Genomic DNA, 288358 nt, shown 5'->3' with positions numbered 1-288358 from the left:
CAGCATTGTGACACTACAGCCTGGCAGGAGCACTCAGCATTGTGACACTCTACAGCCTGGCAGGAGCACTCAGCATTGTGACACTCTACAGCCTGGCAGGAGCACTCAGCATTGTGAAACTACAGCCTGGCAGGAGCACTCAGCATTGTGACACTCTACAGCCTGGCAGGAGCACTCAGCATTGTGACACTCTACAGCCTGGCAGGAGCACTCAGCATTGTGACACACTACAGCCTGGCAGGAGCACTCAGCATTGTGACAATCTACAGTCTGGCAGGAGCACTCAGCATTGTGACACTCTACAGCCTGGCAGGAGCACTCAGCATTGTGACACACTACAGCCTGGCAGGAGCACTCAGCATTTTGACAATCTACAGTCTGGCAGGAGCACTCAGCATTGTGACACTCTACAGCCTGGCAGCATCACTCAGCATTGTGACACTCTACAGCCTGGCAGGAGCACTCAGCATTGTGAAACTACAGCCTGGCAGGAGCACTCAGCATTGTGACACTCTACAGCCTGGCAGGAGCACTCAGCATTGTGACACTCTACAGCCTGGCAGGAGCACTCAGCATTGTGACACTCTACAACCTGGCAGGAGCACTCAGCATTGTGACACGTTCTCGCCTGGCAAGAGCACTCAGCATTGTGACACTCTACAGCCTGGTAGGAGCACTCAGCATTGTGACACGTTCTCGCCTGGCAGGAGCACTCAGCATTGTGACACTCTACAGCCTGGTAGGAGCACTCAACATTGTGACACTACAGCCTGGCAGGAGCACTCAGCATTGTGACACGTTCTCGCCTGGCAGGAGCGCTCAGCATTGTGACACTCTACAGCCTGGCAAGAGCACTCAGCATTGTGACACTCTACAGCCTGGTAGGAGCACTCAGCATTGTGACACTACAGCCTGGCAGGAGCACTCAGCATTGTGACACTACAGCCTGGCAGGAGCACTCAGCATTGTGACACTCTACAGCCTGGCAGGAGCACTCAGCATTGTGACACTACAGCCTGGAAGGAGCACTCAGCATTGTGACACTCTACAGCCTGGTAGGAGCACTCAGCATTGTGACAATCTACAGCCTGGCAGGAGCACTCAGCATTGTGACACTACAGCCTGGCGGGAGCACTCGGCATTGTGACACTCTACAGCCTGGCAGGAGCACTCAGCATTGTGACACACTACAGCCTGGCAGGAGCACTCGGCATTGTGACACTCTACAGCCTGGCAGGAGCACTCAGCATTGTGACACTCTACAGCCTGGCAGGAGCACTCAGCATTGTGAAACTCTACAGCCTGGCAGGAACACTCAGCATTGTGACACTCTACAGCCTGGTAGGAGCACTCAGCATTGTGACACTACAGCCTGGCAGGAGCACTCAGCATTGTGACACTACAGCCTGGCAGGAGCACTCAGCATTGTGACACTCTACAGCCTGGCAGGAGCACTCAGCATTGTGACACTCTACAGCCTGGCAGGAGCACTCAGCATTGTGAAACTACAGCCTGGCAGGAGCACTCAGCATTGTGACACTCTACAGCCTGGCAGGAGCACTCAGCATTGTGACACTCTACAGCCTGGCAGGAGCACTCAGCATTGTGACACACTACAGCCTGGCAGGAGCACTCAGCATTGTGACAATCTACAGCCTGGCAGGAGCACTCAGCATTGTGACACACTACAGCCTGGCAGGAGCACTCAGCATTGTGACAATCTACAGTCTGGCAGGATCACTCAGCATTGTGACACTCTACAGCCTGGCAGGAGCACTCAGCATTGTGAAACTACAGCCTGGCAGGAGCACTCAGCATTGTGACACTCTACAGCCTGGCAGGAGCACTCAGCATTGTGACACTCTACAGCCTGGCAGGAGCACTCAGCATTGTGACACTCTACAACCTGGCAGGAGCACTCAGCATTGTGACACGTTCTCGCCTGGCAAGAGCACTCAGCATTGTGACACTCTACAGCCTGGTAGGAGCACTCAGCATTGTGACACGTTCTCGCCTGGCAGGAGCACTCAGCATTGTGACACTCTACAGCCTGGCAGGAGCACTCAGCATTGTGACACTATACAGCCTGGTAGGAGCACTCAGCATTGTGACTCTTTACAGCCTGGCAGGAGCACTCAGCATCGTGACACTACAGCCTGGCAGGAGCACTCAGCATTGTGACACTCTACAGCCTGGTAGGAGCACTCAGCATTATGACACTCTACAGCCTGGCAGGAGCACTCAGCATTTTGACACACTACAGCCTGGCAGGAGCACTCAGCATTGTGACACTCTACAGCCTGGCAGGAGCACTCAGCATTGTGACACTCTACAGCCTGGCAGGAGCACTCAGCATTGTGACACTCTACAGCCTGGCAGGAGCACTCAGCATTGTGACACTCTACAGCCTGGCAGGAGCACTCAGCATTGTGACACTACAGCCTGGCAGGAGCACTCAGCATTGTGACACTCTACAGCCTGGCAGGAGCACTCAGCATTGTGACACTCTACAGCCTGGCAGGAGCACTCAGCATTGTGACACTCTACAGCCTGGCAGGAGCACTCAGCATTGTGACACTATACAGCCTGGTAGGAGCACTCAGCATTGTGACTCTTTACAGCCTGGCAGGAGCACTCAGCATTGTGACACTACAGCCTGGCAGGATCACTCAGCATTGTGACACTCTACAGCCTGGTAGGAGCACTCAGCATTGTGACACTACAGCCTGGCAGGAGCACTCAGCATTGTGACAAACTACAGCCTGGCAGGAGCACTCAGCATTGTGACACTCTACAGCCTGGCAGGAGCACTCAGCATTGTGACACTTTACAGCCTTGCAGGAGCACTCAGCATTGTGACACTCTACAGCCTGGCAGGAGCACTCAGCATTGTGACACTCTACAGCCTGGCAAGAGCTCTCAGCATTGTAACACTCTACAGCCTGGCAGGAGCACTCAGCATTGTGACACACTACAGCCTGGCAAGAGCACTCAGCATTGTGACACTCTACAGCCTGGCAGGAGCACTCAGCATTGTGACACTCTACAGCCTGGCAGGAGCACTCAGCATTGTGACACTACAGCCTGGCAGGAGCACTCAGCATTGTGACACGTTCTCGCCTGGCAGGAGCGCTCAGCATTGTGACACTCTACAGCCTAACAAGAGCACTCAGCATTGTGACACTCTACAGCCTGGTAGGAGCACTCAGCATTGTGACACTACAGCCTGGCAGGAGCACTCAGCATTGTGACACTACAGCCTGGCAGGAGCACTCAGCATTGTGACACTCTACAGCCTGGCAGGAGCACTCAGCATTGTGACACTACAGCCTGGCAGGAGCACTCAGCATTGTGACACTCTACAGCCTGGTAGGAGCACTCAGCATTGTGACACTCTACAGCCTGGCAGGAGCACTCAGCATTGTGACACTACAGCCTGGCGGGAGCACTCGGCATTGTGACACTCTACAGCCTGGCAGGAGCACTCAGCATTGTGACACACTACAGCCTGGCAGGAGCACTCGGCATTGTGACACTCTACAGCCTGGCAGGAGCACTCAGCATTGTGACACTCTACAGCCTGGCAGGAGCACTCAGCATTGTGACACTCTACAGCCTGGCAGGAACACTCAGCATTGTGACACTCTACAGCCTGGTAGGAGCACTCAGCATTGTGACACTACATCCTGGCAGGAGCACTCAGCATTGTGACACTACAGCCTGGCAGGAGCACTCAGCATTGTGACACTCTACAGCCTGGCAGGAGCACTCAGCATTGTGACACTCTACAGCCTGGCAGGAGCACTCAGCATTGTGAAACTACAGCCTGGCAGGAGCACTCAGCATTGTGACACTCTACAGCCTGGCAGGAGCACTCAGCATTGTGACACTCTACAGCCTGGCAGGAGCACTCAGCATTGTGACACACTACAGCCTGGCAGGAGCACTCAGCATTGTGACAATCTACAGTCTGGCAGGAGCACTCAGCATTGTGACACTCTACAGCCTGGCAGGAGCACTCAGCATTGTGACACACTACAGCCTGGCAGGAGCACTCAGCATTGTGACAATCTACAGTCTGGCAGGAGCACTCAGCATTGTGACACTCTACAATCTGGCAGGATGACTCAGCATTGTGACACTCTACAGCCTGGCAGGAGCACTCAGCATTGTGACACTACAGCCTGGCAGGAACACTCAGCATTGTGACACTCGACAGCCTGGCAGGAGCATTCAGCATTGTGACACTCGACAACCTTCCAGGAGCACTCAGCATTGTGACACTCTACAGCCTGGCAGGAGCACTCAGCATTGTGACACTCTACAGCCTGGCAGGAGCACTCAGCATTGTGACACTCTACAGCCTGGCAGGAGCACTCAGCATTGTGACACTCTACAGCCTGGCAGGAGCACTCAGCATTGTGACACTACAGCCTGGCAGGAGCACTCAGCATTGTGACACTACAGCCTGGCAGGAGCACTCAGCATTGTGACACTCTACAGCCTGGCAGGAGCACTCAGCATTGTGACTAGTTCTCGCCTGGCAAGAGCACTCAGCATTGTGACACTCTACAGCCTGGAATTAGCACTCAGCATTGTGACACTACAGCCTGGCAGGAGCACTCAGCATTGTGACACTCTACAGCCTGGCAGGAGCACTCAGCATTGTGACACTCTACAGCCTGGCAGGAGCACTCAGCATTGTGACACTCTACAACCTGGCAGGAGCACTCAGCATTGTGACACGTTCTCGCCTGGCAAGAGCACTCAGCATTGTGACACTCTACAGCCTGGTAGGAGCACTCAGCATTGTGACACGTTCTCGCCTGGCAGGAGCACTCAGCATTGTGACACTCTACAGCCTGGCAGGAGCACTCAGCATTGTGACACTCTACAGCCTGGCAGGAGCACTCAGCATTGTGACACTCTACAGCCTGGCAGGAGCACTCAGCATTGTGAAACTACAGCCTGGCAGGAGCACTCAGCATTGTGACACTCTACAGCCTGGCAGGAGCACTCAGCATTGTGACACTCTAAAGCCTGGCAGGAGCACTCAGCATTGTGACACACTACAGCCTGGCAGGAGCACTCAGCATTGTGACAATCTACAGTCTGGCAGGAGCACTCAGCATTGTGACACTCTACAGCCTGGCAGGAGCACTCAGCATTGTGACACACTACAGCCTGGCAGGAGCACTCAGCATTGTGACAATCTACAGTCTGGCAGGAGCACTCAGCATTGTGACACTCTACAGCCTGGCAGGATCACTCAGCATTGTGACACTCTACAGCCTGGCAGGAGCACTCAGCATTGTGAAACTACAGCCTGGCAGGAGCACTCAGCATTGTGACACTCTACAGCCTGGCAGGAGCACTCAGCATTGTGACACTCTACAGCCTGGCAGGAGCACTCAGCATTGTGACACTCTACAACCTGGCAGGAGCACTCAGCATTGTGACACGTTCTCGCCTGGCAAGAGCACTCAGCATTGTGACACTCTACAGCCTGGTAGGAGCACTCAGCATTGTGACACGTTCTCGCCTGGCAGGACCACTCAGCATTGTGACACTCTACAGCCTGGCAGGAGCACTCAGCATTGTGACACTATACAGCCTGGTAGGAGCACTCAGCATTGTGACTCTTTACAGCCTGGCAGGAGCACTCAGCATTGTGACACTACAGCCTGGCAGGAGCACTCAGCATTGTGACACTCTACAGCCTGGTAGGAGCACTCAGCATTATGACACTCTACAGCCTGGCAGGAGCACTCGGCATTTTGACACACTACAGCCTGGCAGGAGCACTCAGCATTGTGACACTCTACAGCCTGGCAGGAGCACTCAGCATTGTGACACTCTACAGCCTGGCAGGAGCACTCAGCATTGTGACACTCTACAGCCTGGCAGGAGCACTCAGCATTGTGACACTCTACAGCCTGGCAGGAGCACTCAGCATTGTGACACTACAGCCTGGCAGGAGCACTCAGCATTGTGACACTCTACAGCCTGGCAGGAGCACTCAGCATTGTGACACTCTACAGCCTGGCAGGAGCACTCAGCATTGTGACACTCTACAGCCTGGCAGGAGCACTCAGCATTGTGACACTATACAGCCTGGTAGGAGCACTCAGCATTGTGACTCTTTACAGCCTGGCAGGAGCACTCAGCATTGTGACACTACAGCCTGGCAGGATCACTCAGCATTGTGACACTCTACAGCCTGGTAGGAGCACTCAGCATTGTGACACTACAGCCTGGCAGGAGCACTCAGCATTGTGACAAACTACAGCCTGGCAGGAGCACTCAGCATTGTGACACTCTACAGCCTGGCAGGAGCACTCAGCATTGTGACACTTTACAGCCTTGCAGGAGCACTCAGCATTGTGACACTCTACAGCCTGGCAGGAGCACTCAGCATTGTGACACTCTACAGCCTGGCAAGAGCGCTCAGCATTGTAACACTCTACAGCCTGGCAGGAGCACTCAGCATTGTGACACACTACAGCCTGGCAAGAGCACTCAGCATTGTGACACTCTACAGCCTGGCAGGAGCATCAGCATTTTGACACTCTACAGCCTGGTAGGAGCACTCAGCATTGTGACACTACAGCCTGGCAGGAGCACTCAGCATTGTGACACGTTCTCGCCTGGCAGGAGCGCTCAGCATTGTGACACTCTACAGCCTGGCAAGAGCACTCAGCATTGTGACACTCTACAGCCTGGTAGGAGCACTCAGCATTGTGACACTACAGCCTGGCAGGAGCACTCAGCATTGTGACACTACAGCCTGGCAGGAGCACTCAGCATTGTGACACTCTACAGCCTGGCAGGAGCACTCAGCATTGTGACACTACAGCCTGGCAGGAGCACTCAGCATTGTGACACTCTACAGCCTGGTAGGAGCACTCAGCATTGTGACACTCTACAGCCTGGCAGGAGCACTCAGCATTGTGACACTACAGCCTGGCGGGAGCACTCGGCATTGTGACACTCTACAGCCTGGCAGGAGCACTCAGCATTGTGACACACTACAGCCTGGCAGGAGCACTCAGCATTGTGACACTCTACAGCCTGGCAGGAGCACTCAGCATTGTGACACTCTACAGCCTGGCAGGAACACTCAGCATTGTGACACTCTACAGCCTGGTAGGAGCACTCAGCATTGTGACACTACATCCTGGCAGGAGCACTCAGCATTGTGACACTACAGCCTGGCAGGAGCACTCAGCATTGTGACACTCTGCAGCCTGGCAGGAGCACTCAGCATTGTGACACTCTACAGCCTGGCAGGAGCACTCAGCATTGTGACACTCTACAGCCTGGCAGGAGCACTCAGCATTGTGAAACTACAGCCTGGCAGGAGCACTCAGCATTGTGACACTCTACAGCCTGGCAGGAGCACTCAGCATTGTGACACACTACAGCCTGGCAGGAGCACTCAGCATTGTGACAATCTACAGTCTGGCAGGAGCACTCAGCATTGTGACACTCTACAGCCTGGCAGGAGCACTCAGCATTGTGACACACTACAGCCTGGCAGGAGCACTCAGCATTGTGACAATCTACAGTCTGGCAGGAGCACTCAGCATTGTGACACTCTACAGCCTGGCAGGATCACTCAGCATTGTGACACTCTACAGCCTGGCAGGAGCACTCAGCATTGTGACACTACAGCCTGGCAGGAACACTCAGCATTGTGACACTCGACAGCCTGGCAGGAGCACTCAGCATTGTGACACTCGACAACCTTCCAGGAGCACTCAGCATTGTGACACTCTACAGCCTGGCAGGAGCACTCAGCATTGTGACACTCTACAGCCTGGCAGGAGCACTCAGCATTGTGACACTCTACAGCCTGGCAGGAGCACTCAGCATTGTGACACTCTACAGCCTGGCAGGAGCACTCAGCATTGTGACACTACAGTCTGGCAGGAGCACTCAGCATTGTGACACTACAGCCTGGCAGGAGCACTCAGCATTGTGACACTCTACAGCCTGGCAGGAGCACTCAGCATTGTGACTAGTTCTCGCCTGGCAAGAGCACTCAGCATTGTGACACTCTACAGCCTGGTATTAGCACTCAGCATTGTGACACTACAGCCTGGCAGGAGCACTCAGCATTGTGACACTCTACAGCCTGGCAGGAGCACTCAGCATTGTGACACTCTACAGCCTGGCAGGAGCACTCAGCATTGTGACACTCTACAGCCTGGCAGGAGCACTCAGCATTGTGACACACTACAGCCTGGCAGGAGCACTCAGCATTGTGACAATCTACAGTCTGGCAGGAGCACTCAGCATTGTGACACTCTACAGCCTGGCAGGAGCACTCAGCATTGTGACACACTACAGCCTGGCAGAAGCACTCAGCATTGTGACAATCTACAGTCTGGCAGGAGCACTCAGCATTGTGACACTCTACAGCCTGGCAGGATCACTCAGCATTGTGACACTCTACAGCCTGGCAGGAGCACTCAGCATTGTGACACTACAGCCTGGCAGGAACACTCGGCATTGTGACACTCGACAGCCTGGCAGGAGCACTCAGCATTGTGACACTCGACAACCTTCCAGGAGCACTCAGCATTGTGACACTCTACAGCCTGGCAGGAGCACTCAGCATTGTGACACTCTACAGCCTGGCAGGAGCACTCAGCATTGTGACACTCTACAGCCTGGCAGGAGCACTCAGCATTGTGACACTCTACAGCCTGGCAGGAGCACTCAGCATTGTGACACTACAGCCTGGCAGGAGCACTCAGCATTGTGACACTACAGCCTGGCAGGAGCACTCAGCATTGTGACACTCTACAGCCTGGCAGGAGCACTCAGCATTGTGACTAGTTCTCGCCTGGCAAGAGCACTCAGCATTGTGACACTCTACAGACTGGTATTAGCACTCAGCATTGTGACACTACAGCCTGGCAGGAGCACTCAGCATTGTGACACTCTACAGCCTGGCAGGAGCACTCAGCATTGTGACACTCTACAGCCTGGCAGGAGCACTCAGCATTGTGACACTCTACAACCTGGCAGGAGCACTCAGCATTGTGACACGTTCTCGCCTGGCAGGAGCACTCAGCATTGTGACACTCTACAGCCTGGCAGGAGCACTCAGCATTGTGACACTATACAGCCTGGTAGGAGCACTCAGCATTGTGACTCTTTACAGCCTGGCAGGAGCACTCAGCATTGTGACACTACAGCCTGGCAGGAGCACTCAGCATTGTGACACTCTACAGCCTGGTAGGAGCACTCAGCATTGTGACACTCTACAGCCTGGCAGGAGCACTCAGCATTGTGACACTCTACAGCCTGGCAGGAGCACTCAGCATTGTGACACTCTACAGCCTGGCAGGAGCACTCAGCATTGTGACACTCTACAGCCTGGCAGGAGCACTCAGCATTGTGACACTACAGCCTGGCAGGAGCACTCAGCATTGTGACACTCTACAGCCTGGCAGGAGCACTCAGCATTGTGACACTCTACAGCCTGGCAGGAGCACTCAGCATTGTGACACTCTACAGCCTGGCAGGAGCACTCAGCATTGTGACACTATACAGCCTGGTAGGAGCACTCAGCATTGTGACTCTTTACAGCCTGGCAGGAGCACTCAGCATTGTGACACTACAGCCTGGCAGGAGCACTCAGCATTGTGACACTCTACAGCCTGGTAGGAGCACTCAGCATTGTGACACTCTACAGCCTGGCAGGAGCACTCAGCATTGTGACACTACAGCCTGGCAGGAGCACTTAGCATTGTGACACTCTACAGCCTGGCAGGAGCACTCAGCATTGTGACACTCTACAGCCTGGCAGGAGCACTCAGCATTGTGACAAACTACAGCCTGGCAGGAGCACTCAGCATTGTGACACTCTACAGCCTGGCAGGAGCACTCAGCATTGTGACACTACAGCCTGGCAGGAGCACTCAGCATTGTGACACTCTACAGCCTGGCAGGAGCACTCAGCATTGTGACACTCTACAGCCTGGCAGGAGCACTCAGCATTGTGACACTCTACAGCCTGGCAGGAGCACTCATTATTGTGACACTATACAGCCTGGTAGGAGCACTCAGCATTGTGACTCTTTACAGCCTGGCAGGAGCACTCAGCATTGTGACACTACGGCCTGGCAGGAGCACTCAGCATTGTGACACTCTACAGCCTGGCAGGAGCACTCAGCATTGTGACACTCTACAGCCTGGCAGGAGCACTCAGCATTGTGACACTACAGCCTGGCAGGAGAACTTAGCATTGTGACACTCTACAGCCTGGCAGGAGCACTCAGCATTGTGACACTCTACAGCCTGGCAGGAGCACTCAGCATTGTGACAAACTACAGCCTGGCAGGAGCACTCAGCATTGTGACACTCTACAGCCTGGCAGGAGCACTCAGCATTGTGACACTTTACAGCCTTGCAGGAGCACTCAGCATTGTGACACTCTACAGCCTGGCAGGAGCACTCAGCATTGTGACACTCTACAGCCTGGCAAGAGCACTCAGCATTGTGACACTACAGCCTGGCAGGAGCACTCAGCATTGTGACACGTTCTCGCCTGGCAGGAGCGCTTAGCATTGTGACACTCTACAGCCTGGCAGGAGCACTCAGCATTGTGACAATCTACAGCCTGGCAGGAGCACTCAGCATTGTGACACTACAGCCTGGCAGGAGCACTCAGCATTGTGACACTCTACAGCCTGGCAAGAGCACTCAGCATTGTGACACTACAGCCTGGCAGGAGCACTCAGCATTGTGACACTCTACAGCCTGGCAGGAGCACTCAGCATTGTGACACTCTACAGCCTGGCAAGAACACTCAGCATTGTGACACTCTACAGCCTGGAAGGAGCACTCAGCATTGTGACACACTACAGCTTGGCAGGAGCACTCAGCATTGTGACACTCTACAGCCTGGCAGGAGCACTCAGCATTGTGACACTCTACAGCCTGGCAGGAGCACTCAGCATTGTGACACTACAGCCCGGCAGGAGCACTCAGCATTGTGACACTCTACAGCCTGGCAGGAGCACTCAGCATTGTGACACTCTACAGCCTGGCAGGAGCACTCAGCATTGTGAAACTCTACAGCCTGGCAGGAGCACTCAGCATTGTGACACTCTACAGCCTGGAAGGAGCACTCAGCATTGTGACACTACAGCCTGGCAGGAGCACTCAGCATTGTGACACTCTACAGCCTGGTAGGAGCACTCAGCATTGTGACACTCTACAGCCTGGCAGGAGCACTCAGCATTGTGACACTCTACAGCCTGGCAGGAGCACTCAGCATTGTGACACACTACAGCCTGGTAGGAGCACTCAGCATTGTGACAATCTACAGTCTGGCAGGAGCACTCAGCATTGTGACACTCTACAGCCTGGTTGGAGCACTCAGCATTGTGACACTCTACAGCCTGGCAGGATCACTCAGCATTGTGACACTCTACAGCCTGGCAGGAGCACTCAGCATTGTGACACTACAGCCTGGCAGGAGCACTCAGCATTGTGACACTCGACAGCCTTCCAGGAGCACTCAGTATTGTGACACTCTACAGCCTGGCAGGAGCATTCAGCATTGTGACACTCGACAGCCTGGCAGGAGCACTCAGCATTGTGACACTACAGCCTGGCAGGAGCACTCAGCATTGTGACACTCTACAGCCTGGCAGGAGCACTCAGCATTGTGACACTCTACAGCCTGGCAGGAGCACTCAGCATTGTGACACTCTACAGCCTGGCAGGAGCACTCAGCATTGTGACACGTTCTCGCCTGGCAGGAGCACTCAGCATTGTGACACTCTACAGCCTGGTAGGAGCACTCAGCATTGTGACACGTTCTCGCCTGGCAGGAGCACTCAACATTGTGACACTCTACAGCCTGGCAGGAGCACTCAGCATTGTGACACTACAGCCTGGCAGGAGCACTCAGCATTGTGACACTACGGCCTGGCAGGAGCACTCAGCATTGTGACACTCTACAGCCTGGCAGGAGCACTCAGCATTGTGACACTCTACAGCCTGGCAGGAGCACTCAGCATTGTGACACTACAGCCTGGCAGGAGAACTTAGCATTGTGACACTCTACAGCCTGGCAGGAGCACTCAGCATTGTGACACTCTACAGCCTGGCAGGAGCACTCAGCATTGTGACAAACTACAGCCTGGCAGGAGCACTCAGCATTGTGACACTCTACAGCCTGGCAGGAGCACTCAGCATTGTGACACTTTACAGCCTTGCAGGAGCACTCAGCATTGTGACACTCTACAGCCTGGCAGGAGCACTCAGCATTGTGACACTCTACAGCCTGGCAAGAGCACTCAGCATTGTAACACTCTACAGCCTGGCAGGAGCACTCAGCATTGTGACACACTACAGCCTGGCAAGAGCACTCAGCATTGTGACACTCTACAGCCTGGTAGGAGCACTCAGCATTGTGACACTACAGCCTGGCAGGAGCACTCAGCATTGTGACACGTTCTCGCCTGGCAGGAGCGCTTAGCATTGTGACACTCTACAGCCTGGCAGGAGCACTCAGCATTGTGACAATCTACAGCCTGGCAGGAGCACTCAGCATTGTGACACTACAGCCTGGAAGGAGCACTCAGCATTGTGACACACTACAGCTTGGCAGGAGCACTCAGCATTGTGACACTCTACAGCCTGGCAGGAGCACTCAGCATTGTGACACTCTACAGCCTGGCAGGAGCACTCAGCATTGTGACACTACAGCCCGGCAGGAGCACTCAGCATTGTGACACTCTACAGCCTGGCAGGAGCACTCAGCATTGTGACACTCTACAGCCTGGCAGGAGCACTCAGCATTGTGAAACTCTACAGCCTGGCAGGAGCACTCAGCATTGTGACACTCTACAGCCTGGAAGGAGCACTCAGCATTGTGACACTACAGCCTGGCAGGAGCACTCAGCATTGTGACACTCTACAGCCTGGTAGGAGCACTCAGCATTGTGACACTCTACAGCCTGGCAGGAGCACTCAGCATTGTGACACTCTACAGCCTGGCAGGAGCACTCAGCATTGTGACACACTACAGCCTGGTAGGAGCACTCAGCATTGTGACAATCTACAGTCTGGCAGGAGCACTCAGCATTGTGACACTCTACAGCCTGGTTGGAGCACTCAGCATTGTGACACTCTACAGCCTGGCAGGATCACTCAGCATTGTGACACTCTACAGCCTGGCAGGAGCACTCAGCATTGTGACACTACAGCCTGGCAGGAGCACTCAGCATTGTGACACTCTACAGCCTGGCAGGAGCACTCAGCATTGTGACACTCTACAGCCTGGCAGGAGCACTCAGCATTGTGACACTCTACAGCCTGGCAGGAGCACTCAGCATTGTGACACGTTCTCGCCTGGCAGGAGCACTCAGCATTGTGACACTCTACAGCCTGGTAGGAGCACTCAGCATTGTGACACGTTCTCGCCTGGCAGGAGCACTCAACATTGTGACACTCTACAGCCTGGCAGGAGCACTCAGCATTGTGACACTATACAGCCTGGTAGGAGCACTCAGCATTGTGACTCTTTACAGCCTGGCAGGAGCACTCAGCATTGTGACACTACAGCCTGGCAGGAGCACTCAGCATTGTGACACTCTACAGCCTGGTAGGAGCACTCAGCATTGTGACACTCTACAGCCTGGCAGGAGCACTCAGCATTTTGACCCACTACAGCCTGGCAGGAGCACTCAGCATTGTGACACTCTACAGCCTGGCAGGAGCACTCAGCATTGTGACACTCTACAGCCTGGCAGGAGCACTCAGCATTGTGACACTCTACAGCCTGGCAGGAGCACTCAGCATTGTGACACTACAGCCTGGCAGGAGCACTCAGCATTGTGACACTCGACAGCCTGGCAGGAGCACTCAGCATTGTGACACTCTACAGCCTGGCAGGAGCACTCAGCATTGTAACACTCTACAGCCTGGCAGGAGCACTCAGGATTGTGACACTCTACAGCCTGGCAGGAGCACTCAGCATTGTGACACTCTACAGCCTGGCAGGAGCACTCAGCATTGTGACACTCTACAGCCTGGCAGGAGCACTCAGCATTGTGACACGTTCTCGCCTGGCAAGAGCACTCAGCATTGTGACAATCTACAGCCTGGTATTAGCACTCAGCATTGTGACACTACAGCCTGGCAGGAGCACTCAGCATTGTGACACTACAGCCTTGCAGGAGCACTCAGCATTGTGACACTACAGCCTGGCAGGAGCACTCAGCATTGTGACACTACAGCCTGGCAGGAGCACTCAGCATTTTGACACTCGACAGCCTGGCAGGAGCACTCAGAATTGTGACACGTTCTCGCCTGGCAAGAGCACTCAGCATTGTGACACTACAGCCTGGTATTAGCACTCAGCATTGTGACACTACAGCCTGGCAGGAGCACTCAGCATTGTGACACTCTACAGCCTGGCAGGAGCACTCAGCATTGTGACACTCTACAGCCTGGCAGGAGCACTCAGCATTGTGACACTACAGCCTGGCAGGAGCACTCAGCATTGTGACACTACAGCCTGGCAGGAGCACTCAGCATTGTGACACTCTACAGCCTGGCAGGAGCACTCGGCATTGTGACACTACAGCCTGGCAGGAGCACTCAGCATTGTGACACTACAGCCTGGCAGGAGCACTCAGCATTGTGACACTCTACAGCCTGGCAGGAGCACTCAGCATTGTGACACTCTACAGCCTGGCAGGAGCACTCAATATTGTTACACTACAGCCTGGCAGGAGCACTCAGCATTGTGACACTCTACAGCCTGGCAGGAGCACTCAGCATTGTGACACTACAGCCTGGCAGGAGCACTCAGCATTGTGACACTCTACAGCCTGGCAGGAGCACTCAGCATTGCGACACTTTACAGCCTGGCAGGAGCACTCAGCATTGTGACACTCTACAGCCTGGCAGGAGCACTCAGCATTGTGACACTACAGCCTGGCAGGAGCACTCAGCATTGTGACACTACAGCCTGGCAGGAGCACTCAGCATTGTGACACTACAGCCTGGCAGGAGCACTCAGCATTGTGACACTCTACAGCCTGGCAGGAGCACTCAGCATTGTGACACTCTACAGCCTGGCAGGAGCACTCAGCATTGTGACACTCTACAGCCTGGTAGGAGCACTCAGCATTGTGACACGTTCTCGCCTGGCAGGAGCACTCAGCATTGTGACACTCTACAGCCTGGTAAGAGCACGCAGCATTGTGACACGTTCTCGCCTGGCAGGAGCACTCAGCATTGTGACACTCTACAGCCTGGCAGGAGCACTCAGCATTGTGACACGTTCTCGCCTGGCAGGAGCACTCAGCATTGTGACACTCTACAGCCTGGCAGGAGCACTCAGCATTGTGACACGTTCTCGCCTGGCAGGAGCACTCAGCATTGTGACACTCTACAGCCTGGCAGGAGCACTCAGCATTGTGACACTCTACAGCCTGGCAGGAGCACTCAGCATTGTGACACTACAGCCCGGCAGGAGCACTCAGCATTGTGACACTCTACAGCCTGGCAGGAGCACTCAGCATTGTGACACTCTACAGCCTGGTAGGAGCACTCAGCATTGTGACACTCTACAGCCTGGCAGGAGCACTCAGCATTGTGACACTCTACAGCCTGGAAGGAGCACTCAGCATTGTGACACTACAGCCTGGCAGGAGCACTCAGCATTGTGACACTCTACAGCCTGGTAGGAGCACTCAGCATTGTGACACTCTACAGCCTGGCAGGAGCACTCAGCATTGTGACACTCTACAGCCTGGCAGGAGCACTCAGCATTGTGACACACTACAGCCTGGTAGGAGCACTCAGCATTGTGACAATCTACAGTCTGGCAGGAGCACTCAGCATTGTGACACTCTACAGCCTGGTTGGAGCACTCAGCATTGTGACACTCGACAGCCTGGCAGGAGCACTCAGCATTGTGACACTACAGCCTGGCAGGAGCACTCAGCATTGTGACACTCTACAGCCTGGCAGGAGCACTCAGCATTGTGACACTCTACAGCCTGGCAGGAGCACTCAGCATTGTGACACTCTACAGCCTGGCAGGAGCACTCAGCATTGTGACACGTTCTCGCCTGGCAGGAGCACTCAGCATTGTGACACTCTACAGCCTGGTAGGAGCACTCAGCATTGTGACACGTTCTCGCCTGGCAGGAGCACTCAGCATTGTGACACTCTACAGCCTGGCAGGAGCACTCAGCATTGTGACACTATACAGCCTGGTAGGAGCACTCAGCATTGTGACTCTTTACAGCCTGGCAGGAGCACTCAGCATTGTGACACTACAGCCTGGCAGGAGCACTCAGCATTGTGACACTCTACAGCCTGGTAGGAGCACTCAGCATTGTGACACTCTACAGCCTGGCAGGAGCACTCAGCATTTTGACACACTACAGCCTGGCAGGAGCACTCAGCATTGTGACACTCTACAGCCTGGCAGGAGCACTCAGCATTGTGACACTCTACAGCCTGGCAGGAGCACTCAGCATTGTGACACTCTACAGCCTGGCAGGAGCACTCAGCATTGTGACACTACAGCCTGGCAGGAGCACTCAGCATTGTGACACTCGACAGCCTGGCAGGAGCACTCAGCATTGTGACACTCTACAGCCTGGCAGGAGCACTCAGCATTGTAACACTCTACAGCCTGGCAGGAGCACTCAGCATTGTGACACGTTCTCGCCTGGCAAGAGCACTCAGCATTGTGACACTCTACAGCCTGGTATTAGCACTCAGCATTGTGACACTACAGCCTGGCAGGAGCACTCAGCATTGTGACACTCTACAGCCTTGCAGGAGCACTCAGCATTGTGACACTCTACAGCCTGGCAGGAGCACTCAGCATTGTGACACTCTACAGCCTGGTAGGAGCACTCAGCATTGTGACACGTTCTCGCCTGGCAGGAGAACTCAGCATTGTGACACTCTACAGCCTGGCAGGAGCACTCAGCATTGTGACACTACAGCCTGGCAGGAGCACTCAGCATTGTGACACTACAGCCTGGCAGGAGCACTCAGCATTGTGACACTACAGCCTGGCAGGAGCACTCAGCATTTTGACACTCGACAGCCTGGCAGGAGCACTCAGAATTGTGACACGTTCTCGCCTGGCAAGAGCACTCAGCATTGTGACACTCTACAGCCTGGTATTAGCACTCAGCATTGTGACACTCTACAGCCTGGCAGGAGCACTCAGCATTGTGACACTCTACAGCCTGGCAGGAGCACTCAGCATTGTGACACTACAGCCTGGCAGGAGCACTCAGCATTGTGACACTACAGCCTGGCAGGAGCACTCAGCATTGTGACACTCTACAGCCTGGCAGGAGCACTCAGCATTGTGACACTCTACAGCCTGGCAGGAGCACTCAATATTGTTACACTACAGCCTGGCAGGAGCACTCAGCATTGTGACACTCTACAGCCTGGCAGGAGCACTCAGCATTGTGACACTACAGCCTGGCAGGAGCACTCAGCATTGTGACACTCTACAGCCTGGCAGGAGCACTCAGCATTGCGACACTTTACAGCCTGGCAGGAGCACTCAGCATTGTGACACTCTACAGCCTGGCAGGAGCACTCAGCATTGTGACACTACAGCCTGGCAGGAGCACTCAGCATTGTGACACTACAGCCTGGCAGGAGCACTCAGCATTGTGACACTACAGCCTGGCAGGAGCACTCAGCATTGTGACACTCTACAGCCTGGCAGGAGCACTCAGCATTGTGACACTCTACAGCCTGGCAGGAGCACTCAGCATTGTGACACTCTACAGCCTGGTAGGAGCACTCAGCATTGTGACACGTTCTCGCCTGGCAGGAGCACTCAGCATTGTGACACTCTACAGCCTGGTAAGAGCACGCAGCATTGTGACACGTTCTCGCCTGGCAGGAGCACTCAGCATTGTGACACTCTACAGCCTGGCAGGAGCACTCAGCATTGTGACACGTTCTCGCCTGGCAGGAGCACTCAGCATTGTGACACTCTACAGCCTGGCAGGAGCACTCAGCATTGTGACACGTTCTCGCCTGGCAGGAGCACTCAGCATTGTGACACTCTACAGCCTGGCAGGAGCACTCAGCATTGTGACACTCTACAGCCTGGTAAGAGCACGCAGCATTGTGACACGTTCTCGCCTGGCAGGAGCACTCAGCATTGTGACACTCTACAGCCTGGCAGGAGCACTCAGCATTGTGACACGTTCTCGCCTGGCAGGAGCACTCAGCATTGTGACACTCTACAGCCTGGCAGGAGCACTCAGCATTGTGACACTACAGCCTGGCAGGAGCACTCAGCATTGTGACACTCTACAGCCTGGCAGGAGCACTCAGCATTGTGACACTCTACAGCCTGGTAGGAGCACTCAGCATTGTGACACGTTCTCACCTGGCAGGAGCACTCAGCATTGTGACACTCTACAGCCTGGCAAGAGCACTCAGCATTGTGACACTTTACAGCCTGGCAGGAGCACTCAGCATTGTGACACTCTACAGCCTGGCAGGAGCACTCAGCATTGTGACACTCTACAGCCTGGCAGGAGCACTCAGCATTGTGACACTCTACAGCCTGGTAGGAGCACTCAGCATTGTGACACGTTCTCGCCTGGCAGGAGCACTCAGCATTGTGACACTCTACAGCCTGGCAAGAGCACGCAGCATTGTGACACGTTCTCGCCTGGCAGGAGCACTCAGCATTGTGACACTCTACAGCCTGGCAGGAGCACTCAGCATTGTGACACTCTACAGCCTGGCAGGAGCACTCAGCATTGTGACACTACAGCCTGGCAGGAGCACTCAGCATTGTGACACTCTACAGCCTGGCAGGAGCACTCAGCATTGTGACACTACAGCCTGGCAGGAGCACTCAGCATTGTGACACTCTACAGCCTGGCAGGAGCACTCAGCATTGTGACACTCTACAGCCTGGCAGGAGCACTCAGCATTGTGACACTCTACGGCCTGGCAGGAGCACTCAGCATTGTGACACGTTCTCGCCTGGCAGGAGCACTCAGCATTGTGACACTCTACATCCTGGCAGGAGCACTCAGCATTGTGACACACTACAGCCTGGCAGGAGCACTCAGCATTGTGACACTCTACAGCCTGGTAGGAGCACTCAGCATTGTGACACGTTCTCGCCTGGCAGGATCACTCAGCATTGTGACACTCTACAGCCTGGCAAGAGCACTCAGCATTGTGACACTTTACAGCCTGGCAGGAGCACTCAGCATTGTGACACTCTACAGCCTGGCAAGAGCACTCAGCATTGTGACACTACAGCCTGGCAGGAGCACTCAGCATTGTGACACTACAGCCTGGCAGGAGCACTCAGCATTGTGACACTACAGCCTGGCAGGAGCACTCAGCATTTTGACACTCGACAGCCTGGCAGGAGCACTCAGGATTGTGACACGTTCTCGCCTGGCAAGAGCACTCAGCATTGTGACACTCTACAGCCTGGTATTAGCACTCAGCATTGTGACACTACAGCCTGGCAGGAGCACTCAGCATTGTGACACTCTACAGCCTGGCAGGAGCACTCAGCATTGTGACACTCTACAGCCTGGCAGGAGCACTCAGCATTGTGACACTACAGCCTGGCAGGAGCACTCAGCATTGTGACACTACAGCCTGGCAGGAGCACTCAGCATTGTGACACTCTACAGCCTGGCAGGAGCACTCAGCATTGTGACACTCTACAGCCTGGCAGGAGCACTCAATATTGTTACACTACAGCCTGGCAGGAGCACTCAGCATTGTGACACTCTACAGCCTGGCAGGAGCACTCAGCATTGTGACACTACAGCCTGGCAGGAGCACTCAGCATTGTGACACTCTACAGCCTGGCAGGAGCACTCAGCATTGCGACACTTTACAGCCTGGCAGGAGCACTCAGCATTGTGACACTCTACAGCCTGGCAGGAGCACTCAGCATTGTGACACTACAGCCTGGCAGGAGCACTCAGCATTGTGACACTACAGCCTGGCAGGAGCACTCAGCATTGTGACACTACAGCCTGGCAGGAGCACTCAGCATTGTGACACTCTACAGCCTGGCAGGAGCACTCAGCATTGTGACACTCTACAGCCTGGCAGGAGCACTCAGCATTGTGACACTCTACAGCCTGGTAGGAGCACTCAGCATTGTGACACGTTCTCGCCTGGCAGGAGCACTCAGCATTGTGACACTCTACAGCCTGGTAAGAGCACGCAGCATTGTGACACGTTCTCGCCTGGCAGGAGCACTCAGCATTGTGACACTCTACAGCCTGGCAGGAGCACTCAGCATTGTGACACGTTCTCGCCTGGCAGGAGCACTCAGCATTGTGACACTCTACAGCCTGGCAGGAGCACTCAGCATTGTGACACGTTCTCGCCTGGCAGGAGCACTCAGCATTGTGACACTCTACAGCCTGGCAGGAGCACTCAGCATTGTGACACTCTACAGCCTGGCAGGAGCACTCAGCATTGTGACACTACAGCCCGGCAGGAGCACTCAGCATTGTGACACTCTACAGCCTGGCAGGAGCACTCAGCATTGTGACACTCTACAGCCTGGCAGGAGCACTCAGCATTGTGACACGTTCTCGCCTGGCAGGAGCACTCAGCATTGTGACACTCTACAGCCTGGTAAGAGCACTCAGCATTGTGACACGTTCTCGCCTGGCAGGAGCACTCAGCATTGTGACACTCTACAGCCTGGCAGGAGCACTCAGCATTGTGACACGTTCTCGCCTGGCAGGAGCACTCAGCATTGTGACACTCTACAGCCTGGCAGGAGCACTCAGCATTGTGACACTACAGCCTGGCAGGAGCACTCAGCATTGTGACACTCTACAGCCTGGCAGGAGCACTCAGCATTGTGACACTCTACAGCCTGGTAGGAGCACTCAGCATTGTGACACGTTCTCACCTGGCAGGAGCACTCAGCATTGTGACACTCTACAGCCTGGCAAGAGCACTCAGCATTGTGACACTTTACAGCCTGGCAGGAGCACTCAGCATTGTGACACTCTACAGCCTGGCAAGAGCACTCAGCATTGTGACACTACAGCCTGGCAGGAGCACTCAGCATTGTGACACTACAGCCTGGCAGGAGCACTCAGCATTGTGACACTACAGCCTGGCAGGAGCACTCAGCATTTTGACACTCGACAGCCTGGCAGGAGCACTCAGAATTGTGACACGTTCTCGCCTGGCAAGAGCACTCAGCATTGTGACACTCTACAGCCTGGTATTAGCACTCAGCATTGTGACACTACAGCCTGGCAGGAGCACTCAGCATTGTGACACTCTACAGCCTGGCAGGAGCACTCAGCATTGTGACACTCTACAGCCTGGCAGGAGCACTCAGCATTGTGACACTACAGCCTGGCAGGAGCACTCAGCATTGTGACACTACAGCCTGGCAGGAGCACTCAGCATTGTGACACTCTACAGCCTGGCAGGAGCACTCAGCATTGTGACACTCTACAGCCTGGCAGGAGCACTCAATATTGTTACACTCTACAGCCTGGCAGGAGCACTCAGCATTGTGACACTCTACAGCCTGGCAGGAGCACTCAGCATTGTGACACTACAGCCTGGCAGGAGCACTCAGCATTGTGACACTCTACAGCCTGGCAGGAGCACTCAGCATTGCGACACTTTACAGCCTGGCAGGAGCACTCAGCATTGTGACACTCTACAGCCTGGCAGGAGCACTCAGCATTGTGACACTACAGCCTGGCAGGAGCACTCAGCATTGTGACACTACAGCCTGGCAGGAGCACTCAGCATTGTGACACTACAGCCTGGCAGGAGCACTCAGCATTGTGACACTCTACAGCCTGGCAGGAGCACTCAGCATTGTGACACTCTACAGCCTGGCAGGAGCACTCAGCATTGTGACACTCTACAGCCTGGTAGGAGCACTCAGCATTGTGACACGTTCTCGCCTGGCAGGAGCACTCAGCATTGTGACACTCTACAGCCTGGTAAGAGCACGCAGCATTGTGACACGTTCTCGCCTGGCAGGAGCACTCAGCATTGTGACACTCTACAGCCTGGCAGGAGCACTCAGCATTGTGACACGTTCTCGCCTGGCAGGAGCACTCAGCATTGTGACACTCTACAGCCTGGCAGGAGCACTCAGCATTGTGACACGTTCTCGCCTGGCAGGAGCACTCAGCATTGTGACACTCTACAGCCTGGCAGGAGCACTCAGCATTGTGACACTCTACAGCCTGGCAGGAGCACTCAGCATTGTGACACTACAGCCCGGCAGGAGCACTCAGCATTGTGACACTCTACAGCCTGGCAGGAGCACTCAGCATTGTGACACTCTACAGCCTGGCAGGAGCACTCAGCATTGTGACACGTTCTCGCCTGGCAGGAGCACTCAGCATTGTGACACTCTACAGCCTGGTAAGAGCACTCAGCATTGTGACACGTTCTCGCCTGGCAGGAGCACTCAGCATTGTGACACTCTACAGCCTGGCAGGAGCACTCAGCATTGTGACACGTTCTCGCCTGGCAGGAGCACTCAGCATTGTGACACTCTACAGCCTGGCAGGAGCACTCAGCATTGTGACACTACAGCCTGGCAGGAGCACTCAGCATTGTGACACTCTACAGCCTGGCAGGAGCACTCAGCATTGTGACACTCTACAGCCTGGTAGGAGCACTCAGCATTGTGACACGTTCTCACCTGGCAGGAGCACTCAGCATTGTGACACTCTACAGCCTGGCAAGAGCACTCAGCATTGTGACACTTTACAGCCTGGCAGGAGCACTCAGCATTGTGACACTCTACAGCCTGGCAAGAGCACTCAGCATTGTGACACTACAGCCTGGCAGGAGCACTCAGCATTGTGACACTACAGCCTGGCAGGAGCACTCAGCATTGTGACACTACAGCCTGGCAGGAGCACTCAGCATTTTGACACTCGACAGCCTGGCAGGAGCACTCAGAATTGTGACACGTTCTCGCCTGGCAAGAGCACTCAGCATTGTGACACTCTACAGCCTGGTATTAGCACTCAGCATTGTGACACTACAGCCTGGCAGGAGCACTCAGCATTGTGACACTCTACAGCCTGGCAGGAGCACTCAGCATTGTGACACTCTACAGCCTGGCAGGAGCACTCAGCATTGTGACACTACAGCCTGGCAGGAGCACTCAGCATTGTGACACTACAGCCTGGCAGGAGCACTCAGCATTGTGACACTCTACAGCCTGGCAGGAGCACTCAGCATTGTGACACTCTACAGCCTGGCAGGAGCACTCAATATTGTTACACTACAGCCTGGCAGGAGCACTCAGCATTGTGACACTCTACAGCCTGGCAGGAGCACTCAGCATTGTGACACTACAGCCTGGCAGGAGCACTCAGCATTGTGACACTCTACAGCCTGGCAGGAGCACTCAGCATTGCGACACTTTACAGCCTGGCAGGAGCACTCAGCATTGTGACACTCTACAGCCTGGCAGGAGCACTCAGCATTGTGACACTACAGCCTGGCAGGAGCACTCAGCATTGTGACACTACAGCCTGGCAGGAGCACTCAGCATTGTGACACTACAGCCTGGCAGGAGCACTCAGCATTGTGACACTCTACAGCCTGGTAGGAGCACTCAGCATTGTGACACTACAGCCTGGCAGGAGCACTCAGCATTTCAACATCACTCCACAACCTGCCTATACATTTAGCATTTCGGCTTTGTAAAATGACCTAGAATTCAATAATAATGACACTAGAAATGCCTCAGGCTATACAGTCATTCTACAGTGCCTTGGAAACAGGAGTTTGGCCAGTCTGCTTTGAGGATCATGTGGTGAGCTATGCATGCCTAGTTTGTTAATTTAGCTGATCAGATACTCTTATTTCCCCATCACAATCAACACAAATCTGTTTTGTAACAAGAATGTCATGATAGAAATTAGAAAATTATAATTTTCCAACTGATTAAATGTGCGTATAGGCCTAACTGATGATATTTGGCTGCTTTCAGCTATTCCCAAACTAGGGTACACACAATGCCGTCGGGTACTCCAGGGGTACGCACAATGCCGTCGGGTACTCCAGGGGTACGCACAATGCCGTCGGGTACTCCAGGGGTACGCAAAATGCCGTCGGGTACTCCAGGGGTACGCACAATGCCGTCGGGTACTCCAGGGGTACGCACAATGCCGTCGGGTACTCCAGGGGTACGCACAATGCCGTCGGGTACTCCAGGGGTACGCACAATGCCGTCGGGTACTCCAGGGGTACGCAAAATGCCGTCGGGTACTCCAGGGGTACGCACAATGCCGTCGGGTACTCCAGGGGTACGCACAATGCCGTCGGGTACTCCAGGGGTACGCACAATGCCGTCGGGTACTCCAGGGGTACGCACAATGCCGTCGGGTACTCCAGGGGTACGCACAATGCCGTCGGGTACTCCAAGTAAAAATGTGATTCACACAACAACAAAAAATTCTCTACTGATTAGCCTCGTTTCACTGCCAAAAATAAAATTAAACCATCTAGTGTTCAGTGAAATAACAACACAATATCAAATACAGGTAGCCTCGTAAAATAATGAACATCCAATCACATTAACCGTTACTCTCTCGTGGGTAACCTTCACTCTTGTGCAGACATTTCAACACAAAACATGACAATTTGAAAAAAAGCCACAGGTGTTTTTTGAGCGAGAATAAAGACGACTTTCGAGTAGTAAGACATGTAGAAAAGCAACAGACACCATTAACAAGAAGGGGCTAGAAGCGTCTTATATGGTGGGCAACCGAGTGGCTAGGACAGGCGAGCCCATTGCTATTGTTTGCATCAGTGCCTGTCATGACTTTTGCCGAAGTCGGTGCCTCTCCTTGTTCGGGCGGTGTTCGGCGGTCGACGTCACCGGTCTTTTAGCCATCATCGATCCATTTTTCATTCTCCATTGGTTTTGTCTTGTCTTCCCACACACCTGGTTCCAATCCCATTCATTACCTGTTGTGTATTTAACCCTCTGTTTTCCCTCATGTCTTTGTCAGAGATTGTTTGTGTATTATGTATTGGTGCGAGACGGGTTCTTGTACCCACTTTTATTTATCTTGTATTTTGATAATGAAGTTTTGTGAAGTCTATTAAACGACTCCATTTATACCAAGTTGGATTCCCCTGCACCTGGCTTCCCTGCCATCTACACACACGACATTACAGGGACATGGCAGGAGATGTTTTGAAACAATTACTGCTTCGCATACAAGCCAGTGAATTATATCCGTTACAGCTGGATGAAGACACTCCCACTGTCTGTCTGTCCCTGTCTCACTCTCACTGTCTGTCTTTCTGTCCCTGTCTTACTCTCACTGTCTGTCTGACTGTCTGTCCCTGTCTCACTCTCACTGTCTGACTGTCTGTCCCTGTCTCACTCTCACTGTCTGTCTGGCTGTCTGTCCCTGTCTCACTCTCACTGTCTGACTGTCTGTCCCTGTCTCACTCTCACTGTCTGTCTGTCTGTCCCTGTCTCACTCTCACTGTCTGACTGTCTGTCCCTGTCTCGCTCTCACTCTCACTGTCTGACTGTCTGTCTGTCTCACTCTCACTCTCACTGTCTGACTGTCTGTCCCTGTCTCACTCTCACTGTCTGACTGCCTGTCGCTGTCTCACTCTCACTGTCTGACTGTCCCTTTTTGGAACGAGTTAATTATTAATCCAAACAGAATTAACCAGCATGCTTCTTCTAGATCATCATTTATAAAGAACTAAAATAAGTTGGGTACAGGAGGGTGTAAGTGGAGTCTTGGAAACTGCTGAGTGTGTGACAATTGTTATAGTGGAGCTCCCGTGTGGAGGAAATGATGTATTCTCTGAGCATGTCGATATTATGTTTACATGCTAAACTCCCACCACGAAGAAGACAGCAGAAAGGCCAGCTTCATGCACTATGGCTAACTGCTTGTCACTCATGGACAACAGATACAGCTGTGATTGGAAAGATAACATGTTTTACTACCCTCTCGGTAAATTCCAGTGTTGCTTTATGGTTATTCACCGCAGAAATAAAACAATGTTGAAGTCTGATGAAAGAGCGAGGCGTTTATCTGAGTATCTGAAACGTTCTGCCATGATGGTATTACTGGTCTGGTTGTTGCTCTGCAGCTGGTTGCTAGATGGTAGAATTCCGCTCTGGTTAGAATCTGTTTTATAACAAACAGGGATATCTCTGCATCTCTGTTCAGATATGAAACACCTGTGTTTCATAGTGTTTGGTCACGCGCCGATGCTCTTCTTCTCTGAGCCACGGTGATGACAGACTGGGTGTATTTCCCCTAAACAGGAAACCAACCAACCACAGAGCGGAGCTCAGATGTCCAACCAATCACGGAGCAGATAGAGCTTTGAGGTAAACCCACCTAGCCAAGGCCTTGTCCAATCACAGAGAAGCATCTGACTCTGACCAACAGGTGACCGCTCCCTGTACCCCATCTTACCGGCGTTTTGATCTAAGTTAGGGGGTAAACATCATCCTCTCATCTGATGACTGGAAAGATCCTCTACCGCCTTGTCTAGACGGGGTCTTTGAAGCAGTGGCCAGATTGGCTAAAAGTGACTACTAAATGGCATATATATATTAGATATTAAAGGTTTGAACAGAGAAATGCTGACTGTAGGTGGTGTGATGGTTACTGTAGGGTTAAGGTTACTGTAGGATAACTGTACTCTATGGTTACTACAGGGTTACTATAGGGTTACTACATGGTTACTGTAGAGTTACTGTAGAGTTACTACATGGTTACTATAGGGTTACTATAGGGTTACTATAGGGTTACTATAGGGTTACTATAGGGTTACTATAGGGTTACTATAGGGTTACTGTAGAGTTACTACATGGTTACTATAGGGTTACTGTAGGGTTACTGTAGAGTTACTGTAGAGTTACTATAGAGTTACTATAGAGTTACTATAGGGTTACTATAGGGTTACTGTAGAGTTACTGTAGAGTTACTATAGAGTTACAATAGAGTTACTATAGGGTTACTGTAGGGTTACTATAGAGTTACTGTAGAGTTACTGTAGAGTTACTGTAGGGTTACTATAGAGTTACTATAGAGTTACTATAGAGTTACTATAGAGTTACTATAGAGTTACTACATGGTCACTGTAGGATAACTGTACTCTATGGTTACTACAGGGTTACTATAGAGTTACTATAGAGTTACTATAGGGTTACTATAGAGTTACTATGGGGTTACTACATGGTTACTGTAGGATAACTGTACTCTATGGTTACTACAGGGTTACTACAGGGTTACTGTAGAGTTACTATAGAGTTACTATAGGGTTACTATAGGGTTACTGTAGAGTTACTATAGAGTTACTACAGGGTTACTATAGAGTTACTATAGGGTTACTATAGGGTTACTATAGAGTTACTATAGAGTTACTATAGGGTTACTATAGAGTTAGGGTTACTGTAGAGTTACTATAGAGTTACTATAGAGTTACTATAGAGTTACTATAGAGTTACTATAGAGTTACTGTAGAGTTACTATAGAGTTACTATAGGGTTACTATATGGTTACTGTAGAGTTACTATAGAGTTACTACAGGGTTACTATAGAGTTACTATAGGGTTACTATAGGGTTACTATAGAGTTACTATAGAGTTACTATAGGGTTACTATAGAGTTAGGGTTACTGTAGAGTTACTATAGAGTTACTATAGAGTTACTATAGGGTTACTGTAGAGTTACTGTAGAGTTACTATAGAGTTACAATAGAGTTACTATAGGGTTACTGTAGGGTTACTATAGAGTTACTGTAGAGTTACTGTAGAGTTACTGTAGGGTTACTATAGAGTTACTATAGAGTTACTATAGAGTTACTATAGAGTTACTATAGAGTTACTACATGGTCACTGTAGGATAACTGTACTCTATGGTTACTACAGGGTTACTATAGAGTTACTATAGAGTTACTATAGGGTTACTATAGAGTTACTATGGGGTTACTACATGGTTACTGTAGGATAACTGTACTCTATGGTTACTACAGGGTTACTACAGGGTTACTGTAGAGTTACTATAGAGTTACTATAGGGTTACTATAGGGTTACTGTAGAGTTACTATAGAGTTACTACAGGGTTACTATAGAGTTACTATAGGGTTACTATAGGGTTACTATAGAGTTACTATAGAGTTACTATAGGGTTACTATAGAGTTAGGGTTACTGTAGAGTTACTATAGAGTTACTATAGAGTTACTATAGAGTTACTATAGAGTTACTGTAGAGTTACTGTAGAGTTACTATAGAGTTACTATAGAGTTACTGTAGGGTTACTGTAGGGTTACTATAGAGTTACGGTAGAGTTACGGTAGAGTTACGGTAGAGTTACGGTAGAGTTACGGTAGAGTTAGTGTAGGCTTACTGTAGGCTTACTGTAGAGTTACTATAGGGTTACTATAGGGTTACTATAGAGTTACTATAGAGTTACTATAGGGTTACTATAGAGTTAGGGTTACTGTAGAGTTACTATAGAGTTACTATAGAGTTACTATAGAGTTACTATAGAGTTACTGTAGAGTTACTGTAGAGTTACTATAGGGTTACTATAGGGTTACTATAGGGTTACTGTAGAGTTACTGTAGAGTTACTGTAGAGTTACTGTAGAGTTACCACATGGTTACTGTAGGATAACTGTACTCTATGGTTACTACAGGGTTACTATAGAGTTACTATAGAGTTACTATAGGGTTACTATAGGGTTACTGTAGAGTTACTGTAGAGTTACTATAGAGTTACAATAGAGTTACTATAGGGTTACTGTAGGGTTACTATAGAGTTACTGTAGAGTTACTGTAGAGTTACTGTAGGGTTACTATAGAGTTACTATAGAGTTACTATAGAGTTACTATAGAGTTACTATAGAGTTACTACATGGTCACTGTAGGATAACTGTACTCTATGGTTACTACAGGGTTACTATAGAGTTACTATAGAGTTACTATAGGGTTACTATAGAGTTACTATGGGGTTACTACATGGTTACTGTAGGATAACTGTACTCTATGGTTACTACAGGGTTACTACAGGGTTACTGTAGAGTTACTATAGAGTTACTATAGGGTTACTATAGGGTTACTGTAGAGTTACTATAGAGTTACTACAGGGTTACTATAGAGTTACTATAGGGTTACTATAGGGTTACTATAGAGTTACTATAGAGTTACTATAGGGTTACTATAGAGTTAGGGTTACTGTAGAGTTACTATAGAGTTACTATAGAGTTACTATAGAGTTACTATAGAGTTACTATAGAGTTACTGTAGAGTTACTATAGAGTTACTATAGGGTTACTATATGGTTACTGTAGAGTTACTATAGAGTTACTACAGGGTTACTATAGAGTTACTATAGGGTTACTATAGGGTTACTATAGAGTTACTATAGAGTTACTATAGGGTTACTATAGAGTTAGGGTTACTGTAGAGTTACTATAGAGTTACTATAGAGTTACTATAGGGTTACTGTAGAGTTACTGTAGAGTTACTATAGAGTTACAATAGAGTTACTATAGGGTTACTGTAGGGTTACTATAGAGTTACTGTAGAGTTACTGTAGAGTTACTGTAGGGTTACTATAGAGTTACTATAGAGTTACTATAGAGTTACTATAGAGTTACTATAGAGTTACTACATGGTCACTGTAGGATAACTGTACTCTATGGTTACTACAGGGTTACTATAGAGTTACTATAGAGTTACTATAGGGTTACTATAGAGTTACTATGGGGTTACTACATGGTTACTGTAGGATAACTGTACTCTATGGTTACTACAGGGTTACTACAGGGTTACTGTAGAGTTACTATAGAGTTACTATAGGGTTACTATAGGGTTACTGTAGAGTTACTATAGAGTTACTACAGGGTTACTATAGAGTTACTATAGGGTTACTATAGGGTTACTATAGAGTTACTATAGAGTTACTATAGGGTTACTATAGAGTTAGGGTTACTGTAGAGTTACTATAGAGTTACTATAGAGTTACTATAGAGTTACTATAGAGTTACTGTAGAGTTACTGTAGAGTTACTATAGAGTTACTATAGAGTTACTGTAGGGTTACTGTAGGGTTACTATAGAGTTACGGTAGAGTTACGGTAGAGTTACGGTAGAGTTACGGTAGAGTTACGGTAGAGTTAGTGTAGGCTTACTGTAGGCTTACTGTAGAGTTACTATAGGGTTACTATAGGGTTACTATAGAGTTACTATAGAGTTACTATAGGGTTACTATAGAGTTAGGGTTACTGTAGAGTTACTATAGAGTTACTATAGAGTTACTATAGAGTTACTATAGAGTTACTGTAGAGTTACTGTAGAGTTACTATAGGGTTACTATAGGGTTACTATAGGGTTACTGTAGAGTTACTGTAGAGTTACTGTAGAGTTACTGTAGAGTTACCACATGGTTACTGTAGGATAACTGTACTCTATGGTTACTACAGGGTTACTATAGAGTTACTATAGAGTTACTATAGAGTTACTATAGGGTTACTACATGGTTACTGTAGAGTTACTGTAGAGTTACTACATGGTTACTATAGGGTTACTATAGAGTTACTGTAGGGTTACTATAGGGTTACTATAGGGTTACTGTAGAGTTACTGTAGAGTTACTGTATAGTTAGGGTTACTGTAGAGTTACTGTAGGGTTACTGTAGATATACTGTAGGTTTACTATAGAGTTACTATATAGTTACTGTAGAGTTACTATAGGGTTACTATAGAGTTACTGTAGAGTTACTGTAGAGTTACTATAGGGTTACTGTAGAGTTCCTGTAGAGTTACTGTAGAGTTACTATAGGGTTACTGTAGAGTTACTATAGAGTTACTATAGAGTTACTGTAGAGTTACTGTAGAGTTACTATAGAGTTACTGTAGAGTTACTGTATAGTTAGGGTTACTGTAGAGTTACTGTAGAGTTACTATAGGGTTACTGTAGAGTTACTGTAGAGTTACTATAGAGTTACTGTAGAGTTACTGTAGAGTTACTATAGGGTTACTGTAGAGTTACTGTAGAGTTACTATAGAGTTACTGTAGAGTTACTGTAGAGTTACTATAGGGTTACTGTAGAGTTACTGTAGAGTTACTGTATAGTTAGGGTTACTGTAGAGTTACTGTAGGGTTACTGTAGAGTTACTGTAGGGTAACTATAGAGTTACTATATAGTTACTGTAGAGTTACTATAGAGTTACTGTAGAGTTACTGTAGAGTTACTATAGAGTTACTGTAGGGTTACTGTAGAGTTCATATAGGGTTACTGTAGAGTTACTGTAGAGTTACTATAGAGTTACTGTATAGTTAGGGTTACTGTAGAGTTACTGTAGGGTTACTATAAAGTTACTGTAGAGTTACTACATGGTTACTATAGAGTTACTGTATAGTTAGGGTTACTGTAGAGTTACTGTAGAGTTACTATAGAGTTACTGTAGAGTTACTGTATAGTTAGGGTTACTGTAGAGTTACTGTAGGGTTACTATAGAGTTACTATAGAGTTACTATAGAGTTACTGTAGGGTTACTATAGAGTTACTATAGGGTTACTATAGGGTTACTGTAGAGTTACTGTAGAGTTACTCTAGAGTTACTGTATAGTTAGGGTTACTATAGAGTTACTATAGGGTTACTATAGGGTTACTGTAGAGTTACTGTAGAGTTACTGTAGAGTTACTGTATAGTTAGGGTTACTGTAGAGTTACTATAGAGTTACTATAGAGTTACTGTAGGGTTACTGTAGAGTTACTATAGAGTTACTGTATAGTTAGGGTTACTGTAGAGTTACTGTAGGGTTACTATAAAGTTACTGTAGAGTTACTACATGGTTACTATAGAGTTACTGTAGAGTTACTGTAGATTTACTGTATAGTTAGGGTTACTGTAGAGTTACTGTAGAGTTACTATAGAGTTACTGTAGAGTTACTGTATAGTTAGGGTTACTGTAGAGTTACTGTAGGGTTACTATAGAGTTACTATAGAGTCACTGTAGGGTTACTATAGAGTTACTATAGGGTTACTATAGGGTTACTGTAGAGTTACTGTAGAGTTACTGTAGAGTTACTGTATAGTTAGGGTTACTGTAGAGTTACTGTAGAGTTACTGTATAGTTAGGGTTACTGTAGAGTTACAATAGAGTTACTATAGGGTTACTATAGGGTTACTGTAGAGTTACTGTAGAGTTACTGTAGAGTTACTGTATAGTTAGGGTTACTGTAGAGTTACTATAGGGTTACTATAGAGTTACTGTAGAGTTACTATAGAGTTACTATAGAGTTACTATAGAGTTACTGTAGGGTTACTATAGAGTTACTATAGGGTTACTATAGGGTTACTGTAGAGTTACTGTAGAGTTACTGTAGAGTTACTGTATAGGTAGGGTTACTGTAGGGTTACTATAGAGTTACTATAAAGTTACTGTAGGGTTACTGTAGAGTTACTATAGAGTTACTGTATAGTTGGGGTTACTGTAGGGTTACTATAGGGTTACTATAGAGTTACTGTAGAGTTACTGTATAGTTAGGGTTACTATAGGGTTACTATAGGGTTATTGTAGGGTTACTGTAGGGTTACTATAGGGTTACTATAGGGTTACTGTAGAGTTACTATAGGGTTACTATAGTGTTACTATAGAGTTACTATAGGGTTACTATAGAGTTACTATAGGGTTACTGTAGGGTTACTATAGGGTTACTATAGGGTTACTATAGAGTTACTATAAAGTTACTATAAAGTCACTACAGGGTTACTATAGAGTTACTGTAGAGTTACTATAGGGTTACTGTAGGGTTACTATAAAGTTACTATAGGGTTACTATAGAGTTACTGTAGAGTTACTGTAGGGTTACTATAGAGTTACTGTAGGGTTACTGTACAGTTACTGTAGGGTTACTATAGAGTTACTGTACAGTTACTGTAGGGTTACTATAGAGTTACTGTACAGTTACCATAGGGTTATTATAGAGTTACTGTAGGGTTACTACAGAGTTACTATAGAGTTACTATAGAGTTACTATAGAGTTATTGTCGAGTTACTATAGAGTTACTATAGAGTTACTATAGAGTTACTATAGAGTTACTGTAGAGTTACTGTAGAGTTACTGTAGAGTTACTATAGAGTTACTATAGAGTTACTGTAGAGTTACTGTAGAGTTACTGTAGTTTGGAGGAGAGAGGAGTGGAGGGAGCGGAGGGAGGAGAGAGGAGGGAGTTTGGAGGAGAGAGGAATGGAGGAGAGAGGAGTGGAGGAGAGAGGGGTGGAGGGAGAGGGGGAAGAGAGAGGATGGAGGAGAGAGGGAGTTTGGAGGAGAGAGGAGTGGAGGAGAGAGGAGTGGAGGAGAGAGGGAAGAGAGAGGAGGGAGGAGAGAGGGAGTTTGGAGGAGAGAGGAGTGGAGGGAGCGGAGGGAGGAGAGAGGAGAGAGGAGGGAGTTTGGAGGAGAGAGGAATGGAGGAGAGAGGAGTGGAGGAGAGAGGGGTGGAGGGAGAGGGGGAAGAGAGAGGAGGGAGGAGAGAGGGAGTTTGGAGGAGAGAGGAGTGGAGGGAGCGGAGGGAGGAGAGAGGAGAGAGGAGGGAGTTTGGAGGAGAGAGGAATGGAGGAGAGAGGAGTGGAGGAGAGAGGAGTGGAGGAGAGAGGAGTGGAGGAGAGAGGAGTGGAGGAGAGAGGAGTGGAGGAGAGAGGAGGGAGTTTGGAGGAGTGGAGGAGAGAGGAGTGGAGGAGAGAGGAGTGGAGGAGAGAGGAGTGGAGGACAGAGGAGGGAGTTTGGAGGAGTGGAGGAGAGAGGAGTGGAGGCAGTGGGGGAGGAGAGAGGAGTGGAGGAGAGAGGAGTGGAGGAGAGAGGAGTGGAGGAGAGAGGAGTGGAGGAGAGAGGAGTGGAGGAGAGAGGAGTGGAGGAGAGAGGAGTGGAGGAGAGAGGGGTGGAGGAGAGAGGGGTGGAGGAGAGAGGAGTGGAGGAGAGAGGAGTGGAGGAGAGAGGAGTGGAGGAGAGAGGAGTGGAGGAGAGAGGGGTGGAGGAGAGAGGAGTGGAGGAGAGAGGAGTGGAGGAGAGAGGAGTGGAGGACAGAGGAGGGAGTTTGGAGGAGTGGAGGAGAGAGGAGTGGAGGAGAGAGGGGTGGAGGAGAGAGGGGTGGAGGAGAGAGGAGTGGAGGAGAGAGGAGTGGAGGAGAGAGGGGTGGAGGAGAGAGGAGTGGAGGAGAGAGGAGTGGAGGAGAGAGGAGTGGAGGAGAGAGGAGTGGAGTGAGGAGGAGGAGGTGGAGGAGAGAGGGTGAGTGGAGGACAGAGGAGGGAGTTTGGAGGAGTGGAGGAGAGAGGAGTGGAGGCAGTGGGGGAGGAGAGAGGAGAGAGGAGTGGGAAGGAGAGAGGCGTGGAGAGAGAGGGGTGGAGGAGAGGGAGTGGAGGAGAGGAGTGGAGGTGAGAGGAGTGGAGGAGAGGGAGTGGAGGAGAGAGGAGTGGAGGAGAGAGGAGTGGAGGAGAGAGGGGTGGAGGAGAGGAGGAGTGGATGTGGGAGAGAGGAGGTGGAGGAGTAGAGGAGTGGAGGAGAGAGGAGTGGAGGAGAGTGGAGTGGAGGACAGAGGAGGGGAGTTTGGAGGAGGAGGAGGAGAGAGGCGTGGAGGGCCAGTTGGGGGAGGGAGAGAGAGAGGAGAGAGGAGTGTGAGGAGAGAGGAGTGGAGGAGAGGAGTGGAGTGGAGGAGAGAGGAGTGGAGGAGAGAGGAGTGGAGGAGGTGAGGAGTGGAGGAGAGAGAGGAGTGGAGGAGAGGAGTGGAGAGGAGGATTGGAGGAGAGAGGGGTGGAGGAGAGAGGAGTGGAGGAGAGAGGGGTGGAGGAGAGAGGAGTGGAGGAGAGAGGAGTGGAGGAGAGAGGAGTGGAGGCAGTGGGGGAGGAGAGAGGAGAGAGGAGTGGAGGAGAGAGGGGTGGAGGAGAGAGGAGTGGAGGCAGTGGGGGAGGAGAGAGGAGGAAGAGGAGGTTAATAATACAGGGATAAAGTCTGACATCTCTAGAACGCTGCATGTTCTGAAGATGACATAGTAATGACATCATAATGCCAATGACATAAATCAACACATGACCTCACAGACCAATCAGGTGTCATTCTAAAAGCTATGCCAATCAGTTAAACGTTTTGGAGAAGGAGAGGAGCTAGAGAAGCCGTCATTAAGTCTCTAACAAAAACAATAATGTGCCTTTGCAGGTAGTGGTGTGGTGCCAGTATAGGGTCCTCTCTCCTCCCTCCCCCTCTCTCCTCCCTTCCCCCTCTCTCCTCTCTCCTCTCTCCTCCCTCCCTCCCTCCTCGTCTCACCTCCCTCCCCCTCTCTTCTCCCTCCTCTCTCCTCTCTCCTCCCTCCCTCCTCGTCCCTCCACCCTCCCCCTCTCTCCTCCCCCTCTCTCCTCCCTCCCTCCCTCCTCGTCCCTCCACCCTCTCCCTCTCTCCTCCCCCTCTCTCCTCCCCCCCTCTCTCATCCCTCCCTCCCTCCTCGTCCCTCCACCCTCCCCCTCTCTCCTCCCCCTCTCTCCTCCCTCCCTCCCTCCTCGTCCCTCCACCCTCCCCCTCTCTCCTCCCCATCTCTCCTCTCTCCTCTCTCCTCCCTCCCTCCTCCTCTCTCCTCCTCCCCCTCTCCTCCCTCCTCTCTCCTCCCTCCATCCCTCCTCCTCTCTCTCTCCTCCTTCCCCCATCTCCCTCCTCCCCCTCTCTCCTCCCCCTCTCTCCTCCCCCTCTCTCCTCCCTCCCTCCCTCCTCGTCCCTCCACCCCCCTCCCCCTCTCTTCCTCCCCATCTCTCCTCTCTCCTCTCTCCTCCCTCCCTCCTCCTCTCTCCTCCCTCCCCCTCTCCTCCCTCCTCTCTCCTCCCTCCATCCCTCCTCCTCTCTCCTCCTTCCCCCATCTCCCTCCTCCCCCTCTCTCCTCCCCCTCTCTCATCCCTCCTCTCTCCTCCCTCCCTCCTCCTCTCTCCTCCCTCCCCTCTCTCCTCCCTCCTCTCTCCTCCCTCCATCCCTCCTCCTCTCTCCTCCTTCCCCCTCCCCCCTATTTCACCTCTCTGCCTGACTGCTTTCTAGATAACAGCAGGGAAGACTGTGATATAAAGTGTTTTGCCAGCCAGGCAAGTATGAACAAATGAAATATCTGTGTATTAATCTGTGTTGTTGTAACAGGAAATTGTTGGGCAAATGTCCAAGTGCAATTGTATCAAAGCTTTAATACACAACTCTGCAACCCCAGATTGAGCCGTCTGTGTCCTAGTATCTAGCCTTGATACGGTGTATTGTCGTAGCAGTGTTATACTCATAGATCATGCTATGGTTGGTGAAGTTCAACGGTGGCTTAGATTCCTCCTTGGACAACCGGGAATATGAGCTGTTACAGTTCTTCAGACAGCTTCTGTTTGACCGTGTCGGTGTATGAAAACGATTGTCTTTAGAAACACAGGTTGCAGTTGTGTTGACACAACATTCTCTTTAATTAGGAATCTGTGTTTGCCATCAAACAGAGGGAACCGGTCTGTGTTGTATAGAGGCTATGTTCCTCTATCTTGCTTGTGTATATGTCAATACTGTCTAAGCTTTGCTGCTTTTCCCCTCATGTTTGGCTAACAGTAGGCCTACTCTGATGCTGCTGCTTGTTGGTGAAATACGCATTAATAAAGCCTCCAGCAGATTTCCCTGTATTGGGCTGATGTGGTTAAATGTGTGTGATTTGAAGTCATACGTATGATATGAAATAGATATTTCTGTTTAGAACTGGTGTGAGTGCTACCCGCTCAATATCACCGCTGTCTCGAGGGCTGACGTCTCGGGGGCTGACGTCTCGAGGGCTGACGTCTCGAGGGCTGACGTCTCGAGGGCTGACGTCTCGGGGGCTGACGTCTCGAGGGCTGACGTCTCGGGGGCTGACGTCTCGAGGGCTGACGTCTCGAGGGCTGACGTCTCGAGGGCTGACGTCTCGGGGGCTGACGTCTCGAGGGCTGACGTCTCGGGGGCTGACGTCTCGAGGGCTGACGTCACGGGGGCTGACGTCTCGAGGGCTGACGTCTCGAGGGCTGACGTCTCGAGGGCTGACGTCTCGAGGGCTGACGTCTCGAGGGCTGACGTCTCGGGGGCTGACGTCTCGGGGGCTGACGTCTCGGGGGCTGACGTCTCGAGGGCTGACGTCTCGGGGGCTGACGTCTCGGGGGCTGACGTCTCGAGGGCTGACGTCTCGAGGGCTGACGTCTCGAGGGCTGACGTCTCGGGGGCTGACGTCTCGGGGGCTGACGTCTCGGGGGCTGACGTCTCGGGGGCTGATGTCTCGAAGGCTGATGCGGTAGGAGTGAAAGTACTGGTTACACGGTTCTGTGACAGCTTTCATTATTGATACCACAAAACCATTAGGGAAAGCAGGAGGGAGGAGGAGGAGGGGTGAGGAGGAGGGGGGGGAGACAGGAGGGGGGAGGAGGAAGAGGATGAGGGGAAAGATGAAGATGGGAGGAGGAGGAGGAGGAGGGGGGGTGGAGGAGGAAGAAAGGAGGAGGAGGAGGGGAGAGGAGGGGGAGGAGGAAGAGGATGAGGGGAAAGATGAAGATGGGAGGAGGAGGAAGAGTAAGAGAGGGGGAGGAGGAGGAGGAGGGGAAGGAAGAGGAGGAGTGGAGGAGAGGGAGGAGCAAGAGAGTAGGAGGTGGAGGAGAAAATGAGGAGAGACCAAGGAGGAGGAGATGGAGGAAGAAAGATACACCTCTCCCCCGTCTCATTCATCATAAGCTAAGCCTTAGCGAAGGTATCTGCATCATGCTCTATAGCAATAAAGACTCTGAAACCAGAGCTGAGTTCTTGCTAACTTCCCCCATTAGTCAAGGGCCCATTTTTCAGCATTAGCTGAGCAGCCCAGGGGGATTGTAGCAGGGACTGTAGGGACTGTAAGCCTGCTGGATTACTGCAGCTCTTAACTTTTACAGCGTTTGTTTAGGCATCATTTGGAAGGCGGTGTCATTCCCCTGGATCAACCTCTGCATTCCAGGCTTTGTGTCTGAGGCCCGGATGGCTGAGTGATCTCAGGGTTAGGATTAGACACTAAGACAGGTTTAGAAACGCACAGTACATTGGAAAGGTTACTGTATGTTTTTAAAGGTCTAATGGTTACCTCCAGAAGTATTTAATTGTTACGTTGATGCTTTTTCTCTGTGGTATTAATAATGCTCTGTGTAGAACTATCCGGTTTCTATATAACTGAGGGGGTGAGACGCTACAAGGGAACACGTCCCTAGAAGACCACTTAAGATGTGTGGTGATATTTTCTGAAAGCTTAATCGTTATGGTGATATTTGATAGATGCTTAATCGTTATTGGTCAAACGGCGCCTGCTTAAGAACCTGGTTAGATTGGGTTGCATGTCGTTGTGACGAGAGTCTGCAGTGGAGTGGACTAACACGGTATCCCATCAGCTTTTTGAACACTAAATCATTTTACATTCATAACTTTTTCAACACAATCTACATTCACCACTATGGGACCAAAACCCTCAGGACGCTATAAGCCATCATATGACATTCAACACTACCATTTTGTTTCCTTCCATGCTGAAAGGGAACCCTTCGCATTGCACTTACGTCTGTACGCTGCTGAGAAACAAGCTGACCATAACATACGGTCCATTACCCTAGTGTGGTTTTCCCTAACCCTAACCCCTAACCCCTAACCCCTAACCCCTAACCCTAACCCTAACCCCCTAACCCTAACTCTAACCCTCTAACCCTCTAACGCTAACCCTAACCCCTAACCCTAACCCTAACCCTAACCCTAACGCTAACCCTAACCCTAACCCTAACCCTAACGCTAACCCTAACCCTAACCCTAACCCTAAACCTAACCCTAACCCTAACTCTAACCCTCTAACCCTCTAACGCTAACCCTAACCCTAACCCTAACCCTAACCCTAACTCTAACCCTCTAACCCTCTAACGCTAACCCTAACCCTAACCCTAACCCTAACCCTAACCCTAACCCTAACCCTAACCCCCTAACCCTAACTCTAACCCTCTAACCCTCTAACCCTAACTCTAACCCTCTAACTCTCTAACCCTAACTCTAACCCTCTAACCCCCTAACCCTAACCCTAACCCTAACCCTAACTCTAACTCTAACTCTAACCCTAACCCTAACCCTACCCTAACCCTAATCCAAACCCTAACCCTAACTCTAACCCTAACTAACCCTAACCCTAACTCTAACCCTAACTCTAACCCTAACCCTAACTCTAACCCTAACCCTAACCCTAACCCTAACCCTAACTCTAACCCTAACTCTAACCCTAACCCTAACCCCTAACAGAACCTACATAATATCCTGTTAGAGTAAAGCACTGAGGGCTCACAATACATTCCTGTTCAACTGTAATGTTGCTACAGCTCATATATACAGTATATAAGGTATGTCTCGTATGTACAGGTACAGTATATATGGTATATCTCGTACAGTATATAAGGTTTGTCTCGTACAGTACATATGTTATGTCTCGTACAGTATATATGTTATGTCTCGTACAGTACATATGTTATGTCTCGTACAGTATATATGTTATGTCTCGTACAGTACATATGTTATGTCTCGTACAGTATATATGTTATGTCTCGTACAGTATATATGTTATGTCTCGTACAGTATATAAGGTTTGTCTCGTACAGTATATAAGGTATGTCTCGTACAGTATATATGTTATGTCTCGTACAGTATATAAGGTATGTCTCGTACAGTATATAAGGTATGTCTCGTATGTACAGGTACAGTATATATGGTATATCTCGTATGTACAGGTACAGTATATATTGTATATCTCGTATGTACAGGTACAGTATATAAGGTATGTCTCGTACAGTATATATGGTATGTCTCGTATGTACAGGTACAGTATATATGGTATATCTCGTATGTACAGGTACAGTATATATGATATATGTCGTATGTACAGGTACAGTATATGGTATATCTCGTATGTACAGGTACAGTGTATAAGGTATGTCTCGTATGTACAGGTACAGTATATAAGGTATGTCTCGTATGTACAGGTACAGTATATATGGTATGTCTCGTATAGTATATATGGTATGTCTCGTATGTACAGGTATACCTGGGTCAGATGGTTTAGACCCGTCCTTCTTTAATGTTGCTGCCCCTATCATCGCCAAGCCTATCTCCAACCTTTTTTAACCTGTCTCTCCTCTCTGGGGAGGTTCCCGTTGCTTGGAAGGCAGCCACGGTTTGTCCTTTATTTAAAGGGGAGATCAAGCTGATCCTAACTGTTATAGGTCAATTTCTATTTTGCCCTGTTAATCAAAAGTGTTGGAAAAACTTGTCAATAATCAACTGAATGGCTTTCTTGATGTGTATAGTATTCTCTCTGGTATGTAATCTGGTTTCCTCTCAGGTTAATATATAATAATCAACTGACTGGCTGTCTTGATGTCTATAGTATTCTCTCTGGTATGCAATCTGGTTTCCTCCCGGGTTATGGATGTGTCACTGCAACCTTAAAGGTCCTCAATGATGTCACCGCTGCCCTTGATTCTAAGCAATGTTGTGCTGCTATTTTTATTGACTTGGCCAAAGCGTTTGAAATGGTAAACCATTCCATTCTTGTGTGCCGGCTAAGGAGTATTGGTGTCTCTGAGGGGTCTTTGGCCTGGTTTGCTAACTACCTCTCTCAAAGAGTGCTGTGTATAAAGTCAGAACATCTGCTGTCTCAGCCACTGCCTGTCACCAAGGGTGTACCCCAACGCTCAATCCTAGGCCCCTCGCTCTTCTCAATTTACATCAACAACATAGCTCAGGCAGTTAGAAGCTCTATCATCCATTTATATGCAGATTATACAGTCTTCTACTCAGCTGGCCCCTCCCAGGATTTTGTGTTAAACGCTCTACAACAAATCTTTCTTACTGTCCAACAAGCTTCTCTGCACTTAACCTTGTTCTGAACACCTCCAAAACAAAGGTCATGTGGTTTGGTTAGAAGAATGCCCCTCTCCCCACAGGTGTGATTACTACCTCTGAGGGTTTAGAGCTTGAGGTAGTCACCTCATACAAGTACTAGACGGTACACTGTATGGCTTGACGGTACACAGTCCTTTTCTCAGCACATATCAAAGCTGAAGGTTAAAGTTAAATTTAGACTTGGTTTCCTGTATCGTAATCGCTCCTCTTTCACCCCAGCTGCCAATCTAACCCTGAACAGTCTATGAAATTGGTGACTGGAGTCTTTGACCATTTTGGGCCTTCCTCTGACACCGCCTGGTATAGAGGTCCTAGATGTCAGGAAGATTGGCCGCAATGATGTACTGGGCCGTACGCACTAACCTCTGTAGTGCCTTATGGTCGGATGCCGAGCAGTTGCCACACCAGGCGGTGATGCAACCGGTTAGGATGCTCTCGATGGTGCAGCTGGAGAACTTTTTGAGGATTTGGGCACCCATGCCAAATCTTTTCAGTCTCCTGAGGGAGAATAGGCTTTGTTGTGCCCTCTTCACGACTGTCTTGGTGTGTTTGGACCATGATAGTTTGTTGGTGATGTGGACACCAAGGAACTTGAAACTCTCAACCTGCTCTGCAGCCCCGTCGATGTGAATGGGGGCGTGTTCGGCCTGCCTTCTTCTGTAGTCCACAATCACCTCCTTTGTCTTGGTCACGTTGAGGGAGAGGTTGTTATCCTGGTACCACACTGCCAGTTCTCTGACCTCCCTATAGGCTGTCTCATCGTTGTCAGGTCTCTGACCTCCCTATAGGCCGTCTCATCGATGTTGGTGTTCAGGCCTACCACTGTTGTGTCGTCAGCAAACTTAATGATGGTGTTGGAGTCGTGCCTGGCCACGCAGTCACGGGTGATCAGGGAGTACAGGAGGGGACTAAGCCACACCCCTGAGGGGTCGCAATGTTGAGGATCAGCGTGGCAGATGTGTTGCTACCTACCCTTACCACCTGGGGGGTGGCCCGTTAGGAAGTCCAGGATCCAGTTGCAGAGGGAGGTGTTGAGATTGTGTCATCTGTGGGGCAGTATGTGAATTGGAGTGGGTCTAGGGTTTCCGGTTTGATGCAAGCCGTGACCAACCTTTCAAATCACTTCATGGCTACCGACATGAGTGCTACGGGGCAGTAATCATTTAGGCAGGTTACCTTCACTGTCTTGGGCACAGGGACTATGGTGGCTTGCTTGAAACATGTAGGTATTACAGACATGGTCAGGGAGAGGTTGAAAATGTCAATGAAGACACTTGCCAGTTGTTCCACGCAAGCTGTGAGTACATTTTTATTTTAATTTTATTTTAACTTTATTTAGGCTAGTTGAGAACAACTAGTGCAACAGTCAAGTGTTTCCCACAATCTAAGGATGCTCTCTGGTTACATTTTTACTTCTAGATTTGAATTGTTTTTTATTCAGATGAAGGTTACCCACATTACAATGATTTTGAGAGACAAAGATGATCTTATAATATATGTATATATACAGTACTAGTCAAAAGTTTGGACACACCTACTTATTCAAGGGTTTTTCTTTATTTTTACTATTTTCTACATTGTAGAATAATAGTGAAGAAATCAAAACTATGAAATAACAGATATGGTATCATGTAGTAACCAAAAAAGTGTTAAACAAATCAAAATATGTTTTATATTTCAGATTCTTCAAAGTAGCCACCCTTTGCCTTGATGACACCTTTGCACACTCTTGGCATTCTCTCAACCAGCTTCACCTACAATGCTTTTCCAACAGTCTTGAAGGAGTTCCCACATATGCTGAGCACTTGTTGGCTGCTTTTCCTTCACGCTGCGATCCAACTCATCCCAAACCATCTCAATTGGGCTGAGGTCGGGTGATTGTAGAAGCCAGGTCATCTGATGCAGCACTCCATCACTCTCCTCCTTGGTCAAATAGTCCTTACACAGCCTGCAGGTGTGTTGGGTCATTGTCCTGTTGAAAAACAAATGATAGTCCCACTAAGCCCAAACCAGATGGGACGGCGTATCGCTGTAGAATGCTGTGGTAGCCATGCTGGTTAAGTGTGCCTTGAATTCTAAATAAACCGATGACAGTGTCACCAGGATGTAGAAAATAGTCAATATTAAGAAAAACACTTGAGTATTTATTTTCATTTTTTATTTAATTTTTATTTCACCTTTATTTAGGTAAGCTAGTTGAGAACAAGTTCTCATTTACAACTGCGACCTGGCCAAGATAAAGCAAAGCAGTGTGACACAAACAACAACACAGAGTTACACATGGAATAAACAAGCGTACAGTCAATAACACAATAAACAAGTCAATAACACAATAGAAAAAAAAGAAAGTCTATATACAGTGTGTGAAAATGTCGTGAGGAGGTAAGGCAATAAATAGGCCATAGTAGCAAAGTAATTACAGTTTAGCAAATTAACACTGGAGTGATAGATGAGCAGATGATGATGTGCAAAAGAGCAGAAAAGTAAATAAAAACAATATGAGGATGAGGTAGTTAGATTGGGTGGGCTATTTACAGATGGGCTATGTACAGGTGCAGCGATCGGTTAGCTGCTCAGATAGCTGATGTTTAAAGTTAGCGAGGGAAATATAAGTCTCCAGCTTCAATGATTTTTGCAATTCGTTCCAGTCATTGGCAGCAGAGAACTGGAAGGAAAGGCGGCCAAACGAGGTGTTGGCTTTGGGGATGACCAGAGAGATATACCTGCTGGAGCGCACGCTACGGTTGGGTGATGTTATCGTGACCAGTGAGCTGAGATAAGGCGGAGCTTTACCTAGCATAGACTTACAGATGACCTGGAGCCAGTGAGTCTGGCGACGAATATGTAGCGAGCTCCAGCCGACTAGAGCATACAGGTCTCAGTGGTGGGTGGAAAACGGGGCTTTGGTGACAAAACGGGCGGCACTGTGATAGACTGCATCCAGTTTGCTGAGAAGAGTATTGTAAGCTATTTTGTAGATGACATCGCCGAAGTCGAGGATCGGTAGGATAGTCAGTTTTACGAGGGTATGTTTGGCAGCATGAGTGAAGGAGGCTTTGTTGCGAAATAGGAAGGCGATTCTAGATTTAATTTTGGATTGGAGATGTTTAATGTGAGTCTGGAAGGAGAGTTTACAGTCTAACCAGACACCTAGGTATTTATAGTTGTCCACATATTCTAAGTCAGAACCGTCCAGAGTAGTGATGCTAGTCGGGCGGGCGGGCGGTTACGGGCAGCGAAAGGTTGAAAATTATGCATTTGGATTTAATTGCATTTAAGAGCAGTTGGAGGCCACGGAAGGAGTGTTGTATGGCATTGCAGCTCGTTTGGAGGTTAGTTAAAACTTCTTATGGCTGCAGGGGCAGTATTGAGTAGCTTGGATGAAAAGGTGCCCAGAGGTGCCCAGAGTAACTGCCTGCTCCTCAGTCCCAGTTGCTAATATATGCATATTATTATTCGTATTGGATAGACAACACTCTGACGTTTCTAAAACTGTTTGAATGATGTCTGTGAGTATAACAGAACTCATATGGCATGCAAAAACCTGAGAAAGAATCCAACCAGGAAGTGGGAAATCTGAGGTTGTAGGTTTTCAACTCATCGCCTATCGAATACACAGTGGGATATGGGTCATTTTGCACTTCCTACGGCTTCCACTAGCTGTCGACAGTCTTTAGAACCTTGTCTGATGCTTCTACTGTGAAGAGGGGCCAAATGAGAGGGGATTGAGTCTATCATGAGATGAACATGTGCAGACCATGTGCGGTCATGTGAGAGCGAGCTCTGTTCCATGTGCGTTCATGTGAGAGCGAGCTCTGTTCCATGTGCGGTCATGTGAGAGCGAGCTCTGTTCCATGTGCGTTCATGTGAGAGCGAGCTCTGTTCCATGTGCGGTCATGTGAGAGCGAGCTCTGTTCCATGTGCGTTCATGTGAGAGCGAGCTCTGTTCCATGTGCGTTCATGTGAGAGCGAGCTCTGTTCCATGTGCGTTCATGTGAGAGCGAGCTCTGTTCCATGTGCGTTCATGTGAGAGCGAGCTCTGTTCCATGTGCGGTCATGTGAGAGCGAGCTCTGTTCCATGTGCGTTCATGTGAGAGCGAGCTCTGTTCCATGTGCGTTCATGTGAGAGCGAGCTCTGTTCCATGTGCGTTCATGTGAGAGCGAGCTCTGTTCCATGTGCGTTCATGTGAGAGCGAGCTCTGTTCCATGTGCGGTCATGTGAGAGCGAGCTCTGTTCCATGTGCGTTCATGTGAGAGCGAGCTCTGTTCCATGTGCGTTCATGTGAGAGCGAGCTCTGTTCCATGTGCGTTCATGTGAGAGCGAGCTCTGTTCCATGTGCGGTCATGTGAGAGCGAGCTCTGTTCCATGTGCGTTCATGTGAGAGCGAGCTCTGTTCCATGTGCGTTCATGTGAGAGCGAGCTCTGTTCCATGTGCGTTCATGTGAGAGCGAGCTCTGTTCCATGTGCGTTCATGTGAGAGCGAGCTCTGTTCCATGTGCGTTCATGTGAGAGCGAGCTCTGTTCCATGTGCGTTCATGTGAGAGCGAGCTCTGTTCCATGTGCGGTCATGTGAGAGCGAGCTCTGTTCCATGTGCGGTCATGTGAGAGCGAGCTCTGTTCCATGTGCGTTCATGTGAGAGCGAGCTCTGTTCCATGTGCGTTCATGTGAGAGCGAGCTCTGTTCCATGTGCGTTCATGTGAGAGCGAGCTCTGTTCCATGTGCGTTCATGTGAGAGCGAGCTCTGTTCCATGTGCGTTCATGTGAGAGCGAGCTCTGTTCCATGTGCGTTCATGTGAGAGCGAGCTCTGTTCCATCACACTTCTGAAGGCAAAGGAATTCTCCGGTTGGAACATTATTGAAGATTTATGTTAAAAACATCCTAAAGATTGATTCAATACATCGTTTGACATGTTTCTACTGACTGTTATGGAACATTTTGACGTTTTGTCTGCTTTTAGTGAACGCGCTTCGTGACTTTGGATTTGTTTACCAAACGCGTTAACAAAAGTAGCTATTTGGACATAAATGATGGACATTACCGAACAAATCAAACATTTATTTTAGAACTGTGATTCCTGGGATTCTGATGAAAATCCTCAAAGGTTGTCAGGACCCGGTGCGAGAAACAGTCACTAATAATCGGCAGAACCCAGAAGATGAGGCAGACACAGCAGTACTAAAGATGGTGGTTTAATAAAAGAACAAGATCTTCAGGCAAAGAATATAAATCCACAATGTCCAAAATAAAGCCAAAAGGCAAAAAATGGATATCTTCCAAAATACAAAGAAAATCCACAAAGTGGTAAGAACAGCTAGGGAAAAAAACAAACCTCAAAAGACTAATCCAAAATACACAAGAACAAAACCAGAGAACCTCTGGAAAATCCAACAATAGAAAATATATGTTCACAACAAGGCTGGGTGCTAACGTACAAACACTGAGCAAAGAACTGAGGAACACACAGGGTTTAAATACTAACAAGGGAACGACATACAGGTGCAAACAATAATTAGAGCAAGGAAAAAACAAAAGGTTCAAAAAAGGTGCAATGGGGACATCTAGTGGCCAAAACCAGAACAGTCCTGGCCAAAACCTGACAAAGGTGCAATGGGGACATCTAGTGACCAAAACTAGAACAGTCCTGGCCAAAACCTGACAAAGGTAAGTGAATATTTATAATGCTATTTCTGACTTCTATTGACTGTACAATATGGCGGATATATTTTTGTCTTGATTGGGCTCTGAGTGCCGACCTCAGATTATTGCATGGTTTGCTTTTTCCGTAAAGCTTTTTTGAAATCTGACACAGCGGTTGCATTAAGAACAAGTGTATCTTTAATTGTATGTAAAACATGTATCTTTCATCAAAGTTTATAATGAGTATCTCTGTTATTTGATGTGGCTCTGCAATTTCTCCGGATATTTTGGAGGCATTTCTGAACATTGCGCTAATGTAAACTGAGGTTTTTGGATATAAATATGAACTTTATCGAACAAAACATGTATGTATTGTGTAACATGAAGTCCTATGAGTGTCATCTGATGAAGATCATCAAAGGTTAGTGATTAATTGTATCTCTATTTCTGCTTTTTGTGACTCCTGTCTTTGGCTGGAGAAATGGCTGTGTTTTTCTGTGATTTGGCGGTGACCTAACATATTAGTTTGTGGTGCTTTCGCTGTAAAGCCTTTTTGAAATCGGACACTGTGGTGGGATTAACAAGAAGAGTATCTTTAAAATGGTGGGAAATACTTGTATGTTTGAGTAATTTTAATTATGAGATTTCTGTTGTTTGAATTTGGCGTCCTGCACTTTCACTGACTGTTGTCATATCGATCCAGTTAACGGGATTGCAGCCCTAAGAAGTTTTAACACAGTGTCCAAAGAAGGGCCAGATGTATACAGAATGGGGTCGTCTGCATAGAGGTGGCTCAGGGAATCACCCGCAGCAAGAGCGACATCGTTGATATATACAGAGAAAAAAGTCTGCCCGAGAATTGAACCCTGTGTTACCCCCATAGAGACTGCCAGAGGTCTGGACAACAGGCCCTCCGATTTGACACACTGAACTCTGTCTGAGAAGTAGTTGGTGAACCAGGCGAGGCAATCATTTGAGAAACCAAGGCTGTTGGGTCTGCCAATAAGAATGTTGTGATTGACAGAGTCGAAAGCCTTGGCCAGGTCGATGAATATGGCTGTACAGTACTGTCTTTTATCTGTCTTAGTACCTTGAGGTGAGGTGCACCCATGACCAGCTCTGAAACCAGATTGCACAGCGGAGAAGGTACGGTGGGATTCTAAATGGTTGATGATCTGTTTGTTAACTTGGCTTTCGAAGACTTTAGAAAGGCAGGGCAGGATAGATATAGGTCTACAACAGTTTGGGTCGAGAGTGTCACCCCCTTTGAAGAGGGGGATGACCGCGGTAGCTTTCCAATCTTTAGGGATCTCGGACGATACGAAAGAGAGGTTGAACAGACTGGTAATAGGGGTTGCTACAATGGCGGCGGAAAATTTTAGAAAGAGAGGGTCCAGATTGTCTAGCCCAGCAGGTTTGTATGGGTCCAGGTTTTGCAGCTTTTTCAGAACATCTGCTATCTGGATTTGGGTGAAGGAGAAGCTGGGGAGGCTTGGGCAAGTAGCTGCGGGGGGGGGTGGGGCGTAGCTGTAGGCCGGGGTTGGGGTTGCCAGGAGGAAAGCATGGCCAGCCGTAAAGAAATGCTTATTGAAATTCTCGATTATCGTGGATTTATCGCTGGTGATAGTGTTACCTAGCCTCAGTGCAGTGGGCAGCTGGGAGGAGGTGCGTATGAGTAGGTGTGTCCACATTTTTTGGCTGGTACATATGTTGTTGTTTTTTTTACCAGGATTTTGGAAATTCTCCACGACCCCATTTTCATATCAGGCACCGAAGGCCTTGAGGCCGATACGTAAAGCTTAATGAAGAGCAGTGACACTATCAAGAGCAGTGTGAGGGTTTCTTCTGAATAAAGAGCAGTGATACTATCAAGAGCAGTGTGAGGGTTTCTTCTTAATAAAGAGCAGTGATACTATCAAGAGCAGTGTGAGGGTTTATTCTTAATAAAGAGCAGTGATACTATCAAGAGCAGTGTGAGGGTTTCTTCTTAATAAAGAGCAGTGACACTATCAAGAGCAGTGTGAGGGTTTCTTCTTAATAAAGAGCAGTGACACTATCAAGAGCAGTGTGAGGGTTTCTTCTTAATAAAGAGCAGTGATACTATCAAGAGCAGTGTGAGGGTTTCTTATTCTTTCTCATATCAGGCAATCCCACATGGGGTCGCAACAACTAGATTGGGAACCGCTGGTTTAGAGGGTTAGAAATCTTTATATGGTTACAGGTAACCAGAGAGAGAGACAGCACTACAGAGGTGAGAGAGAGAGAGAGAGAGGGAGCAAGAGAGAAACAAGGCTTGTAGTTTTGGCAGATGCTCTGTCCTGTGGGATGAGGGAACAATGTCGACAGTGTTAAAGTAAGTGAATACCTTTCAACAAGGCTGGAACGGGGAAAATATGAACACTAAAACATTGCTACTCAGGTCAGAGAGAGAGAGAGAGAGACAGAGAGAGTGGTGATTGTGTTGGAGACTGATGTGAATGAAGCGTTGCTCTCCCTCCCTCCCCCCGGCCAGCTAGTAGCAGCTTGTTGATGGGCAGCAGGAGAAGGGGTGAGGTTGAGGGCGAAGTGTGAAGATGGGGGGTGGGTAGGAGTAATCAATGTGACAGGAACAGAAGATTAATGTTAAGAGGCAACTTTGCTTTTCCTTTCAGCAGGTAGCCACCTGTGTAGAGGGTTATGGTTAGACAGGATAGTATAGAAGGTTAGACAGGATAGTATAGAGGGTTAGACAGGATAGTATAGAGGGTTAGACAGGATAGTATAGAGGGTTAGACAGGATAGTATAGAGGGTTAGACAGGATAGTATAGAGGGTTAGACAGGATAGTATAGAGGGTTAGACAGGATAGTATAGAAGGTTAGGGTTCGTCAGGATAGTGTTGAGGGTTAGTCGGGATAGTGTTGAGGGTTAGTCAGGATAGTGTTGGGGGTTAGGGTTAGTCAGGATAGTGTTGAGGGTTAGTCAGGATAGTGTTGGGGGTTAGGGTTAGTCAGGATAGTGTTGAGGGTTAGTCAGGATAGTGTTGAGGGTTAGGGTTAGTCAGGATAGTGTTGAGGGTCAGGGTTAGTCAGGATAGTGTTGAGGGTCAGGGTTTGTCAGGATAGTGTTGAGGGTAAGGGTTAGTCAGGATAGTGTTGAGGGTAAGAGTTAGTCGGGATAGTGTTGAGAGTCAGGGTTAGTCAGGATAGTGTTGAGGGTAAGGGTCAGGGTTAGTCAGGATAGTGTTAAGGGTAAGGGTTCGTCAGGATAGTGTTGAGGGTGAGTCAGGATAGTGTTGAGGGTTAGGGTTAGTCAGGATAGTGTTGAGGGTAAGGGTCAGGGTTAGTCAGGATAGTGTTGAGGGTTAGACAGGATAGTGTTGAGGGTTAGGGTTAGACAGGATAGTGTTGAGGGTAAGGGTTAGTCGGGATAGTGTTGAGAGTCAGGGTTAGTCGGGATAGTGTTGAGAGTCAGGGTTAGTCAGGATAGTGTTGAGGGTAAGGGTCAGGGTTAGTCAGGATAGTGTTGAGGTTTAGACAGGATAGTGTTGAGGGTTAGGGTTAGTCGGGATAGTGTTGAGGGTAAGGGTTAGTCAGGATAGTGTTGAGGGTAAGGGTTAGTCAGGATAGTGTTGAGGGTAAGGGTCAGGGTTAGTGTTGAGGGTAAGGGTTAGTCAGGATAGTGTTGAGGGTTAGACAGGATAGTGTTGAGGGTTAGGGTTAGTCAGGTTAGTGTAGAGGGTTAGGGTTAGTCAGGATAGTGTTGAGGGTCAGGGTTAGTCAGGATAGTGTTGAGGGTTAGTCAGGATAGTGTTGAGGGTCAGGGTTAGTCAGGTTAGTGTAGAGGGTAAGGGTCAGGGTTAGTCAGGATAGTGTTGAGGGTTAGGGTTAGTCATGTTAGTGTTGAGGGTTAGGGTTAGTCAGGATAGTGTTGAGGGTTAGTCAGAATAGTGTTGAGGGTCAGGGTTAGTCAGGATTGTGTTGAGGGTTAGTCAGGATAGTGTTGAGGGTTAGTCAGGATAGTGTTGAGGGTTAGTCAGGATAGTGTTGAGGGTCAGGGTTAGTCAGGATAATGTTGAGGGTCAGGGTTAGTCAGGATAGTGTTGAGGGTCAGGGTTAGTCAGGATAATGTTGAGGGTCAGGGTTAGTCAGGATAGTGTTGAGGGTCAGGGTTAGTCAGGATAGTGTTGAGGGTAAGGGTTAGTCAGGATAGTGTTGAGGGCCAGGGTTAGTCAGGATAGTGTAGAGTGTCAGGGTTAGTCAGGATAGTGTTGAGGGTTAGTCAGGATAGTGTTGAGGGTTAGGGTTAGTCAGGATAGTGTTGAGGGTTCGTCAGGATAGTGTTGGGGGTTAGGGTTAGTCAGGATAGTGTTGAGGGTCAGGGTTAGTCATGTTAGTGTTGAGGGTTAGGGTTAGTCAGGATAGTGTTGAGGGTTAGTCGGGAAGTGTTGAGGGTTAGTCGGGATAGTGTAGAGGGTTAGTCAGGATAGTGTTAAGGGTTAGTCAGGATAGTGTTGAGGGTTAGTCAGGATAGTGTAGAGGGTTAGTCAGGATAGTGTTGAGGGTTAGGGTTAGTCAGGATAGTGTTGAGGGTTAGGGTTAGTCAGGATAGTGTTGAGGGTTAGTCAGGATAGCGTTGAGGGTTAGTCAGAATAGTGTTGAGGGTTAGTCAGGATAGTGTTGAGGGTTAGTCGGGAAGTGTTGAGGGTTAGTCAGGATAGTGTTGAGGGTTAGTCAGAATAGTGTTGAGGGTCAGGGTTAGTCAGGATTGTGTTGAGGGTAAGGGTTAGTCAGGATAGTGTTGAGGGTCAGGGTTAGTCAGGATAATGTTGAGGGTCAGGGTTAGTCAGGATAGTGTTGAGGGTCAGGGTTAGTCAGGATAGTGTTGAGGGTAAGGGTTAGTCAGGATAGTGTTGAGGGCCAGGGTTAGTCAGGATAGTGTTGAGGGTAAGGGTTATACAGGATAGTGTAGAGTGTCAGGGTTAGTCAGGATAGTGTTGAGGGTTAGTCAGGATAGTGTTGAGGGTTAGGGTTAGTCAGGATAGTGTTGAGGGTTGTCAGGATAGTGTTGAGGGTTAGGGTTAGTCAGGATAGTGTTGAGGGTAAGGGTTAGTCAGGATAGTGTTGAGGGTTAGACAGGATAGTGTTGCGGGTTAGGGTTAGTCAGGATAGTGTTGAGGGTAAGGGTTAGTCAGGCCAGTGTTGAGGGTTAGTCGGGATAGTGTTGCGGGTTAGGGTTAGTCAGGATAGTGTTGAGGGTTAGGGTTAGACAGGATAGTGTTGAGGGTAAGGGTTAGTCAGGATAGTGTTGAGGGTAAGGGTCAGGGTTAGTCAGGATTGTGTTGAGGGTAAGGGTTAGTCAGGATAGTGTTGAGGGTCAGGGTTAGTCAGGATAATGTTGAGGGTCAGGGTTAGTCAGGATAGTGTTGAGGGTCAGGGTTAGTCAGGATAGTGTTGAGGGTAAGGGTTAGTCAGGATAGTGTTGAGGGCCAGGGTTAGTCAGGATAGTGTTGAGGGTAAGGGTTATACAGGATAGTGTAGAGTGTCAGGGTTAGTCAGGATAGTGTTGAGGGTTAGTCAGGATAGTGTTGAGGGTTAGGGTTAGTCAGGATAGTGTTGAGGGTTAGTCAGGATAGTGTTGAGGGTTAGGGTTAGTCAGGATAGTGTTGAGGGTAAGGGTTAGTCAGGATAGTGTTGAGGGTTAGACAGGATAGTGTTGCGGGTTAGGGTTAGTCAGGATAGTGTTGAGGGTAAGGGTTAGTCAGGCCAGTGTTGAGGGTTAGTCGGGATAGTGTTGCGGGTTAGGGTTAGTCAGGATAGTGTTGAGGGTTAGGGTTAGACAGGATAGTGTTGAGGGTAAGGGTTAGTCAGGATAGTGTTGAGGGTAAGGGTCAGGGTTAGTCAGGATAGTGTTGAGGGTCAGGGTTAGTCAGGATAGTGTTGAGGGTCAGGGTTAGTCAGGATAGTGTTGAGGGTCAGGGTTAGTCAGGATAGTGTTGAGGGTTAGTCGGGAAGTGTTGAGGGTTAGTCGGGATAGTGTTGAGGGTTAGTCAGGATAGTGTTGAAGGTTAGTCAGGATAGTGTTGAGGGTCAGGGTTAGTCAGGATTGTGTTGAGGGTAAGGGTTAGTCAGGATAGTGTTGAGGGTCAGGGTTAGTCAGGATAATGTTGAGGGTCAGGGTTAGTCAGGATAGTGTTGAGGGTCAGGGTTAGTCAGGATAGTGTTGAGGGTAAGGGTTAGTCAGGATAGTGTTGAGGGTCAGGGTTAGTCAGGATAGTGTTGAGGGTAAGGGTTATACAGGATAGTGTAGAGTGTCAGGGTTAGTCAGGATAGTGTTGAGGGTTAGTCAGGATAGTGTTGAGGGTAAGGGTTAGTCAGGATAGTGTTGAGGGTATGGGTTAGTCAGGATAGTGTTGAGGGTTAGACAGGATAGTGTTGCGGGTTAGGGTTAGTCAGGATAGTGTTGAGGGTAAGGGTCAGGGTTAGTCAGGATAGTGTTGAGGGTCAGGGTTAGTCAGGATAGTGTTGAGGGTCAGGGTTAGTCAGGATATTGTAGAGGGTCATGGTTAGTCAGGATAGTGTAGAGGTTTAGTCAGGATAGTGTTGAGGGTTAGGGTTAGTCAGGATAGTGTTGAGGGTTAGTCAGGATAGTGTTGAGGGTAAGGGTTAGTCAGGATAGTGTTGAGGGTTAGTCAGGATAGTGTTGAGGGTTAGGGTTAGTCAGGATAGTGTCAGGGTTAGTCAGGATAGTGTTGAGGGTTAGGGTTAGTCAGGATAGTGTCAGGGTTAGTCAGGATAGTGTTGAGGGTTAAGGTTAGTCAGGATAGTGTTGAAGGTTAGTCAGGATAGTGTTGAGGGTTAGTCAGGATAGTGTTGAGGGTTAGGGTTAGTCAGGAAAGTGTTGAGGGTTAGGGTTAGTCAGGATAGTGTTGAGGGTTAGGGTTAGTCAGGATAGTGTTGAGGGTCAGGGTTAGTCAGGATAGTGTTGAGGGTAAGGGTCAGGGTTAGTCAGGATAGTGTTGAGGGTCAGGGTTAGTCAGGATAGTGTTGAGGGTCAGGGTTAGTCAGGATAGTGTTGAGGGTTAGTCAGGATAGTGTTGAGGGTCAGGGTTAGTCAGGATAGTGTTGAGGGTTAGTCAGGATAGTGTTGAGGGTAAAGGTTAGTCAGGATAGTGTTGAGGGTAAGGGTTAGTCAGGATAGTGTTGAGGGTCAGGGTTAGTCAGGATAGTGTTGAGGGTCAGGGTTAGTCAGGATAGTGTTGAGGGTAAGGGTCAGGGTTAGTCAGGATAGTGTTGAGGGTAAGGGTCAGGGTTAGTCAGGATAGTGTAGAGGGTCAGGGTTAGTAGGATAGTGTTGAGGGTAAGGGTTAGTCAGGATAGTGTTGAGGGTTGGTCAGGATAGTGTTGAGGGTCAGGGTTAGTCAGGAAAGTGTTGGGGGTCAGGGTTAGACAGGATAGTGTTGAGGGTTAGACAGGATAGTGTTGAGGGTTAGGGTTAGTCAGGATAGTGTTGAGGGTCAGGGTTAGTCAGGATAGTGTTGAGGGTCAGGGTTAGACAGGTTAGTGTTGAGGGTTAGTCAGGATAGTGTTGAGGGTCAGGGTTAGTCAGGATAGTGTTGAGGGTTAGTCAGGATAGTGTTGAGGGTAAGGGTTAGTCAGGATAGTGTTGAGGGTAAGGGTTAGTCAGGATAGTGTTGAGGGTCAGGGTTAGTCAGGATAGTGTTGAGGGTCAGGGTTAGTCAGGATAGTGTTGAGGGTCAGGGTTAGTCAGGATAGTGTTGAGGGTAAGGGTCAGGGTTAGTCAGGATAGTGTTGAGGGTAAGGGTTAGGGTTAGACAGGATAGTGTAGAGGGTCAGGGTTAGTCAGGATAGTGTTGAGGGTAAGGGTTAGTCAGGATAGTGTTGAGGGTAAGGGTTAGTAGGATAGTGTTGAGGGTAAGGGTTAGTCAGGATAGTGTAGAGGGTCAGGGTTAGTCAGGATAGTGTTGAGGGTTAGTCAGGATAGTGTTGAGGGTCAGGGTTAGTCAGGATTGTGTTGAGGGTAAGGGTTAGTCAGGATAGTGTTGAGGGTCAGGGTTAGTCAGGATAATGTTGAGGGTAAGGGTCAGGGTTAGTCAGGATAGTGTTGAGGGTCAGGGTTAGTCAGGATAGTGTTGAGGGTCAGGGTTAGTCAGGATAGTGTTGAGGGTCAGGGTTAGTCAGGATAGTGTTGAGGGTTAGTCGGGAAGTGTTGAGGGTTAGTCGGGATAGTGTTGAGGGTTAGTCAGGATAGTGTTGAAGGTTAGTCAGGATAGTGTTGAGGGTCAGGGTTAGTCAGGATTGTGTTGAGGGTAAGGGTTAGTCAGGATAGTGTTGAGGGTCAGGGTTAGTCAGGATAATGTTGAGGGTCAGGGTTAGTCAGGATAGTGTTGAGGGTCAGGGTTAGTCAGGATAGTGTTGAGGGTAAGGGTTAGTCAGGATAGTGTTGAGGGTCAGGGTTAGTCAGGATAGTGTTGAGGGTAAGGGTTATACAGGATAGTGTAGAGTGTCAGGGTTAGTCAGGATAGTGTTGAGGGTTAGTCAGGATAGTGTTGAGGGTAAGGGTTAGTCAGGATAGTGTTGAGGGTATGGGTTAGTCAGGATAGTGTTGAGGGTTAGACAGGATAGTGTTGCGGGTTAGGGTTAGTCAGGATAGTGTTGAGGGTAAGGGTCAGGGTTAGTCAGGATAGTGTTAAGGGTCAGGGTTAGTCAGGATAGTATTGAGGGTCAGGGTTAGTCAGGATAGTGTTGAGGGTCAGGGTTAGTCAGGATATTGTAGAGGGTCATGGTTAGTCAGGATAGTGTAGAGGTTTAGTCAGGATAGTGTTGAGGGTTAGGGTTAGTCAGGATAGTGTTGAGGGTTAGTCAGGATAGTGTTGAGGGTAAGGGTTAGTCAGGATAGTGTTGAGGGTTAGTCAGGATAGTGTTGAGGGTTAGGGTTAGTCAGGATAGTGTCAGGGTTAGTCAGGATAGTGTTGAGGGTTAGGGTTAGTCAGGATAGTGTCAGGGTTAGTCAGGATAGTGTTGAGGGTTAAGGTTAGTCAGGATAGTGTTGAGGGTTAGTCAGGATAGTGTTGAGGGTTAGTCAGGATAGTGTTGAGGGTTAGGGTTAGTCAGGAAAGTGTTGAGGGTTAGGGTTAGTCAGGATAGTGTTGAGGGTTAGGGTTAGTCAGGATAGTGTTGAGGGTCAGGGTTAGTCAGGATAGTGTTGAGGGTAAGGGTCAGGGTTAGTCAGGATAGTGTTGAGGGTCAGGGTTAGTCAGGATAGTGTTGAGGGTCAGGGTTAGTCAGGATAGTGTTGAGGGTTAGTCAGGATAGTGTTGAGGGTCAGGGTTAGTCAGGATAGTGTTGAGGGTTAGTCAGGATAGTGTTGAGGGTAAAGGTTAGTCAGGATAGTGTTGAGGGTAAGGGTTAGTCAGGATAGTGTTGAGGGTCAGGGTTAGTCAGGATAGTGTTGAGGGTCAGGGTTAGTCAGGATAGTGTTGAGGGTAAGGGTCAGGGTTAGTCAGGATAGTGTTGAGGGTAAGGGTCAGGGTTAGTCAGGATAGTGTAGAGGGTCAGGGTTAGTAGGATAGTGTTGAGGGTAAGGGTTAGTCAGGATAGTGTTGAGGGTTGGTCAGGATAGTGTTGAGGGTCAGGGTTAGTCAGGAAAGTGTTGGGGGTCAGGGTTAGACAGGATAGTGTTGAGGGTTAGACAGGATAGTGTTGAGGGTTAGGGTTAGTCAGGATAGTGTTGAGGGTCAGGGTTAGTCAGGATAGTGTTGAGGGTCAGGGTTAGACAGGTTAGTGTTGAGGGTTAGTCAGGATAGTGTTGAGGGTCAGGGTTAGTCAGGATAGTGTTGAGGGTTAGTCAGGATAGTGTTGAGGGTAAGGGTATGTCAGGATAGTGTTGAGGGTAAGGGTTAGTCAGGATAGTGTTGAGGGTCAGGGTTAGTCAGGATAGTGTTGAGGGTCAGGGTTAGTCAGGATAGTGTTGAGGGTCAGGGTTAGTCAGGATAGTGTTGAGGGTAAGGGTCAGGGTTAGTCAGGATAGTGTTGAGGGTAAGGGTTAGGGTTAGACAGGATAGTGTAGAGGGTCAGGGTTAGTCAGGATAGTGTTGAGGGTAAGGGTTAGTCAGGATAGTGTTGAGGGTAAGGGTTAGTAGGATAGTGTTGAGGGTAAGGGTTAGTCAGGATAGTGTAGAGGGTCAGGGTTAGTCAGGATAGTGTTGAGGGTTAGTCAGGATAGTGTTGAGGGTCAGGGTTAGTCAGGATTGTGTTGAGGGTAAGGGTTAGTCAGGATAGTGTTGAGGGTCAGGGTTAGTCAGGATAATGTTGAGGGTAAGGGTCAGGGTTAGTCAGGATAGTGTTGAGGGTCAGGGTTAGTCAGGAGAGTGTTGAGGGTCAGGGTTAGTCAGGATAGTGTTGAGGGTCAGGGTTAGTCAGGATAGTGTTGAGGGTTAGTCGGGAAGTGTTGAGGGTTAGTCGGGATAGTGTTGAGGGTTAGTCAGGATAGTGTTGAGGGTTAGTCAGGATAGTGTTGAGGGTTAGGGTTAGTCAGGAAAGTGTTGAGGGTTAGGGTTAGTCAGGATAGTGTTGAGGGTTAGGGTTAGTCAGGATAGTGTTGAGGGTCAGGGTTAGTCAGGATAGTGTTGAGGGTAAGGGTCAGGGTTAGTCAGGATAGTGTTGAGGGTCAGGGTTAGTCAGGATAGTGTTGAGGGTCAGGGTTAGTCAGAATAGTGTTGAGGGTTAGTCAGGATAGTGTTGAGGGTCAGGGTTAGTCAGGATAGTGTTGAGGGTTAGTCAGGATAGTGTTGAGGGTAAGGGTTAGTCAGGATAGTGTTGAGGGTACGGGTTAGTCAGGATAGTGTTGAGGGTCAGGGTTAGTCAGGATAGTGTTGAGGGTCAGGGTTAGTCAGGATAGTGCTGAGGGTAAGGGTCAGGGTTAGTCAGGATAGTGTTGAGGGTAAGGGTCAGGGTTAGTCAGGATAGTGTAGAGGGTCAGGGTTAGTAGGATAGTGTTGAGGGTAAGGGTTAGTCAGGATAGTGTTGAGGGTTGGTCAGGATAGTGTTGAGGGTCAGGGTTAGTCAGGAAAGTGTTGGGGGTCAGGGTTAGACAGGATAGTGTTGAGGGTTAGACAGGATAGTGTTGAGGGTTAGGGTTAGTCAGGATAGTGTTGAGGGTCAGGGTTAGTCAGGATAGTGTTGAGGGTCAGGGTTAGACAGGATAGTGTTGAGGGTTAGTCAGGATAGTGTTGAGGGTCAGGGTTAGTCAGGATAGTGTTGAGGGTTAGTCAGGATAGTGTTGAGGGTAAGGGTTAGTCAGGATAGTGTTGAGGGTAAGGGTTAGTCAGGATAGTGTTGAGGGTCAGGGTTAGTCAGGATAGTGTTGAGGGTCAGGGTTAGTCAGGATAGTGTTGAGGGTAAGGGTCAGGGTTAGTCAGGATAGTGTTGAGGGTAAGGGTTAGGGTTAGACAGGATAGTGTAGAGGGTCAGGGTTAGTCAGGATAGTGTTGAGGGTAAGGGTTAGTCAGGATAGTGTTGAGGGTAAGGGTTAGTAGGATAGTGTTGAGGGTAAGGGTTAGTCAGGATAGTGTAGAGGGTCAGGGTTAGTCAGGATAGTGTTGAGGGTTAGTCAGGATAGTGTTGAGGGTCAGGGTTAGTCAGGATTGTGTTGAGGGTAAGGGTTAGTCAGGATAGTGTTGAGGGTCAGGGTTAGTCAGGATAATGTTGAGGGTAAGGGTCAGGGTTAGTCAGGATAGTGTTGAGGGTCAGGGTTAGTCAGGAGAGTGTTGAGGGTCAGGGTTAGTCAGGATAGTGTTGAGGGTCAGGGTTAGTCAGGATAGTGTTGAGGGTTAGTCGGGAAGTGTTGAGGGTTAGTCGGGATAGTGTTGAGGGTTAGTCAGGATAGTGTTGAGGGTTAGTCAGAATAGTGTTGAGGGTCAGGGTTAGTCAGGATTGTGTTGAGGGTAAGGGTTAGTCAGGATAGTGTTGAGGGTCAGGGTTAGTCAGGATAATGTTGAGGGTCAGGGTTAGTCAGGATAGTGTTGAGGGTCAGGGTTAGTCAGGATAGTGTTGAGGGTAAGGGTTAGTCAGGATAGTGTTGAGGGTCAGGGTTAGTCAGGATAGTGTTGAGGGTAAGGGTTATACAGGATAGTGTAGAGTGTCAGGGTTAGTCAGGATAGTGTTGAGGGTTAGTCAGGATAGTGTTGAGGGTAAGGGTTAGTCAGGATAGTGTTGAGGGTAAGGGTTAGTCAGGATAGTGTTGAGGGTTAGACAGGATAGTGTTGAGGGTTAGTCAGGATAGTGTTGAGGGTCAGGGTTAGTCAGGATAGTGTTGAGGGTCAGGGTTAGTCAGGATAGTGTTGAGGGTAAGGGTTAGTCAGGATAGTGTTGAGGGTTAGTCAGGATAGTGTTGAGGGTCAGGGTTAGTCAGGATAGTGTAGAGGGTTAGTCAGGATAGTGTTGAGGGTTAGGGTTAGTCAGGATAGTGTTGAGGGTCAGGGTTAGTCAGGATAGTGTTGAGGGTCAGGGTTAGTCAGGATAGTGTTGAGGGTCAGGGTTAGTCAGGATAGTGTTGAGGGTCAGGGTTAGTCAGGATAGTGTTGAGGGTAAGGGTTAGTCAGGATAGTGTAGAGGGTCAGGGTTAGTCAGGATAGTGTTGAGGGTAAGGGTTAGTCAGGATAGTGTTGAGGGTTAGTCAGGATAGTGTTGAGGGTTAGGGTTAGTCAGGATAGTGTAGAGGGTCAGGGTTAGTCAGGATAGTGTTGAGGGTTAGTCAGGATAGTGTAGAGTGTCAGGGTTAGTCAGGATAGTGTTGAGGGTAAGGGTTAGTCAGGATAGTGTTGAGGGTTAGTCAGGATAGTGTTGAGGGTTAGTCAGGATAGTGTTGAGGGTTAGGGTTAGTCAGGATAGTGTTGAGGGTCAGGGTTAGTCAGGATAGTGTTGAGGGTAAGGGTTAGTCAGGATAGTGTTGAGGGTCAGGGTTAGTCAGGATAGTGTAGAGGGTCAGGGTTAGTCAGGATAGTGTTGAGGGTCAGGGTTAGTCAGGTTAGTGTAGAGGGTTAGGGTTAATCAGGATAGTGTTGAGGGTAAGGGTTAGTCGGGATAGTGTTGAGGGTTAGTCAGGATAGTGTTGAGGGTTAGAGTTTGTCAGGATAGTGTTGAGGGTAAGGGTTAGTCAGGACAGTGTAGAGGGTCAGGGTTAGTCAGGATAGTGTTGAGGGTTAGTCAGGCTAGTGTTGAGGGTCAGGGTTAGTCAGGATAGTGTTGAGGGTTAGTCAGGATAGTGTAGAGTGTCAGGGTTAGTCAGGATAGTGTTGAGGGTTAGTCAGGATAGTGTTGAGGGTAAGGGTTAGTCAGGATAGTGTTGAGGGTAAGGGTTAGTCAGGATAGTGTTGAGGGTCAGGGTTAGTCAGGATAGTGTTGAGGGTCAGGGTTAGTCAGGATAGTGTTGAGGGTCAGGGTTAGTCAGGACAGTGTTGAGGGTAAGGGTCAGGGTTAGTCAGGATAGTGTTGAGGGTAAGGGTTAGGTTTAGTCAGGATAGTGTAGAGGGTCAGGGTTAGTCAGGATAGTGTTGAGGGTAAGGGTTAGTCAGGATAGTGTTGAGGGTAAGGGTTAGTAGGATAGTGTTGAGGGTAAGGGTTAGTCAGGATAGTGTTGATGGTTGGTCAGGATAGTGTTGAGGGTCAGGGTTAGTCAGGATAGTGTTGGGGGTCAGGGTTAGACAGGATAGTGTTGAGGGTTAGACAGGATAGTGTTGAGGGTTAGGGTTAGTCAGGATAGTGTTGAGGGTTAGGGTTAGTCAGGATAGTGTTGAGGGTCAGGGTTAGACAGGATAGTGTTGAGGGTTAGTCAGGATAGTGTTGAGGGTCAGGGTTAGTCAGGATAGTGTTGAGGGTTAGTCAGGATAGTGTTGAGGGTAAGGGTTAGTCAGGATAGTGTTGAGGGTAAGGGTTAGTCAGGATAGTGTTGAGGGTCAGGGTTAGTCAGGATAGTGTTGAGGGTCATGGTTAGTCAGGATAGTGTTGAGGGTCAGGGTTAGTCAGGATAGTGTTGAGGGTAAGGGTCAGGGTTAGTCAGGATAGTGTTGAGGGTAAGGGTTAGGGTTAGTCAGGATAGTGTAGAGGGTCAGGGTTAGTCAGGATAGTGTTGAGGGTAAGGGTTAGTCAGGATAGTGTTGAGGGTAAGGGTTAGTAGGATAGTGTTGAGGGTAAGGGTTAGTCAGGATAGTGTAGAGGGTCAGGGTTAGTCAGGATAGTGTTGAGGGTTAGTCAGGCTAGTGTTGAGGGTCAGGGTTAGTCAGGATTGTGTTGAGGGTAAGGGTTAGTCAGGATAGTGTTGAGGGTCAGGGTTAGTCAGGATAGTGTTGAGGGTCAGGGTTAGTCAGGATAGTGTTGAGGGTAAGGGTTAGTCAGGATAGTGTTGAGGGTCAGGGTTAGTCAGGATAGTGTTGAGGGTAAGGGTTATACAGGATAGTGTAGAGTGTCAGGGTTAGTCAGGATAGTGTTGAGGGTTAGTCAGGATAGTGTTGAGGGTAAGGGTTAGTCAGGATAGTGTTGAGGGTAAGGGTTAGTCAGGATAGTGTTGAGGGTTAGACAGGATAGTGTTGAGGGTTAGTCAGGATAGTGTTGAGGGTCAGGGTTAGTCAGGATAGTGTTGAGGGTCAGGGTTAGTCAGGATAGTGTTGAGGGTAAGGGTTAGTCAGGATAGTGTTGAGGGTTAGTCAGGATAGTGTTGAGGGTCAGGGTTAGTCATGATAGTGTAGAGGGTTAGTCAGGATAGTGTTGAGGGTTAGGGTTAGTCAGGATAGTGTTGAGGGTCAGGGTTAGTCAGGATAGTGTTGAGGGTCAGGGTTAGTCAGGATAGTGTTGAGGGTCAGGGTTAGTCAGGATAGTGTTGAGGGTCAGGGTTAGTCAGGATAGTGTTGAGGGTAAGGGTTAGTCAGGATAGTGTTGAGGGTTAGACAGGATAGTGTTGCGGGTTAGGGTTAGTCAGGATAGTGTTGAGGGTAAGGGTCAGGGTTAGTCAGGATAGTGTTGAGGGTCAGGGTTAGTCAGGATAGTGTTGAGGGTCAGGGTTAGTCAGGATAGTGTTGAGGGTCAGGGTTAGTCAGGATAGTGTTGAGGGTTAGTCGGGAAGTGTTGAGGGTTTGTCGGGATAGTGTTGAGGGTTAGTCAGGATAGTGTTGAGGGTTAGTCAGAATAGTGTTGAGGGTCAGGGTTAGTCAGGATTGTGTTGAGGGTAAGGGTTAGTCAGGATAGTGTTGAGGGTCAGGGTTAGTCAGGATAATGTTGAGGGTCAGGGTTAGTCAGGATAGTGTTGAGGGTCAGGGTTAGTCAGGATATTGTTGAGGGTAAGGGTTAGTCAGGATAGTGTTGAGGGTCAGGGTTAGTCAGGATAGTGTTGAGGGTAAGGGTTATACAGGATAGTGTAGAGTGTCAGGGTTAGTCAGGATAGTGTTGAGGGTTAGTCAGGATAGTGTTGAGGGTAAGGGTTAGTCGGGATAGTGTTGAGGGTAAGGGTTAGTCAGGATAGTGTTGAGGGTTAGACAGGATAGTGTTGCGGGTTAGGGTTAGTCAGGATAGTGTTGAGGGTAAGGGTCAGGGTTAGTCAGGATAGTGTTGAGGGTCAGGGTTAGTCAGGATAGTGTTGAGGGTCAGGGTTAGTCAGGATAGTGTTGAGGGTCAGGGTTAGTCAGGATATTGTAGAGGGTCATGGTTAGTCAGGATAGTGTAGAGGGTTAGTCAGGATAGTGTTGAGGGTTAGGGTTAGTCAGGATAGTGTTGAGGGTTAGTCAGGATAGTGTTGAGGGTAAGGGTTAGTCAGGATAGTGTTGAGGGTTGGTCAGGATAGTGTTGAGGGTCAGGGTTAGTCAGGATAGTGTTGGGGGTCAGGGTTAGACAGGATAGTGTTGAGGGTTAGACAGGATAGTGTTGAGGGTTAGGGTTAGTCAGGATAGTGTTGAGGGTTAGGGTTAGTCAGGATAGTGTTGAGGGTCAGGGTTAGACAGGATAGTGTTGAGGGTTAGTCAGGATAGTGTTGAGGGTCAGGGTTAGTCAGGATAGTGTTGAGGGTTAGTCAGGATAGTGTTGAGGGTAAGGGTTAGTCAGGATAGTGTTGAGGGTAAGGGTTAGTCAGGATAGTGTTGAGGGTCAGGGTTAGTCAGGATAGTGTTGAGGGTCATGGTTAGTCAGGATAGTGTTGAGGGTCAGGGTTAGTCAGGATAGTGTTGAGGGTAAGGGTCAGGGTTAGTCAGGATAGTGTAAAGGGTCAGGGTTAGTCAGGATAGTGTTGAGGGTAAGGGTTAGTCAGGATAGTGTTGAGGGTAAGGGTTAGTAGGATAGTGTTGAGGGTAAGGGTTAGTCAGGATAGTGTTGAGGGTTAGTCAGGCTAGTGTTGAGGGTCAGGGTTAGTCAGGATTGTGTTGAGGGTAAGGGTTAGTCAGGATAGTGTTGAGGGTCAGGGTTAGTCAGGATAATGTTGAGGGTCAGGGTTAGTCAGGATAGTGTTGAGGGTCAGGGTTAGTCAGGATAGTGTTGAGGGTAAGAGTTAGTCAGGATAGTGTTGAGGGTCAGGGTTAGTCAGGATAGTATTGAGGGTAAGGGTTATACAGGATAGTGTAGAGTGTCAGGGTTAGTCAGGATAGTGTTGAGGGTTAGTCAGGATAGTGTTGAGGGTAAGGGTTAGTCAGGATAGTGTTGAGGGTAAGGGTTAGTCAGGATAGTGTTGAGGGTTAGACAGGATAGTGTTGCGGGTTAGGGTTAGTCAGGATAGTGTTGAGGGTAAGGGTCAGGGTTAGTCAGGATAGTGTTGAGGGTCAGGGTTAGTCAGGATAGTGTTGAGGGTCAGGGTTAGTCAGGATAGTGTTGAGGGTCAGGGTTAGTCAGGATAGTGTTGAGGGTTAGTCGGGAAGTGTTGAGGGTTTGTCGGGATAGTGTTGAGGGTTAGTCAGGATAGTGTTGAGGGTTAGTCAGAATAGTGTTGAGGGTCAGGGTTAGTCAGGATTGTGTTGAGGGTAAGGGTTAGTCAGGATAGTGTTGAGGGTCAGGGTTAGTCAGGATAAGGTTGAGGGTCAGGGTTAGTCAGGATAGTGTTGAGGGTCAGGGTTAGTCAGGATAGTGTTGAGGGTAAGGGTTAGTCAGGATAGTGTTGAGGGTCAGGGTTAGTCAGGATAGTGTTGAGGGTAAGGGTTATACAGGATAGTGTAGAGTGTCAGGGTTAGTCAGGATAGTGTTGAGGGTTAGTCAGGATAGTGTTGAGGGTAAGGGTTAGTCAGGATAGTGTTGAGGGTAAGGGTTAGTCAGGATAGTGTTGAGGGTTAGACAGGATAGTGTTGCGGGTTAGGGTTAGTCAGGATAGTGTTGAGGGTAAGGGTCAGGGTCAGTCAGGATAGTGTTGAGGGTCAGGGTTAGTCAGGATAGTGTTGAGGGTCAGGGTTAGTCAGGATAGTGTTGAGGGTCAGGGTTAGTCAGGATATTGTAGAGGGTCATGGTTAGTCAGGATAGTGTAGAGGGTTAGTCAGGATAGTGTTGAGGGTTAGGGTTAGTCAGGATAGTGTTGAGGGTTAGTCAGGATAGTGTTGAGGGTAAGGGTTAGTCAGGATAGTGTTGAGAGTTAGTCAGGATAGTGTTGAGGGTTAGGGTTAGTCAGGATAGTGTTGATGGTTAGGGTTAGTCAGGATAGTGTTGAGGGTTAGTCAGGATAGTGTTGAGGGTTAGGGTTAGTCAGGATAGTGTTGAGGGTTAGGGTTAGTCAGGATAGTGTTGAGGGTTAGGGTTAGTCAGGATAGTGTTGAGGGTTAGTCAGGATAGTGTTGAGGGTTAGTCAGGATAGTGTTGAGGGTTAGGGTTAGTCAGGAAAGTGTTGAGGGTCAGGGTTAGTCAGGATAGTGTTGAGGGTTAGTCAGGATAGTGTTGAGGGTTGGTCAGGATAGTGTTGAGGGTCAGGGTTAGTCAGGATAGTGTTGGGGGTCAGGGTTAGACAGGATAGTGTTGAGGGTTACACAGGATAGTGTTGAGGGTTAGGGTTAGTCAGGATAGTGTTGAGGGTTAGGGTTAGTCAGGATAGTGTTGAGGGTCAGGGTTAGACAGGATAGTGTTGAGGGTTAGTCAGGATAGTGTTGAGGGTCAGGGTTAGTCAGGATAGTGTTGAGGGTTAGTCAGGATAGTGTTGAGGGTAAGGGTTAGTCAGGATAGTGTTGAGGGTAAGGGTTAGTCAGGATAGTGTTGAGGGTCAGGGTTAGTCAGGATAGTGTTGAGGGTCATGGTTAGTCAGGATAGTGTTGAGGGTCAGGGTTAGTCAGGATAGTGTTGAGGGTAAGGGTCAGGGTTAGTCAGGATAGTGTAAAGGGTCAGGGTTAGTCAGGATAGTGTTGAGGGTAAGGGTTAGTCAGGATAGTGTTGAGGGTAAGGGTTAGTAGGATAGTGTTGAGGGTAAGGGTTAGTCAGGATAGTGTTGAGGGTTAGTCAGGCTAGTGTTGAGGGTCAGGGTTAGTCAGGATTGTGTTGAGGGTAAGGGTTAGTCAGGATAGTGTTGAGGGTCAGGGTTAGTCAGGATAATGTTGAGGGTCAGGGTTAGTCAGGATAGTGTTGAGGGTCAGGGTTAGTCAGGATAGTGTTGAGGGTAAGAGTTAGTCAGGATAGTGTTGAGGGTCAGGGTTAGTCAGGATAGTATTGAGGGTAAGGGTTATACAGGATAGTGTAGAGTGTCAGGGTTAGTCAGGATAGTGTTGAGGGTTAGTCAGGATAGTGTTGAGGGTAAGGGTTAGTCAGGATAGTGTTGAGGGTAAGGGTTAGTCAGGATAGTGTTGAGGGTTAGACAGGATAGTGTTGCGGGTTAGGGTTAGTCAGGATAGTGTTGAGGGTAAGGGTCAGGGTTAGTCAGGATAGTGTTGAGGGTCAGGGTTAGTCAGGATAGTGTTGAGGGTCAGGGTTAGTCAGGATAGTGTTGAGGGTCAGGGTTAGTCAGGATAGTGTTGAGGGTTAGTCGGGAAGTGTTGAGGGTTTGTCGGGATAGTGTTGAGGGTTAGTCAGGATAGTGTTGAGGGTTAGTCAGAATAGTGTTGAGGGTCAGGGTTAGTCAGGATTGTGTTGAGGGTAAGGGTTAGTCAGGATAGTGTTGAGGGTCAGGGTTAGTCAGGATAAGGTTGAGGGTCAGGGTTAGTCAGGATAGTGTTGAGGGTCAGGGTTAGTCAGGATAGTGTTGAGGGTAAGGGTTAGTCAGGATAGTGTTGAGGGTCAGGGTTAGTCAGGATAGTGTTGAGGGTAAGGGTTATACAGGATAGTGTAGAGTGTCAGGGTTAGTCAGGATAGTGTTGAGGGTTAGTCAGGATAGTGTTGAGGGTAAGGGTTAGTCAGGATAGTGTTGAGGGTAAGGGTTAGTCAGGATAGTGTTGAGGGTTAGACAGGATAGTGTTGCGGGTTAGGGTTAGTCAGGATAGTGTTGAGGGTAAGGGTCAGGGTCAGTCAGGATAGTGTTGAGGGTCAGGGTTAGTCAGGATAGTGTTGAGGGTCAGGGTTAGTCAGGATAGTGTTGAGGGTCAGGGTTAGTCAGGATATTGTAGAGGGTCATGGTTAGTCAGGATAGTGTAGAGGGTTAGTCAGGATAGTGTTGAGGGTTAGGGTTAGTCAGGATAGTGTTGAGGGTTAGTCAGGATAGTGTTGAGGGTAAGGGTTAGTCAGGATAGTGTTGAGAGTTAGTCAGGATAGTGTTGAGGGTTAGGGTTAGTCAGGATAGTGTTGATGGTTAGGGTTAGTCAGGATAGTGTTGAGGGTTAGTCAGGATAGTGTTGAGGGTTAGGGTTAGTCAGGATAGTGTTGAGGGTTAGGGTTAGTCAGGATAGTGTTGAGGGTTAGGGTTAGTCAGGATAGTGTTGAGGGTTAGTCAGGATAGTGTTGAGGGTTAGTCAGGATAGTGTTGAGGGTTAGGGTTAGTCAGGAAAGTGTTGAGGGTCAGGGTTAGTCAGGATAGTGTTGAGGGTTAGTCAGGATAGTGTTGAGGGTCAGGGTTAGTCATGTTAGTGTTGGGGGTCAGGGTAAGTCAGGATAGTGTTGAGGTTCAGGGTTAGTCAGGATAGTGTTGAGGGTCAGGGTTAGTCAGGATAGTGTTGAGGGTTAGTCAGGATAGTGTTGAGGGTCAGGGTTAGTCAGGATAGTGTTGGGGGTCAGGGTTAGACAGGATAGTGTTGAGGGTTAGAAAGGATAGTGTTGAGGGTTAGGGTTAGTCAGGATAGTGTTGAGGGTTAGGGTTAGTCAGGATAGTGTTGAGGTTCAGGGTTAGACAGGATAGTGTTGAGGGTTAGTCAGGATAGTGTTGAGGGTCAGGGTTAGTCAGGATAGTGTTGAGGGTTAGTCAGGATAGTATTGAGGGTTAGGGTTAGACAGGATAGTGTTGAGGGTCAGGGTTAGTCAGGATAGTGTTGAGGTTTCAGGGTTAGTCAGGATAGTGTTGAGGGTCAGGGTTAGTCAGGATAGTGTTGAGGGTCAGGGTTAGTCGGGATAGTGTTGAGGGTTAGTCAGGATAGTGTTGAGGGTTAGTCAGGATAGTGTTGAGGGTAAGGGTTAGGGTTAGTCAGGATAGTGTAGAGGGTCAGGGTTAGTCAGGATAGTGTTGAGGGTAAGGGTTAGTCAGGATAGTGTTGAGGGTAAGGGTTAGTCAGGATAGTGTAGAGGGTTAGTCAGGATAGTGTTGAGGGTTAGGGTTAGTCAGGATAGTGTTGATGGTCAGGGTTAGTCAGGATAGTTTTGAGGGTCATGGTTAGTCAGGATAGTGTTGAGGGTCAGGGTTAGTCAGGATAGCGTTGAGGGTCAGGGTTAGTCAGGATAGTGTTGAGGGTCAGGGTTAGTCAGGATAGTGTAGAGGGTAAGGGTTAGTCAGGAGAGTATTGAGGGTCAGGGTTAGTCAGGATAGTGTAGAGGGTCAGGGTTAGTCAGGATAGTGTAGAGGGTCAGGGTTAGTCAGGATAGTGTTGAGGGTTAGTCAGGATAGTGTTGGGGGTTAGGGTTAGTCAGGATAGTGTTGAGGGTTAGTCAGGATAGTGTTGAGGGTTAGGGTTAGTCAGGATAGTGTTGAGGGTAAGGGTTAGTCAGGATAGTGTTGAGGGTAAGGGTTAGTCAGGATAGTGTTGAGGGTTAGTCAGGATAGTGTTGAGGGTTAGGGTTAATCAGGATAGTGTAGAGGGTCAGGGTTAGTCAGGATAGTGTAGAGGGTTAGTCAGGATAGTGTTTAGGGTCAGGGTTAGTCGGGATAGTGTTGAGGGTTAGTCAGGATAGTGTTGAGGGTTAGGGTTAGTCAGGATAGTGTAGAGGGTTAGGGTTAGTCAGGATAGTGTTAAGGGTTAGTCAGGATAGTGTTGAGGGTCAGGGTTAGTCAGGATAGTGTTGAGGGTAAGGGTTAGTCAGGATAGTGTTGAGGGTCAGGGTTAGTCAGGATAGTGTAGAGGGTCAGGGTTAGTCAGGATAGTGTTGAGGGTTAGGGTTAGTCAGGATAGTGTTGAGGGTCAGGGTTAGTCAGGATAGTGTTGAGGGTAAGGGTTAGGGTTAGTCAGGATAGTTTTGAGGGTAAGGGTTAGTCAGGATAGTGTTGAGGGTAAGGGTTAGTCGGGATAGTGTTGAGGGTTAGTCAGGATAGTGTTGAGGGTTAGTCAGGATAGTGTTGAGGGTAAGGGTTAGTCAGGATAGTGTTGAGAGTTAGTCAGGATAGTGTTGAGGGTTAGGGTTAGTCAGGATAGTGTTGATGGTTAGGGTTAGTCAGGATAGTGTTGAGGGTTAGTCAGGATAGTGTTGAGGGTTAGGGTTAGTCAGGATAGTGTTGAGGGTTAGGGTTAGTCAGGATAGTGTTGAGGGTTAGGGTTAGTCAGGATAGTGTTGAGGGTTAGTCAGGATAGTGTTGAGGGTTAGTCAGGATAGTGTTGAGGGTTAGGGTTAGTCAGGAAAGTGTTGAGGGTCAGGGTTAGTCAGGATAGTGTTGAGGGTTAGTCAGGATAGTGTTGAGGGTCAGGGTTAGTCATGTTAGTGTTGGGGGTCAGGGTAAGTCAGGATAGTGTTGAGGTTCAGGGTTAGTCAGGATAGTGTTGAGGGTCAGGGTTAGTCAGGATAGTGTTGAGGGTTAGTCAGGATAGTGTTGAGGGTCAGGGTTAGTCAGGATAGTGTTGGGGGTCAGGGTTAGACAGGATAGTGTTGAGGGTTAGAAAGGATAGTGTTGAGGGTTAGGGTTAGTCAGGATAGTGTTGAGGGTTAGGGTTAGTCAGGATAGTGTTGAGGTTCAGGGTTAGACAGGATAGTGTTGAGGGTTAGTCAGGATAGTGTTGAGGGTCAGGGTTAGTCAGGATAGTGTTGAGGGTTAGTCAGGATAGTATTGAGGGTTAGGGTTAGACAGGATAGTGTTGAGGGTCAGGGTTAGTCAGGATAGTGTTGAGGGTCAGGGTTAGTCAGGATAGTGTTGAGGGTCAGGGTTAGTCAGGATAGTGTTGAGGGTCAGGGTTAGTCGGGATAGTGTTGAGGGTTAGTCAGGATAGTGTTGAGGGTTAGTCAGGATAGTGTTGAGGGTAAGGGTTAGGGTTAGTCAGGATAGTGTAGAGGGTCAGGGTTAGTCAGGATAGTGTTGAGGGTAAGGGTTAGTCAGGATAGTGTTGAGGGTAAGGGTTAGTCAGGATAGTGTAGAGGGTTAGTCAGGATAGTGTTGAGGGTTAGGGTTAGTCAGGATAGTGTTGATGGTCAGGGTTAGTCAGGATAGTTTTGAGGGTCATGGTTAGTCAGGATAGTGTTGAGGGTCAGGGTTAGTCAGGATAGCGTTGAGGGTCAGGGTTAGTCAGGATAGTGTTGAGGGTCAGGGTTAGTCAGGATAGTGTAGAGGGTAAGGGTTAGTCAGGAGAGTATTGAGGGTCAGGGTTAGTCAGGATAGTGTAGAGGGTCAGGGTTAGTCAGGATAGTGTAGAGGGTCAGGGTTAGTCAGGATAGTGTTGAGGGTTAGTCAGGATAGTGTTGGGGGTTAGGGTTAGTCAGGATAGTGTTGAGGGTTAGTCAGGATAGTGTTGAGGGTTAGGGTTAGTCAGGATAGTGTTGAGGGTAAGGGTTAGTCAGGATAGTGTTGAGGGTAAGGGTTAGTCAGGATAGTGTTGAGGGTTAGTCAGGATAGTGTTGAGGGTTAGGGTTAATCAGGATAGTGTAGAGGGTCAGGGTTAGTCAGGATAGTGTAGAGGGTTAGTCAGGATAGTGTTTAGGGTCAGGGTTAGTCGGGATAGTGTTGAGGGTTAGTCAGGATAGTGTTGAGGGTTAGGGTTAGTCAGGATAGTGTAGAGGGTTAGGGTTAGTCAGGATAGTGTTAAGGGTTAGTCAGGATAGTGTTGAGGGTCAGGGTTAGTCAGGATAGTGTTGAGGGTAAGGGTTAGTCAGGATAGTGTTGAGGGTCAGGGTTAGTCAGGATAGTGTAGAGGGTCAGGGTTAGTCAGGATAGTGTTGAGGGTTAGGGTTAGTCAGGATAGTGTTGAGGGTCAGGGTTAGTCAGGATAGTGTTGAGGGTAAGGGTTAGGGTTAGTCAGGATAGTTTTGAGGGTAAGGGTTAGTCAGGATAGTGTTGAGGGTAAGGGTTAGTCGGGATAGTGTTGAGGGTTAGTCAGGATAGTGTTGAGGGTTAGTCAGGATAGTGTTGAGGGTTAGAGTTAGTCAGGATAGTGTTGGGGGTTAGGGTTAGTCAGGATAGTGTTAAGGGTTAGTAGGATAGTGTTGAGGGTCAGGGTTAGTCAGGATAGTGTTGAGGGTAAGGGTTAGTCAGGATAGTGTTGAGGGTAAGATTTACTCGGGATAGTGTTGAGAGTCAGGGTTAGTCAGGATAGTGTTGAGGGTTAGGGTTAGTCAGGATAGTGTTGAGGGTTAGGGTTAGTCAGGATAGTGTTGAGGGTTAGTCAGGATAGTGTTGAGGGTTAGTCAGGATAGTGTTGAGGGTTAGTCAGGATAGTGTTGAGGTTTAGGGTTAGTCAGGATAGTGTTGAGGGTAAGGGTTAGACAGGATAGTATAGAGGGTTAGGGTTAGTCAGGATAGTGTTGAGGGTTAGTCAGGATAGTGTTGAGGGTCAGGGTTAGTCAGGATAGTGTTGAGAGTCAGGGTTAGTCAGGATAGTTTTGAGGGTCAGGGTTAGTCAGGATAGTGTTGAGGGTTAGTCAGGATAGTGTTGGGGGTCAGTGTTAGTCAGGATAGTGTTGAAGGTCAGGGTTAGTCAGGATAGTGTTGAGGGTTAGTCAGGTTAGTTTTGAGGGTCAGGGTTAGTCAGGTTAGTGTTGAGGGTCAGGGTTATACAGGATAGTGTTGAGGGTCAGTATTAGTCAGGATAGTGTTGAGGGTTAGTCAGGATAGTGTTGAGGGTCAGGGTTAGTCAGGATAGTGTTGAGGGTTAGGGTTAGTCAGGATAGTGTTGAGGGTCAGTGTTAGTCAGGATAGTGTTGAGGGTTAGGGTTAGTCAGGATAGTGTTGAGGGTCAGGGTTAGTCAGGATAGTGTTGAGGGTCAGGGTTAGTCAGGATAGTGTTGAGGGTAAGGGTTAGTCAGGATAGTGTTGAGGGTCAGGGTTAGTCAGGATAGTGTTGAGGGCCAGGGTTAGTCAGGATAGTGTTGAGGGTTAGTCAGGATAGTGTTGAAGGTCAGGGTTAGTCAGGATAGTGTTGAGGGTTAGTCAGGATAGTGTTGAGGGTCAGGGTTAGTCAGGTTAGTGTTGAGGGTCAGGGTTATACAGGATAGTGTTGAGGGTCAGTATTAGTCAGGATAGTGTTGAGGGTTAGTCAGGATAGTGTTGAGGGTCAGGGTTAGTCATGTTAGTGTTGGGGGTCAGGGTAAGTCAGGATAGTGTTGAGGTTCAGGGTTAGTCAGGAAAGTGTTGAGGGTCAGGGTTAGTCAGGATAGTGTTGAGGGTTAGTCAGGATAGTGTTGAGGGTCAGGGTTAGTCAGGATAGTGTTGGGGGTCAGGGTTAGACAGGATAGTGTTGAGGGTTATAAAGGATAGTGTTGAGGGTTAGGGTTAGTCAGGATAGTGTTGAGGGTTAGGGTTAGTCAGGATAGTGTTGAGGTTCAGGGTTAGACAGGATAGTGTTGAGGGTTAGTCAGGATAGTGTTGAGGGTCAGGGTTAGTCAGGATAGTGTTGAGGGTTAGTCAGGATAGTATTGAGGGTTAGGGTTAGACAGGATAGTGTTGAGGGTCAGGGTTAGTCAGGATAGTGTTGAGGGTCAGGGTTAGTCAGGATAGTGTTGAGGGTCAGGGTTAGTCAGGATAGTGTTGAGGGTCAGGGTTAGTCGGGATAGTGTTGAGGGTTAGTCAGGATAGTGTTGAGGGTTAGTCAGGATAGTGTTGAGGGTAAGGGTTAGGGTTAGTCAGGATAGTGTAGAGGGTCAGGGTTAGTCAGGATAGTGTTGAGGGTAAGGGTTAGTCAGGATAGTGTTGAGGGTAAGGGTTAGTAGGATAGTGTTGAGGGTCAGGGTTAGTCAGGATAGTGTTGGGGGTCAGGGTTAGACAGGATAGTGTTGAGGGTTAGAAAGGATAGTGTTGAGGGTTAGGGTTAGTCAGGATAGTGTTGAGGGTTAGGGTTAGTCAGGATAGTGTTGAGGTTCAGGGTTAGACAGGATAGTGTTGAGGGTTAGTCAGGATAGTGTTGAGGGTCAGGGTTAGTCAGGATAGTGTTGAGGGTTAGTCAGGAAAGTATTGAGGGTTAGGGTTAGACAGGATAGTGTTGAGGGTCAGGGTTAGTCAGGATAGTGTTGAGGGTCAGGGTTAGTCAGGATAGTGTTGAGGGTCAGGGTTAGTCAGGATAGTGTTGAGGGTCAGGGTTAGTCGGGATAGTGTTGAGGGTTAGTCAGGATAGTGTTGAGGGTTAGTCAGGATAGTGTTGAGAGTAAGGGTTAGGGTTAGTCAGGATAGTGTAGAGGGTCAGGGTTAGTCAGGATAGTGTTGAGGGTAAGGGTTAGTCAGGATAGTGTTGAGGGTAAGGGTTAGTCAGGATAGTGTAGAGGGTTAGTCAGGATAGTGTTGAGGGTTAGGGTTAGTCAGGATAGTGTTGATGGTCAGGGTTAGTCAGGATAGTTTTGAGGGTCAGGGTTAGTCAGGATAGTGTTGAGGGTCAGGGTTAGTCAGGATAGCGTTGAGGGTCAGGGTTAGTCAGGATAGTGTTGAGGGTCAGGGTTAGTCAGGATAGTGTAGAGGGTAAGGGTTAGTCAGGAGAGTATTGAGGGTCAGGGTTAGTCAGGATAGTGTAGAGGGTCAGGGTTAGTCAGGATAGTGTAGAGGGTCAGGGTTAGTCAGGATAGTGTTGAGGGTTAGTCAGGATAGTGTTGGGGGTTAGGGTTAGTCAGGATAGTGTTGAGGGTTAGTCAGGATAGTGTTGAGGGTTAGGGTTAGTCAGGATAGTGTTGAGGGTAAGGGTTAGTCAGGATAGTGTTGAGGGTAAAGGTTAGTCAGGATAGTGTTGAGGGTTAGTCAGGATAGTGTTGAGGGTTAGGGTTAATCAGGATAGTGTAGAGGGTCAGGGTTAGTCAGGATAGTGTAGAGGGTTAGTCAGGATAGTGTTTAGGGTCAGGGTTAGTCGGGATAGTGTTGAGGGTTAGTCAGGATAGTGTTGAGAGTTAGGGTTAGTCAGGATAGTGTTAAGGGTTAGTCAGGATAGTGTTGAGGGTCAGGGTTAGTCAGGATAGTGTTGAGGGTAAGGGTTAGTCAGGATAGTGTTGAGGGTCAGGGTTAGTCAGGATAGTGTAGAGGGTCAGGGTTAGTCAGGATAGTGTTGAGGGTTAGGGTTAGTCAGGATAGTGTTGAGGGTCAGGGTTAGTCAGGATAGTGTTGAGGGTAAGGGTTAGGGTTAGTCAGGATAGTTTTGAGGGTAAGGGTTAGTCAGGATAGTGTTGAGGGTTAGTCAGGATAGTGTTGAGGGTTAGAGTTAGTCAGGATAGTGTTGGGGGTTAGGGTTAGTCAGGATAGTGTTAAGGGTTAGTAGGATAGTGTTGAGGGTCAGGGTTAGTCAGGATAGTGTTGAGGGTAAGGGTTAGTCAGGATAGTGTTGAGGGTAAGAGTTAGTCGGGATAGTGTTGAGAGTCAGGGTTAGTCAGGATAGTGTTGAGGGTTAGGGTTAGTCAGGATAGTGTTGAGGGTTAGGGTTAGTCAGGATAGTGTTGAGGGTTAGTCAGGATAGTGTTGAGGGTTAGTCAGGATAGTGTTGAGGGTTAGTCAGGATAGTGTTGAGGTTTAGGGTTAGTCAGGATAGTGTTGAGGGTAAGGGTTAGACAGGATAGTATAGAGGGTTAGGGTTAGTCAGGATAGTGTTGAGGGTTAGTCAGGATAGTGTTGAGGGTCAGGGTTAGTCAGGATAGTTTTGAGGGTCAGGGTTAGTCAGGATAGTGTTGAGGGTTAGTCAGGATAGTGTTGGGGGTCAGTGTTAGTCAGGATAGTGTTGAAGGTCAGGGTTAGTCAGGATAGTGTTGAGGGTTAGTCAGGTTAGTTTTGAGGGTCAGGGTTAGTCAGGTTAGTGTTGAGGGTCAGGGTTATACAGGATAGTGTTGAGGGTCAGTATTAGTCAGGATAGTGTTGAGGGTTAGTCAGGATAGTGTTGAGGGTCAGGGTTAGTCAGGATAGTGTTGAGGGTTAGGGTTAGTCAGGATAGTGTTGAGGGTCAGTGTTAGTCAGGATAGTGTTGAGGGTTAGGGTTAGTCAGGATAGTGTTGAGGGTCAGGGTTAGTCAGGATAGTGTTGAGGGTAAAGGTTAGTCAGGATAGTGTTGAGGGTCAGGGTTAGTCAGGATAGTGTTGAGGGCCAGGGTTAGTCAGGATAGTGTTGAGGGTTAGTCAGGATAGTGTTGAAGGTCAGGGTTAGTCAGGATAGTGTTGAGGGTTAGTCAGGATAGTGTTGAGGGTCAGGGTTAGTCAGGTTAGTGTTGAGGGTCAGGGTTATACAGGATAGTGTTGAGGGTCAGTATTAGTCAGGATAGTGTTGAGGGTTAGTCAGGATAGTGTTGAGCGTCAGGGTTAGTCATGTTAGTGTTGGGGGTCAGGGTAAGTCAGGATAGTGTTGAGGTTCAGGGTTAGTCAGGATAGTGTTGAGGGTCAGGGTTAGTCAGGATAGTGTTGAGGGTTAGTCAGGATAGTGTTGAGCGTCAGGGTTAGTCAGGATAGTGTTGGGGGTCAGGGTTAGACAGGATAGTGTTGAGGGTTAGAAAGGATAGTGTTGAGGGTTAGGGTTAGTCAGGATAGTGTTGAGGGTTAGGGTTAGTCAGGATAGTGTTGAGGTTCAGGGTTAGACAGGATAGTGTTGAGGGTTAGTCAGGATAGTGTTGAGGGTCAGGGTTAGTCAGGATAGTGTTGAGGGTTAGTCAGGATAGTATTGAGGGTTAGGGTTAGACAGGATAGTGTTGAGGGTCAGGGTTAGTCAGGATAGTGTTGAGGGTCAGGGTTAGTCAGGATAGTGTTGAGGGTCAGGGTTAGTCAGGATAGTGTTGAGGGTCAGGGTTAGTCGGGATAGTGTTGAGGGTTAGTCAGGATAGTGTTGGGGGTTAGTCAGGATAGTGTTGAGGGTAAGGGTTATGGTTAGTCAGGATAGTGTAGAGGGTCAGGGTTAGTCAGGATAGTGTTGAGGGTAAGGGTTAGTCAGGATAGTGTTGAGGGTAAGGGTTAGTAGGATAGTGTTGAGGGTAAGGGTTAGTCAGGATAGTGTAGAGGGTCAGGGTTAGTCAGGATAGTGTAGAGTGTTAGTCAGGATAGTGTTGAGGGTTAGGGTTAGTCAGGATAGTGTTGATGGTCAGGGTTAGTCAGGATAGTTTTGAGGGTCAGGGTTAGTCAGGATAGTGTTGAGGGTCAGGGTTAGTCAGGATAGCGTTGAGGGTCAGGGTTAGTCAGGATAGTGTTGAGGGTCAGGGTTAGTCAGGATAGTGTAGAGGGTAAGGGTTAGTCAGTAGAGTATTGAGGGTCAGGGTTAGTCAGGATAGTGTAGAGGGTCAGGGTTAGTCAGGATAGTGTAGAGGGTCAGGGTTAGTCAGGATAGTGTTGAGGGTTAGTCAGGATAGTGTTGGGGGTTAGGGTTAGTCAGGATAGTGTTGAGGGTTAGTCAGGATAGTGTTGAGGGTTAGGGTTAGTCAGGATAGTGTTGAGGGTAAGGGTTAGTCAGGATAGTGTTGAGGGTAAGGGTTAGTCAGGATAGTGTTGAGGGTTAGTCAGGATAGTGTTGAGGGTTAGGGTTAATCAGGATAGTGTAGAGGGTCAGGGTTAGTCAGGATAGTGTAGAGGGTTAGTCAGGATAGTGTTGAGGGTCAGGGTTAGTCGGGATAGTGTTGAGGGTTAGTCAGGATAGTGTTGAGGGTTAGGGTTAGTCAGGATAGTGTAGAGGGTTAGGGTTAGTCAGGATAGTGTTAAGGGTTAGTCAGGATAGTGTTGAGGGTCAGGGTTAGTCAGGATAGTGTTGAGGGTAAGGGTTAGTCAGGATAGTGTTGAGGGTCAGGGTTAGTCAGGATAGTGTAGAGGGTCAGGGTTAGTCAGGATAGTGTTGAGGGTTAGGGTTAGTCAGGATAGTGTTGAGGGTCAGGGTTAGTCAGGATAGTGTTGAGGGTAAGGGTTAGGGTTAGTCAGGATAGTTTTGAGGGTAAGGGTTAGTCAGGATAGTGTTGAGGATAAGGGTTAGTCGGGATAGTGTTGAGGGTTAGTCAGGATAGTGTTGAGGGTTAGTCAGGATAGTGTTGAGGGTTAGAGTTAGTCAGGATAGTGTTGGGGGTTAGGGTTAGTCAGGATAGTGTTAAGGGTTAGTAGGATAGTGTTGAGGGTCAGGGTTAGTCAGGATAGTGTTGAGGGTAAGGGTTAGTCAGGATAGTGTTGAGGGTAAGAGTTAGTCGGGATAGTGTTGAGAGTCAGGGTTAGTCAGGATAGTGTTGAGGGTTAGGGTTAGTCAGGATAGTGTTGAGGGTTAGGGTTAGTCAGGATAGTGTTGAGGGTTAGTCAGGATAGTGTTGAGGGTTAGTCAGGATAGTGTTGAGGGTTAGTCAGGATAGTGTTGAGGTTTAGGGTTAATCAGGATAGTGTTGAGGGTAAGGGTTAGACAGGATAGTATAGAGGGTTAGGGTTAGTCAGGATAGTGTTGAGGGTTAGTCAGGATAGTGTTGGGGGTCAGTGTTAGTCAGGATAGTGTTGAAGGTCAGGGTTAGTCAGGATAGTGTTGAGGGTTAGTCAGGTTAGTGTTGAGGGTCAGGGTTAGTCAGGTTAGTGTTGAGGGTCAGGGTTATACAGGATAGTGTTGAGGGTCAGTATTAGTCAGGATAGTGTTGAGGGTTAGTCAGGATAGTGTTGAGGGTCAGGGTTAGTCAGGATAGTGTTGAGGGTTAGGGTTAGTCAGGATAGTGTTGAGGGTCAGTGTTAGTCAGGATAGTGTTGAGGGTTAGGGTTAGTCAGGATAGTGTTGAGGGTCAGGGTTAGTCAGGATAGTGTTGAGGGTCAGGGTTAGTCAGGATAGTGTTGAGGGTAAGGGTTAGTCAGGATAGTGTTGAGGGTCAGGGTTAGTCAGGATAGTGTTGAGGGCCAGGGTCAGTCAGGATAGTGTTGAGGGTTAGTCAGGATAGTGTTGAAGGTCAGGGTTAGTCAGGATAGTGTTGAGGGTTAGTCAGGATAGTGTTGAGGGTCAGGGTTAGTCAGGTTAGTGTTGAGGGTCAGGGTTATACAGGATAGTGTTGAGGGTCAGTATTAGTCAGGATAGTGTTGAGGGTTAGTCAGGATAGTGTTGAGGGTCAGGGTTAGTCAGGATAGTGTTGAGGGTCAGGGTTAGTCAGGATAGTGTTGAGGGTCAGGGTTAGTCAGGTTAGTGTTGAGGGTCAGGGTTAGTCAGGATAGTGTTGAGGGTCAGGGTTAGTCAGGATAGTGTTGAGGGTCAGTATTAGTCAGGATAGTGTTGAGGGTTAGTCAGGATAGTGTTGAGGGTCAGGGTTAGTCAGGATAGTGTTGAGGGTTAGGGTTAGTCAGGATAGTGTTGAGGGTCAGTGTTAGTCAGGATAGTGTTGAGGGTTAGACAGGATAGTGTTGAGGGTCAGGGTTAGTCAGGATAGTGTTGGGGTTTAGGGTTCGTCAGGATAGTGTTGAGGGTTAGACAGGATAGTGTTGAGGTTTAGGGTTAGTCAGGATAGTGTTGAGGGTTAGGGTTAGTCAGGATAGTGTTGAGGGTCAGTGTTAGTCAGGATAGTGTTGAGGGTTAGACAGGATAGTGTTGAGGTTTAGGGTTAGTCAGGATAGTGTTGAGGGTCAGGGTTAGTCAGGATAGTGTTGAGGGTCAGGGTTAGTCAGGATAGTGTTGAGGGTAAGGGTTAGTCAGGATAGTGTTGAGGGTCAGGGTTAGTCAGGATAGTGTTGAGGGCCAGGGTTAGTCAGGATAGTGTTGAAGGTCAGGGTTAGTCAGGATAGTGTTGAGGGTTAGTCAGGATAGTGTTGAGGGTAAGGGTTAGTCAGGATAGTGTTGAGGGTTAGTCAGGATAGTGTTGAGGGTAAGGGTCAGTCAGGATAGTGTTGAGGGTTAGACAGGATAGTGTTGAGGGTCAGGGTTAGTCAGGATAGTGTTGAGGGTTAGTCAGGATAGTGTTGAGGGTCAGGGTTAGTCAGGATAGTGTTGAGGGTAAGGGTTAGTCAGGATAGTGTTGAGGGTCAGGGTTAGTCAGGATAGTGTTGAAGGTCAGGGTTAGTCAGGATAGCGTTGAGGGTCAGGGTTAGTCAGGATAGCGTTGAGGGTCAGGGTTAATCAGGATAGCGTTGAGGGTTAGTCAGGATAGTGTTGAGGGTAAGGGTTAGTCAGGATAGTGTTGAGGGTTAGTCAGGATAGTGTTGAAGGTCAGGGTTAGTCAGGATAGCGTTGAGGGTTAGGGTTACTCAGGATAGTGTATAACAACTATGACTCAGGGTCAGGGTTAGACAGAATAGTGTAGAGGGTGACTGCTGTTATCATTGGATCAGATCACCAGACTTCCTGAGGTTATCTTACAGTGCATGTACAGTACAACTCTGGTCTAGTTATATTCTCCCTATAGACCCTAACTATAACTCTAGTCTAGTTATATTCTCCCTATAGACCCTAACTATATCTCTGGTCTAGTTATATCCTCCCTATAGACCCTAACTATACCTCTGGTACTGGTCTAGTTATATTCTCCCTATAGACCCTAACTATAACTCTGGTCCTGGTCTAGTTATATTCTCCCTATAGACCCTAACTATAACTCTGGTCCTGGTCTAGTTATATTCTCCCTATAGACCCTAACTATATCTCTGGTCTAGTTATATTCTCCCTATAGACCCTAACTATAACTCTGGTCCTGGTCTAGTTATATTCTCCCTATAGACCCTAACTATAACTCTGGTCTAGTTATATCCTCCCTATAGACCCTAACTATAACTCTGGTCTAGTTATATCCTCCCTATAGACCCTAACTATATCTCTGGTCTAGTTATATTCTCCCTATAGACCCTAACTATACCTCTGGTCTAGTTATATTCTCCCTATAGACCCTAACTATAACTCTGGTCCTGGTCTAGTTATATTCTCCCTATAGACCCTAACTATAACTCTGGTCCTGGTCTAGTTATATTCTCCCTATAGACCCTAACTATAACTCTGGTCCTGGTCTAGTTATATTCTCCCTATAGACCCTAACTATATCTCTGGTCTAGTTATATCCTCCCTATAGACCCTAACTATACCTCTGGCCCTTTGGTCGTGGGCTATCAGACATCAGGTTGGTAGTAATATTGTTTCCTATTGGCCTAGCTATAGCTATAGTAATATTGAGCGGACAGAGCAGCAAGTTTAACAATGAGTGGCAGAGCACCTGCAACAAAGAGAACTACAAAGCGGCTCCCTGACAGCGCTTCCTCTCCCACCCGCTCCCCCAGCCTCCTCCGTGACCCCCGCACCATCTTGGAAAAAGATTCCGTGCTGCTTGTCTCGATCAGATGGAGCTCCCGGGAGACCAGTGAAAAGAGCCTCTTGCAAATTGAGCATCAGCGGGTCAAGTGATGGAGGGTATGGTGCACCTGCCCGTAAATCACAATGAGTTCCCCTTTCATGAGGAAGACTTGAAGAGCGGAGATAAATAATAAACAGCGGTCAGGGGGCCATGAGGTGAAACGGGATGAGAGGGGCAGGGAGCAGCGGATTGGCCATCGGGGATGTTTAGGAAACTGTTTATTGGGACGAGGAGGCCAAGCGGACACTTCGGAGATCACCGTCCAGCAGCAGACACACTGAACAGGTGACATTGTGGCTTTGGTTTCCTTTATATGCTCCAATAGCTTATTGCATTGTAACCTATAATGATTGTCTTAAAAATACAATCATTTCAAGATTATTCGTTGTAATTATGCTGGGCTGTTAAGATAAGGTCTGCTTGTTTTTGTAATATGTTATACATACTGTATATAATAAAAGCAGATGAATTATCTTGTTATTAGTAGGTCCTATTATTGTTATTACATTATTCAGATTATTATTATTGTTAATATTTGTATTATTATTTTGCATTGTGATACTTATTGTTATTATTGTGATTGTTTTTGACTTATTATCTGAACTGTAAAAAGACATCTAGTTGTTTAATTGAAATAACTGTTTCCACGGCCTTTTTGTTGTTGTTTACTCAACAACAACATGAATTCATAAAAAATTATTAAAGAGCAAAAATAAAATAACAGTAACGAGTCTATAAAGAAGACTGTGCAATTGGTTACACACACACAGTGCTTTTAACACACAATGTTTTCAACTTACATATTTGATAGACATTGTGCATGTTCATTTATACAGTAAGTCATGTTCAACGTCACTCACCTGGGATTTGAACTCACAACCTCTTGGTTCATTCCAGTCATCCTGCCACACCAAATCAGTCATTGACACAGAGAGGATGGCGTAGAAGGAGGCTTGGAACAAAGTGAACCAAAAGGTTGTGAGTTCAAATCCTTGTATCAGGGATCCTGGTAAGACCCAGATGCAGACTGTCAAGGTAACACTGTTTCTTCTAGCTACAGGGGCAGGCAAAGACAGGTCAAGACAGGCAGGGGTCAAAAATCCAGGGTAAGACAAAGGTACAGGATGGCAGGCGGACTCAAGGTCAGGCAGAGGGGTCAGGCAGGCGGGTACAGAGTCAGGACAGTCAAAGGTCAAAAACGTGAGTACTAGCAAAGAGAGGCTGTAAACTCTCCTTCCAGACTCATATTAAACATCTCCAATCCAAAATGAAATCTAGAATCAGCTTCCTATTTCGAAACAAAGCCTCCTTCACTCACGCAGCCAAACATACCCTCGTAAAACTGACTATCTGGATGCAGTCACCAAAGCCTCTTATACGACCCACCACTGCGACCTGTACGCCCTAGTCGGCTGGCCCTCGCTACATATTCGTCGCCAGACCCACTGGCTCCATGTCATCTATAAGTCCATGCAAGGTAAAGCTCTGCCTTTTTAATGAAAAAATGGAGCGCAGGCAGAACACTGAGAATACTAAAACTGACTACACAACACAGTATCTTATTTCAGTCTGGTTAAGTGGAGATCAATGTGTATCTATCTACAGGAAACAACAGTCACATGATTGGTGACACCAATCCAAGCATTGCCCAATGGGATTTAATTATCGCATTATCTCACTGGTCACCATAGCAACACCCACCCGTAGCACGATAACATCACCCAACTGTAGCGCGCGCTCCAGCAGGTATATTTCACTGATCACCCCCAAAGCCAACTCCCCCTTTGGCCGCCTTTCCTTCCAGTTCTCTGCTGCCAATGACTGGAACTAATTGAAAAAATGGCTGAAGCTGGAGACGTATATTTCCCTCACTAACTTTAAACATCAGCTATCTGAGCAGCTAACCGATCGCTGCAGCTGTACATAGCCCATCTGTAAATAGCCCATCCAATCTATCTACCACATCCCCATATTGTTTATTTTTACTTTCTGCTCTTTTGCACACCAGTATCTCTACTTGCACATCACCATCTGCTCATCTATCACACCAGTGTTCATTTGCTAAATTGTAATCGCTACTATGGCCTATTTATTGCCTTACCTCCTCACGCCATTTCCACACAATGTATATAAACTCTTAAAAATAAACTGTATATAGACTTTCTTTTTTTTCTACTGTATTATTGACTGTTTGTTTATTCCATGTGTACCTCTGTGTTGTTGTCTGTTCACACTGCTTTGCTTTATCTTGGCCAGGTTGCAGTTGTAAATGAGAACTTGTTCTCAACTAGCCTACCTGGTTAAATAAAGGTGAAATTAAAAAATTAAAAAGCTTCTTTTTTTTATCATGGGCACAGTCGTAATTTCTATCTCTGATGTTTAAATGATATCCCCAGAGTGAGAGAGTCACTTCCAGCAGACCTCCACTGCTTCTCTTGGTGTAACTAAAACATGGGGGACATGAAGTCAAAATGTCGAAGCATCTACAAATTCAATGTTTTACACCATATTGTATTATTTTTAATGAGTTACTGACCTGTCTGTCCACAGGCTCGGTCTGCTGTAGTCTCCACAACTGGATCGTACTTGCATAGTTTTGGAGTGATTCCTATGTTGATGATGTAAAGAATATTTGCTGGTCTGTGGTGTGTAAGGAGGAGCAACCAGCTGCTGCACTTGACACATGTATGAAATGCTGATTCCAGTTACTAATAAACTGAATAAAAAGAAGAAGAAACTCTACTATGATACAAAGATAACTGATATAAAGAACGATAGTAAAAAGCTCTGGAGCACCTGATATTGATATTAATGATTTTTTCATTGGACAGATTAGCAAACTGAGGCATGATATGCAACAAGCACTACACATCCAAGTATAACTAGTATAACTAAGTATGATTATACTATAACTATAATATAATAATAATAATATAATAATAACTATAACAGCAACAAGCACTACACATCCAAGTATAACTGACCAAATGTTAAAAGACAAGCACTGTCATTTAGAATTCCGTAAAGTGAATTGTTTTTTTGTCTGTCAACAATGACAAGCCACCGGAGTCTGACAACTTGGATGGAAAATGACTGAGGATAATAGTGGGCGGTATTGCCACTCCTATTTGCCACATCTTCAATCTGAGCCTACTAGAAAGTATGTGCCCTCAAGCCTGGAGGGAAGCTAAAGTCATTCCGCTATCTAAGAATAGTAAAGCCCCCTTTACTGGCTGACATAGCCGACCAATCAGCCGGTTACCAACCCTTAGTAAACTTCTGGGAAAAATGGTGTTTGACCAGATAAAATGTTATTTTACAGTAAACAAATTGCCACTGACTTTCAGCAGGCTTATTGGGAAGGACTTTCAACATGCAGTTACACAAATGACTGACAACCGACTCAGACATTTTTGCTACTTTACAGCTTTATTCTAAAATTGATTCAATAATTTCCCCCCTCATCAATCGCCACACAATACCCCATAATGACATCACAATACCCCTTAATGACATCACAATACCCCATAATGACATCACAATTCTCCATAATGACAAAGCAAATACAGGCTTTTAGAAATTTTTGCAAGTAAGGTATTTCTGTTTATTTATTTTAATAAATTAGCAAACATTTCTAAAAACCTATTTTCGCTTTGTTATTATGGGGTATTGTTACACTCGCTGTCCTCAAACTCCCTGTCATGAATGAACCAAGGTGCAGCGTGGTAGGCGTACATTTTCTTTATTAAATAAATGTTCCACCAAAAAAACTATAAACACCTCAACGAACGTAAAGCAACACCCTGCAACACAAAAGAAAAGATCCCGCAACAGAACGTGGGGAGAAGGGCTGCCTAAGTATGATTCCCAATCAGAGACAACGATAGACAGCTGCCATTCCAAAAACGAAGAAATAGACAACATAGAACGCCCACCCTAAATCACACCCTGACCTAACCACATAGAGAAATAAAACGTCTCTCTAAGGTCAGGGCGAGACAGGTAGTGTGTATAGATGAAAAATACAAACATGTAATTAATTTTAGAAAAAAGGCAGTAATGTAACAGAATGTGGAAAAAGTCAAGGGGTTTGAAAATTTTCAGAAGGCACTGTAGGTGTATAGGTCTCTAGGTCTAGTATCCTGTAGGTCTATAGGTCTCTAGGTCTAGTATCCTGTAGGTCTATAGGTCTAGTATCCTGTAGGTCTATAGGTCTATAGGTCTAGTAGCCTGTAGGTCTATAGGTCTAGTATCGTATAGGTCTATATGTCTATAGGTCTAGAAGCCTGTAGGTCTAGTATCCTGTAGGTCTATATGTCTGTAGGTCTATAGGTCTATAGGTCTAGTATCCTGTAGGTCTATAGGTCTAGTATCCTGTAGGTCTATAGGTCTAGTATCCTGTAGGTCTATAGGTCTATAGGTCTATAGGTCTATAGGTCTAAAGGTCTAGTAGCCTGTAGGTCTATAGGTCTAGTAGCCTGTAGGTCTATAGGTCTAGTATCCTGTAGGTCTATAGGTCTATAGGTCTAGTATCCTGTGGGTCTATAGGTCTAGTATCCTGTAGGTCTATAGGTCTATAGGTCTAGTATCCTGTAGGTCTGTAGGTCTATAGGTCTTGTATCCTGTAGGTCTGTAGGTCTATAGGTCTAGTATCCTGTAGGTCTATAGGTCTATAGGTCTAGTAGCCTGTAGGTCTATAGGTCTAGCATCCTGTAGGTCTATAGGTCTAGTAGCCTGTAGGTCTCTAAGTCTAGTATCCTGTAGGTCTATAGGTCTATAGGTCTAGTAGTCTGTGGGTCTATAGGTCTATAGGTCTAGTATCCTGTAGGTCTATAGGTCTATAGGTCTAGTATCCTGTAGGTCTATAGGTCTATAGGTCTAGTATCCTGTAGGTCTATAGGTCTATAGGTCTATAGGTCTAGTATCCTGTAGGTCTATAGGTCTAGTATCCTGTAGGTCTATAGGTCTATAGGTCTAGTATCCTGTAGGTCTATAGGTCTATAGCTCTATAGGTCTAGTATCCTGTAGGTCTATAGGTCTATAGGTCTAGTAACCTGTAGGTCTGTAGGTTTATAGGTCTATAGGTCTATAGGTCTAGTAGCCTGTAGGTCTGTAGGTCTATAGGTCTAGTATCCTGTAGGTCTATAGGTCTAGTATCCTGTAGGTCTATAGGTCTAGTATCCTGTAGGTCTATAGGTCTATAGGTTTATAGGTCTAGTAGTCAATAGGTCTATAGGTCTAGTAGCCTGTAGGTCCATAGGTCTAGTAGCCTGTAGGTCTATAGGTCTAGTATCCTGTAGGTCTATAGGTCTATAGGTCTAGTATCCTGTAGGTCTATAGGTCTAGTATCCTGTAGGTCTATAGGTCTAGTATCCTGTAGGTCTATAGGTCTAGTAGCCTGTAGGTCTACAGGTCTAGTATCCTATAGGTCTATAGGTCTATAGGTCTAGTAGCCTGTAGGTGTATAGGTCTATAGGTCTAGTAGCCTATAGGTCTATAGGTCTAGTATCCTGTAGGTCTATAGGTCTATAGGTCTAGTATCCTGTAGGTCTATAGGTCTATAGGTCTAGTATCCTGTAGGTCTATAGGTCTAGTATCCTGTAGGTCTATAGGTCTAGTATCCTGTAGGTCTATAGGTCGATAGGTCAAGTAGCCTGTAGGTCTATAGGTCTATAGGTCTAGTAGCCTGTAGGTCTATAGGTCTAGTATCCTGAAGGTCTATAGGTCTATAGGTCTAGTAGCCTGTAGGTCTGTAGGTTTATAGGTCTATAGGTCTATAGGTCTAGTAGCCTGTAGGTCTCTAGGTCTATAGGTCTAGTATCCTGTAGGTCTATAGGTCTAGTTTCCTGTAGGTCTATAGGTCTAGTATCCTGTAGGTCTATAGGTCTATAGGTTTATAGGTCTGGGAAGTCTATAGGTCTATAGGTCTAGTATCCTGTAGGTCTATAGGTCTAGTAGCCTGTAGGTCTATAGGTCTAGTAGCCTGTAGGTCTATAGGTCTAGTAGCCTGTAGGTCTATAGGTCTAGTATCCTGTAGGTCTATAGGTCTAGTATCCTGTAGGTCTATAGGTCTAGTATCCTGTAGGTCTATAGGTCTAGTAGCCTGTAGGTCTATAGGTCTAGTATCCTGTAGGTCTATAGGTCTATAGGTCTAGTAGCCTGTAGGTGTATAGGTCTATAGGTCTAGTAGCCTGTAGGTCTATAGGTCTAGTATCCTGTACGTCTATAGGTCTATAGGTCTAGTATCCTGTAGGTCTATAGGTCTATAGGTCTAGTATCCTGTAGGTCTATAGGTCTTGCATCCTGTATGTCTGTAGCGCTATAGGTCTAGTATCCTGTAGGTCAATAGGTCTATAGGTCTATATGTCTAGTATCCTGTAGGTCTGTAGGTCTATAGGTCTAGTATCCTGTAGGTCTATAGGTCTAGTAGCCTGTAGGTCTATAGGTCTAGTAGTCTGTAGGTCTATAGGTCTTTAGGTCTAGTATTCTGTAGGTCTATAGGTCTATAGGTCTAGTATCCTGTAGGTCTATAGGTCTATAGGTCTAGTATCCTGTAGGTCTATATGTCTAGTATCCTGTAGGTCTATAGGTCTAGTATCCTGTAGGTCTATAGGTCTAGAATCCTGTAGGTCTATAGGTCCAGTATCCTGTAGGTCTATAGGTCTATAGGTCTAGTAGCCTGTAGGTCTATAGGTCTAGTAGCCTGTAGGTCTATATGTCTAGTATCCTGTAGGTCTATAGGTCTATAGGTCTAATATCCTGTAGGTCTATATGTCTATAGGTCTAGTATCCTGTAGGTCTATAGGTCTATAGGTCTAGTATCCTGTAGGTCTATAGGTCTAGTATCCTGTAGGTCTATAGGTCTAGTATCCTGTAGGTCTATAGGTCTAGTAGCCTGTAGGTCTACAGGTCTAGTATCCTATAGGTCTATAGGTCTATAGGTCTAGTAGCCTGTAGGTGTATAGGTCTATAGGTCTAGTAGCCTATAGGTCTATAGGTCTAGTATCCTGTAGGTCTATAGGTCTATAGGTCTAGTTTCCTGTAGGTCTATAGGTCTAGTATCCTGTAGGTCTATAGAACTAGTATCCTGTAGGTCTATAGGTCTAGTAGCCTGTAGGTCTATAGGTCTATAGGTCTAGTATCCTGTAGGCCTATAGGTCTAGTATCCTGTAGGTCTATAGGTCTATAGGTCTAGTAGCCTGTAGGTCTATAGGTCTAGTATCCTGTAGGTCTATAGGTCTAGTATCCTGTAGGTCTATAGGTCTATAGGTCTAGTAGCCTGTAGGTCTATAGGTCTATAGGTCTAGTATCCTGTAGGTCTATAGGTCTATAGGTCTATAGGTCTATAGGTCTAGAGGTCTAGTATCCTGTAGGTCTATAGGTCTATAGGTCTAGTAGCCTGTATGTGTGTAGGTCTATAGGTCTAGTATCCTGTAGGTCTATAGGTCTATTATCCTGTAGGTCTATAGGTCTATAGGTCTAGTAGCCTGTAGGTCTATAGGTCTAGTATCCTGTAGGTCTATAGGTATAGTATCCTGTAGGTCTATAGGTCGATAGGTCTAGTATCCTGTAGGTCTGTAGGTCTAGTAGCCTGTAGGTCTATAGGTCTATAGGCCTAGTTTCCCGTAGGTCTATAGGTTTATAGGTCTAGTATCCTGTAGGTCTATAGGTCTAGTATCCTGTAGGTCTAAAGGTCTAGTATCCTGTAGGTCTATAGGTCTAGTATCCTGTCGGTCTATAGGTCTATAGGTCTAGTATCCTGTACGTCTGTAGGTCTAGTAGCCTGTAGGTCTATAGGTCTAGTATCCTGTAGGTCTATAGGTCTATAGGTCTATAGGTCTATAGGTCTAGTATCCTGTAGGTCTATAGGTCTATAGGTCTATAGGTCTAGTAGCCTATAGGTCTATAGGTCTAGTATCCTGTAGGTCTATAGGTCTAGTATCCTGTAGGTCTATAGGTCTATAGGTCTATAGGTCTATAGGTCTAGTATCCTGTAGGTCTATAGGTCTATAGGTCTATAGGTCTAGTAGCCTATAGGTCTATAGGTCTAGTATCCTGTAGGTCTATAGGTCTATTGTTCTAGTATCCTGTAGGTCTATAGGTCTATAGGTCTAGTATCCTGTAGGTCTATAGGTCTAGTATCCTGTAGGTCTATTGGTCTATAGGTCTAGTATCTTGTAGGTCTATAGGTCTATAGGTCTAGTATCCTGTAGGTCTATAGGTCTAGTAGCCTGTAGGATTATAGGCCTAGTATCCTGTAGGTGTATAGGTCTAGTATCCTGTAGGTCTGTAGGTCTAGTATCCTGTAGGTCTATAGGTCTAGTCTCCTGTAGGCCTATAGGTCTATAGGTCTAGTATCCTGTAGGTTCTATAGGTCTAGTATCCTGTAGGTCTATAGGTCTATAGGTCTAGTATCCTATAGGTCTATAGGTCTAGTATCCTGTAGGTCTATAGGTCTATAGGTCTAGTATCCTGTAGGTCTATAGGTCTATAGGTCTAGTATCCTGTAGGTCTATAGGTCTATAGGTCTAGTATCCTGTAGGTCTATAGGTCTATAGGTCTAGTATCCTGTAGGTCTATAGGTCTATAGGTCTAGTATCCTGTAGGTCTATAGGTCTATAGGTCTAGTATCCTATAGGTCTATAGGTCTAGTATCCTGTAGGTCTATAGGTCTATAGGTCTAGTATCCTGTAGGTCTATAGGTCTATAGGTCTAGTAGCCTGTAGGTCTATGGGTCTATAGGTCTAGTATCCTGTAGGTCTATAGGTCTATAGGTCTAGTATCCTGTAGGTCTATAGGTCTAGTAGCCTGTAGGTTTATAGGTCTAGAATCCTGTAGGTCTATAGGTCTAGTATCCTGTAAGACTGTAGGTCTAGTTTCCTGTAGGTCTATAGGTCTAGTATCCTGTAGGTCTATAGGTCTATAGGTCTAGTATCCTGTAGGTCTATAGGTCTAGTATCCTGTAGGTCTATAGGTCTATAGGTCTAGTATCCTGTAGGTCTATAGGTCTAGTATCCTGTAGGTCTATAGGTCTAGTATCCTGTATGTCTATAGGTCTATAGGTATAGTATCCTGTAGGTCTATAGGTCTAGTATCCTGTAGGTCTATAGGTCTATAGGTCTAGTATCCTGTAGGTCTATTGGTCTAGTAGCCTGTAGGTCTATAGGTCTATAGGTGTAGTAGTCTGTAGGTCTATAGGTCTAGTATCCTGTAGGTCTATGGGTCTATTGGTCTAGTAGCCTGTAGGTCTATAGGTCTAGTATCCTGTAGGTCTATAGGTCTAGTATCCTGTAGGTCTATAGGTCTAGTAGGTCTGTAGGTCTAGTATCCTGTAGGTCTGTAGGTCTAAAGGTCTAGTATCCTACAGGTCTATAGGTCTAGTATCCTGTATGTCTATAGGTCTATAGGTCTAGTATCCTGTATGTCTATAGGTCTATAGGTCTAGAATCCTGTAGGTCTATAGGTCTAGTAGCCTGTAGGTCTATAGGTCTATAGGTCTAGTATCCTGTAGGTCAATAGGTCTAGTAGACTGTAGGTTTATAGGTCTAGTATCCTGTAGGTCTATAGGACTAGTAGCCTGTAGGTCTATAGGTCTAGTTTCCTATAGGTCTAGAGGTCTAGTATCCTGTAGGTCTATAGGTCTATAGGTCTAGTAGCCTGTAGGTCTCTAGGTCTATAGGTCTAGTATCCTGTAGGTCTATAGGTCTATAGGTCTAGTATCCTGTAGGTCTATAGGTCTAGTATCCTGTAGGTCTATAGGTCTATAGGTCTATAGGTCTAGTAGCCTGTAGGTCTATATGTCTGTAGGTCTATAGGTCTATAGGTCTATTGGTCTATTGGTCTAGTAGCCTGTAGGTCTGTAGGTCTACAGGTCTAGTATCCTGTAGGTCTATGGGTCTATAGGTCTAGTAGCCTGTAGGTCTCTAGGTCTATAGGTCTAGTATCCTGTAGGTCTATAGGTCTATAGGTCTAGTATCCTGTAGGTCTATAGGTCTAGTATCCTGTAGGTCTATAGGTCTATAGGTCTATAGGTCTAGTAGCCTGTAGGTCTATATGTCTGTAGGTGTATATGTCTATAGGTCTATTGGTCTATTGGTCTAGTAGCCTGTAGGTCTGTAGGTCTACAGGTCTAGTATCCTGTAGGTCTATGGGTCTATAGGTCTAGTATCCTGTAGGTCTATAGGTCTAGTATCCTGTAGGTCTATAGGTCTAGTATCCTGTAGGTCTGTAGGTCTAGTATCCTGTAGGTCTATAGGTCTAGTATCCTGTAGGTCTATAGGTCTAGTATCCTGTAGGTCTATAGGTCTATAGGTCTAGTATCCTGTAGGTCTATAGGTGTATAGGTCTAGTGTCCTGTAGGTCTATAGGTCTAGTATCCTGTAGGTCTTTAGGTCTAGTACCCTGTAGGTCTATAGGTCTAGAATCCTGTAGGTCTATAGGTCCAGTATCCTGTAGGTCTATAGGTCTATAGGTCTAGTAGCCTGTAGGTCTATAGGTCTAGTAGCCTGTAGGTCTATATGTCTAGTATCCTGTAGGTCTATAGGTCTATAGGTCTAATATCCTGTAGGTCTATATGTCTATAGGTCTAGTATCCTGTAGGTCTATAGGTCTAGTATCCTGTAGGTCTATAGAACTAGTATCCTGTAGGTCTATAGGTCTAGTAGCCTGTAGGTCTATAGGTCTTTAGGTCTATAGGTCTAGTATCCTGTAGGTCTATAGGTCTATAGGTCTAGTATCCTGTAGGCCTATAGGTCTAGTATCCTGTAGGTCTATAGGTCTATAGGTCTAGTAGCCTGTAGGTCTATAGGTCTAGTATCCTGTAGGTCTATAGGTCTATAGGTCTAGTATCCTGTAGGCCTATAGGTCTAGTATCCTGTAGGTCTATAGGTCTATAGGTCTAGTAGCCTGTAGGTCTATAGGTCTAGTATCCTGTAGGTCTATAGGTCTATAGGTCTAGTAGCCTGTAGGTCTATAGGTCTATAGGTCTAGTATCCTGTAGGTCTATAGGTCTATAGGTCTAGTATCCTGTAGGTCTATAGGTCTATAGGTCTAGTATCCTGTAGGTCTATAGGTCTATAGGTCTAGTAGCCTGTAGGTCTATAGGTCTATAGGTCTAGTATCCTGTAGGTCTATAGGTCTATAGGTCTAGTAGCCTGTATGTCTGTAGGTCTATAGGTCTAGTATCCTGTAGGTCTATAGGTCTATTATCCTGTAGGTCTATAGGTCTATAGGTCTAGTAGCCTGTAGGTCTATAGGTCTAGTATCCTGTAGGTCTATAGGTCTAGTAGCCTGTAGGTCTATAGGTCTATAGGCCTAGTTTCCCGTAGGTCTATAGGTTTATAGGTCTAGTATCCTGTAGGTCTATAGGTCTAGTATCCTGTAGGTCTAAAGGTCTAGTATCCTGTAGGTCTATAGGTCTAGTATCCTGTCGGTCTATAGGTCTATAGGTCTAGTATCCTGTACGTCTGTAGGTCTAGTAGCCTGTAGGTCTATAGGTCTAGTATCCTGTAGGTCTATAGGTCTATAGGTCTATAGGTCTATAGGTCTAGTATCCTGTAGGTCTATAGGTCTATAGGTCTATAGGTCTAGTAGCCTATAGGTCTATAGGTCTAGTATCCTGTAGGTCTATAGGTCTAGTATCCTGTAGGTCTATAGGTCTATAGGTCTATAGGTCTATAGGTCTAGTATCCTGTAGGTCTATAGGTCTATAGGTCTATAGGTCTAGAAGCCTATAGGTCTATAGGTCTAGTATCCTGTAGGTCTATAGGTCTATTGTTCTAGTATCCTGTAGGTCTATAGGTCTATAGGTCTAGTATCCTGTAGGTCTATAGGTCTAGTATCCTGTAGGTCTATTGGTCTATAGGTCTAGTATCCTGTAGGTCTATAGGTCTATAGGTCTAGTATCCTGTAGGTCTATAGGTCTAGTAGCCTGTAGGATTATAGGCCTAGTATCCTGTAGGTGTATAGGTCTAGTATCCTGTAGGTCTGTAGGTCTAGTATCCTGTAGGTCTATAGGTCTAGTCTCCTGTAGGCCTATAGGTCTATAGGTCTAGTATCCTGTAGGTCCATAGGTCTAGTATCCTGTAGGTCTATAGGTCTATAGGTCTAGCAGCCTGTAGGTCTATAGGTCTATAGGTCTAGTATCCTATAGGTCTATAGGTCTAGTATCCTGTAGGTCTATAGGTCTATAGGTCTAGTATCCTGTAGGTCTATAGGTCTATAGGTCTAGTATCCTGTAGGTCTATAGGTCTATAGGTCTAGTATCCTGTAGGTCTATAGGTCTATAGGTCTAGTATCCTGTAGGTCTATAGGTCTATAGGTCTAGTATCCTATAGGTCTATAGGTCTAGTATCCCGTAGGTCTATAGGTCTAGTATCCTGTAGGTCTATAGGTCTATAGGTCTAGTATCCTATAGGTCTATAGGTCTAGTATCCTGTAGGTCTATAGGTCTATAGGTCTAGTATCCTGTAGGTCTATAGGTCTATAGGTCTAGTATCCTGTAGGTCTATAGGTCTATAGGTCTAGTAGCCTGTAGGTCTATGGGTCTATAGGTCTAGTATCCTGTAGGTCTATAGGTCTATAGGTCTAGTATCCTGTAGGTCTATAGGTCTAGTAGCCTGTAGGTTTATAGGTCTAGAATCCTGTAGGTCTATAGGTCTAGTATCCTGTAAGACTGTAGGTCTAGTTTCCTGTAGGTCTATAGGTCTAGTATCCTGTAGGTCTATAGGTCTATAGGTCTAGTATCCTGTAGGTCTATAGGTCTAGTATCCTGTAGGTCTATAGGTCTATAGGTCTAGTATCCTGTAGGTCTATAGGTCTAGTATCCTGTAGGTCTATAGGTCTAGTATCCTGTATGTCTATAGGTCTATAGGTATAGTATCCTGTAGGTCTATAGGTCTAGTATCCTGTAGGTCTATAGGTCTATAGGTCTAGTATCCTGTAGGTCTATTGGTCTAGTAGCCTGTAGGTCTATAGGTCTATAGGTCTAGTAGTCTGTAGGTCTATAGGTCTAGTATCCTGTAGGTCTATGGGTCTATAGGTCTAGTAGCCTGTAGGTCTATAGGTCTAGTATCCTGTAGGTCTATAGGTCTAGTATCCTGTAGGTCTATAGGTCTAGTAGGTCTGTAGGTCTAGTATCCTGTAGGTCTGTAGGTCTAAAGGTCTAGTATCCTACAGGTCTATAGGTCTAGTATCCTGTATGTCTATAGGTCTATAGGTCTAGTATCCTGTATGTCTATAGGTCTATAGGTCTAGAATCCTGTAGGTCTATAGGTCTAGTAGCCTGTAGGTCTATAGGTCTATAGGTCTAGTATCCTGTAGGTCAATAGGTCTAGTAGACTGTAGGTTTATAGGTCTAGTATCCTGTAGGTCTACAGGACTAGTAGCCTGTAGGTCTATAGGTCTAGTATCCTATAGGTCTAGAGGTCTAGTATCCTGTAGGTCTATAGGTCTATAGGTCTAGTAGCCTGTAGGTCTCTAGGTCTATAGGTCTAGTATCCTGTAGGTCTATAGGTCTATAGGTCTAGTATCCTGTAGGTCTATAGGTCTAGTATCCTGTAGGTCTATAGGTCTATAGGTCTATAGGTCTAGTAGCCTGTAGGTCTATATGTCTGTAGGTCTATAGGTCTATAGGTCTATTGGTCTATTGGTCTAGTAGCCTGTAGGTCTGTAGGTCTACAGGTCTAGTATCCTGTAGGTCTATGGGTCTATAGGTCTAGTAGCCTGTAGGTCTCTAGGTCTATAGGTCTAGTATCCTGTAGGTCTATAGGTCTATAGGTCTAGTATCCTGTAGGTCTATAGGTCTAGTATCCTGTAGGTCTATAGGTCTATAGGTCTATAGGTCTAGTAGCCTGTAGGTCTATATGTCTGTAGGTCTATAGGTCTATAGGTCTATTGGTCTATTGGTCTAGTAGCCTGTAGGTCTGTAGGTCTACAGGTCTAGTATCCTGTAGGTCTATGGGTCTATAGGTCTAGTATCCTGTAGGTCTATAGGTCTAGTATCCTGTAGGTCTATAGGTCTAGTATCCTGTAGGTCTGTAGGTCTAGTATCCTGTAGGTCTATAGGTCTAGTATCCTGTAGGTCTATAGGTCTAGTATCCTGTAGGTCTATAGGTCTATAGGTCTAGTATCCTGTAGGTCTATAGGTGTATAGGTCTAGTGTCCTGTAGGTCTATAGGTCTAGTATCCTGTAGGTCTTTAGGTCTAGTATCCTGTAGGTCTATAGGTCTAGTATCCTGTAGGTCTATAGGTGTAGTATCCTGTAGGTCTATAGGTCTATAGGTCTAGTATCCTGTAGGTCTATAGGTCTATAGGTCTAGTATCCTGTAGGTCTGTAGGTCTAGTATCCTGTAGGTCTATAGGTCTAGTATCCTGTAGGTCTATAGGTGTATAGGTCTAGTATCCTGTAGGTCTGTAGGTCTAGTATCCTGTATGTCTATAGGTCTAGTATTCCTTAGGTCTATAGGTGTATAGGTCTAGTATCCTGTAGGTCTATAGGTCTAGTATCCTGTAGGTCTATAGGTCTAGTATCCTGTAGGTCTATAGGTCTATAGGTCTAGTATTCTGTAGGTCTATAGGTCTAGTATCCTGTAGGTCTGTAGGTCTATAGGTCTAGTATCCTGTAGGTCTGTAGGTCTATAGGTCTAGTAGTCTGTAGGTCTATAGGTCTATAGGTCTATAGGTCTAGTATCCTGTAGGTCTATAGGTCTATAGGTCTAGTATCCTGTAGGTCTGTAGGTCTAGTATCCTGTAGGTCTATAGGTCTAGTAGTCTGTAGGTCTATAGGTCTATAGGTCTAGTATTCTGTAGGTCTATAGGTCTAGTATCCTGTAGGTCTATAGGTCTATAGGTCAAGTATCCTGTAGGTCTATAGATCTATAGGTCTAGTATCATGTAGGTCTGTAGGTATAGTATCCTGTAGGTCTATAGGTCTAGTATCCTGTAGGTCTATAGGTGTATAGGTCTAGTATCCTGTAGGTCTGTAGGTCTAGTATCCTGTAGGTCTATAGGTCTAGTATCCTGTAGGTCTATAGGTGTATAGGTCTAGTATCCTGTAGGTCTATAGGTCTAGTATCCTGTAGGTCTATAGGTCTAGTATCCTGTAGGTCTATAGGTCTATAGGTCTAGTATTCTGTAGGTCTATAGGTCTAGTATCCTGTAGGTCTATAGGTCTATTGGTCTAGTATCCTGTAGGTCTGTAGGTCTATAGGTCTAGTAGTCTTGAGGTCTATAGGTCTATAGGTCTATAGGTCTAGTATCCTGTAGGTCTATAGGTCTATAGGTCTAGTATCCTGTAGGTCTGTAGGTCTAGTATCCTGTAGGTCTATAGGTCTAGTAGTCTGTAGGTCTATAGGTCTATAGGTCTAGTATTCTGTAGGTCTATAGGTCTAGTATCCTGTAGGTCTATAGATTTATAGGTCTAGTATCCTGTAGGTCTGTAGGTCTATAGGTCTAGTATCCTGTAGGTCTGTAGTTCTATAGGTCTAGTATCCTGTAGGTCTATAGGTCTAGTATCCTGTAGTTCTATAGGTCTAGTATCCTGTAGGTCTATAGGACTAGAATCCTGTAGGTCTATAGGTCCAGTATCCTGTAGGTCTATAGGTCTATAGGTCTAGTAGCCTGTAGGTCTATAGGTCTAGTAGCCTGTAGGTCTATATGTCTAGTATCCTGTAGGTCTAGAGGTTTATAGGTCTAATATCCTGTAGGTTTATAGGTCTATAGGTCTAGTATCCTGTAGGTCTATAGGTCTAGTATCCTGTAGGTCTATAGAACTAGTATCCTGTAGGTCTATAGGTCTAGTAGCCTGTAGGTCTATAGGTCTATAGGTCTATAGGTCTAGTATCCTGTAGGTCTATAGGTCTATAGTTCTAGTATCCTGTAGGCCTATAGGTCTAGTATCCTGTAGGTCTATAGGTCTATAGGTCTAGTAGCCTGTAGGTCTATAGGTCTAGTATCCTGTAGGTCTATAGGTCTAGTATCCTGTAGGTCTATAGGTCTATAGGTCTAGTAGCCTGTAGACCTATAGGTGTATAGGTCTAGTGTCCTGTAGGTCTATAGGTCTATAGGTCTATAGGTCTAGAGGTCTAGTATCCTGTAGGTCTATAGGTCTAGTAGCCTGTATGTCTGTAGGTCTATAGGTCTAGTATCCTGTAGGTCTATAGGTCTAGTATCCTGTAGGTCTATAGGTATAGTATCCTGTAGGTCTATAGGTCGATAGGTCTAGTTTCCTGTAGGTCTGTAGGTCTAGTAGCCTGTAGGTCTATAAGTCTATAGGTCTAGTTTCCCGTAGGTCTATAGGTTTATAGGTCTAGTATCCTGTAGGTCTATAGGTCTAGTATCCTGTAGGTCTAAAGGTCTAGTATCCTGTAGGTCTATAGGTCTAGTATCCTGTCGGTCTATAGGTCTATAGGTCTAGTATCCTGTAGGTCTGTAGGTTTAGTAGCCTGTAGGTCTATAGGTCTAGTATACTGTAGGTCTATAGGTCTATAGGTCTATAGGTCTATAGGTCTAGTATCCTGTAGGTCTATAGGTCTATAGGTCTATAGGTCTAGTAGCCTATAGGTCTATAGGTCTAGTATCCTGTAGGTCTATAGGTCTAGTATCCTGTAGGTCTATAGGTCTATAGGTCTAGTATCCTGTAGGTCTATAGGTCCATAGGTCTAGTAGCCTATAGGTCTATAGGTCTAGTATCCTGTAGGTCTATAGGTCTATAGGTCTAGTATCCTGTAGGTCTATAGGTCTATAGGTCTAGTATCCTGTAGGTCTATAGGTCTAGTATCCTGTAGGTCTATAGGTCTATAGGTGTAGTATCCTGTAGGTCTATAGGTCTATAGGTCTAGTATCCTGTAGGTCTATAGGTCTAGTAGCCTGTAGGAAAATAGGCCTAGTATCCTGTAGGTGTATAGGTCTAGTATCCTGTAGGTCTGTAGGTCTAGTATCCTGTAGGTCTATAGGTCTAGTATCCTGTAGGTCTATAGGTCTAGTAGTCTGTAGGTCTATAGGTCTAGTAGTCTGTAGGTCTATAGGTCTATAGGTCTATAGGTCTAGTATCCTGTAGGTCTATAGGTCTATAGGTCTAGTATCCTGTAGGTCTATAGGTCTAGTTGTCTGTAGGTCTATAGGTCTAGTAGTCTGTAGGTCTATAGGTCTATAGGTCTAGTATCCTGTAGGTCTATAGGTCTATAGGTCTAGTATCCTGTAGGTCTATAGGTCTTGTATCATGTAGGTCTATAGGTCTATAGGTCTAGTAGCCTGTAGGTCAATAGGGCTATAGGTCTAGTATCCTGTAGGTCTATAGGTCTAGTATCCTGTAGGTCTGTAGGTCTAGTATCCTGTAGGTCTATAGGTCTATAGGTCTAGTTTCCTGTAGGTCTATATGTCTAGTATCCTGTAGGTCTATAATTCTATATGTCTTGTAGCCTGTAGGTCTTTAGGTCTAGTATCCTGTAGGTCTATAGGTCTATAGGTCTAGTTTCCTGTAGGTCTATATGTCTAGTATCCTGTAGGTCTATAGGTCTATTATCCTGTAGGTCTATAGGTCTATAGGTCTAGTATCCTGTAGGTCTATAGGTCTAGTATCCTTTAGGTCTATAGGTCTAGTATCCTGTAGGTCTATAGGTCTAATATCCTGTAGGTCTATAGGTCTAGTATCCTGTAGGTCTATAGGTCTAGTATCCTGTAGGTCTATAGGTCTATAGGTCTAGTATCCTGTAGCTCTATAGGTCTAGTATCCTGTAGGTCTATCGGTCTAGTAGCCTGTAGGTCTATAGGTCTATAGGTCTAGTATCCTGTAGGTCCATAGGTCTAGTATCCTGTAGGTCTATAGGTCTAGTATCCTGTAGGTCTATAGGTCTATAGGTCTATAGGTCTAGTATCCTGTAGGTCTATAGGTCTAGTAGCCTGTAGGTCTATAGGTCTATAGGTCTAGTATCCTGTAGGTCTATAGGTCTAGTATCCTGTAGGTCTATAGGTCTATAGGTCTAGTATCCTGTAGGTCTATAGGTCTAGTATCCTGTTGGTCTATAGGTCTAGTATCCTGTAGGTCTATAGGTCTAGTATCCTGTAGGTCTATAGGTCTAGTATCCTGTAGGTCTAAAGGTCTAGTATCCTGTAGGTCTATAGGTCTAGTATCCTGTAGGTCTATAGGTCTATAGGTCTAGTAGCCTGTAGGTCTATAGGTCTATCGGTCTAGTATCCTGTAGGTCTATAGGTCTATAGGTCTAGTATCCTGTAGGTCTATAGGTCTGTAGGTCTATAGGTCTAGTATCCTGTAGGTCTATAGGTCTAGTATCCTGTAGGTCTATAGGTCTATAGGTCTAGTATCCTGTAGGTCTATAGGTCTATAGGTCTAGTAGCCTGTAGGTCTATAGGTCTATAGGTCTAGTATCCTGTAGGTCTATAGGTCTATAGGTCTAGTATCCTTTAGGTCTATAGGTCTAGTATCCTGTAGGTCTTTAGGTCTATAGGTCTAGTATCCTGTAGGTCTATAGGTCTATAGGTCTAGTAGCCTGTAGGTCTATAGGTCTAGTATCCTGTAGGTCTATAGGTCTAGTATCCTGTAGGTCTGTAGGTCTATAGGTCTAGTATCCTGTAGGTATATAGGTCTAGTATCCTGAAGGTCTGTAGGTCTAGTATCCTGTAGGTCTATAGGTTTATAGGTCTAGTATCCTGTAGGTCTATAGGTCTATAGGTCTATAGGTCTAGTATCCTGTAGGTCTATAGGTCTATAGGTCTATAGGTCTAGTATCCTGTAGGTCTATAGGTCTATAGGTCTATAGGTCTAGTATCCTGTAGGTCTATAGGTCTAGTATCCTGTAGGTCTGTAGGTCTATAGGTTTATAGGTCTAGTATCCTGTAGGTCTATAGGTCTAGTATCCTGTAGGTCTATAGGTCTAGTATCCTGTAGGTCTATAGGTCTATAGGTCTAGTATCCTGTAGGTCTATAGGTCTATAGGTCTAGTAGTCTGTAGGTCTATAGGTCTAGTATCCTGTAGGTCTTTAGGTCTATAGGTCTAGTATCCTGTAGGTCTATAGGTCTAGTATCCTGCAGGTCTATAGGTCTAGTATCCTGTAGGTCTATAGGTCTAGTAGCCTTTAGGTCTATAGGTCTAGTATCCTGTAGGTCTTTAGGTCTATAGGTCTAGTATCCTGTAGGTCTATAGGTCTATAGGTCTAGTAGCCTGTAGGTCTATAGGTCAAGTAGCCTGTAGGTCTATAGGTCTAGTATCCTGTAGGTCTGTAGGTCTAGTATCCTGTAGGTCTGTAGGTCTAGTATCCTGTAGGTCTATAGGTCTAGTATCCTGTAGGTCTATAGGTCTAGTATCCTGTAGGTCTATAGGTCTAGTATCCTGTAGGTCTATAGGTCTAGTATCCTGTAGGTCTATAGGTCTAGTAGCCTGTAGGTCTATAGGTCTAGTATCCTGTAGGTTTATAGGTCTTGTATCCTATAGGTCTATAGGTCTATAAGTCTAGTATCCTGTAGGTCTATAGGTCTATAGGTCTAGTAGCCTGTAGGTCTATAGGTCTAATGACAGTTGTGGCTGCTTTTCGTGATGTATTTTTGTCTCTACCTTCTTGCCCTTTGAGCTGTTGTCTGTTGTGCCCAATAATGTTTGTACCATGTTTTCTGCTGCTACCATGTTGTTGTCATGTTGTGTTGCTACCATGTTGTGTTTCTATGTTGTGTTGCTACCATGTTGTGTTTCTATGTTGTGTTGCTACCATGTTGTGTTGCTACCATGTTGTTGTCATGTTGTGTTGCTACCATGTTGTGTTGCTACCATGTTGTGTTTCTATGTTGTGTTGCTACCATGTTGTGTTGCTACCATGTTGTTGTCATGTTGCTACCATGTTGTTGTCATGTTGTGTTGCTACCATGTTGTGTTGCTACCATGTTGTTGTCATGTTGTGATGCTACCATGTTGTTGTCATGTTGTGTTGCTACCATGTTGTTGCCATGTTGTGTTGCTACCATGTTGTGTTGCTACCATGTTGTGTTGCTACCATGTTGTGTTGCTACCATGTTGTGTTGCTACCATGTTGTTGCCATGTTGTGCTGCTACCATGTTGTGTTGCTACCATGTTGTGTTGCTGCCATGTTGTGTTGCTGCCATGTTGTGTTACTACCATGTTGTGTTGCTGCCATGTTGTGTTGCTGTCATGTTGTGTTGCTACCATGTTGTGTTACTACCATGTTGTGTTGCTACCATGTTGGTGTCATGTTGTGATGCTACCATGTTGTGTTGCTACCATGTTGTGTTACTACCATGTTGTGTTGCTACCATGTTGTGTTGCTACCATGTTGTGTTACTACCATGTTGTGTTACTACCATGTTGTGTTACTACCATGTTGTGTTACTACCATGTTGGTGTCATGTTGTGTTGCTACCATGTTGTGTTGCTACCATGTTGGTGTCATGTTGTGTTGCTACCATGTTGTGTTGCTACCATGTTGGTGTCATGTTGTGTTGCTACCATGCTATGTTGTTGTCTTAGGTCTCTCTTTATGTAGTTTTATGGTATCTCTCTTGTCGTGATGTGTGTTTTGTTCTATATTTATATATTTTTAATTTTTAATCCCAGCCCCCGTCCCCGCAGGAGGCCTTCTGGTAGGCCGTCATTGTAAATAAGAATTTGTTCTTAACTGACTTGCCTAGTTAAATAAAGGTTAAATAAAATAAATAAAAAATAAATAAGTCTGTAGGTATGTAGGTCAATAGGTCTATAGGTCTGTCATGTTTAATGTGCCATCGCTTGCCCAATTAATTTTAATAGGGTCAATGGACTTTGAATAATTTCATGGAAGAGTCCTTAGCCCTTCACCGGGTTTCAAGGTGAATGGGAACCACAAGCATTAATCTTTTTACTGTCAAAGGACTGTGGGCTAGACTCTTCCTGGTCGGTCCTGGACCAAACCTCTGAAGCAATGGATTAACATTTTCACAAGGCTGTTTATTTGATTGCATTTACATTCAGGAACCTGGCACACATCCTGGTCTATTAGATCAATATATAAAAGGATGAGGTTAGGCTTAGATATGAGAAAGGAGTGGGGTGTTGTCAGACAGGGATGTCCTAGTAAGTTTAGCCATGGGATTTGCTTATTTAGTTGTCTGGTTTATTATTCAAATGTTCGTAGATGCCCTGAGTGTCTAGGGATTGTCGTGAGATTCATAAGGTCAACTGAGTAGTTATAGTCTATATAATATCTAATACATATCGATGTCATTATCTTTTTGAGTCCTCCATCATAAACTAAGAAAATCAAGAAAGTTAGGCTCGCCTATACTACGAAGCACCATTCTTATATCAATGGCTTATGTTGAAAAATATTACATCACCTTTTAATTAGTTTAATTCTACTCAAAATATCCCAGCAGAGATTGCTGTGTATTGTAGTCTAAATACATGAACACTGTATAACAGGAAATCTGGTAACATGTTACCAGGATTATAACCTACTACTAAATGAAACCTTTATTCATGATGAGCCATTTGATAGCATTTGTTTTGTGTATTTCTTTATTCATAATCTCATCTGAAATCATATTTATAAAGCTCAGATATCCACAGATAAATATTGAAGAATGAAAGGAAGACTGAGCACCTGTTCTTTTCTGGTTTAACTGAAATGGGTGAAAGCTAAATTCTCCCTTCAAAGTGATTCAAATAAAGTGATTAGGAGATAAGGGCCAGATTTATTCAAGTGTGTCTCGTTCACTAGTCCCAACAAGAGCATTGGATCAGTATTGGCATGGGATAGCTAGACTAGAGGGAGTTTACCAGTCATTTCCTTTCAGATCCATGAAGGAAAGGAAACAAGAGATCACTGGGACACATTCCAGGTCATATTATGACTCAAGTTTGATCACCATTTCTGGTGATGTCAGACAGCCCCGCCCTCTCCTCCTGCTGAGCACGGGACCTTGAAAACAGATGACAACAGCTCAGGGCAGAAGACCCAAACTTACATCAGTGACAGTGGAGGAAGAACGGTGCCAAGCTCAAACTTATGACTCCCGAATAAAGTATATATATTTTTAATTTGACCTTTATTTAACTAGGAAAGACAGTTAAGAACAAATTCTTATTTTCAATGACAGCCTAGGAAGAGTGATTTAACGGCCTTGTTTAGGAGCAGAACGACAGATTTGTACCTTGTCAGCTCGGGGATACGATCTTGCAACCTTTTGGTTACAAGGCCAACGCTCTAACCACTAGACTACGCTGCTGTCCCACACATACCATACCTACGTCTCTCAAATATAGTATGTTCCTACGTCTCCCAAAGACACTATATACCTACAGTACATCTCCTGAATATACACCTGGTGCTGGTATTATTGTTAAACCAAGTACGGAGTACTTGTCTCCTGTTACTAGTAACCATGGAGGGAGTGACATGGAGTTTGAAGGGGTTGAAGAGAATGAATGAGGAGCAGCTGCTGCTGTGTCTGGTAAGAGGGGACAGAAAGCAGTGTTGGGGACTGAAAGCAGTGTTTGGGACTGAAAGGAGTGTTTGGGACTGAAAGCAGTGTTGGGGACTGAAAGCAGTGTTGGGGACTGAAAGCAGTGTTGGGGACTGAAAGCAGTGTTGGGGAATGAAAGCAGTGTTGGGGACTGAAAGCAGTGTTGGGGACTGAAAGCAGTGTTGGGGAATGAAAGCAGTGTTGGGGACTGAAAGCAGTGTTGGGGACTGAAAGCAGTGTTGGGGACTGAAAGCAGTGTTGGGGAATGAAAGCAGTGTTGGGGACTGAAAGCAGTGTTGGGGAATGCAAATCCAACACGTGTTCACAATCATTCAAGAGGGACAGAGGTTCATTATGTTGAGGTGAACCACCACCTCCTAGAGGGACAGAGGTTCATTATGTTGAGGTGTACCACCACCTCCTAGAGGGACAGAGGTTCATTATGTTGAGGTGTACCACCTCCTAGAGGGACAGAGGTTCATTATGTTGAGGTGAACCACCACCTCCTAGAGGGACAGAGGTTCATTATGTTGAGGTGTACCACCTCCTCCTAGAGGGACAGAGGTTCATTATGTTGAGGTGTACCACCTCCTCCTAGAGGGACAGAGGTTCATTATGTTGAGGTGTACCACCTCCTCCTAGAGGGACAGAGGTTCATTATGTTGAGGTGTACCACCACCTCCTAGAGGGACAGAGGTTCATTATGTTGAGGTGTACCACCTCCTCCTAGAGGGACAGAGGTTCATTATGTTGAGGTGTACCACCACCTCCTAGAGGGACAGAGGTTCATTATGTTGAGGTGTACCACCTCCTCCTAGAGGGACAGAGGTTCATTATGTTGAGGTGTACCACCTCCTCCTAGAGGGACAGAGGTTCATTATGTTGAGGTGTACCACCACCTCCTAGAGGGACAGAGGTTCATTATGTTGAGGTGTACCACCTCCTCCTAGAGGGACAGAGGTTCATTATGTTGAGGTGAACCACCACCTCCTAGAGGGACAGAGGTTCATTATGTTGAGGTGTACCACCACCTCCTAGAGGGACAGAGGTTCATTATGTTGAGGTGTACCACCTCCTAGAGGGACAGAGGTTCATTATGTTGAGGTGAACCACCACCTCCTAGAGGGACAGAGGTTCATTATGTTGAGGTGTACCACCTCCTAGAGGGACAGAGGTTCATTATGTTGAGGTGTACCACCTCCTAGAGGGACAGAGGTTCATTATGTTGAGGTGTACCACCTCCTCCTAGAGGGACAGAGGTTCATTATGTTGAGGTGTACCACCTCCTAGAGGGACAGAGGTTCATTATGTTGAGGTGTACCACCACCTCCTAGAGGGACAGAGGTTCATTATGTTGAGGTGTACCACCTCCTCCTAGAGGGACAGAGGTTCATTATGTTGAGGTGTACCACCTCCTAGAGGGACAGAGGTTCATTATGTTGAGGTGTACCACCTCCTCCTAGAGGGACAGAGGTTCATTATGTTGAGGTGTACCACCACCTCCTAGAGGGACAGAGGTTCATTATGTTGAGGTGTACCACCTCCTCCTAGAGGGACAGAGGTTCATTATGTTGAGGTGAACCACCACCTCCTAGAGGGACAGAGGTTCATTATGTTGAGGTGTACCACCTCCTCCTAGAGGGACAGAGGTTCATTATGTTGAGGTGAACCACCACCTCCTAGAGGGACAGAGGTTCATTATGTTGAGGTGAACCACCACCTCCTAGAGGGACAGAGGTTCATTATGTTGAGGTGTACCACCACCTCCTAGAGGGACAGAGGTTCATTATGTTGAGGTGTACCACCTCCTCCTAGAGGGACAGAGGTTCATTATGTTGAGGTGTACCACCTCCTAGAGGGACAGAGGTTCATTATGTTGAGGTGTACCACCTCCTCCTAGAGGGACAGAGGTTCATTATGTTGAGGTGTACCACCACCTCCTAGAGGGACAGAGGTTCATTATGTTGAGGTGTACCACCACCTCCTAGAGGGACAGAGGTTCATTATGTTGAGGTGTACCACCACCTAGAGGGACAGAGGTTTATTATGTTGAGGTGTACCTCCTCCTAGAGGGACAGAGGTTCATTATGTTGAGGTGTACCACCACCTCCTAGAGGGACAGAGGTTCATTATGTTGAGGTGTACCACCACCTCCTAGAGGGACAGAGGTTCATTATGTTGAGGTGTACCACCACCTCCTAGAGGGACAGAGGTTCATTATGTTGAGGTGTACCACCTCCTCCTAGAGGGACAGAGGTTCATTATGTTGAGGTGAACCACCACCTCCTAGAGGGACAGAGGTTCATTATGTTGAGGTGTACCACCACCTCCTAGAGGGACAGAGGTTCATTATGTTGAGGTGTACCACCTCCTCCTAGAGGGACAGAGGTTCATTATGTTGAGGTGTACCACCTCCTAGAGGGACAGAGGTTCATTATGTTGAGGTGTACCACCTCCTCCTAGAGGGACAGAGGTTCATTATGTTGAGGTGTACCACCACCTCCTAGAGGGACAGAGGTTCATTATGTTGAGGTGTACCACCACCTCCTAGAGGGACAGAGGTTCATTATGTTGAGGTGTACCACCACCTAGAGGGACAGAGGTTTATTATGTTGAGGTGTACCTCCTCCTAGAGGGACAGAGGTTCATTATGTTGAGGTGTACCACCTCCTCCTAGAGGGACAGAGGTTCATTATGTTGAGGTGTACCACCACCTCCTAGAGGGACAGAGGTTCATTATGTTGAGGTGTACCACCTCCTCCTAGAGGGACAGAGGTTCATTATGTTGAGGTGAACCACCACCTCCTAGAGGGACAGAGGTTCATTATGTTGAGGTGTACCACCACCTCCTAGAGGGACAGAGGTTCATTATGTTGAGGTGTACCACCTCCTAGAGGGACAGAGGTTCATTATGTTGAGGTGAACCACCACCTCCTAGAGGGACAGAGGTTCATTATGTTGAGGTGTACCACCTCCTAGAGGGACAGAGGTTCATTATGTTGAGGTGTACCACCTCCTAGAGGGACAGAGGTTCATTATGTTGAGGTGTACCACCTCCTCCTAGAGGGACAGAGGTTCATTATGTTGAGGTGTACCACCACCTCCTAGAGGGACAGAGGTTCATTATGTTGAGGTGTACCACCTCCTCCTAGAGGGACAGAGGTTCATTATGTTGAGGTGAACCACCACCTCCTAGAGGGACAGAGGTTCATTATGTTGAGGTGTACCACCACCTCCTAGAGGGACAGAGGTTCATTATGTTGAGGTGTACCACCTCCTAGAGGGACAGAGGTTCATTATGTTGAGGTGAACCACCACATCCTAGAGGGACAGAGGTTCATTATGTTGAGGTGTACCACCTCCTAGAGGGACAGAGGTTCATTATGTTGAGGTGTACCACCTCCTAGAGGGACAGAGGTTCATTATGTTGAGATGTACCACCTCCTCCTAGAGGGACAGAGGTTCATTATGTTGAGTTGTACCACCTCCTCCTAGAGGGACAGAGGTTCATTATGTTGAGGTGTACCACCACCTCCTAGAGGGACAGAGGTTCATTATGTTGAGGTGTACCACCTCCTCCTAGAGGGACAGAGGTTCATTATGTTGAGGTGAACCACCACCTCCTAGAGGGACAGAGGTTCATTATGTTGAGGTGTACCACCACCTCCTAGAGGGACAGAGGTTCATTATGTTGAGGTGTACCACCTCCTCCTAGAGGGACAGAGGTTCATTATGTTGAGGTGTACCACCTCCTAGAGGGACAGAGGTTCATTATGTTGAGGTGTACCACCTCCTCCTAGAGGGACAGAGGTTCATTATGTTGAGGTGTACCACCACCTCCTAGAGGGACAGAGGTTCATTATGTTGAGGTGTACCACCACCTCCTAGAGGGACAGAGGTTCATTATGTTGAGGTGTACCACCACCTAGAGGGACAGAGGTTTATTATGTTGAGGTGTACCTCCTCCTAGAGGGACAGAGGTTCATTATGTTGAGGTGTACCACCACCTCCTAGAGGGACAGAGGTTCATTATGTTGAGGTGTACCACCACCTACTAGAGAGACAGAGGTACATTATGTTGAGGTGTACCACCACCTCCTAGAGGGACAGAGGTTCATTATGTTGAGGTGTACCACCACCTACTAGAGAGACAGAGGTTCATTATGTTGAGGTGTGCCACCTCCTAGAGGGACAGAGGTTCATTATGTTGAGGTGTACCACCACCTAGAGGGACAGAGGTTCATTATGTTGAGGTGTACCACCTCCTAGAGGGACAGAGGTTCATTATGTTGAGGTGTACAACCTCCTCCTAGAGGGACAGAGGTTCATTATGTTGAGGTGTACCACCTCCTCCTAGAGGGACAGAGGTTCATTATGTTGAGGTGAACCACCACCTCCTAGAGGGACAGAGGTTCATTATGTTGAGGTGAACCACCACCTCCTAGAGGGACAGAGGTTCATTATGTTGAGGTGTACCACCTCCTCCTAGAGGGACAGAGGTTCATTATGTTGAGGTGTACCACCTCCTCCTAGAGGGACAGAGGTTCATTATGTTGAGGTGTACCACCACCTCCTAGGGACAGAGGTTCATTATGTTGAGGTGTACCACCTCCTAGAGGGACAGAGGTTCATTATGTTGAGGTGTACCACCACCTCCTAGAGGGACAGAGGTTCATTATGTTGAGGTGTACCACCTCCTAGAGGGACAGAGGTTCATTATGTTGAGGTGTACCACCACCTAGAGGGACAGAGGTTCATTATGTTGAGGTGTACCACCTCCTAGAGGGACAGAGGTTCATTATGTTGAGATGTACCACCACCTCCTAGAGGGACAGAGGTTCATTATGTTGAGGTGTACCACCTCCTCCTAGAGGGACAGAGGTTCATTATGTTGACGTGTACCACCACCTCCTAGAGGGACAGAGGTTCATTATGTTGAGGTGTACCACCTCCTCCTAGAGGGACAGAGGTTCATTATGTTGAGGTGTACCACCACCTCCTAGAGGGACAGAGGTTCATTATGTTGAGGTGTACCACCTCCTCCTAGAGGGACAGAGGTTCATTATGTTGAGGTGTACCACCACCTCCTAGAGGGACAGAGGTTCATTATGTTGAGGTGAACCACCACCTCCTAGAGGGACAGAGGTTCATTATGTTGAGGTGTACCTCCTCCTAGAGGGACAGAGGTTCATTATGTTGAGGTGTACCACCTCCTCCTAGAGGGACAGAGGTTCATTATGTTGAGGTGTACCACCACCTCCTAGAGGGACAGAGGTTCATTATGTTGAGGTGTACCACCACATCCTAGAGGGACAGAGGTTCATTATGTTGAGGTGTACCACCTCCTCCTAGAGGGACAGAGGTTCATTATGTTGAGGTGTACCACCACCTCCTAGAGGGACAGAGGTTCATTATGTTGAGGTGTACCACCTCCTCCTAGAGGGACAGAGGTTCATTATGTTGAGGTGTACCACCACCTCCTAGAGGGACAGAGGTTCATTATGTTGAGGTGTACCACCACCTAGAGGGACAGAGGTTCATTATGTTGAGGTGTACCACCACCTAGAGGGACAGAGGTTCATTATGTTGAGGTGTACCACCTCCTAGAGGGACAGAGGTTCATTATGTTGAGGTGTACCACCTCCTAGAGGGACAGAGGTTCATTATGTTGAGGTGTACCACCTCCTAGAGGGACAGAGGTTCATTATGTTGAGGTGTACCACCTCCTAGAGGGACAGAGGTTCATTATGTTGAGGTGTACCACCTCCTCCTAGAGGGACAGAGGTTCATTATGTTGAGGTGTACCACCTCCTCCTAGAGGGACAGAGGTTCATTATGTTGAGGTGTACCACCTCCTAGAGGGACAGAGGTTCATTATGTTGAGGTATACCACCTCCTAGAGGGACAGAGGTTCATTATGTTGAGGTGTACCACCACCTCCTAGAGGGACAGAGGTTCATTATGTTGAGGTGTACCACCTCCTCCTAGAGGGACAGAGGTTCATTATTTTGAGGTGTACCACCTCCTACTAGAGGGACAGAGGTTCATTATGTTGAGGTGTACCACCTCCTCCTAGAGGGACAGAGGTTCATTATGTTGAGGTGTACCACCACATCCTAGAGGGACAGAGGTTCATTATGTTGAGGTGTACCACCTCCTCCTAGAGGGACAGAGGTTCATTATGTTGAGGTGTACCACCACCTCCTAGAGGGACAGAGGTTCATTATGTTGAGGTGTACCACCACCTCCTAGAGGGACAGAGGTTCATTATATTGAGGTGTACCACCTCCTAGAGGGACAGAGGTTCATTATGTTGAGGTGTACCACCATCTCCTAGAGGGACAGAGGTTCATTATGTTGAGGTGTACCACCACCTCCTACAGGGACAGAGGTTCATTATGTTGAGGTGTACCACCTCCTCCTAGAGGGACAGAGGTTCATTATGTTGAGGTGTACCACCTCCTACTAGAGGGACAGAGGTTCATTATGTTGAGGTGTACCACCACCTAGAGGGACAGAGGTTCATTATGTTGAGGTGTACCACCTCCTCCTAGAGGGACAGAGGTTCATTATGTTGAGGTGTACCACCTCCTCCTAGAGGGACAGAGGTTCATTATGTTGAGGTGTACCACCTCCTAGAGGGACAGAGGTTCATTATGTTGAGGTGTACCACCACCTCCTAGAGGGACAGAGGTTCATTATGTTGAGGTGTACCACCTCCTCCTAGAGGGACAGAGGTTCATTATGTTGAGGTGTACCACCACCTCCTAGAGGGACAGAGGTTCATTATGTTGAGGTGTACCACCACCTCCTAGAGGGACAGAGGTTCATTATGTTGAGGTGTACCACCACCTAGAGGGACAGAGGTTTATTATGTTGAGGTGTACCTCCTCCTAGAGGGACAGAGGTTCATTATGTTGAGGTGTACCACCACCTCCTAGAGGGACAGAGGTTCATTATGTTGAGGTGTACCACCACCTACTAGAGAGACAGAGGTTCATTATGTTGAGGTGTACCACCACCTCCTAGAGGGACAGAGGTTCATTATGTTGAGGTGTACCACCACCTACTAGAGAGACAGAGGTTCATTATGTTGAGGTGTACCACCTCCTAGAGGGACAGAGGTTCATTATGTTGAGGTGTACCACCACCTAGAGGGACAGAGGTTCATTATGTTGAGGTGTACCACCTCCTAGAGGGACAGAGGTTCATTATGTTGAGGTGTACAACCTCCTCCTAGAGGGACAGAGGTTCATTATGTTGAGGTGTACCACCTCCTCCTAGAGGGACAGAGGTTCATTATGTTGAGGTGAACCACCACCTCCTAGAGGGACAGAGGTTCATTATGTTGAGGTGAACCACCACCTCCTAGAGGGACAGAGGTTCATTATGTTGAGGTGTACCACCTCCTCCTAGAGGGACAGAGGTTCATTATGTTGAGGTGTACCACCTCCTCCTAGAGGGACAGAGGTTCATTATGTTGAGGTGTACCACCACCTCCTAGGGACAGAGGTTCATTATGTTGAGGTGTACCACCTCCTAGAGGGACAGAGGTTCATTATGTTGAGGTGTACCACCACCTCCTAGAGGGACAAAGGTTCATTATGTTGAGGTGAACCACCACCTCCTAGAGGGACAGAGGTTCATTATGTTGAGGTGTACCACCTCCTCCTAGAGGGACAGAGGTTCATTATGTTGAGGTGTACCACCACCTAGAGGGACAGAGGTTCATTATGTTGAGGTTTACCACCTCCTAGAGGGACAGAGGTTCATTATGTTGAGATGTACCACCACCTCCTAGAGGGACAGAGGTTCATTATGTTGAGGTGTACCACCTCCTCCTAGAGGGACAGAGGTTCATTATGTTGAGGTGTACCACCACCTCCTAGAGGGACAGAGGTTCATTATGTTGAGGTGTACCACCTCCTCCTAGAGGGACAGAGGTTCATTATGTTGAGGTGTACCACCACCTCCTAGAGGGACAGAGGTTCATTATGTTGAGGTGTACCACCTCCTCCTAGAGGGACAGAGGTTCATTATGTTGAGGTGTACCACCACCTCCTAGAGGGACAGAGGTTCATTATGTTGAGGTGAACCACCACCTCCTAGAGGGACAGAGGTTCATTATGTTGAGGTGTACCTCCTCCTAGAGGGACAGAGGTTCATTATGTTGAGGTGTACCACCTCCTCCTAGAGGGACAGAGGTTCATTATGTTGAGGTGTACCACCACCTCCTAGAGGGACAGAGGTTCATTATGTTGAGGTGTACCACCACATCCTAGAGGGACAGAGGTTCATTATGTTGAGGTGTACCACCTCCTCCTAGAGGGACAGAGGTTCATTATGTTGAGGTGTACCACCACCTCCTAGAGGGACAGAGGTTCATTATGTTGAGGTGTACCACCTCCTCCTAGAGGGACAGAGGTTCATTATGTTGAGGTGTACCACCACCTCCTAGAGGGACAGAGGTTCATTATGTTGAGGTGTACCACCACCTAGAGGGACAGAGGTTCATTATGTTGAGGTGTACCACCACCTAGAGGGACAGAGGTTCATTATGTTGAGGTGTACCACCTCCTAGAGGGACAGAGGTTCATTATGTTGAGGTGTACCACCTCCTAGAGGGACAGAGGTTCATTATGTTGAGGTGTACCACCTCCTAGAGGGACAGAGGTTCATTATGTTGAGGTGTACCACCTCCTAGAGGGACAGAGGTTCATTATGTTGAGGTGTACCACCTCCTCCTAGAGGGACAGAGGTTCATTATGTTGAGGTGTACCACCTCCTCCTAGAGGGACAGAGGTTCATTATGTTGAGGTGTACCACCTCCTAGAGGGACAGAGGTTCATTATGTTGAGGTGTACCACCACCTCCTAGAGGGACAGAGGTTCATTATGTTGAGGTGTACCACCTCCTCCTAGAGGGACAGAGGTTCATTATGTTGAGGTGTACCACCACATCCTAGAGGGACAGAGGTTCATTATGTTGAGGTGTACCACCTCCTCCTAGAGGGACAGAGGTTCATTATGTTGAGGTGTACCACCACCTCCTAGAGGGACAGAGGTTCATTATGTTGAGGTGTACCACCACCTCCTAGAGGGACAGAGGTTCATTATGTTGAGGTGTACCACCTCCTAGAGGGACAGAGGTTCATTATGTTGAGGTGTACCACCACCTCCTAGAGGGACAGAGGTTCATTATGTTGAGGTGTACCACCACCTCCTAGAGGGACAGAGGTTCATTATGTTGAGGTGTACCACCTCCTCCTAGAGGGACAGAGGTTCATTATGTTGAGGTGTACCACCTCCTACTAGAGGGACAGAGGTTCATTATGTTGAGGTGTACCACCACCTAGAGGGACAGAGGTTCATTATGTTGAGGTGTACCACCTCCTAGAGGGACAGAGGTTCATTATGTTGAGGTGTACCACCTCCTCCTAGAGGGACAGAGGTTCATTATGTTGAGGTGTACCACCACCTCCTAGAGGGACAGAGGTTCATTATGTTGAGGTGTACCACCTCCTCCTAGAGGGACAGAGGTTCATTATGTTGAGGTGTACCACCTCCTCCTAGAGGGACAGAGGTTCATTATGTTGAGGTGTACCACCTCCTACTAGAGGGACAGAGGTTCATTATGTTGAGGTGTACCACCACCTAGAGGGACAGAGGTTCATTATGTTGAGGTGTACCACCTCCTAGAGAGACAGAGGTTCATTATGTTGAGGTGTACCACCTCCTAGAGAGACAGAGGTTCATTATGTTGAGGTGTACCACCTCCTCCTAGAGGGACAGAGGTTCATTATGTTGAGGTGTACCACCTCCTAGAGGGACATAGGTTCATTATGTTGAGGTGTACCACCTCCTCCTAGAGGGACAGAGGTTCATTATGTTGAGGTGTACCACCTCCTAGAGAGACAGAGGTTCATTATGTTGAGGTGTACCACCTCCTAGAGGGACAGAGGTTCATTATGTTGAGGTGTACCACCTCCTCCTAGAGGGACAGAGGTTCATTATGTTGAGGTGTACCACCTCCTAGAGAGACAGAGGTTCATTATGTTGAGGTGTACCACCTCCTCCTAGAGGGGCAGAGGTTCATTATGTTGAGGTGTACCATCTCCTCCTAGAGGGACAGAGGTTTATTATGTTGAGGTGTACCACCACATCCTAGAGGGACAGAGGTTCATTATGTTGAGGTGAACCACCACCTCCTAGAGTGACAGATCTTCGTGCTTGGTTCAACTGGGGGGACGAGAATTAACATGCTTTAACATGAGAAGAACAGGGCTTTTCTCAAGAGGGTGATAACAGGGCTCTTCTCAAGAGGGTGAAAACAGGGCTTTTCGCAATGAGTTGATAACAGGGCTTTTCTAAAGGGGGTTGATAACAGGGCTCTTCTCAAGGGGGTTGATAACAGGGCTCTTCTCAAGGGGTTGATAACAGGGCTTTTCTAAAGGGGGGTGATAACAGGGCTTTTCTAAAGGGGGTGATAACAGGGCTTTTCTAAAGGGGGTGATAACAGGGCTTTTCTAAAGGGGGTGATAACAGGGCTTTTCTAAAGGGGGTGATAACAGGGCTCTTCTAAAGGGGGTTGATAACAGGGCTTTTCTAAAGGGGGTGATAACAGGGCTTTTCTAAAGGGGGTGATAACAGGGCTTTTCTAAAGGGGGTTGATAACAGGGCTTTTCTCAAGGGGGTTGATAACAGGGCTTTTCTTAAGGGGGTGATAACAGGGCTCTTCTCAAGGGGGTGATAACAGGGCTCTTCTCAATGGGGTGATTTACATTACATTTAAGTCATTTAGCAGACGCTCTTATCCAGAGCGACTTACATTTTTAACCTTTATTTAACTAGGCAAGTCAGTTAAGAACAAACTCTTATTTTCAATGACGGCCTACCGGGGAACAGTGGGTTAACTGCCATGTTCAGGGGCAGAACGACAGATTTGTACCTTGTCAGCTCGGGGATTTGAACTTGCAACCTTTCGGTTACTAGCCCAACGCTCTAACCACTAGGCTACCCTGCCGCCCCAGGGTAGATAACAGGGCTCTTCTAAAGGGGGTGATAACAGGGTCAGTATTGTTATGTTTGTGCCTAGTGTACGCAGTGTTATTAGGAACAGCCTAGTGGAGACACGTCTGGAGGAAGAGACCAGTCACTGTGTAGGAAGGAACAGCCTAGTGGAGACACGTCTGGAGGAAGAGACCAGTCACTGTGTAGGAAGGAACAGCCTAGTGGAGACACGTCTGGAGGAAGAGACCAATCAGTGTGTAGGAAGGAACAGCCTAGTGGAGACACGTCTGGAGGAAGAGACCAGTCAGTATGTAGGAAGGAACAGCCTAGTGGAGACACGTCTGGAGGAAGAGACCAGTCACCGTGTAGGAAGGAACAGCCTAGTGGAGACACGTCTGGAGGAAGAGACCAGTCAGTATGTAGGAAGGAACAGCCTAGTGGAGACACGTCTGGAGGAAGAGACCAGTCAGTGTGTAGGAAGGAACAGCCTAGTGGAGACACGTCTGGAGGAAGAGACCAATCACTGTGTAGGAAGGAACAGCCTAGTGGAGACACGTCTGGAGGAAGAGACCAATCAGTGTGTAGGAAGGAACAGCCTAGTGGAGACACGTCTGGAGGAAGAGACCAGTCACTGTAGTAACTGTGAAGGTAGTCAGTCAGCCCATGATTGACTGTAGACCCTGCCACATTCATCTCGTGTCTGAGCCGTTGAATTGCAACTCTACTTTGTCTCTATACTGACGCTTAGCTTGTTTGATTGTCTTGCGGAGGGAATAGCCACACTATTTGTATTTGGTCATGTTTCTGGTCGCCTTGCCATGATTAAAAACAGTGGTTCGCGCTTTCAGTGTTGCGCAATGCTGCCATTAATCAATGGTTTCTAGTTGGGGAAGGTTTTAATAATCACTGTGGTGCAACATCACCGATGTACTTGCTAATAAACTCGCTCATCAAAACTTGCCAAAACTCACCGAAACTTGCTAATAAACTCGCTCACCGAAAGCGGCAGCTCTAGCTCGGTGCGGATATTGCCTGTAATCCATGGCTTTTGGTTGGGAAATGTACGTACGGTCACTATGGGGGGGATGTCGTCGATGCACTTATTGATGAAGCCGGTGACTGAGGTGGTATAATCCACAATACCATTGGATGAATCCCGGAACATATTCTAGTCTGTGCTAGCAAGTCTGTGCTAACAGTCATTTAGCTTAGCATCCGTGTCATCTGACCACTTACATATTGAGCGAGTTACTGGTACTTCTTACTTTGGTTTTTGCTTGTAAGCAGGAATCAGGAGGATAGAATTAATTTGACAAATGGAGAGTGAGGGAGAGCTTTGAATGCGTGTCTGTGTGTGGAATTAAGGTGGTCTAGAGTCTTTTTCCTCTGGTTGCACATGTGACATGTTGGTAGAAATGAGGTAAAACGTATTTAAGTATCCCTGCATTAAAGTCCCCGGCCACTAGGAGCGCCGCTTTCAGGATGAGCATTTTCTTGTTTCCTTATGGCCTTATACAGCTCATTGAGTGTGGTCTTAGTGCCAACATCGATTTGTGGTGGTAAAAAGATGTCTACAAAAAATATAGATGAGAACTCTCTTGGTAGAAAGTGTGGTCTACGGGTTATTATGAGGTATTCTACCTCAGGCAAGCAATACCTCGAGACTTCTTTAATATTAGTCTTCATGCTCCAGCAGTTATTGACAAATAGACACACGTCCCGACCCTCGTCATGTCACACATCCGACCCAGATGTAGCTGTTATGTCCTGCCGATGCACGGAGAAGCCAGCCAGCTCTATATTATCTGTGTCGTCGTTCAGCTACGTCTCGGTGAAACATAAGATATTACAGTTTTTAATGTCCCGTTGGTAGGATAGTGTTAATCGTAGATGGTCCAGTTTGTTTTCCAATGATTGCACGTTGGCCAGTAATACGGAGGGAAGTGATGGCTTCGTCTGCATTACAAGACACCACCACCCTCCTTTCTCTTTGCCTCCTTTATTTTCACGGAGATGACAGGGATTTGGGTCTTGTTTTGACAAAGCAGTACATAATTCCCGTTGGACTTGTTAAACAAAAAATCTTTGTCCAGTTGGAGGTGAGTAATCGCTGATCTGATGTCCAGAAGCTCTTTTCAGTCATAACATTATGTACAAAATGAGTTACAAACAATGTGACAAAACAAACCAAATAGCAAAGTTGGTTAGGAGCCCATAAAATGGCAGCTATCCCCTCCGGCACCATTCTAATAGATCTGAGCCAAGGAAAGCCTCCCGGCCAAACCCCCTCCTAACCCGGACGGCGCTGGGCCAATTGTGCGCCGCCCTTTGGGGCTCCCGGTCACGGCAGGTTGTGACACAGCCTGTGATGCAGTGCCTTAGACCACTGCACAATTCAGGAGGCCTGTCATATTGTACTATTTGAACATTTTCGGGGGGGTTGACCAAAGTAAAAAAGTGAGAAACTGTTGTTTATCTTCTGAGACATGGACCATACTGCAAACTTGAAAAGTATTTTTTTTACTCTGTTAAATATCTATAATTTATAATAATATCTAGAATATATTTCAATGTGGGCATGGTCAAGTAAATGTAAAACTGCATATTTAATAAAGATTGGTAAATTATTTTTGTTTGCTTTTCAAGTTTAACCGTATAAATCACCTGTGAAGACAGCTGTGTGTTTGTGTGACATCATCAACAAAGTTTCTGATGTCAGGGAATGCAAATGTGAGCGACCCTGTTAATGGGCTATTTGCATCTCCTGCCTTTTAGCTTCTCATTAGGCTGAAGGAGATTTCAATGGTGGTTTCACTACATCACTCTAAACATGACATGTTGGTTTAGAGCTTACAGTTCTCTGGTTGCTCTCTCTGCTGTCCAACATGGCAGGTAGGTAGGGAGGCGGGCAGGTACGCAGGTAAGCAGGCAGGCAGACACAGGTTGGCAGGTAGGTATGGAGGCAGGGAGGGAGACAGGTAGGTATGGAGGCAGGGAGGGAGACAGGTAGGTATGGAGGCAGGGAGGGAGACAGGTAGGTATGGAGGCAGGGAGGGAGACAGGTAGGTATGGAGGCAGACAGGTAGGTATGGAGGCAGGGAGGGAGACAGGTAGGTATGGAGGCAGGGAGGGAGACAGGTAGGTATGGAGGCAGGGAGGGAGACAGGTAGGTATGGAGGCAGGGAGGGAGACAGGTAGGTATGGAGGCAGGGAGGGAGACAGGTAGGTATGGAGGCAGGGAGGGAGACAGGTAGGTATGGAGGCAGGGAGGGAGACAGGTAGGTATGGAGGCAGGGAGGGAGACAGGTAGTTATGGAGGCAGGGAGGGAGACAGGTAGGTATGGAGGCAGGAAGGGAGGTAGGACGGGAGGCAGGAAGGGAGGTAGGAAGGGAGGGAGGTAGGACGGGAGGCAGGAAGGGAGGCAGGAAGGGAGGCAGGAAGGGAGGTAGGACGGGAGACAGGGAGGGAAGGAGGAAGGTAGGTTGGGAGGCAGGGAAGCAGGTAGAGAGGGAGGGAGACAGGTAGGTATGTAGGGAGACAAGTAGGTCGGCAGGCAGGTAGGGAGGGAGGGAAGCAGGCATGCAGACACAGGTGGGAAGGTAGTTAGGGAGGCAGCAGCTGGACTAACTTACAGGCTGTTTATGGTGTGGTGGCTACTTGTTGCAATTGGGGAAATTCCCTCCTAGCCTGCTGTAGCCTTGTGTGCCCAACTCTGATGCTAAAGTTCCAGGTAAATGTTAGCCAATGTTGCCCTCAAGTGGTTTTATGTGGTAGAGCAGCTATATTGTCATTTCAAATTTTGCTCATCTACAGATGGTCACTGATTTGCTCTCTATAGCAGGTCTATCTATCCAGGAGTTAACCCTCATCAGGTCTACAGACAGTCCCTCTATAGCAGGTCTATCTATCCAGGAGTTAACCCTCATCAGGTCTACAGACAGTCCCTCTATAGCAGGTCTATCTCTCCAGGAGTTAACCCTCATCAGGTCCACAGACAGTCCCTCTATAGCAGGTCTATCTATCCAGGAGTTAACCCTCATCAGGTCTACAGACAGTCCCTCTATAGCAGGTCTATCTCTCCAGGAGTTAACCCTCATCAGGTCTACAGACAGTCCCTCTATAGCAGGTCTATCTATCCAGGAGTTAACCCTCATCAGGTCATGTGGTCAGGAAAAACTCCTGGCTCTAGATATTCTATCAGATGTTTTTTTTATATTAACGAAAACTAAACACTTGACCAGATAATCACACTAGGCCTACTATAATGCTGTTCTGGCATGTTCACCATTTGCCACATAATCACATTAATTTCCTCTTTAATCAAATATTTGAATGTTGGGATATGTAGGTTTACAACAAGAAACAACAGCAGAAGGATGTCAAGACTTAAATACAATTATCCGTGGCTTTTGCAATGCTACATGCACATAGCACAGCTCCTTCGGGAACGTCAAGGAATAGACAAAGCCTTTGTGAATAGTGAATGACGCGGTTCGAGAGGAGCACGTTTTCAATTTCATTTCGATGTATTTATCTCGCAAGTAAATGTTTTGTAACATTACGTTGGAAACTTTGTCAGGGCGGGCACTGTAATAACGAGTTCTCCACACGCGCGAAGACACTTTACTTCTCAGTGATTTCTGAACAGTAGTCCCGCCCTCGAACGGAAAAAGTAATAATTGATGTATTCTTTAACCAATCATTTTACAGTTCGGTGGCATTTCATGCGGTCTCGGCAAATCAAAAGAGCCCGAACATGAGATGTCAGAAAAACAGAGGGGGAGGGACCGTACAGATGGAAGTCATATTTTAAAGCAGCAATATATATATTAAATATATATTAGACTGAATTCCGTTTAGTCTACCGTAAGGTAAATAGAGTTCAAGTTTACTGTATTTGACAAATAGTTGTACCGAATGTCTATGGGCCGTTACGTTGCTAGCTAGCTTGTTATTAGTAGGTTACAGTACATTTGATTTGAAGTTGGTGGCATGCTTTTGCTAGCTAGCTAACTTAGCTAGCTACTGTTAACTACCGTTAGCCACTATTCGTTCTGTTGAGTTATCCGTTTTTATATCATGAGTTGGGGTAGAAAAAAAACACAGCTTCGTAAATCCTAATAAAGGTCATTTTTTTATGCGTGTTCACATTTCACATGTCAACTTTAATTTCCCGTAACTGACGGTTTATTTTGGTTGATAGCAACGGCCACCATATTAGAAGTTTAGCAGAGAAACGGTTCCGTTCAGGGAAGGCATGATCCAATCAGAGCTGCTCGTCTCTCTCCCAAAAACGATGCCCAACATCTGTAGACGATTCGATCCATTTTTAGCAACAACGCAAATGCTTTGCCATCATTTCATGTATCCGCGTATTAACATAGACACTTTTTTTTTTAGCGAGATGACTGACAAATTTTAATTAAATAAATAGCTACTTTGCAACAGCGTTGACAGACCTGCAAAAGTTGAGGCCTGTTTTCAGACGACATTTTTTGGTCAGGAAATGACAGCTCAGTCTACCGTCCTCGTTTTCAGCATGTGATAAAAAATGCCAAACCGTTATCTTCGCCATTTGCATTGTCTTGTTTAAAGCCTCTACATTGTTTAGGTGACTTAGACGTATGCGTACTCGGGTTTGCTTCACTAAGCTACTAAACAAAGCTATTTTGGTTGAAATTGACGAAACTATGCGCCATTAATGCTCACACATTCGATAATCCAGTTATGCGGGTAATATGCGTAGCTACAGTAAATGAAACACAGATATTTATCTAACTACACCTCCCCTTGATATTAATGAAACACTTCGCATATACACGTGTTGACAGGTCAGTCAGCTGGGAGGAGGCGTGATGGGTTTAAGTCGGGACATTTTTATGCAAATGGAGACGCTGCGCTACTCTGCTTCCGCTGTTCCAAACCCTGTGTTTTCCTACCCGTTTTTATCACAGGGACATTCCATGATAACAGAATGATTTAAACAAAACCAATGATTGCAAAGTTAAACAAACTATACAAGTGTATGCACGAGGACTACTTGTAACAATTTCCAGTGCACATTTACCAAAAAAACATTTACTTGAAAAACACTGGAACCTTGGGCTGGGGGCTTGGTCTGACCCCAAACTACTACATGAGGTCAGTTCATTTCCATGAAACGTTTGCTATGTTGTGTTACGGTTTGTACTGAACTACTCATTTCCCTAAAATGTTGTTCAACGTTCTTGAACAGACTTTGAGTTACATTTGCTCCGTTTGGAAACAGAACGATGGCACTACCTTTAACATGGAAATTGTTACATGTAATCCTTGTGCATAGAGTTGTATGGTTTGTTTAACGTTGCAGTTGTTTGACATACATTTTAAAGTGAAAAATCTGCGTTTCAGCATCATTCTGTTACTGTTGGAATTGCCCCACACCGTTTAGTCGCATCATCTAAAAATCCACACTTATTTTATTATAAATACTTTCATCCTATGACGTGTAGTGACCTCTTTTGATGTATAGCCTAATATTTGATGTCTATTACCAGTAATGATTAGTGTCTGAAATATCTCAAGCTGACTTAGAAAGTAAAAAACATTTATATGTGGTTTATCAATAATAAACAAAATGATGAAATAAATGTCATGACTAAACTTCCTCCTCCTCTCTGGTTTAGTACAGTCAGTCAGCCAGCCAGTAGATCAGTAGATGTCCACCCCTACAGAGCATTTGGGTGGTATGTCCCAGCCCCACCCGGGTCCACAGGCAGGTGGTATGTCCCAGCCCCACCCGGGTCCCTCTCCGTGCCCAGGCCGGTCCCCAGGACCAGGCCCCTCCCCTAGCTCCGGACCCCCCAGCGGAACCCCCAGCCTACAGGGGCAGGGGGCTGGGGACTACCTTCAGGACACCATGCACCCCATGCACCAGGTAATCCTCAACTTGTAATGTTACTCAACTTGTAATCAACTTGTAACTTGTAATGTTACTCAACTTGTAATGTTACTTTCTCTAAGTCAGCTTGAGACCTGTCAACACGTGTATATGCGAAGTGTTTCATACAGTGCTGAAGTTGCTGTATGATACAGTACATAAAATATGCCACAGATATCCTATTGAATGACTATTATGTAATTGTATGATATGTGCGCTATGCACTTCACTAAAGGCGAGCCACAGTATCCCAGGTTGATGTGAATGTGTTTCCAGCCGATGGAGGGCGTTGATGAGAAGGGGCTGGGAGATGAGACGAACTATGGCCAGATGAAGGGAGTTGGGATGAGGGCGCTACACAGCGGAATGGGCCCTTCACAGAGCCCTCTGGACCAGCACAGCAACCAAGGTAACACAGCGACAAAACACAGCACAGCAAATACAGTAATGTAGAAAGCTATATACACTGAGTGTACAAATCATTAGGAACACCTTCCTAATATGGAGTTGCACCCCCTTTTGCCCTCAGAACAGCATCAATTTGTTCTACAAGGTGTCGAAAGCATTTCATATGGATGCTGACCCACGTTGACTCCAATGCTTCACACAGTTGTGTCAAGTTTGCTGGATGTCTGTTGGGTGGTGGACCATTCTTGACACACAAAGGAAACTGTTGAGAGTGGAAAAACCCAGCAGCGTTGCAGTTCTTGACTCAAACCGGTGTACCCCCTTTTGCCGTTCAAAGGCAGGTAAATCTTTTTTTCTTGCCCATTCACCCTCTGAATGGCACACAAACCATCGATGTCTCAAGGGTTAAAAATCCTTCTTTAACCTGTCTCCTCCCCTTCTTTAACCTGTCTCCTCCCCTTCTTCAACCCGTCTCCTCCCCTTCATTAACCCGTCTCCTCCCCTTCATTAACCCGTCTCCTCCCCTTCATTAACCCGTCTCCTCCCCTTCATTAACCCGTCTCCTCCCCTTCATTAACCCGTCTCCTCCCCTTCTTTAACCCGTCTCCTCCCCTTCATTAACCCGTCTCCTCCCCTTCATTAACCCGTCTCCTCCCCTTCTTTAACCCGTCTCCTCCCCTTCATTAACCCGTCTCCTCCCCTTCTTTAACCCGTCTCCTCCCCTTCATTAACCCGTCTCCTCCCCTTCTTTAACCCGTCTCCTCCCCTTCATTAACCCGTCTCCTCCCCTTCATTAACCCGTCTCCTCCCCTTCTTTAACCCGTCTCCTCCCCTTCATTAACCCGTCTCCTCCCCTTCATTAACCCGTCTCCTCCCCTTCATTAACCCGTCTCCTCCCCTTCTTTAACCCGTCTCCTCCCCTTCATTAACCCGTCTCCTCCCCTTCATTAACCCGTCTCCTCCCCTTCTTTAACCCGTCTCCTCCCCTTCTTTAACCCGTCTCCTCCCCTTCATTAACCCGTCTCCTCCCCTTCTTTAACCCGTCTCCTCCCCTTCATTAACCCGTCTCCTCCCCTTCATTAACCCGTCTCCTCCCCTTCATTTACACTGATTGAAGTGGATTTAACAAGTGACATCAATAAGGGATCATAGCTTTCACCTGGATTCACCTGGTCAGTCTGTCATGGAAAGAGCAGGTGTTCTTAATGTTTTGTACACTCAGTGTACATGTGTGTGTGTGTGTGTATATACAGTATATGTGTATATATATATATATATATACATACCTTTTTAAACAATTTGCAATTTTTTTATACCAATATAAAAATGCATAAATCTGCATTGCTTTAGTTTAGAAAAAAGCTGTAAAATGTCAGAGGAATACCTGACTCTGATGTGTGTCTTTGGTTTGTCTCTTTGATATTCAGAAGCTGAGCTAAAGTCAAGGAGTCAAAGAAATGTGACTTTCCTTGGGAAGTAATCTCATACAACGTGTGACTTTGTCGTTATCAATTGATCGATTCACTTTCTGTAAAACAGAATATGTATAATTACATTGAGGGTTCATGTGTGACACCGCTAGCGCTGCGATGCAGTGCCTTAGACCGCTGCGCCACTCGGGAGCCCGGTTATGGGAGGGGTGGTAGTCAGGAGCCAGTTAGGGGAGGGGTGGTAGTCAGGAGACCAGTTGGTGGAGGGGTGGTAGTCAGGAGACCAGTTGGGGGAGGGGTGGTAGTCAGGAGCCCAGTTGGGGGAGGGGTGGTAGGGTTATGGGAGGGGTGGTAGTCGGGAGCCCAGTTGGGGGAGGGGTGGTAGTCAGGAACCCAGTTGGGGGAGGGGTGGTAGTCAGGAGACCAGTTGGGGCAGGGGTGGTAGTCAGGAACCCAGTTGGTGGAGGGGTGGTAGTCAGGAGACCAGTTGGGGGAGGGGTGGTAGTCGGGAGACCAGTTGGGGGAGGGGTGGTAGTCAGGAACCCAGTTGGGGGAGGGGTGGTAGTCGGGAACCCAGTGGGGGGGGGGGGGGGGGGGGGGGGGTGGTAGTCAGGAGCCCAGTGGGGGGAGGGGTGGTAGTCAGGAACCCAGTTGGGGGAGGGGTGGTAGTCAGGAACCCAGTTGGGGGAGGGGTGGTAGTCAGGAACCCAGTTGGGGGAGGGGTGGTAGTCAGGAACCCAGTTGGGGGAGGGTGGTAGTCAGGAACCCAGTTGGGGGAGGGGTGGTAGTCAGGAACCCAGTTGGGGGAGGGGTGGTAGTCAGGAGACCAGTTGGGGGAGGGGTGGTAGTCGGGAGACCAGTTGGGGGAGGGGTGGTAGTCGGGAGACCAGTTGGGGGAGGGGTGGTAGTCAGGAACCCAGTTGGGGGAGGGGTGGTAGTCAGGAACCCAGTTGGGGGGGGGGGGGTGGTAGTCAGGAGCCCAGTTGGGGGAGGGGTGGTAGTCAGGAGACCAGTTGGGGGAGGGGTGGTAGTCGGGAACCCAGTTGGGGGAGGGGTGGTAGTCGGGAGCCCAGTTGGGGGAGGGGTGGTAGTCGGGAGACCAGTTGGGGGGGAGGGTGGTAGTCGGGAGACCAGTTGGGGGAGGGGTGGTAGTCAGGAGCCCAGTTGGGGGAGGGGTGGTAGTCGGGAGACCAGTTGGGGGAGGGGTGGTAGTCGGGACCCAGTTAATTTTCTTAACTTCATTATTGGTTAGAGCCTGTAAGTAGCATTTCACTGTAAGGTCGGCGCATTTGACAAATAAAGTGTGATTTGATCTAATTATGCCCTTGAAGCTGTTGTTTGTAGGTTATATTGGCACGATTTGACGGCCCTCGACGAATCCTGTGCCAATATATCTGCCAAATACTGGCTTCTTGGGCATTATCACTGTGGAGTGATGATGGGCCTTCTAAGGTGTATGGCAGACCAGTAACTTTTGCAACCAAATTATTTTACTGTGCCCGGTCTCACAAACGTATTAGTCACACAAGGTGCCACCGGTGGATTCTAAATTAGTAGCCTAACAATTGTTTACATGGCCCTAGTTGCATTTTTCTGTATGAAATCAATGTGTGAACGTAGGGTGACCGTGAGAAATTGACAGTAAACAGTGAGCAAAATAACCATGGACAGGAAGTTTTACAATGGTTTATTAATAGGCATAAATACATTTATATGGTTGTAGTCCTCAAAGGTTGAGTTGCATTGAGTACAATTCATCAGATCCAATGATTTACCACCCGTAGGGCAGGGTGGCGCTAGTGTACAATATTATAATGTGTGGGTGTGTTCAGTGTGTGTGTGTGTGTGTTGGGTGTGTGTGTTGGGTGTGTGTGTTGTGCGTGTGTGGGTGTGCGTGTGCGTGTGCGTGTGTGTGTGTGTTGGGTGTGTGTGTTGGGTGTGTGTGTGTGTGTGTGTGTGTAGTCACAGTCTGCGTTGTGAGGTGAGGTGTTATTTTATCTCTTTGTTATTTTAGATTTTACTGCCATCTTGGGTAACTGATGTGTAAAACTGTTCCATGTAGTCATGGCTCTATGTAGTACTGTGGAATAGAGTTCCATGTAGTCATGGCTCTATGTAGTACTGTGGAATAGAGTTCCATGTAGTCGTGGCTCTATGTAGTACTGTGGAATAGAGTTCCATGTAGTCATGGCTCTATGGAGTACTGTGGAATAGAGTTCCATGTAGTCATGGCTCTATGTAGTACTGTGGAATAGAGTTCCATGTAGTCATGGCTCTATGTAGTACTGTGGAATAGAGTTCCATGTAGTCATGGCTCTATGTGGTACTGTGGAATAGAGTTCCATGTAGTCATGGCTCTATGGAGTACTGTGGAATAGAGTTCCATGTAGTCATGGCTCTATGGAGTACTGTGGAATAGAGTTCCATGTAGTCATGGCTCTATGTAGTACTGTGGAATAGAGTTCCATGTAGTCATGGCTCTATGTAGTACTGTGGAATAGAGTTCCATGTAGTCGTGGCTCTATGTAGTACTGTGGAATAGAGTTCCATGTAGTCGTGGCTCTGTGTAGTACTGTGGAATAGAGTTCCATGTAGTCATGGCTCTATGTAGTACTGTGGAATAGAGTTCCATGTAGTCGTGGCTCTGTGTAGTACTGTGGAATAGAGTTCCATGTAGTCATGGCTCTATGTAGTACTGTGGAATAGAGTTCCATGTAGTCATGGCTCTATGTAGTACTGTGGAATAGAGTTCCATGTAGTCATGGCTCTATGTAGTACTGTGGAATAGAGTTCCATGTAGTCATGGCTCTATGTAGTACTGTGGAATAGAGTTCCATGTAGTCATGGCTCTATGTAGTACTGTAGAATAGAGTTCCATGTAGTCATGGCTCTATGGAGTACTGTGGAATAGAGTTCCATGTAGTCATGGCTCTATGTAGTACTGTGGAATAGAGTTCCATGTAGTCATGGCTCTATGTAGTACTGTGGAATAGAGTTCCATGTAGTCATGGCTCTATGTAGTACTGTAGAATAGAGTTCCATGTAGTCATGGCTCTATGTAGTACTGTGGAATAGAGTTCCATGTAGTCATGGCTCTCTGTAGTACTGTAGAATAGAGTTCCATGTAGTCATGGCTCTATGTAGTACTGTGGAATAGAGTTCCATGTAGTCATGGCTCTATGTAGTACTGTGGAATAGAGTTCCATGTAGTCATGGCTCTATGTAGTACTGTAGAATAGAGTTCCATGTAGTCATGGCTCTATGTAGTACTGTGGAATAGAGTTCCATGTAGTCATGGCTCTATGTAGTACTGTGGAATAGAGTTCCATGTAGTCATGGCTCTATGTAGTACTGTGGAATAGAGTTCCATGTAGTCATGGCTCTATGTAGTACTGTGGAATAGAGTTCCATGTAGTCGTGGCTCTATGTAGTACTGTGGAATAGAGTTCCATGTAGTCATGGCTCTATGTAGTACTGTGGAATAGAGTTCCATGTAGTCATGGCTCTATGTAGTACTGTGGAATAGAGTTCCATGTAGTCGTGGCTCTATGTAGTACTGTGGAATAGAGTTCCATGTAGTCGTGGCTCTGTGTAGTACTGTGGAATAGAGTTCCATGTAGTCATGGCTCTATGTAGTACTGTGGAATAGAGTTCCATGTAGTCGTGGCTCTGTGTAGTACTGTGGAATAGAGTTCCATGTAGTCATGGCTCTATGTAGTACTGTGGAATAGAGTTCCATGTAGTCATGGCTCTATGTAGTACTGTGGAATAGAGTTCCATGTAGTCATGGCTCTATGTAGTACTGTGGAATAGAGTTCCATGTAGTCATGGCTCTATGTAGTACTGTGGAATAGAGTTCCATGTAGTCATGGCTCTATGTAGTACTGTAGAATAGAGTTCCATGTAGTCATGGCTCTATGGAGTACTGTGGAATAGAGTTCCATGTAGTCATGGCTCTATGTAGTACTGTGGAATAGAGTTCCATGTAGTCATGGCTCTATGTAGTACTGTGGAATAGAGTTCCATGTAGTCATGGCTCTATGTAGTACTGTAGAATAGAGTTCCATGTAGTCATGGCTCTATGTAGTACTGTGGAATAGAGTTCCATGTAGTCATGGCTCTCTGTAGTACTGTAGAATAGAGTTCCATGTAGTCATGGCTCTATGTAGTACTGTGGAATAGAGTTCCATGTAGTCATGGCTCTATGTAGTACTGTGGAATAGAGTTCCATGTAGTCATGGCTCTATGTAGTACTGTAGAATAGAGTTCCATGTAGTCATGGCTCTATGTAGTACTGTGGAATAGAGTTCCATGTAGTCATGGCTCTATGTAGTACTGTAGAATAGAGTTCCATGTAGTCATGGCTCTATGGAGTACTGTGGAATAGAGTTCCATGTAGTCATGGCTCTATGTAGTACTGTGGAATAGAGTTCCATGTAGTCATGGCTCTATGTAGTACTGTAGAATAGAGTTCCATGTAGTCATGGCTCTATGGAGTACTGTGGAATAGAGTTCCATGTAGTCATGGCTCTATGTAGTACTGTGGAATAGAGTTCCATGTAGTCGTGGCTCTATGTAGTACTGTGGAATAGAGTTCCATGTAGTCATGGCTCTATGTAGTACTGTGGAATAGAGTTCCATGTAGTCATGGCTCTATGTAGTACTGTGGAATAGAGTTCCATGTAGTCATGGCTCTCTGTAGTACTGTAGAATAGAGTTCCATGTAGTCATGGCTCTATGTAGTACTGTGTGCTTCCCAGAGTCTGTCCTGGACTCGGGGACTGTGAAGAGACCTCTGGTGGCATGTCTGGTGTGTCTGAGTGTGTGTTAGCTGTTTGAACAGAGAGTTTGGTGTTTTCAACACATAAATACCTCTCAAAGACAAGTAGTGATGCAGTCAATCTCTCCTCCACTTTGAGCCATGAGAGATTGACATGGTATTGATATTAGCTCTCTGTGTACATCCAAGGGCCAGCCGTGCTGCACCTGTTCTGGTCCAACTGTACTGTACCTATGTTTGTCTTTATGTCACTTGACCATATAACTGGGCAGTAGTCCAGGTGTGATGAAACTAAGGCCTATAGGACCTGTTTAATTGATTGTGATGTCAAGAAAGCAGAGCAGCGCTTTATCACAGACAGACTTCTCCCTATTGCATCAATATGTTTTGACAGTTTACAGTCCACTGTTACACCAAGCAGTTTAGTCTCCTCTATTTGGTCTGTTGCCTCATTTATTATCACCAACACGTGGATCCAAGTCCTTATTTATAGTTTCTAATATTTAGCTCACATATGAGGTCTAATGTTTAACACACATATAGCACACATACCTGATGTATAATCTATAACACACATACCTGATGTATAATCTATAACACACATACCTGATGTATAATCTACAGCATAAAACATATACCTGATGTATAATCTATAACACACATACCTGATGTATAATCTACAGTATAAAACACATACCTGATGTATAATCTATAGCATAAAACACATACCTGATGTATAATCTACATACCTGATGTATAATCTATAAAACACATACCTGATGTATAATCTACATACCTGATGTATAATCTATAAAACACATACCTGATGTATAATCTATAGCACACATACCTGATGTATAATCTATAACACACATACCTGATGTATAATCTACATACCTGATGTATAATCTATAAAACACATACCTGATGTATAATCTATAGCACACATACCTGATGTATAATCTATAGCACACATACCTGATGTATAAGCTACAGTATAAAACACATACCTGATGTATAATCTACAGCATAAAACACATACCTGATGTATAATCTACATACCTGATGTATAATCTATAACACACATACCTGATGTATAATCTATAGCACACATACCTGATGTATAAGCTACAGTATAAAACACATACCTGATGTATAATCTACAGCATAAAACACATACCTGATGTATAATCTACAGTATAAAACATATACCTGATGTATAATCTACAGCATAAAACATATACCTGATGTATAATCTATAACACACATACCTGATGTATAATCTACAGTATAAAACACATACCTGATGTATAATCTATAACACACATACCTGATGTATAATCTACAGTATAAAACACATACCTGATGTATAATCTATAACACACATACCTGATGTATAATCTACAGTATAAAACATATACCTGATGTATAATCTACAGCATAAAACATATACCTGATGTATAATCTATAACACACATACCTGATGTATAATCTACAGTATAAAACACATACCTGATGTATAATCTATAACACACATACCTGATGTATAATCTACAGTATAAAACACATACCTGATGTATAATCTATAGCACACATACCTGATGTATAATCTACATACCTGATGTATAATCTACAGTATAAAACACATACCTGATGTATAATCTACAGTATAAAACACATACCTGATGTATAATCTATAACACACATACCTGATGTATAATCTACAGCATAAATCATATACCTGATGTATAATCTATAACACACATACCTGATGTATAATCTACAGTATAACACACATACCTGATGTATAATCTATAACACACATACCTGATGTATAATCTACATACCTGATGTATAATCTATAACAAACATACCTGATGTATAATCTACAGTATAAAACACATACCTGATGTATAATCTATATACCTGATGTATAATCTACAGTATAAAACACATACCTGATGTATAATCTATAGCACACATACCTGATGTATAATCTACATACCTGATGTATAATCTACAGTATAAAACACATACCTGATGTATAATCTACAGTATAAAACACATACCTGATGTATAATCTATAACACACATACCTGATGTATAATCTACAGCATAAATCATATACCTGATGTATAATCTATAACACACATACCTGATGTATAATCTACAGTATAACACACATACCTGATGTATAATCTATAACACACATACCTGATGTATAATCTACATACCTGATGTATAATCTATAACAAACATACCTGATGTATAATCTACAGTATAAAACACATACCTGATGTATAATCTATATACCTGATGTATAATCTACAGTATAAAACACATACCTGATGTATAACACACATACCTGATGTATAATCTATAAATCACATACCTGATGTATAACACACATACCTGATGTATAATCTACAGTATAAAACACATACATGATGTATAATCTACATACTGTTGTCTCTCCTGTAGGCTACATGCCCCCACAGCCATCCCCCCTGGGTGTCCCAGAGCACGCTTCCAGCCCCCTATCCAGGGGCGGCCCTACGCCTCCCATGCCCCCTCAGATGTCCCCCGTCCCGTCGGGCTCCATGATCCCCCAGATGGACCCCCAGTCAGCCATGGGTCCCCAGGGGCCTCTTGGTCGTGGCTGCTCCTCCTTCAGCCCTGTCCAATTACAGCAACTCCGGGCCCAGATCCTGGCCTATAAGATCCTGGGGCGGGGCCAACCGCTTCCTGAAAACCTCCAGCTGGCGGTCCAGGGCAAGAGGAGTCTGCCCACCATGCAGCAGCAGCAGCAGCAGCAGCCGAGCACTGGCAGCCCCTACAGCAGGCCTCCTGGTAGGTGACACTTAGGGCCAATCACAAATGGAGCCATAGACCCTATGCACTTGTGGAGATCTGAGAGGTTTTGACAGGTGTTAGTAATATAGCAACAGCTCCACCTACACCTCTTGACAGGCTAGGTAGAAGTTTCATCATATTGCTTAGGCTAATCAAATCCACTCAGATCATCACAAGGGGTCCTACTAATCACCCCAAACAACCCTAAACAACACCAAACTGGTGGCCCAAACAACCCCAAAGTACCCCAAACAGGTACCCCAAAGGGGAAGCCTGGCTTGCAACTTTTTGTGTTTGGTTAGATACTCCAGGTAGTGGTGGAAGACACTGCCAAAGTACCCCAAACAGGTACCCGAATGTACCCCAGACTTTTAAAGATCTGACCCAGGAGAATGCAGCCAAGTAGTGAAAATACAGGTTGGATTCACATAGTTGGCAGAATATAATCTTAAAGGGGAAGTTCACCCAAAACCACTTCTGGGCCCTTTATAACACTTGCCTGGCTGTTTGTCAGTACCCCAGACAGTTTTTAGGGCCATTGTTTGAGTATTTATATTACTGTATTTTTATACAGTAATATAAATGACCTAAAATGCATTAAAAACGGTGTATTTATTGTTACATAACAACGATTGGTGTATCAGCATTGAATTGTGTTTAATGTAAAAAGTATAAAAAACAAAGACCTACTTTGTGCGCAAAGGTCTTCCATGTAGTCTGTAATCCGTTAGATTCTCTTCATGGTTCTACATTGGATAATTACAGGAGGTGGGACGAAGGAGCGTCTTACTTTTGGTCTTCAAGAAAGGAACTCAGAACGAAAAGTTAACAAAGATGGTAGTTAGCTAGGCTAGCGGTTAGTAATCTCTGAAGTAAGGCTAGCTAGGCTAGCGGTTAGTAATCTCTGAAGTAAAGTAAGGCTAGCTAGGCTAGCGGTTAGTCATCTCTGAAGTAAAGTAAGGCTAGCTAGGCTAGCGATTAGTAATCTCTGAAGTAAAGTAAGGCTAGCTAGGCTAGCGATTAGTAATCTCTGAAGTAAAGTAAGGCTAGCTAGGCTAGCGATTAGTAATCTCTGAAGTAAAGTAAGGCTAGCTAGGCTAGCGGTTAGTCATCTCTGAAGTAAAGTAAGGCTAGCTAGGCTAGCGATTAGTAATCTCTGAAGTAAAGTAAGGCTAGCTAGGCTAGCGATTAGTAATCTCTGAAGTAAAGTAAGGCTAGCGATTAGTAATCTCTGAAGTAAAGTAAGGCTAGCTAGGCTAGCAGTTAGTAATCTCTGAAGTAAAGTAAGGCTAGCTAGGCTAGCGATTAGTAATCTCTGAAGTAAAGTAAGGCTAGCTAGGCTAGCGATTAGTAATCTCTGAAGTAAAGTAAGGCTAGCGATTAGTAATCTCTGAAGTAAAGTAAGGCTAGCTAGGCTAGCAGTTAGTAATCTCTGAAGTAAAGTAAGGCTAGCTAGGCTAGCAGTTAGTAATCTCTGAAGTAAAGTAAGGCTAGCTAGGCTAGCGAATAGTAATCTCTGCAGTAAAGTAAGGCTAGCTAGGCTAGCGATTAGTAATCTCTGAAGTAAAGTAAGGCTAGCTAGGCTAGCGAATAGTAATCTCTGCAGTAAAGTAAGGCTAGCTAGGCTAGCGATTAGTCATCTCTGCAGTAAAGTAAGGCTAGCTAGGCTAGCGATTAGTAATCTCTGAAGTAAAGTAAGGCTAGCTAGGCTTGCGGTTAGTCATCTCTGAAGTAAAGTAAGGCTAGCTAGGCTAGTGGTTAGTCATCTCTGAAGTAAAGTAAGGCTAGCTAGGCTAGCGGTTAGTCATCTCTGAAGTAAAGTAAGGCTAGCTAGGCTAGCGGTTAGTAATCTCTGAAGTAAAGTAAGTCTAGGCGAAAAAGATTAGTAGTTGAGTAGCTGAGTGACGTTGGCCAATATGAAGTGCATTGTACCCGGGTGCAATAATGTTCCAGTCAGATACAAATATACTACACATTTCCACTCTTCCTGACCGCGATGGAGCTTTGTCAGGTATGGCTGCAGGCCATCCGACATCCTGCTTATGGCGTCGATACGACGCCTGAAGTCATTCACCAGCTGCGGTTGACCATGTCCAGTGATCACTTTGTGGCTAGTGACTACAGTGGGGACCGGTTTAAACCGGATTCTGTACCCTCCGTCTTTCCACCATGGACGGGAAAGCTCCAACCATTCAAGGTATGTTTGCTAGCTAGCTAAGTTGCTACCACCTGTAGCTAGTCACCACAAAGTAATTTCTAATGTTATTTGTTAGCCATTCCCTGAACTAGTTGGTGGTGTTTTTAGCTTAGCTACTACTGTAACGGTAACGTTATTTGTTAGCCAATCCCTGAACTAGTTGGTGGTGTTTTTAGCGTAGCTACTACTGTAACGGTAACGTTATTTGTTAGCCATTCCCTGAACTAGTTGGTGGTGTTTTTAGCTTAGCTACTACTGTAACGCTAACGTTATCCTGTCTTACTGACTGGTTTGTTTACCTTTGTGATGCAGTTCCCTTTTTCATTATAATGTTACTGATGAGAACTAGTATATCACACTGTGATGTCATTATAGGCATCATAGTTTCTGTAGTTCTATTGATTGCATAAAATGACTTGCCCTAGTTAAGGTCCAGGAGTAGAACTCAGCCCTAGTCAGAGCCATAATACAGAATATGTCTCTGGTCCTAACTGGTCCAGGAGTAGAACTCAGCCCTAGTCAGAGCCATAATACAGAATATGTCTCTGGTCCTACCTGGTCCAGGAGTAGAACTCAGCCCTAGTCAGAGCCATAATATAGTATATGTCTCTGGTCCTAACTGGTCCAGAAGTAGAACTCAGCCCTAGTCAGAGCCATAATACAGAATATGTCTCTGGTCCAGGAGTAGAACTCAGCCCTAGTCAGAGCCATAATACAGAATATGTCTCTGGTCCAGGAGTAGAACTCAGCCCTAGTCAGAGCCATAATACAGAATATGTCTCTGGTCCAGGAGTAGAACTCAGCCCTAGTCAGAGCCATAATACAGAATATGTCTCTGGTCCAGGAGTAGAACTCAGCCCTAGTCAGATCCATAATACAGAATATATCTCTGGTCCTAGCTGGTCCAGGAGTAGAACTCAGCCCTAGTCAGAGCCATAATACAGAATATGTCTCTGGTCCTAACTGGTCCAGGAGTAGAACTCAGCCCTAGTCAGAGCCATAATATAGTATATGTCTCTGGTCCTAGCTGGTGCAGTAGTTGTAATGACAACAAACTCGCCCAACCATTACATTATTTACATTAAAACATTTGGAATATCAGCTCATGTAATGACTGACTGTTCTATAGCAGCCAACATCACCAATCACTCTTTCTGTTTCTCCCTGCCTGGGAGGGAATGGAAGAAGGAGAGGGATGGTGGAACAGACATCAAATCAAGTTTATTTTATATAGCCCTTCGTACATCAGCTAATATCTCGAAGTGCTGTACAGAAACCCGGCCTAAAACCCCAAGCAGCAAGCAATGCAGGTGCAGAAGCACGGTGGCTAGGAAAAACTCCCTAGAAAGGCCAGAACCTAGGAAGAAACCTAGAGAGGAACCAGGCTCTGAGGGGTGGCCAGTCCTCTTCTGGCTGTGCCGGGTGGAGATTATAACAGAACATGGCCAAGATGTTCAAATGTTCATAAATGACCAGCATGGTCAAATAATAATAATCACAGTAGTTATCGAGGGTGCAGCAAGTCAGCACCTCAGGAGTAAATGTCAGTTGGCTTTTCATAGCCGATCATTCAGAGTATCTCTACCGCTCCTGCGGTCTCTAGAGAGTTGAAAACAGCAGGTCTGGGACAGGTAGCACGTCCGGTGAACAGGTCAGGGTTCCATAGCCGCAGGCAGAACAGTTGAAACTGGACCAGCAGCAAGGCCAGGTGGACTGGGGACAGCAAGGAGTCATCATGCCAGGTAGTCCTGACGCATGGTCCTAGGGCTCAGGTCCTCCGAGAGAGAGAAAGAAGGAGAGAATTAGAGAGCATACTTAAATTCACACAGGACACCGGATAAGACAGGAGAAGTACTCCAGATATAACTAACTGACCCTAGCCCCCGACACATAAACTACTGCAGCATAAATACTGGAGGCTGAGACAGGAGGGGTCAGGAGACACTGTGGCCCCATCCGATGATACCCCCGGACAGGGCCAAACAGGAAGGATATAACCCCACCCACTTTGCCAAAGCACAGCCCCCACACCACTAGAGGGATAACTTCAACCACCAACTTACAATCCTGGGACAAGGCCGAGTATAGCCCACAAAGATCTCCACCACAGCACAAACCAAGGGGGGGGTGTATTACATGAGGATAATCAATCATACTGTCTCAGATTTGATCTCTGTTCTATTTCACACCCTTTTCAAAGAGGATACCTAATGTTCCTCCACTCATGCCTCCACCAATAATGGAGGATGCAAGGAAAGATTAATCTAGTTTTTGTTTTGTTATTCTGTTACCCATCTTTCAGTAGATCCAGAAGCCGTGTGGAGTATTTCCAACAGGCCAAGGACTGGGTAGAGCAGAGTGTCTGAACAGAAGACCTTCAACTTTAGAACCTGATTGGACCAGCACGGCTGTCGAGGCGGGGAGATAGGCAGATCATATACAAAGACCCAGACTTCAAAGTTGACACACCAGACCTACCTTCCAACATCACCCCGGTTGAAAAACCAACCAAGGAGGAGCTGGTGGCTCAACGTTTCAGCCTAACTTTGCAAACAAACTTTTTAGCTAGCCTAATGATGGCAGTGTGATGTTGTGGAATGCAATCATTGGTGACTGCGTGCAAGAGTGTGCAAAGCTGTCATCAAGGCAAAGGGTGGCTATTTGAAGAATCTGAAATGGAAAATCTATTTTGATTTGTTTAACAATTTTTTGATCACTAAATTATTCCATGTGTTATTTCATAGTGTTGATGTCTTCACTATTATTCTACAATGTAGAAAAACCCTTGAATGAGTAGGTGTTCTAAATCTTTTGACCAGTAGTGTATATAAAAAAGTATGTGGACACCCCTTATAATTTGTCGGTTCTGCTATTTCAGCCAGACCCGTTGCTGACAGGTCTATACAATCGAGCACACAGCCATGCAATCTCCACAGACAAACATTGGCAGTAGAATGGCCTTACTGAAAAGCTTGGTGACTTTCACCGTGGCATCGTCATAGGATACCACCTTTCCAACAAGTCAGTTCATCACATTTCTGCTCTTCTAGAGATGCCCCGGTCAACTGTAAGTGCTGTTATTGGGAAATGGAAACGTCTAGGAGCAACAACGGCTTAGTCGTGAAGTGGTAGACCACACAAGCTCACAGAACAGGACCGCCGAGTGTTGAAGCACAGCGCGTAAAAATCATCTGTCCTCGGTTGCAACACTCACTACCGAGTTCCAAACTGCCTCTAGAAGCAACGCCAGCACAACAACTGTTAGTCGGGAGCTTCGTGAAATTAATTTCCATGGCCGAGCGACCGCACACAAGCCTAAGATCACCATGTGCAATGCCAAGCGTCAGCTGGACTGGTGTAAAGCTCACAGACATTGAACTCTGGAGCAGTGGAAACACGATCTCTGGAGTGATGAATCACGCTTCACCATCTGGCAGTCCGACAGATGAATCTGGGTTTGGCGGATGCCAGGATAATGCTACCTGCCCCAATGCAGAGTACCAACTGTAAAGTTTGGTGGAGGAGGAATAATGCGCTGGGGCTGTTTTTCATGGTTCGGGCCCCTTAGTTCCAGTGAAGGGAAATCTTAACGCTACAGAATACAATGACATTCTGGACAATTCTGTGCTTCCAACTTTGTGACAACAGTTTGGGGAAGGCCCTTTCCTGTTTCAGCATGACAATGCCCCTGTGCCCAAAGCGATGTCCATACAGAAATGGTTTGTCGAGATTGGTGTGGAAGAACTTGACTGGCCTGCACAGAGCTCTGACCTCAACCCCATCGAACACCTTTGGAATGAATTGGATGCCGACTGCGAGCCAGGCCTAATCATCAGTGGAATGAGATGTTCGACGAGCATGTGTCCACATACTCTTGGTAATGTAGTGTATTTGTGTGATTAGCTACCAGCTATGAAATAAAATACTTAGAAAATAGCTCCTGCATGATTTTTTTGTTGTTGCTGTAAATCACAACTCACAAGTACTCATAATTAACTTTTCAGTTCACACAGATCTGTTTTTAGGCACATATGTGAGTAAAATGGTCACACTGTCGAGCCCTGAAACTCACTCACAGAGACAGTGAAGGAGCATCATGCTCTCCCTTTCCTCTGTGTAAAGAAATTAGCCAACCACAATGCCCACAGTTTCCTGGGAGGCGGGACAACAGAAGACTGTCAAACCAGCAGTTTCCCTGTCATCGCTCGCTTTGTGATTGACAGGTGCCTGAAAAGTAGCCTAGAAGTAGCCTTTTTCCACTTTCCATTTTAAGTGGAAAACGTTGCCGGCTGAATATTAGTCCGTAATCTGCTGTTGCGCTAGTGGAAAACATTGTTTGGGGTAGCTATGAGGATCCAAGTGCATAGGGTGTAGGATATAGGGGACTGGTCTGATCTAGGGGACTGGTCGATGATCCAGGGGACTGGTCGATGATCTAGGGGACTGGTCGATGATCCAGGGGACTGGTCGATGATCCAGGGGACTGGTCGATGATCTAGGGGACTGGTCGATGATCCAGGGGACTGGTCGATGATCCAGGGGACTGGTCGATGATCCAGGGGACTGGTCGATGATCCAGGGGACTGGTCGATGATCCAGGGGACTGGTCGATGATCCAGGGGACTGGTCGATGATCCAGGGGACTGGTCGATGATCCAGGGGACTGGTCGATGATCCAGGGGACTGGTCGATGATCCAGGGGACTGGTCGATGATCTAGGGGACTGGTCGATGATCTAGGGGACTGGTCGATGATCCAGGGGACTGGTCGATGATCTAGGGGACTGGTCGATGATCCAGGGGACTGGTCGATGATCCAGGGGACTGGTCGATGATCTAGGGGACTGGTCGATGATCCAGGGGACTGGTCGATTTTGTATTGGGCCTTGGAATCTATTTACTTGTCATCCATCATCTAACTGTTTTAACAAGTGGTGTTGACATAATGACATTGTCAAACTCTTAGTTGCAAGTTATGCTCATTATTTAACTGTTGTGTTGTCAGGTATGCTCATTATTTAATTGTTGTGTTATCAGGTATGCTCATTATTTAACTGTTGTGTTGTCAGGTATGCTCATTATTTAACTGTTGTGTTATCAGGTATGCTCATTATTTAACTGTTGTGTTATCAGGTATGCTCATTATTTAACTGTTGTGTTGTCAGGTATGCTCATTATTTAACTGTTGTGTTGTCAGGTATGCTCATTATTTAACTGTTGTGTTATCAGGTATGCTCATTATTTAACTGTTGTGTTGTCAGGTATGCCCATTATTTAACTGTTGTGTTGTCAGGTATGCCCATTATTTAACTGTTGTGTTGTCAGGTATGCTCATTATTTAACTGTTGTGTTATCAGGTATGCCCATTATTTAACTGTGTTGTCAGGTATGCTCATTATTTAACTGTTGTGTTATCAGGTATGCTCATTATTTAACTGTTGTGTTGTCAGGTATGCCCATTATTTAACTGTTGTGTTGTCAGGTATGCCCATTATTTAACTGTTGTGTTGTCAGGTATGCTCATTATTTAACTGTTGTGTTATCAGGTATGCCCATTATTTAACTGTGTTGTCAGGTATGCTCATTATTTAACTGTTGTGTTATCAGGTATGCTCATTATTTAACTGTTGTGTTATCAGGTATGCCCATTATTTAACTGTTGTGTTGTCAGGTATGCTCATTATTTAACTGTTGTGTTGTCAGGTATGCCATTATTTAACTGTTGTGTTATCAGGTATGCCATTATTTAACTGTTGTGTTATCAGGTATGCCCATGTCCTCTATGTCTGGACCTCAGTCAGGCCCTGGGCCCACCATCACTATGCCAGGACAAAATCAGACACACGGACCCAAACCCTGGCCTGAAGGTTAGTCTGACTCAGTTAATCTTAACCCAGACCCTGGTCTGAAGGTTAGTCTGACTCAGTTAATCTTAACCCAGACCCTGGCCTGAAGGTTAGTCTGACTCAGTTAATCTTAACCCAGACCCTGGCCTGAAGGTTAGTCTGACTCAGTTAATCCTAACCCAGACCCTGGCCTGAAGGTTAGGTCTGACTCAGTTAATCTTAACCCAGACCCTGGCCTGAAGGTTAGTCTGACTCAGTTAATCTTAACCCAGACCCTGGCCTGAAGGTTAGTCTGACTCAGTTAATCTTAACCCAGACACTGGCCTGAAGGTTAGTCTGACTCAGTTAATCTTAACCCAGAACCTGGCCTGAAGGTTAGTCTGACTCAGTTAATCTTAACCCAGACCCTGGTCTGAAGGTTAGTCTGACTCAGTTAATCTTAACCCAGACCCTGGTCTGAAGGTTAGTCTGACTCAGTTAATCTTAACCCAGACCCTGGCCTGAAGGTTAGTCTGAATCAGTTAATCTTAACCCAGACCCTGGCCTGAAGGTTAGTCTGACTCAGTTAATCTTAACCCAGACCCTGGTCTGAAGGTTAGTCTGACTCAGTTAATCTTAACCCAGACCCTGGCCTGAAGGTTAGTCTGACTCAGTTAATCTTAACCCAGACCCTGGTCTGAAGGTTAGTCTGACTCAGTTAATCTTAACCCAGACCCTGGTCTGAAGGTTAGTCTGGCTCAGTTAATCCTAACACAAACCCTGGTTTGAAGGTTAGTCTGGCTCAGTTAATCCTAACACAAACCATGGTTTGAAGGTTAGTCTGACTCAGTTAATCCTAACCCAGACCCTGGCCTGAAGGTTAGTCTGGCTCAGTTAATCCTAACCCAGACCCTGGCCTGAAGGTTAGTCAGGCTCAGTTAATCCTAACCCAGACCCTGGCCTGAAGGTTAGTCTGGCTCAGTTAATCCTAACCCAGACCCTGGCCTGAAGGTTAGTCTGGCTCAGTTAATCCTAACCCAGACCCTGGCCTGAAGGTTAGTCTGGCTCAGTTAATCCTAACACAAACCCTGGTTTGAAGGTTAGTCTGACTCAGTTAATCCTAACCCAGACCCTGGCCTGAAGGTTAGTCTGGCTCAGTTAATCCTAACCCAAACCCTGGTTTGAAGGTTAGTCTGACTCAGTTAATCCTAACCCAGACCCTGGCCTGAAGGTTAGTCTGACTCAGTTAATCCTAACCCAGACCCTGGCCTGAAGGTTAGTCTGGCTCAGTTTAATTTGGATAGTCTAATTGATTGATTTATGTAATGTGATTGATCACAGATGTTTGTGCTCTTCCTGTTTCAGGTCAAGGTGGTGATACTCCCAGCAACCCCCAGAAGCTTCTAGCTCCGCCACCCAGTGGTAGACCCTCACCTGCCCCACCCCCGGCCCCCCCCCCTGGACCCATGTCCGGCCCCTCTATTACCCATCAGCCCCAGGGACAGCAGCCGTCGCCCGTCATCACACTGCAACAGAAACAGAACCGCGTCACGCCGATCCAGAAACCACAGGGCCTGGACCCCACAGAGATACTGCAGGAGCGAGAGTACAGGTAACCTCTGACCTCTAATCGTGACCTGTTTAGAAACCACAGTCCCTGGACCCCACAGAGATACTGCAGGAGAGAGAGTACAGGTAACCTCTGACCTCTAATCGTGACCTGTTTAGAAACCACAGGGCCTGGACCCCACAGAGATACTGCAGGAGAGAGAGTACAGGTAACCTCTGACCTCTAATCGTGACCTGTTTAGAAACCACAGGGCCTGGACCCCACAGAGATACTGCAGGAGAGAGAGTACAGGTAACCTCTGACCTCTAATTGTGACCTGTTTAGAAACCACAGGGCCTGGACCCCACAGAGATACTGCAGGAGAGAGAGTACAGGTAACCTCTGACCTCTAATCGTGACCTGTTTAGAAACCACAGGGCCTGGACCCCACAGAGATACTGCAGGAGAGAGAGTACAGGTAACCTCTGACCTCTAATCGTGACCTGTTTAGAAACCACAGGGCCTGGACCCCACAGAGATACTGCAGGAGAGAGAGTACAGGTAACCTCTGACCTCTAATCGTGACCTGTTTAGAAACCACAGGGCCTGGACCCCACAGAGATACTGCAGGAGAGAGAGTACAGGTAACCTCTGACCTCTAATCGGGACCTGTTTAGAAACCACAGGGCCTGGACCCCACAGAGATCCTGCAGGAGAGAGAGTACAGGTAACCTCTGACCTCTAATCGTGACCTGTTTAGAAACCACAGGGCCTGGACCCCACAGAGATACTGCAGGAGAGAGAGTACAGGTAACCTCTGACCTCTAATCGTGACCTGTTTAGAAACCACAGTCCCTGGACCCCACAGAGATACTGCAGGAGAGAGAGTACAGGTAACCTCTGACCTCTAATCGTGACCTGTTTAGAAACCACAGGGCCTGGACCCCACAGAGATACTGCAGGAGAGAGAGTACAGGTAACCTCTGACCTCTAATCGTGACCTGTTTAGAAACCACAGGGCCTGGACCCCACAGAGATACTGCAGGAGAGAGAGTACAGGTAACCTCTGACCTCTAATTGTGACCTGTTTAGAAACCACAGGGCCTGGACCCCACAGAGATACTGCAGGAGAGAGAGTACAGGTAACCTCTGACCTCTAATCGTGACCTGTTTAGAAACCACAGGGCCTGGACCCCACAGAGATCCTGCAGGAGAGAGAGTACAGGTAACCTCTGACCTCTAATCGTGACCTGTTTAGAAACCACAGGGCCTGGACCCCACAGAGATCCTGCAGGAGAGAGAGTACAGGTAACCTCTGACCTCTAATCGTGACCTGTTTAGAAACCACAGGGCCTGGACCCCACAGAGATACTGCAGGAGAGAGAGTACAGGTAACCTCTGACCTCTAATCGTGACCTGTTTAGAAACCACAGGGCCTGGACCCCACAAAGATCCTGCAGGAGAGAGAGTACAGGTAACCTCTGACCTCTAATCGTGACCTGTTTAGAAACCACAGGGCCTGGACCCCACAGAGATACTGCAGGAGAGAGAGTACAGGTAACCTCTGACCTCTAATCGTGACCTGTTTAGAAACCACAGGGCCTGGACCCCACAGAGATACTGCAGGAGAGAGAGTACAGGTAACCTCTGACCTCTAATCGTGACCTGTTTAGAAACCACAGGGCCTGGACCCCACATTACCTCATCATTATCCTACCACTCTCCCCACGGGCACTACCTCATCATTATCCTACCACTCTCCCCATGGGCACTACCTCATCATTATCCTACCACTCTCTCCATGGGCACTACCTCATCATTATCCTACCACTCTCCCCATGGGCACTCCCTCATCATCATCCTACCACTCTCCCCACGGGCACTACCTCATCATTATTCTACCACTCTCCCCATGGGCACTACCTCATCATCATCCTACCACATCCCCCATGGGCACTACCTCATCATTATCCTACCACATCCCCCATGGGCACTACCTCATCATTATCCTACCACTCTCCCCATGGGCACTACCTCATCATTATCCTACCACTCTCCCCATGGGCACTACCTCATCATCATCCCACCACTCTCCCCATGGGCACTACCTCATCATCATCCTACCACTCTCCCCACGGGCACTACCTCATCATTATCCTACCACTCTCCCCATGGGCACTACCTCATCATCATCCCACCACTCTCCCCATGGGCACTACCTCATCATTATCCTACCACTCTCCCCATGGGCACTACCTCATCATTATCCTACCACTCTCCCCATGGGCACTACCTCATCATTATCCTACCACTCTCCCCATGGGCACGACCTCATCATCATCCTACCACTCTCCCCACGGGCACTACCTCATCATTATCCTACCACTCTCCCCATGGGCACTACCTCATCATTATCCTACCACTCTCCCCATGGGCACTACCTCATCATTATCCTACCACTCTCCCCATGGGCACTACCTCATCATCATCCTACCACTCTCCCCACGGGCACTACCTCATCATTATCCTACCACTCTCCCCATGGGCACTACCTCATCATCATCCTACCACTCTCCCCATGGGCACTACCTCATCATTATCCTACCACTCTCCCCATGGGCACTACCTCATCATTATCCTACCACTCTCCCCATGGGCACGACCTCATCATCATCCTACCACTCTCCCCACGGGCACTACCTCATCATTATCCTACCACTCTCCCCATGGGCACTACCTCATCATTATCCTACCACTCTCCCCATGGGCACGACCTCATCATTATCCTACCACTCTCCCCACGGGTACTCCCTCATCATCATCCTACCACATCCCCCATGGGCACTACCTCATCATTATCCTACCACATCCCCCATGGGCACTACCTCATCATTATCCTACCACTCTCCCCATGGGCACTACCTCATCATTATCCTACCACTCTCCCCATGGGCACTACCTCATCATCATCCCACCACTCTCCCCATGGGCACTACCTCATCATCATCCTACCACTCTCCCCACGGGCACTACCTCATCATTATCCTACCACTCTCCCCATGGGCACTACCTCATCATCATCCCACCACTCTCCCCATGGGCACTACCTCATCATTATCCTACCACTCTCCCCATGGGCACTACCTCATCATTATCCTACCACTCTCCCCATGGGCACTACCTCATCATTATCCTACCACTCTCCCCATGGGCACGACCTCATCATCATCCTACCACTCTCCCCACGGGCACTACCTCATCATTATCCTACCACTCTCCCCATGGGCACTACCTCATCATTATCCTACCACTCTCCCCATGGGCACTACCTCATCATTATCCTACCACTCTCCCCATGGGCACTACCTCATCATTATCCTACCACTCTCCCCATGGGCACTACCTCATCATTATCCTACCACTCTCTCCATGGGCACTACCTCATCATTATCCTACCACTCTCCCCATGGGCACTACCTCATCATTATCCTACCACTCTCCCCATGGGCACTACCTCATCATCATCCTACCACTCTCCCCACGGGCACTACCTCATCATTATCCTACCACTCTCTCCATGGGCACTACCTCATCATTATCCTACCACTCTCCCCATGGGCACTACCTCATCATTATCCTACCACTCTCTCCATGGGCACTACCTCATCATTATCCTACCACTCTCTCCATGGGCACTACCTCATCATTATCCTACCACTCTCCCCATGGGCACTACCTCATCATTATCCTACCACTCTCTCCATGGGCACTACCTCATCATTATCCTACCACTCTCCCCACGGCACTACCTCATCATTATCCTACCACTCTCCCCATGGGCACGACCTCATCATCATCCTACCACTCTCCCCACGGGCACTACCTCATCATTATCCTACCACTCTCCCCACGGGTACTACCTCATCATCATCCTACCACTCTCCCCATGGGCACTACCTCATCATTATCCTACCACTCTCCCCATGGGCACGACCTCATCATTATCCTACCACTCTCCCCATGGGCACTACCTCATCATTATCCTACCACTCTCTCCATGGGCACTACCTCATCATTATCCTACCACTCTCCCCATGGGCACTACCTCATCATCATCCTACCACTCTCCCCACGGGCACTACCTCATCATTATCCTACCACTCTCTCCATGGGCACTACCTCATCATTATCCTACCACTCTCCCCATGGGCACTACCTCATCATTATCCTACCACTCTCTCCATGGGCACTACCTCATCATTATCCTACCACTCTCCCCATGGGCACTACCTCATCATTATCCTACCACTCTCCCCATGGGCACTACCTCATCATCATCCTACCACTCTCCCCATGGGCACTACCTCATCATTATCCTACCACTCTCCCCACGGGCACTACCTCATCATCATCCTACCACTCTCTCCATGGGCACTACCTCATCATTATCCTACCACTCTCCCCATGGGCACTCCCTCATCATCATCCTACCACTCTCCCCACGGGCACTACCTCATCATTATTCTACCACTCTCCCCATGGGCACTACCTCATCATCATCCTACCACATCCCCCATGGGCACTACCTCATCATTATCCTACCACATCCCCCATGGGCACTACCTCATCATTATCCTACCACTCTCCCCATGGGCACTACCTCATCATTATCCTACCACTCTCCCCATGGGCACTACCTCATCATCATCCCACCACTCTCCCCATGGGCACTACCTCATCATCATCCTACCACTCTCCCCACGGGCACTACCTCATCATTATCCTACCACTCTCCCCATGGGCACTACCTCATCATCATCCCACCACTCTCCCCATGGGCACTACCTCATCATTATCCTACCACTCTCCCCATGGGCACTACCTCATCATTATCCTACCACTCTCCCCATGGGCACTACCTCATCATTATCCTACCACTCTCCCCATGGGCACGACCTCATCATCATCCTACCACTCTCCCCACGGGCACTACCTCATCATTATCCTACCACTCTCCCCATGGGCACTACCTCATCATTATCCTACCACTCTCCCCATGGGCACTACCTCATCATTATCCTACCACTCTCCCCATGGGCACTACCTCATCATTATCCTACCACTCTCCCCATGGGCACTACCTCATCATTATCCTACCACTCTCTCCATGGGCACTACCTCATCATTATCCTACCACTCTCCCCATGGGCACTACCTCATCATTATCCTACCACTCTCCCCATGGGCACTACCTCATCATCATCCTACCACTCTCCCCACGGGCACTACCTCATCATTATCCTACCACTCTCTCCATGGGCACTACCTCATCATTATCCTACCACTCTCCCCATGGGCACTACCTCATCATTATCCTACCACTCTCTCCATGGGCACTACCTCATCATTATCCTACCACTCTCTCCATGGGCACTACCTCATCATTATCCTACCACTCTCCCCATGGGCACTACCTCATCATTATCCTACCACTCTCTCCATGGGCACTACCTCATCATTATCCTACCACTCTCCCCACGGCACTACCTCATCATTATCCTACCACTCTCCCCATGGGCACGACCTCATCATCATCCTACCACTCTCCCCACGGGCACTACCTCATCATTATCCTACCACTCTCCCCACGGGTACTACCTCATCATCATCCTACCACTCTCCCCATGGGCACTACCTCATCATTATCCTACCACTCTCCCCATGGGCACGACCTCATCATTATCCTACCACTCTCCCCATGGGCACTACCTCATCATTATCCTACCACTCTCTCCATGGGCACTACCTCATCATTATCCTACCACTCTCCCCATGGGCACTACCTCATCATCATCCTACCACTCTCCCCACGGGCACTACCTCATCATTATCCTACCACTCTCTCCATGGGCACTACCTCATCATTATCCTACCACTCTCCCCATGGGCACTACCTCATCATTATCCTACCACTCTCTCCATGGGCACTACCTCATCATTATCCTACCACTCTCCCCATGGGCACTACCTCATCATTATCCTACCACTCTCCCCATGGGCACTACCTCATCATCATCCTACCACTCTCCCCATGGGCACTACCTCATCATTATCCTACCACTCTCCCCATGGGCACTACCTCATCATTATCCTACCACTCTCCCCATGGGCACTACCTCATCATTATCCTACCACTCTCTCCATGGGCACTACCTCATCATTATCCTACCACTCTCCCCATGGGCACTACCTCATCATTATCCTACCACTCTCCCCATGGGCACTACCTCATCATTCTCTCCTCCCCAGGCTGCAGGCCCGTATCGCCCACCGGATCCGGGAGCTGGAGAGTCTCCCCGGAGCTCTGCCTCCGGACCTGAGGAGTAAAGCCACGGTGGAACTCAAGGCTCTGAGACTTCTCAACTTCCAGCGACAGGTATGACGTCACCTCGGCAACACTAACATCTAGACCCAGACTAGCAACGCTGTCATCAGCCAAATGAAAGAACCCAGCCCATCATTGTCATGTATCAGATGTAGCTGGTTAGCATTTTCCTAATGTCATACACATTCCTCCTCTCCTCCTATAGCTGCGTCAGGATGTGGTCCAGTGTATGCGTAGAGACACCACCCTGGAGACGGCCCTGAACTCCAAGGCTTACAAGAGGAGCAAGCGCCAGACGCTGAGGGAGGCTCGCATGACGGAGAAACTGGAGAAACAGCAGAAGATGGAACAGGAGAGGAAACGTAGACAGAAACACCAGGTGAGTGAACTCTCTGGACAATTACCTGTTCCATGTTCTGCTGAACAGCTAACACACACTCAGACAGAAACACCAGAGGTCTCTTCACAGTCCCCAAGGTCGTCTTTCATGAGATAGTGCCCTGTGAGGCTCACCTAAGGAGTCATATTTACACTTGACCACATCTCTGTGGTCAGTGTAACAAAATCCACTTCCTTTAGCTCTGTCTGAACCTTCACCTTGTTGAACAAGGTAGGGACCGCTGTTTCAGATAAATACTTTCTGCCTGGTAACTCGTATAGTTTGTTTGGCGATGCGATGTATTTTGTTGCTCCGAGAGCCATCTTTTTCACCTAACTCCTCCGATCTATTGAACAATGAAGAAGACCAGCGATGAAGGGCAGAGGTTACCCATCTACCCCCACCCTATAAGCTATAATATATATAGGTACCCCCAGTCCCCACTTTTCATCCCACCCCCGTTGAATGAACTGAATTGATCTTCACCCAGTGCATACAGCGGATTTTGTGATTGTGGCGCAGATAGTTGGAAAAGGGGGACATGTATTTCCATTTTAATAGGCAGACTAAGTTAGCAGAATAATATCAATAGTTAACACTCCTCCTATGGGTAACGTATATCTACATTAAATAAAGTCGCTAAAACATTTTATTTATGGTTTTGATGGTTATTTTATTTTCATCCAAAACCGCCAATGTCACAGTTAAGAAATTACCATTAACAGCCCTAATAATGATGTTCCCCCTCTGTTTCCCATGGTAACACGTTCTTCCTTTGTCTTGTTGTCAGGAGTATCTGAGCAGCATCTTGCAGCATGCGAAGGACTTCAAGGACTACCACCGCTCTATCACTGCCAAGATGCAGAAGCAGAACAAGGCCATCACCACCTGGCACACGAACACAGAGAGAGAACAGAAGAAAGAGACAGAGAGGATCGAGAAGGAGAGGATGAGTAGACTTATGGTGAGTTAGAGGAGAGGATGAGGAGGAGAGGATGAGTAGACTTATGGTGAGTTAGAGGAGAGGATGAGGAGGAGAGGATGAGTAGACTTATGGTGAGTTAGAGGAGAGGATGAGGAGGAGAGGATGAGGAGGAGAGGATGAGTAGACTTATGGTGAGTTAGAGGAGAGGAGGAGGGGGGGAGGATGAGTAGACTTATGGTGAGTTAGAGGAGAGGATGAGGAGGAGAGGATGAGTAGACTTATGGTGAGTTAGAGGAGGAGGAGGAGAGGATGAGGAGGAGAGGATGAGTAGACTTATGGTGAGTTAGAGGAGAGGATGAGTAGGAGAGGATGAGTAGACTTATGGTGAGTTAGAGGAGAGGATGAGGAGGAGAGGATGAGGAGGAGAGGATGAGTAGACTTATGGTGAGTTAGAGGAGAGGAGGAGGAGGAGAGGATGAGTAGACTTATGGTGAGTTAGAGGAGGAGGATGAGGAGGGGGAGGATGAGTAGACTTATGGTGAGTTAGAGGAGAGGATGAGGAGGAGAGGATGAGTAGACTTATGGTGAGTTAGAGGAGAGGATGAGGAGGAGAGGATGAGGAGGAGAGGATGAGTAGACTTATGGTGAGTTAGAGGAGAGGAGGAGGAGGAGAGGATGAGTAGACTTATGGTGAGTTAGAGGAGGAGGATGAGGAGGGGGAGGATGAGTAGACTTATGGTGAGTTAGAGGAGAGGATGAGTAGACTTATGGTGAGTTAGAGGAGGAGGATGAGGAGGAGAGGATGAGTAGACTTATGGTGAGTTAGAGGAGAGGATGAGTAGACTTATGGTGAGTTAGAGGAGAGGATGAGTAGACTTATGGTGAGTTAGAGGAGAGGATGAGGAGGGGATGAGGAGGAGAGGATGAGTAGACTTATGGTGAGTTAGAGGAGAGGATGAGTAGACTTATGGTGAGTTAGAGGAGAGGATGAGGAGGGGAGGATGAGTAGACTTATGGTGAGTTAGAGGAGAGGATGAGGAGGGGAGGAGGAGTAGACTTATGGTGAGTTAGAGGAGGAGGATGAGGATGGGAGGAGGAGTAGACTTATGGTGAGTTAGAGGAGAGGATGAGGAGGGGAGGAGGAGTAGACTTATGGTGAGTTAGAGGAGGAGGATGAGGAGGGGAGGATGAGTAGACTTATGGTGAGTTAGAGGAGAGGATGAGGAGGGGAGGAGGAGTAGACTTATGGTGAGTTAGAGGAGAGGAGGAGGGGGGGAGGAGGAGTAGACCTATGGTGAGTTAGAGGAGAGGATGAGGAGGAGAGGATGAGTAGACTTATGGTGAGTTAGAGGAGAGGATGAGGAGGGGAGGAGGAGTAGACTTATGGTGAGTTAGAGGAGAGGATGAGGAGGAGAGGATGAGTAGACTTATGGTGAGGAGGAGGATGAGGAGGAGAGGATGAGTAGACTTATGGTGAGTTAGAGGAGGAGGATGAGGAGGGGAGGATGAGTAGACTTATGGTGAGTTAGAGGAGAGGAGGAGGGGGGGAGGATGAGTAGACTTATGGTGAGTTAGAGGAGAGGAGGAGGGGGGGAGGATGAGTAGACTTATGGTGAGTTAGAGGAGGAGGATGAGGAGGAGAGGATGAGTAGACTTATGGTGAGTTAGAGGAGAGGAGGAGGAGGAGAGGATGAGTAGACTTATGGTGAGTTAGAGGAGGAGGATGAGGAGGAGAGGATGAGTAGACTTATGGTGAGTTAGAGGAGAGGATGAGTAGACTTATGGTGAGTTAGAGGAGAGGATGAGTAGACTTATGGTGAGTTAGAGGAGAGGATGAGTAGACTTATGGTGAGTTAGAGGAGAGGATGAGGAGGAGAGGATGAGTAGACTTATGGTGAGTTAGAGGAGAGGATGAGTAGACTTATGGTGAGTTAGAGGAGAGGATGAGTAGACTTATGGTGAGTTAGAGGAGAGGATGAGGAGGAGAGGATGAGTAGACTTATGGTGAGTTAGAGGAGAGGATGAGTAGACTTATGGTGAGTTAGAGGAGAGGATGAGGAGGGGAGGATGAGTAGACTTATGGTGAGTTAGAGGAGAGGATGAGGAGGAGAGGATGAGTAGACTTATGGTGAGTTAGAGGAAAGGATGAGGAGGGGAGGAGGAGTAGACTTATGGTGAGTTAGAGGAGAGGATGAGGAGGAGAGGATGAGTAGACATGGTGAGTTAGAGGAGGAGGATGAGGAGGAGAGGATGAGTAGACTTATGGTGAGTTAGAGGAGGAGGATGAGGAGGGGAGGATGAGTAGACTTATGGTGAGTTAGAGGAGAGGATGAGTAGACTTATGGTGAGTTAGAGGAGGAGGATGAGGAGGAGAGGATGAGTAGACTTATGGTGAGTTAGAGGAGAGGATGAGTAGACTTATGGTGAGTTAGAGGAGAGGATGAGTAGACTTATGGTGAGTTAGAGGAGAGGATGAGGAGGGGATGAGGAGGAGAGGATGAGTAGACTTATGGTGAGTTAGAGGAGAGGATGAGTAGACTTATGGTGAGTTAGAGGAGAGGATGAGGAGGGGAGGATGAGTAGACTTATGGTGAGTTAGAGGAGAGGATGAGGAGGGGAGGAGGAGTAGACTTATGGTGAGTTAGAGGAGGAGGATGAGGAGGGGAGGAGGAGTAGACTTATGGTGAGTTAGAGGAGAGGATGAGGAGGGGAGGAGGAGTAGACTTATGGTGAGTTAGAGGAGGAGGATGAGGAGGGGAGGATGAGTAGACTTATGGTGAGTTAGAGGAGAGGAGGAGGGGGGGAGGAGGAGTAGACCTATGGTGAGTTAGAGGAGAGGATGAGGAGGAGAGGATGAGTAGACTTATGGTGAGTTAGAGGAGAGGATGAGGAGGGGAGGAGGAGTAGACTTATGGTGAGTTAGAGGAGAGGATGAGGAGGAGAGGATGAGTAGACTTATGGTGAGTTAGAGGAGGAGGATGAGGAGGAGAGGATGAGTAGACTTATGGTGAGTTAGAGGAGGAGGATGAGGAGGGGAGGATGAGTAGACTTATGGTGAGTTAGAGGAGGAGGATGAGGAGGGGAGGATGAGTAGACTTATGGTGAGTTAGAGGAGAGGAGGAGGAGGAGAGGATGAGTAGACTTATGGTGAGTTAGAGGAGAGGAGTAGGAGGAGAGGATGAGTAGACTTATGGTGAGTTAGAGGAGGAGGATGAGGAGGGGGAGGATGAGTAGACTTATGGTGAGTTAGAGGAGAGGATGAGTAGACTTATGGTGAGTTAGAGGAGGAGGATGAGGAGGAGAGGATGAGGAGGAGAGGATGAGTAGACTTATGGTGAGTTAGAGGAGAGGATGAGTAGACTTATGGTGAGTTAGAGGAGAGGATGAGTAGACTTATGGTGAGTTAGAGGAGAGGATGAGTAGACTTATGGTGAGTTAGAGGAGAGGATGAGGAGGAGAGGATGAGTAGACTTATGGTGAGTTAGAGGAGAGGATGAGTAGACTTATGGTGAGTTAGAGGAGAGGATGAGTAGACTTATGGTGAGTTAGAGGAGAGGATGAGGAGGAGAGGATGAGTAGACTTATGGTGAGTTAGAGGAGAGGATGAGTAGACTTATGGTGAGTTAGAGGAGAGGATGAGGAGGGGAGGAGGAGTAGACTTATGGTGAGTTAGAGGAGGAGGATGAGGAGGGGAGGATGAGTAGACTTATGGTGAGTTAGAGGAGAGGAGGAGGAGGAGAGGATGAGTAGACTTATGGTGAGTTAGAGGAGAGGAGGAGGAGGAGAGGATGAGTAGACTTATGGTGAGTTAGAGGAGGAGGATGAGGAGGGGGAGGATGAGTAGACTTATGGTGAGTTAGAGGAGAGGATGAGTAGACTTATGGTGAGTTAGAGGAGGAGGATGAGGAGGAGAGGATGAGTAGACTTATGGTGAGTTAGAGGAGAGGATGAGTAGACTTATGGTGAGTTAGAGGAGAGGATGAGGAGGAGAGGATGAGTAGACTTATGGTGAGTTAGAGGAGAGGATGAGTAGACTTATGGTGAGTTAGAGGAGAGGATGAGGAGGAGAGGATGAGTAGACTTATGGTGAGATAGAGGAGAGGATGAGTAGACTTATGGTGAGTTAGAGGAGAGGATGAGTAGACTTATGGTGAGTTAGAGGAGAGGATGAGGAGGAGAGGATGAGTAGACTTATGGTGAGATAGAGGAGAGGAGGAGGAGGAGAGGATGAGCAGACTTATGGTGAGTTAGAGGAGAGGATGAGTAGACTTATGGTGAGTTAGAGGAGAGGATGAGGAGGAGAGGATGAGTAGACTTATGGTGAGATAGAGGAGGAGGAGGAGAGGATGAGCAGACTTATGGTGAGTTAGAGGAGAGGAGGAGGAGGAGAGGATGAGCAGACTTATGGTGAGTTAGAGGAGGAGGATGAGGAGGGGGAGGATGAGTAGACTTATGGTGAGTTAGAGGAGAGGATGAGTAGACTTATGGTGAGTTAGAGGAGGAGGATGAGGAGGAGAGGATGAGTAGACTTATGGTGAGTTAGAGGAGAGGATGAGTAGACTTATGGTGAGTTAGAGGAGAGGATGAGGAGGAGAGGATGAGTAGACTTATGGTGAGTTAGAGGAGAGGATGAGTAGACTTATGGTGAGTTAGAGGAGAGGATGAGGAGGAGAGGATGAGTAGACTTATGGTGAGATAGAGGAGAGGATGAGGAGGAGAGGATGAGTAGACTTATGGTGAGTTAGAGGAGAGGATGAGGAGGAGAGGATGAGTAGACTTATGGTGAGTTAGAGGAGGAGGAGGATGAGGAGGGGGGGATGAGTAGACTTATGGTGAGTTAGAGGAGAGGAGGAGGAGGAGGGGAGGATGAGGAGGGGAGGATGAGTAGGCTTATGGTGAGTTAGAGGAGGAGGATGAGGAGGAGAGGATGAGTAGACTTATGGTGAGTTAGAGGAGGAGGATGAAGAGGAGAGGATGAGGAGGAGAGGATGAGTAGACTTATGGTGAGTTAGAGGAGAGGATGAGGAGGGGAGGATGAGGAGGAGAGGATGAGTAGACTTATGGTGAGTTAGAGGAGAGGAGGAGGGGGGGGTTGAGGAGGAGAGGATGAGTAGACTTATGGTGAGTTAGAGGAGGAGGATGAGGAGGGGAGGATGAGTAGACTTATGGTGAGTTAGAGGAGAGGAGGAGGGGGGGAGGATGAGTAGACTTATGGTGAGTTAGAGGAGGAGGAGGAGGGGGGGAGGATGAGGAGGAGAGGATGAGTAGACTTATGGTGAGTTAGAGGAGGAGGAGGAGAGGAGGAGGGGGGGATGAGTAGACTTATGGTGAGTTAGAGGAGAGGAGGAGGGGGGGAGGATGAGGAGGAGAGGATGAGTAGACTTATGGTGAGTTAGAGGAGAGGAGGAGGGGGGGAGGATGAGGAGGGGAGGATGAGTAGACTTATGGTGAGTTAGAGGAGAGGAGGAGGGGGGGAGGAGGAGGAGGGGAGGATGAGTAGACTTATGGTGAGTTAGAGGAGAGGGGGAGGATGAGGAGGGGAGGATGAGTAGACTAATGGTGAGTTAGAGGAGGAGGATGAGGAGGAGAGGATGAGTAGACTTATGGTGAGTTAGAGGAGAGGATGAGGGGGGGAGGATGGGGAGGAGAGGATGAGTAGACTTATGGTGAGTTAGAGGAGAGGAGGAGGAGGGGAGGATGAGGAGGGGAGGATGAGTAGACTTATGGTGAGTTAGAGGAGAGGATGAGGGGGGGAGGATGGGGAGGAGAGGATGAGTAGACTTATGGTGAGTTAGAGGAGAGGATGAGGAGGGGAGGAGGAGGGGAGGATGAGGGGTAGAGGAGGAGAGGATGGGGAGGGGAGGATGGGGAGGATGAGGAGGGGAGGATGGGGAGGAGGATGAGGAGGGGAGGATGAGGAGGAGGAGGGGAGGATGAGGAGGAGGATGAGGAGGGGAGGATGAGGAGGAGGATGAGGAGGAGGATGAGGAGGGGAGGATGGGGAGGAGGATGAGGAGGGGAGGAGGGGAGGATGAGGAGGGGAGGATGGGGAGGAGGATGAGGAGGGGAGGATGAGGAGGGGAGGATGGGGAGATGAGGAGGGGAGGAGGAGGAGGAGAGGATGAGGAGGGGAGTAGAGGAGGAGGAGGAGAGGATGAGGAGGGGAGGATGAGGAATAGCGGAGGAGGATGAGGGGTAGAGGATGAGGAGGGGAGGAGGAGGAGGAGAGGATGAGGGGTAGAGGATGAGGAGGGGAGGAGGAGGAGGAGAGGATGAGGAGGGGAGTAGAGGAGGAGGAGGGGAGGATGGGGAGGAGGATGAGGAGGGGAGGATGGGGAGGGGAGGATGAGGAGTAGAGGAGGAGAGGATGGGGAGGGGAGGATGAGGAGGAGAGGATGAGGAGGAGATGATGAGGAGTAGAGGAGGAGGAGTAGAGGAGGAGAGGATGAGGAGGAGGATGAGGAGGGGAGGATGAGTAGACTTATGGTGAGTTAGAGGAGAGGATGAGGGGGGGAGGAGGGGGAGGAGAGGATGAGTAGACTTATGGTGAGTTAGAGGAGAGGATGAGGAGGGGAGGAGGAGGGGAGGATGAGGGGTAGAGGAGGAGAGGATGGGGAGGGGAGGATGGGGAGGATGAGGAGGGGAGGATGGGGAGGAGGATGAGGAGGGGAGGATGAGGAGGAGGAGGGGAGGATGAGGAGGAGGATGAGGAGGGGAGGATGAGGAGGAGGATGAGGAGGAGGATGAGGAGGGGAGGATGGGGAGGAGGATGAGGAGGGGAGGAGGGGAGGATGAGGAGGGGAGGATGGGGAGGAGGATGAGGAGGGGAGGATGAGGAGGGGAGGATGGGGAGGAGAGGATGAGGGGTAGAGGATGAGGAGGAGAGGAGGAGGAGGAGAGGATGAGGAGGGGAGTAGAGGAGGAGGAGGAGAGGATGGGGAGGAGTAGAGGAGGAGAGGATGGGGAGGGGAGGATGAGGAGGAGAGGATGAGGAGGGGATGATGAGGAGTAGAGGAGGAGGAAGAGAGGATGAGGAGGAGAGGATGAGGAGGAGAGGATGAGGAGGGGAGTAGAGGAGGAGGAGGAGAGGATGAGGAGGGGAGAATGAGGAGGGGAGGATGAGGAGGGGAGAATGAGGAGGGGAGGATGAGGAATAGCGGAGGAGGATGAGGGGTAGAGGATGAGGAGGGGAGGAGGAGGAGGAGAGGAGGAGGAGAGGATGAGGAGGGCTACAGGAAGCTTTTAGTCCCTTTTGTTTCCCCTGTTGACCTCTAACCTTTACCCCCTGTGCAGGCGGAGGATGAGGAGGGCTACAGGAAGCTGATCGACCAGAAGAAGGACAAGCGTCTGGCGTATCTGCTGCAGCAGACTGACGAGTACGTGGCTAACCTCACTGACCTCGTCTACGAACACAAGGCTGCACAGGCCGCCAACATGAAGAAGAAGAAGAAGAAGAAGCAGAAGAAGAAGAAGGTGAGAGTTATAGTAGTTTTCCACTGGTCACAGTTCAAACCCAATGGTACCATGTTAGCAACATCATTATAGATCTGTGAGAGCTTCCTGTTAATGTACCTGTCCTCTCTGACCCATAGAATATTGATGAGAGCGGGGAAGGGATGAGTGGCATCGGGCCTGACGGGGAGGTAAGATTATAACACAACTCTGTATCCTGTATGTTCATGGTCTTTAAACATCTCTTTGTACCAGTTTGATTTCTGTAGTGGCTAAATAGGTGTGTTGTCCCTCCAGCCCGTGGATGATGTCTGTAGGAATAGTGTGTTGTCCCTCCAGCCCGTGGATGATGTCTGTAGTAACAGTGTGTCGTCCCTCCAGCCCGTGGATGATGTCTGTAGTAACAGTGTGTTGTCCCTACAGCCCATGGATGATGTCTGTAGTAACAGTGTGTCGTCCCTCCAGTCCGTGGATGATGTCTGTAGTAATAGTGTGTTGTCCCTCCAGTCCGTGGATGATGTCTGTAGTAACAGTGTGTCGTCCCTCCAGCCCGTGGATGATGTCTGTAGTAACAGTGTGTTGTCCCTACAGCCCATGGATGATGTCTGTAGTAACAGTGTGTCGTCCCTCCAGTCCGTGGATGATGTCTGTAGTAACAGTGTGTCGTCCCTCCAGCCCGTGGATGATGTCTGTAGTAACAGTGTGTCGTCCCTCCAGTCCATGGATGATGTCTGTAGTAACAGTGTGTCGTCCGTGGATGATGTCTGTAGTAACAGTGTGTCGTCCCTCCAGTCCATGGATGATGTCTGTAGTAACAGTGTGTCGTCCCTCCAGTCCGTGGATGATGTCTGTAGTAATAGTGTGTTGTCCGTGGATGATGTCTGTAGTAACAGTGTGTTGTCCCTCCAGTCCATGGATGATGTCTGTAGTAACAGTGTGTCGTCCCTCCAGTCCGTGGATGATGTCTGTAGTAACAGTATGTCGTCCCTCCAGCCCGTGGATGATGTCTGTAGTAATAGTGTGTCGTCCCTCCAGTCCGTGGATGATGTCTGTAGTAATAGTGTGTCGTCCCTCCAGTCCATGGATGATGTCTGTAGTAATAGTGTGTCGTCCCTCCAGTCCATGGATGATGTCTGTAGTAACAGTGTGTTGTCCCTCCAGTCCATGGATGATGTCTGTAGTAACAGTGTGTCGTCCCTCCAGTCCATGGATGATGTCTGTAGTAATAGTGTGTTGTCCGTGGATGATGTCTGTAGTAACAGTGTGTTGTCCCTCCAGTCCATGGATGATGTCTGTAGTAATAGTGTGTTGTCCCTCCAGCCCGTGGATGATGTCTGTAGTAACAGTGTGTTGTCCGTGGATGATGTCTGTAGTAACAGTGTGTTGTCCCTCCAGTCCATCGATGATGTCTGTAGTAATAGTGTGTTGTCCGTGGATGATGTCTGTAGTAATAGTGTGTTGTCCCTCCAGCCCGTGGATGATGTCTGTAGTAACAGTGTGTTGCCCCTCCAGCCCGTGGATGATGTCTGTAGTAACAGTGTGTTGCCCCTCCAGCCCGTGGATGATGTCTGTAGTAATAGTGTGTTGTCCCTCCAGTCCATGGATGATGTCTGTAGTAACAGTGTGTCGTCCCTCCAGCCCGTGGATGATGTCTGTAGTAACAGTGTGTTGCCCCTCCAGCCCGTGGATGATGTCTGTAGTAACAGTGTGTTGTCCCTCCAGTCCATGGATGATGTCTGTAGTAACAGTGTGTCGTCCCTCCAGCCCGTGGATGATGTCTGTAGTAATAGTGTGTCGTCCCTCCAGTCCATGGATGATGTCTGTAGTAACAGTGTGTTGTCCCTCCAGTCCATGGATGATGTCTGTAGTAACAGTGTGTTGTCCCTCCAGCCCGTGGATGATGTCTGTAGTAACAGTGTGTTGTCCGTGGATGATGTCTGTAGTAACAGTGTGTCATCCCTCCAGTCCATCGATGATGTCTGTAGTAATAGTGTGTTGTCCGTGGATGATGTCTGTAGTAATAGTGTGTTGTCCCTCCAGTCCGTGGATGATGTCTGTAGTAACAGTTTGTTGTCCCTCCAGTCCGTGGATGATGTCTGTAGTAACAGTGTGTTGTCCCTCCAGCCCGTGGATGATGTCTGTAGTAACAGTTTGTTGTCCCTCCAGTCCGTGGATGATGTCTGTAGTAACAGTGTGTTGTCCCTCCAGCCCGTGGATGATGTCTGTAGTAATAGTGTGTTGTCCGTGGATGATGTCTGTAGTAACAGTGTGTCATCCCTACAGCCCATGGATGATGTCTGTAGTAACAGTGTGTTGTCCCTCCAGTCCATGGATGATGTCTGTAGTAACAGTGTGTCATCCCTACAGCCCATGGATGATGTCTGTAGTAACAGTGTGTTGTCCGTGGATGATGTCTGTAGTAACAGTGTGTCGTCCGTGGATGATGTCTCTAGTAACAGTGTGTTGTCCCTCCAGCCCGTGGATGATGTCTGTAGTAACAGTTTGTTGTCCCTCCAGTCCGTGGATGATGTCTGTAGTAACAGTGTGTCATCCCTCCAGTCCGTGGATGATGTCTGTAGTAACAGTGTGCCGTCCCTCCAGCCCGTGGATGATGTCTGTAGTAACAGTGTGTTGGCCCTCCAGTCCGTGGATGATGTCTGTAGTAACAGTTTGTTGTCCCTCCAGTCCGTGGATGATGTCTGTAGTAACAGTGTGTCGTCCCTCCAGCCCGTGGATGATGTCTGTAGTAACAGTGTGTTGTCCCTCCAGTCCGTGGATGATGTCTGTAGTAACAGTGTGTCGTCCCTCCAGCCTGTGGATGATGTCTGTAGTAACAGTGTGTCGTCCCTCCAGCCCGTGGATGATGTCTGTAGTAACAGTGTGTTGCCCCTCCAGCCCGTGGATGATGTCTGTAGTAATAGTGTGTTGTCCGTGGATGATGTCTGTAGTAATAGTGTGTTGTCCATGGATGATGTCTGTAGTAACAGTGTGTTGTCCCTCCAGTCCATGGATGATGTCTGTAGTAATAGTGTGTTGTCCCTCCAGCCCGTGGATGATGTCTGTAGTAACAGTGTGTTGTCCGTGGATGATGTCTGTAGTAACAGTGTGTTGTTCCTCCAGTCCATCGATGATGTCTGTAGTAACAGTGTGTTGTCCCTCCAGTCCATGGATGATGTCTGTAGTAATAGTGTGTTGTCCGTGGATGATGTCTGTAGTAATAGTGTGTTGTCCCTCCAGCCCGTGGATGATGTCTGTAGTAACAGTGTGTTGCCCCTCCAGCCCGTGGATGATGTCTGTAGTAACAGTGTGTTGCCCCTCCAGCCCGTGGATGATGTCTGTAGTAATAGTGTGTTGTCCCTCCAGTCCATGGATGATGTCTGTAGTAATAGTGTGTCGTCCCTCCAGTCCATGGATGATGTCTGTAGTAACAGTGTGTCGTCCCTCCAGTCCATGGATGATGTCTGTAGTAACAGTGTGTTGTCTCTCCAGCCCGTGGATGATGTCTGTAGTAATAGTGTGTCGTCCCTCCAGTCCATGGATGATGTCTGTAGTAACAGTGTGTTGTCCCTCCAGTCCATGGATGATGTCTGTAGTAACAGTGTGTTGTCCCTCCAGCCCGTGGATGATGTCTGTAGTAACAGTGTGTTGTCCGTGGATGATGTCTGTAGTAACAGTGTGTCATCCCTCCAGTCCATCGATGATGTCTGTAGTAATAGTGTGTTGTCCGTGGATGATGTCTGTAGTAATAGTGTGTTGTCCCTCCAGTCCGTGGATGATGTCTGTAGTAACAGTTTGTTGTCCCTCCAGTCCGTGGATGATGTCTGTAGTAACAGTGTGTTGTCCCTCCACCCCGTGGATGATGTCTGTAGTAACAGTTTGTTGTCCCTCCAGTCCGTGGATGATGTCTGTAGTAACAGTGTGTTGTCCCTCCAGCCCGTGGATGATGTCTGTAGTAACAGTGTGTTGTCCCTCCAGCCCGTGGATGATGTCTGTAGTAATAGTGTGTTGTCCGTGGATGATGTCTGTAGTAACAGTGTGTCATCCCTACAGCCCATGGATGATGTCTGTAGTAACAGTGTGTTGTCCCTCCAGTCCATGGATGATGTCTGTAGTAACAGTGTGTCATCCCTACAGCCCATGGATGATGTCTGTAGTAACAGTGTGTTGTCCGTGGATGATGTCTGTAGTAACAGTGTGTCGTCCGTGGATGATGTCTCTAGTAACAGTGTGTTGTCCCTCCAGCCTGTGGATGATGTCTGTAGTAACAGTTTGTTGTCCCTCCAGTCCGTGGATGATGTCTGTAGTAACAGTGTGTCATCCCTCCAGTCCGTGGATGATGTCTGTAGTAACAGTGTGTCGTCCCTCCAGCCCGTGGATGATGTCTGTAGTAACAGTGTGTTGTCCCTCCAGTCCGTGGATGATGTCTGTAGTAACAGTGTGTCGTCCCTCCAGCCCGTGGATGATGTCTGTAGTAACAGTGTGTTGTCCCACCAGTCCGTGGATGATGTCTGTAGTAACAGTGTGTCGTCCCTCCAGCCCGTGGATGATGTCTATAGTAATAGTGTGTCATCCCTCCAGTCCGTGGATGATGTCTGTAGTAATAGTGTGTTGTCCCTCCAGCCCGTGGATGATGTCTGTAGTAACAGTGTGTTGTCCCTCCAGTCCGTGGATGATGTCTGTATTAACAGTGTGTTGTCCGTGGATGATGTCTGTAGTAACAGTGTGTTGTCCGTGGATGATGTCTGTAGTAACAGTGTGTTGCCCCTCCAGCCCGTGGATGATGTCTGTAGTAACAGTGTGTTGTCTCTCCAGCCCGTGGATGATGTCTGTAGTAACAGTGAGTCGTCCCTCCAGCCCGTGGATGATGTCTGTAGTAACAGTGTGTTGTCCCTCCAGCCCGTGGATGATGTCTGTAGTAACAGTGTGTCGTCCCTCCAGCCCGTGGATGATGTCTGTAGTAACAGTGTGTTGTCCCTCCAGCCCGTGGATGAGAGCAGTCAGATGAGTGAGCTGCCAGTGAAAGTGATCCAGACAGAAACGGGGAAGGTTCTGCAGGGACTCGACGCCCCCAAGGCCTCACAGCTGGAGGCCTGGCTAGAGATGAACCCTGGGTAAGATACGTGACAACGTCCATCATCTTTTCTAGTTTGTTGTCTTGTTTGACTTGTAACCAGTCATTTTCCTTCTTTTGATCTCAGATATGAATTAGCCCCAAGGTCAGACAGCGAGGAGAGCGGCTCAGAGTCTGAGGAGGAGGTGAGTGTCTCATCTCAGTAAAGCAGATCGAGTTATAATGAGTCAAACCCTCCAGACCTGTCAGCTCCTACAGATGTCTGACTCCTTAGGGCTTCAAACAGCCTCATCTTCCTTCTTCCTTCTTCATCTTCTTCCTGAGTATGTCCTCTGTGGAGGAGAGTATTTCCTCTGGAAGAGAGTATGTCCTCTGTGGAGGAGAGTATGTCCTCTGTGGAGGAGAGTATTTCCTCTGTGGAGGAGAGTATTTCCTCTGGAGGAGAGTATGTCCTCTGTGGAGGAGAGTATTTCCTCTGTGGAGGAGAGTATGTCCTCTGTGGAGGAGAGTATGTCCTCTGTGGAGGAGAGTATTTCCTCTGTGGAGGAGAGTATGTCCTCTGTGGAGGAGAGTATTTCCTGTGGAGGAGAGTATTTCCTCTGGAGGAGAGTATTTCCTCTGTGGAGGAGAGTATGTCCTCTGTGGAGGAGAGTATGTCCTCTGTGGAGGAGAGTATGTCCTCTGTGGAGGAGAGTATGTCCTCTGTGGAGGAGAGTATGTCCTCTGTGGAGGAGAGTATTTCCTCTGTGGAGGAGAGTATGTCCTCTGTGGAGGAGAGTATTTCCTCTGTGGAGGAGAGTATTTCCTCTGTGGAGGAGAGTATTTCCTCTGGAGGAGAGTATGTCCTCTGTGGAGGAGAGTATTTCCTCTGTGGAGGAGAGTATTTCCTCTGGAGGAGAGTATGTCCTCTGTGGAGGAGAGTATTTCCTCTGGAGGAGAGTATGTCCTCTGTGGAGGAGAGTATTTCCTCTGTGGAGGAGAGTATGTCCTCTGTGGAGGAGAGTATGTCCTCTGTGGAGGAGAGTATGTCCTCTGTGGAGGAGAGTATTTCCTCTCTGGAGGAGAGTATTTCCTCTGTGGAGGAGAGTATGTCCTCTGTGGAGGAGAGTATTTCCTCTGTGGAGGAGAGTATTTCCTCTGTGGAGGAGAGTATTTCCTCTGTGGAGGAGAGTATGTCCTCTGTGGAGGAGAGTATGTCCTCTGTGGAGGAGAGTATTTCCTCTGTGGAGGAGAGTATTTCCTCTCTGGAGGAGAGTATGTCCTCTGTGGAGGAGAGTATTTCCTCTGTGGAGGAGAGTATGTCCTCTGTGGAGGAGAGTATTTCCTCTCTGGAGGAGAGTATTTCCTCTGTGGAGGAGAGTATGTCCTCTGTGGAGGAGAGTATTTCCTCTGGAGGAGAGTATTTCCTCTGTGGAGGAGAGTATGTCCTCTGTGGAGGAGAGTATTTCCTCTCTGGAGGAGAGTATGTCCTCTGTGGAGGAGAGTATTTCCTCTGTGGAGGAGAGTATGTCCTCTGTGGAGGAGAGTATGTCCTCTGTGGAGGAGAGTATTTCCTCTGTGGAGGAGAGTATGTCCTCTGTGGAGGAGAGTATGTCCTCTGTGGAGGAGAGTATTTCCTCTGTGGAGGAGAGTATGTCCTCTGTGGAGGAGAGTATTTCCTCTGTGGAGGAGAGTATGTCCTCTGTGGAGGAGAGTATTTCCTCTGTGGAGGAGAGTATGTCCTCTGTGGAGGACAGTAGTTGCCCCATTTCTGTTTTTCTATTTTAAATGTTTTTGATACTGAATGTTGTCAGATCTTCAGTCGAAACCTAATATTAGATAAAAGGAACCTGAGTTTACAAATAACAAAACAAATGATACTTATATATTTAATTAACAACTTTACGCATCATCTAAGTGGTCCATGTCCTGAGGCAGCAGAGCATCCTCAAACCATCACACTACCACGCTGACCTCAAACCATCACACTACCACCACCATGCTGACCTCAAACCATCACACTACCACCACCATGCTGACCTCAAACCATCACACTACCACACTGATCTCAAACCATCACACTACCACCACCACACTGACCCCAAACCATCACACTACCACACTGACCCCAAACCATCACACTACCACGCTGACCTCAAACCATCACACTACCACACTGACCTCAAACCATCACACTACCACACTGACCTCAAACCATCACACTACCACCACCACACTGACCTCAAACCATCACACTACCACGCTGACCTCAAACCATCACACTACCACGCTGACCTCAAACCATCACACTACCACGCTGACCTCAAACCATCACACTACCACCACCACACTGATCTCAAACCATCACACTACCACCACCACACTGACCTCAAACCATCACACTACCACCACCATGCTGACCCCAAACCATCACACTACCACCATCACCATGCTGACCCCAAACCATCACACTACCACCACCATGCTGACCCCAAACCATCACACTACCACCACCACGCTGACCTCAAACCATCACACTACCACCACCATGCTGACCCCAAACCATCACACTACCACCACCACCATGCTGACCCCAAACCATCACACTACCACTACCACCATGCTGACCCCAAACCATCACACTACCACCACCATGCTGACCCCAAACCATCACACTACCACCACCATGCTGACCCCAAACCATCACACTACCATGCTGACCCCAAACCATCACACTACCACCACCATGCTGACCCCAAACCATCACACTACTACCACCATGCTGACCCCAAACCATCACACTACCACCACCATGCTGACCTCAAACCATCACACTACCACCACCACGCTGACCTCAAACCATCACACTACCACCACCACACTGATCTCAAACCATCACACTACCACCACCACACTGACCTCAAACCATCACACTACCACCACCACACTGACCTCAAACCATCACACTACCACGCTGACCTCAAACCATCACACTACCACGCTGACCTCAAACCATCACACTACCACGCTGACCTCAAACCATCACACTACCACCACCACACTGATCTCAAACCATCACACTACCACCACCACACTGACCTCAAACCATCACACTACCACCACCATGCTGACCCCAAACCATCACACTACCACCGTCACCATGCTGACCCCAAACCATCACACTACCACCACCATGCTGACCCCAAACCATCACACTACCACCACCATGCTGACCCCAAACCATCACACTACCACCACCACGCTGACCTCAAACCATCACACTACCACCACCATGCTGACCCCAAACCATCACACTACCACCACCACCACGCTGACCCCAAACCATCACACTACCACTACCACCATGCTGACCCCAAACCATCACACTACCACCACCATGCTGACCCCAAACCATCACACTACCACCACCATGCTGACCCCAAACCATCACACTACCACCACCATGCTGACCCCAAACCATCACACTACTACCACCATGCTGACCCCAAACCATCACACTACCACCACCATGCTGACCTCAAACCATCACACTACCACCACCATGCTGACCTCAAACCATCACACTACCACCATCACACTACCACCACCACACTGACCTCAAACCATCACACTACCACCACCATGCTGACCCCAAACCATCACACTACCACCATCACCATGCTGACCCCAAACCATCACACTACCACCACCATGCTGACCCCAAACCATCACACTACCACCACCACGCTGACCTCAAACCATCACACTACCACCACCATGCTGACCCCAAACCATCACACTACCACCACCACCATGCTGACCCCAAACCATCACACTACCACTACCACTATGCTGACCCCAAACCATCACACTACCACCACCATGCTGACCCCAAACCATCACACTACCACCACCATGCTGACCCCAAACCATCACACTACCATGCTGACCCCAAACCATCACACTACCACCACCATGCTGACCCCAAACCATCACACTACTACCACCATGCTGACCCCAAACCATCACACTACCACCACCATGCTGACCTCAAACCATCACACTACCACCACCATGCTGACCTCAAACCATCACACTACCACCACCACACTGATCTCAAACCATCACACTACCACCACCACACTGACCTCAAACCATCACACTACCACCACCACACTGACCTCAAACCATCACACTACCACGCTGACCTCAAACCATCACACTACCACGCTGACCTCAAACCATCACACTACCACGCTGACCTCAAACCATCACACTACCACCACCACACTGATCTCAAACCATCACACTACCACCACCACACTGACCTCAAACCATCACACTACCACCACCATGCTGACCCCAAACCATCACACTACCACCGTCACCATGCTGACCCCAAACCATCACACTACCACCACCATGCTGACCCCAAACCATCACACTACCACCACCATGCTGACCCCAAACCATCACACTACCACCACCACGCTGACCTCAAACCATCACACTACCACCACCATGCTGACCCCAAACCATCACACTACCACCACCACCACGCTGACCCCAAACCATCACACTACCACTACCACCATGCTGACCCCAAACCATCACACTACCACCACCATGCTGACCCCAAACCATCACACTACCACCACCATGCTGACCCCAAACCATCACACTACCACTACCACTATGCTGACCCCAAACCATCACACTACCACCACCATGCTGACCCCAAACCATCACACTACCACCACCATGCTGACCCCAAACCATCACACTACCATGCTGACCCCAAACCATCACACTACCACCACCATGCTGACCCCAAACCATCACACTACTACCACCATGCTGACCCCAAACCATCACACTACCACCACCATGCTGACCTCAAACCATCACACTACCACCACCATGCTGACCTCAAACCATCACACTACCACCACCACACTGATCTCAAACCATCACACTACCACCACCACACTGACCTCAAACCATCACACTACCACCACCACACTGACCTCAAACCATCACACTACCACGCTGACCTCAAACCATCACACTACCACGCTGACCTCAAACCATCACACTACCACGCTGACCTCAAACCATCACACTACCACCACCACACTGATCTCAAACCATCACACTACCACCACCACACTGACCTCAAACCATCACACTACCACCACCATGCTGACCCCAAACCATCACACTACCACCGTCACCATGCTGACCCCAAACCATCACACTACCACCACCATGCTGACCCCAAACCATCACACTACCACCACCATGCTGACCCCAAACCATCACACTACCACCACCACGCTGACCTCAAACCATCACACTACCACCACCATGCTGACCCCAAACCATCACACTACCACCACCACCACGCTGACCCCAAACCATCACACTACCACTACCACCATGCTGACCCCAAACCATCACACTACCACCACCATGCTGACCCCAAACCATCACACTACCACCACCATGCTGACCCCAAACCATCACACTACCACCACCATGCTGACCCCAAACCATCACACTACTACCACCATGCTGACCCCAAACCATCACACTACCACCACCATGCTGACCTCAAACCATCACACTACCACCACCATGCTGACCTCAAACCATCACACTACCACCACCACACTGATCTCAAACCATCACACTACCACCACCACACTGACCTCAAACCATCACACTACCACCACCATGCTGACCCCAAACCATCACACTACCACCACCATGCTGACCCCAAACCATCACACTACCACCACCACGCTGACCCCAAACCATCACACTACCACCACCACCATGCTGACCCCAAACCATCACACTACCACCACCACCACGCTGACCCCAAACCATCACACTACCACTACCACCATGCTGACCCCAAACCATCACACTACCACCACCATGCTGACCCCAAACCATCACACTACCACCACCATACTGACCTCAAACCATCACACTACCACCACCACACTGACCCCAAACCATCACACTACCACCACCACCATGCTGACCCCAAACCATCACACTACCACCACCACCATGCTGACCCCAAACCATCACACTACCACCACCACCACGCTGACCTCAAACCATCACTACCACCACCATGCTGACCCCAAACCATCACACTACCACCACCATGCTGACCCCAAACCATCACACTACCACCACCATGCTGACCCCAAACCATCACACTACCACCACCATGCTGACCCCAAACCATCACACTACCACCACCACCATGCTGACCCCAAACCATCACACTACCACCACCATGCTGACCCCAAACCATCACACTACCACCACCATGCTGACCCCGAACCATCACACTACCACCACCATGCTGACCCCAAACCATCACACTACCACCACCACGCTGACCCCGAACCATCACACTACCACCACCACGCTGACCCCAAACCATCACACTACCACCACCACGCTGACCCCAAACCATCACACTACCACCACCACGCTGACCCCAAACCATCACACTACCACCACCACGCTGACCCCAAACCATCACACTACCACCACCACCATGCTGACCCCAAACCATCACACTACCACCACCACCATGCTGGCCCCAAACCATCCCACTACCACCACCATGCTGACCCCCAAACCATCACACTACCACCACCATGCTGACCCCAAACCATCACACTACCATCACCATGCTGACCCCAAACCATCACACTACCACCACCATGCTGACCCCAAACCATCACACTACCACCACCACCATGCTGACCCCAAACCATCACACTACCACCACCACCATGCTGACCCCAAACCATCACACTACCACCACCATGCTGACCCCAAACCATCACACTACCATCCACCATGCTGACCCCAAACCATCACACTACCACCACCATGCTGACCCCAAACCATCACACTACCACCACCATGCTGACCCCAAACCATCACACTACCACCACCATGCTGACCCCAAACCATCACACTACCACCACCATGCTGACCCCAAACCATCACACTACCACCACCATGCTGACCCCAAACCATCACACTACCACCACCATGCTGACCCCAAACCATCACACTACCACCACCATGCTGACCCCAAACCATCACACTACCACCACCATGCTGACCCCAAACCATCACACTACCACCACCATGCTGACCCCAAACCATCACACTACCACCACCACCATGCTGACCCCAAACCATCACACTACCACCACCACCATGCTGACCCCAAACCATCACACTACCACCACCATGCTGACCCCAAACCATCACACTACCACCACCATGCTGACCCCAAACCATCACACTACCACGCAGACCCCAAACCATCACACTACCACCACCACACTGACCTCAAACCATCACACTACCACCACCACACTGACCTCAAACCATCACACTACCACGCTGACCCCAAACCATCACACTACCACGCTGACCCCAAACCATCACACTACCACCACCACACTGACCCCAAACCATCACACTACCACCACCACACTGATCTCAAACCATCACACTACCACGCTGACCCCAAACCATCACACTACCACGCTGACCTCAAACCATCACACTACCACACTGACCTCAAACCATCACACTACCACCACCACACTGACCTCAAACCATCACACTACCATGCTGACCTCAAACCATCACACTACCACGCTGACCTCAAACCATCACACTACCACGCTGACTTCAAACCATCACACTACCACCACCACACCGATCTCAAACCATCACACTACCACCACCACACTGACCTCAAACCATCACACTACCACCACCAGGCTGAACCCAAACCATCACACTACCACCATCACCATGCTGACCCCAAACCATCACACTACCACCATCACCATGCTGACCCCAAACCATCACACTACCACCACCATGCTGACCCCAAACCATCACACTACCACCACCATGCTGACCCCAAACCATCACACTACCACCACCACCACGCTGACCCCAAACCATCACACTACCACTACCACCATGCTGACCCCAAACCATCACACTACCACCACCATGCTGACCCCAAACCATCACACTACCACCACCATGCTGACCCCAAACCATCACACTACCACCACCATGCTGACCCCAAACCATCACACTACTACCACCATGCTGACCCCAAACCATCACACTACCACCACCATGCTGACCTCAAACCATCACACTACCACCACCATGCTGACCTCAAACCATCACACTACCACCACCACACTGATCTCAAACCATCACACTACCACCACCACACTGACCTCAAACCATCACACTACCACCACCATGCTGACCCCAAACCATCACACTACCACCACCATGCTGACCCCAAATCATCACACTACCACCACCACACTGACCTCAAACCATCACACTACCACGCTGACCTCAAACCATCACACTACCACGCTGACCTCAAACCATCACACTACCACCACCACACTGATCTCAAACCATCACACTACCACCACCACACTGACCTCAAACCATCACACTACCACCACCATGCTGACCCCAAACCATCACACTACCACCATCACCATGCTGACCCCAAACCATCACACTACCACCACCATGCTGACCCCAAACCATCACACTACCACCACCACGCTGACCTCAAACCATCACACTACCACCACCATGCTGACCCCAAACCATCACACTACCACCACCACCACGCTGACCCCAAACCATCACACTACCACTACCACCATGCTGACCCCAAACCATCACACTACCACCACCATGCTGACCCCAAACCATCACACTACCACCACCATGCTGACCCCAAACCATCACACTACCACCACCATGCTGACCCCAAACCATCACACTACTACCACCATGCTGACCCCAAACCATCACACTACCACCACCATGCTGACCTCAAACCATCACACTACCACCACCATGCTGACCTCAAACCATCACACTACCACCACCACGCTGATCTCAAACCATCACACTACCACCACCACACTGACCTCAAACCATCACACTACCACCACCATGCTGACCCCAAACCATCACACTACCACCACCATGCTGACCCCAAACCATCACACTACCACCACCATGCTGACCCCAAACCATCACACTACCACCACCACGCTGACCCCAAACCATCACACTACCACCACCACCATGCTGACCCCAAACCATCACACTACCACCACCACCACGCTGACCCCAAACCATCACACTACCACTACCACCATGCTGACCCCAAACCATCACACTACCACCACCATGCTGACCCCAAACCATCACACTACCACCACCATACTGACCTCAAACCATCACACTACCACCACCACACTGACCCCAAACCATCACACTACCACCACCACCATGCTGACCCCAAACCATCACACTACCACCACCACCATGCTGACCCCAAACCATCACACTACACCACCACCACGCTGACCTCAAACCATCACTACCACCACCATGCTGACCCCAAACCATCACACTACCACCACCATGCTGACCCCAAACCATCACACTACCACCACCATGCTGACCCCAAACCATCACACTACCACCACCACGCTGACCCCAAACCATCACACTACCACCACCATGCTGACCCCGAACCATCACACTACCACCACCATGCTGACCCCAAACCATCACACTACCACCACCATGCTGACCCCAAACCATCACACTACCACCACCACGCTGACCCCAAACCATCACACTACCACCACCACGCTGACCCCAAACCATCACACTACCACCACCACGCTGACCCCAAACCATCACACTACCACCACCACGCTGACCCCAAACCATCACACTACCACCACCACCATGCTGACCCCAAACCATCACACTACCACCACCACCATGCTGGCCCCAAACCATCCCACTACCACCACCATGCTGACCCCCAAACCATCACACTACCACCACCATGCTGACCCCAAACCATCACACTACCATCACCATGCTGACCCCAAACCATCACACTACCACCACCATGCTGACCCCAAACCATCACACTACCACCACCACCATGCTGACCCCAAACCATCACACTACCACCACCATGCTGACCCCAAACCATCACACTACCACCACCATGCTGACCCCAAACCATCACACTACCATCCACCATGCTGACCCCAAACCATCACACTACCACCACCACCATGCTGGCCCCAAACCATCACACTACCACCACCATGCTGACCCCAAACCATCACACTACCACCACCATGCTGACCCCAAACCATCACACTACCACCACCATGCTGACCCCAAACCATCACACTACCACCACCATGCTGACCCCAAACCATCACACTACCACCACCATGCTGACCCCAAACCATCACACTACCACCACCATGCTGACCCCAAACCATCACACTACCACCACCATGCTGACCCCAAACCATCACACTACCACCACCATGCTGACCCCAAACCATCACACTACCACCACCATGCTGACCCCAAACCATCACACTACCACCACCATGCTGACCCCAAACCATCACACTACCACCACCACCATGCTGACCCCAAACCATCACACTATCACCACCACCATGCTGACCCCAAACCATCACACTACCACCACCATGCTGACCCCAAACCATCACACTACTACCACCACCACCATGCTGACCCCAAACCATCACACTACCACCATGCTGACCCCAAACCATCACACTACCACCACCATGCTGACCCCAAACCATCACACTACCACCACCATGCTGACCCCAAACCATCACACTACCACCACCATGCTGACCCCAAACCATCACACTACCACCACCATGCTGACCCCAAACCATCACACCACCACCACCATGCTGACCCCAAACCATCACACCACCACCACCGTGCTGACCCCAAACCATCACACTACCACCACCATGCTGACCCCAAACCATCACACTACCACCACCATGCTGACCCCAAACCATCACACTACCACCACCATGCTGACCCCAAACCATCACACTACCACCACCATGCTGACCCCAAACCATCACACTACCACCATGCTGACCCCAAACCATCACACTACCATCACCACCATGCTGACCCCAAACCATCACACTACCACCACCACCATGCTGACCTCAAACCATCACACTACCACCACCACCATGCTGACCCCAAACCATCACACTACCACCACCACGCTGACCCCAAACCATCACACTACCACCACCACGCTGACCCCAAACCATCACACTACCACCACCACGCTGACCCCAAACCATCACACTACCACCACCACGCTGACCCCAAACCATCACACTACCACCACCACGCTGACCCCAAACCATCACACTACCACCACCACGCTGACCCCAAACCATCACACTACCACCACCACGCTGACCCCAAACCATCACACTACCACCATGCTGACCCCAAACCATCACACTACCATCACCACCATGCTGACCCCAAACCATCACACTACCACCACCACCATGCTGACCTCAAACCATCACACTACCACCACCACCATGCTGACCCCAAACCATCACACTACCACCACCACCATGCTGACCTCAAACCATCACACTACCACCACCACCATGCTGACCCCAAACCATCACACTACCACCACCACGCTGACCCCAAACCATCACACTACCACCACCACGCTGACCCCAAACCATCACACTACCACCACCACGCTGACCCCAAACCATCACACTACCACCACCACGCTGACCCCAAACCATCACACTACCACCACCACGCTGACCCCAAACCATCACACTACCACCACCACGCTGACCCCAAACCATCACACTACCACCACCATGCTGACCCCAAACCATCACACCACCACCACCATGCTGACCCCAAACCATCACACTACCACCACCATGCTGACCCCAAACCATCACACTACCACCACCATGCTGACCCCAAACCATCACACTACTACCACCATGCTGACCCCAAACCATCACACTACCACCACCATGCTGACCTCAAACCATCACACTACCACCACCATGCTGACCTCAAACCATCACACTACCACCACCACGCTGATCTCAAACCATCACACTACCACCACCACACTGACCTCAAACCATCACACTACCACCACCATGCTGACCCCAAACCATCACACTACCACCACCATGCTGACCCCAAACCATCACACTACCACCACCATGCTGACCCCAAACCATCACACTACCACCACCACGCTGACCCCAAACCATCACACTACCACCACCACCATGCTGACCCCAAACCATCACACTACCACCACCACCACGCTGACCCCAAACCATCACACTACCACTACCACCATGCTGACCCCAAACCATCACACTACCACCACCATGCTGACCCCAAACCATCACACTACCACCACCATACTGACCTCAAACCATCACACTACCACCACCACACTGACCCCAAACCATCACACTACCACCACCACCATGCTGACCCCAAACCATCACACTACCACCACCACCATGCTGACCCCAAACCATCACACTACACCACCACCACGCTGACCTCAAACCATCACTACCACCACCATGCTGACCCCAAACCATCACACTACCACCACCATGCTGACCCCAAACCATCACACTACCACCACCATGCTGACCCCAAACCATCACACTACCACCACCACGCTGACCCCAAACCATCACACTACCACCACCATGCTGACCCCGAACCATCACACTACCACCACCATGCTGACCCCAAACCATCACACTACCACCACCATGCTGACCCCAAACCATCACACTACCACCACCACGCTGACCCCAAACCATCACACTACCACCACCACGCTGACCCCAAACCATCACACTACCACCACCACGCTGACCCCAAACCATCACACTACCACCACCACGCTGACCCCAAACCATCACACTACCACCACCACCATGCTGACCCCAAACCATCACACTACCACCACCACCATGCTGGCCCCAAACCATCCCACTACCACCACCATGCTGACCCCCAAACCATCACACTACCACCACCATGCTGACCCCAAACCATCACACTACCATCACCATGCTGACCCCAAACCATCACACTACCACCACCATGCTGACCCCAAACCATCACACTACCACCACCACCATGCTGACCCCAAACCATCACACTACCACCACCATGCTGACCCCAAACCATCACACTACCACCACCATGCTGACCCCAAACCATCACACTACCATCCACCATGCTGACCCCAAACCATCACACTACCACCACCACCATGCTGGCCCCAAACCATCACACTACCACCACCATGCTGACCCCAAACCATCACACTACCACCACCATGCTGACCCCAAACCATCACACTACCACCACCATGCTGACCCCAAACCATCACACTACCACCACCATGCTGACCCCAAACCATCACACTACCACCACCATGCTGACCCCAAACCATCACACTACCACCACCATGCTGACCCCAAACCATCACACTACCACCACCATGCTGACCCCAAACCATCACACTACCACCACCATGCTGACCCCAAACCATCACACTACCACCACCATGCTGACCCCAAACCATCACACTACCACCACCATGCTGACCCCAAACCATCACACTACCACCACCACCATGCTGACCCCAAACCATCACACTATCACCACCACCATGCTGACCCCAAACCATCACACTACCACCACCATGCTGACCCCAAACCATCACACTACTACCACCACCACCATGCTGACCCCAAACCATCACACTACCACCATGCTGACCCCAAACCATCACACTACCACCACCATGCTGACCCCAAACCATCACACTACCACCACCATGCTGACCCCAAACCATCACACTACCACCACCATGCTGACCCCAAACCATCACACTACCACCACCATGCTGACCCCAAACCATCACACCACCACCACCATGCTGACCCCAAACCATCACACCACCACCACCGTGCTGACCCCAAACCATCACACTACCACCACCATGCTGACCCCAAACCATCACACTACCACCACCATGCTGACCCCAAACCATCACACTACCACCACCATGCTGACCCCAAACCATCACACTACCACCATGCTGACCCCAAACCATCACACTACCATCACCACCATGCTGACCCCAAACCATCACACTACCACCACCACCATGCTGACCTCAAACCATCACACTACCACCACCACCATGCTGACCCCAAACCATCACACTACCACCACCACGCTGACCCCAAACCATCACACTACCACCACCACGCTGACCCCAAACCATCACACTACCACCACCACGCTGACCCCAAACCATCACACTACCACCACCACGCTGACCCCAAACCATCACACTACCACCACCACGCTGACCCCAAACCATCACACTACCACCACCACGCTGACCCCAAACCATCACACTACCACCACCACGCTGACCCCAAACCATCACACTACCACCATGCTGACCCCAAACCATCACACTACCATCACCACCATGCTGACCCCAAACCATCACACTACCACCACCACCATGCTGACCTCAAACCATCACACTACCACCACCACCATGCTGACCCCAAACCATCACACTACCACCACCACCATGCTGACCTCAAACCATCACACTACCACCACCACCATGCTGACCCCAAACCATCACACTACCACCACCACGCTGACCCCAAACCATCACACTACCACCACCACGCTGACCCCAAACCATCACACTACCACCACCACGCTGACCCCAAACCATCACACTACCACCACCACGCTGACCCCAAACCATCACACTACCACCACCACGCTGACCCCAAACCATCACACTACCACCACCACGCTGACCCCAAACCATCACACTACCACCACCATGCTGACCCCAAACCATCACACCACCACCACCATGCTGACCCCAAACCATCACACCACCACCACCGTGCTGACCCCAAACCATCACACTACCACCACCATGCTGACCCCAAACCATCACACTACCACCACCATGCTGACCCCAAACCATCACACTACCATCCACCATGCTGACCCCAAACCATCACACTACCACCACCACCATGCTGGCCCCAAACCATCACACTACCACCACCATGCTGACCCCAAACCATCACACTACCACCACCATGCTGACCCCAAACCATCACACTACCACCACCATGCTGACCCCAAACCATCACACTACTACCACCACCACCATGCTGACCCCAAACCATCACACTACCACCATGCTGACCCCAAACCATCACACTACCACCACCATGCTGACCCCAAACCATCACACTACCACCACCATGCTGACCCCAAACCATCACACTACCACCACCATGCTGACCCCAAACCATCACACTACCACCACCATGCTGACCCCAAACCATCACACTACCACCACCATGCTGACCCCAAACCATCACACCACCACCACCATGCTGACCCCAAACCATCACACCACCACCACCGTGCTGACCCCAAACCATCACACTACCACCACCATGCTGACCCCAAACCATCACACTACCACCACCATGCTGACCCCAAACCATCACACTACCACCACCATGCTGACCCCAAACCATCACACTACCACCACCATGCTGACCCCAAACCATCACACTACCACCACCATGCTGACCCCAAACCATCACACTACCACCACCATGCTGACCCCAAACCATCACACTACCACCACCATGCTGACCCCAAACCATCACACTACCACCACCATGCTGACCCCAAACCATCACACTACCACCACCATGCTGACCCCAAACCATCACACTACCACCACCATGCTGACCCCAAACCATCACACTACCACCACCACCATGCTGACCCCAAACCATCACACTATCACCACCACCATGCTGACCCCAAACCATCACACTACCACCACCATGCTGACCCCAAACCATCACACTACTACCACCACCACCATGCTGACCCCAAACCATCACACTACCACCATGCTGACCCCAAACCATCACACTACCACCACCATGCTGACCCCAAACCATCACACTACCACCACCATGCTGACCCCAAACCATCACACTACCACCACCATGCTGACCCCAAACCATCACACTACCACCACCATGCTGACCCCAAACCATCACACCACCACCACCATGCTGACCCCAAACCATCACACCACCACCACCGTGCTGACCCCAAACCATCACACTACCACCACCATGCTGACCCCAAACCATCACACTACCACCACCATGCTGACCCCAAACCATCACACTACCACCACCATGCTGACCCCAAACCATCACACTACCACCATGCTGACCCCAAACCATCACACTACCATCACCACCATGCTGACCCCAAACCATCACACTACCACCACCACCATGCTGACCTCAAACCATCACACTACCACCACCACCATGCTGACCCCAAACCATCACACTACCACCACCACGCTGACCCCAAACCATCACACTACCACCACCACGCTGACCCCAAACCATCACACTACCACCACCACGCTGACCCCAAACCATCACACTACCACCACCACGCTGACCCCAAACCATCACACTACCACCACCACGCTGACCCCAAACCATCACACTACCACCACCACGCTGACCCCAAACCATCACACTACCACCACCACGCTGACCCCAAACCATCACACTACCACCATGCTGACCCCAAACCATCACACTACCATCACCACCATGCTGACCCCAAACCATCACACTACCACCACCACCATGCTGACCTCAAACCATCACACTACCACCACCACCATGCTGACCCCAAACCATCACACTACCACCACCACCATGCTGACCTCAAACCATCACACTACCACCACCACCATGCTGACCCCAAACCATCACACTACCACCACCACGCTGACCCCAAACCATCACACTACCACCACCACGCTGACCCCAAACCATCACACTACCACCACCACGCTGACCCCAAACCATCACACTACCACCACCACGCTGACCCCAAACCATCACACTACCACCACCACGCTGACCCCAAACCATCACACTACCACCACCACGCTGACCCCAAACCATCACACTACCACCACCATGCTGACCCCAAACCATCACACCACCACCACCATGCTGACCCCAAACCATCACACCACCACCACCGTGCTGACCCCAAACCATCACACTACCACCACCATGCTGACCCCAAACCATCACACTACCACCACCATGCTGACCCCAAACCATCACACTACCATCCACCATGCTGACCCCAAACCATCACACTACCACCACCACCATGCTGGCCCCAAACCATCACACTACCACCACCATGCTGACCCCAAACCATCACACTACCACCACCATGCTGACCCCAAACCATCACACTACCACCACCATGCTGACCCCAAACCATCACACTACTACCACCACCACCATGCTGACCCCAAACCATCACACTACCACCATGCTGACCCCAAACCATCACACTACCACCACCATGCTGACCCCAAACCATCACACTACCACCACCATGCTGACCCCAAACCATCACACTACCACCACCATGCTGACCCCAAACCATCACACTACCACCACCATGCTGACCCCAAACCATCACACTACCACCACCATGCTGACCCCAAACCATCACACCACCACCACCATGCTGACCCCAAACCATCACACCACCACCACCGTGCTGACCCCAAACCATCACACTACCACCACCATGCTGACCCCAAACCATCACACTACCACCACCATGCTGACCCCAAACCATCACACTACCACCACCATGCTGACCCCAAACCATCACACTACCACCATGCTGACCCCAAACCATCACACTACCATCACCACCATGCTGACCCCAAACCATCACACTACCACCACCACCATGCTGACCTCAAACCATCACACTACCACCACCACCATGCTGACCCCAAACCATCACACTACCACCACCACGCTGACCCCAAACCATCACACTACCACCACCACGCTGACCCCAAACCATCACACTACCACCACCACGCTGACCCCAAACCATCACACTACCACCACCACGCTGACCCCAAACCATCACACTACCACCACCACGCTGACCCCAAACCATCCCACTACCACCACCACGCTGACCCCAAACCATCACACTACCACCACCACGCTGACCCCAAACCATCACACTACCACCACCATGCTGACCCCAAACCATCACACTACCACCACCATGCTGACCCCAAACCATCACACCACCACCACCATGCTGACCCCAAACCATCACACCACCACCACCGTGCTGACCCCAAACCATCACACTACCACCACCACCATGCTGACCTCAAACCATCACACTACCACCACCACCATGCTGACCCCAAACCATCACACTACCACCACCACGCTGACCCCAAACCATCACACTACCACCACCACGCTGACCCCAAACCATCACACTACCACCACCACGCTGACCCCAAACCATCACACTACCACCACCACGCTGACCCCAAACCATCACACTACCACCACCACGCTGACCCCAAACCATCACACTACCACCACCACGCTGACCCCAAACCATCACACTACCACCACCATGCTGACCCCAAACCATCACACCACCACCACCATGCTGACCCCAAACCATCACACCACCACCACCGTGCTGACCCCAAACCATCACACTACCACCACCATGCTGACCCCAAACCATCACACTACCACCACCATGCTGACCCCAAACCATCACACTACCATCCACCATGCTGACCCCAAACCATCACACTACCACCACCACCATGCTGGCCCCAAACCATCACACTACCACCACCATGCTGACCCCAAACCATCACACTACCACCACCATGCTGACCCCAAACCATCACACTACCACCACCATGCTGACCCCAAACCATCACACTACTACCACCACCACCATGCTGACCCCAAACCATCACACTACCACCATGCTGACCCCAAACCATCACACTACCACCACCATGCTGACCCCAAACCATCACACTACCACCACCATGCTGACCCCAAACCATCACACTACCACCACCATGCTGACCCCAAACCATCACACTACCACCACCATGCTGACCCCAAACCATCACACTACCACCACCATGCTGACCCCAAACCATCACACCACCACCACCATGCTGACCCCAAACCATCACACCACCACCACCGTGCTGACCCCAAACCATCACACTACCACCACCATGCTGACCCCAAACCATCACACTACCACCACCATGCTGACCCCAAACCATCACACTACCACCATGCTGACCCCAAACCATCACACTACCATCACCACCATGCTGACCCCAAACCATCACACTACCACCACCACCATGCTGACCTCAAACCATCACACTACCACCACCACCATGCTGACCCCAAACCATCACACTACCACCACCACGCTGACCCCAAACCATCACACTACCACCACCACGCTGACCCCAAACCATCACACTACCACCACCACGCTGACCCCAAACCATCACACTACCACCACCACGCTGACCCCAAACCATCACACTACCACCACCACGCTGACCCCAAACCATCCCACTACCACCACCACGCTGACCCCAAACCATCACACTACCACCACCACGCTGACCCCAAACCATCACACTACCACCACCATGCTGACCCCAAACCATCACACTACCACCACCATGCTGACCCCAAACCATCACACCACCACCACCATGCTGACCCCAAACCATCACACCACCACCACCGTGCTGACCCCAAACCATCACACTACCACCACCATGCTGACCCCAAACCATCACACTACCACCACCATGCTGACCCCAAACCATCACACTACCACCACCATGCTGACCCCAAACCATCACACTACCACCATGCTGACCCCAAACCATCACACTACCATCACCACCATGCTGACCCCAAACCATCACACTACCACCACCACCATGCTGACCTCAAACCATCACACTACCACCACCACCATGCTGACCCCAAACCATCACACTACCACCACCACCATGCTGACCTCAAACCATCACACTACCACCACCACCATGCTGACCCCAAACCATCACACTACCACCACCACGCTGACCCCAAACCATCACACTACCACCACCACGCTGACCCCAAACCATCACACTACCACCACCACGCTGACCCCAAACCATCACACTACCACCACCACGCTGACCCCAAACCATCACACTACCACCACCACGCTGACCCCAAACCATCACACTACCACCACCACGCTGACCCCAAACCATCACACTACCACCACCATGCTGACCCCAAACCATCACACTACCACCACCATGCTGACCCCAAACCATCACACCACCACCACCATGCTGACCCCAAACCATCACACCACCACCACCGTGCTGACCCCAAACCATCACACTACCACCACCATGCTGACCCCAAACCATCACACTACCACCACCATGCTGACCCCAAACCATCACACTACCACCACCATGCTGACCCCAAACCATCACACTACCACCATGCTGACCCCAAACCATCACACTACCATCACCACCATGCTGACCCCAAACCATCACACTACCACCACCACCATGCTGACCTCAAACCATCACACTACCACCACCACCATGCTGACCCCAAACCATCACACTACCACCACCACGCTGACCCCAAACCATCACACTACCACCACCACGCTGACCCCAAACCATCACACTACCACCACCACGCTGACCCCAAACCATCACACTACCACCACCACGCTGACCCCAAACCATCACACTACCACCACCACGCTGACCCCAAACCATCACACTACCACCACCACGCTGACCCCAAACCATCACACTACCACCACCACGCTGACCCCAAACCATCACACTACCACCACCACGCTGACCCCAAACCATCACACTACCACCACCATGCTGACCCCAAACCATCACACTACCACCACCATGCTGACCCCAAACCATCACACTACCACCACCACCACACTGACCCCAAACCATCACACTACCACCACCATGCTGACCCCAAACCATCACACTACCACCACCATGCTGACCCCTAAACTATCACACCACCACCACCATGCTGACCCCAAACCATCACACTACCACCACCATGCTGACCCCAAACCATCACACTACCACCACCATGCTGACCCCAAACCATCACACTACCACCACCATGCTGACCCCAAACCATCACACTACCACCACCATGCTGACCCCAAACCATCACACTACCACCACCATGCTGACCCCAAACCATCACACTACCACCATGCTGACCCCAAACCATCACACTACCATCACCACCATGCTGACCCCAAACCATCACACTACCACCACCACCATGCTGACCTCAAACCATCACACTACCACCACCACCATGCTGACCCCAAACCATCACACTACCACCACCACGCTGACCCCAAACCATCACACTACCACCACCACGCTGACCCCAAACCATCACACTACCACCACCACGCTGACCCCAAACCATCACACTACCACCACCACGCTGACCCCAAACCATCACACTACCACCACCACGCTGACCCCAAACCATCACACTACCACCACCACGCTGACCCCAAACCATCACACTACCACCACCACGCTGACCCCAAACCATCACACTACCACCACCATGCTGACCCCAAACCATCACACTACCACCACCATGCTGACCCCAAACCATCACACCACCACCACCATGCTGACCCCAAACCATCACACCACCACCACCGTGCTGACCCCAAACCATCACACCACCACCACCATGCTGACCCCAAACCATCACACTACCACCACCATGCTGACCCCAAACCATCACACTACCACCATGCTGACCCCAAACCATCACACTACCATCACCACCATGCTGACCCCAAACATCACACTACCACCACCACCATGCTGACCTCAAACCATCACACTACCACCACCACCATGCTGACCCCAAACCATCACACTACCACCACCACGCTGACCCCAAACCATCACACTACCACCACCACGCTGACCCCAAACCATCACACTACCACCACCACGCTGACCCCAAACCATCACACTACCACCACCACGCTGACCCCAAACCATCACACTACCACCACCATGCTGACCCCAAACCATCACACTACCACCACCACCACACTGACCCCAAACCATCACACTACCACCACCATGCTGACCCCAAACCATCACACTACCACCACCATGCTGACCCCTAAACTATCACACCACCACCACCATGCTGACCCCAAACCATCACACTACCACCACCATGCTGACCCCAAACCATCACACTACCACCACCATGCTGACCCCAAACCATCACACTACCACCACCACGCTGACCCCAAACCATCACACTACCACCACCACGCTGACCCCAAACCATCACACTACCACCACCACGCTGACCCCAAACCATCACACTACCACCACCATGCTGACCCCAAACCATCACACTACCACCACCATGCTGACCCCAAACCATCACACCACCACCACCATGCTGACCCCAAACCATCACACCACCACCACCGTGCTGACCCCAAACCATCACACTACCACCACCATGCTGACCCCAAACCATCACACTACCACCACCATGCTGACCCCAAACCATCACACTACCACCACCATGCTGACCCCAAACCATCACACTACCACCATGCTGACCCCAAACCATCACACTACCATCACCACCATGCTGACCCCAAACATCACACTACCACCACCACCATGCTGACCTCAAACCATCACACTACCACCACCACCATGCTGACCCCAAACCATCACACTACCACCACCACGCTGACCCCAAACCATCACACTACCACCACCACGCTGACCCCAAACCATCACACTACCACCACCACGCTGACCCCAAACCATCACACTACCACCACCACGCTGACCCCAAACCATCACACTACCACCACCATGCTGACCCCAAACCATCACACTACCACCACCACCACACTGACCCCAAACCATCACACTACCACCACCATGCTGACCCCAAACCATCACACTACCACCACCATGCTGACCCCTAAACTATCACACCACCACCACCATGCTGACCCCAAACCATCACACTACCACCACCATGCTGACCCCAAACCATCACACTACCACCACCATGCTGACCCCAAACCATCACACTACCACCACCATGCTGACCCCAAACCATCACACTACCACCACCATGCTGACCCCAAACCATCACACTACCACCACCATGCTGACCCCAAACCATCACACTACCACCACCACGCTGACCCCAAACCATCACACTACCACCACCATGCTGACCCCAAACCATCTCACTACCACCACCATGCTGACCCCAAACCATCACACTACCACCACCATGCTGACCCCAAACCATCACACTACCACCACCACGCTGACCCCAAACCATCACACTACTACCACCACCACCACCATGCTGACCCCAAACCATCACGCCGCCACCACCATGCTGACACCAAACCATCACACCACCACCACCACACTGACCTCAAACCATCACACTACCACCACCATGCTGACCCCAAACCATCACACTACCACCATCACCATGCTGACCCCAAACCATCACACTACCACCACCATGCTGACCCCAAACCATCACACTACCACCACCACGCTGACCTCAAACCATCACACTACCACCACCATGCTGACCCCAAACCATCACACTACCACCACCACCACGCTGACCCCAAACCATCACACTACCACTACCACCATGCTGACCCCAAACCATCACACTACCACCACCATGCTGACCCCAAACCATCACACTACCACCACCATGCTGACCCCAAACCATCACACTACCACCATCATGCTGACCCCAAACCATCACACTACTACCACCATGCTGACCCCAAACCATCACACTACCACCACCATGCTGACCTCAAACCATCACACTACCACCACCATGCTGACCTCAAACCATCACACTACCACCACCACGCTGATCTCAAACCATCACACTACCACCACCACACTGACCTCAAACCATCACACTACCACCACCATGCTGACCCCAAACCATCACACTACCACCACCATGCTGACCCCAAACCATCACACTACCACCACCACGCTGACCCCAAACCATCACACTACCACCACCACCATGCTGACCCCAAACCATCACACTACCACCACCACCACGCTGACCCCAAACCATCACACTACCACTACCACCATGCTGACCCCAAACCATCACACTACCACCACCATGCTGACCCCAAACCATCACACTACCACCACCATACTGACCTCAAACCATCACACTACCACCACCACACTGACCCCAAACCATCACACTACCACCACCACCATGCTGACCCCAAACCATCACACTACCACCACCACCATGCTGACCCCAAACCATCACACTACCACCACCACCACGCTGACCTCAAACCATCACTACCACCACCATGCTGACCCCAAACCATCACACTACCACCACCATGCTGACCCCAAACCATCACACTACCACCACCATGCTGACCCCAAACCATCACACTACCACCACCACGCTGACCCCAAACCATCACACTACCACCACCATGCTGACCCCGAACCATCACACTACCACCACCATGCTGACCCCAAACCATCACACTACCACCACCATGCTGACCCCAAACCATCACACTACCACCACCACGCTGACCCCAAACCATCACACTACCACCACCACGCTGACCCCAAACCATCACACTACCACCACCACGCTGACCCCAAACCATCACACTACCACCACCACGCTGACCCCAAACCATCACACTACCACCACCACCATGCTGACCCCAAACCATCACACTACCACCACCACCATGCTGGCCCCAAACCATCCCACTACCACCACCATGCTGACCCCCAAACCATCACACTACCACCACCATGCTGACCCCAAACCATCACACTACCATCACCATGCTGACCCCAAACCATCACACTACCACCACCATGCTGACCCCAAACCATCACACTACCACCACCACCATGCTGACCCCAAACCATCACACTACCACCACCATGCTGACCCCAAACCATCACACTACCACCACCATGCTGACCCCAAACCATCACACTACCATCCACCATGCTGACCCCAAACCATCACACTACCACCACCACCATGCTGGCCCCAAACCATCACACTACCACCACCATGCTGACCCCAAACCATCACACTACCACCACCATGCTGACCCCAAACCATCACACTACCACCACCATGCTGACCCCAAACCATCACACTACCACCACCATGCTGACCCCAAACCATCACACTACCACCACCATGCTGACCCCAAACCATCACACTACCACCACCATGCTGACCCCAAACCATCACACTACCACCACCATGCTGACCCCAAACCATCACACTACCACCACCATGCTGACCCCAAGCCATCACACTACCACCACCATGCTGACCCCAAACCATCACACTACCACCACCATGCTGACCCCAAACCATCACACTACCACCACCACCATGCTGACCCCAAACCATCACACTATCACCACCACCATGCTGACCCCAAACCATCACACTACCACCACCATGCTGACCCCAAACCATCACACTACTACCACCACCACCATGCTGACCCCAAACCATCACACTACCACCATGCTGACCCCAAACCATCACACTACCACCACCATGCTGACCCCAAACCATCACACTACCACCACCATGCTGACCCCAAACCATCACACTACCACCACCATGCTGACCCCAAACCATCACACTACCACCACCATGCTGACCCCAAACCATCACACCACCACCACCATGCTGACCCCAAACCATCACACCACCACCACCGTGCTGACCCCAAACCATCACACTACCACCACCATGCTGACCCCAAACCATCACACTACCACCACCATGCTGACCCCAAACCATCACACTACCACCACCATGCTGACCCCAAACCATCACACTACCACCATGCTGACCCCAAACCATCACACTACCATCCCCACCATGCTGACCCCAAACCATCACACTACCACCACCACCATGCTGACCTCAAACCATCACACTACCACCACCACCATGCTGACCCCAAACCATCACACTACCACCACCACGCTGACCCCAAACCATCACACTACCACCACCACGCTGACCCCAAACCATCACACTACCACCACCACGCTGACCCCAAACCATCACACTACCACCACCACGCTGACCCCAAACCATCACACTACCACCACCACGCTGACCCCAAACCATCACACTACCACCACCACGCTGACCCCAAACCATCACACTACCACCACCATGCTGACCCCAAACCATCACACTACCACCATGCTGACCCCAAACCATCACACTACCATCACCACCATGCTGACCCCAAACCATCACACTACCACCACCACCATGCTGAACTCAAACCATCACACTACCACCACCACCATGCTGACCCCAAACCATCACACTACCACCACCACGCTGACCCCAAACCATCACACTACCACCACCACGCTGACCCCAAACCATCACACTACCACCACCACGCTGACCCCAAACCATCACACTACCACCACCACGCTGACCCCAAACCATCACACTACCACCACCACGCTGACCCCAAACCATCACACTACCACCACCACGCTGACCCCAAACCATCACACTACCACCACCACGCTGACCCCAAACCATCACACTACCACCATGCTGACCCCAAACCATCACACTACCATCACCACCATGCTGACCCCAAACCATCACACTACCACCACCACCATGCTGACCTCAAACCATCACACTACCACCACCACCATGCTGACCCCAAACCATCACACTACCACCACCACCATGCTGACCTCAAACCATCACACTACCACCACCACCATGCTGACCCCAAACCATCACACTACCACCACCACGCTGACCCCAAACCATCACACTACCACCACCACGCTGACCCCAAACCATCACACTACCACCACCACGCTGACCCCAAACCATCACACTACCACCACCACGCTGACCCCAAACCATCACACTACCACCACCACGCTGACCCCAAACCATCACACTACCACCACCACGCTGACCCCAAACCATCACACTACCACCACCACGCTGACCCCAAACCATCACACTACCACCACCATGCTGACCCCAAACCATCACACCACCACCACCATGCTGACCCCAAACCATCACACCACCACCACCGTGCTGACCCCAAACCATCACACTACCACCACCATGCTGACCCCAAACCATCACACTACCACCACCATGCTGACCCCAAACCATCACACTACCATCCACCATGCTGACCCCAAACCATCACACTACCACCACCACCATGCTGGCCCCAAACCATCACACTACCACCACCATGCTGACCCCAAACCATCACACTACCACCACCATGCTGACCCCAAACCATCACACTACCACCACCATGCTGACCCCAAACCATCACACTACTACCACCACCACCATGCTGACCCCAAACCATCACACTACCACCATGCTGACCCCAAACCATCACACTACCACCACCATGCTGACCCCAAACCATCACACTACCACCACCATGCTGACCCCAAACCATCACACTACCACCACCATGCTGACCCCAAACCATCACACTACCACCACCATGCTGACCCCAAACCATCACACTACCACCACCATGCTGACCCCAAACCATCACACCACCACCACCATGCTGACCCCAAACCATCACACCACCACCACCGTGCTGACCCCAAACCATCACACTACCACCACCATGCTGACCCCAAACCATCACACTACCACCACCATGCTGACCCCAAACCATCACACTACCACCACCATGCTGACCCCAAACCATCACACTACCACCATGCTGACCCCAAACCATCACACTACCACCACCACCATGCTGACCTCAAACCATCACACTACCACCACCACCATGCTGACCCCAAACCATCACACTACCACCACCACGCTGACCCCAAACCATCACACTACCACCACCACGCTGACCCCAAACCATCACACTACCACCACCACGCTGACCCCAAACCATCACACTACCACCACCACGCTGACCCCAAACCATCACACTACCACCACCACGCTGACCCCAAACCATCCCACTACCACCACCACGCTGACCCCAAACCATCCCACTACCACCACCACGCTGACCCCAAACCATCACACTACCACCACCATGCTGACCCCAAACCATCACACTACCACCACCATGCTGACCCCAAACCATCACACCACCACCACCATGCTGACCCCAAACCATCACACCACCACCACCGTGCTGACCCCAAACCATCACACTACCACCACCATGCTGACCCCAAACCATCACACTACCACCACCATGCTGACCCCAAACCATCACACTACCACCACCATGCTGACCCCAAACCATCACACTACCACCATGCTGACCCCAAACCATCACACTACCATCACCACCATGCTGACCCCAAACCATCACACTACCACCACCACCATGCTGACCTCAAACCATCACACTACCACCACCACCATGCTGACCCCAAACCATCACACTACCACCACCACCATGCTGACCTCAAACCATCACACTACCACCACCACCATGCTGACCCCAAACCATCACACTACCACCACCACGCTGACCCCAAACCATCACACTACCACCACCACGCTGACCCCAAACCATCACACTACCACCACCACGCTGACCCCAAACCATCACACTACCACCACCACGCTGACCCCAAACCATCACACTACCACCACCACGCTGACCCCAAACCATCACACTACCACCACCACGCTGACCCCAAACCATCACACTACCACCACCACGCTGACCCCAAACCATCACACTACCACCACCATGCTGACCCCAAACCATCACACCACCACCACCATGCTGACCCCAAACCATCACACCACCACCACCGTGCTGACCCCAAACCATCACACTACCACCAGCATGCTGACCCCAAACCATCACACTACCACCACCATGCTGACCCCAAACCATCACACTACCACCACCATGCTGACCCCAAACCATCACACTACCACCATGCTGACCCCAAACCATCACACTACCATCACCACCATGCTGACCCCAAACCATCACACTACCACCACCACCATGCTGACCTCAAACCATCACACTACCACCACCACCATGCTGACCCCAAACCATCACACTACCACCACCACGCTGACCCCAAACCATCACACTACCACCACCACGCTGACCCCAAACCATCACACTACCACCACCACGCTGACCCCAAACCATCACACTACCACCACCACGCTGACCCCAAACCATCACACTACCACCACCACGCTGACCCCAAACCATCACACTACCACCACCACGCTGACCCCAAACCATCACACTACCACCACCACGCTGACCCCAAACCATCACACTACCACCACCACGCTGACCCCAAACCATCACACTACCACCACCACGCTGACCCCAAACCATCACACTACCACCACCACGCTGACCCCAAACCATCACACTACCACCACCACGCTGACCCCAAACCATCACACTACCACCACCACCACACTGACCCCAAACCATCACACTACCACCACCATGCTGACCCCAAACCATCACACTACCACCACCATGCTGACCCCTAAACTATCACACCACCACCACCATGCTGACCCCAAACCATCACACTACCACCACCATGCTGACCCCAAACCATCACACTACCACCACCATGCTGACCCCAAACCATCACACTACCACCACCATGCTGACCCCAAACCATCACACTACCACCACCACGCTGACCCCAAACCATCACACTACCACCACCATGCTGACCCCAAACCATCACACTACCACCACCACGCTGACCCCAAACCATCACACTACCACCACCACGCTGACCCCAAACCATCTCACTACCACCACCATGCTGACCCCAAACCATCACACTACCACCACCATGCTGACCCCAAACCATCACACTACCACCACCACGCTGACCCCAAACCATCACACTACTACCACCACCACCACCATGCTGACCCCAAACCATCACGCCGCCACCACCATGCTGACACCAAACCATCACACTACCACCACCATGCTGACCCCAAACCATCACACCACCACCACCATGCTGACCCCAAACCATCACACTACCACCACCGTGCTGACCCCAAACCATCACACTACCACCCCCATGCTGACCCCAAACCATCACACCACCACCATGCTGACCCCAAACCATCACACTACCACCACCACGCTGACCCCAAACCATCACACTACCACCACCACGCTGACCCCAAACCATCACACTACCACCACCACGCTGACCCCAAACCATCACACTACCACCACCACGCTGACCCCAAACCATCACACTACCACCACCACGCTGACCTCAAACCATCACACTACCACCACCACGCTGACCCCAAACCATCACACTACCACCACCATGCTGACCCCAAACCATCACACTACCACCACCACACTGACCCCAAACCATCACACTACCACCACCATGCTGACCCCAAACCATCACACTACCACCACCATGCTGACCCCTAAACTATCACACCACCACCACCATGCTGACCCCAAACCATCACACTACCACCACCATGCTGACCCCAAACCATCACACTACCACCACCATGCTGACCCCAAACCATCACACTACCACCACCATGCTGACCCCAAACCATCACACTACCACCACCATGCTGACCCCAAACCATCACACTACCACCACCATGCTGACCCCAAACCATCACACTACCACCACCACGCTGACCCCAAACCATCACACTACCACCACCATGCTGACCCCAAACCATCTCACTACCACCACCATGCTGACCCCAAACCATCACACTACCACCACCATGCTGACCCCAAACCATCACACTACCACCACCACGCTGACCCCAAACCATCACACTACTACCACCACCACCACCATGCTGACCCCAAACCATCACGCCGCCACCACCATGCTGACACCAAACCATCACACTACCACCACCATGCTGACCCCAAACCATCACACCACCACCACCATGCTGACCCCAAACCATCACACTACCACCACCGTGCTGACCCCAAACCATCACACTACCACCCCCATGCTGACCCCAAACCATCACACCACCACCATGCTGACCCCAAACCATCACACTACCACCACCATGCTGACCCCAAACCATCACACTACCACCACCACGCTGACCCCAAACCATCACACCACCACCACCACGCTGACCCCAAACCATCACACTACCACCACCACACTGACCCCAAACCATCACACTACCACCACCATGCTGACCCCAAACCATCACACTACCACCACCATGCTGACCCCAAACCATCACACGACCACCACCACGCTGACTCCAAACCATCACACCACCACCACCACGCTGACCCCAAACCATCACACTACCACCACCATGCTGACCCCAAACCATCACACTACCACCACCACCATGCTGACCCCAAACCATCACACTACCACCACCACCATGCTGACCCCAAACCATCACACTACCACCACCACACTGACCTCAAACCATCACTACCACCACCACCATGCTGACCCCAAACCATCACACTACCACCACCACCATGCTGACCCCAAACCATCACACCACCACCACCACGCTGACCCCAAACCATCACACTACCACCACCATGCTGACCCCAAACCATCACACTACTACCACCATGCTGACCCCAAACCATCACGCTACCACCACCATGCTGACCCCAAACCATCACACTACCACCACCACACTGACCTCAAACCATCACTACCACCACCACGCTGACCCCGAACCATCACACTACCACCACCACGCTGACCCAAACCATCACACTACCACCACCATGCTGACCCCAAACCATCACACTACCACCACCATGCTGACCCCAAACCATCACACTACCACCACCATGCTGACCCCAAACCATCACACCACCACCATGCTGACCCCAAACCATCACACTACCACCACCATGCTGACCCCAAACCATCACACTACCACCACCATGCTGACCCCAAACCATCACACTACCACCACCATGCTTACCCCCAACCATCACACTACCACCACCATGCTGACCCCAAACCATCACACTACCACCACCATGCTGACCCCACACCATCACACTACCACCACCACCATGCTGACCCCAAACCATCACACTACCACCCCCATGCTGACCCCAAACCATCACACTACCACCACCATGCTGACCCCAAACCATCACACTACCACCACCATGCTGACCCCACACCATAACACTACCACCACCATGCTGACCCCAAACCATCACACTACCACCACCACCATGCTGACCCCAAACCATCACACTACCACCACCATGCTGACCCCCAAACCATCACACTACCACCATGCTGACCCCAAACCATCACACTACCACCACCACGCTGACCCCAAACCATCACACTACCACCACCACGCTGACCCCAAACCATCACACTACCACCACCACGCTGACCCCAAACCATCACACTACCACCACCACGCTGACCCCAAACCATCACACTACCACCACCACGCTGACCCCAAACCATCACACTACCACCACCACGCTGACCCCAAACCATCACACTACCACCACCATGCTGACCCCAAACCATCACACCACCACCACCATGCTGACCCCAAACCATCACACCACCACCACCGTGCTGACCCCAAACCATCACACTACCACCAGCATGCTGACCCCAAACCATCACACTACCACCACCATGCTGACCCCAAACCATCACACTACCACCACCATGCTGACCCCAAACCATCACACTACCACCATGCTGACCCCAAACCATCACACTACCATCACCACCATGCTGACCCCAAACCATCACACTACCACCACCACCATGCTGACCTCAAACCATCACACTACCACCACCACCATGCTGACCCCAAACCATCACACTACCACCACCACGCTGACCCCAAACCATCACACTACCACCACCACGCTGACCCCAAACCATCACACTACCACCACCACGCTGACCCCAAACCATCACACTACCACCACCACGCTGACCCCAAACCATCACACTACCACCACCACGCTGACCCCAAACCATCACACTACCACCACCACGCTGACCCCAAACCATCACACTACCACCACCACGCTGACCCCAAACCATCACACTACCACCACCACGCTGACCCCAAACCATCACACTACCACCACCACGCTGACCCCAAACCATCACACTACCACCACCACGCTGACCCCAAACCATCACACTACCACCACCACGCTGACCCCAAACCATCACACTACCACCACCACCACACTGACCCCAAACCATCACACTACCACCACCATGCTGACCCCAAACCATCACACTACCACCACCATGCTGACCCCTAAACTATCACACCACCACCACCATGCTGACCCCAAACCATCACACTACCACCACCATGCTGACCCCAAACCATCACACTACCACCACCATGCTGACCCCAAACCATCACACTACCACCACCATGCTGACCCCAAACCATCACACTACCACCACCACGCTGACCCCAAACCATCACACTACCACCACCATGCTGACCCCAAACCATCACACTACCACCACCACGCTGACCCCAAACCATCACACTACCACCACCACGCTGACCCCAAACCATCTCACTACCACCACCATGCTGACCCCAAACCATCACACTACCACCACCATGCTGACCCCAAACCATCACACTACCACCACCACGCTGACCCCAAACCATCACACTACTACCACCACCACCACCATGCTGACCCCAAACCATCACGCCGCCACCACCATGCTGACACCAAACCATCACACTACCACCACCATGCTGACCCCAAACCATCACACCACCACCACCATGCTGACCCCAAACCATCACACTACCACCACCGTGCTGACCCCAAACCATCACACTACCACCCCCATGCTGACCCCAAACCATCACACCACCACCATGCTGACCCCAAACCATCACACTACCACCACCACGCTGACCCCAAACCATCACACTACCACCACCACGCTGACCCCAAACCATCACACTACCACCACCACGCTGACCCCAAACCATCACACTACCACCACCACGCTGACCCCAAACCATCACACTACCACCACCACGCTGACCTCAAACCATCACACTACCACCACCACGCTGACCCCAAACCATCACACTACCACCACCATGCTGACCCCAAACCATCACACTACCACCACCACACTGACCCCAAACCATCACACTACCACCACCATGCTGACCCCAAACCATCACACTACCACCACCATGCTGACCCCTAAACTATCACACCACCACCACCATGCTGACCCCAAACCATCACACTACCACCACCATGCTGACCCCAAACCATCACACTACCACCACCATGCTGACCCCAAACCATCACACTACCACCACCATGCTGACCCCAAACCATCACACTACCACCACCATGCTGACCCCAAACCATCACACTACCACCACCATGCTGACCCCAAACCATCACACTACCACCACCACGCTGACCCCAAACCATCACACTACCACCACCATGCTGACCCCAAACCATCTCACTACCACCACCATGCTGACCCCAAACCATCACACTACCACCACCATGCTGACCCCAAACCATCACACTACCACCACCACGCTGACCCCAAACCATCACACTACTACCACCACCACCACCATGCTGACCCCAAACCATCACGCCGCCACCACCATGCTGACACCAAACCATCACACTACCACCACCATGCTGACCCCAAACCATCACACCACCACCACCATGCTGACCCCAAACCATCACACTACCACCACCGTGCTGACCCCAAACCATCACACTACCACCCCCATGCTGACCCCAAACCATCACACCACCACCATGCTGACCCCAAACCATCACACTACCACCACCATGCTGACCCCAAACCATCACACTACCACCACCACGCTGACCCCAAACCATCACACCACCACCACCACGCTGACCCCAAACCATCACACTACCACCACCACACTGACCCCAAACCATCACACTACCACCACCATGCTGACCCCAAACCATCACACTACCACCACCATGCTGACCCCAAACCATCACACGACCACCACCACGCTGACTCCAAACCATCACACCACCACCACCACGCTGACCCCAAACCATCACACTACCACCACCATGCTGACCCCAAACCATCACACTACCACCACCACCATGCTGACCCCAAACCATCACACTACCACCACCACCATGCTGACCCCAAACCATCACACTACCACCACCACACTGACCTCAAACCATCACTACCACCACCACCATGCTGACCCCAAACCATCACACTACCACCACCACCATGCTGACCCCAAACCATCACACCACCACCACCACGCTGACCCCAAACCATCACACTACCACCACCATGCTGACCCCAAACCATCACACTACTACCACCATGCTGACCCCAAACCATCACGCTACCACCACCATGCTGACCCCAAACCATCACACTACCACCACCACACTGACCTCAAACCATCACTACCACCACCACGCTGACCCCGAACCATCACACTACCACCACCACGCTGACCCAAACCATCACACTACCACCACCATGCTGACCCCAAACCATCACACTACCACCACCATGCTGACCCCAAACCATCACACTACCACCACCATGCTGACCCCAAACCATCACACCACCACCATGCTGACCCCAAACCATCACACTACCACCACCATGCTGACCCCAAACCATCACACTACCACCACCATGCTGACCCCAAACCATCACACTACCACCACCATGCTTACCCCCAACCATCACACTACCACCACCATGCTGACCCCAAACCATCACACTACCACCACCATGCTGACCCCACACCATCACACTACCACCACCACCATGCTGACCCCAAACCATCACACTACCACCCCCATGCTGACCCCAAACCATCACACTACCACCACCATGCTGACCCCACACCATAACACTACCACCACCATGCTGACCCCAAACCATCACACTACCACCACCACCATGCTGACCCCAAACCATCACACTACCACCACCATGCTGACCCCCAAACCATCACACTACCACCATGCTGACCCCAAACCATCACACTACCACCACCATGCTGACCCCACAACATCACACTACCACCACCATGCTGACCCCACACCATCACACTACCACCACCATGCTGACCCCAAACCATCACACTACCACCACCATGCTGACCCCAAACCATCACACTACCACCATGCTGACCCCAAACCATCACACTACCACCACCACGCTGACCCCAAACCATCACACTACCACCACCATGCTGACCCCAAACCATCACACTACCACCACCATGCTGACCCCAAACCATCACACTACCACCACCATGCTGACCCCAAACCATCACACTACCACCACCATGCTGACCCCAAACATCACACTACCACCACCACCATGCTGACCCCAAACCATCACACCACCACCACCACGCTGACCCCAAACCATCACACTACCACCACCATGCTGACCCCAAACCATCACACTACCACCACCATGCTGACCCCACACCATCACACTACCACCACCATGCTGACCCCACACCATCACACTACCACCACCATGCTGACCCCAAACCATCACACTACCACCACCATGCTGACCCCAAACCATCACACTACCACCACCATGCTGACCCCAAACCATCACACTACCACCACCATGCTGACCCCAAACCATCACACTACCACCACCATGCTGACCCCAAACCATCACACTACCACCACCATGCTGACCCCAAACCATCACACTACCACCACCACGCTGACCCCAAACCATCACACTACCACCACCATGCTGACCCCAAACCATCACACTACCACCATGCTTGCCCTTTGATATGAGTTTCCTTTCTGTGGAACACAGTGTTTGGTTTTTACCAAAATCTCGCTATTAATGGCACAACCAATTATTATTTTCACACAGGGGCATTGGGTTTTGCATAACTTTGTTTATGAAATAAATGAAATTAGTCATGTCATTGTTGTGTTAGTTGTTCACTCAGGTTCCCTTTATCTAATATCAGGTTTTGGTTGAAGAGCTGATAACATTCAGTATCAAAAGGAGTGAACATTTGAAATGGGCAAATACTTTTTCACGGCACTGTAGTAAAACCCTTTCTGTGTGTTTCAGGATGAAGAGGAGGTCCCAGGAGTGTCCAGCCGGCCAGACTCTCAGTCTGAGGAGAAGAAGATCATCGATACCAACAGTGACGAGTTCCCAACGAACGTAACCAAGCACATCATCGAGTAGGTCTCCCTTTCATACCCTAACCCTAACCTCTGACCCCTAACCCTAACCTCTGACCCCTAACCCTAACCTCTGACCTCTAATCCCTAACCTCTGACCTCTAATCCCTAACCTCTGAACTCTAACCTCTGACCCCTAATCCCTAACCTCTGACCTCTAATCCCTAACCTCTGACCCCTAACCCTAACCTCTGACCCCTAATCCTAACCTCTGACCCCTAATCCCTAAACCATGCACATCATCGAGTAGGTCTCCTTTTTACACCCTAACCTCTGAACTCTAAACCCCTAACCCAAACACATCACACTAGTGATTGATAACCACTCTGTTTCCTACTATAGACAGTGGGCTGACTAGTGATTGATATCTGTTTCCTACTATAGACAGTGGGCTGACTAGTGATTGATATCTGTTTCCTACTATAGACAGTGGGCTGACTAGTGATTGATATCTGTTTCCTACTATAGACAGTGGGCTGACTAGTGATTGATAACCACTCTGTTTCCTACTATAGACAGTGGGCTGACTAGTGATTGATATCTGTTTCCTACTATAGACAGTGGGCTGACTAGTGATTGATATCTGTTTCCTACTATAGACAGTGGGCTGACTAGTGATTGATAACCACTCTGTTTCCTACTATAGACAGTGGGCTGACTAGTGATTGATAACCACTCTGTTTCCTACTATAGACAGTGGGCTGACTAGTGATTGATATCTGTTTCCTACTATAGACAGTGGGCTGACTAGTGATTGATATCTGTTTCCTAATATAGACAGTGGGCTGACTAGTGATTGATATCTGCTTCCTACTATAGACAGTGGGCTGACTAGTGATTGATAACTGTTTCCTACTATAGACAGTGGGCTGACTAGTGATTGATAACTGTTTCCTACTGTAGACAGTGGGCTGACTAGTGATTGATATCTGTTTCCTACTATAGACAGTGGGCTGACTCGTGATTGATATCTGTTTCCTACGATAGACAGTGGGCTGACTAGTGATTGATAACCACTCTGTTTCCTACTATAGACAGTGGGCTGACTAGTGATTGATATCTGTTTCCTACTATAGACAGTGGGCTGACTAGTGATTGATAACTGTTTCCTACTATAGACAGTGGGCTGACTAGTGATTGATATCTGTTTCCTACTATAGACAGTGGGCTGACTAGTGATTGATATCTGTTTCCTACTATGGACAGTGGGCTGACTAGTGATTGATAACCACTCTGTTTCCTACTATAGACAGTGGGCTGACTAGTGATTGATATCTGTTTCCTACTATAGACAGTGGGCTGACTAGTGATTGATATCTGTTTCCTACTATAGACAGTGGGCTGACTAGTGATTGATAACTGTTTCCTACTATAGACAGTGGGCTGACTAGTGATTGATATCTGTTTCCTACTATAGACAGTGGGCTGACTAGTGATTGATATCGGTTTCCTACTATAGACAGTGGGCTGACTAGTGATTGATATTTGTTTCCTACTATAGACAGTGGGCTGACTAGTGATTGATATCTGTTTCCTACTATAGACAGTGGGCTGACTAGTGATTGATATCTGTTTCCTACTATAGACAGTGGGCTGACTAGTGATTGATGTCTGTTTCCTACTATAGACAGTGGGCTGACTAGTGATTGATAACCACTCTGTTTCCTACTATAGACAGTGGGCTGACTAGTGATTGATATCTGTTTCCTACTATAGACAGAGGGCTGACTAGTGATTGATATCTGTTTCCTACTATAGACAGTGGGCTGACTAGTGATTGATAACCACTCTGTTTCCTACTATAGACAGTGGGCTGACTAGTGATTGATAACCACTCTGTTTCCTACTATAGACAGTGGGCTGACTAGTGATTGATATCTGTTTCCTACTATAGACAGTGGGCTGACTAGTGATTGATATCTGTTTCCTACTATAGACAGTGGGCTGACTAGTGATTGATAACCACTCTGTTTCCTACTATAGACAGTGGGCTGACTAGTGATTGATATCTGCTTCCTACTATAGACAGTGGGCTGACTAGTGATTGATAACTGTTTCCTACTATAGACAGTGGGCTGACTAGTGATTGATAACTGTTTCCTACTATAGACAGTGGGCTGACTAGTGATTGATATCTGTTTCCTACTATAGACAGTGGGCTGACTAGTGATTGATAACCACTCTGTTTCCTACTATAGACAGTGGGCTGACTAGTGATTGATATCTGTTTCCTACTATAGACAGTGGGCTGACTAGTGATTGATATCTGTTTCCTACTATAGACAGTGGGCTGACTAGTGATTGATATCTGTTTCCTACTATAGACACTGGGCTGACTAGTGATTGATATCTGTTTCCTACTATAGACAGTGGGCTGACTAGTGATTGATATCTGTTTCCTACTATAGACAGTGGGCTGACTAGTGATTGATATCTGTTTCCTACTATAGACAGTGGGCTGACTAGTGATTGATATCTGTTTCCTACTATAGACAGTGGGCTGACTAGTGATTGATAACCACTCTGTTTCCTACTATAGACAGTGGGTTGACTAGTGATTGATATCTGTTTCCTACTATAGACAGTGGGCTGACTAGTGATTGATATCTGTTTCCTACTATAGACAGTGGGCTGACTAGTGATTGATAACCACTCTGTTTCCTACTATAGACAGAGGGCTGACTAGTGATTGATATCTGTTTCCTACTATAGACAGTGGGTTGACTAGTGATTGATATCTGTTTCCTACTATAGACTGTGGGCTGACTAGTGATTGATATCTGTTTCCTACTATAGACAGGGGGCTGACTAGTGATTGATAACCACTCTGTTTCCTACTATAGACAGTGGGCTGACTAGTGATTGATATCTGTTTCCTACTATAGACAGTGGGCTGACTAGTGATTGATATCTGTTTCCTACTATAGACAGTGGGCTGACTAGTGATTGATATCTGTTTCCTACTATAGACAGTGGGCTGACTAGTGATTGATATCTGTTTCCTACTATAGACAGTGGGCTGACTAGTGATTGATATCTGTTTCCTACTATAGACAGTGGGCTGACTAGTGATTGATATCTGTTTCCTACTATAGACAGTGGGCTGACTAGTGATTGATATCTGTTTCCTACTATAGACAGTGGGCTGACTAGTGATTGATATCTGTTTCCTACTATAGACAGTGGGCTGACTAGTGATTGATCTCTGTTTCCTACTATAGACAGTGGGCTGACTAGTGATTGATAACCACTCTGTTTCCTACTATAGACAGTGGGCTGACTAGTGATTGATAACCACTCTGTTTCCTACTATAGACAGTGGGCTGACTAGTGATTGATATCTGTTTCCTACTATAGACAGTGGGCTGACTAGTGATTGATATCTGTTTCCTACTATAGACAGTGGGCTGACTAGTGATTGATAACCACTCTGTTTCCTACTATAGACAGTGGGCTGACTAGTGATTGATATCTGTTTCCTACTATAGACAGTGGGCTGACTAGTGATTGATATCTGTTTCCTACTATAGACAGTGGGTTGACTAGTGATTGATAACTGTTTCCTACTATAGACAGTGGGCTGACTAGTGATTGATAACCACTCTGTTTCCTACTATAGACAGTGGGCTGACTAGTGATTGATATCTGTTTCCTACTATAGACAGTGGGCTGACTAGTGATTGATATCTGTTTCCTACTATAGACAGTGGGCTGACTAGTGATTGATATCTGTTTCCTACTATAGACAGTGGGCTGACTAGTGATTGATATCTGTTTCCTACTATAGACAGTGGGCTGACTAGTGATTGATATCTGTTTCCTACTATAGACAGTGGGCTGACTAGTGATTGATATCTGTGTCCTACTATAGACAGTGGGCTGACTAGTGATTGAAATCTGTTTCCTACTATAGACAGGGGGCTGACTAGTGATTGATAACCACTCTGTTTCCTACTATAGACAGTGGGCTGACTAGTGATTGATATCTGTTTCCTACTATAGACAGTGGGCTGACTAGTGATTGATATCTGTTTCCTACTATAGACAGTGGGCTGACTAGTGATTGATATCTGTTTCCTACTATAGACAGTGGGCTGACTAGTGATTGATATCTGTTTCCTACTATAGACAGTGGGCTGACTAGTGATTGATATCTGTTTCCTACTATAGACAGTGGGCTGACTAGTGATTGATATCTGTTTCCTACTATAGACAGTGGGCTGACTAGTGATTGATATCTGTTTCCTACTATAGACAGTGGGCTGACTAGTGATTGATATCTGTTTCCTACTATAGACAGTGGGCTGACTAGTGATTGATATCTGTTTCCTACTATAGACAGTGGGCTGACTAGTGATTGATATCTGTTTCCTACTATAGACAGTGCGCTGACTAGTGATTGATATCTGTTTCCTACTATAGACAGTGGGCTGACTAGTGATTGATAACCACTCTGTTTCCTACTATAGACAGTGGGCTGACTAGTGATTGATATCTGTTTCCTACTATAGACAGTGGGCTGACTAGTGATTGATATCTGTTTCCTACTATAGACAGTGGGCTGACTAGTGATTGATATCTGTTTCCTACTATAGACAGTGGGCTGACTAGTGATTGATAACCACTCTGTTTCCTACTATAGACAGTGGGCTGACTAGTGATTGATATCTGTTTCCTACTATAGACAGTGGGCTGACTAGTGATTGATATCTGTTTCCTACTATAGACAGCTGGTTGACTACTGATTGATAACTGTTTCCTACTATAGACAGTGGGCTGACTAGTGATTGATATCTGTTTCCTACTATAGACAGTGGGCTGACTAGTGATTGATAACCACTCTGTTTCCTACTATAGACAGTGGGCTGACTAGTGATTGATATCTGTTTCCTACTATAGACAGTGGGCTGACTAGTGATTGATATCTGTTTCCTACTATAGACAGTGGGCTGACTAGTGATTGATATCTGTTTCCTACTATAGACAGTGGGCTGACTAGTGATTGATATCTGTTTCCTACTATAGACAGTGGGCTGACTAGTGATTGATATCTGTTTCCTACTATAGACAGTGGGCTGACTAGTGATTGATATCTGTTTCCTACTATAGACAGTGGGCTGACTAGTGATTGATATCTGTTTCCTACTATAGACAGTGGGCTGACTAGTGATTGATAACCACTCTGTTTCCTACTATAGACAGTGGGCTGACTAGTGATTGATATCTGTTTCCTACTATAGACAGAGGGCTGACTAGTGATTGATATCTGTTTCCTACTATAGACAGTGGGCTGACTAGTGATTGATAACCACTCTGTTTCCTACTATAGACAGTGGGCTGACTAGTGATTGATAACCACTCTGTTTCCTACTTTAGACAGTGGGCTGACTAGTGATTGATATCTGTATCCTACTATAGACAGTGGGCTGACTAGTGATTGATATCTGTTTCCTACTATAGACAGTGGGCTGACTAGTGATTGATAACCTCTCTGTTTCCTACTATAGACAGTGGGCTGACTAGTGATTGATATCTGCTTCCTACTATAGACAGTGGGCTGACTAGTGATTGATAACTGTTTCCTACTATAGACAGTGGGCTGACTAGTGATTGATAACTGTTTCCTACTATAGACAGTGGGCTGACTAGTGATTGATATCTGTTTCCTACTATAGACAGTGGGCTGACTAGTGATTGATATCTGTTTCCTACTATAGACAGTGGGCTGACTAGTGATTGATATCTGTTTCCTACTATAGACAGTGGGCTGACTAGTGATTGATATCTGTTTCCTACTATAGACAGTGGGCTGACTAGTGATTGATATCTGTTTCCTACTATAGACAGTGGGCTGACTAGTGATTGATATCTGTTTCCTACTATAGACAGTGGGCTGACTAGTGATTGATAACCACTCTGTTTCCTACTATAGACAGTGGGCTGACTAGTGATTGATATCTGTTTCCTACTATAGACAGTGGGCTGACTAGTGATTGATATCTGTTTCCTACTATAGACAGTGGGCTGACTAGTGATTGATAACCACTCTGTTTCCTACTATAGACAGTGGGCTGACTAGTGATTGATAACCACTCTGTTTCCTACTATAGACAGTGGGCTGACTAGTGATTGATATCTGTTTCCTACTATAGACAGTGGGCTGACTAGTGATTGATATCTGTTTCCTACTATAGACAGTGGGCTGACTAGTGATTGATATCTGTTTCCTACTATAGACAGTGGGCTGACTAGTGATTGATAACCACTCTGTTTCCTACTATAGACAGTGGGCTGACTAGTGATTGATATCTGTTTCCTACTATAGACAGTGGGCTGACTAGTGATTGATATCTGTTTCCTACTATAGACAGTGGGCTGACTAGTGATTGATAACCACTCTGTTTCCTACTATAGACAGTGGGCTGACTAGTGATTGATAACCACTCTGTTTCCTACTATAGACAGTGGGCTGACTAGTGATTGACATCTGTTTCCTACTATAGACAGTGGGCTGACTAGTGATTGATATCTGTTTCCTACTATAGACAGTGGGCTGACTAGTGATTGATATCTGCTTCCTACTATAGACAGTGGGCTGACTAGTGATTGATAACTGTTTCCTACTATAGACAGTGGGCTGACTAGTGATTGATAACTGTTTCCTACTGTAGACAGTGGGCTGACTAGTGATTGATATCTGTTTCCTACTATAGACAGTGGGCTGACTCGTGATTGATATCTGTTTCCTACGATAGACAGTGGGCTGACTAGTGATTGATAACCACTCTGTTTCCTACTATAGACAGTGGGCTGACTAGTGATTGATATCTGTTTCCTACTATAGACAGTGGGCTGACTAGTGATTGATATCTGTTTCCTACTATAGACAGTGGGCTGACTAGTGATTGATAACTGTTTCCTACTATAGACAGTGGGCTGACTAGTGATTGATATCTGTTTCCTACTATAGACAGTGGGCTGACTAGTGATTGATATCGGTTTCCTACTATAGACAGTGGGCTGACTAGTGATTGATATCTGTTTCCTACTATAGACAGTGGGCTGACTAGTGATTGATATCTGTTTCCTACTATAGACAGTGGGCTGACTAGTGATTGATATCTGTTTCCTACTATAGACAGTGGGCTGACTAGTGATTGATGTCTGTTTCCTACTATAGACAGTGGGCTGACTAGTGATTGATAACCACTCTGTTTCCTACTATAGACAGTGGGCTGACTAGTGATTGATATCTGTTTCCTACTATAGACAGAGGGCTGACTAGTGATTGATATCTGTTTCCTACTATAGACAGTGGGCTGACTAGTGATTGATAACCACTCTGTTTCCTACTATAGACAGTGGGCTGACTAGTGATTGATAACCACTCTGTTTCCTACTATAGACAGTGGGCTGACTAGTGATTGATATCTGTTTCCTACTATAGACAGTGGGCTGACTAGTGATTGATATCTGTTTCCTACTATAGACAGTGGGCTGACTAGTGATTGATAACCACTCTGTTTCCTACTATAGACAGTGGGCTGACTAGTGATTGATATCTGCTTCCTACTATAGACAGTGGGCTGACTAGTGATTGATAACTGTTTCCTACTATAGACAGTGGGCTGACTAGTGATTGATAACTGTTTCCTACTATAGACAGTGGGCTGACTAGTGATTGATATCTGTTTCCTACTATAGACAGTGGGCTGACTAGTGATTGATAACCACTCTGTTTCCTACTATAGACAGTGGGCTGACTAGTGATTGATATCTGTTTCCTACTATAGACAGTGGGCTGACTAGTGATTGATATCTGTTTCCTACTATAGACAGTGGGCTGACTAGTGATTGATATCTGTTTCCTACTATAGACACTGGGCTGACTAGTGATTGATATCTGTTTCCTACTATAGACAGTGGGCTGACTAGTGATTGATATCTGTTTCCTACTATAGACAGTGGGCTGACTAGTGATTGATATCTGTTTCCTACTATAGACAGTGGGCTGACTAGTGATTGATATCTGTTTCCTACTATAGACAGTGGGCTGACTAGTGATTGATAACCACTCTGTTTCCTACTATAGACAGTGGGTTGACTAGTGATTGATATCTGTTTCCTACTATAGACAGTGGGCTGACTAGTGATTGATATCTGTTTCCTACTATAGACAGTGGGCTGACTAGTGATTGATAACCACTCTGTTTCCTACTATAGACAGAGGGCTGACTAGTGATTGACATCTGTTTCCTACTATAGACAGTGGGTTGACTAGTGATTGATATCTGTTTCCTACTATAGACAGTGGGCTGACTAGTGATTGATATCTGTTTCCTACTATAGACAGGGGGCTGACTAGTGATTGATAACCACTCTGTTTCCTACTATAGACAGTGGGCTGACTAGTGATTGATATCTGTTTCCTACTATAGACAGTGGGCTGACTAGTGATTGATATCTGTTTCCTACTATAGACAGTGGGCTGACTAGTGATTGATATCTGTTTCCTACTATAGACAGTGGGCTGACTAGTGATTGATATCTGTTTCCTACTATAGACAGTGGGCTGACTAGTGATTGATATCTGTTTCCTACTATAGACAGTGGGCTGACTAGTGATTGATATCTGTTTCCTACTATAGACAGTGGGCTGACTAGTGATTGATATCTGTTTCCTACTATAGACAGTGGGCTGACTAGTGATTGATCTCTGTTTCCTACTATAGACAGTGGGCTGACTAGTGATTGATAACCACTCTGTTTCCTACTATAGACAGTGGGCTGACTAGTGATTGATAACCACTCTGTTTCCTACTATAGACAGTGGGCTGACTAGTGATTGATATCTGTTTCCTACTATAGACAGTGGGCTGACTAGTGATTGATATCTGTTTCCTACTATAGACAGTGGGCTGACTAGTGATTGATAACCACTCTGTTTCCTACTATAGACAGTGGGCTGACTAGTGATTGATATCTGTTTCCTACTATAGACAGTGGGCTGACTAGTGATTGATATCTGTTTCCTACTATAGACAGTGGGTTGACTAGTGATTGATAACTGTTTCCTACTATAGACAGTGGGCTGACTAGTGATTGATAACCACTCTGTTTCCTACTATAGACAGTGGGCTGACTAGTGATTGATATCTGTTTCCTACTATAGACAGTGGGCTGACTAGTGATTGATATCTGTTTCCTACTATAGACAGTGGGCTGACTAGTGATTAATATCTGTTTCCTACTATAGACAGTGGGCTGACTAGTGATTGATATCTGTTTCCTACTATAGACAGTGGGCTGACTAGTGATTGATATCTGTTTCCTACTATAGACAGTGGGCTGACTAGTGATTGATATCTGTGTCCTACTATAGACAGTGGGCTGACTAGTGATTGAAATCTGTTTCCTACTATAGACAGGGGGCTGACTAGTGATTGATAACCACTCTGTTTCCTACTATAGACAGTGGGCTGACTAGTGATTGATATCTGTTTCCTACTATAGACAGTGGGCTGACTAGTGATTGATATCTGTTTCCTACTATAGACAGTGGGCTGACTAGTGATTGATATCTGTTTCCTACTATAGACAGTGGGCTGACTAGTGATTGATATCTGTTTCCTACTATAGACAGTGGGCTGACTAGTGATTGATATCTGTTTCCTACTATAGACAGTGGGCTGACTAGTGATTGATATCTGTTTCCTACTATAGACAGTGGGCTGACTAGTGATTGATATCTGTTTCCTACTATAGACAGTGGGCTGACTAGTGATTGATATCTGTTTCCTACTATAGACAGTGGGCTGACTAGTGATTGATATCTGTTTCCTACTATAGACAGTGCGCTGACTAGTGATTGATATCTGTTTCCTACTATAGACAGTGGGCTGACTAGTGATTGATATCTGTTTCCTACTATAGACAGTGGGCTGACTAGTGATTGATATCTGTTTCCTACTATAGACAGTGGGCTGACTAGTGATTGATATCTGTTTCCTACTATAGACAGTGGGCTGACTAGTGATTGATATCTGTTTCCTACTATAGACAGTGGGCTGACTAGTGATTGATATCTGTTTCCTACTATAGACAGTGGGCTGACTAGTGATTGATATCTGTTTCCTACTATAGACAGTGGGCTGACTAGTGATTGATATCTGTTTCCTACTATAGACAGTGCGCTGACTAGTGATTGATATCTGTTTCCTACTATAGACAGTGGGCTGACTAGTGATTGATATCTGTTTCCTACTATAGACAGTGGGCTGACTAGTGATTGATATCTGTTTCCTACTATAGACAGTGGGCTGACTAGTGATTGATATCTGTTTCCTACTATAGACAGTGGGCTGACTAGTGATTGATAACCACTCTGTTTCCTACTATAGACAGTGGGCTGACTAGTGATTGATATCTGTTTCCTACTATAGACAGTGGGCTGACTAGTGATTGATATCTGTTTCCTACTATAGACAGCTGGTTGACTACTGATTGATAACTGTTTCCTACTATAGACAGTGGGCTGACTAGTGATTGATATCTGTTTCCTACTATAGACAGTGGGCTGACTAGTGATTGATATCTGTTTCCTACTATAGACAGTGGGCTGACTAGTGATTGATATCTGTTTCCTACTATAGACAGTGGGCTGACTAGTGATTGATATCTGTTTCCTACTATAGACAGTGGGCTGACTAGTGATTGATATCTGTTTCCTACTATAGACAGTGGGCTGACTAGTGATTGATATCTGTTTCCTACTATAGACAGTGGGCTGACTAGTGATTGATATCTGTTTCCTACTATAGACAGTGGGCTGACTAGTGATTGATATCTGTTTCCTACTATAGACAGTGGGCTGACTAGTGATTGATAACCACTCTGTTTCCTACTATAGACAGTGGGCTGACTAGTGATTGATATCTGTTTCCTACTATAGACAGAGGGCTGACTAGTGATTGATATCTGTTTCCTACTATAGACAGTGGGCTGACTAGTGATTGATAACCACTCTGTTTCCTACTATAGACAGTGGGCTGACTAGTGATTGATAACCACTCTGTTTCCTACTATAGACAGTGGGCTGACTAGTGATTGATATCTGTTTCCTACTATAGACAGTGGGCTGACTAGTGATTGATATCTGTTTCCTACTATAGACAGTGGGCTGACTAGTGATTGATAACCTCTCTGTTTCCTACTATAGACAGTGGGCTGACTAGTGATTGATATCTGCTTCCTACTATAGACAGTGGGCTGACTAGTGATTGATAACTGTTTCCTACTATAGACAGTGGGCTGACTAGTGATTGATAACTGTTTCCTACTATAGACAGTGGGCTGACTAGTGATTGATATCTGTTTCCTACTATAGACAGTGGGCTGACTAGTGATTGATATCTGTTTCCTACTATAGACAGTGGGCTGACTAGTGATTGATATCTGTTTCCTACTATAGACAGTGGGCTGACTAGTGATTGATATCTGTTTCCTACTATAGACAGTGGGCTGACTAGTGATTGATATCTGTTTCCTACTATAGACAGTGGGCTGACTAGTGATTGATAACCACTCTGTTTCCTACTATAGACAGTGGGCTGACTAGTGATTGATATCTGTTTCCTACTATAGACAGTGGGCTGACTAGTGATTGATATCTGTTTCCTACTATAGACAGTGGGCTGGCTAGTGATTGATAACCACTCTGTTTCCTACTATAGACAGTGGGCTGACTAGTGATTGATAACCACTCTGTTTCCTACTATAGACAGTGGGCTGACTAGTGATTGATATCTGTTTCCTACTATAGACAGTGGGCTGACTAGTGATTGATATCTGTTTCCTACTATAGACAGTGGGCTGACTAGTGATTGATATCTGTTTCCTACTATAGACAGTGGGCTGACTAGTGATTAATATCTGTTTCCTACTATAGACAGTGGGCTGACTAGTGATTGATATCTGTTTCCTACTATAGACAGTGGGCTGACTAGTGATTGATATCTGTTTCCTACTATAGACAGTGGGCTGACTAGTGATTGATATCTGTGTCCTACTATAGACAGTGGGCTGACTAGTGATTGAAATCTGTTTCCTACTATAGACAGGGGGCTGACTAGTGATTGATAACCACTCTGTTTCCTACTATAGACAGTGGGCTGACTAGTGATTGATATCTGTTTCCTACTATAGACAGTGGGCTGACTAGTGATTGATATCTGTTTCCTACTATAGACAGTGGGCTGACTAGTGATTGATATCTGTTTCCTACTATAGACAGTGGGCTGACTAGTGATTGATATCTGTTTCCTACTATAGACAGTGGGCTGACTAGTGATTGATATCTGTTTCCTACTATAGACAGTGGGCTGACTAGTGATTGATATCTGTTTCCTACTATAGACAGTGGGCTGACTAGTGATTGATATCTGTTTCCTACTATAGACAGTGGGCTGACTAGTGATTGATATCTGTTTCCTACTATAGACAGTGGGCTGACTAGTGATTGATATCTGTTTCCTACTATAGACAGTGCGCTGACTAGTGATTGATATCTGTTTCCTACTATAGACAGTGGGCTGACTAGTGATTGATATCTGTTTCCTACTATAGACAGTGGGCTGACTAGTGATTGATATCTGTTTCCTACTATAGACAGTGGGCTGACTAGTGATTGATATCTGTTTCCTACTATAGACAGTGGGCTGACTAGTGATTGATATCTGTTTCCTACTATAGACAGTGGGCTGACTAGTGATTGATATCTGTTTCCTACTATAGACAGTGGGCTGACTAGTGATTGATATCTGTTTCCTACTATAGACAGTGGGCTGACTAGTGATTGATATCTGTTTCCTACTATAGACAGTGCGCTGACTAGTGATTGATATCTGTTTCCTACTATAGACAGTGGGCTGACTAGTGATTGATATCTGTTTCCTACTATAGACAGTGGGCTGACTAGTGATTGATATCTGTTTCCTACTATAGACAGTGGGCTGACTAGTGATTGATATCTGTTTCCTACTATAGACAGTGGGCTGACTAGTGATTGATAACCACTCTGTTTCCTACTATAGACAGTGGGCTGACTAGTGATTGATATCTGTTTCCTACTATAGACAGTGGGCTGACTAGTGATTGATATCTGTTTCCTACTATAGACAGCTGGTTGACTACTGATTGATAACTGTTTCCTACTATAGACAGTGGGCTGACTAGTGATTGATATCTGTTTCCTACTATAGACAGTGGGCTGACTAGTGATTGATATCTGTTTCCTACTATAGACAGTGGGCTGACTAGTGATTGATATCTGTTTCCTACTATAGACAGTGGGCTGACTAGTGATTGATATCTGTTTCCTACTATAGACAGTGGGCTGACTAGTGATTGATATCTGTTTCCTACTATAGACAGTGGGCTGACTAGTGATTGATATCTGTTTCCTACTATAGACAGTGGGCTGACTAGTGATTGATATCTGTTTCCTACTATAGACAGTGGGCTGACTAGTGATTGATATCTGTTTCCTACTATAGACAGTGGGCTGACTAGTGATTGATATCTGTTTCCTACTATAGACAGTGGGCTGACTAGTGATTGATAACCACTCTGTTTCCTACTATAGACAGTGGGCTGACTAGTGATTGATATCTGTTTCCTACTATAGACAGAGGGCTGACTAGTGATTGATATCTGTTTCCTACTATAGACAGTGGGCTGACTAGTGATTGATAACCACTCTGTTTCCTACTATAGACAGTGGGCTGACTAGTGATTGATAACCACTCTGTTTCCTACTATAGACAGTGGGCTGACTAGTGATTGATATCTGTTTCCTACTATAGACAGTGGGCTGACTAGTGATTGATATCTGTTTCCTACTATAGACAGTGGGCTGACTAGTGATTGATAACCTCTCTGTTTCCTACTATAGACAGTGGGCTGACTAGTGATTGATATCTGCTTCCTACTATAGACAGTGGGCTGACTAGTGATTGATAACTGTTTCCTACTATAGACAGTGGGCTGACTAGTGATTGATAACTGTTTCCTACTATAGACAGTGGGCTGACTAGTGATTGATATCTGTTTCCTACTATAGACAGTGGGCTGACTAGTGATTGATATCTGTTTCCTACTATAGACAGTGGGCTGACTAGTGATTGATATCTGTTTCCTACTATAGACAGTGGGCTGACTAGTGATTGATATCTGTTTCCTACTATAGACAGTGGGCTGACTAGTGATTGATATCTGTTTCCTACTATAGACAGTGGGCTGACTAGTGATTGATATCTGTTTCCTACTATAGACAGTGGGCTGACTAGTGATTGATAACCACTCTGTTTCCTACTATAGACAGTGGGCTGACTAGTGATTGATATCTGTTTCCTACTATAGACAGTGGGCTGACTAGTGATTGATATCTGTTTCCTACTATAGACAGCTGGTTGACTACTGATTGATAACTGTTTCCTACTATAGACAGTGGGCTGACTAGTGATTGATATCTGTTTCCTACTATAGACAGTGGGCTGACTAGTGATTGATATCTGTTTCCTACTATAGACAGTGGGCTGACTAGTGATTGATATCTGTTTCCTACTATAGACAGTGGGCTGACTAGTGATTGATATCTGTTTCCTACTATAGACAGTGGGCTGACTAGTGATTGATATCTGTTTCCTACTATAGACAGTGGGCTGACTAGTGATTGATATCTGTTTCCTACTATAGACAGTGGGCTGACTAGTGATTGATATCTGTTTCCTACTATAGACAGTGGGCTGACTAGTGATTGATATCTGTTTCCTACTATAGACAGTGGGCTGACTAGTGATTGATAACCACTCTGTTTCCTACTATAGACAGTGGGCTGACTAGTGATTGATATCTGTTTCCTACTATAGACAGAGGGCTGACTAGTGATTGATATCTGTTTCCTACTATAGACAGTGGGCTGACTAGTGATTGATAACCACTCTGTTTCCTACTATAGACAGTGGGCTGACTAGTGATTGATAACCACTCTGTTTCCTACTATAGACAGTGGGCTGACTAGTGATTGATATCTGTTTCCTACTATAGACAGTGGGCTGACTAGTGATTGATATCTGTTTCCTACTATAGACAGTGGGCTGACTAGTGATTGATAACCTCTCTGTTTCCTACTATAGACAGTGGGCTGACTAGTGATTGATATCTGCTTCCTACTATAGACAGTGGGCTGACTAGTGATTGATAACTGTTTCCTACTATAGACAGTGGGCTGACTAGTGATTGATAACTGTTTCCTACTATAGACAGTGGGCTGACTAGTGATTGATATCTGTTTCCTACTATAGACAGTGGGCTGACTAGTGATTGATATCTGTTTCCTACTATAGACAGTGGGCTGACTAGTGATTGATATCTGTTTCCTACTATAGACAGTGGGCTGACTAGTGATTGATATCTGTTTCCTACTATAGACAGTGGGCTGACTAGTGATTGATATCTGTTTCCTACTATAGACAGTGGGCTGACTAGTGATTGATAACCACTCTGTTTCCTACTATAGACAGTGGGCTGACTAGTGATTGATATCTGTTTCCTACTATAGACAGTGGGCTGACTAGTGATTGATATCTGTTTCCTACTATAGACAGTGGGCTGGCTAGTGATTGATAACCACTCTGTTTCCTACTATAGACAGTGGGCTGACTAGTGATTGATAACCACTCTGTTTCCTACTATAGACAGTGGGCTGACTAGTGATTGATATCTGTTTCCTACTATAGACAGTGGGCTGACTAGTGATTGATATCTGTTTCCTACTATAGACAGTGGGCTGACTAGTGATTGATATCTGTTTCCTACTATAGACAGTGGGCTGACTAGTGATTAATATCTGTTTCCTACTATAGACAGTGGGCTGACTAGTGATTGATATCTGTTTCCTACTATAGACAGTGGGCTGACTAGTGATTGATATCTGTTTCCTACTATAGACAGTGGGCTGACTAGTGATTGATATCTGTGTCCTACTATAGACAGTGGGCTGACTAGTGATTGAAATCTGTTTCCTACTATAGACAGGGGGCTGACTAGTGATTGATAACCACTCTGTTTCCTACTATAGACAGTGGGCTGACTAGTGATTGATATCTGTTTCCTACTATAGACAGTGGGCTGACTAGTGATTGATATCTGTTTCCTACTATAGACAGTGGGCTGACTAGTGATTGATATCTGTTTCCTACTATAGACAGTGGGCTGACTAGTGATTGATATCTGTTTCCTACTATAGACAGTGGGCTGACTAGTGATTGATATCTGTTTCCTACTATAGACAGTGGGCTGACTAGTGATTGATATCTGTTTCCTACTATAGACAGTGGGCTGACTAGTGATTGATATCTGTTTCCTACTATAGACAGTGGGCTGACTAGTGATTGATATCTGTTTCCTACTATAGACAGTGGGCTGACTAGTGATTGATATCTGTTTCCTACTATAGACAGTGCGCTGACTAGTGATTGATATCTGTTTCCTACTATAGACAGTGGGCTGACTAGTGATTGATATCTGTTTCCTACTATAGACAGTGGGCTGACTAGTGATTGATATCTGTTTCCTACTATAGACAGTGGGCTGACTAGTGATTGATATCTGTTTCCTACTATAGACAGTGGGCTGACTAGTGATTGATATCTGTTTCCTACTATAGACAGTGGGCTGACTAGTGATTGATATCTGTTTCCTACTATAGACAGTGGGCTGACTAGTGATTGATATCTGTTTCCTACTATAGACAGTGGGCTGACTAGTGATTGATATCTGTTTCCTACTATAGACAGTGCGCTGACTAGTGATTGATATCTGTTTCCTACTATAGACAGTGGGCTGACTAGTGATTGATATCTGTTTCCTACTATAGACAGTGGGCTGACTAGTGATTGATATCTGTTTCCTACTATAGACAGTGGGCTGACTAGTGATTGATATCTGTTTCCTACTATAGACAGTGGGCTGACTAGTGATTGATAACCACTCTGTTTCCTACTATAGACAGTGGGCTGACTAGTGATTGATATCTGTTTCCTACTATAGACAGTGGGCTGACTAGTGATTGATATCTGTTTCCTACTATAGACAGCTGGTTGACTACTGATTGATAACTGTTTCCTACTATAGACAGTGGGCTGACTAGTGATTGATATCTGTTTCCTACTATAGACAGTGGGCTGACTAGTGATTGATATCTGTTTCCTACTATAGACAGTGGGCTGACTAGTGATTGATATCTGTTTCCTACTATAGACAGTGGGCTGACTAGTGATTGATATCTGTTTCCTACTATAGACAGTGGGCTGACTAGTGATTGATATCTGTTTCCTACTATAGACAGTGGGCTGACTAGTGATTGATATCTGTTTCCTACTATAGACAGTGGGCTGACTAGTGATTGATATCTGTTTCCTACTATAGACAGTGGGCTGACTAGTGATTGATATCTGTTTCCTACTATAGACAGTGGGCTGACTAGTGATTGATATCTGTTTCCTACTATAGACAGTGGGCTGACTAGTGATTGATAACCACTCTGTTTCCTACTATAGACAGTGGGCTGACTAGTGATTGATATCTGTTTCCTACTATAGACAGAGGGCTGACTAGTGATTGATATCTGTTTCCTACTATAGACAGTGGGCTGACTAGTGATTGATAACCACTCTGTTTCCTACTATAGACAGTGGGCTGACTAGTGATTGATAACCACTCTGTTTCCTACTATAGACAGTGGGCTGACTAGTGATTGATATCTGTTTCCTACTATAGACAGTGGGCTGACTAGTGATTGATATCTGTTTCCTACTATAGACAGTGGGCTGACTAGTGATTGATAACCTCTCTGTTTCCTACTATAGACAGTGGGCTGACTAGTGATTGATATCTGCTTCCTACTATAGACAGTGGGCTGACTAGTGATTGATAACTGTTTCCTACTATAGACAGTGGGCTGACTAGTGATTGATAACTGTTTCCTACTATAGACAGTGGGCTGACTAGTGATTGATATCTGTTTCCTACTATAGACAGTGGGCTGACTAGTGATTGATATCTGTTTCCTACTATAGACAGTGGGCTGACTAGTGATTGATATCTGTTTCCTACTATAGACAGTGGGCTGACTAGTGATTGATATCTGTTTCCTACTATAGACAGTGGGCTGACTAGTGATTGATATCTGTTTCCTACTATAGACAGTGGGCTGACTAGTGATTGATAACCACTCTGTTTCCTACTATAGACAGTGGGCTGACTAGTGATTGATATCTGTTTCCTACTATAGACAGTGGGCTGACTAGTGATTGATATCTGTTTCCTACTATAGACAGTGGGCTGGCTAGTGATTGATAACCACTCTGTTTCCTACTATAGACAGTGTAGGAGTAAGTGACATATGTAGGTAGATATCACACTATTAAACAATAGATAGGTAAATAGTATAAGAAGGCAGATGTGAGTGTGTTTGCCATTCTGGTAAATACAGGAAACCAAAGATTAGCAGATGATGTAGTAGTAACATAAAATACATGGATAACATATAAATATTAAAGATAGCTGAACATTAAAGTAACAAACCACATGGTAACATAGATCATGAGACCGTGGTAATGGAAATCTACTAAGGGACGTTCTGACCCTCTGACCCTTGTAGATTCTCCATTATGCTGTCAGACAGATAGGCGCTTAAAGAAATTGGACACTAGACACACAGTCTGCTGATTCTTTAAAGAGATACACATGTCAGAGAAATATGTGTTTAGGGCACTTAGACCCACTAGAAATATAGTCTACTCATTCCACTAGAAAAGCATACATACCAGAGAAATATGCCTGAGATGGCTGGACACTAATGAACAAGAAACACATAGTCTGCTGATTCCATTTGAGTGAAACTGACCAGACACATAGACGCCTATAAGCAATTGGATGCCCTAGAGAGGGGGGGGGGGGCACAAAGAGTGCATTGATTTAGTGGTAAAGGGAGGGTCCGGCCACCATTATAAACTGATTGAAGGCAGATGGTGGGGAATGACGTCATAGGGGACGGACAATACTATGTGGGTATAAATATAAAGGACTGGACTTCTGAGGGGGGGTTTTCCGCAGTGGGGGTTCCGCGGACATTCCAGATGGCTGTACAATTGTAATAAAGAGCATGATTGAATTTACAAGTTCTGATAAAGCGTTATATTTCTGAGATGATTTTCCACGACATATTTTGGCGAGCTAGCCAGGAGCTGATAGGGACTGGGACGTTCTTGGCTGATGATGGGTTCTTTGGACAATCTAACAAACAAGGGTGGCCGCCCAACTAGACGGTAAGCAAGTTCTTACAATGGTTGAAATGTTTGTGTAAGATTGCTTCAGAGATACTGTCTCAGCGAGAGGAGCGCCACGTAAGTCTCTCTTTCAAATTTCCTAAAATGAAACCAGTAAATACAAAAGAACTTTTAAATTCAATGAATTTGCATGTATGTGTAATTTGGGGAATTGTATTAAATATAAATGCATGTGCATGTATAGAGAATGAGTGAATAGGCGATGTGAACTTTGCTTGTGTTGGGTGTTTAGTGGAGCATGCGCTCGTTCTGATTAGACCGTTCGAATGTGTAGCTTAAATGATGTGCTTGTTTGTGCCATCTGGCTGAGATGGCTGGCTATAATGTGGGACAGCCCATACGGTAAAAACAGATAATGTAGGTAGAAAATCCTGTGATACTTCTTCAATAAAATTAGTAGAAGGAATGCTTGGACAGGTTACTTATGAATAACGGCTCTAAAGATAACAGAGAACTGCATGAATAAGTAGTTAGAAAGCCACGATACCGCTCGTTAAAAAAGGAACATTTTTAAAGAGGTCTGATTGGGTGGATATTTAGTAAATAAATACTTCATGGATACCGCCTCAGAACGGGGGACTGTACGGATGAATATTTAGAAGGCAGGAAAAACGTTAGCCCGATTGTGCGGCGTTCAACTGCAAAAGTAGCTTATAAATATTAGGTTGTAGGAAAACGTTAGCCCGATTGTGCGGCGTTCAACTGCAAAAGTAGCTTATAAATATTAGGTTGTAGGAAAAACGTTTGCCCGATTGTGCGGCGTTCAACTGCAAAAGTAGTTTATACGGTCGAAACATAAATCAGTAGTTAAATAAATATTTCATGGTTAACGCTCTGAAAGGAGGACTGTACGGATGAATATTTAGGACGTTTGCCCGATTGTGCGGCGTTCAAATGCAAAAGAAATCCTGCGAATAAAAAACCGCTCTGTCTAGCTAACAGGGTTTTGTAATTCAGTAGGTCACGCCATAATACTACTCTAATAAAAGAAGAAAAGATCAGTATTGGGGGTTGGGTAGGATATGAAGACAAGCTGATCCGATTAGACAGTAGTCTCTCGTCATATCGTAGAAATCCTATTAGCCTAGGCTTATGTTGAACAAAGGGATTAAGTCAATAAAGAAAGAACTGAGTTGTTTTGAGGTAAAAACAAAGGATGAATGATAATGTTGTAAGAAATGAGTAGATCTGTGTAGAGATAGAACATTAGGAAGAAAGAAAGGACAGGTTGGGTTGTGTGTGTGTGTGTGTGTCTGTGACCAACTGCTGGTAGGAAGAGGCATGCGCAAGCCTCTCTGATAGTTAACTGAGTGTAATTTGAGAAGGAGAGTGCAGTTAACTGCTATTAGGCAGATGGAATGAAATTAAGGAACATCGAAGTAAAATAAGTTATAATCAAGGATAAAAACACTGATGTGATAAAGTAATAAGCGACCATAGTAGAATACTAAAAAAGGTGTTAAAATAAATAACCATAAAGATAATAAAAGAGGATTAAACCAAATAGTGTGTAACAAGACAGAAAGTAGAATCGTCGATAAATTGAAATTGTACTATAAAGTTAAAAACGAATTTAGGTTAGTTAAGATAAATAGTGATAAATAGTGAAATTCAGGACAGATTAAGGATTCACGAACGGTGTAACAAAGGAAGAGGAAAAAAGAGGCCGTCGATCACTCTGTACCCACAGAGACTGCGGTCTAAAAATAGCCTGAAGGACAGAGACCAGAATATGAGAGGTTTGTTTCACTAAAACCGTGAATCGGGAATTAAACAGTAAAATGGGATAAAAGACAATGAAATAATAAGAATATAGATAAGAGGTAAGAAAGTATAGACAAAATAAATTTAATAAAGGTAAACGTAAGACGTTAGATAGAGATCGTAAAGGAGCGGGCAGTGGACTGGTGTGACTCAGTTGGTAGAGCATGGTGCTTGCAACACCAGGGTTGAGGGTTAAATTCCCATGGGGGACCAGGATGAATATGTATGAACTTTCCAATTTGTAAGTCGCTCTGGATAAGAGCATTTGCTAAATGACTTAAATGTAATGTAAATGTAATCATAAAATTGATTAGAATTATAAAATGAATAAATAATAATATCTGTAATGGGAAAAACACAGTGATATTTGAAGTATTGTACTAGAATAAGACATTAAGTCATCTGTAGTATTCAGAAATAATGTCTGTACTATATAGAGCGTGGTTTGGGAAGAGAAATTAAGTGATGTGACAAATGCATTTTTAATTGGAAAGGGGATTCGCTCTACCTTGGAAAAATAGTAAATAAAAGGTGTATAATACATGGGAGTATTTAGAAAAAATAAATAAATAATTAGTGGCATGACAACGAAATGACTGTTTCCATAGAATAGGGAGAGAAGGACACTATTACCTGATGAACAGGATAAATAGGACAAGGGAATTAAACAGTCACATGGGACCAAAATGTGAAGCTCGATTTGCAGGCGTTCTGATGTCAACATTCTATCATCAGAAAATACATTGCGATGGGGTTGTGTGTGTGGTTCCTCTAGTCCTCGCAGACGTGCGGGTGATTGGCAGAACTATTGACAAGATCTAAGAACCAATAAGAAAATAGCTCTCTGTTCTGGATATAGGTATATCGGTTATGGGAAAATTAGTGTAATGTGACATTAGAACTTAGTGCGGTAGCAGGAAATGCCGCTATACAAGAGTTTATATCCTTGTCAAAATAACAGACAACTAATTGGTTTGAGGTTAGTGAGAATGGAATTTTTACTTGGCGGTGTGTAGTCTCTGAGGGAACAATGAGTGTTTCATAGAGATTGCAGTTTATATGTGGTCAAGAAGAAGTATTAGATCACGTTTGACTTGACATCTAGTAAAGTAACGATGGAATATTAATTGTTAGACATTATATACCACAATTCTCTGGAACTGTTAAAGACGCTTTAGAATAAAATCTATGGATAAGTAAAATTATTGGTTTGCTGACTAAAAGGTAACATTGTGAATATTAACGATATGTACACTTTCTTTTCCAGAAAGAATAAGGGAAAAAAAGGGTTTTCAATCTTCTCTGGTCAACAATGTCATTGGAGACTAATTAACTGCTTTCCACAGTAATTAAAGTCAGCCGCTTTAAAAATAAAAATATCTGGATAAGGCTAAAACATGGAGTTCTGGATGAGTGAGTCCAGTTCGTTTGCTATTATTAGCTTATGGTTCACTAGTGAGTACACCATGTACTGGGAATGAATATGCATTAGTAGATATATTGGAAGGGTTTTTTCCAATTCAGTTTCAAATTGGGTATGCAAAAGGATGAACATGTTTTTGAAAAATGTATTTAAGTTGCTCCTAAAGAAAGGGGGAGTGGAAACATATTAATGGTGTCAAAATGCCCTGAATCCTAGGAATTTCCTGTGAAAGACTGATCACCTTTTACTAGAAATTGTTGGAACAGGTGGGATTTACTTATAAAATGTTTAAGACACCAGACTCTATTCAAACTGTATAATTACTTTGAAAATCTATTATGTCTCTGGGAAAATTATGAAGAGTTGTACCCTTAAATTGAATAAGTTATTCGAATAGGTTTATTTTAATTTTAATTTTTGATATAACATGGGTTCATAGGTAAAACTATCAGTTCCTTGGGGTTATGGTCTTTGGGGAAATACACACATGTGTTTTGTTCATTATGCATATAAAAAGTGTTGAAAGTTATTCCAACGGGTTTATTGGAGTGTGGGTTTGTGAGGGTTTTTGTTGATAAATACATCATCTGTAATTCATCTGAGAGAACACTGGTGGAATAAGGGAGTTATCATAAGAAGGTGACGTCAGAATGCTTTAAGGCATGGGAGAGAATATTACCACAAGTGGGTGTGGAGATCAAACCCACCCTAACCGACTGAACAGTGAGGGACAACTGTGTCTGATGACCTGTGAACTGTATCTAAAAAAGACATGCTGAAATGACATTATATTTGTTGGGAGAATAATGACTTAAAGTTATTGGGGTACTGATTTTTTATTATCAGGCCATTCATGAGAGAAACTGAGACAAAAGGGCTATTGGAAAATAGATAATACTGGTATTTAAAGTGTTTAGTATAAATGTTCATTATTAAAGGGATGTTGTGTATTGAATAGATAAGGTCAAATTTGAGTTAAAGTAAACACTAAGGACTGTTATCCTGAATATTGGGTTGGAAAATGTATTTAAGAAATAACTGTTTAGTTATTTAGATATAGAACTTTTTAAATTTAATAGGCCTAGGGAAGCTCTGGAAACTAATCCTGAGACAAGGTGGTTGACAACTTACAGAATATTAGATTAAAGGTTTTTTATTTTTTGTTTTATAATGTCATTGGAATTGGAATGATAAAATCTAATGTTTAATTGAATAAAAAGATAGTATGTTGTGCGATGATACCCAAGAATGAAGAAGAAAGAGACCAATAATAACATGGGCATAGAATGAAACAGATGGACGTTTTTCTCCAGGTTTAATTACATTACGAATAGTGGAAATTTATTGCAAATGTGTAATTATTATAAAAAAAATTATTATTATTATTTTTTTTTTTCTCTTTTTCTCGTTTGGTCAATTTATTTTTGTTTTGAGGAACATAAGGTTGTGTATATGTTCCTGAGGAGGGACTGATTGATATAAATGATATATAAATTGACTTAAGGATGTATTAAACAATGGTTGCTATGGGTTAGGGGACTCATAAATGAAGGTAATGGTAGTGAAGGGGTGTTATTTGTAGAAACTATGTATAATAATAGAGATAATTCACAGAAAAGGAAAGACAGCTGACTGTGTAAAATATAGGGAAAATTCTAAAGTAAATAGAACAATTCACATATCTAAAGATATGGTAAAAAGAATAAGTGGTGGCATTTTGAACACTAGAGCAAAAGTTTAAGAAACTTATGACTTAGTTTTGTGAGGATTGGATATTCTTCCAACTGGAAGACACTTGACTGAGTACATGTTATTTTACAGCAGTTGCCGTAGGGACCATCATTTAACTATCATTATGAATATTTCTGTGGCAGGAGGCCAGGTATTTGAGGCAGAATGGTTACATAGGGCTGTTATTAAAAATTAAGATTTAGTGATCTTGCTAATGTTGTCAGGAAATAACCCATGTGTAAGTGTGTATGTCCTCAGGAAAAAACAGCCAGAAATGGAAGGGCTTGGGCTGCATTCTGGAGACTGAGTGTACATCAAGATACACCAGGCTGGTGGTATACTTCTTACAACACTGCAGTGGTAAAGTTCTTCTTGTCTCTCTTTGGTGGGTGCATAAGTCTCACGAGAAGTAAGGTCCAGCTGAATAATGGGTGAGCTTGAAAACACCATGACAGAGGATGTGGAATCAGAGAGAGAAAGAGAGAGAGACTAGATTCCACTATAGACATACTGGGTTGAGTTTGGAGGCTACTTGTTTTATTTTTAATACATCATGTGAAAGAGAATGGATGATAGGATATTATACTCTAAACAAACATGTTAAAGGGATTGATATGAAAGCATATACAGTGTTGAATTAATTCAAGAAGAGAGAATGTTAATTGTAGGTTATGCACATGATTATCAGTTGAAATGGAGTAGATGGGAAACTAAGTAAAAATGACATGATTTGGGAACACCTCTCAGAACCTGGGGCCGAAAGGGGAAGACTGGGTGGAAGCATGAGGAAGCTTTTTAGGGCTTTTATTTTTGTGGAGTCCAGCAGAAAAGTATCCTGGAGGCATAGAGTCAGGTAAAGAGAGAGTGGGAATTGTCATGGTCTCAGATTTCAGTTTGCATGAATATATTTATGCATAACACATAACATTGTCAATGCTGTTATGTTTTGTCTGTTGTTTTCCAAGTCTTATGTTTAGGAAACCAGAAGGAGAGGGGTTCGCCAGCTTCAGCTGGAATGTCTGTTTGTTGTGTGATGAGTGATGGAAGTAAGAGGATGTATGGTGCAATCATAGAACAGAGGCCATAAGTCTCTAAGTATGAATGCTTCACAGAAAGTAGGCAGAAACCTGAACCAGGATGAGAGATTCTGCGTCTGATGATCCAAGGGGACCAGAAGGACCTCTCCCAGTGATACCAGGAGATCTAGTCCACGTTGGAGGGATCCGGAGGAAGTGGGATCAACCGAGGAGAGATGGACCCTATGAGGTGGCCAAAGCAACAAGAACGGCCGTCCAAGTGAAAAGAAGCCAGACGTGGTACCATCTGAACCACTGCACATGAGTCCCAACAGAGAGAAGGATACAACCACATAGAGATGAGGACACAGAGGATGCTGATTCACCAGGAGGGAGCCTGGAGGGAGCAGGAGCAGCGGAAACGATTGAGACGCAAGGGAGGAGCCAAGAAAACAGTAAATCAAGTGAAAGCCAAAATATGACACGTGCACCGACTAATGCACCCAGAAGAGGAGAAGAGGCCTCACAAGGAACAGAATAAGAACGTTTCTTTCCTAAAATTGAAAGCCTTCCAGATGGAAGCTAAGTCCGGCCTGAGGAGGGAGCCTCAGGTGAAGAAAGAGGAGGAAAAGTCCGGCAAGCTGAAGAAAATGGGGATTACCCACAATTGACTTTTAAACTTTTGAATGGCCTCCTTTACAGACAATTGATGTTAGAACAACAAAAGAATAATGACATTGACATAACAGAAGTAACAGTGAATGCTAGTATAGAAACAACAGACTAATGCACAATCAAGATGTATTGTGGGAGCAGGAAGAGAAGAATGGAATCAGCCAAACAATCCAAAAAGACTGACAAGGTTAGAATCTATGTTCCACCTCAATTTATAACAGAAGTAGGAGAACTGAAGTTTCTCAATCATAAGGATCAAACCCTTATCGGAGATTGCACTCTGTGGATGGACATATCACCAAACAAAGGGACAAGTCATTTGGGATCCGAAAGGATGTGACCTGACATTAATCAAAGAAAAAGACGAGAGGGTGCTCATCATGAATCAGATTGAACCAGTTGAAGGTGAAGAATTAATAGTTGAAATAACAAGAACAACAGTGACCGAAGGGAGTAGCACCACTGTCATTAAGGTTGATTCTACCCCTGCACATGAACAGGAAGAACCTGTGACAACAACAAGGGTGGCGGCTGCTGTGACGACCACAGTAGCTATCACTAGATGACATCGACTGCCCTTACCAAGCAGACCACCGTGCCACAAAGCAACCTGAGACATCTGAGTCAGGAGAGTTTTTTACTGACAATTGGAACTTTCTGATAAACTCTAATGATCTACTTCAAGATAAGAACATTGAAAAAGCAACAGAATTAGATATATCAGAATCAGAACCACTCAAGGACACCACATGAGAAGAAGTAGTGAAGAAGGAGTGATACGAATGGGCTAAGTATATGGCAAACAGACACAGAATGGATAATTGTATTTTGTGAAGAAAATCACCTTTGTCTGATCTTTTAATAGTCTCTGAACCAGCATCATGTAAAAACTGTGTAAGTTGGGAAAAATGACTATTGTACCAATAGAAAGTATTCTATTCCCTTGTGTGACATAAAATGTAGGATTGCTCTGGGTAAGGACTAGGGGAAAAATTATGTTGAATGAGACCATGCTGGGAGACAATGATTGTGCTGCCTATAACATTAGAACTGAATTAAATGTACCTTAATTAGATAGAGGTACCGTGGTTAAATTAAAATATGAATGTTTTTACAGACATCACACCGAAGGAATTGATGTAGGAAACACCACTGTAGAAGTGATACTATTTGGGTGTTGGAGAATGTGGGAGTTTGTAAAAGTAATGATAAAGGGTTGATTATGAATAGAAAAGGGTTGTGTAGTTACATAACTCAGGTTACGCCATCTCTTACTATGTTGAAAAATCAAGACAGAGTTATTGCTGATAGTTTATGGATGTGTGGAAAACACTAACTGTTGAATGTATTGTCTGATGGATGGATTGGTCCTTGTGCCTTAGTTAGAGCAATTAAATAGGTTACTATTATTGAATCACTCCATGATGACTATGTTAAACCTAGAGTTAAAGTGGTTTATGATAAGGATCCTGAGGTATACCTTAATGCAATTGGACTGCTTAGAGGTCTACCTAGGGATTTCAAGGCCAGAGATGAGGTTAAATCAGGATTTGAATCTATATTTTTGTGGATAACACCAAATAAGAACTTAGAGTGGATTAATTATATATGCTATAACCAACAGGGATTCATTAACTATACTTAATTGGCTCTTAGTGGAGAAGGGTGGAGTTTGTGTCATGTTTGGGGATGACTGTTGCACCTTTATTCCCAATAATGCTATGGCCAAACTCAAAGGATTATGAGCAGAAGTAAAGGCTAATTCTGGTTTGGACTCTCATGTTTGGGATTGGTTGGACCTAGTGTTAGGAAAGTGGGGAGCCATGTTTGCTAGGATGGCCATCATTTTGGGAGGAGGGTTATTGGCTCTGGGTATTGTATTTTGTTGTGTTATACCCCTGCTAAAGTCAATTGTGGTTTAGACAACAGTTAAACAGATGTCTGTAAGGAGAGAGGGGTGGTCATGCGTGTCATGGTTTCCATGTATATGTTAAATTACCCAGTTCAGATTAATATTTACTCATACATGTCCACAAAAAGTGTAATTTGCGTCACAATTTCAAGTGGTGTACAAAAATTCATGAGGATGGTCATTATCATCACCTAGAACCTTTTTTCTGTCAAAGTGTCAAAGAAGAGATTGTCTTATATGTAAGGATGAGGACTGTGGTCTTATGTAAAGGGGTTTTAGCATATCTATTTTGCCTAATGCTTTGTGTTCTTTGTAACCTCAGGCAGGGATTCATACTACATGCTCATTGCTTCATCAAAATATAATGGTTGATTATTAGTATTTTTTATTTTAACTAGATCTTTCATTCCTATTTTATGTTATTAATTGGAGATGTTTGGTCTAGTTGGGTTTTGTAAGAATATTATGTTTCAATTGGATCTTTTCTTCCTGTCTGTGTTTATGTATTGGAGATGTTTGGTACAAGTGATTTGTAAGCTTTATTTTGATAATGTTTTAGTCAATTGTTGGTATTGATATCTACTCTCTATATGTCATTTTTAATATGGTTTTTGAGGTTATTTACCCTCAAGAGGAGGGATTATGTAGGAGTAAGTGACATATGTAGGTAGATATCACACTATTAAACAATAGATAGGTAAATAGTATAAGAAGGCAGATGTGAGTGTGTTTGCCATTCTGGTAAATACAGGAAACCAAAGATTAGCAGATGATGTAGTAGTAACATAAAATACATGGATAACATATAAATATTAAAGATAGCTGAACATTAAAGTAACAAACCACATGGTAACATAGATCATGAGACCGTGGTAATGGAAATCTACTAAGGGACGTTCTGACCCTCTGACCCTTGTAGATTCTCCATTATGCTGTCAGACAGATAGGCGCTTAAAGAAATTGGACACTAGACACACAGTCTGCTGATTCTTTAAAGAGATACACATGTCAGAGAAATATGTGTTTAGGGCACTTAGACCCACTAGAAATATAGTCTACTCATTCCACTAGAAAAGCATACATACCAGAGAAATATGCCTGAGATGGCTGGACACTAATGAACAAGAAACACATAGTCTGCTGATTCCATTTGAGTGAAACTGACCAGACACATAGACGCCTATAAGCAATTGGATGCCCTAGAGAGGGGGGGGGGGGCACAAAGAGTGCATTGATTTAGTGGTAAAGGGAGGGTCCGGCCACCATTATAAACTGATTGAAGGCAGATGGTGGGGAATGACGTCATAGGGGACGGACAATACTATGTGGGTATAAATATAAAGGACTGGACTTCTGAGGGGGGGGTTCCGCGGTGGGGGTTCCGCGGACATTCCAGATGGCTGTACAATTGTAATAAAGAGCATGATTGAATTTACAAGTTCTGATAAAGCGTTATATTTCTGAGATGATTTTCCACGACAACAGTGGGCTGACTAGTGATTGATAACCACTCTGTTTCCTACTATAGACAGTGGGCTGACTAGTGATTGATATCTGTTTCCTACTATAGACAGTGGGCTGACTAGTGATTGATATCTGTTTCCTACTATAGACAGTGGGCTGACTAGTGATTGATAACCACTCTGTTTCCTACTATAGACAGTGGGCTGACTAGTGATTGATATCTGCTTCCTACTATAGACAGTGGGCTGACTAGTGATTGATAACTGTTTCCTACTATAGACAGTGGGCTGACTAGTGATTGATAACTGTTTCCTACTATAGACAGTGGGCTGACTAGTGATTGATATCTGTTTCCTACTATAGACAGTGGGCTGACTAGTGATTGATAACCACTCTGTTTCCTACTATAGACAGTGGGCTGACTAGTGATTGATATCTGTTTCCTAATATAGACAGTGGGCTGACTAGTGATTGATATCTGTTTCCTACTATAGACAGTGGGCTGACTAGTGATTGATATCTGTTTCCTACTATAGACAGTGGGCTGACTAGTGATTGATATCTGTTTCCTACTATAGACAGTGGGCTGACTAGTGATTGATATCTGTTTCCTACTATAGACAGTGGGCTGACTAGTGATTGATATCTGTTTCCTACTATAGACAGTGGGCTGACTAGTGATTGATAACCACTCTGTTTCCTACTATAGACAGTGGGTTGACTAGTGATTGATATCTGTTTCCTACTATAGACAGTGGGCTGACTAGTGATTGATATCTGTTTCCTACTATAGACAGTGGGCTGACTAGTGATTGATAACCACTCTGTTTCCTACTATAGACAGAGGGCTGACTAGTGATTGATATCTGTTTCCTACTATAGACAGTGGGTTGACTAGTGATTGATATCTGTTTCCTACTATAGACAGTGGGCTGACTAGTGATTGATATCTGTTTCCTACTATAGACAGTGGGCTGACTAGTGATTGATACCTGTTTCCTACTATAGACAGTGGGCTGACTAGTGATTGATATCTGTTTCCTACTATAGACAGTGGGCTGACTAGTGATTGATATCTGTTTCCTACTATAGACAGTGGGTTGACTAGTGATTGATATCTGTTTCCTACTATAGACAGTGGGCTGACTAGTGATTGATATCTGTTTCCTACTATAGACAGTGGGCTGACTAGTGATTGATATCTGTTTCCTACTATAGACAGTGGGCTGACTAGTGATTGATATCTGTGTCCTACTATAGACAGTGGGCTGACTAGTGATTGATATCTGTTTCCTACTATAGACAGTGGGCTGACTAGTGATTGATATCTGTTTCCTACTATAGACAGTGGGCTGACTAGTGATTGATCTCTGTTTCCTACTATAGACAGTGGGCTGACTAGTGATTGATAACCACTCTGTTTCCTACTATAGACAGTGGGCTGACTAGTGATTGATAACCACTCTGTTTCCTACTATAGACAGTGGGCTGACTAGTGATTGATATCTGTTTCCTACTATAGACAGTGGGCTGACTAGTGATTGATATCTGTTTCCTACTATAGACAGTGGGCTGACTAGTGATTGATAACCACTCTGTTTCCTACTATAGACAGTGGGCTGACTAGTGATTGATATCTGTTTCCTACTATAGACAGTGGGCTGACTAGTGATTGATATCTGTTTCCTACTATAGACAGTGGGTTGACTAGTGATTGATAACTGTTTCCTACTATAGACAGTGGGCTGACTAGTGATTGATAACCACTCTGTTTCCTACTATAGACAGTGGGCTGACTAGTGATTGATATCTGTTTCCTACTATAGACAGTGGGCTGACTAGTGATTGATATCTGTTTCCTACTATAGACAGTGGGCTGACTAGTGATTGATAACCACTCTGTTTCCTACTATAGACAGTGGGCTGACTAGTGATTGATATCTGTTTCCTACTATAGACAGTGGGCTGACTAGTGATTGATATCTGTTTCCTACTATAGACAGTGGGCTGACTAGTGATTGATATCTGTGTCCTACTATAGACAGTGGGCTGACTAGTGATTGATATCTGTTTCCTACTATAGACAGGGGGCTGACTAGTGATTGATAACCACTCTGTTTCCTACTATAGACAGTGGGCTGACTAGTGATTGATATCTGTTTCCTACTATAGACAGTGGGCTGACTAGTGATTGATATCTGTTTCCTACTATAGACAGTGGGCTGACTAGTGATTGATATCTGTTTCCTACTATAGACAGTGGGCTGACTAGTGATTGATATCTGTTTCCTACTATAGACAGTGGGCTGACTAGTGATTGATATCTGTTTCCTACTATAGACAGTGGGCTGACTAGTGATTGATATCTGTTTCCTACTATAGACAGTGGGCTGACTAGTGATTGATATCTGTTTCCTACTATAGACAGTGGGCTGACTAGTGATTGATATCTGTTTCCTACTATAGACAGTGGGCTGACTAGTGATTGATAACCACTCTGTTTCCTACTATAGACAGTGGGTTGACTAGTGATTGATATCTGTTTCCTACTATAGACAGTGGGCTGACTAGTGATTGATATCTGTTTCCTGCTATAGACAGTGGGCTGACTAGTGATTGATAACCACTCTGTTTCCTACTATAGACAGAGGGCTGACTAGTGATTGATATCTGTTTCCTACTATAGACAGTGGGTTGACTAGTGATTGATATCTGTTTCCTACTATAGACAGTGGGCTGACTAGTGATTGATATCTGTTTCCTACTATAGACAGGGGGCTGACTAGTGATTGATAACCACTCTGTTTCCTACTATAGACAGTGGGCTGACTAGTGATTGATATCTGTTTCCTACTATAGACAGTGGGCTGACTAGTGATTGATATCTGTTTCCTACTATAGACAGTGGGCTGACTAGTGATTGATATCTGTTTCCTACTATAGACAGTGGGCTGACTAGTGATTGATATCTGTTTCCTACTATAGACAGTGGGCTGACTAGTGATTGATATCTGTTTCCTACTATAGACAGTGGGCTGACTAGTGATTGATATCTGTTTCCTACTATAGACAGTGGGCTGACTAGTGATTGATATCTGTTTCCTACTATAGACAGTGGGCTGACTAGTGATTGATATCTGTTTCCTACTATAGACAGTGGGCTGACTAGTGATTGATCTCTGTTTCCTACTATAGACAGTGGGCTGACTAGTGATTGATAACCACTCTGTTTCCTACTATAGACAGTGGGCTGACTAGTGATTGATAACCACTCTGTTTCCTACTATAGACAGTGGGCTGACTAGTGATTGATATCTGTTTCCTACTATAGACAGTGGGCTGACTAGTGATTGATATCTGTTTCCTACTATAGACAGTGGGCTGACTAGTGATTGATAACCACTCTGTTTCCTACTATAGACAGTGGGCTGACTAGTGATTGATATCTGTTTCCTACTATAGACAGTGGGCTGACTAGTGATTGATATCTGTTTCCTACTATAGACAGTGGGTTGACTAGTGATTGATAACTGTTTCCTACTATAGACAGTGGGCTGACTAGTGATTGATAACCACTCTGTTTCCTACTATAGACAGTGGGCTGACTAGTGATTGATATCTGTTTCCTACTATAGACAGTGGGCTGACTAGTGATTGATATCTGTTTCCTACTATAGACAGTGGGCTGACTAGTGATTGATATCTGTTTCCTACTATAGACAGTGGGCTGACTAGTGATTGATATCTGTTTCCTACTATAGACAGTGGGCTGACTAGTGATTGATATCTGTTTCCTACTATAGACAGTGGGCTGACTAGTGATTGATATCTGTGTCCTACTATAGACAGTGGGCTGACTAGTGATTGAAATCTGTTTCCTACTATAGACAGGGGGCTGACTAGTGATTGATAACCACTCTGTTTCCTACTATAGACAGTGGGCTGACTAGTGATTGATATCTGTTTCCTACTATAGACAGTGGGCTGACTAGTGATTGATATCTGTTTCCTACTATAGACAGTGGGCTGACTAGTGATTGATATCTGTTTCCTACTATAGACAGTGGGCTGACTAGTGATTGATATCTGTTTCCTACTATAGACAGTGGGCTGACTAGTGATTGATATCTGTTTCCTACTATAGACAGTGGGCTGACTAGTGATTGATATCTGTTTCCTACTATAGACAGTGGGCTGACTAGTGATTGATATCTGTTTCCTACTATAGACAGTGGGCTGACTAGTGATTGATATCTGTTTCCTACTATAGACAGTGGGCTGACTAGTGATTGATATCTGTTTCCTACTATAGACAGTGGGCTGACTAGTGATTGATATCTGTTTCCTACTATAGACAGTGGGCTGACTAGTGATTGATATCTGTTTCCTACTATAGACAGTGGGCTGACTAGTGATTGATATCTGTTTCCTACTATAGACAGTGGGCTGACTAGTGATTGATATCTGTTTCCTACTATAGACAGTGGGCTGACTAGTGATTGATATCTGTTTCCTACTATAGACAGTGGGCTGACTAGTGATTGATATCTGTTTCCTACTATAGACAGTGCGCTGACTAGTGATTGATATCTGTTTCCTACTATAGACAGTGGGCTGACTAGTGATTGATAACCACTCTGTTTCCTACTATAGACAGTGGGCTGACTAGTGATTGATATCTGTTTCCTACTATAGACAGTGGGCTGACTAGTGATTGATATCTGTTTCCTACTATAGACAGTGGGCTGACTAGTGATTGATATCTGTTTCCTACTATAGACAGTGGGCTGACTAGTGATTGATAACCACTCTGTTTCCTACTATAGACAGTGCGCTGACTAGTGATTGATATCTGTTTCCTACTATAGACAGTGGGCTGACTAGTGATTGATATCTGTTTCCTACTATAGACAGCTGGTTGACTACTGATTGATAACTGTTTCCTACTATAGACAGTGGGCTGACTAGTGATTGATATCTGTTTCCTACTATAGACAGTGGGCTGACTAGTGATTGATAACCACTCTGTTTCCTACTATAGACAGTGGGCTGACTAGTGATTGATATCTGTTTCCTACTATAGACAGTGGGCTGACTAGTGATTGATATCTGTTTCCTACTATAGACAGTGGGCTGACTAGTGATTGATATCTGTTTCCTACTATAGACAGTGGGCTGACTAGTGATTGATATCTGTTTCCTACTATAGACAGTGGGCTGACTAGTGATTGATATCTGTTTCCTACTATAGACAGTGGGCTGACTAGTGATTGATAACCACTCTGTTTCCTACTATAGACAGTGGGCTGACTAGTGATTGATATCTGTTTCCTACTATAGACAGAGGGCTGACTAGTGATTGATATCTGTTTCCTACTATAGACAGTGGGCTGACTAGTGATTGATAACCACTCTGTTTCCTACTATAGACAGTGGGCTGACTAGTGATTGATAACCACTCTGTTTCCTACTATAGACAGTGGGCTGACTAGTGATTGATATCTGTTTCCTACTATAGACAGTGGGCTGACTAGTGATTGATATCTGTTTCCTACTATAGACAGTGGGCTGACTAGTGATTGATAACCTCTCTGTTTCCTACTATAGACAGTGGGCTGACTAGTGATTGATATCTGCTTCCTACTATAGACAGTGGGCTGACTAGTGATTGATAACTGTTTCCTACTATAGACAGTGGGCTGACTAGTGATTGATAACTGTTTCCTACTATAGACAGTGGGCTGACTAGTGATTGATATCTGTTTCCTACTATAGACAGTGGGCTGACTAGTGATTGATATCTGTTTCCTACTATAGACAGTGGGCTGACTAGTGATTGATATCTGTTTCCTACTATAGACAGTGGGCTGACTAGTGATTGATATCTGTTTCCTACTATAGACAGTGGGCTGACTAGTGATTGATATCTGTTTCCTACTATAGACAGTGGGCTGACTAGTGATTGATATCTGTTTCCTACTATAGACAGTGGGCTGACTAGTGATTGATAACCACTCTGTTTCCTACTATAGACAGTGGGCTGACTAGTGATTGATAACCACTCTGTTTCCTACTATAGACAGTGGGCTGACTAGTGATTGATATCTGTTTCCTACTATAGACAGTGGGCTGACTAGTGATTGATATCTGTTTCCTACTATAGACAGTGGGCTGACTAGTGATTGATAACCACTCTGTTTCCTACTATAGACAGTGGGCTGACTAGTGATTGATAACCACTCTGTTTCCTACTATAGACAGTGGGCTGACTAGTGATTGATATCTGTTTCCTACTATAGACAGTGGGCTGACTAGTGATTGATATCTGTTTCCTACTATAGACAGTGGGCTGACTAGTGATTGATAACCACTCTGTTTCCTACTATAGACAGTGGGCTGACTAGTGATTGATATCTGCTTCCTACTATAGACAGTGGGCTGACTAGTGATTGATAACTGTTTCCTACTATAGACAGTGGGCTGACTAGTGATTGATAACTGTTTCCTACTATAGACAGTGGGCTGACTAGTGATTGATATCTGTTTCCTACTATAGACAGTGGGCTGACTAGTGATTGATAACCACTCTGTTTCCTACTATAGACAGTGGGCTGACTAGTGATTGATATCTGTTTCCTACTATAGACAGTGGGCTGACTAGTGATTGATATCTGTTTCCTACTATAGACAGTGGGCTGACTAGTGATTGATATCTGTTTCCTACTATAGACAGTGGGCTGACTAGTGATTGATATCTGTTTCCTACTATAGACAGTGGGCTGACTAGTGATTGATATCTGTTTCCTACTATAGACAGTGGGCTGACTAGTGATTGATATCTGTTTCCTACTATAGACAGTGGGCTGACTAGTGATTGATAACCACTCTGTTTCCTACTATAGACAGTGGGTTGACTAGTGATTGATATCTGTTTCCTACTATAGACAGTGGGCTGACTAGTGATTGATATCTGTTTCCTACTATAGACAGTGGGCTGACTAGTGATTGATAACCACTCTGTTTCCTACTATAGACAGAGGGCTGACTAGTGATTGATATCTGTTTCCTACTATAGACAGTGGGTTGACTAGTGATTGATATCTGTTTCCTACTATAGACAGTGGGCTGACTAGTGATTGATATCTGTTTCCTACTATAGACAGTGGGCTGACTAGTGATTGATAACAGTTTCCTACTATAGACAGTGGGCTGACTAGTGATTGATATCTGTTTCCTACTATAGACAGTGGGCTGACTAGTGATTGATATCTGTTTCCTACTATAGACAGTGGGCTGACTAGTGATTGATATCTGTTTCCTACTATAGACAGTGGGCTGACTAGTGATTGATATCTGTTTCCTACTATAGACAGTGGGCTGACTAGTGATTGATATCTGTTTCCTACTATAGACAGTGGGCTGACTAGTGATTGATATCTGTGTCCTACTATAGACAGTGGGCTGACTAGTGATTGATATCTGTTTCCTACTATAGACAGTGGGCTGACTAGTGATTGATATCTGTTTCCTACTATAGACAGTGGGCTGACTAGTGATTGATCTCTGTTTCCTACTATAGACAGTGGGCTGACTAGTGATTGATAACCACTCTGTTTCCTACTATAGACAGTGGGCTGACTAGTGATTGATAACCACTCTGTTTCCTACTATAGACAGTGGGCTGACTAGTGATTGATATCTGTTTCCTACTATAGACAGTGGGCTGACTAGTGATTGATATCTGTTTCCTACTATAGACAGTGGGTTGACTAGTGATTGATAACTGTTTCCTACTATAGACAGTGGGCTGACTAGTGATTGATAACCACTCTGTTTCCTACTATAGACAGTGGGCTGACTAGTGATTGATATCTGTTTCCTACTATAGACAGTGGGCTGACTAGTGATTGATATCTGTTTCCTACTATAGACAGTGGGCTGACTAGTGATTGATAACCACTCTGTTTCCTACTATAGACAGTGGGCTGACTAGTGATTGATATCTGTTTCCTACTATAGACAGTGGGCTGACTAGTGATTGATATCTGTTTCCTACTATAGACAGTGGGCTGACTAGTGATTGATATCTGTGTCCTACTATAGACAGTGGGCTGACTAGTGATTGATATCTGTTTCCTACTATAGACAGGGGGCTGACTAGTGATTGATAACCACTCTGTTTCCTACTATAGACAGTGGGCTGACTAGTGATTGATATCTGTTTCCTACTATAGACAGTGGGCTGACTAGTGATTGATATCTGTTTCCTACTATAGACAGTGGGCTGACTAGTGATTGATATCTGTTTCCTACTATAGACAGTGGGCTGACTAGTGATTGATATCTGTTTCCTACTATAGACAGTGGGCTGACTAGTGATTGATATCTGTTTCCTACTATAGACAGTGGGCTGACTAGTGATTGATATCTGTTTCCTACTATAGACAGTGGGCTGACTAGTGATTGATATCTGTTTCCTACTATAGACAGTGGGCTGACTAGTGATTGATATCTGTTTCCTACTATAGACAGTGGGCTGACTAGTGATTGATATCTGTTTCCTACTATAGACAGTGCGCTGACTAGTGATTGATATCTGTTTCCTACTATAGACAGTGGGCTGACTAGTGATTGATAACCACTCTGTTTCCTACTATAGACAGTGGGCTGACTAGTGATTGATATCTGTTTCCTACTATAGACAGTGGGCTGACTAGTGATTGATATCTGTTTCCTACTATAGACAGTGGGCTGACTAGTGATTGATATCTGTTTCCTACTATAGACAGTGGGCTGACTAGTGATTGATAACCACTCTGTTTCCTACTATAGACAGTGGGCTGACTAGTGATTGATATCTGTTTCCTACTATAGACAGTGGGCTGACTAGTGATTGATATCTGTTTCCTACTATAGACAGCTGGTTGACTAGTGATTGATAACTGTTTCCTACTATAGACAGTGGGCTGACTAGTGATTGATATGTTTCCTACTATAGACAGTGGGCTGACTAGTGATTGATAACCACTCTGTTTCCTACTATAGACAGTGGGCTGACTAGTGATTGATATCTGTTTCCTACTATAGACAGTGGGCTGACTAGTGATTGATATCTGTTTCCTACTATAGACAGTGGGCTGACTAGTGATTGATATCTGTTTCCTACTATAGACAGTGGGCTGACTAGTGATTGATATCTGTTTCCTACTATAGACAGTGGGCTGACTAGTGATTGATAACCACTCTGTTTCCTACTATAGACAGTGGGCTGACTAGTGATTGATAACCACTCTGTTTCCTACTATAGACAGTGGGCTGACTAGTGATTGATATCTGTTTCCTACTATAGACAGTGGGCTGACTAGTGATTGATATCTGTTTCCTACTATAGACAGTGGGCTGACTAGTGATTGATAACCACTCTGTTTCCTACTATAGACAGTGGGCTGACTAGTGATTGATAACCACTCTGTTTCCTACTATAGACAGTGGGCTGACTAGTGATTGATATCTGTTTCCTACTATAGACAGTGGGCTGACTAGTGATTGATATCTGTTTCCTACTATAGACAGTGGGCTGACTAGTGATTGATAACCACTCTGTTTCCTACTATAGACAGTGGGCTGACTAGTGATTGATATCTGCTTCCTACTATAGACAGTGGGCTGACTAGTGATTGATAACTGTTTCCTACTATAGACAGTGGGCTGACTAGTGATTGATAACTGTTTCCTACTATAGACAGTGGGCTGACTAGTGATTGATATCTGTTTCCTACTATAGACAGTGGGCTGACTAGTGATTGATATCTGTTTCCTACTATAGACAGTGGGCTGACTAGTGATTGATATCTGTTTCCTACTATAGACAGTGGGCTGACTAGTGATTGATATCTGTTTCCTACTATAGACAGTGGGCTGACTAGTGATTGATATCTGTTTCCTACTATAGACAGTGGGCTGACTAGTGATTGATATCTGTTTCCTACTATAGACAGTGGGCTGACTAGTGATTGATATCTGTTTCCTACTATAGACAGTGGGCTGACTAGTGATTGATATCTGTTTCCTACTATAGACAGTGGGCTGACTAGTGATTGATATCTGTTTCCTACTATAGACAGTGGGCTGACTAGTGATTGATATCTGTTTCCTACTATAGACAGTGCGCTGACTAGTGATTGATATCTGTTTCCTACTATAGACAGTGGGCTGACTAGTGATTGATAACCACTCTGTTTCCTACTATAGACAGTGGGCTGACTAGTGATTGATATCTGTTTCCTACTATAGACAGTGGGCTGACTAGTGATTGATATCTGTTTCCTACTATAGACAGTGGGCTGACTAGTGATTGATATCTGTTTCCTACTATAGACAGTGGGCTGACTAGTGATTGATAACCACTCTGTTTCCTACTATAGACAGTGGGCTGACTAGTGATTGATATCTGTTTCCTACTATAGACAGTGGGCTGACTAGTGATTGATATCTGTTTCCTACTATAGACAGCTGGTTGACTAGTGATTGATAACTGTTTCCTACTATAGACAGTGGGCTGACTAGTGATTGATATGTTTCCTACTATAGACAGTGGGCTGACTAGTGATTGATAACCACTCTGTTTCCTACTATAGACAGTGGGCTGACTAGTGATTGATATCTGTTTCCTACTATAGACAGTGGGCTGACTAGTGATTGATATCTGTTTCCTACTATAGACAGTGGGCTGACTAGTGATTGATATCTGTTTCCTACTATAGACAGTGGGCTGACTAGTGATTGATAACCACTCTGTTTCCTACTATAGACAGTGGGCTGACTAGTGATTGATAACCACTCTGTTTCCTACTATAGACAGTGGGCTGACTAGTGATTGATATCTGTTTCCTACTATAGACAGTGGGCTGACTAGTGATTGATATCTGTTTCCTACTATAGACAGTGGGCTGACTAGTGATTGATAACCACTCTGTTTCCTACTATAGACAGTGGGCTGACTAGTGATTGATATCTGCTTCCTACTATAGACAGTGGGCTGACTAGTGATTGATAACTGTTTCCTACTATAGACAGTGGGCTGACTAGTGATTGATAACTGTTTCCTACTATAGACAGTGGGCTGACTAGTGATTGATATCTGTTTCCTACTATAGACAGTGGGCTGACTAGTGATTGATAACCACTCTGTTTCCTACTATAGACAGTGGGCTGACTAGTGATTGATATCTGTTTCCTACTATAGACAGTGGGCTGACTAGTGATTGATATCTGTTTCCTACTATAGACAGTGGGCTGACTAGTGATTGATATCTGTTTCCTACTATAGACAGTGGGCTGACTAGTGATTGATATCTGTTTCCTACTATAGACAGTGGGCTGACTAGTGATTGATATCTGTTTCCTACTATAGACAGTGGGCTGACTAGTGATTGATATCTGTTTCCTACTATAGACAGTGGGCTGACTAGTGATTGATAACCACTCTGTTTCCTACTATAGACAGTGGGTTGACTAGTGATTGATATCTGTTTCCTACTATAGACAGTGGGCTGACTAGTGATTGATATCTGTTTCCTACTATAGACAGTGGGCTGACTAGTGATTGATAACCACTCTGTTTCCTACTATAGACAGAGGGCTGACTAGTGATTGATATCTGTTTCCTACTATAGACAGTGGGTTGACTAGTGATTGATATCTGTTTCCTACTATAGACAGTGGGCTGAAAAGTGATTGATATCTGTTTCCTACTATAGACAGTGGGCTGACTAGTGATTGATACCTGTTTCCTACTATAGACAGTGGGCTGACTAGTGATTGATATCTGTTTCCTACTATAGACAGTGGGCTGACTAGTGATTGATATCTGTTTCCTACTATAGACAGTGGGCTGACTAGTGATTGTAATCTGTTTCCTACTATAGACAGTGGGCTGACTAGTGATTGATATCTGTTTCCTACTATAGACAGTGGGCTGACTAGTGATTGATATCTGTTTCCTACTATAGACAGTGGGCTGACTAGTGATTGATATCTGTGTCCTACTATAGACAGTGGGCTGACTAGTGATTGATATCTGTTTCCTACTATAGACAGTGGGCTGACTAGTGATTGATATCTGTTTCCTACTATAGACAGTGGGCTGACTAGTGATTGATCTCTGTTTCCTACTATAGACAGTGGGCTGACTAGTGATTGATAACCACTCTGTTTCCTACTATAGACAGTGGGCTGACTAGTGATTGATAACCACTCTGTTTCCTACTATAGACAGTGGGCTGACTAGTGATTGATATCTGTTTCCTACTATAGACAGTGGGCTGACTAGTGATTGATATCTGTTTCCTACTATAGACAGTGGGCTGACTAGTGATTGATAACCACTCTGTTTCCTACTATAGACAGTGGGCTGACTAGTGATTGATATCTGTTTCCTACTATAGACAGTGGGCTGACTAGTGATTGATATCTGTTTCCTACTATAGACAGTGGGTTGACTAGTGATTGATAACTGTTTCCTACTATAGACAGTGGGCTGACTAGTGATTGATAACCACTCTGTTTCCTACTATAGACAGTGGGCTGACTAGTGATTGATATCTGTTTCCTACTATAGACAGTGGGCTGACTAGTGATTGATATCTGTTTCCTACTATAGACAGTGGGCTGACTAGTGATTGATAACCACTCTGTTTCCTACTATAGACAGTGGGCTGACTAGTGATTGATATCTGTTTCCTACTATAGACAGTGGGCTGACTAGTGATTGATATCTGTTTCCTACTATAGACAGTGGGCTGACTAGTGATTGATATCTGTGTCCTACTATAGACAGTGGGCTGACTAGTGATTGATATCTGTTTCCTACTATAGACAGGGGGCTGACTAGTGATTGATAACCACTCTGTTTCCTACTATAGACAGTGGGCTGACTAGTGATTGATATCTGTTTCCTACTATAGACAGTGGGCTGACTAGTGATTGATATCTGTTTCCTACTATAGACAGTGGGCTGACTAGTGATTGATATCTGTTTCCTACTATAGACAGTGGGCTGACTAGTGATTGATATCTGTTTCCTACTATAGACAGTGGGCTGACTAGTGATTGATATCTGTTTCCTACTATAGACAGTGGGCTGACTAGTGATTGATATCTGTTTCCTACTATAGACAGTGGGCTGACTAGTGATTGATATCTGTTTCCTACTATAGACAGTGGGCTGACTAGTGATTGATATCTGTTTCCTACTATAGACAGTGGGCTGACTAGTGATTGATATCTGTTTCCTACTATAGACAGTGCGCTGACTAGTGATTGATATCTGTTTCCTACTATAGACAGTGGGCTGACTAGTGATTGATATCTGTTTCCTACTATAGACAGGGGGCTGACTAGTGATTGATAACCACTCTGTTTCCTACTATAGACAGTGGGCTGACTAGTGATTGATATCTGTTTCCTACTATAGACAGTGGGCTGACTAGTGATTGATATCTGTTTCCTACTATAGACAGTGGGCTGACTAGTGATTGATATCTGTTTCCTACTATAGACAGTGGGCTGACTAGTGATTGATATCTGTTTCCTACTATAGACAGTGGGCTGACTAGTGATTGATATCTGTTTCCTACTATAGACAGTGGGCTGACTAGTGATTGATATCTGTTTCCTACTATAGACAGTGGGCTGACTAGTGATTGATATCTGTTTCCTACTATAGACAGTGGGCTGACTAGTGATTGATATCTGTTTCCTACTATAGACAGTGGGCTGACTAGTGATTGATATCTGTTTCCTACTATAGACAGTGCGCTGACTAGTGATTGATATCTGTTTCCTACTATAGACAGTGGGCTGACTAGTGATTGATAACCACTCTGTTTCCTACTATAGACAGTGGGCTGACTAGTGATTGATATCTGTTTCCTACTATAGACAGTGGGCTGACTAGTGATTGATATCTGTTTCCTACTATAGACAGTGGGCTGACTAGTGATTGATATCTGTTTCCTACTATAGACAGTGGGCTGACTAGTGATTGATAACCACTCTGTTTCCTACTATAGACAGTGGGCTGACTAGTGATTGATATCTGTTTCCTACTATAGACAGTGGGCTGACTAGTGATTGATATCTGTTTCCTACTATAGACAGCTGGTTGACTAGTGATTGATAACTGTTTCCTACTATAGACAGTGGGCTGACTAGTGATTGATATCTGTTTCCTACTATAGACAGTGGGCTGACTAGTGATTGATAACCACTCTGTTTCCTACTATAGACAGTGGGCTGACTAGTGATTGATATCTGTTTCCTACTATAGACAGTGGGCTGACTAGTGATTGATATCTGTTTCCTACTATAGACAGTGGGCTGACTAGTGATTGATATCTGTTTCCTACTATAGACAGTGGGCTGACTAGTGATTGATATCTGTTTCCTACTATAGACAGTGGGCTGACTAGTGATTGATATCTGTTTCCTACTATAGACAGTGGGCTGACTAGTGATTGATATCTGTTTCCTACTATAGACAGTGGGCTGACTAGTGATTGATAACCACTCTGTTTCCTACTATAGACAGTGGGCTGACTAGTGATTGATAACCACTCTGTTTCCTACTATAGACAGTGGGCTGACTAGTGATTGATATCTGTTTCCTACTATAGACAGTGGGCTGACTAGTGATTGATATCTGTTTCCTACTATAGACAGTGGGCTGACTAGTGATTGATATCTGTTTCCTACTATAGACAGTGGGCTGACTAGTGATTGATATCTGTTTCCTACTATAGACAGTGGGCTGACTAGTGATTGATAACCACTCTGTTTCCTACTATAGACAGTGGGCTGACTAGTGATTGATAACCACTCTGTTTCCTACTATAGACAGTGGGCTGACTAGTGATTGATATCTGTTTCCTACTATAGACAGTGGGCTGACTAGTGATTGATATCTGTTTCCTACTATAGACAGTGGGCTGACTAGTGATTGATATCTGTTTCCTACTATAGACAGTGGGCTGACTAGTGATTGATATCTGTTTCCTACTATAGACAGTGGGCTGACTAGTGATTGATATCTGTTTCCTACTATAGACAGTGGGCTGACTAGTGATTGATATCTGTTTCCTACTATAGACAGTGGGCTGACTAGTGATTGATATCTGTTTCCTACTATAGACAGTGGGCTGACTAGTGATTGATATCTGTTTCCTACTATAGACAGTGGGCTGACTAGTGATTGATATCTGTTTCCTACTATAGACAGTGGGCTGACTAGTGATTGATATCTGTTTCCTACTATAGACAGTGGGCTGACTAGTGATTGATATCTGTTTCCTACTATAGACAGTGGGCTGAAAACACAAATACACAAAACACTAATAAATATTGAAACATGCTCAATTTGATTTAAATAATGCACAAACACAGTGTTTGAGAAGAAAGTAAAAGTGCATATGTGCCACGTATAGAAAGCTAACGTTTAAGTTCCTTGCTCAGAACATGAGAACATATGAAAGCTGGTGGTTCCTTTTGCCACGAGTCTTCAATATTCCCATTTAAGAAGGTTTAGGTTGTAGTTATTATAGGAATTATAGGACTATTTCTCTCCATACCATTTGTTTTTCATAAACCTTTGACTATTGGATGGTCTTATAGGCACTATAGTATTGCCAGCCTAATCTCGGGAGTTGATAGGCTTGAAGTCATAAACAGAGCAATGCTTGAAGCACAGCGAAGAGCTGCTGGCAAACGCAGGAAAGTGCTGTCTTCACTGATATTTTCAACCTCTCCTTGATCCCATATGTAATAAGGCCAGCATCCCGGAGTTGCCTCTTCACTGTTGACATTGAGACTGGGGTTTTGTGGGTACTATTTAATGAAGCTGCCAGTTGAGGACTTGTGAGGTGTCTGTTTCTCAAACTAGACACTAATGTACTTGTGCTCAGTTGTGCACCGAGGCCTCCCACTCCTCTTTCTACTCTGGTTAGAGCCAGTTTGCGCTGTTCTGTGAAGGGAGTGGTACACAGTGTTGTACGAGATCTTCAGTTTTTTGGCAATTTCTTGCATGGAATAGCCTTCATTTCTCAGAACAAGAATAGACTGACGAGTTTCAGAATTTCCGCTCTTTTGGGCGTTTAAAATAGGTCATTAACTAATGTTTTATGTATCTCAGGTCTGCAAAGCAGGATGTTGATGATGAGTACACGGTGCCAGAGACTGAACTGACCATCTTCCAGCAGTCCTACTACGGTGTGGCTCACGCCATCATTGAGAGGGTCGACAAACAGTCTTCGCTGCTCATCAACGGCATGCTCAAACACTACCAGGTAACCCTAGCTCAAACACGACCAGGTAACCCTAGCTCAAACACTACCAGGTAACCCTAGCTCAAACACTACCAGGTAACCCTAGCTCAAACACGACCAGGTAAAACTAGCTCAAACACTACCAGGTAACCCTAGCTCAAACACGACCAGGTAAAACTAGCTCAAACACTACCAGGTAAACCTAGCTCAAACACGACCAGGTAAAACTAGCTCACACACTACCAGGTAAAACTAGCTCAAACACTACCAGGTAAACCTAGCTCAAACACTACCAGGTAAAACTAGCTCACACACTACCAGGTTAAACTAGCTCACACACTACCAGGTAAAACTAGCTCAAACACTACCAGGTTAAACTAGCTCAAACACGACCAGGTAAAACTAGCTCAAACACTACCAGGTAAAACTAGCTCAAACACTACCAGGTAAAACAAAGCTCAAACACTACCAGGTAAAACTAGCTCACACACTACCAGGTAAAACTAGCTCAAACACTACCAGGTAAAACTAGCTCAAACACGACCAGGTAAAACTAGCTCAAACACGACCAGGTAAAACTAGCTCAAACACGACCAGGTAAAACTAGCTCACACACTACCAGGTAAAACTAGCTCACACACTACCAGGTTAAAACTAGCTCAAACACGACCAGGTTAAACTAGCTCAAATACCTGCCAGGTAAAACTAGCTCAAACACTACCAGGTTAAACTAGCTCACACACTACCAGGTAAAACTAGCTCAAACACTACCAGGTTAAACTAGCTCAAACACGACCAGGTAAAACTAGCTCAAACACGACCAGGTAAAACTAGCTCACACACGACCAGGTAAAACTAGCTCACACACTACCAGGTAAAACTAGCTCACACACTACCAGGTAAAACTAGCTCAAACACTACCAGGTAAAACTAGCTCAAACACTACCAGGTAAAACTAGCTCACACACTACCAGGTAGAACTAGCTCAAACACTACCAGGTAAACCTAGCTCAAACACGACCAGGTAAAACTAGCTCAAACACGACCAGGTAAAACTAGCTCACACACTACCAGGTAAAACTAGCTCACACACTACCAGGTAAAACTAGCTCAAACACGACCAGGTTAAACTAGCTCAAACACTACCAGGTAAAACTAGCTCAAACACTACCAGGTTAAACTAGCTCAAACACTACCAGGTTAAACTAGCTCACACACTACCAGGTTAAAACTAGCTCACACACTACCAGGTAAAACTAGCTCAAACACTACCAGGTTAAACTAGCTCAAACACTACCAGGTAAAACTAGCTCAAACACTACCAGGTAAAACTAGCTCAAACACTACCAGGTAAAACTAGCTCAAACACTACCAGGTAAAACTAGCTCAAACACTACCAGGTAAAACTAGCTCAAACACTACCAGGTAAAACTAGCTCAAACACTACCAGGTAAAACTAGCTCAAACGCGACCAGGTAAAACTAGCTCAAACGCGACCAGGTAAAACTAGCTCAAACGCGACCAGGTAAAACTAACTCAAACACGACCAGTTAAAACTAGCTCAAACACGACCAGGTAAAACTAGCTCACACACTTCCAGGTAAAACTAGCTCAAACACGACCAGATAAAACTAGCTCACACACGACCAGGTAAAACTAGCTCACACACGACCAGGTAAAACTAGCTCACACACTACCAGGTAAAACTAGTTCACACACTACCAGGTAAAACTAGTTCACACACTACCAGGTAAAACTAGCTCAAACACTACCAGGTAAAACTAGCTCAAACACTACCAGGTAAAACTAGCTCAAACACTACCAGGTAAAACTAGCTCAAACACTACCAGGTAAAACTAGCTCAAACACTACCAGGTAAAACTAGCTCAAACGCTACCAGGTAAAACTAGCTCAAACGCTACCAGGTAAAACTAGCTCAAACGCTACCAGGTAAAACTAGCTCAAACGCTACCAGGTAAAACTAGCTCAAACGCTACCAGGTAAAACTAGCTCCAGCGCTACCAGGTAAAACTAGCTCACACACTATCAGGTAAAACTATCTCAAACACTACCAGGTAAAACTAGCTCACACACTACCAGGTAAAACTAGCTCACACACGACCAGGTAAAACTAGCTCACACACGACCAGGTAAAACTAGCTCACACACTACCAGGTAAAACTAGCTCAAACACGACCAGGTAAAACTAGCTCAAACACTACCAGGTAAAACTAGCTCAATCCCTACCAGGTAAAACTAGCTCAAACACTACCAGGTAAAACTAGCTCAAACACTACCAGGTAAAACTAGCTCAAACACTACCAGGTAAAACTAGCTCAAACACGACCAGGTAAACCTAGCTCAAACACGACCAGGTAAAACTAGCTCAAACACTACCAGGTAAACCTAGCTCAAACACTACCAGGTAAAACTAGCTCAAACACTACCAGGTAAAACTAGCTCACACACGACCAGATAAAACTAGCTCAAACACGACCAGGTAAAACTAGCTCAAACACGACCAGGTAAAACTAGCTCAAACACTACCAGGTAAAACTAGCTCACACACTACCAGGTAAAACTAGCTCACACACTACCAGGTAAAACTAGCTCACACACTACCAGGTAAAACTAGCTCACACACTACCAGGTAAAACTAGCTCAAACACTACCAGGTAAAACTAGCTCAAACACTACCAGGTAAAACTAGCTCAAACACTACCAGGTAAAACTAGCTCACACACGACCAAGTAAAACTAGCTCAAACACTACCAGGTAAAACTAGCTCAATCCCTACCAGGTAAAACTAGCTCAAACACTACCAGGTAAAACTAGCTCAAACACGACCATGTAAAACTAGCTCAAACACGACCAGGTAAAACTAGCTCACACACTACCAGGTAAAACTAGCTCACACACTACCAGGTAAACCTAGCTCAAACACTACCAGGTAAAACTAGCTCAAACACTACCAGGTAAACCTAGCTCAAACACTACCAGGTAAAACTAGCTCAAACGCTACCAGGTAAAAGTAGTCTACCAGGTAGTCCTGTATAGTACTGAGCAAGACAGAGAACCTGACTGTGTCTGTGCCTCTGCTTACTACTGCCAGAGTAGAAGACCCTGATCCGTCCTGTATAGTACTGAGCAAGACAGAGAACCTGACTGTGTCTGTGCCTCTGCTTACTACTGCCAGAGTAGAAGACCCTGATCCGTCCTGTATAGTACTGAGCAAGACAGAGAACCTGACTGTGTCTGTGCCTCTGCTTACTACTGCCAGAGTAGAAGACCCTGACCCGTCCTGTATAGTACTGAGCAAGACAGAGAACCTGACCCACAACAAACAACACATATATTTCTCTGTTCCTCTTGAGGTCCATGGACTGCAGTGGATCGTTGTTCGTGTTTGTGTGTGTCTCAAATGACTTGTTCCCTTCTCCTCTGTGGGTTTCAGGTGCAGGGTCTGCAGTGGATGGTGTCTCTGTTAACCTCTTCTTCTCTCTGGGTTTCAGGTGCAGGGTGCAGGGTCTGCAGTGGATGGTGTCTCTGTTAACCTCTTCTTCTCTCTGGGTTTCAGGTGCAGGGTCTGGAGTGGATGGTGTCTCTGTTAACCTCTTCTTCTCTCTGGGTTTCAGGTGCAGGGTCTGGAGTGGATGGTGTCTCTGTTAACCTCTTCTTCTCTCTGGGTTTCAGGTGCAGGGTCTGGAGTGGATGGTGTCTCTGTTAACCTCTTCTTCTCTCTGGGTTTCAGGTGCAGGGTCTGCAGTGGATGGTGTCTCTGTTAACCTCTTCTTCTCTCTGGGTTTCAGGTGCAGGGTCTGGAGTGGATGGTGTCTCTGTTAACCTCTTCTTCTCTCTGGGTTTCAGGTGCAGGGTCTGGAGTGGATGGTGTCTCTGTTAACCTCTTCTTCTCTCTGCGTTTCAGGTGCAGGGTCTGGAGTGGATGGTGTCTCTGTTAACCTCTTCTTCTCTCTGGGTTTCAGGTGCAGGGTCTGCAGTGGATGGTGTCTCTGTTAACCTCTTCTTCTCTCTGGGTTTCAGGTGCAGGGTCTGGAGTGGATGGTGTCTCTGTTAACCTCTTCTTCTCTCTGGGTTTCAGGTGCAGGGTCTGCAGTGGATGGTGTCTCTGTTAACCTCTTCTTCTCTCTGGGTTTCAGGTGCAGGGTCTGGAGTGGATGGTGTCTCTGTTAACCTCTTCTTCTCTCTGGGTTTCAGGTGCAGGGTCTGGAGTGGATGGTGTCTCTGTACAACAATAATCTGAACGGTATCCTGGCTGATGAGATGGGGCTGGGCAAGACCATCCAGACCATCGCCCTCATTACATACCTCATGGAACACAAGAGACTCAACGGACCCTATCTCATCATCGTTCCACTATCGTATGTTACCTCCCTGCTTGTTTCATGGGTCTCAGTTAAAGAGAACATTGCTTTTATATTACAAACAGTTTCATCATCGGTCTGTTTACTAAAACTACAGTCATGGCTCGTAAAGGCATTCAAAAATGTGATTTTTCTGTGTTTTATATATATTTTTCCACACTGAAGTTGGAATAATACTGTGAAATTGTGAAAATGATGCTAGTTCCCTTTTAGTGTTAGGTCATTTTTTGTGTTTGATGGCTCCATCCCTCAACCCACCAGCAGAGCAGACCACGTTAGCTGTGTCTTTTGTCTTGTTGTTTATTAGGACCCCCATTAGCTGTTGCAGCACCTACTCTTCCTGGGGTCTACACAAAGCATGAAACATGACATAATTCAGAACAGTAATAGACAAGAACGGCTCTAGGAAAGAACTACTTAACTTCTCTAGGATAGATGGGACGGTAGCGTCCCACTTGGCCAAAATCCAGAAAAAATGTAGCGCGCCAAATTCAAATATATTACTATAAAAATCTATCTTTCATGAAATCACACATGAAAGACACCAAATTAAAGCTACACATGTCGTGAATCCAGCCAGATTTCAAAAAGGATTTACGGGGAAAGCACACCAAACAATTATGTTATCTCAGTACATAGCCACAGAAAAACAGCGATTTTCCCAGCAAAATATAGTAGTAACAAAAAGCAGAAATAGAGATAAAATTAATCACTAACCTTTGAACATCTTCATCAGATGACACTCATATGACATCATGTTACACAATACATTTATGTTTTGTTTGATAATGTGCATATTTATATCCACAAATCTCGGTTTTACATTGGCGCCATGTTCAGAAATGCCTCCAAAATATCCAGAGAAATTGCAGAGAGCCACATCTAATAACAGAAATACTTATCATAAACTTTAATGAAAGATACATGTTTTACATATAATTAGAGATACACTTGTTCTTAATGCAACCGCTGTGTCAGATTTAAAAAAAAAAAACTTTAGTAAAAAGCATCCCATGCAATAATCTGAGACGGCGCTCAGATTTAACAACATTTCTCCGCCATGTTGGAGTCAACAGAAATACGAAATTACATCATAAATATTCCCTTACCTTTGATTATCTTCATCAGAATGCAGTGCCAGAAATCCTAGTTCCACAATAAATCATTGTTTTGTTCGATAATGTCCATTACTTATGCACGCAATTTATCCAAAAGTGAAAATGCTGCCCCCTATATCAAAGAAGTTGAATGTAAAACAATAAAAATATAACTAAAACGTTCTGTACTGACTCAATACTGAGAAAGCAAACACAGAGGCGTATTAAAACGGCCTTATTTATGGCCTCCTGAGTAGTGGAGGGGTGTAAGGCATCGCAGTGTTGAGGCGTCACTACATTTGTGGTGTGTGACTATTTACATTGTTTGCCCCCTCCCCCCCCAACCTCTCTTTTTACGCTGCTGCTACTCTCTGTTTATCTTATATGCATAGTCACTTTAACTATACATTCATGTACATACCACCTCAATTGGCCCGACCAACCAGTGCTCTCGCACATTGGCTAACCGGGCTATCTGCATAGTGTCCCACCACCCGCCAACCCCTCTTTTACGCTGCTGCTACTCTCTGTTCATCATACATGCATAGTCACTTTAACCATATCTACATGTACATACTACCTCAATCAGCCTGACTAACCAGTGTCTGTATATAGCCTTGCTACTCTTATTTTCAAATGTCTTTTTACTGTTGTTTTATTTCTTTACTTACCCACACACACACACACATATCTTTTTTTCGCACTATTGGTTAGAGCCTGTAAGTAAGCATTTCACTGTAAGGTCTACACCTGTTGTATTCAGCGCACGTGACATAAACTTTGATTTGATTTGATAATATGAAGGACCCGTCAAGCCTATTACATATAATATAATTTTGCACTGAAACGACACGGTTTCAATGTAATTTTCAGCCAATTTACAAGCAAATACTTTATGAATTAATTGTTCAGCTAGTCAACTAGTCAACTAGTTCAGCTGGTCAACTAGCCTACTATTGTTTGCCCTAGTAGCCTGCTAACGTTACGTTAACACTGCATGAGTCAGCCAGTTGCTATCAACACCTAGCTTACAGCTACATTGAAGTACACCAACATTTTGGAAATACCGAACTCCATCTAACCAGTTATCAAATAATGTTACCGGTATATGCAGTTATCTTAGCCAGCAAGTCAGCCATCTAAAGTTAGTTAGTTTTGCATGCTAGCTAGCCTAGCCAGCTTACGAGCACAGTTAGCCAACCACAACGTTCGACATAGCTAAATAGTAAGCCAGAGAACAACCACAGACGGGTTAGTTAAGAGAGCGGAGACTTACTGATTGAAGGCTGAGTTACCAAAGTCAAAGAAGAGCCAAAGAGAAACCTTCAGAGAGTCAGCTAGCTAATCCAATAACCATAGTGAGGTAAATCCATATTGAATTTACCCGGTTTATCTCCATCACTGCGGACACTCACTATTTACCGCGGTATGTCGGTACCCGGTTTATCGCCATCACTGCGGACAGTCACTATGTACCGGTATGTCAGTACCCGGTTTAACTCCATCACTGCGGACAGTCACTATGTACCGGTATGTCAGTACCCGGCTTATCTCCATCACTGCGGACAGTCACTATGTACCGGTATGTCAGTAGGAAATATAGGTTGCAGGTCTTCACATTCAGTTATACTCAGCCATCTAAGTCCTCCAGGGTGAAATGAGCACTGCATACAGTAGACGTGCATGGTTCCCGTACTCCGCTGGCTTCAACCTGACAAACCGCTCCCACTTCAAAGCTTGCTTGTCGTTTTTAGGCCACAAATGAGTCATAACCCCATCCTTCTGAGTATTACTACACTAGCTACAAACAACGGAAAACTACTACAACATGGCACAATAACAGATGGTGCACAAAATCTAATATTAAGGAAGTCTCGAGGTTTTGCTCGCCTGAGGTAGAGTTTCTAATGATAAGCTGTAGACCACACTATTTACCAAGAAAGACTTAATCAATATTTTTGTAGCTGTCTATTTACCACCACAAACCGATGCTGGCACTAAGACAGCACTCAACCAGCTGTATAAGGCCATAAGCAAACAGGAAAATGCTCATCCAGAAGCGGCGCTCCTAGTGGCCGGGGACTTTAATGCAGGGAAACTTAAATCAGATTTACCCTATTTCTACCGGGCTTGTTACATGTGCAACCAGAGGAGAGAAAAAAAATAGACCACCTTTACTTCACACACATCAGATACGTACAAAGCTCTCCCTCACCCTCCATTTGGCAAATCTGACCATAACTCTTATCTTACTGATTCCTGCTTACAAGCAAAAAGTAAAGCAGGAAGTAGTGTCCAACAAGCTTTCTCTGCCGTTAACCTTGTTCTGAACACCTCCAAAACAAAGGTCATGTGGTTTGGTTAGAAGAATGCCCCTCTCCCCACTGGTGTGATTACTATCGCTGAGGGTTTAGAGCTTGGTATGCTAGATGTTATAAAATCAAATCAAACTTGATTTGTCACATGCGCCGAATACAACAATTGTAGACCTTACCGTGAAATGCTGAATACAACAGGTTACACCTTACAGTGAAATAGTTACTTACTAGCCCTTAACCAAGAGTTCAGTTCAAGAAGAGTTAAGAAAATATTTATAAATGAACTAAATTAAAAAATAATAAAAAGTTACAATAAAGAGGGTATATACAGGGGATACTGGTACCGAGTCAATGTGCGGGGGTACGGGTTAGAGGTAATTTGTACATGTAGGTAGGGGTGAAGTGACTGCATAGATAATAAACAGCGAGTAGCAACAGTGTACAGAACAAATGGGGGGATCAATGTAATAGTCCGGTTTGATTAATTTTCCAGCAGTCTAATGGCTTGGGGGTAGAAGCTGTTAACCTCTCTTGGGTAGGGGGCAGTATTTTCACGTCCTGATGAAAAGCGTGCCCAAAGTAAACTGCCTGTTACTCAGGCCCAGAAGCTAGGATATGCATATAATCAGTAGATTTGGTTTGAAAACACTCTAACGTTTCTAAAACTGTTAAAATAATGTCTGTGAGTATAACAAAACCGATATGGTAGGTGAAACCCCGAGGACAAAACATCCGGGGGAAAAAATAAAATTCATTTTCAATGGCTGTCAATTTTATTAGAAGGCCAAGTCCTTCCAGATTGCAGTTCCTAGGGCTTCCACTAGATGTCAACAGTCTTTAGAGAGTTTCAGGCTAGTTTCAGGCTAGTTTTTAGGGCTTGTAACATCCCAGGCTTAGTTGTTCCTACATTTCAGACTCTGATCTCTCTGTCCTCCAGGACTCTGTCCAACTGGGTCTATGAGCTGGATAAATGGTCTCCGTCCGTTGTGAAGATTTCCTACAAGGTGAGAGTCATCATTTTCCTTTTCATCAGCCCTTTCCTCTTCCCCTCCACGGGTAGCGTCTCGGCGCGTCCCAAGTCTCCTTTCACCTGAAGTGTGCACTCGTTCATTAGTTTCCAGAAATCTAAATGCACTGGATCGGTGGAGGCATTAGCAGTTAACCCACTGTTCCTAAGCCGTCATTGAAAATAAGAATTTGTTCTTAACTGACTTGCCTAGTTAAATGGTTAAATAAACAATGGCGTGTAGGAGTTTCCACCATGTTTATTATACCTTAATTTCCTTTTAAATCAGTGAACACTGCAGGCTTTGGGAGGAAGGATATGTGGGACATAACCTATGTCTTCTGTCTGTCTGTGTTACAGGGGACCCCTGCTATGAGACGAGGCCTAGTGGCGCAGCTCCGCAGCGGGAAGTTCAATGTCCTCCTCACCACCTACGAGTACATCATTAAGGACAAACAGATCCTGGCCAAGGTATCCTTTCTTTCTCTCCCTCTTACCCCTATCATACCCCTCCTTCCTTCACTTTCCTCTCTCCCTCCCCCTAAGGTAGGACAGAAATACTCTCCTCCTCCCTCTACATGTGACTCTACAGCAGGGTCAGGTCCTCCTCCTCCTCCTCCCTAACCCTCTACATGTGACTCTACTAAGGTCAGGTCCTCCTCCTCCTCCTCCCTAACCCTCTACTAGTGACTCTACAGCAGGGTCAGGTCCTCCTCCTCCTCCTCCCTAACCCTCTACTAGTGACTCTACAGCAGGGTCAGGTCCTCCTCCTCCTCCTCCCTAACCCTCTACATGTGACTCTACAGCAGGGTCAGGTCCTCCTCCTCCTCCTCCCTAACCCTCTACATGTGACTCTACTAGGGTCAGGTCCTCCTCCTCCTCCTCCCTAACCCTCTACTAGTGACTCTACAGCAGGGTCAGGTCCTCCTCCTCCTCCTCCCTAATCCTCTACTAGTGACTCTACAGCAGGGTCAGGTCCTCCTCCTCCTCCTCCCTAACCCTCTACTAGTGACTCTACAGCAGGGTCAGGTCCTCCTCCTCCTCCTCCTCCTCCTCCTCCTCCTCCTCCTCCTCCCTAACCCTCTACTAGTGACTCTACAGCAGGGTCAGGTCCTCCTCCTCCTCCTCCTCCCTAACCCTCTACTAGTGACTCTACCAGGGTCAGGTCCTCCTCCTCCTCCTCCCTAACCCTCTACTAGTGACTCTACAGCAGGGTCAGGTCCTCCTCCTCCTCCTCCTCCTCCCTAACCCTCTACATGTGACTCTACAGCAGGGTCAGGTCCTCCTCCTCCTCCTCCTCTTCCCTAACCCTCTACATGTGACTCTACAGCAGGGTCAGGTCCTCCTCCTCCTCCTCCCTAACCCTCTACTAGTGACTCTACAGCAGGGTCAGGTCCTCCTCCTCCTCCTCCCTAACCCTCTACTAGTGACTCTACAGCAGGGTCAGGTCCTCCTCCTCCTCCTCCTCCTCCTCCTCCTCCCTAACCCTCTACTAGTGACTCTACAGCAGGGTCAGGTCCTCCTCCTCCTCCTCCCTAATCCTCTACTAGTGACTCTACAGCAGGGTCAGGTCCTCCTCCTCCTCCTCCCTAACCCTCTACTAGTGACTCTACAGCAGGGTCAGGTCCTCCTCCTCCTCCTCCTCCTCCTCCTCCTCCTCCTCCTCCTCCTCCCTAACCCTCTACTAGTGACTCTACAGCAGGGTCAGGTCCTCCTCCTCCTCCTCCTCCCTAACCCTCTACTAGTGACTCTACCAGGGTCAGGTCCTCCTCCTCCTCCTCCCTAACCCTCTACTAGTGACTCTACAGCAGGGTCAGGTCCTCCTCCTCCTCCTCCCTAACCCTCTACATGTGACTCTACAGCAGGGTCAGGTCCTCCTCCTCCTCCTCCCTAACCCTCTACATGTGACTCTACAGCAGGGTCAGGTCCTCCTCCTCCTCCTCCCTAACCCTCTACTAGTGACTCTACAGCAGGGTCAGGTCCTCCTCCTCCTCCTCCCTAACCCTCTACTAGTGACTCTACAGCAGGGTCAGGTCCTCCTCCTCCTCCTCCCTAACCCTCTACATGTGACTCTACAGCAGGGTCAGGTCCTCCTCCTCCTCCTCCTCCTCCTCCTCCCTAACCCTCTACTAGTGACTCTACAGCAGGGTCAGGTCCTCCTCCTCCTCCTCCTCCCTAACCCTCTACTAGTGACTCTACCAGGGTCAGGTCCTCCTCCTCCTCCTCCCTAACCCTCTACTAGTGACTCTACAGCAGGGTCAGGTCCTCCTCCTCCTCCTCCCTAACCCTCTACATGTGACTCTACAGCAGGGTCAGGTCCTCCTCCTCCTCCTCCCTAACCCTCTACATGTGACTCTACAGCAGGGTCAGGTCCTCCTCCTCCTCCTCCCTAACCCTCTACTAGTGACTCTACAGCAGGGTCAGGTCCTCCTCCTCCTCCTCCCTAACCCTCTACTAGTGACTCTACAGCAGGGTCAGGTCCTCCTCCTCCTCCTCCCTAACCCTCTACATGTGACTCTACAGCAGGGTCAGGTCCTCCTCCTCCTCCTCCTCCTCCTCCTCCCTAACCCTCTACTAGTGACTCTACAGCAGGGTCAGGTCCTCCTCCTCCTCCTCCCTAACCCTCTACTAGTGACTCTACAGCAGGGTCAGGTCCTCCTCCTCCTCCTCCCTAACCCTCTACTAGTGACTCTACAGCAGGGTCAGGTCCTCCTCCTCCTCCTCCTCCTCCCTAACCCTCTACTAGTGACTCTACAGCAGGGTCAGGTCCTCCTCCTCCTCCTCCCTAACCCTCTACATGTGACTCTACTAGGGTCAGGTCCTCCTCCTCCTCCTCCCTAACCCTCTACTATTGACTCTACAGCAGGGTCAGGTCCTCCTCCTCCTCCTCCTCCTCCCTAACCCTCTACTAGTGACTCTACAGCAGGGTCAGGTCCTCCTCCTCCCTAACCCTCTACTAGTGACTCTACAGCAGGGTCAGGTCCTCCTCCTCCTCCTCCCTAACCCTCTAAAAGTGACTCTACAGCAGGGTCAGGTCCTCCTCCTCCTCCTCCCTAACCCTCTACTAGTGACTCTACAGCAGGGTCAGGTCCTCCTCCTCCCTAACCCTTTACATGTGACTCTACAGCAGGGTCAGGTCCTCCTCCTCCTCCTCCCTAACCCTCTAAAAGTGACTCTACAGCAGGGTCAGGTCCTCCTCCTCCTCCTCCCTAACCCTCTACATGTGACTCTACAGCAGGGTCAGGTCCTCCTCCTCCTCCTCCTCCCTAACCCTCTACTAGTGACTCTACAGCAGGGTCAGGTCCTCCTCCTCCTCCTCCCTAACCCTCTACATGTGACTCTACAGCAGGGTCAGGTCCTCCTCCTCCTCCTCCCTAACCCTTTACATGTGACTCTACAGCAGGGTCAGGTCCTCCTCCTCCTCCTCCCTAACCCTCTACATGTGACTCTACAGCAGGGTCAGGTCCTCCTCCTCCTCCTCCTCCCTAACCCTCTACATGTGACTCTACAGCAGGGTCAGCTCCTCCTCCTCCTCCTCCCTAACCCTCTACATGTGACTCTACAGCAGGGTCAGGTCCTCCTCCTCCTCCTCCCTAACCCTTTACATGTGACTCTACAGCAGGGTCAGGTCCTCCTCCTCCTCCTCCCTAACCCTTTACATGTGACTCTACAGCAGGGTCAGGTCCTCCTCCTCCTCCTCCCTAACCCTCTACATGTGACTCTACTAGGGTCAGGTCCTCCTCCTCCTCCTCCCTAACCCTCTACATGTGACTCTACAGCAGGGTCAGGTCCTCCTCCTCCTCCTCCCTAACCCTCTACATGTGACTCTACAGCAGGGTCAGGTCCTCCTCCTCCTCCTCCCTAACCCTCTACATGTGACTCTACAGCAGGGTCAGGTCCTCCTCCTCCTCCTCCTTAACCCTTTACATGTGACTCTACAGCAGGGTCAGGTCCTCTTCCTCCTCCCTAATCCTCTACATGTGACTCTACTAGGGTCAGGTGCTCCTCCTCCTCCTCCCTAACCCTCTACTAGTGACTCTACAGCAGGGTCAGGTCCTCCTCCTCCTCCTCCCTAACCCTCTACTAGTGACTCTACAGCAGGGTCAGGTCCTCCTCCTCCTCCTCCCTAATCCTCTACATGTGACTCTACTAGGGTCAGGTGCTCCTCCTCCTCCTCCCTAACCCTCTACTAGTGACTCTACAGCAGGGTCAGGTCCTCCTCCTCCTCCTCCCTAACCCTCTACTAGTGACTCTACAGCAGGGTCAGGTCCTCCTCCTCCTCCTCCCTAATCCTCTACATGTGACTCTACTAGGGTCAGGTGCTCCTCCTCCTCCTCCCTAACCCTCTACTAGTGACTCTACAGCAGGGTCAGGTCCTCCTCCTCCTCCTCCTCCTCCTCCCTAACCCTCTACATGTGACTCTACAGCAGGGTCAGGTCCTCCTCCTCCTCCTCCCTAACCCTCTACTAGTGACTCTACAGCAGGGTCAGGTCCTCCTCCTCCTCCTCCTCCTCCCTAACCCTCTACTAGTGACTCTACAGCAGGGTCAGGTCCTCCTCCTCCTCCTCCCTAACCCTCTACTAGTGACTCTACAGCAGGGTCAGGTCCTCCTCCTCCTCCTCCCTAACCCTCTACATGTGACTCTACAGCAGGGTCAGGTCCTCCTCCTCCTCCTCCCTAACCCTCTACTAGTGACTCTACAGCAGGGTCAGGTCCTCCTCCTCCTCCTCCCTAACCCTCTACATGTGACTCTACAGCAGGGTCAGGTCCTCCTCCTCCTCCTCCCTAACCCTCTACTAGTGACTCTACAGCAGGGTCAGGTCCTCCTCCTCCTCCTCCCTAACCCTCTACATGTGACTCTACAGCAGGGACAGGTCCTCCTCCTCCTCCTCCCTAACCCTCTACATGTGACTCTACTAGGGTCAGGTCCTCCTCCTCCTCCTCCCTAACCCTCTTCTAGTGACTCTACAGCAGGGTCAGGTCCTCCTCCTCCTCCTCCCTAACCCTCTACTAGTGACTCTACAGCAGGGTCAGGTCCTCCTCCTCCTCCTCCCTAACCCTCTACTAGTGACTCTACAGCAGGGTCAGGTCCTCCTCCTCCTCCTCCCTAACCCTCTACATGTGACTCTACAGCAGGGTCAGGTCCTCCTCCTCCTCCTCCCTAACCCTCTACATGTGACTCTACTAGGGTCAGGTCCTCCTCCTCCTCCTCCCTAACCCTCTACTAGTGACTCTACAGCAGGGTCAGGTCCTCCTCCTCCTCCTCCTCCTCCCTAACCCTCTACTAGTGACTCTACAGCAGGGTCAGGTCCTCCTCCTCCTCCTCCCTAACCCTCTACTAGTGACTCTACAGCAGGGTCAGGTCCTCCTCCTCCTCCTCCCTAACCCTCTACATGTGACTCTACAGCAGGGTCAGGTCCTCCTCCTCCTCCTCCCTAACCCTCTACATGTGACTCTACAGCAGGGTCAGGTCCTCCTCCTCCTCCTCCCTAACCCTCTACATGTGACTCTACAGCAGGGTCAGGTCCTCCTCCTCCTCCTCCCTAACCCTCTACTAGTGACTCTACAGCAGGGTCAGGTCCTCCTCCTCCTCCTCCTCCCTAACCCTCTACTAGTGACTCTACAGCAGGGTCAGGTCCTCCTCCTCCTCCTCCTCCTCCCTAACCCTCTACATGTGACTCTACAGCAGGGTCAGGTCCTCCTCCTCCTCCTCCTCCCTAACCCTCTACATGTGACTCTACAGCAGGGTCAGGTCCTCCTCCTCCTCCTCCCTAACCCTTTACATGTGACTCTACAGCAGGGTCAGGTCCTCCTCCTCCTCCTCCCTAACCCTCTACATGTGACTCTACAGCAGGGTCAGGTCCTCCTCCTCCCTAACCCTCTACATGTGACTCTACAGCAGGGTCAGGTCCTCCTCCTCCTCCTCCCTAACCCTTTACATGTGACTCTACAGCAGGGTCAGGTCCTCCTCCTCCTCCTCCCTAATTCTCTACATGTGACTCTACAGCAGGGTCAGGTCCTCCTCCTCCTCCTCCCTAACCCTCTACTAGTGACTCTACAGCAGGGTCAGGTCCTCCTCCTCCTCCTCCTCTTCCCTAACCCTCTACATGTGACTCTACAGCAGGGTCAGGTCCTCCTCCTCCTCCTCCCTAACCCTTTACATGTGACTCTACTAGGGTCAGGTCCTCCTCCTCCTCCTCCCTAACCCTCTACTAGTGACTCTACAGCAGGGTCAGGTCCTCCTCCTCCTCCTCCTCCTCCTCCCTAACCCTCTACATGTGACTCTACAGCAGGGTCAGGTCCTCCTCCTCCTCCTCCTCTTCCCTAACCCTCTACATGTGACTCTACAGCAGGGTCAGGTCCTCCTCCTCCTCCTCCCTAACCCTTTACATGTGACTCTACTAGGGTCAGGTCCTCCTCCTCCTCCTCCCTAACCCTCTACTAGTGACTCTACAGCAGGGTCAGGTCCTCCTCCTCCTCCTCCCTAACCCTCTACTAGTGACTCTACTAGGGTCAGGTCCTCCTCCTCCTCCTCCCTAACCCTCTACATGTGACTCTACAGCAGGGTCAGGTCCTCCTCCTCCTCCTCCCTAACCCTCTACTAGTGACTCTACAGCAGGGTCAGGTCCTCCTCCTCCTCCTCCCTAACCCTCTACTAGTGACTCTACAGCAGGGTCAGGTCCTCCTCCTCCTCTTCCCTAACCCTCTACTAGTGACTCTACAGCAGGGTCAGGTCCTCCTCCTCCTCCTCCTCCCTAACCCTCTACTAGTGACTCTACAGCAGGGTCAGGTCCTCCTCCTCCTCCTCCCTAACCCTCTACTAGTGACTCTACAGCAGGGTCAGGTCCTCCTCCTCCTCCCTAACCCTCTACTAGTGACTCTACAGCAGGGTCAGGTCCTCCTCCTCCTCCTCCCTAACCCTCTACTAGTGACTCTACAGCAGGGTCAGGTCCTCCTCCTCCTCCTCCCTAACCCTCTACATGTGACTCTACAGCAGGGTCAGGTCCTCCTCCTCCTCCTCCCTAACCCTCTACTAGTGACACTACAGCAGGGTCAGGTCCTCCTCCTCCTCCTCCCTAACCCTCTACATGTGACTCTACAGCAGGGTCAGGTCCTCCTCCTCCTCCTCCTCCCTAACCCTCTACATGTGACTCTACAGCAGGGTCAGGTCCTCCTCCTCCTCCTCCCTAACCCTCTACATGTGACTCTACAGCAGGGTCAGGTCCTCCTACTCCTCCTCCCTAACCCTTTACATGTGACTCTACAGCAGGGTCAGGTCCTCCTCCTCCTCCCTAACCCTCTACTAGTGACTCTACAGCAGGGTCAGGTCCTCCTCCTCCTCCTCCCTAACCCTCTACATGTGACTCTACAGCAGGGACAGGTCCTCCTCCTCCCTAACCCTCTACATGTGACTCTACAGCAGGGTCAGGTCCTCCTCCTCCTCCTCCCTAATCCTCTACATGTGACTCTACTAGGGTCAGGTCCTCCTCCTCCTCCTCCCTAACCCTCTACATGTGACTCTACAGCAGGGTCAGGTCCTCCTCCTCCTCCTCCCTAATCCTCTACATGTGACTCTACTAGGGTCAGGTCCTCCTCCTCCTCCTCCCTAACCCTCTACATGTGACTCTACAGCAGGGTCAGGTCCTCCTCCTCCTCCTCCCTAACCCTCTACATGTGACTCTACAGCAGGGTCAGGTCCTCCTCCTCCTCCTCCTCCCTAACCCTCTACATGTGACTCTACAGCAGGGTCAGGTCCTCCTCCTCCTGCTCCCTAATCCTCTACTAGTGACTCTACAGCAAGGTCAGGTCCTCCTCCTCCTCCTCCCTAACCCTCTACATGTGACTCTACAGCAGGGTCAGGTCCTCCTCCTCCTCCTCCCTAACCCTCTACATGTGACTCTACAGCAGGGTCAGGTCCTCCTCCTCCTCCTCCCTAACCCTCTACATGTGACTCTACAGCAGGGTCAGGTCCTCCTCCTCCTCCTCCCTAACCCTCTACATGTGACTCTACAGCAGGGTCAGGTCCTCCTCCTCCTCCTCCCTAACCCTCTACATGTGACTCTACAGCAGGGTCAGCTCCTCCTCCTCCTCCTCCCTAACCCTCTACTAGTGACTCTACAGCAGGGTCAGGTCCTCCTCCTCCTCCTCCCTAACCCTCTACTAGTGACTCTACAGCAGGGTCAGCTCCTCCTCCTCCTCCTCCCTAATCCTCTACATGTGACTCTACTAGGGTCCGGTCCTCCTCCTCCTCCTCCCTAACCCTCTACATGTGACTCTACAGCAGGGTCAGGTCCTCCTCCTCCTCCTCCCTAACCCTCTACATGTGACTCTACTAGGGTCAGGTCCTCCTCCTCCTCCTCCCTAACCCTCTACATGTGACTCTACTAGGGTCAGGTCCTCCTCCTCCTCCTCCCTAACCCTCTACTAGTGACTCTACAGCAGGGTCAGGTCCTCCTCCTCCTCCTCCCTAACCCTCTACATGTGACTCTACAGCAGGGTCAGGTCCTCCTCCTCCTCCTCCCTAACCCTCTACATGTGACTCTACAGCAGGGTCAGGTCCTCCTCCTCCTCCTCCCTAACCCTCTACATGTGACTCTACAGCAGGGTCAGGTGCTCCTCCTCCTCCTCCCTAACCCTCTACTAGTGACTCTACAGCAGGGTCAGGTCCTCCTCCTCCTCCTCCCTAACCCTCTACATGTGACTCTACAGCAGGGTCAGGTCCTCCTCCTCCTCCTCCCTAACCCTCTACATGTGACTCTACAGCAGGGTCAGGTCCTCCTCCTCCTCCTCCTCCTCCTCCTCCCTAACCCTCTACATGTGACTCTACTAGGGTCAGGTCCTCCTCCTCCTCCTCCTCCCTAACCCTCTACATGTGACTCTACAGCAGGGTCAGGTCCTCCTCCTCCTCCTCCTCCCTAACCCTCTACATGTGACTCTACAGCAGGGTCAGGTCCTCCTCCTCCTCCTCCCTAACCCTCTACATGTGACTCTACAGCAGGGTCAGGTCCTCCTCCTCCTCCTCCCTAACCCTTTACATGTGACTCTACAGCAGGGTCAGGTCCTCCTCCTCCCTAACCCTCTACATGTGACTCTACAGCAGGGTCAGGTCCTCCTCCTCCTCCTCCCTAACCCTTTACATGTGACTCTACAGCAGGGTCAGGTCCTCCTCCTCCTCCTCCCTAACCCTCTACATGTGACTCTACAGCAGGGTCAGGTCCTCCTCCTCCTCCTCCTCCTCCTCCCTAACCCTTTACATGTGACTCTACAGCAGGGTCAGGTCCTCCTCCTCCTCCTCCCTAACCCTTTACATGTGACTCTACAGCAGGGTCAGGTCCTCCTCCTCCTCCTCCCTAATTCTCTACATGTGACTCTACAGCAGGGTCAGGTCCTCCTCCTCCTCCTCCCTAACCCTCTACATGTGACTCTACAGCAGGGTCAGGTCCTCCTCCTCCTCCTCCTCTTCCCTAACCCTCTACATGTGACTCTACAGCAGGGTCAGGTCCTCCTCCTCCTCCTCCCTAACCCTTTACATGTGACTCTACTAGGGTCAGGTCCTCCTCCTCCTCCTCCCTAACCCTCTACTAGTGACTCTACAGCAGGGTCAGGTCCTCCTCCTCCTCCTCCTCCTCCCTAACCCTCTACTAGTGACTCTACAGCAGGGTCAGGTCCTCCTCCTCCTCCTCCCTAACCCTCTACTAGTGACTCTACAGCAGGGTCAGGTCCTCCTCCTCCTCCTCCCTAACCCTCTACATGTGACTCTACAGCAGGGTCAGGTCCTCCTCCTCCTCCTCCTCCTCCTCCTCCCTAACCCTCTACTAGTGACTCTACAGCAGGGTCAGGTCCTCCTCCTCCTCCTCCCTAACCCTCTACATGTGACTCTACAGCAGGGTCAGGTCCTCCTCCTCCTCCTCCCTAATCCTCTACATGTGACTCTACTAGGGTCAGGTCCTCCTCCTCCTCCTCCCTAACCCTCTACATGTGACTCTACAGCAGGGTCAGGTCCTCCTCCTCCTCCTCCCTAATCCTCTACATGTGACTCTACTAGGGTCAGGTCCTCCTCCTCCTCCTCCCTAACCCTCTACATGTGACTCTACAGCAGGGTCAGGTCCTCCTCCTCCTCCTCCCTAACCCTCTACATGTGACTCTACAGCAGGGTCAGGTCCTCCTCCTCCTCCTCCTCCCTAACCCTCTACATGTGACTCTACAGCAGGGTCAGGTCCTCCTCCTCCTGCTCCCTAATCCTCTACTAGTGACTCTACAGCAGGGTCAGGTCCTCCTCCTCCTCCTCCCTAACCCTCTACATGTGACTCTACAGCAGGGTCAGGTCCTCCTCCTCCTCCTCCCTAACCCTCTACATGTGACTCTACAGCAGGGTCAGGTCCTCCTCCTCCTCCTCCCTAACCCTCTACATGTGACTCTACAGCAGGGTCAGGTCCTCCTCCTCCTCCTCCCTAACCCTCTACATGTGACTCTACAGCAGGGTCAGGTCCTCCTCCTCCTCCTCCCTAACCCTCTACATGTGACTCTACAGCAGGGTCAGCTCCTCCTCCTCCTCCTCCCTAACCCTCTACTAGTGACTCTACAGCAGGGTCAGGTCCTCCTCCTCCTCCTCCCTAACCCTCTACTAGTGACTCTACAGCAGGGTCAGCTCCTCCTCCTCCTCCTCCCTAATCCTCTACATGTGACTCTACTAGGGTCCGGTCCTCCTCCTCCTCCTCCCTAACCCTCTACATGTGACTCTACAGCAGGGTCAGGTCCTCCTCCTCCTCCTCCCTAACCCTCTACATGTGACTCTACTAGGGTCAGGTCCTCCTCCTCCTCCTCCCTAACCCTCTACATGTGACTCTACTAGGGTCAGGTCCTCCTCCTCCTCCTCCCTAACCCTCTACATGTGACTCTACAGCAGGGTCAGGTCCTCCTCCTCCTCCTCCCTAACCCTCTACATGTGACTCTACAGCAGGGTCAGGTCCTCCTCCTCCTCCTCCCTAACCCTCTACATGTGACTCTACAGCAGGGTCAGGTGCTCCTCCTCCTCCTCCCTAACCCTCTACTAGTGACTCTACAGCAGGGTCAGGTCCTCCTCCTCCTCCTCCCTAACCCTCTACATGTGACTCTACAGCAGGGTCAGGTCCTCCTCCTCCTCCTCCCTAACCCTCTACATGTGACTCTACAGCAGGGTCAGGTCCTCCTCCTCCTCCTCCTCCTCCTCCTCCCTAACCCTCTACATGTGACTCTACTAGGGTCAGGTCCTCCTCCTCCTCCTCCTCCCTAACCCTCTACATGTGACTCTACAGCAGGGTCAGGTCCTCCTCCTCCTCCTCCTCCCTAACCCTCTACATGTGACTCTACAGCAGGGTCAGGTCCTCCTCCTCCTCCTCCCTAACCCTCTACATGTGACTCTACAGCAGGGTCAGGTCCTCCTCCTCCTCCTCCCTAACCCTTTACATGTGACTCTACAGCAGGGTCAGGTCCTCCTCCTCCCTAACCCTCTACATGTGACTCTACAGCAGGGTCAGGTCCTCCTCCTCCTCCTCCCTAACCCTTTACATGTGACTCTACAGCAGGGTCAGGTCCTCCTCCTCCTCCTCCCTAACCCTCTACATGTGACTCTACAGCAGGGTCAGGTCCTCCTCCTCCTCCTCCTCCTCCTCCCTAACCCTTTACATGTGACTCTACAGCAGGGTCAGGTCCTCCTCCTCCTCCTCCCTAACCCTTTACATGTGACTCTACAGCAGGGTCAGGTCCTCCTCCTCCTCCTCCCTAATTCTCTACATGTGACTCTACAGCAGGGTCAGGTCCTCCTCCTCCTCCTCCCTAACCCTCTACATGTGACTCTACAGCAGGGTCAGGTCCTCCTCCTCCTCCTCCTCTTCCCTAACCCTCTACATGTGACTCTACAGCAGGGTCAGGTCCTCCTCCTCCTCCTCCCTAACCCTTTACATGTGACTCTACTAGGGTCAGGTCCTCCTCCTCCTCCTCCCTAACCCTCTACTAGTGACTCTACAGCAGGGTCAGGTCCTCCTCCTCCTCCTCCTCCTCCCTAACCCTCTACTAGTGACTCTACAGCAGGGTCAGGTCCTCCTCCTCCTCCTCCCTAACCCTCTACTAGTGACTCTACAGCAGGGTCAGGTCCTCCTCCTCCTCCTCCCTAACCCTCTACATGTGACTCTACAGCAGGGTCAGGTCCTCCTCCTCCTCCTCCTCCTCCTCCTCCCTAACCCTCTACTAGTGACTCTACAGCAGGGTCAGGTCCTCCTCCTCCTCCTCCCTAACCCTCTACATGTGACTCTACAGCAGGGTCAGGTCCTCCTCCTCCTCCTCCCTAACCCTCTACATGTGACTCTACAGCAGGGTCAGGTCCTCCTCCTCCTCCTCCTCCTCCCTAACCCTCTACATGTGACTCTACAGCAGGGTCAGGTCCTCCTCCTCCTCCTCCCTAACCCTCTACATGTGACTCTACAGCAGGGTCAGGTCCTCCTCCTCCTCCTCCCTAACCCTCTACATGTGACTCTACAGCAGGGTCAGGTCCTCCTCCTCCTCCTCCCTAACCCTCTACATGTGACTCTACAGCAGGGTCAGGTCCTCCTCCTCCTCCTCCCTAACCCTCTACATGTGACTCTACTAGGGTCAGGTGCTTAGCCCAAAGCTATTGATGCAATTAAACCCACTTTCTTTTATCTTCTATCCCCTATACACACACACACCATCCCCACTCCCCAGATCCGTTGGAAGTACATGATTGTTGATGAGGGTCACCGTATGAAGAACCACCATTGTAAGCTGACCCAGGTGTTGAACACCCATTATGTTGCCCCACGACGCCTCCTCCTGACGGGCACGCCTCTGCAGAACAAGCTCCCGGAGCTCTGGGCCCTGCTCAACTTCCTGCTGCCTACCATCTTCAAGTCCTGCAACACTTTCGAACAGTGGTTCAACGCCCCCTTTGCCATGACCGGGGAGAGGGTGAGTGTCAAATGCATATCTACTTTACAAGGTCAAGTTAGGTGACAAACACGGTCCAAAACATACAAATAATGCATCAATATCCTAGCCAGACAGATATAACCCAGGGTAAGGGTTATATCCTAGCCAGATAGGGTAAGGGTTATATCCTAGCCAGATAGGGTTAGGGTTATATCCTAGCCAGATAGGGTAAGGGTTATATCCTAGCCAGATAGGGTAAGGGTTATATCCTAGCCAGATAGGGTAAGGGTTATATCCTAGCCAGATAGGGTAAGGGTTATATCCTAGCCAGATAGGGTTAGGGTTATATCCTAGCCAGATAGGGTAAGGGTTATATCCTAGCCAGATAGGGTAAGGGTTATATCCTAGCCAGATAGGGTAAGGGTTATATCCTAGCCAGATAGGGTTATATCCTAGCCAGATAGGGTAAGGGTTATATCCTAGCCAGATAGGGTAAGGGTAATATCCTAGCCAGATAGGGTAAGGGTTATATCCTAGCCAGATAGGGTAAGGGTTATATCCTAGCCAGATAGGGTAAGGGTTATATCCTAGCCAGATAGGGTAAGGGTTATATCCTAGCCAGATAGGGTTATATCCTAGCCAGATAGGGTAAGGGTTATATCCTAGCCAGATAGGGTTATATCCTAGCCAGATAGGGTAAGGGTTATATCCTAGCCAGATAGGGTAAGGGTTATATCCTAGCCAGATAGGGTTAGGGTTATATCCTAGCCAGATAGGGTAAGGGTTATATCCTAGCCAGATAGGGTAAGGGTTATATCCTAGCCAGATAGGGTAAGGGTTATATCCTAGCCAGATAGGGTAAGGGTTATATCCTAGCCAGATAGGGTAAGGGTTATATCCTAGCCAGATAGGGTAAGGGTTATATCCTAGCCAGATAGGGTAAGGGTTATATCCTAGCCAGATAGGGTAAGGGTTATATCCTAGCCAGATAGGGTAAGGGTTATATCCTAGCCAGATAGGGTAAGGGTTATATCCTAGCCAGATAGGGTAAGGGTTATATCCTAGCCAGATAGGGTTATATCCTAGCCAGATAGGGTAAGGGTTATATCCTAGCCAGATAGGGTTAGGGTTATATCCTAGCCAGATAGGGTAAGGGTTATATCCTAGCCAGATAGGGTAAGGGTTATATCCTAGCCAGATAGGGTAAGGGTTATATCCTAGCCAGATAGGGTAAGGGTTATATCCTAGCCAGATAGGGTAAGGGTTATATCCTAGCCAGATAGGGTAAGGGTTATATCCTAGCCAGATAGGGTAAGGGTTATATCCTAGCCAGATAGGGTTAGGGTTATATCCTAGCCAGATAGGGTAAGGGTTATATCCTAGCCAGATAGGGTAAGGGTTATATCCTAGCCAGATAGGGTAAGGGTTATATCCTAGCCAGATAGGGTAAGGGTTATATCCTAGCCAGATAGGGTAAGGGTTATATCCTAGCCAGATAGGGTAAGGGTTATATCCTAGCCAGATAGGGATAGGGTTATATCCTAGCCAGATAGGGATAGGGTTATATCCTAGCCAGATAGGGTAAGGGTTATATCCTAGCCAGATAGGGTTATATCCTAGCCAGATAGGGTAAGGGTTATATCCTAGCCAGATAGGGTTAGGGTTATATCCTAGCCAGATAGGGTAAGGGTTATATCCTAGCCAGATAGGGTTAGGGTTATATCCTAGCCAGATAGGGTAAGGGTTATATCCTAGCCAGATAGGGTAAGGGTTATATCCTAGCCAGATAGGGTAAGGGTTATATCCTAGCCAGATAGGGTAAGGGTTATATCCTAGCCAGATAGGGTAAGGGTTATATCCTAGCCAGATAGGGTTAGGGTTATATCCTAGCCAGATAGGGTAAGGGTTATATCCTAGCCAGATAGGGTAAGGGTTATATCCTAGCCAGATAGGGTAAGGGTTATATCCTAGCCAGATAGGGTAAGGGTTATATCCTAGCCAGATAGGGTTATATCCTAGCCAGATAGGGTAAGGGTTATATCCTAGCCAGATAGGGTAAGGGTAATATCCTAGCCAGATAGGGTAAGGGTTATATCCTAGCCAGATAGGGTAAGGGTTATATCCTAGCCAGTTAGGGTTATATCCTAGCCAGATAGGGTTAGGGTTATATCCTAGCCAGATAGGGTTAGGGTTATATCCTAGCCAGATAGGGTTAGGGTTATATCCTAGCCAGATAGGGTAAGGGTTATATCCTAGCCAGATAGGGTTAGGGTTATATCCTAGCCAGATAGGGTAAGGGTTATATCCTAGCCAGATAGGGTAAGGGTTATATCCTAGCCAGATAGGGTAAGGGTAATATCCTAGCCAGATAGGGTTAGGGTTATATCCTAGCCAGATAGGGTAAGGGTTATATCCTAGCCAGATAGGGTAAGGGTTATATCCTAGCCAGATAGGGTAAGGGTTATATCCTAGCCAGATAGGGTTAGGGTTATATCCTAGCCAGATAGGGTAAGGGTTATATCCTAGCCAGATAGGGTAAGGGTTATATCCTAGCCAGATAGGGTTATATCCTAGCCAGATAGGGTAAGGGTAATATCCTAGCCAGATAGGGTAAGGTTTATATCCTAGCCAGATAGGGTTAGGGTTATATCCTAGGCAGATAGGGTTACATCCTAGCCAGATAGGGTAAGGGTTATATCCTAGCCAGATAGGGTAAGGGTTATATCCTAGCCAGATAGGGTTAGGGTTATATCCTAGCCAGATAGGGTAAGGGTTATATCCTAGCCAGATAGGGTAAGGGTTATATCCTAGCCAGATAGGGTTATATCCTAGGCAGATAGGGTTACATCCTAGGCAGATAGGGTAAGGGTTATATCCTAGCCAGATAGGGTAAGGGTTATATCCTAGCCAGATAGGGTTAGGGTTATATCCTAGCCAGATAGGGTAAGGGTTATATCCTAGCCAGATAGGGTAAGGGTTATATCCTAGCCAGATAGGGTTAGGGTTATATCCTAGCCAGATAGGGTAAGGGTTATATCCTAGCCAGATAGGGTAAGGGTTATATCCTAGCCAGATAGGGTAAGGGTTATATCCTAGCCAGATAGGGTAAGGGTTATATCCTAGCCAGATAGGGTAAGGGTTATATCCTAGCCAGATAGGGTAAGGGTTATATCCTAGCCAGATAGGGTAAGGGTTATATCCTAGCCAGATAGGGTTAGGGTTATGTCCTAGCCAGATAGGGTAAGGGTTATATCCTAGCCAGATAGGGTAAGGGTTATATCCTAGCCAGATAGGGTAAGGGTTATATCCTAGCCAGATAGGGTAAGGGTTATATCCTAGCCAGATAGGGTAAGGGTTATATCCTAGCCAGATAGGGTAAGGGTTATATCCTAGCCAGATAGGGTAAGGGTTATATCCTAGCCAGATAGGGTTATATCCTAGCCAGATAGGGTTATATCCTAGCCAGATAGGGTTATATCCTAGCCAGATAGGGTAAGGGTAATATCCTAGCCAGATAGGGTAAGGGTTATATCCTAGCCAGATAGGGTAAGGGTTATATCCTAGCCAGATAGGGTAAGGGTTATATCCTAGCCAGATAGGGTAAGGGTTATATCCTAGCCAGATAGGGTTATATCCTAGCCAGATAGGGTTATATCCTAGCCAGATAGGGTTATATCCTAGCCAGATAGGGTTATATCCTAGCCAGATAGGGTAAGGGTTATATCCTAGCCAGATAGGGTAAGGGTTATATCCTAGCCAGATAGGGTAAGGGTTATATCCTAGCCAGTTAGGGTAAGGGTTATATCCTAGCCAGATAGGGTAAGGGTTATATCCTAGCCAGATAGGGTAAGGGTTATATCCTAGCCAGATAGGGTTAGGGTTATATCCTAGCCAGATAGGGTAAGGGTTATATCCTAGCCAGATAGGGTAAGGGTTATATCCTAGCCAGATAGGGTAAGGGTTATATCCTAGCCAGATAGGGTAAGGGTTATATCCTAGCCAGATAGGGTAAGGGTTATATCCTAGCCAGATAGGGTAAGGGTTATATCCTAGCCAGATAGGGTAAGGGTTATATCCTAGCCAGATAGGGATAGGGTTATATTCTAGCCAGATAGGGTAAGGGTTATATCCTAGCCAGATAGGGTTAGGGTTATATCCTAGCCAGATAGGGTTAGGGTTATATCCTAGCCAGATAGGGTAAGGGTTATATCCTAGCCAGATAGGGATAGGGTTATATCCTAGCCAGATAGGGTAAGGGTTATATCCTAGCCAGATAGGGTAAGGGTTATATCCTAGCCAGATAGGGTAAGGGTTATATCCTAGCCAGATAGGGTAAGGGTTATATCCTAGCCAGATAGGGTAAGGGTTATATCCTAGCCAGATAGGGTAAGGGTAATATCCTAGCCAGATAGGGTTAGGGTTATATCCTAGCCAGATAGGGTAAGGGTTATATCCTAGCCAGATAGGGTTAGGGTTATATCCTAGCCAGATAGGGTAAGGGTTATATCCTAGCCAGATAGGGTAAGGGTTATATCCTAGCCAGATAGGGTAAGGGTTATATCCTAGCCAGATAGGGTAAGGGTTATATCCTAGCCAGATAGGGTAAGGGTTATATCCTAGCCAGATAGGGTAAGGGTTATATCCTAGCCAGATAGGGTAAGGGTTATATCCTAGCCAGATAGGGTTATATCCTAGCCAGATAGGGTAAGGGTTATATCCTAGCCAGATAGGGTAAGGGTAATATCCTAGCCAGATAGGGTAAGGGTTATATCCTAGCCAGATAGGATAAGGGTTATATCCTAGCCAGTTAGGGTTATATCCTAGCCAGATAGGGTAAGGGTTATATCCTAGCCAGATAGGGTAAGGGTTATATCCTAGCCAGTTAGGGTTATATCCTAGCCAGATAGGGTTAGGGTTATATCCTAGCCAGATAGGGTTAGGGTTATATCCTAGCCAGATAGGGTAAGGGTTATATCCTAGCCAGATAGGGTAAGGGTTATATCCTAGCCAGATAGGGTTAGGGTTATATCCTAGCCAGATAGGGTAAGGGTTATATCCTAGCCAGATAGGGTAAGGGTTATATCCTAGCCAGATAGGGTAAGGGTTATATCCTAGCCAGGTAGGGTTAGGGTTATATCCTAGCCAGATAGGGTTAGGGTTATATCCTAGCCAGATAGGGTAAGGGTTATATCCTAGCCAGTTAGGGTTATATCCTAGCCAGATAGGGTTAGGGTTATATCCTAGCCAGATAGGGTTAGGGTTATATCCTAGCCAGATAGGGTAAGGGTTATATCCTAGCCAGATAGGGTTAGGGTTATATCCTAGCCAGATAGGGTAAGGGTTATATCCTAGCCAGATAGGGTAAGGGTTATATCCTAGCCAGATAGGGTTAGGGTTATATCCTAGCCAGATAGGGTAAGGGTTATATCCTAGCCAGATAGGGTAAGGGTTATATCCTAGCCAGATAGGGTAAGGGTAATATCCTAGCCAGATAGGGTTAGGGTTATATCCTAGCCAGATAGGGTAAGGGTTATATCCTAGCCAGATAGGGTAAGGGTTATATCCTAGCCAGATAGGGTAAGGGTTATATCCTAGCCAGATAGGGTAAGGGTAATATCCTAGCCAGATAGGGTTAGGGTTATATCCTAGCCAGATAGGGTAAGGGTTATATCCTAGCCAGATAGGGTAAGGGTTATATCCTAGCCAGATAGGGTAAGGGTTATATCCTAGCCAGATAGGGTTATATCCTAGCCAGATAGGGTAAGGGTAATATCCTAGCCAGATAGGGTAAGGTTTATATCCTAGCCAGATAGGGTTAGGGTTATATCCTAGGCAGATAGGGTTACATCCTAGCCAGATAGGGTAAGGGTTATATCCTAGCCAGATAGGGTAAGGGTTATATCCTAGCCAGATAGGGTTAGGGTTATATCCTAGCCAGATAGGGTAAGGGTTATATCCTAGCCAGATAGGGTTATATCCTAGGCAGATAGGGTTACATCCTAGGCAGATAGGGTTACATCCTAGGCAGATAGGGTAAGGGTTATATCCTAGCCAGATAGGGTTAGGGTTATATCCTAGCCAGATAGGGTAAGGGTTATATCCTAGCCAGATAGGGTAAGGGTTATATCCTAGCCAGATAGGGTTAGGGTTATATCCTAGCCAGATAGGGTAAGGGTTATATCCTAGCCAGATAGGGTAAGGGTTATATCCTAGCCAGATAGGGTAAGGGTTATATCCTAGCCAGATAGGGTAAGGGTTATATCCTAGCCAGATAGGGTAAGGGTTATATCCTAGCCAGATAGGGTAAGGGTTATATCCTAGCCAGATAGGGTAAGGGTTATATCCTAGCCAGATAGGGTTAGGGTTATGTCCTAGCCAGATAGGGTAAGAGTTATATCCTAGCCAGATAGGGTACGGGTTATATCCTTGCCAGATAGGGTAAGGGTTATATCCTAGCCAGATAGGGTAAGGGTTATATCCTAGCCAGATAGGGTTAGGGTAATATCCTAGCCAGATAGGGTTAGGGTTATATCCTAGCCAGATAGGGTAAGGGTTATATCCTAGCCAGATAGGGTAAGGGTTATGTCCTAGCCAGATAGGGTAAGGGTTATATCCTAGCCAGATAGGGTTAGGTTTATATCCTAGCCAGATAGGGTAAGGGTTATATCCTAGCCAGATAGGGTAAGGGTTATATCCTAGCCAGATAGGGTAAGGGTTATATCCTAGCCAGATAGGGTAAGGGTTATATCCTAGCCAGATAGGGTAAGGTTTATATCCTAGCCAGATAGGGTAAGGGTTATATCCTAGCCAGATAGGGTAAGGGTTATATCCTAGCCAGATAGGGTAAGGGTTATATCCTAGCCAGATAGGGTAAGGGTTATATCCTAGCCAGATAGGGTAAGGGTAATATCCTAGCCAGATAGGGTAAGGGTTATATCCTAGCCAGATAGGGTAAGGGTTATATCCTAGCCAGATAGGGTAAGGGTTATATCCTAGTCAGATAGGGTAAGGGTTATATCCTAGCCAGATAGGGTAAGGGTTATATCCTAGCCAGATAGGGTAAGGGTTATATCCTAGCCAGATAGGGTAAGGGTTATATCCTAGCCAGATAGGGTAAGGGTTATATCCTAGCCAGATAGGGTTAGGGTTATATCCTAGCCAGATAGGGTAAGGGTTATATCCTAGCCAGATAGGGTAAGGGTTATATCCTAGCCAGATAGGGTAAGGGTTATATCCTAGATAATAATATGTGAATAGTGATCATCATGTGAATAACTCTATAGATAATAATATGTATTATGCGCCACTGTGAAAGGCAGGTCGTTTATCCCTTACATTTTCAGGAAGGAACATCTGCTGTGAAACGGAAATAATTAAATAAATGCATTTGAAATTGGTGAAAAGCTTTGGAGATGAGAGATGGTGACAACAAATCAGCACGTTGGGCCATATTCAGTCAGACGGGTCTGTTGTAACCATAGTGACTTTGTCTATGACCATACGTAACAGTTCATAAACCTCACCCTAGAGTAACTACACTAGAAACTAGCTTGTTAGTAGATGAAGTTAATGGAGGACCCTGATTGATCCCCAGGTGGACTTGAATGAGGAAGAGACAATCCTGATTATCCGCCGTCTCCACAAGGTGCTCCGCCCCTTCCTGCTCAGACGACTCAAGAAGGAGGTGGAGTCCCAGCTTCCAGAGAAGGTGAGAGGGCTTATACTATAGAGACTTTACAGTAATTTAACCACAGATACTTGGTACTGAATGAAACTTTACAGTATGTAAACCACAGATACTTGGTACTGAATGAAACTTTACAGTATGTAAACCACAGATTCTTGGTACTGAATGAAACTTTACGGTATGTAAACCACAGATTCTTGGTACTGAATGAAACTTTACAGTATGTAAACCACAGATTCTTGGTACTGAATGAAACTTTACGGTATGTAAACCACAGATTCTTGGTACTGAATGAAACTTTACGGTATGTAAACCACAGATACTTGGTACTGAATGAAACTTTACAGTATGTAAATCACAGATTCTTTGTACTGAATGAAACTTTACGGTATGTAAACCACAGATACTTGGTACTGAATGAAACTTTACAGTATGTAAACCACAGATTCTTGGTACTGAATGAAACTTTACAGTATGTAAACCACAGATTCTTGGTACTGAATGAAACTTTACAGTATGTAAACCACAGATACTTGGTACTGAATGAAACTTTACAGTATGTAAACCACAGATTCTTGGTACTGAATGAAACTTTACAGTATGTAAACCACAGATTCTTGGTACTGAATGAAACTTTACAGTATGTAAACCACAGATACTTGGTACTGAATGAAACTTTACAGTATGTAAACCACAGATTCTTGGTACTGAATGAAACTTTACAGTATGTAAACCACAGATTCTTGGTACTGAATGAAATTTTACATTATGTAAACCACAGATACTTGGTACTGAATGAAACTTTACAGTATGTAAACCACAGATTCTTGGTACTGAATGAAACTTGATGTATACAGACCACAGATACTTGGTGTTGTAGGTGGAGTATGTCATCAAGTGTGACATGTCGGCCATCCAGAGGGTTCTGTACCGCCACATGCAGTGCAGAGGAATCCTCCTCACCGATGGATCAGAGAAAGACAAGAAGGTAGGAAGCAGAGATCCTGTTAACTCATTTTGTGACAGTTCTCTTTCTAAATATTGGCCCTGATCAAGCAGCTCAGATATGTGTCATTGTTATTGTGGTCCTCAGGGTAAAGGAGGAGCGAAGACCCTGATGAACACCATCATGCAGCTGAAGAAGATCTGCAACCACCCCTACATGTTCCCACACATTGAGGTACGTTACATGTTCCCACACATTGAGGTACGTTACATGTTCCCACACATTGAGGTACGTTACATGTTCCCACACATTGAGGTACGTTACATGTTCCCACACATTGAGGTACGTTACATGTTCCCACACATTGAGGTACGTTACATGTTCCCACACATTGAGGTACGTTACATGTTCCCACACATTGAGGTACGTTACATGTTCACACACGTTGAAGTACGTTACATGTTCCCACACATGGAGGTACGTTACATGTTCCCACACATTGAGGTACGTTACATGTTCCCACACATTGAGGTACGTTACATGTTCCCACACATTGAGGTACGTTACATGTTCCCACACATTGAGGTACGTTACATGTTACCACACATTGAGGTACGTTACATGTTCCCACACATTGAGGTACGTTACATGTTCCCACACATTGAGGTACGTAACATGTTCCCACACATTGAGGTACGTTACATGTTCCCACACATTGAGGTACGTTACATGTTCCCACACATTGAGGTACGTTACATGTTCCCACACATTGAGGTACGTTACATGTTCCCACACATTGAGGTACGTTACATGTTTCCACACATTGAGGTACGTTACATGTTCCCACACATTGAGGTACGTTACATGTTCCCACACATTGAGGTACGTTACATGTTCCCACACGTTGAGGTACGTTACATGTTCCCACACGTTGAGGTACGTTACATGTTCCCACACGTTGAGGTACGTTACATGTTCCCACACATTGAGGTACGTTACATGTTCACACACGTTGAAGTACGTTACATGTTCCCACACATGGAGGTACGTTACATGTTCCCACACATTGAGGTACGTTACATGTTCCCACACATTGAGGTACGTTACATGTTCCCACACATTGAGGTACGTTACATGTTCCCACACATTGAGGTACGTTACATGTTCCCACACATTGAGGTACGTTACATGTTCCCACACATTGAGGTACGTTACATGTTCCCACACATTGAGGTATGTAACATGTTCCCACACATTGAGGTACGTTACATGTTCCCACACATTGAGGTACGTTACATGTTCCCACACATTGAGGTACGTTACATGTTCCCACACATTGAGGTACGTTACATGTTCCCACACATTGAGGTATGTAACATGTTCCCACACATTGAGGTACGTTACATGTTCCCACACATTGAGGTACGTTACATGTTCCCACACATTGAGGTACGTTACATGTTCCCACACATTGAGGTACGTTACATGTTCCCACACATTGAGGTACGTTACATGTTCCCACACGTTGAGGTACGTTACATGTTCCCACACGTTGAGGTACGTTACATGTTCCCACACGTTGAGGTACGTTACATGTTCCCACACGTTGAGGTATGTTACATGTTCCCACACGTTGAGGTACGTTACATGTTCCCACACATCGAGGTACGTTACATGTTCCCACACATCGAGGTACGTTACATGTTCCCACACATTGAGGTACGTTACATGTTTCCACACATTGAGGTACATTAGTTCTAGAACCTCCCCTACATGTTTCCACACATTGAGGTATGTTAGTTCTAGAACCACCCCTACATGTTTCCACACATTGAGGTACATTAGTTCTAGAACCTCCCCTACATGTTTCCACACATTGAGGTACATTAGTTCTAGAACCTCCCCTACATGTTTCCACACATTGAGGTACATTAGTTCTAGAACCTCCCCAACATGTTTCCACACATTGAGGTACAATAGTTCTAGAACCTCCCCTACATGTTCCCACACATTGAGGTGCGTCACATGTTTCCACACATTGAGGTATGTTAGTTCTAGAACCTCCCCTACATGTTTCCACACATTGAGGTATGTTAGTTCTAGAACCTCCCCTAAATGTTTCCACACATTGAGGTACATTAGTTCTACAACCTCCCCTACATGTTTCCACACATTGAAGTACAATAGTTCTAGAACCACCCCTACATGTTTCCACACATTGAGGTACATTAGTTCTAGAACCTCCCCTACATGTTTCCACACATTGAGGTACAATAGTTCTAGAACCACCCCTACATGTTTCCACACATTGAGGTATAATAGTTCTAGAACCACCCCTACATGTTCCAACAAATTGATGTATGTTAGATCTAGAACCACCCCTACATGTTTCCACACATTGAGGTACATTAGTTCTAGAACCTCCCCTACATGTTTCCACACATTGAGGTACAATAGTTCTAGAACCACCCCTACATGTTTCCACACATTGAGGTACAATAGTTCTAGAACCACCCCTACATGTTTCCACACATTGAGGTATGTTAGTTCTAGAACCTCCCCTACATGTTTCCACACATTGAGGTATGTTAGTTCTAGAACCACCCCTACATGTTTCCACACATTGAGGTATAATAGTTCTAGAACCACCCCTACATGTTCCAACAAATTGATGTATGTTAGATCTAGAACCACCCCTACATTTTGAATAATCTCAAGTATTAAATGTATTTTGATTTGCTGAATTTTTGTTTTGGTTACTACATGATTCCATGTTTTGTTTCATAGTTTTGATGTCTTCACGATTCTACAATGTAGAACATAGTAAAAATAAAGAAAAGCCCTTGAATGAGTAGGTGTTCTAAATCTTTTGACCGGTAGTGTACATGTTGTAGCACATTGAGGTACATGACATTTTCCAACACATTGAGGTACATGACATTTTCCAACACATTGAGGTACATGACATTTTCCAACACATTGAGGTGCATTACATTTTACAACACATTAAGGTACATTACATTTTCCAACACATTAAGGTACACTACATTTTCCAACACATTGAGGTACACTACATTTCCCAACACATTGAGGTACATTACATTTTCCAACACATTGAGGTACACTACATTTCCCAACACATTGAGGTACACTACATTTCCCAACACATTGAGGTACATGACATTTTCCAACACATTGAGGTACATGACATTTTCCAACACATTGAGGTACATGACATTTTCCATCACATTGAGGTACATGACATTTTCCAACACATTGAGCTACATGACATTTTCCAACACATTGAGGTACATGACATTTTCCAACACATTGAGGTACATGACATTTTCCAACACATTGAGGTACACTACATTTTCCAACACATTGAGGTACATTACATTTTCTAGAACCACTCCTATATGTTCCAGCACATTGAGGTATGTTAGATCTAGAACCACTCCTACGTGTTCCAGCACATTTAGGTATATTAGATCTAGAACCACTCCTACATGTTCCAGCACATTGAGGTATTTTAGATCTAGAACCACTCCTACGTGTTCCAGCACATTGAGGTATGTTAGATCTAGAACCACTCCTACGTGTTCCAAAACATTGAGGTATGTTGGATCTTGAACCACTCCTACTTGTTCCAGCACATTGAGGTATGTTAGATCTAGAACCACTCCTACGTGTTCCAGCACATTGAGGTATGTTAGATCTAGAACCACTCCTACGTGTTTCAGCACATTGAGGTATGTTAGATCTAGAACCACTCCTACGTGTTCCAATGTAGAGATATGTTACAATGTTCCAATACATTGAGTGATGTTCCAACACATTGAGGAACGCTAGCTTACCTGCCGTAACACCCCTGATTCAAGTTGCCAACGAATCAGTCTTCTGCTGTGTGTAGACTTCACAGTTACTGCCGTTTGTGTATTGTCAGTATGCATCCTGCAAACTGTGGAATAGGCAAAATATGATAACACAACAACAACTTGATGGCGGTAGCTAACTACTGTAGCTAACCAGCAAGCTAACCTATGTAGTTAGCCAGCATGCTAACCTATGTAGTTAGCCAGCATGCTAACCTATGTAGTTAGCCAGCATGCTAACCTATGTAGTTAGCCAGCATGCTAGCATACACAGCTAAAGGGATTGCAAACAGGTTACCATAACTCTAGCCAAACAAAAAAAATTTTTTTTTTCTAAATATTAGCTAGCTTATGAGGCCATCAAACATATTCCTCACACGCTAGAAATGTATTTCCTCTCAACGTTATAATGAAAAGGTGCCTCTCTGTCTCAAAGTACACGTTTCTTTAAGGCTGGTGGGCAGAGTGTTGATGACTTTGCCCACTGTATGTGCTTTCTGTAGCCTGATTATGCCCAGACTGAGGAGAAATCCACACACAGTGAGAAGTAGCAGAAGTTTCATGTAAGTGTCAAGCTTAGACACGGCTTTCAACACAGACATATAAGTTGATTCAGCAGTGTTACTGCTTTTTCTGCAGCATAAACCTGACCCCACAGTCTGGCAGGGTAAGACTAGTCTGGAGGGTAGAGGTCAATCTGGCAGGGTAAGACTAGTCTGGAGGGTAGAGGTCAATCTGGCAGGGTAAGACTTGCTTTGAGGGTAGAGGTCTGTCTGGCAGGGTAAGACTTGCCTGGAGGGTAGAGGTCTGTCTGGCAGGGTAAGACTAGCCTGGAGGGTAGAGGTCTGTCTGGCAGGGTAAGACTAGCCACCCCAGGCCTGTCTGGCAGGGTAAGATTAGCCACCCCAGGCCTGTCTGGCAGGGTAAGACTAGCCTGGAGGGAAGAGGTCAGTCTGGCAGGGTAAGACTTGCCTGGAGGGTAGAGGTCAGTCTGGCAGGGTAAGACTAGCCTGGAGGGTAGAGGTCAGTCTGGCAGGGTAAGACTTGCCTGGAGGGTAGAGATCAGTCTGGCAGGGTAAGGCTTGCCTGGAGTGTAGAGGTCTGTCTGGCAGGGTAAGACTAGCCACCCCAGGCCTGTCTGGCAGGGTAAGACTTGCCTGGAGGGAAGAGGTCAGTCTGGCAGGGTAAGGCTTGCCTGGAGTGTAGACGTCTGTCTGGCAGGGTAAGACTTGCCTGGAGGGTAGAGGTCAGTCTGGCAGGGTAAGACTAGCCTGGAGGGTAGAGGTCTGTCTGGCAGGGTAAGACTAGCCACCCCAGGCCTGTCTGGCAGGGTAAGACTAGCCTGGAGGGAAGAGGTCAGTCTGACAGGGTAAGACTAGCCTGGAGGGTAGAGATCAGTCTGGCAGGGTAAGACTAGCCTGGAGGGTAGAGGTCTGTCTGGCAGGGTAAGACTAGCCACCCCAGGCCTGTCTGGCAGGGTAAGACTAGCCTGGAGGGAAGAGGTCAGTCTGGCAGGGTAAGACTAGCCTGGAGGGTAGAGGTCAGTCTGGCAGGGTAAGACTAGCCACCCCAGGCCTGTCTGGCAGGGTAAGACTTGCCTGGAGGGTAGAGGTCTGTCTGGCAGGGTAAGACTAGCCACCCCAGGCCTGTCTGGCAGGGTAAGACCTGCCTGGAGGGTAGAGGTCAGTCTGGCAGGGTAAGACTAGCCTGGAGGGTAGAGGTCTGTCTGGCAGGGTAAGACTAGCCACCCCAGGCCTGTCTGGCAGGGTAAGACTTGCCACCCCAGGCCTGTCTGGCAGGGTAAGACCTGCCTGGAGGGTAGAGGTCAATCTGGCAGGGTAAGACTTGCTTTGAGGGTAGAGGTCTGTCTGGCAGGGTAAGACTTGCCTGGAGGGTAGAGGTCTGTCTGGCAGGGTAAGACTAGCCACCCCAGGCCTGTCTGGCAGGGTAAGACTAGCCACCCCAGGCCTGTCTGGCAGGGTAAGACTAGCCTGGAGGGTAGAGGTCTGTCTGGCAGGGTAAGACTTGCCTGGAGGGTAGAGGTCAGTCTGGCAGGGTAAGACTTGCCTGGAGGGTAGAGGTCTGTCTGGCAGGGTAAGACTAGCCACCCCAGGCCTGTCTGGCAGGGTAAGACCTGCCTGGAGGGTAGACGTCTGTCTGGCAGGGTAAGACTTGCCTGGAGGGTAGAGGTCAGTCTGGCAGGGTAAGACTTGTCTGGAGGGTAGAGGTCAGTCTGGCAGGGTAAGACTAGCCTGGAGGGTAGAGGTCTGTCTGGCATGGTAAGACTAGCCTGGAGGGTAGAGGTCAGTCTGGCAGGGTAAGACTTGTCTGGAGGGTAGAGGTCAGTCTGGCAGGGTAAGGCTTGCCTGGAGTGTAGACGTCTGTCTGGCAGGGTAAGACTTGCCTGGAGGGTAGATGTCAGTCTGGCAGGGTAAGACTAGCCACCCAAGGCCTGTCTGGCAGGGTAAGACTAGCCTGGAGGGAAGAGGTCAGTCTGGCAGGTTAAGACTTGCCTGGAGGGTAGAGGTCAGTCTGGCAGGGTAAGACTAGCCTGGAGGGTAGAGGTCAGTCTGGCAGGGTAAGACTTGCCTGGAGGGTAGAGATCAGTCTGGCAGGGTAAGGCTTGCCTGGAGTGTAGAGGTCTGTCTGGCAGGGTAAGACTAGCCACCCCAGGCCTGTCTGGCAGGGTAAGACTTGCCTGGAGGGAAGAGGTCAGTCTGGCAGGGTAAGGCTTGCCTGGAGTGTAGACGTCTGTCTGGCAGGGTAAGACTTGCCTGGAGGGTAGAGGTCAGTCTGGCAGGGTAAGACTAGCCTGGAGGGTAGAGGTCTCTCTGGCAGGGTAAGACTAGCCACCCCAGGCCTGTCTGGCAGGGTAAGACTAGCCTGGAGGGAAGAGGTCAGTCTGACAGGGTAAGACTAGCCTGGAGGGTAGAGGTCAGTCTGGCAGGGTAAGACTAGCCTGGAGGGTAGAGGTCTGTCTGGCAGGGTAAGACTAGCCACCCCAGGCCTGTCTGGCAGGGTAAGATTAGCCTGGAGGGAAGAGGTCAGTCTGGCAGGGTAAGACTAGCCTGGAGGGTAGAGGTCAGTCTGGCAGGGTAAGACTAGCCACCCCAGGCCTGTCTGGCAGGGTAAGACTTGCCTGGAGGGTAGAGGTCAGTCTGGCAGGGTAAGACTTGCCTGGAGGGTAGAGGTCTGTCTGGCAGGGTAAGACTTGTCTGGCAGGGTAAGACTAGCCTGGAGGGTAGAGGTCTGTCTGGCAGGGTAAGACTTGCCTGGAGGGTAGAGGTCAGTCTGGCAGGGTAAGACTTGCCTGGAGGGTAGAGGTCTGTCTGGCAGGGTAAGACTAGCCACCCCAGGCCTGTCTGGCAGGGTAAGATTAGCCTGGAGGGAAGAGGTCAGTCTGGCAGGGTAAGACTAGCCTGGAGGGTAGAGGTCAGTCTGGCAGGGTAAGACTAGCCACCCCAGGCCTGTCTGGCAGGGTAAGACTTGCCTGGAGGGTAGAGGTCAGTCTGGCAGGGTAAGACTTGCCTGGAGGGTAGAGGTCTGTCTGGCAGGGTAAGACTTGTCTGGCAGGGTAAGACTAGCCTGGAGGGTAGAGGTCTGTCTGGCAGGGTAAGACTTGCCTGGAGGGTAGAGGTCAGTCTGGCAGGGTAAGACTTGCCTGGAGGGTAGAGGTCTGTCTGGCAGGGTAAGACTAGCCACCCCAGGCCTGTCTGGCAGGGTAAGACCTGCCTGGAGGGTAGACGTCTGTCTGGCAGGGTAAGACTTGCCTGGAGGGTAGAGGTCAGTCTGGCAGGGTAAGACTTGTCTGGAGGGTAGAGGTCAGTCTGGCAGGGTAAGACTAGCCTGGAGGGTAGAGGTCTGTCTGGCATGGTAAGACTAGCCTGGAGGGTAGAGGTCAGTCTGGCAGGGTAAGACTTGTCTGGAGGGTAGAGGTCAGTCTGGCAGGGTAAGGCTTGCCTGGAGTGTAGACGTCTGTCTGGCAGGGTAAGACTTGCCTGGAGGGTAGATGTCAGTCTGGCAGGGTAAGACTAGCCACCCAAGGCCTGTCTGGCAGGGTAAGACTAGCCTGGAGGGAAGAGGTCAGTCTGGCAGGTTAAGACTTGCCTGGAGGGTAGAGGTCAGTCTGGCAGGGTAAGACTAGCCTGGAGGGTAGAGGTCAGTCTGGCAGGGTAAGACTTGCCTGGAGGGTAGAGATCAGTCTGGCAGGGTAAGGCTTGCCTGGAGTGTAGAGGTCTGTCTGGCAGGGTAAGACTAGCCACCCCAGGCCTGTCTGGCAGGGTAAGACTTGCCTGGAGGGAAGAGGTCAGTCTGGCAGGGTAAGGCTTGCCTGGAGTGTAGACGTCTGTCTGGCAGGGTAAGACTTGCCTGGAGGGTAGAGGTCAGTCTGGCAGGGTAAGACTAGCCTGGAGGGTAGAGGTCTCTCTGGCAGGGTAAGACTAGCCACCCCAGGCCTGTCTGGCAGGGTAAGACTAGCCTGGAGGGAAGAGGTCAGTCTGACAGGGTAAGACTAGCCTGGAGGGTAGAGGTCAGTCTGGCAGGGTAAGACTAGCCTGGAGGGTAGAGGTCTGTCTGGCAGGGTAAGACTAGCCACCCCAGGCCTGTCTGGCAGGGTAAGATTAGCCTGGAGGGAAGAGGTCACTCTGGCAGGGTAAGACTAGCCTGGAGGGTAGAGGTCAGTCTGGCAGGGTAAGACTAGCCACCCCAGGCCTGTCTGGCAGGGTAAGACTTGCCTGGATGGTAGAGGTCTGTCTGGCAGGGTAAGACTAGCCACCCCAGGCCTGTCTGGCAGGGTAAGACCTGCCTGGAGGGTAGAGGTCAGTCTGGCAGGGTAAGACTAGCCTGGAGGGTAGAGGTCAGTCTGGCAGGGTAAGACTAGCCTGGAGGGTAGAGGTCTGTCTGGCAGGGTAAGACTAGCCACCCCAGGCCTGTCTGGCAGGGTAAGACTTGCCTGGAGGGTAGAGGTCAGTCTGGCAGGGTAAGACTTGCCTGGAGGGTAGAGGTCTGTCTGGCAGGGTAAGACTTGTCTGGCAGGGTAAGACTAGCCTGGAGGGTAGAGGTCTGTCTGGCAGGGTAAGACTAGCCTGGAGGGTAGAGGTCTGTCTGGCAGGGTAAGACTTGCCTGGAGGGTAGAGCTCAGTCTGGCAGGGTAAGACTTGCCTGGAGGGTAGAGGTCTGTCTGGCAGGGTAAGACTAGCCACCCCAGGCCTGTCTGGCAGGGTAAGACCTGCCTGGAGGGTAGACGTCTGTCTGGCAGGGTAAGACTTGCCTGGAGGGTAGAGGTCAGTCTGGCAGAGTAAGACTTGTCTGGAGGGTAGAGGTCAGTCTGGCAGGGTAAGACTAGCCTGGAGGGTAGAGGTCTGTCTGGCAGGGTAAGACCTGCCTGGAGGGTAGAGGTCAGTCTGGCAGGGTAAGACTAGCCTGGAGGGTAGAGGTCAGTCTGGCAGGGTAAGGCTTGCCTGGAGTGTAGACGTCTGTCTGGCAGGGTAAGACTTGCCTGGAGGGTAGATGTCAGTCTGGCAGGGTAAGACTAGCCACCCAAGGCCTGTCTGGCAGGGTAAGACTAGCCACCCCAGGCCTGTCTGGCAGGGTAAGACTAGCCACCCAAGACCTGTCTGGCAGGGTAAGACTAGCCTGGAGGGACTAGCCACCCCAGGTCAGTCTGGCAGGGTAAGACTAGCCACCCAAGGCCTGTCTGGCAGGGTAAGACTAGCCACCCCATGTCAGTCTGGCAGGGTAAGACTAGCCTGGAGGGACTAGCCACCCCAGGTCAGTCTGTCTGGCAGGGTAAGACTAGCCACCCAAGGCCTGTCTGGCAGGGTAAGACTAGCCACCCCAGGTCAGTCTGGCAGGGTAAGACTAGCCACCCCAGGTCAGTCTGGCAGGGTAAGACTAGTCTGGCAGGGTAGAGGTCAGTCTGGCAGGGTAAGACTAGCCACCCCAGGCCTGTCTGAGATGTGACACCCAGCCACAGCCCACCATCATCCTCTTGTTTTACTGTCTCTGCAGTAAAACCTTTAATGAGTCGTCGACTAGAAGAGTTCGGCAACATTTTAATTGGTCCCAGACTGCATGCAGATGTTTCATTTGTGTCTGTTTTAATTCACACAATTAAATCTACAATATTTACTTAGTGAAGTTAGGATTTGTTGTCTGATAACTATGTAGATGTGCCAACTAATCACAAATAAACTCTAAGAAAATAGATTTTTTATTGTATTCTGATTTTCCACTATCTGTCTTGTCTCACAGGAGTCCTTTGCTGAGCACTTAGGCTTCCCGAACGGCGTTATAAGCGGGTAAGATACTCAACGCCCATTTAGTTATTAAACAAAACAGGAATTTCCTTTAAAAGGCGAACGCTAAACACCCCAGACAGCACTTTATTAGGTTATTTATTCTCCTCCTCAGACAACACTTTATTAGGTTATTTATTCTCCTCCCCAGACAACACTTTATTAGGTTATTTATTCTACTCCTCCTCCTCCCCAGACAACACTTTATTAGGTTATTTATTCTCCTCCCCTCCTCCCCAGACAACACTTTATTAGGTTATTTATTCTCCTCCTCCTCCTCCTCCTCCTCCTCCCCAGACATCACTTTATAAGGTTATTTATTCTCCTCCCCAGACAACACTTTATTAGGTTATTTATTCTCCTCCCCAGACAACACTTTATTAGGTTATTTATTCTCCTCCTCCCCAGACAACACTTTATAAGGTTATTTATTCTCCTCCCCTCCTCCTCCCCAGACAACACTTTATAAGGTTATTTATTCTCCTCCCCTCCTCCCCAGACAACAATTTATTAGGTTATTTATTCTCCTCCCCTCCTCCCCAGACAACACTTTATAAGGTTATTTATTCTCCTCCCCAGACAACACTTTATTAGGTTATTTATTCTCCTCCCCTCCTCCCCAGACAACACTTTATTAGGTTATTTATTCTCCTCCCCTCCTCCCCAGACAACAATTTATTAGGTTATTTATTCTCCTCCCCTCCTCCCCAGACAACACTTTATTAGGTTATTTATTCTCCTTCCCCTCCTCCCCAGACAACACTTTATTAGGTTATTTATTCTCCTCCCCAGACAACACTTTATAAGGTTATTTATTCTCCTCCCCAGACAACACTTTATTAGGTTATTTATTCTCCTTCCCCTCCTTCCCCCCAGACAACACTTTATTAGGTTATTTATTCTCCTCCCCTCCTCCCCAGACAACACTTTATTAGGTTATTTATTCTCCTCCCCCTCCTCCCCAGACAACACTTTATTAGGTTATTTATTCTCCTCCCCAGACAACACTTTATTAGGTTATTTATTCTCCTCCCCTCCTCCCCAGTCAACACTTTATTAGGTTATTTATTCTCCTCCCCCTCCTCCCCAGACAACACTTTATTAGGTTATTTATTCTCCTCCCCTCCTCCTCCCCAGACAACACTTTATTAGGTTATTTATTCTCCTCCCCTCCTCCCCAGACAACACTTTATTAGGTTATTTATTCTCCTCCCCCTCCTCCCCAGACAACACTTTATAAGGTTATTTATTCTCCTCCCCAGACAACACTTTATTAGGTTATTTATTCTCCTCCCCTCCTCCTCCCCAGACAACACTTTATTAGGTTATTTATTCTCCTCCCCTCCTCCTCCCCAGACAACACTTTATTAGGTTATTTATTCTCCTCCCCTCCTCCCCAGACAACACTTTATTAGGTTATTTATTCTCCTCCTCCTCCTCCCCAGACAACACTTTATTAGGTTATTTATTCTCCTCCTCAGACAACACTTTATAAGGTTATTTATTCTCCTCCCCAGACAACACTTTATTAGGTTATTTATTCTCCTCCTCCCCAGACAACACTTTATTAGGTTATTTATTCTCCTCCTCCTCCTCCCCAGACAACACTTTATTAGGTTATTTATTCTCCTCCCCTCCTCCTCCCCAGACAACACTTTATTAGGTTATTTATTCTCCTCCCCCTCCTCCCCAGACAACACTTTATTAGGTTATTTATTCTCCTTCCCCTCCTCCCCAGACAACACTTTATTAGGTTATTTATTCTCCTCCCCTCCTCCCCAGACAACACTTTATTAGGTTATTTATTCTCCTCCTCCTCCTCCTCCTCCCCAGACAACACTTTATTAGGTTATTTATTCTCCTCCCCCCCTCCTCCCCAGACAACACTTTATTAGGTTATTTATTCTCCTCCCCTCCTCCCCAGACAACACTTTATTAGGTTATTTATTCTCCTCCCCAGACAACACTTTATTAGGTTATTTATTCTCCTCCCCTCCTCCTCCCCAGACAACACTTTATTAGGTTATTTATTCTCCTCCCCCTCCTCCCCAGACAACACTTTATTAGGTTATTTATTCTCCTCCCCCCCTCCTCCCCAGACAACACTTTATTAGGTTATTTATTCTCCTCCTTCCCCTCCTCCCCAGACAACACTTTATTAGGTTATTTATTCTCCTCCCCAGACAACACTTTATTAGGTTATTTATTCTCCTCCCCTCCTCCTCCCCAGACAACACTTTATTAGGTTATTTATTCTCCTCCTCCTCCCCAGACAACACTTTATTAGGTTATTTATTCTCCTCCCCTCCTCCCCAGACAACACTTTATTAGGTTATTTATTCTCCTCCTTCCCCTCCTCCCCAGACAACACTTTATTAGGTTATTTATTCTCCTCCTCCTCCTCCCCAGACAACACTTTATTAGGTTATTTATTCTCCTCCCCCCCTCCTCCCCAGACAACACTTTATTAGGTTATTTATTCTCCTCCTTCCCCTCCTCCCCAGACAACACTTTATTAGGTTATTTATTCTCCTCCCCAGACAACACTTTATTAGGTTATTTATTCTCCTCCCCCCCTCCTCCCCAGACAACACTTTATTAGATTATTTATTCTCCTCCTTCCCCTCCTCCCCAGACAACACTTTATTAGGTTATTTATTCTCCTCCCCAGACAACACTTTATTAGGTTATTTATTCTCCTCCCCTCCTCCCCAGACAACACTTTATTAGGTTATTTATTCTCCTCCCCAGACAACACTTTATTAGGTTATTTATTCTCCTCCCCTCCTCCTCCCCAGACAACACTTTATTAGGTTATTTATTCTCCTCCCCCTCCTCCCCAGACAACACTTTATTAGGTTATTTATTCTCCTCCCCCCCTCCTCCCCAGACAACACTTTATTAGGTTATTTATTCTCCTCCTTCCCCTCCTCCCCAGACAACACTTTATTAGGTTATTTATTCTCCTCCCCAGACAACACTTTATTAGGTTATTTATTCTCCTCCCCTCCTCCTCCCCAGACAACACTTTATTAGGTTATTTATTCTCCTCCTCCTCCCCAGACAACACTTTATTAGGTTATTTATTCTCCTCCCCTCCTCCCCAGACAACACTTTATTAGGTTATTTATTCTCCTCCTTCCCCTCCTCCCCAGACAACACTTTATTAGGTTATTTATTCTCCTCCTCCTCCTCCCCAGACAACACTTTATTAGGTTATTTATTCTCCTCCCCCCCTCCTCCCCAGACAACACTTTATTAGGTTATTTATTCTCCTCCTTCCCCTCCTCCCCAGACAACACTTTATTAGGTTATTTATTCTCCTCCCCAGACAACACTTTATTAGGTTATTTATTCTCCTCCCCCCCTCCTCCCCAGACAACACTTTATTAGGTTATTTATTCTCCTCCTTCCCCTCCTCCCCAGACAACACTTTATTAGGTTATTTATTCTCCTCCCCAGACAACACTTTATTAGGTTATTTATTCTCCTCCCCTCCTCCCCAGACAACACTTTATTAGGTTATCTATTCTCCTCCCCTCCTCCTCCCCAGACAGCACTTTATTAGGTTATTTATTCTCCTCCCCTCCTCCTCCCCAGACAACACTTGATAAGGTTATTTATTCTCCTCCCCTCCTCCCCAGACAACACTTTATTAGGTTATTTATTCTCCTCCCCTCCTCCACAGACAACACTTTATAAGGTTATTTATTCTCCTCCCCTCCTCCCCAGACAACACTTTATAAGGTTATTTATTCTCCTCCCCAGACAACACTTTATTAGGTTATTTATTCTCCTCCCCTCCTCCTCCCCAGACAACACTTTATTAGGTTATTTATCCTCCTCCCCTCCTCCTCCCCAGACAACACTTTATTAGGTTATTTATTCTCCTCCCCTCCTCCTCCCCAGACAACACTTTATTAGGTTATTTATTCTCCTCCCCTCCTCCCCAGACAACACTTTATTAGGTTATTTATTCTCCTCCCCTCCTCCACAGACAACACTTTATTAGGTTATTTATTCTCCTCCCCCTCCTCCTCCCCAGACAACACTTTATTAGGTTATTTATTCTCCTCCCCTCCTCCTCCCCAGACAACACTTTATTAGGTTATTTATTCTCCTCCCCCTCCTCCTCCCCAGACAACACTTTATTAGGTTATTTATTCTCCTCCCCCTCCTCCTCCCCAGACAACACTTTATTAGGTTATTTATTCTCCTCCCCCTCCTCCCCAGACAACACTTTATTAGGTTATTTATTCTCCTTCCCCTCCTCCTCCCCAGACAACACTTTATTAGGTTATTTATTCTCCTCCCCCTCCTCCCCAGACAACACTTTATTAGGTTATTTATTCTCCTCCTCCTCCCCAGACAACACTTTATTAGGTTATTTATTCTCCTCCCCCTCCTCCTCCCCAGACAACACTTTATTAGGTTATTTATTCTCCTCCCCCTCCTCCCCAGACAACACTTTATTAGGTTATTTATTCTCCTCCTCCTCCCCAGACAACACTTTATTAGGTTATTTATTCTCCTCCCCAGACAACACTTTATTAGGTTATTTATTCTCCTCCTCCTCCTCCCCAGACAACACTTTATTAGGTTATTTATTCTCCTCCTCAGACAACACTTTATAAGGTTATTTATTCTCCTCCCCAGACAACACTTTATTAGGTTATTTATTCTCCTCCTCCCCAGACAACACTTTATTAGGTTATTTATTCTCCTCCTCCTCCTCCCCAGACAACACTTTATTAGGTTATTTATTCTCCTCCCCTCCTCCTCCCCAGACAACACTTTATTAGGTTATTTATTCTCCTCCCCTCCTCCCCAGACAACACTTTATTAGGTTATTTATTCTCCTCCCCCTCCTCCCCAGACAACACTTTATTAGGTTATTTATTCTCCTCCCCAGACAACACTTTATTAGGTTATTTATTCTCCTCCCCTCCTCCCCAGACAACACTTTATTAGGTTATTTATTCTCCTCCCCTCCTCCTCCCCAGACAACACTTTATTAGGTTATTTATTCTCCTCCCCCTCCTCCCCAGACAACACTTTATTAGGTTATTTATTCTCCTCCCCCCCTCCTCCCCAGACAACACTTTATTAGGTTATTTATTCTCCTTCCCCTCCTCCCCAGACAACACTTTATTAGGTTATTTATTCTCCTCCTCCTCCTCCTCCCCAGACAACACTTTATTAGGTTATTTATTCTCCTCCCCCCCTCCTCCCCAGACAACACTTTATTAGGTTATTTATTCTCCTCCCCTCCTCCCCAGACAACACTTTGTAAGGTTATTTATTCTCCTCCCCAGACAACACTTTATTAGGTTATTTATTCTCCTCCCCTCCTCCTCCCCAGACAACACTTTATTAGGTTATTTATTCTC

General features: G+C 47.3%; 1 protein-coding gene across 4 annotated transcripts; it reads left to right on the top strand.

Moving 5' to 3' along the window:
- Positions 1-117804: 117804 nt before the first annotated feature.
- LOC129826802 (probable global transcription activator SNF2L2) lies at positions 117805-282997 on the top strand. 4 transcript variants are annotated; one of them, XM_055887885.1, is made up of 23 exons: positions 117805-117917; positions 119717-119962; positions 120242-120374; positions 129065-129433; positions 137398-137499; positions 138823-139069; positions 145316-145442; positions 145597-145770; positions 146561-146734; positions 153989-154168; positions 154288-154338; positions 159128-159258; positions 159346-159403; positions 196609-196724; positions 242305-242458; positions 246653-246816; positions 251172-251238; positions 251601-251711; positions 263961-264203; positions 271759-271872; positions 272732-272839; positions 272945-273031; positions 282925-282997. In XM_055887885.1, the coding sequence occupies exons 2-23, from the start codon at positions 119744-119746 to the stop codon at positions 282973-282975; spliced, it is 3180 nt and encodes a 1059-aa protein (XP_055743860.1). In that variant the 5' UTR covers positions 117805-117917; positions 119717-119743; the 3' UTR covers positions 282976-282997. The 4 variants fall into 4 exon arrangements, with proteins under 4 accessions (XP_055743860.1, XP_055743856.1, XP_055743861.1 ...); XM_055887881.1 differs by having other exon boundaries at positions 119712-119962; XM_055887884.1 differs by lacking the exon at positions 117805-117917 and adding an exon at positions 117977-119187 and having other exon boundaries at positions 119712-119962.
- Positions 282998-288358: the final 5361 nt, after the last annotated feature.

This window comes from Salvelinus fontinalis, chromosome 28, assembly GCF_029448725.1.
Source record: "Salvelinus fontinalis isolate EN_2023a chromosome 28, ASM2944872v1, whole genome shotgun sequence".
NCBI lineage: Eukaryota > Metazoa > Chordata > Actinopteri > Salmoniformes > Salmonidae > Salvelinus > Salvelinus fontinalis.
The sequence above is the reverse complement of the archived record's forward strand: the minus strand, read 5'-3'. Positions and strand labels throughout refer to the sequence as shown.

Coding starts and splice junctions, on each gene's coding strand:
- LOC129826802 (XM_055887885.1), top strand. CDS start 119,744: ATGTCCACCCCTACAGAGCATTTGGGTGGTATGTCCCAGCCCCACCCG. Junction 129,434..137,397: donor CCCCTACAGCAGGCCTCCTG/GTAGGTGACACT, acceptor TTGTGTTATCAG/GTATGCCCATGTCCTCTATG. Junction 246,817..251,171: donor CTCATCATCGTTCCACTATC/GTATGTTACCTC, acceptor TCTGTCCTCCAG/GACTCTGTCCAACTGGGTCT.